This window comes from Bos javanicus, chromosome 17 (genome assembly GCF_032452875.1).
Source record: "Bos javanicus breed banteng chromosome 17, ARS-OSU_banteng_1.0, whole genome shotgun sequence".
Classification (NCBI taxonomy): domain Eukaryota; kingdom Metazoa; phylum Chordata; class Mammalia; order Artiodactyla; family Bovidae; genus Bos; species Bos javanicus.
The window spans coordinates 63,709,647-63,947,127 of NC_083884.1; the positions used below are offsets into that span (position 1 = coordinate 63,709,647).

Sequence of the window (237,481 nt, forward strand, 5' to 3'; positions counted from 1 at the left end):
TTCAAATATTTTTCTTTTGGTCACACCCCATGGCTTTCAGGATCTCAATTCTCTGACCAGGGATTGAACCCAGGCCACAGAAGTGAAAGCTTGGAGTCCTAACCACTAGGTCACCAGGGGACTCCCTCTCTCTGAATATTTTTATGCCCCATTCTTTTTTCTTTTTCTAAAATTTGAATGACATGTGGTATGTAGATCTTTGAATGTTGTCCCACAGGTCCATGAAACTCTGTATAATTTTTTCCAGTGACTTCTTTTTCTCCCTGGTCTTAAGGGTGAATAATTTGTGTTGATCTATCTGCAGATTCACTCTTTCCTTTGTCATGTTCATTCTGCCACTGAACCTATCAAGTTAATTCTTCATTTCAGTTACTGTACTTTTTACTTCTGGAATTTCCATTTGATTTTGTTTTAATAGTTCCAGTTCTCTGCTGAAGTTCCTCATCTGTTCCTTCATTATGACTATATTTGGGGGGGGCGGAGTTTGAAAATATTTATGAGTTGCTTGAAAGTTCTTGATGCTAATTCTGACATCTGGGTCATCACTTTTTCTCTTTGAGATTGAGTCCGTTTTCTATTTCTTCCTATGTCTAGCACTTGATTTTTGTGTGCTGGTTATTGTACAGACCCTGGATTCTGTTGTTTCTCTCAAGACTGCTCATTTTATTCTCTGGTTAAGAGACAATCATTCAGGTGGTGCAGCAGTAAAAGAATTCACCTGCCAATTCAGGAAATGCAAGAGATGCGGGTTTGATCCCACTGTCTAGAAGTTCCCCTGGAGGAGGAAATGGCAACACATTCCAGTTATTCGTGCCTGGAAAATTGCATGAACAGAAGAGCCGGGCAGGCTACAATCCATGAGGTCACTAAGAGTCAGACACGACTGAGGCCACACACACAAAAATATTCTGATGAAACTACTTGGCCATTGCCACCCCTTACATTCCTTAACCCTTTTATTAATCAGGATGTCCCCTTACAGTCAGTATAATTAGCCCCCTTTATTAAATTGAGGCTTTGAAAAAAGTGAACCCATTTGTTCAAGGTGACATACCTAGTTCACGGCAGAGTCACAATTTGAAACCAACCAAATGACATAACCATATCCTCGATCCACTTCACACCCATTCCCAAACATCTTCAGGATGATTTGGATTCCAGCCTAAAGCCCACTGGAATTGGGAAGAGGTCAGCTCCCTGAAAACCCCCATTCAGGGTGGGGCAATAGTTTTCAACCCAAATCAACAGAATCATTTACAAAACTGAAAAATAAGGATGCTAGGCTCCATTTACTGGATTAGTATCTCCGGCAGCAGGGACTAAGAATCTACATTTTATACTGTTTCCTGGTTGTTGTTGTTGTTTTTCCAGCGGTGCCGCGAGGCTTGTGGGATCTTGTTCCCCAACTGGAGAGATCGGGAGATCGGAGATCGAACCTGAGCCTCCTGCAGTGGAAGTGAGAGTGCTAACCTCTGAAATGCCAGGGAAGTCCCTGTTTCCTTATGAGTCTAGTGCCTAGCCAGGGTTAAAAATCCCTGTGGTATGGGAATTCCTTGGTGGTCCAATGCTTAGGACTTGGCGCTTTCATGGCTGTGGCCTGGCTTCAGTCGCTGGTGGGGGAACTGAGAGCCCTCAGGCCACGCAGTCAAATAAAAAATCCCTCTAATAAAGGCAAAGCACCTCCCACCAGTATTCCTTTTCTTCTGTAGCTCAAGACTCTGACTTTGGCATCATGCTTTGCCCAGGTAGTGACAGTGGCACTGGGCCCACGTCCTGGCTCCGTCACCTGTTAGCTAAGTGGCCTTGGGCGGCTGACCTGACCTCTCTGAGCCTTTTGCCTTCTTTCCTCTTCAGTGCAGATGATAACAGCAGCAACCTCATGAGGCTGTTGTAAAGATTCCATGAGATAATGCATATGATGTATTTTGCACAGCACCTGACACCTGTAAACACTCCATGGAGAGTAGCTATTATGATAAACATCCTCAGCTTTTCTGCTGCCTGGAGCTCTGTCCTGTCTCCTACCTAAATCCAACTTCCAGAGTTAAACCATATCTATAACTTCTAAGGTATTTCAAAATCCCTCTCTCCATAAAGTTAACCCAGCCTCTATCTTTGCAACTGATCCATCCCCACTGATGTCCCTCTGCTCTGGAGCAAGAAGGTTTTTTTAAAAAAAATTCTTCCAGGTCTTCATTTTGGTGAGCAAAATGAAGTTGCCCCGAGGCATGTGTGATCTTGGCTCCCCAACCAGGGATTGAACCCACTTCCCCTGCATTGGAAGACGGATTCTTAACCATTGGGCCACCAGGGAAGGCCCAAAAAGCATTTTAAATTGAGCCCAGAGCCTGGAAGTGCTTCTTACAACGGACTCAGATACCCTCCGCCTCAGCCTGTGCTCTTTCTTGCCTATGATTGGGACCTCCTAGGCCATGCCCTCTGCGTGCATGGTGGTAAAGAATCCATCTGCCAATGCAGGAGACTTGGGTTTGATCCCTGGGTCAGGAAGATCCCCTGGAGAAGGAAATGGCCACCCACTCCAGTATTCTTACCTGGAAAATGCCATGGACAGAGGAGCCTGATGGGCTACAGTCCGTGGGGTCGCTAAGAGTCAGACACAACCGAGCAACTAAACCACCACGACCACCAGGCCACACCCTCACGTGAAGCCCTGAGTGGCAAGTCTGCATTCCAGAATGAGATGTGAAAGTTGCAAAACCAGACTTAAACCTTTGAGACAAACCAACTTTGTTGCTGAGAGTCAGGCCTGAGTCAGTGTCCTAAGGGGAACCTGGGCCCGACCAAGAGGACTCATGGAAGGCAAACTCCTGACACCCCATTTCTAGAAGCTGGCTGGGATACGAGAAAGGACTCACCACCACCCTCGAAGTTGCTCCCCCCCATCTGCTAGACTTCTCCCCAGGACTCCTCCCCAGGGAAATTTTCCTAGGTGGCACATGGCCCACCCCAAGGTGACTAGACACTCTGGGGGCTCTACCGCCAGCCAAAAGCATCTCACAACCTCCATCTCAGGTCAGGCCTATAGGTTTGATGAACATAGAACCAGAGGGGTCTCTGAGCTGGGAATACTCCTAGGGAGAAAGGCAGGAGGACCCCCTTACTTATTGGGGGTCCTTAGGTGTCAGATGCCGCACATCCTTTATCTGACCTCATCCATTGTAATATTGTCTGTTTTCCTCACCACTGAATCCACAGGGCCTAGCAGAATAGACACTCGGTAAATATTTAATTACAGTAATAGTGAAATAGCTACCATTTATTGAGTGCTTATTATATGCCAGGCACTTTTCAAAGGGCTTTGGGTCTCTTAACTCACACAGTACTTGCTGGATGAAAAATCTGATAACTGCCCTATGAGGCTAGACTGTTCCTAGTTTACGAATAGCGAAACTGAAAATACAGAGGTAATAAATGGATGGGGACCAGGCTTTGAATCCAGAGAAAGGTGACGACCTGGGAAGCAAAAGGGCGGGGTGTCCCAGTTTAAACGAATGCGATGGGGGTGCAAAGGCAGAAACAGAGTGGACTTTGAAGCAAGCACTTTTGAGGGAGAGGAAGCAAAGGGGGTGGGGATGGGGGGGACAGCCAGCTGGTCGCCTCCTAGAGCAAGTGTTCTGGATGTGACAAGACAGCCCAGGCCCCTGCCCTAAGAAACGCTGATATAATGTCCCCCAAAACCACACCCCCTGCCCACAGGAAGGGGTGGAAAGGAGCCTTGAATTTCGTCACGGCCACCGTGGGGCCTGCAAAGGGGAGGGTTTGGGCTGCTGCCCCAGTGATCATAAGCCCCCACTGCCATAAACACCACTGATCAGGTCCTCTCCTAGAAGTCCAGAGCCGGGGTGTGTGTGTGTGTGTGTGTGTGTGGTGTGTTTGGTGGGGGTGGGGCATGGCAGGCTGCTCCCCAGCACCACCTGGGATGAGTCACAGGTGACGCCCCAGCCCTGGAGCCTGGACAGGCAGAAGCACAGTGCCAACCCCACCAGTGGTTCTGAGCATGCTCACCCACTTGGCCTCATTCCTAAGATGAGAAGGCCCAGGTGGCCTTGCTGAGGGGCTACCGGGCTGACCTGCCCTCCTGGGCAGGCCATTCTGCCAACCTGACTTCTCAGGTGGGCCAGGCACCCCCACAAGGCAAATACTGGTGGGGAAAGAGCAGTGGCCCCTCTGCCCCTCTCTCACTCTTCCCACAGTGACACAAAGGACCGAGTCTGCCCTGGGCGCTCAGCCCCACCCAGCTAATCTACCCCAAAAGACCAGTGACTCACCTGATCGCCTGATCACTTGCTTCTTATCTCCCCTGCTGCCCTGAAGCTCCTCCCTGTTGCTCCCACTGTACATCTGGGGTGGAGCTTGGCATAGAGCTGGCAAACAAACAGTTGCAGTTGGGCCTCGAGTACAGCAGGGACCACGGCCACAGCCAGGCCTACGCTGACGGTCTTGGTGCTCCAAGGCCTCCATAACTGCTCGTGCCCCGTCCCCACCGCATGGTGGGCACGCAGGTCCTGTCCTGGACACCGTCCCCTTCACTGAATATCCTAGTGATGCTGTGGGTTCTGACAAGTGCTGTGGCACTTTGTGAGGTCCCAGAAGAGAGCAGTTACTTCAGGAGAGCTTGGGCTGCTGTCTGCTGTCTGGAGGGTGGGGTGGAAGGGGTGCGTCTCAGGCCCTGTCCCCCTGCCTGTTGACCAGGGAGGCTATTTGCTGACCCCTGCCGTGTTTCCCGTGGAACTTCTGCAGGGAGGAGGGGGGCCCCTTGCCAGAGCTCCACGCGAGTCCCTTTTAGCCTTCTCACCACAGGCTTCTCCACCCACAGCCAGCAAGGACCACGTGGGCACACACAGTCTCCGATTGTTCCCAGCACACCCGGTCTCTCCCATCTCAGCCCCGTCCTCTGTCAAGCCTGCTCTCTCTGCCAGTTGCCTTCCTCCTATGATTTTTGCCTCAGGGCCCTATTCCTCCCTCTATCCGGCTTCTTTCTGCCCCTCCAAGCCTGCTGGGCTGGTTTGAGCCCGTCTGAATTCCAGGTTCACCTGCCTGGACAGGATATCAATTCGTTTCCAAGAAGCCCACAGGCTGTGCCTTATACCTGTGGTCCCCAAGCCATTTGGGGACTCGTCTGTTTCTAACCCACAGGGCCTCACTGGAGGGCATTGTGGCCTGAGTGCCCAAATCTAGCTCAGCCAAAACATCCTTACCCAGGAACTCCGCCCAGCCATCAAAAAGCTGGGGGAACAAGGATTTACTGTATAGCACAAGGAGCTATATTCAATATCTCATAGTAACCTATAATGGGAAAAAGAGATTAAAAGTGTGTGTGTGTGTATATACATATATTTTTTTCACTTTGCTGTACATCTAAACCTAATACAATATTTAAAGCAACTGTATTTCAATCAAAAAAGATTATTTCATCCTTCTGTATAGCACAGGGAACTCTGCTTAAAGTTCTGGCAGCCTGGATGGGAGGTGAGTTTGGGGGAGAATGCATACATGTGACTGAGTCCCGTCTGCTGTCCACCGGAAACTATCACTGCATTGTTAATTGGTTATATACCAATGTGAAATTAACAGTAAAAAAGAGAGAGAGAGATTACTTCAAAAAAAAAAGCTGAGGGAAGAGAAAGCCCATTTTCAAAGCACCCACTCTGAGCCAAGACTCCTGCTGTGCCCTTCCAAATTTCAGATCTCAGAATCCCGTCTTTCATAAACATTTAATGAATACCTCCTCAGTGTCAGGCTGATCTTTTTCACAACATTCTTGCAAACTATTATTTCCATTTGAGAGGTGAAGAGACTGAGGGTCAGAGAGGTTAAGGGACTTCCCAAGGGTTACACAGCTAGTGAGTGACTCCAGAGTCCGTGCTCATCTCCCTCTGCCACCCCTATCCCAGTCATGGCCTTAAAAGACATTCAAGGACATTCAAGGACAGCAGGGGCTTCCCAGGTGGCGACAGAGGTAAAAAACCCACCGACTGATGCCGGAGACACAGGTTCAATTCCTGGGTCGGCAAGAGCCCCTGGAGTAGGAAGTGGCAACCACTCCAATACTGAAAAATTGGAAAATCCAATTCTCCTTGCCTGGAAAATGCCATGGACAGATGAGCCTGGTAGGCTACAGTCCATGGGGTCGCAAAGAGTCGGACATGACTGAGTGTGCACGCTCACGAGGACAATAAGGCAGAAACTGCAGCATTCTACCCACCGAAACAAGAGATGCAAATTCAAGTGCCTCTTGAAAGTCAAAGTTGTTCAGTCATGTCTGATTCTTTGCGACCCTATGGACTATACATTCCATGGAATTCTGATATAGCCTGGCTATATCAGGCTGACAATTTGACCCTCTAGAAGATGCTCCATGAACTTTGGAAGGATTCCATTTCTATGAAACACCTGGTTTTGATTTTTTGCACTGCTTTGGAACCCTCAAGATACCCCTCTATCTGGGGAGGGGAGGTTAAGGGTGAGGAGACATAAGTCACACGCATCCGAAAGGCAAGACACACTTAAGGAAAGACACACAGGGGGAATGCCATGGCTGTCCAGTGGGCAAGATTCCATGCTTCCAGCGCAGGGGCTGAGGGTTTGATCCCTGGTCAGGGAACTAAGATCCCACACATGTTAAAAAAAAAAAAAAACAACAACTAGGGCTTCCCTGGTGACTCAGTGGTAAAGAATTCATCCGCCAATGCAAGAGACACAGGTCCCATCCCCGATGCAGGGAGATCCCACATGCCACAGAGCAGCTGGGCCCGTGTGCTGCAACTACTGAGCCTGTGCGCTAGAGCCCACGTGCTGCAACCACTGAAGCCCTCATGCCTGGAGCCTGTGCTCAGCAACAAGAGAAACCACCGCAATGAGAAGCCAAGCACCGCAAATAGAAGCTGGCCCCCACTAGATGCTACTAGAGAAAACCACGTGCAGCCACAGGGAGCCAGCAAGGCCATAAATAAAATAAATATTGTTTTCAGAAAAGACAAGACATAACAAAAAAAGTTAAGAATAAAAAAAAAAGGGCAAGACCTGTGGTTATGTCACAGGGGACCACTTGAAGGTCTGAGCCCAGGGTTGCCAATAGAATCTAGGTAACTTTAGCAGAAAGGAGGTTGTTGGAAGGATACACAGCTGTAAGCTTAGAGAATTGGCGAGTGAGACAGGTCTGAAAATTGGCAGAAACCCTGGGGAGCGGAACTAGATGACTGAAACCACAGCTAAGGATTTTGCCACAAAGAGCCTGCTGCCTCCAAGGGACACTGGTGGCCACCCGAAGTCCAGGCCACCTCTCCTCCCATGGAGCCTTCTGCCTGTGCTTCAAGGGATTCCATCTAAATGATCCAGCCTGGTGAGAACAAGTATTTGATATTTTTGTTCCATACAAAATCTGATATCTGATCTACAAGGTGGATCCTCCAAACTACAGGAATGAGAGTTGGGACTGGAAAGACACACACACACACATACAAACATAGACAGTCCAATCCATGGTCTAAGCTGGAAGGGGTCTTGAAGAGGCTCTTATCTTTCGGTTTCAGGATGGAGAAACTGAGGTACAGAGCAGACCAATGACTCGCTCAAGGTCACAGAGAGAGCCTGTGTTTAAGCAACACGTTGAACCCAGGACTCCTGACTCAGGTTTTCTAACTGAGCTGTAAAGTGCTTCAGGACTCATCAGTAAGGAGACAAATGTGAGGTGTGGCAAACAGGAAGCCGTCTTGATGGAGGAGGATGGAGAAAGACTGAAGGACCGCTTCTTTATTTTTGGCCACGCCCCCTGTGGTGTGTGGGATCTTAGTTCCCTGACCAGGGACTGAACCCACACCCCCTACAGTGGAAGTCCTCAGTCTTAACCACTGGATCGCCAAGGAAGTCCAGGGGGGATCTCTTAAGATGGCTAAAACTGGGGTAGGCTGTAATAGAGAAACGTAAATAATAATATGACAGCCATTGCTTTGTTGGGGGCTTCCCAGGTGGTGGTAGTGGTAAAGAACCCGCAGGAAATGTAAGAGATGTGGGTTTGATCCCTGGGTTGGGAAGATCCCCTGGAGGCGGGCATGGCAATACACTCCAGAATTCTTGCCTGGAGAATCCCATGGACAGAGGAGCCTGGTGGGCTACAGTCCATAGACTCACAAAGAGTCGGACATGACTTCACATGCATTCACGCACCCATCACTCTTTCTACAGGCTAAGTTCTACAGAGACAGCAATGAGATCTTAGTCCCTGCTGTATCCCCAGTATCTACCGCGGGTTCTGGTACCCAGCAGGTCCTTCATCAATGTTTTTAGAATAAATATGTCACAGGGTATGTGCTGACTATTATGTAATAAAATGTCTTTTAAAAAATAAAAAAGTTAGGGACTTCCCTGGTGGTCCAGTGGCTAAGATGCCAAGCTCCCAATACAAGGGGCCCTGGTTTGATCCCTGATCAGGGAACTAGATTGCTCACGTTGCGACTAGAGATCCCACATGCCCCAGTGAAGACTGAGGATCCTGCGTGCCACAACGAAGACCCAGCACAGCCAAATAAATAAATATTTTTTAAAAATGAAAAGTGTTATTGGAAGTCACTGCGTACCACATTGTGGGTTGAACACTTTGTGTGCCGAGAAATCTCCTTGAATCCTCACAAATCCTCGTGATGCAGATGGTGAAACTGGGGTTCAGAGAGCCTGTTCCCCGCCCCTGGAGGCCGGCTGGGGACAAGCCTGGGCTCAAGAAACCATGGAAGAGAGGTGCAGTCCTGGAGTGGGGACACGCTCTCCTAACGCAACGCTCTGTCATTTAAGAGCTGAGGCTTGGCCGGGCGGGGCCTGGAATTTACCTAGAGACTCTGAAGCCATGCATAGGAGGCGGTGGCGTGGGGACTCCAGCAGTTGTCAGCACAGCCGGAGGCTGGTCAGAGTACAATGTGCTGAGAAACGCTGAGAAGGCAGCTCAGAGCCTCACAGCCTCACCTCCCCCAGTCCATCCAGAGCCCCCAGAGGCCCAGAGAGGGCAAACTATTTGCAGAAGGATACCCAGCCGATAAGCCATTGAGTGTGTGTGTGTGTGTGTGTGTGTGTGCACACATGTGCTCAGTTGTGTCCAACTCTTTGCAACCCCATGGACTGTAGCCCACCAGGCTCCTCTGTCCATGGGATTCTCCAGACAAGAGTACTGGAGTGGGGTGCCATTTCCTACTGAAGGAGATCTTCCCTACCCAGGAATCGAATCCACCACGTCTCTTGCATCTCCTGCCTTGGCAGGTGCGTTCTTTACCATTGCGCCCCCTGGGAAGCCCAATAAGCCATCGAGGGGAGGTCTCAAAGTCTGAGTCCCAGGGCTGCGTGGTCTCTCCACTGCCCTGAGACGCTCACATTGGGAGCCAGCAACTCTGCTACAGGCTTCACAGTTGCCCTCGCTTCTGCCTTTCTCCTAATAATCATGCGAGGGGAAGCCGGGACTTGGCAGGGACACCCCCTGCTCCCCTCTGTCCCTCTTAGTCAGCGATCTTCACAATACACCCCCAATTCGACCACTGTCCTCTGTTGGGTTCTCCACTGGCTTTCTGCATCACGTCCACATTTCTTCTCCCATCTGTCTCAAGGTTTTCCAGTCTGCCTGTCACTCCACCTCCCCACTTTGTTCACCAGCACTTCCTCAGGAAAGTCCCTTTCTCTGACTCCCCAAACCAGAATGGGTTCCACTTCTCTAGGCCTGAATAACTCCTGCCCACCCCGCTTTTCCTCTATGGAGATGATAGAATTTTTAAAGTTATTTATTTATTTGAGTGCTTTTTATTTGATTAGCACAATGATTCGACTTACAAACATCACGAGACGGTGACCACAATAAGTTTAGTGAACATTCATCATCTGTCAACATTGTTGTTGCTGTTCAGTCGCTGTCGTGACTCTTTGCGATCCCATGGCCTGTAGCCCCGTAGGCTCCCCTGTCCATGGGATGTCCCAGGCAAGAATACTGGAGTGGGTTGCCATTTCCTTCTCCAGGGGATCTTCCTGACCCAGGAATCAAACCCACATCTCCTGCCTTGGCAGGCACATTCTTTACCACTGAACCACATGGGAAGCCGTAGATACAACATTAAAGAAATAGAAAAAAAAAATTTTATTTCTGATGAGAATAACCCTTGGGACGTACCCTCTTAACTTTCATAAGTAACATACATCAGTGTTAATCATATTTATCATGTTGTACATTACACCCCTAGTAACTGAGATTTTATAACTTCTGTTTTTGTCCACGCCCCACAACTTTCAGGATCCTCGTCCCCATACCAGGGATCCTCAGCAGTGGAAGTGTGCAGTCCTAATCACTGGATCTCCAGGGAGTTCCCTGAGGCCTGTGCCTTTTGACTACCTTCGTCCAATTCCTCCTCCCCCTGCCCCCACCTCTGATAACCACAAATATGTTCTCTTTTTCTATGAGTTTGTTTTTTTCTTTTTTAATATTGATTTATTTGTCTGTTAGGGGTCTTAGTTTTGGCATTCAGAATCTTTAGTTGTGGCATGCCAACTCTTATTTGTGGCAAGTGGGACCTAAGTCCCCGACCAGGGACTGAACCCGGGCCCCCTGCACTGGGAGCGCAGATTCTCAGTCACTGGACCACCAGGGAAGTCCCCCAGTTTGTTTTTTGAAGTGTAATTGATCCACAGTACTACGTTAGTCCCTGTTACACAACACAGTGATTCAGTATGTCTATACATTTCAAAACAATCACGATGATAAATCTGGTTACCATCTGACACCGTATAAAGATATTACATAATTACTGACCATATATAATAGCTTCCTTAAAGTGACCTTACCTGCATTATATCCTAGGATGTTCAGACACAGATGAACTCCTTACAAAGGGAATTTATTTAAAAAAAAATCAGAGTCGTAACAGGCAGCGTTTCCAACTCCTTTTTTCCCCTGGAATGTCCACCAGGGGGCTTCTTGAGCTCTTTCTCCTTCCAGAACACCCTTGGTCTCAGAGGTGACCACTGTGAGAATGGAGAGATAGCTGAGTTTTCTCCACCAGAGTAAACAAAGCTAATACAATCAGAGGTGCAGCTGGATGGGGAAAAACTCAAGCCAGGATGAGAAGCAGAAAGGCAGAGTCTTAGTTTCACTGGCCCTGGGTGGGAGTCCTGGTGAACATCCATTTTCTCATCTAGAAAACGGGGATAATCCTATCAAGCATACGGTGTTGTCAGGAGGACCGAATAAAAGCATGTTGTGAAATGTCAGTTGATGCTGCAATTCCCCAGCAGTCCAGTGGTTAAGACTCTGCCTTCCAATGCACGGAGTGAGGGTTCGATCCCTGGTCGGGGAACTAAGATCCCACATGTCATGGGGGTGTGGTCAAGATTTTTTTATATATAAAAACAAAAAAAATGTCAGCTGTTGCTATCAAATCACTAAGTTTCAAGGACCTGCTTGACCTGATGTATTCTGTCATAGGGATAGTGCAGGGACTGCCATGCCATCCCCCACCCCAAAACATGTCCAATTCAGGCCACCCATGTGTGCTGTTTAACACTTAGAACCTGAATGCATTTGGACCGGACATAAATTATTTTTGCCATAGTCTCTGCCATTGTGTGTGTGTTAGTCGCTCAGTCCTGCCCAACTCTTTGCAATCCCATGGACTATGGCCCACCAGGCATTTCCCAGGCAAGAATACTGGATTGGGTAGTTGTTCCCTTCTCCAGGGGATCTTCCCGACCCAGGGATCGAACCCGGGTCTCCTGCACTGCAGGCAGATTCTTTACCGTCTGAACTGCCAGAGAAGCCCAGTCTCTACCACTACCTATTATACATTCCTGTCTCACTGTTGCTTTATTTCACCTGCCTGGCCCCTAAAGTTCTCTGAATTTTCAGCCTCTGGTCTAAATAGAGAATTCATTCAGATGGTACCTGGAATGCTGCATTAATAATCCCAATCACTGCTTTTCACTGAGCCAGCCACCAAGCTGTCTGCGTAATATATGTAAACTGAATATACCCAGGGCTTCTGGTGGCCTTGTCGCTGCATGGTGACTTATTTGTCAGGAAAAATGAAAGTAATTAAGACCCTTTCCCAGTCTCTCAAAAGAATGCAAACGGGTGAGTACATTTTTAACAAAGGCTCTGTTGCAGTGTAATTGACATACAATAAGCTGCACATGTTTAAAGTGTATAATTTGACAAGTTTTGACGGAAGTCCACCTGTGAGACTATCACCACAATCAAGATAATGAATACACCTGTAACCTCCAAGGGTTTCCTCCTGCCTCTCCTGCCCTCCCACCGTACCCAGTAACCACTGGGCTGCCTTCTGTCACTGCAGATGACTCTGTATTTTCTGGACTTTTATCTAAGCGAAATCACACAGTAATTCTCATTTCCGCCTGTCTTCTTTCGCTCCGTGTAATTATCTTGAGATTTGCTCACGTAGTTTTATGTATAATTAACTCCTTTCACTTTGTTGCCGAGTCCCAGTCAATGGTATGGATGGAATACCCTGTGTTTATCCATTCACTGGTTGATGGTCACTGGGTTGCTTCCAACTGGGCTTCCCTGGTGGTTCAGATGATAAAGAGTCTGCCCGCAATGTGGGGAGACCCAGGTTCAATCTCTGGGTTGGGAAGATCCCCTGGAGAAAGGAATGGCTACCTACTCCGGTATTCTTGCCTGGAGAATTCCATGGCTCGAAGGGCCTGGTAGGCTCCAGTCCATGAGGTCGCAAAGAGTCAGACAGGACTGAGGGACTAAACTGCTTCTCACTTTCACAAATAAAGCTGCTAGGCACATTAGTGGTACAAGTTTGCTTCTGCACATGTTTTCGTGTCTTAAGGGTGGATACCTAAAAGTGAAACAGTTAGATCAGATGGTAGTTATACATTCAGCTTTTTAAGAAACTGCAAACTGGGAATTCCCTGGCAATCCAGCGGTTAGTACTCTAGTACTCTAGTGTTCTCTGAAGTGTAGGGAACACAGATTTGATCCCTGGCTGGGAAAAAGATCCTGCCTGCCCTGTGGCCAAAAAACAAAAGCAAAAAGCCCCCACAGAAAACCAGAACTACGAACTACAAAGTATTGGCATCGCTTTACATTTCTTGTGTGTGTGTGTGTGTGTGTGTGTGTGTGTGTGTTGCAGGACTGAACCTGTGCCCCGGCAGTGGAAGCATGAAGTTCTAACCACTGAACCACCAGGAAATCCTCCCACTTGACGCTTCTAACAGCAGGGCATGAGAGTTGCATTTGCTCCACATGCTCACCAGCACTTGATTAGGTCGGTCTTTTTCCTTGCAGCCATTCTAATAGGTATGGATTTAGATTTGGAAGGAGCTTATTTTCAATGCAGAGTATGACTTCTTCAAAACATTTCTTCTTCCCTTACAGAGAGCTCTCCCTAGAGAAGGCAGTCCCTAGACACACTCTCAGATCTCAAAACTGCCCGACCCCTTCTCTCCCAAGATATAACCCAGGACTAGGGTCCTGCATAATAAAGGCAAGGTATCATGGAGCTGAGTTGGCAAGAATCCTCTCCGCTTAGAAGGTGGGGACGGAAAAAGGATGTGAATAACCACACCTCAGTAAACAATAAATTAGCTCATCCAATCCTCATATTAACCCTAAGAGATGATAAACATCCTTAACCAAATTGTAGAGATGATGGAACATGCTCAGTGAGAAAATGACCTGCCCAAGCTCACATGGCCACATCCTGGATTTGCAGCCAGGCACACCCGATTCTAAAGCTTGTGTTGGCTCTCCTCTCCTGCAGAATTCTCCTCTCTGGATGCCACAGTCCTAGAAGGCCTCCACTAGGCTCTAGAGGTGACACTGGGCAAGCAGACATCTGAAATGTGTCAGCTGAGGAGCAGACAAAGGAATTAGAGCCATTTAGCCAGGAAGAGAGAACTCTCAGCAATGACATAAAATTGTCTTCAGACATTCAAAGAATTGTACTTGACCCAGCATATATCATCTTTAACATTCCCGAAAATCCCATGGACAGAGGAGCCTGGCAGGCTACAAGCCATGGGGTCACAAAGAGTCTGTCTGCCTTTTGCCTGTGGAAAACTTTAGTCTATGAATAAGTTTAATCAGAGAAATGAGAAATACAGAAAAAAAGGGTCAGTCAAAGGAGACCAAATAATGTAGTGATTAAGGACAGTCAAGACCTTTAGCTCTTTCTCAAGGGCCACCAATAATACTCTGAGCCACATCCTGTGAGCTGTCTTATAGATACTAAAACACCAGGGTGAAGAAATTAACTATACAATGACCAGACTGTACCCAGGACATACACCGCCACAATTCCAAGAACTGGCCTCAAAGAAGTGTGAACAAGTGGACCCCAGAACCGAAGATGAACTGTACTTAACCAAGATGACACTGGTCAGACCACTGATGACCAATCTGAAGATGACTGTCAGAGCTGACTGTGCTGTTTCTGCATGTAGCCTCCTCCTTCTGTCTATAAAGGCTCTTGCTCCACTGGTTGCCAGTGGGGGTGGAGTCGGACTTTGCCCCCAGTTGCTGGCATCTGAAATAAAGCAAACTTTCCTTTCCACCAACCTGTCCTGTTTATTGGCTTTTGAGAGATGAGCAGCTGGACCCCTCACCTTTAGGTAACATCTAGATGATAAAAATATTTTCACTATTAATCATCATCATCATTTTCTTGATTCATTCTTTCATTTTAAAACTGTCAACAACTAGGAAGTAGGAACGCATTTCAATTTTAAAGGTATTATTGACATTCAGTGCAGGTCAGGAAGCAACAGTTAGAACTGGACATGGAACAACAGACTGGTTCCAAATAGGAAAAGGAGTACGTCAAGGCTGTATATTATCACCCTGCTTATTTAACTTCTATGCAGAGTACATCATGAGAAACGCTGGGCTGGAAGAAGCACAAGCTGGAATCAAGATTGCCAGGAGAAATATGGATAATAACCTCAGATATGCAGATGACACCACCCTTATGGCAGAAAGTGAAGAGGAACTAAAAAGCCTCTTGATGAAAGTGAAAGAGGAGAGTGAAAAAGTTGGCTTAAAGCTCAACATTCAGAAAACAAAGATCATGGCATCTGGTCCCATCACTTCATGGCAAATAGATGGGGAAACAGTACTTTATTTTTTTGGGCTCCAAAATCACTGCAGATGGTGAGTGCAGCCAGGAAATTAAAAGACACTTACTCCTTGGAATAAAAGTTATGACCAAGCTAGATAGCATATTGAAAAGCAGAGACATTACTTTGCCAACAAAGGTCTGTCTAGTCAAGGCTATGGTTTTTCCAGTGGTCATGTATGGATGTGAAAGTTGGACTGTGAAGAAAGCTGAGCACCTAAGAATTGATGCTTTTGAACTGTGGTGTTGGAGAAGACTCTTGAGAGTCCCTTGGACTGCAAGGAGATCCAACCAGTCCATTCTAAAGGAGATCGGCCCTGGGTGTTCCTTGGAAGGAATGATGCTAAAGCTGAAACTCTCATGCGAAGAGTTGACTCATTGGAAAAGACTCTGATGCTGGGAGGGATTGGGGGCAGGAGGAGAAGGGGATGACAGAGGATGAGATGGCTTGATGGTATCACTGACTTGATGGATGTGAGTCTGAGTGAACTCTGGGAGTTGGTGATGGACAGGGAGGCCTGGCGTGCTGCGATTCATGGGGTTGCAAAGAGTTGGACACGACTGAGCGACTGAACTGAACTGAACTGAAACTATTTCATGCAGGAACTACAATTAACACTGACTGAACGAAAGCATTCCACCTTGTCATTTACCTGCTATTTCACTATTTTAAATTTTAAACACAAATAAAAACTCCAAGTGGCCATATAGATTGACAGAAATGAAGCAGGCTAGGTTCTGTTTCTTCATCTTGGAAATCACTGTACTATTTTTTTTTTTTTAATCTACTGCTTAAATGAGGGCGATATAGTACCAAAGGGGCTGGAAGTGATAAACCATGCCCTGTAATTTTGTATTATTATAAACTTTCTTTTGAAACCAAGATGGCTGAGACCAACTGTGTCAGGGATCAGCTGTATAACTGAGAATTCTCTGAATTAGCTCCCTACATGGAGGGCTTCCCTGGTAGCTTAGTGGTAAAGAACCCACCTGCCAATGCAGGAGACAAAAGAGATGTGGGTTCAGTCCCTGAGTTGGGAAGATCCCCTGGAGGGGCATATGGAAACCTACTCCAGTGTTCTTGCCTGGAGAATCCCACGGACAGAGGAGCCTGGCAGGCTACAGTTCATGGGGTCACAGAGAGTTGTATACAACTGAAGTGACTTAGCAGAGACTACAATGTTTGTTAAAAGCTGCTGCTGCTGCTAAGTCTCTTCAGTCGTGTCCAACTCTGTGCGGCCCCACAGACGGCAGCCCACCAGGCTCCCCCGTCCCTGGGATTCTCCAGGCAAGAACACTGGAGTGGGTTGCCATTTCCTTCTCAAATGCATGAAAGTGAAAAGTGAAAGTGAAGTCGCTCAGTTGTGTCCGACTCTTAGCGACCCCATGGACTGCAGCCTACCAGGCTCCTCCGTCCATGGGATTTTCCAGGCAAGAGTACTGGAGTGGGGTGCCATTGCCTTCTCCGGTTTGTTAAAGGAGGAGTTATTTAAAAGTGCTTGTTTTTAATTTATATTATTTGTGTCATATTTTAACTTTAATTTTGTCTTTTTTTATTTTTTTTGCCATGCCACGGGGCTTGTGAAATCTTAGTTCCCTGACCAGAGATTGAACCCAGGCCCTCGGCAGTGACAGCACAGAGTCCTATCCACTGGGCGGCCAGAGAATTCCCTATACCATCATTTCTATTATTAAAATTCAACAGTTAACCACAGAGATTGTTTAGAACCCAAAATCAACTCAGGGGAGAGAATCTTGCCTCTGACCTTATTTAGAATTGCTATTACATTTTTTTCTTTTATTATTTTTCCCCAGTTTTTTTGAGAAATAATTGGAATTGCTATTGCATTTTGATCATTAAAAATTGCTGTTACACTTTCACAATGAAGGACTTTTAGCCTGCTTTATTACAGTTGTAAAGTTGTCTACACCGAATGCACCCCTTTGATGCCCACGACTCCCACTGCCCCTGCCACTGGTACATCACTTGGACACGAAGCTGGAAGAGATGCACAGGCAACAGGCAGCTGTGTGTAGCCTTGCAGCAGCGACTTCTCTGAACCTCGATTTCCTCATCACTAAGAACTGAGAATTTAATAACATCCCTTCTAGAGGAAAGCTGTGAGGTCAAATGACATAGTATGTGTGTATTGTTTTTTTTCCCTCCTGTCCGTTTGGCTTATCCTTTTCCTCTGGGGTGGGGGTCGGCGGGTTGGTCCTAAGAGGAGACTTTAGTCTTGCTGTCTCCTTACTGCAGATGCAGACTCCTGAGTCCGCACTGTCCCTGGCATCTTGCTGTCCACAGCAGGCTCTGCAATGCCCACTGAAGAGGGTATTCTTCCCCTCCCCCACCCTCAAACGGCCCTGCTATCTTCCTCCAAAGTCATCCCCACGACTAGACCTTGAGAGCAGTTCCAGAAGACCTTTACCTAAAGCAGGGGTTCCTGGATCAGAATCCCTGGAGAGCTCATGAAAATCCAGCCCGCTGGGTCCCACCCCTAGGGTTTGTGATTGGGCAGGTGTGAGACAAGGCTGAAGGATCTGCATCTCTAACAAGTTCTCAGGCGATGTGCATGTTGCTGGTCTTGGGACCATACTGAGAACAGCTGACCCAACTTTGTCACATAATTCCGTCTGGCTTTGGTAGTGATGGATTCAGAGTCTGGCCTGAACAGGTGGACCAATGAGATGCAAGGAGGGGCGCGGTCTGAGCTAAGGGGTGTGAGCAGCCCCTTCCTTTCCTCCCCCAACCCTCTGCGAAACCAAGGTGCCTCAGTGAGTAGCGGCAGCCACTTTGTGACCATCTGGGCAGTTGACCTTCTGGGAAGCTGATGCTGTGGACTGCTGAGAGGGAAGATGAAGAGAATCAGAAAACGAAGATCATGGCATCTGGTCCCATCACTTCATGGCAAATAGATGGGGAAACAGTGGAAACAGTGTCAGACTTTATTTTTTTGGGCTCCCAAATCACTGCAGATGGTGACTGCAGCCAGGAAATTAAAAGACGCTTACTCCTTGGAAGGAAAGTTATGTCCAACCTAGATAGCATATTCAAAAGCAGAGACATTATTTTGCCAACAAAGGTCCATCTAGTCAAGGCTATGGTTTTTCCTGTGGTCATGTATGGATGTGAGAGTTGGGGACTGTGAAGAAGGCTGAGCGCCGAAGAATTGATGCTTTTGAACTGTGGTGTTGGAGAAGACTCTTGAGAGTCCCTTGGACTGCAAGGAGATCCAACCAGTCCATTCTGAAAGAGATCAGCCCTGGGATTTCTTTGGAAAGAATGATGCTAAAGCTGAAACTCCAGTACTTTGGCCACCTCATGCGAAGAGTTGACTCATTGGAAAAGACTCTGATGATGGGAGGGATTGGGGGCAAGAGGAGAAGGGGAGGACAGAGGATGAGATGGCTGGATGGCATCACTGACTCGATGGATGTGAGTCTGAGTGAACTCCGGGAGTTGGTGATGGACAGGGAGGCCTGGTGTGCTGCGATTCATGGGGTTGCCAAGAGTCGGACAGGACTGAGCGACGGAACTGAACTGAACTGAATGATATCAAACCCTCTCAGCTTTGGGATGATGGTGATGGTGATTGGAATCTGGGAACATCACTTAAGCGTTCTGAAATCAACTTACTCCTGACCCAAGACTTCCACGCATTAGGGAAGTCAGTATGTAGGCTTAGGCTGTGGCTCAGCTGTAAAGAGTCTGCCTGACAATGCAGGAGCCTCAGGAGACGCGGGTTCCATCCTTGGGTTGGGAAGATCCTTTGGAGGAGGGCATGGCAACCCACTTCCGTATTCTTGTCTGGGGAAACCCATGGACAGAGGAGCCTGGCGGGCTACAGTCCATGGGATCGCAGAGTCGGACACGACTGAAGTGACCTAGCACGCACACATGCACGCTTAATCGTAACTCAGGGCTTCCTATCTCTTGTCTTGTACGGGAGTGGTGGGATTCCTATCCAGGCAAAACAGTTTGGGGGAAGCCTTCTGGCCTTAGCTCAGACCACGGCCCTCCTTTCATCTCATTGGTTCACCTGTTCAGGCCAGACTAGCTAGCAAAGCCAGATGGAATTATGTGACAAAGTTGGGTCAGCTGTTCTTTGGTCTATACCGGTGACCCTCACGTGCCCTTTGATTAGTCCTACAGAGCCCCTGAACACTGGCAACATCTCTGTCTCTGTGCCAAGTGTTGGCTCAGGGGTCTTTGTTCAGACTGGCTGCTTGTATTTCAGATGCAGCCTCCCCAGATACTTGGGAACCCCCAAGCCCGTCTCCATTCCCAGGGCATCTCCCACTGCTTCAGCCTTTAGCCCTCCAACAGTTCTTCCAACCCCTTCCCTCTCCTCCCATTCCAATCCCCTGTGTCCTGAGTCTTTAGAGCCGGTGTCATCCTCTCTTCTCTGTGGGTGGGCATGACCCTGGGGTTGTGCGAAATGGCAGCCTTGCGATGCTCCCTTTCTCTCTGAACCGCCTACTTCTGTCTCCAACCTTTTCACAACTCATGAAACATCACCCTTCTCTGTAAAAATGTCAAAGTCCCTGGCGAAGCCCCTCTTTGTAAATTGCTAAGTACACAGTTCGCAGAGTCTGCTGACTGTTAAAAGTCTTTCTTCTCCGAGTTTCTGCTGACTCGCAGAGGGGGGACAGAGGGACTTTGGTCCCCATCGTTTGTTGACTCCTCTGGGGGCAGGAGTGGGGAGGATGGGGTTGGCTGGAACAGCGGGGGTTTCCACAGTCAGGTAGTGGCTGCTTTTCTCTCAAGGTACTTAAAATCAAACGTGTCACAAACCACAAAGATTAATTTCCTTTTGAAAACATCCCTCCCCCTTACCTTCTGTGCGGGACACTCATATTTCCTCCTGGTTACAGATTTTGATTTGATTTCAGTAATCCTGACCTTATTATGCTAAGGGGACCTCACCCCCTCCCTCCCGCTGGATCACATTACAGAGACTTTCCACATCAATGGCTCCCAGTGAACAGGCCGAGTCTAAAAGGCTTCTCTCTGTGTGTTTGTGTGTGTTTTCCTGGCTACCAGAGGGCCATCTTGTTTGACCAGACCACACTGATTAAGTGCTCTGCACTGTGTTTCCTGCACAGTAAGTGCTCAATAAATGCAGATGCTATGGTTATCCTTTGTAGCTAGTTACATACCTAATATACATTCTCCTCACTTTTTTCTTTAGTAATAGAATCCTGGTCTCATTGACTACAATAAAGATACTTTTCAGCCTCTCTCACACCAAGGTGTGGTCGTGTGATTTTGCGTTTTGTTCAGTGAATCACAGGCAGAAATACTGCAGGAGACTTTTTTTTTTTTTTGACCACACCACTCACTCAGCTTGTGGAATCTTCGTTCCCCGACCAGGGATTGAACCTGGGCCACAGAAGTGAAAGCTGTTAAACACTGCACCATCAAACCCTGCATGAGACTTTTAGAGGACTCAACTTTTAATTCGATTTAATTAAAGGTTATTTTTAACCTCAATTAACTAATTTAATTAATTAATTAATTCTTTAATTCAATTCTAAAACTAACCACCCGGGGTCCATGCAGATCCAACAGGTTAAGGGTTTTATATCACAAGATAGCCCCACCCCAGACACCAGTCACAAATATTGGATTCATAAGTATTGGGGCATCCATGGTTCTACTCGACTTGGCTACAAAATCAGGGGCTTCCGTGACCTCCTCCTCAGATTGGATGACCTGCTATAACAGCTCACAGAGCTCAGAGAAACACTTTACATACTATTGCAAGTGTTTGTACATGCTCAGCCGTGTCCGACTCTTTGTGACCCCATGGAATGTAGCCCTCCAGGCTCCTCTGTCCATGGGATTTCCCAGGCAAGAATCCTGGAGTGGGTTGGCATTTCCTCCTCCAGGGGATCTTCTCGACCCAGGGATCAAACCCACATCTCTTGCATCTCCTGCATTGGCAGGCGGATCTTTTACCACCAGCACCACCTTACCGCTTTATTGTTACTGTTCTGGCTGCACCACGGGACATGGGGGATCTTAGTTCCCCGATCACGGATCAAACCTGCTCCCTCTGCAGTGGAAGCAAATGGAGTCTTAGCCACTGGACCGCCAAGCAAGTCCCAATTACTGACTTATTATAAAGGATATTTGGGTTTCTCAAGAGGTGCTAGTGGTAAAGAATGGACCTGACAATGTAGGAGACACAAGAGACTCGGGTTTGATCCCTGACTCAGGAAGATCCCCTGGAGTAGCAAATGGCAACACACTCCAGGATTCTTGCCTGGAAAATTCCATGGATAAAAGAGCCCGGTGGGTGACAGCCCATAGGGTTGCAAAAAATCAGACTGGACTAAGCATGCCCAGCACGCATAAAGGATGTTACAAAGGACACAAGTGTCCCACCCTCCAGGCTCATGAAAATATCCCCAAGCACAAACAAAGCCAACACTTTCATTTAGGATTTTCATGGAGATTTCCTTAGATAAGCATGAATGAATCACCCATTCAGGTGATTACCTCCATTTCTAATCCCACCCCCAGAGGTCAGGGGTGGGGATGGGGCTGAAAAGTTTAACCCTCTAACCATGCCCAGGTCTTTCCAGTCCAGATGAAAGCCACCCACCCCTTCACCGTGTAGTTCCCAGTCATCAATCATCTCCTTTACATACAGAAAGACACTCAGTTACTTTGGAGGTACAAAGGTCTCAGAAGCTCTACGTCAGGAACGGGGACTAACATCAAACAGTGTAACAAAAGACGTTCTGATCACCCCATCGCTCAGTTTTACAAGGGTTTACAAGCTCTGTGCCAGGAACCTGGGATGGAGACCAAACACACACATCTTCTGACACCACCAGATCTCCATAACCATGCCTGCAGGGCGGGGGTCTCGTCTGCTCCGCACAGGTGGTCTCTGAATGCCTCCACCCTGCTCTGCGCCCCTCGGAGTCTCCCCATCTCTGCCTGGTGGTTGATTTCAGCAAGTGGAGCGGCCAGCAGCAGACCGGAGGGCGGGGACTTCCCTGGTGGTGCACTGGCTGAGGGTCCCAGCACCTAATGCCGGGGGCTCGGGGTCAAGCCCTGGTCAGAGATCCCTCGTGCGACAGCTAAATAACCTGCGTGCCACAACTAAGAACTGGCACACCCAAATAAATAAATATTTGGGGAAAAAAAAAAAGGCTGGAGGGCAGCACTGAAGCGAGGTGGAGGTATTTATTGCCCCTCCCCGCCTCTGGGCTTTGAGTCACCGGTCCTCCCAGGACAGCCCTTCCCATGGCACTGGTAGCCATTCCCAGCCCCCCCACCCAGCCAGGCCCAGGCCTGCCAACAGCTCCCCACTGTTACCTGCCCCAGCCCCACCCCTGGACACGCCATCCCTAGGCCTGCCTACATCTGCTCCCACTTTGGTAAAGATCCTGGGCAGGAAAGCCTGTTTGCATCATCTCACTGGATTGGGAAGATCCCCTGGAGGAGGGCATGGCACTCCAGTATTCCTGCCTGGAGAATCCCCTGGAGAGAGGAGCCTGGCGGGCTACAGTCCATTGGGGTTGTAAAGAGTGGGACATAACTGAAGTGACTGAGCACGCATGCACACACTTGAGAAAGTGCCAGCTGTGTCCTGCAAGGACCCTGACCACCTCGCTCTGGGTGTAAAACTGGAAGCTGCACAAAAGCAAAATCTTTGTCCCACCCAGTCCTCCGGACTCTGGGTTCCCCTCCCCCAGGAAACAGTGTACCCAGGCTCCATTGCATCTCTCCATCCAGAAATGTGACTGCGAGGTTTCTGTTGGCTTGTTCGGGATTATCAATAACTTGTGAGTTAAGCCAGGCCCGTGAGTGGACGTGACCCCAGCGCTATGTGGGGAGGACACTGGTTCAGTGCGATTTCCCTCTTGCCCCTTTGTGTCCACACAAAGGCCTTGCTTCCAGTGGGCGGAGTCCAGACCAGGGCTTTCTGGAATTAACCAGGTCCTATGCTGAGATTCTGAAAGAGATGGGAATACCAGAACATCTGACCTGCCTCTTGAGAAACCTGTATGCAGGGCAGGAAGCAACAGTTAGAAGTAGACATGGAACAACAGACTGGTTCCAAATAGGAAAAGGAGTACATCAAGGCTGTATATTGTCACCCTGCTTATTTAACTTCTATGCAGAGTACATCATGAGAAACGCTGGGCTGGAAGAAGCACAAGCTGGAATCAAGATTGCCAGGAGAAATATCAATAACCTCAGGTATGCAGATGACACCACTCTTACAGCAGAAAGTGAAGAGGAACTAAAAACCTCTTGATGAAAGTGAAAGAGGAGACTGAAAAAATTGGCTTAAAGCTCAACATTCAGAAAACAAAGATCATGGCATCCGGTCCCATCACTTCATGGAAAATAGATGGGGAAACAGTGGAAACAGTGTCAGACTTTATTTTTTTGGGCTCCAAAATCACTGCAGATGGTGAGTGCAGCCAGGAAATTAAAAGACGCTTACTCCTTGGAAGGAAAGTTATGTCCAACCTAGATAGCATATTCAAAAGCAGAGACATTACTTTGCCAACAAAGGTCCGTCCAGTCAAGGCTATGGTTTTTCCAGTGGTCATGTATGGATGTGAAAGTTGGACTGTGAAGAAAGCTGAGCGCTGAAGAATTGATGCTTTTGAACTGTGGTGTTGGAGAAGACTCTTGAGAGTCCCTTGGACTGCAAGGAGATCCAACCAGTCCATCCTAAAGGAGATCAGCCCTGGGTGTTCTTTGGAAGGAACAAAGAACTCAAGCTGAAACTCCAGTACTTTGGCCACCTCATGCGAAGAGTTGATTCACTGGAAAAGACTCTGATGCTGGGAGGGATTGAGGGCAGGAGGAGAAGGGGATGAGAGAGGATGAGATGGCTGGATGGCATCACCGACTCAATGGACATGAGTTTGGGTGAACTCTGGGAGATGGTGATGGACAGGGAGGCCTGGCGTGCTGCAATTCATGGGGTCGCAAAGAGTCGGATACGACTAAGCGACTGAACTGAACTGAAGTGATGTTGAGATTGCAACTAACGGACATTAGTCCAAGGCAGGTGGGCCAACAGGAACCGGCTTTAGCAAGACCCTAAGCCCTTCCTGGTAATTCAGGTGTGTAAGAGTCAATTCGGGAAAACTAGTTAGGACGAGGAATCCTGGCTGGCAGCCTGCATTTGGCCCCTCAACTCATTTTTGGATTCCCTCACCTGAGTGGTATACTTTTCCCCAAAGAAACCGAGGGCAACTTTTTTTTTTTTGGCTACCCCGGGTCATGCAGGATTTCAGTTGTGACAGGGGTATGTGGGATTTAACTCCCAGACCAGGGACTGAACCTGGGCCCCTGCATTGGAAGCCCAGAATCAACCACTACACCACCAGAGAAGTCCCAATTATTAGGATTCCTAAATGATGTTTTAGTTTTGTTCCCATGGGGTCAGTTCCTCCTGGGGCTTGGAGCCACATTTCTTGAATTCAAATTCCAGTTCTGCCACTTCCTAGCTGGGAAACAGTGGGCCAGTTGCTTAACCTCCTTGCCTCAGTTTTCTTATCTGTGAAATAGGGAGAAAAACAGAACTTACCTCATAGGGCTGTTTCGAGGCTTAAAGGAGCAAATAAGGGGCTTCCCTAGCCGTCCAGTGGTTAAGACTCTGTGAGTCCAAGGCAGGGGGCACAGGTTCTATCTCTGGTGGTAGAACTAGACCCCACATTGCTGCTGAGTTGTGTCCAACTCTTTGCGACCCCATAGACTGCAGCACGCCAGGCTTCCCTGTCCTTCACCATCTCCTGGAGTTGGCTCAGACTTATGTCCGTTGAGTCGATGATGCCATCCAACCATCTCATCCTCTGTCATCCTCTTCTCCTCTTGCCCTCAATCTTGCCCAGCATCAGGGTCTTTTCCAATGAGTTGGCTCTTTGCATCAGGTGGCCAAATATTGGAGCTTCAGCTTCAGCATCAGTCCTTCCAATGAATATTCAGGCTTGATTTCCCCTGAATCAACCAGGGTTGATTGACTGGTTTGATTTCTTGGCTGTTTAAGGGACTCTCCAGATGCCACATACTGCATGGCAAAACAAAAAGGAGAAGATAAATGGACATCGTTTGAATGTAAAATGTGAAGCAGGGCTTGGCTGGTAGTAGGTGCTCAAAAATCAGCCAATTTTAGAAGGATGACAACTGACGTTTAACCAAATGCCTACTTGCTGTATAAATACAATTGCCGTTTATCTCACTGAATTCTCATGGCAGTCTCTCAGGTCCACCTCGTCCCTACTTTACAAATGAGGAAACAAGTTTAAAGATTATGGGAATGTTCAGATCAACAGTTAGTACAAGGCAAAGCTTGTAATAGCCCTCATAGTCAACAAAAGAATACAAAATGCAGTACTTGAGTAGAATCTCAAAAAGAACAGAATGATCTCTGTTTGTTTCCAAGGCAAACCATTCAATATCACAGTAATCCAAGTCTATGCCCCAACCACTAATGCCGAAGAAGCTGAAGTTGAACAGTTCTATGAAGACCTACAAGACCTTCTAGAAGTAACACCCCAACAAGATGTCCTTTTCATCATAGGGGACTGGAATGTAAAAGTAGGAAGTCAAGAGATACCTGGAATAACAGGCAAGTTTGGCCTTAGGCACAAAATGAAGCAGGGCAAAGGCTAACAGAGTTTTGCCAACAGAATGCACTGGTCATAACAAACACCCTCTTCTAAAAACACAAGAGACGACTCTACACATGGATATCACCAGATGGTCAATACTGAAATCAGACTGATTATATTCTTTGCAGCCAAGGATGGAGAAGCTCTATACTGTCAGCAAAAACAAGACCAGGAGCTGACTGTGGCTCAAATCATGAACTCCTTATTGCAGAATTCAGACTTAAAGAAAGTAGGGAAAACCACTAGACCATTCGCATATGACCTGAATCAAATCCCTTACAATTGTGTAGTGAAAGTGACAAATAGATTCAAGGGATTAGATCTGATAGAGTGCCTGAAGAACTATGGATGGAGGTTCATGACATTGTACAGGAGGCAGGGATTAAAACCATCCCAAGTATAAGAAATGCGAAACGGTTGTCTAAGGAGGCCTTACAAATAGCTGAGAAAAGAAGAGAAGCTAAAGGCAAAGGAGAAAAGGAGAGATATCCATCTGAATTCAGAGTTCCAAAAAATAGCAAGGAGAGATAAGAAAGCCTTCCTCAGTGATCAGTGCAAAGAAATAGAGGAAAACAAAACGGGAAAGACTAGAGATCTCTTCAAGAAAATTAGAGATACCAAGGGAACATATCATGCAAAATGGGCACAATGATGGACAGAAATGATATGGACCTGACAGAAGCAGAAGATATTAAGAGGTGGCAAGAATACACAGAAAAACTGTACAAAAAAAGATCTTAATGACCCAGATAACCATGATTGTGTGATCACTCACCTAGAGCCAGATATCCTGGAGTGCGAAGTCCAGTGGGCCTTAGGAAGCATCCTTACGAACAAAGCTAGTGGAGGTGATGGAATTCCAGCTGAGCTATTTCAAATCCTAAAAGATGATGCTGTGAAAGTGCTGCACTCAATATGCCAGCAAATTGGAAAATTCAGCAGTGACCACAGGACTGGAAAAGGTCAGTTTTCATTCCAATCCCCAAAAGGACAATGCCAAAAAATGTTCAGTCTACTGCACAATTGCACTTATCCCACATGCTGGCAAAGTAATGCTCAAAATTCGCCAAGCTAGGCTTCAACAGTACGTGAACCAAGAACTTCCAGATATTCAAGCTGGATTTAGAAAAGGTAGAGGAACCAGAGATCAAATTGCCAACGTCAGTTGGATCATAGAAAAACAAGAGAGTTACAGAAGGACATCTACGTCTGCTTCACTGAGTACTCTAAAGCCTTTGACTGTGTGGATCACAACAAACTGTGGAAAATTCTGAAAGAGATGGGAATACCAGACCACCTGACCTGCCTCCTGAGAAATCTGTATGCAGGTCAAGAAGCAACAGTTAGAAGTAGACATGGAACAACAGACTGGTTCCAAATCTGGAAAGGAGTACGTCAAGGCTGTATATTGTCACCCTCCTTATTTAACTTATATGCAGAGTACGTCATGCAAAATGCCGGGCTGGATGAAGCACAAGCTGGAATCAAGATTGCCAGGAGAAATATCAATAACCTCAAATATGCAGATGACACCACCCTAATGGCAGAAAGCGAAGAGGAACTACAGAACCCTTGATGAAAGTGAAAGGGGAGTATGAAAAGGCTGGCTTAAAGCTCAACATTCAAAAAACAAAGATCATGGCATCCAGTCCCATCAGTTCATGGCAAATAGATGGGGAAACAATAGAAACAGTGACAGACTTTCTTTTCTTGGGCTCCAAAATCACTGCAAATGGCGAGTGCAACCATGAAATTAAAAGATGCTTGCTCCTTGGAAGAAAAGCTATGACCAACCTAGATAGCGTATTAAAAGGAAGAGACATTACTTTACCGACAAAGGTCCCTATAGTCAAAGCTATGGTTTTCCCATGTATGGATGTGAGAGTTGGATCATAAAGAAAGCTGAGCTGCAGAAGAATTGATGCTTTTGAACTGTGGTGTTGAAGAAGACTTTGAGAGTCCCTCGGACTGCAAGGAGATCAAACCAGTCAATCCTAAAGGAAATCAATCTTGAATATTCATTAGAAGGACTGATGCTGAAACTGAAGCTCCAATACTTTGGCCACCTAATGCTAAGAAATGACTCATTGGAAAAGACCCTGATGCTGGGAAAGATTGAAGGTGGAAGGAGAAGGGGACAACAGAGGGTGAGGTGGTTGGATGGCATCACTGACTGATGGACATGAGTTTGAGCAAGCTCTGGGAGCTGGCGATGAACAAGGAAGCCTGGCGTGCTTCAGTCCACAGTGTCACAATGAGTTGGACACAACTGAGCAACTGAACTGAACTGAAAGCTTGTAATAGCCTGCCCTCTGGGCAACGCCACCACATAGCCCTGGGGCTGAAGTGTGACAACCTGGCTAAAGAATGTGTTTCCTCATTTTGATTCACACCACTGAAGGTCTTTCTGGGCTGTTTGCTTGTAGGAATCATGGTTAGTTACCTTGTAAACACCTGGAGGGCTATATGAAGAAAATGAAAGTGGCTCAGTCCTGTCCCACTCTTTGCAGAATTCTCCAGGCCAGAATATTGGAGTGGGTAGCCAGTCCTTTGTTGGCAAAGTAATGTCTCTGCTTTTGAATATGCTATCTAGGTTGGTCATAACTTTCCTTCCAAGGAGTAAGCGTCTTTTAATTTCATGGCTGCACTCACCATCTGCAGTGATTTTGGAGCCCAGAAAAATAAAGTCTGACACTGTTTCCACTGTTTCCCCATCTATTTCCCATGAAGTGATGGGACCGGATGCCATGATCTTCAAACCCGTGTCTCCTGCATTGCAGGAGATTCTTTACCGGCTGAGCTATCAGGGAGGTCCAGGAGGGCTGTGTTTTTGCACTTGCATGATCCAGGGAAAATTTCCTGAGGTGTTTGTTCAAAGGAGGGATTCCCTGGCAGGCTTGCTAGCAAGTCTGATTCAGGAACAATGCGGGCGGGACCTTGGATTTCTGGGTCTTTTTTTTTTCCCCTGCTCCCCTGACCCGGAGTTCTAAAGAAAAGACAGGGTTGGAAATTTCTGCTGTGTGGAATAAGAGCGCCCTCTGCTATCGGTAAAGAGGATGACAGTAAAACGGACGCAGCCATTGCGGGGTTGTCGGGCCCCTTCCTTTAGCAGGTGTTTCTCCTGCCTCGATTTTTCTTCTACCCTTCAGGGTCACTGTGTGCTCAGATCAGAGCTGGGCAGGGGCAAAGGCGAGTAAAAGGAAGGTCAAGGTTCTCCTTGTTCTCGCAGAATTTACAATCGAATTGAACTCGTAAGACATCTTCAGGAAATCATGAGAAGCTCATTCAGAAGCAGTGGACGGGGCTCCGTCCGGCAAGTATCTCTTGAGTATGCGCTGTGTTTGGAGCTTCACGAATGTAGGTATCAGTACTTGGGAGCCCTTGGCGCCCAGGAATAGACATACCGTGGTTCTTACAGCTGTAGCTTATAGCTTGGTGGGGGTCCAGGGACAGACACATAAGATGAGGGACCAAACTCTGAGCATCTCGTGAACCTGGGGTGGGGTTTGGAGAGGAGGTACCACCCAAATAAAAGTGCCTTTATTGTTTTTCTATTTTATATCTATGAAAATAAATATTCATGCTAAACTATTTGAATAATACAGAAAAGGATAAACAAGAAAGTAAAAATCACCTGAAGTCTAAGTGAAGAAGTGAAGTGAAGTCGCTCAGTCGTGTCCGACTCTTTGCAACCCCATGGACTGTAGCCTACCAGGCTCCTCAGTCCATGGGATTTTCCAAGCAAGAGTACTGGAGTGGGTTGCCATTTCCTTCTCCAGGGGATCTTCCCGACCCAGGGATCGAACCTGGGTCTCCCGCATTGTAGGCAGACGCTTTACTGTCTGAGCTATTCGGGAAGCCCTGAAGTCTAACCACCTAGCAGTGTTTGCAAATGTACCTTTGAAGTCCATCTTTCCACATGACGCACTGTGTTTTAGGGACTTCCCTGTAGCTCAAATGGTAAAGAATCTGCCTGTGATGCAGGAGACCAGGGTTTGATCCCTGGGTGGGGAAGTTCCTCTGGAGAAGGGAATGGCAATCCACTCCAGTATTCTTGTCTGCACACACACGCACGCACACACACACACACACACACACACACTGTGTTTTATACTGACGCACGTATGTACACCCAGTCACTTTATTATACATGCAGCGTTTTATTCAGGCTTCCTTCCTTGTTTTCTTAAGATCTTTATTGATATATAATTCATATATATAACTCATCCACTTAAAATGTCAGCTCAGGGACTTCCCTGGCCATCCAGTGGTTAAGACTCCATACTTCCAATGCAAGGGGCATGAGTTCGATCCCTGGTCGGGGAACTGAAATCTCCCATGTCCTACAGCCAAACAAAGTCAGTTTAATGATTTTAGTATATAACCAGAGTTCTGCAACCATCATCATCATCTAATTTCCCCAATTTTTAAAATTGAGATTTAGTAGACTTATAACATCGTATTAGTTCAAGGTGCAACGTGACGGCTCGGTTTATGTCCGCATATATTGTGAAATGACTACCGCAGTAAGTTTAGTTAACATCTATTACCTTATATAGTTACAGATTCTTCTTCCTTTCTTTCTACATTTATTTCTCTTTCTCTCCTTCCGCTACTGTTTTTTGGTTTTCTTTGTGCATACTTCTGTGTCAAAGATGTTGACAGCTTGTATTATCTCCTTTCTCATCTTTCCCAAACACACACATACAACCCCATTTATTGTTGATTTGCAGAGTAACACGATTCAGTTTTCTACCCTTTGATGCAAGGAGCAGGCACACTTTGAGCTTAACCCTTTGAGTGTGGAGTCAGGAATCTGAGCTTCTAATCCCCAACCCCAGGCTTTCTGTGGCTGCTGGTTCTGCTCCCTTGAGTTAGGGAAGGTTGGCTAGTGAAGGCTCATGTTGCTGTGGGCAGCAGAAGGAGTCAGGAGGAGACTCAGGAGGATCCTGAAGACAGGTTCACAGGTGAGGGTCTCCAGGTAAACAGTGTGTACAAAAGCCTTGGATGGGAGACAGTTTCAGGTATGCTGTGGAGAGGACAAATTCTGTGATTGGATAGAGAGTGGGGTAGAGGTATTGATGGCCTTGGATGCCAGAATCAGGGCTTAAGAATCAAATAAAGCAGGGAGCAGGAACTCTGATATGGAGAACTTTTGCAAACAAAGGAGAAGGGGGAGGCAGAGGATGAGATGGTTAGATAGCATCACCAACTCAGTGGACATGAATTTGAGCAAACTCTGGGAGATGGTGAAGGACAGGAGAGCCTGGCATGCTGCAATCCATGGGGTTGCAAAGAGTCAGGCACGACTGAACGACTGAACAAGCAACAAACAATGGCAGTGGAGCAGCCACTCATTCAGCCATGGGGAGTGCTGGTAGTGTGTCAGGCACGGTGCTGCTGCTGCTGCTAAGTCGCTTCAGTCGTGTCCGACTCTGTGCGACCCCACAGACGGCAGCACACCAGGCTCCCCCGTCCCTGGGATTCTCCAGGCAAGAACACTGGAGTGGGTTGCCATTTCCTTCTCCAATGCAGGAAAGTGAAAAGTGAAAGTGAAGTCGCTCAGTCGTGTCCGACTCTTTGCGACCCCATGGACTGCAGCCCACTAAGCTCCTCCGCCCATGGGATTTTCCAGGCAAGAGTACTGGAGTGGGGTGCCACTGTCTTCTCCGGTCAGGCACGGTGCTTTCTGTGAATTACTTCATCAGTCCTCCTAACAGCTCTCGGGACAGATAGCATTTTCATTCTCATTTTACGGAAGAAGGCAACTGAGGCACAGAGAAGTAAGTTGCCCAAGGTCACACAGCTGGTAAGCGGCAGTTGTTGCTGTTGTTGAGTCGCCCAGTCATGTCCGAGTGTAAGTGACAGAGCCAGGCTCAAATCCAGGCAGTTGGACTTGAGTCTCTGCTTTTAACCACTGTGTCTTTTTTTTTTTTTTTTTTAGTATTTAGGTATTTATTTGGTGTGCAGTCTTAGTTGCAGCACAGATCTTCAGCTGTCACTGTGGCACACAGGATCTTTAGGTGGGACATGGGAACTCGTAGTTGTGGTATGTGGGATCTAGTTCCCTGACCAAGGATCACAGCTGGGCCCCTGCATTGGGAGCGTGAACTCAGCCACTGGACCAGCAGAGAAGTCCCTAACCACTGTGCCTTATTCCACCTCAGCACCTTTAGTCTCTTCATCTGTAAAAACCAGCACAAAGATGACAAGGCCAGTGGGAAGTGACACTTACCCAGAACAACAAACAATGACGACACCAACCAAAATAATAGTAACAAGTATTTAGCAAGCGTGAACTGCCTCAAAGGCAGGGTGGTATGGAATAGTGGTCAAGGGGTTGGATTCTGACATCAGGGAGATCTGGGTTCAAAGTTAGCTCTGCCAAGCACTAGACAGGCAGATTATATAGCCTCCTAGAGCCTCAGTTTGCTCACCTGTAAGATGAGGCTAAAAGTACCTACCTCATGAGGCTGCTGAGAGGTTAAATGAAAAAAGCATGAAAATTGCATATAGCAGCGACTGTTCAATAAAGGTTAAAAGGCAGTGGGGCTGGGAGGAAGAATAGTCTGAGAATGAAAACAGATGCGTCCTGAGGTGGGGTTGGTGGGGGTGGTAACTAAATTCCGAGAGAGCCCTGAGATTGGATGACAGGGCACCCCTCTTGTGCTGCTTCCTAAGTAGAAGCCTATGTCTTGCCAGAATGTTGCAAACATCTGCTCACACAGTAGGTGAGAACGGTGATAAAAGTTCACAACTACAGTTTACTGAACACCGTCTGTCCGAGAGCATCTCTTAGGTCCGCAGTTCCCAAGTTGTGCCTCCAGGTAGGTGCCCCTGGGCACCACAGAATATTTTAGAGGATTTTTGAAAGGAACACAGCGACATCTATCGGCCAACGTTCAAACTACCAGGTCAAGGTAATTTGCATTTTGAATGTTAGATGTCCTAACTCTATGAAGCTGGGTTTATGGCAGTTGTTCTGATTTTTTTAAAAAGTTTCATGTAAAAATTTTTGTAGGACGGGAAATGAAGGGGCTCATGTTCAATCTAATTCCCGGGTTTGAGCAGTTGTATAGAGCCCAATAAATCCACTTATTTCATTAGTACATACTTAGGATTATTTAAGAAGAAACAGTACGTGAACCGAGAACTTCCAGATGTTCAAGCTGAATTTAGAAAAGGCAGAAGAACCAGAGATCAAATTTCTAACATCCATTGGATCATAGAAAAAGCAAGAGAGTTCCAGAAAAATATCTACTTCTGCTTTATTGACTATGCCAAAGCCTTTGACTTTTTGGATCATAACAAACTGTGGACAATTCTTAAAGAGATGGCAATACCAGACGACCTTACTTGCCTCCTGAGAAATCTGTATGCAGGTTAAGAAGCAACAGTTAAAACTGGACATAGAACAACTGACTGGTTCCAAATTGGGAACAGAGTTATGTCAAGGCTGTATATTGTCACCCTGTTTATTTAATTTATATGCAGAGTACATAATGTGAAATGCTGCGCTGGATGAAGCACAAGCTGGAATCAAGATTGATGGGAGAAATATCAATAACCTCAGATATGAAGATGTCAACCCCCTTATGGCAGAAATCAAAGAAGAACTGAAGAGCCTCTTGCTGAAAGTGAAAGAGGAGACTGAAAAGTTGGCTTAAAGCTCAACATTGAAAAAACAAAGATCATGGCATCTGGTCCCATCACTTCATGGCAAATAGATGGGGAAACAGGGGAAACAGTGACAGACTTTCTTTTCTTGGGCTCCAAAATCACTGCAGATGGTGACTGCAGCCATGAAATTAAAAGACGCTTGCTCCTTGGAAAAGCTATGACCAACCTAGACAGCATGTTATAAAGCAGAGACACTACTTTGCCAACAAAGGTGCGTCTAGTCAAAGCTGTGGTTTTTCCAGTGGTCATGTATGGATGTGAGAGTTGGACTAAAGAAAGCTGAGCGCCGAAGAATTGATGCTTTTGAACTATGGTGTTGGAGAAGACTCTTGAAAGTCCCTTGGACAGCAAGGAGATCAGACCAGTCGATCCTAAAGGAAATCAGTCCTGAATATTCATTGGAAGGACTGATGCTGAAGCTGAAACTCCAATACTTTGGCCACTTGATGCAAAGAACTGACTCATTTGAAAAGACCCTCATGCTGGGAAAGATTGAAGGTGGGAGGAGAAGGGGACGACAGAGGATGAGATGGCTGGATGGCATCACTGACTCGATGGACAGGAGTTTGAGCAAGCTCTGGGAGTTGGTGACGGACAGGGAAGCCTGGTGTGCTGCAGTCCATGGGGTCACAAAGAGTTGGACATGACTGAGAGCAACTGAACTGAACTGAAGAAGAAGCTAAAATATTATTTTTCTTTCAATTTACATGCATTTTCAAGGGCTTCCCTTGTGGCTTAGCTGATAAAGAATCTGCCTGCAATGTGGGAGACCTGGGTTCGATCCCTGGTTTGGGAAGATCCCCTGGAGAAAGGAAAGGCTACCCATTCCATATTCTGGCCTGGAGAATTCCATGAACTTTACAGTCCATGGGGTTGAAAAGAGTCAGACATGACTGAGTGACTTTCACTTCACTCAAGTGGCAACTAAGTTGACGTAAATACTTAATTGTTTTGACCTCACTTACTTACTAAACGTAACTGTTGGGTTTTGTTTTTTTTTCCCCCACAGGGAAGTGGGGAGGCAAGTAGGGGCTGCCATAAAAAAAGAAATTACTGAGACATTGAGGTTGCCTAGAACCAAGAAAGTTTGGAATACTTGCATTAGGTGTAAAAAGTTGGAGATCTATATCTCTGTTTTATACATCAGTCAATAAAGGCAAATTCATTGCCTGAGGCCACCCATTGGGGTTGGGGTGTGTGTGTGTGGGGTCCGTGAAATTCACACTAGGTCTCATGTGGTTTTCAACAAGGCAAAATGCCTCTCCCAACCTCTATGTCCATTCAGATGTGTCCCCTGATTGTGAAGAAGGGCAGATTGGGGCCTGGATCCATCCCTTTCTGTTTGCCAAGCATCAATATCTGACACCCTTCTCATTCAAGAGGGGAGCCCTACTCAGGGGGCCCAGGACAACAGCCTTTGTGTGCGGTGGGAGCTGAAGTTGGGCCCTTGGTGGTGGGGCTCTTTCCTTAGATACCCTGCAGGATCTCCCCACTCCTGCTCTTAGTCCCCCTCCCAATTAAATCCACCTTCCGTCCCCAAGTCACTGGCTCAGGCACCTGGCTGCCAGGGGCCCCAGAAGTTAAGGACTTTAAAAGTCGTGCCATGGGACTTCCCTGGTGGTCCAGTGTTTAACATCGTGCTTCCACTGAAGGGGATGCAGGTTCGATCCCTGGTGGAGGAGCTAAGATCCCACAGGCCTCTTGGTGTGGCAAAAAAAAAAAGTCGTGCTGGGCATCCAGGTCCCACGCAATCCGGCTCCACCTTCTAGGCGAGAGTCTCCGAGGGGCAGCTGCAGGTGCCATGCAGCTTCCTGGAGCGGGTAACAAAGGGGAGAGCCACGAGGGGACAGCACATGGCGTCCTCCCTGACCTTCGGCTGGACTTGAGGATCTGCCCCCAGTGGTGAGCTGCCTGACCCCAAGGCTACTTATGCTAGAGATAAAGGGAAGCACTGGAAGAAATGTGGGGGTCCCATTTTCCCAAGGGGCAATTGCCAGCACCATCCCGTGCAGTTGGACTGCCAGGCTCTAGGGGGACTCTGAGCAAGCTGTTCCACCCCTCTGAGCCTCTGTTTTCTCCTCCACAGAGGGGGAATAACAGCGCCTACTTCGTAGAGTGGTTCTGAGCATTTCATACATTACTAAAGGTTAGTGCAGAGCTGAGTACACGTGGTCGGTGTGCAATGAAATATATTCAGTCCATGAATATTTATTGAGTGCCTACTAAGTACAGATGAGGCAACATTCTAAGCACTGGGAGTGAGCAAGACAGACAAAAGCCCAGCCCTGGGAGGAGTGAGGCGGACTTTCTAGCAGAGGCAGACAGACCATAAAAAACCAAACCTCATCCCGACTCAATGGACATGAATTTGAGCAAACTCTGGGAGATGGTGAAGGACAGGGAAGCCTGGCATGCTGCGGTCCATGGGGTCGCGAAGCATGGGACATGACTGAGCGACTGAACAACAGCAGTGTAAGTAAATGACAGAGAGGTACAGTCCAGTAAAGATAGGATGTGAGCCGTGCATGTGATTTAAATGTTTCCAGTGGCACCATTATAAAAGTACAAAGAAATGGGTCAAATTCAGGTTTCTAATTTTTAATGTAAGATGTTTAAAAATGTAGTTTTAAGATTAAAATCTTTCGGGACTTCCCTGGCAGTCCAGTGGTTAAGGCTCCATGCTTCCAATGCAGGGGGCATGAGTTCGATCCCTGGTTGGGGAACTAGGGTTCCATAGGCCACAGAGCGTGGCCAGAAATTTTTTTTTAAATACACACACACAAAAAAAGCTTTCACCTAAAATATTGTTGTTTCGCCCAGAGGCATCAGCCACATTTCAGGGGCTCAGTGGCCACATGGGCCTCACGGTTGCTGAATGTGTCAAGTGAGTGCAAAAATTAAGACTTGACCAGCCCGCTTTTCCCTCTGCTGGCCTGGCCTGGTCTGCAGCAAGAGCCTCCTGGCCACGTGACGCCTTCTCCCCTCCACTGTTGGCAAGCATGACCCTGGTTCCTCAGACCCCTGAGAGGTGCCCCAGCCCAGGGGCTCCTCAGCACCACCCCGCCCACTCCAGGCAACGGTGTGCACCCCTCGTTCTGGGGGCTTATGGCCACCCCAGGGAACAGACAGCAGGAAGTTTTTCCAGGCTCTTACTGGAAAAGGGAAGATGTGGGTTGGTGGGGTGTGAGGAAGAGTTTTTGTCCAGGGCTTGGATCAGTAGGAAGTGAGGGAGGGCTGGAACCTGCCTCTATTTAAAATTTGATATTTTTTGTTCATCAGATTTTTGGCATTAATTAAGAAATATGTTTTATTCATATATTATAAAATTTGTCCATTTAAAGTGCAAAATTCAGCGGTTTTTAGTAAAGTCACAGAGTTGTATAACATCACACAATCAATATTAGAACATTTCCGTCGTCCCCAAAGAAACCTTATTCCCACCAAATAGCCACTCCCTGCCCCGACCCCCATCCCTCCAAACCCTGGCGACCATGAATCCACTTTCTGTCCATATGGACTTGCCTATTCTGGATGTTTCCTACACGTGGGATCGTACAATAGATGGCCTTTTGTGTCTGGCTTCTTTTCACTTAGCATAATGTCTTCCAGATTCACACCTATTGGAGTATGAATCAGGACTTCACTCCTTTTTGCTGTGTGTGCTCAGTCGCTTAGTCGTGTCCAACTCTTGGCAACCCCATGGACTGCAACCTGCCAGGCTCCTCTGTCCATGGGATTCTCCAGGCAAGAATACTGGAGGGGGTTGCCATTTCCTTCTCCAGGGGATCTTCCTGACTCAGGGATCGAACCTGAGTCTCCTGTGTCTCCTGCATGGCAGATGGATGCTGAGACATCAGAGAAGCCCACACTCCTTTTTATGGTCAAATAATATGCCATTGTAAGGACAGACCAGATTTTTTTCTACCCATTCTTTCACTGATGGATATGTATGTTGTTTTATTTTTTGGCTATGGTGAATTATTCTGTTGTGAACATTCATGTGCAAGTTTTTGTGTGGACATTTCTTTTAAATTCTTTTAGGGTTTGCATTAATTTAGAACTTTTAATATCCTTATATAAACTATTATTTTATCTAGATGTACTGAGTTTTTCCATCATCCCCTTAAAATTTGCTCCTTAGTCAAGAACTTGACTAGCCTCACCCTGCAGGTCCTGTCCCTGCTAGCTGCGTGACTTTGGGTGAGTTGCTTACCCTCGCAGAGCCTCAATTTCCTCCTCTGTAAAAAGGGCATAATCCCTGTGCCCACTCACGGCTGTAGGGGGCTGCATGGAGGTAATGACGTGAGTTACAGACCCAGTCCACAGTAGACGTGAGTCAACGCGTTTTTCCTCCTGGGAGGCCTGGTGCCCTGGCTGGCTGTGGGGGGTTGTCCCCAAGTGGATGTGACCTTGCCCTGCCCTTGAGGATAGTTGGCCCAACAGCCTGGAAATCGTTGCTGCTTCTGTGCCCAAGGGTAACCTGCTGTTTGGTTCTCTTGCTCCAGCCTGACCCACTGCAAGGTCCTGCGGGGGTGGGGCCGGATGCTGGTCACCCAGAGGCCTCCCCGGCTCCCAGCACCTTGCGCCCCAGCTGTCTGGCCCCCCATCGCCGCCTCCCCCACCCTCCACTCTGCCCGTTCCCGTTGAAGGCCGCGGCTCTACCACTCTCTGCACTGCCATGAGGCCTGCACTGCGCAGGGTGAAGTCCAAAGTTCAGTCCCTTCGCTAAGCACACGGATAAATATGAACCTTGGAGAATTTCCCCAGCTCCAATGTAAACAGAGCGGGCAGGGGCCCTGATTCACTGGCCACTGGGGCCAGGGTTGGGGGTTGGGGGTGCCCACAGGGCTTGGCTAGTGGGGTTTGGGGGGGGCAGAGGGTGCAAGGAGCCTGGCTGGGGCCTGCCTGCGGGCCGGCCAGCACGGAGCCAGCCCACGCGGTCGGGGGAGGCGGCCGGCCCGGTGGCCCCTGGCCGCGTGGCCCGGCGCTAGTGGAGCCATGGTTTCTAAACTGAGCCAGCTGCAGACGGAGCTCCTGGCGGCCCTGCTCGAGTCAGGCCTGAGCAAAGAGGCGCTGATCCAGGCACTGGGTGAGCCGGGTCCCTACCTGCTGGCTGGAGATGGCCCCCTGGACAAGGGGGAGTCCTGCGGCAGTGGCGGCAGCCGAGGGGAGCTGGCCGAGCTGCCCAATGGGCTGGGGGAGACCAGGGGCTCAGAGGACGAGACGGACGACGATGGGGACGACTTCACGCCGCCCATCCTCAAGGAGCTGGAGAGCCTCAGCCCAGAAGAGGCGGCTCACCAGAAGGCCGTGGTGGAGACCCTGCTGCAGTAAGGACCCCTCCCTTGTCCCCCGCTCCCAAGGAGCCCTGAGACAGGGACCCACCCTCGGCTCCTGCCCGCCCTTCCCAGTCCAGAGTCCCATGGGCTGTAGCCTGGTTGTTGCGACGGGGACAGGGCCCGTTAGAGCTTGGAGGTGGTGGGAGGGGGGTTCTGGCTTGGAGGTTGCAGTCTCCAGCACCCGATCCGGCCCTCTGCAGGGTCCTGTCCCCATGAGCCAAGGCTTCCAGCCCAGAGCTTGGGAAGTGGGGCATGCCCCGCAGGGGAACCCCAAGATGGGAACAGAGCAGAGAATCCACAATTTGAGTACCCGGGGAGAGAACTGGGGAAGGGGTGGTGGTGGGAATTTTTAGCTACCAGGCACATTTCTAGTCCCCCAGTCCTAACTTCCCAGCTAAACATCAGGGCACACCCCTGGCTAGGGTTTTGGGGGGCCCCCTTTGCCTCCGCAGAACTCGAGCTTTCAGCCGGGAGAACCCAGGTCTTTCTTACCTGTGGGAAATGGAGCCTCAGGAGGGGAGCTACTCCCCTTTCCAGCACAGCCTCAGGCCCCCCATCACCAGCGGGTACAGCTAGAAGCCTCCCTGCTCTGTACCCCCAACCCACCGGCTGGCTCTCCCCATCTCCTGGAGGACGGGGTGGGTCTGAGCTCTCTGCTCCCCTCTCCTCAGCAGAGCTGAGCTGGTTACTAATTACCCACGGGCTTTATTATTTCTCTTTTGTTTTATAAATTTATAAATGGCGAAAGGCTCTGATAAGGCCTGTGATCATTAACTTGTAGGGCTGGTGGCCTGGGGAGGCCTGAGCCATTTCTGACTTCCCCCCAGGTGGGGGTGGGGGAGGTTGGGGGAGGTTGGAGGTGAAGGAAGGGAAGCCTGGGGGCTGCAGGGACAGCACCCCTCCAAGGCTCTGTAACCTCCCTCCTAACAGTCCGGGGAGGGGTGCCCGGCTGAGGTTTCACCGGCGTCATTTCGGGCAATGTTGAGATGAACTCTGGAGGAAGCTACATACAGAGAAGGATGACGAAAGGAAACTGGGGCTCAGAGAGGGGAAGGAGCTGGACTAAGGATGCCCAGCTGGGGCTCCATACCCCTCTCTTGGGACTGGGGTCGGAGCTGGGGGCAGCTAGGGGTGACGGGGTCGGGGGGAGGTGGGTTGCTGAGGAAGAGTTCCTAAAGACTATCTCTTTTCTGTCCAAGGTCTGGATCCCAGCCTGGGGTGGGGGAGGGCGGGATCCATCCCTCAGGGAGCCCTCAGGGCCTGCCAGGCCTTCTGAGGGCCGGGGAGGGGGCAGGGGAGCAGCCAGGGCCCCCTGACTTGGCAGGAGGAGGAGGGCAAAGGGCCCTGCTGGGCTGCAGGGGAGGGGCATAGAGTCAGGCATCACCAGACCCAGGGAGAGGGCAACCTGGACAGGGTGGGGCTGGGCCAGAACTGCTCAGGGCCCCAGATGGGCCTGGGGGCTTTCAGCGGGGAGTAGGGGGCAGGGGGGGTACCAAAGGCCTTACCTGGCTGGGTGGGGCCTCTTGACCAGTAGCCCCTCCAGCAGGATGATGGGTGGACAGGAAGGCTTGATCCACAGCACGCAGGGGTCAAAGTGCTCCCTGGGGACCAGCAGAGACCTGGAGGCGGAGGGAGAGAGAGGAGACAAGAAGGAAGAGACGGGGGTTGGGGGTGAGTCTCGGGAGATGGAGAGAGAGACCTGGAGAAGCAGAGTGGAGCGGAGGAGCCAGGAGGGGCCTGGGGCTGACATGTAGCTGGGAGAAGGGGCTGGGGAGAGAGCGAGGTGCCCCAAGCTGCGAGGAAGCTGGAGTGCTTGCCTCCCGCCCCGATTGGGTTTTCTTTAATGCTAACAGCATGCTATTTACTTTCCATTTAAATTTGAGATGTTGCTATAAATTATCAACCAGCTCCTTGTTCCTGCGGAGTTTATAACTAACTACCTGGGTTACTTATTGTTCAGGTAACAAAAGGGATCTGAAAACACCCCGAGGGGGGAAAGTGGGGCCTTGAGCCTCAGGACATAGGCTGAAGAGGGGTGGGGGACCCCTGTGACAGCCCTGGGTGGTGGGGGAAGTTGAGGCTGGAAAGGATGGCGAAAGGGTAGGACTTTCCCAGGAAGCCAGGTGTGACCTAGAGTTAACTTGGACATGTCTCTTCTCATCCTGCCTTGGTTTCCCTGACCAGGACAATGAGTAAAATTCACACTCCCTGCCCTGGTTCCCTGACCTCTTCCTCAGGTACCTCTCTCCCCGCCACCACTTTCCTCCACTTACATTACACTGACTTCACTGATTCCCACCTCAGGACCTTTGCACGTGCTGTACCTTCTCCCTGGACCCTTCTTTCCAGATCTTCCCATGACCAATTCCTTCCCCTTTTTGCTCCAATATCACCTTGTCAGTGAGGCCCTCCCTGATCACCCCATCTAAAGGAAGGTTCCAGCATCATCACTCTCTTCCTCTATTTTCGCTGACTTTCTCCTGAAATGTATCATTACTTATGATCATCTTATTTGTCTGTTTTCTGTCTCGGGCCATGACTACCGAAGCTCTTCCAGATCTGTGTTCACCACTCAGACCCCTGATCTCCAGCCTGGTAGCTGACATTCATGAATGAATGAGTGACAAGTAGGTTTCTCTGAGCTTTGGGGACATCTGCTGCTATGGCCAAGGGAGGAGCTTGTCCCCAGGGCTCCTTCCTGAGTGTCCTCCTAGGTCCTCCTATCCCTGAGCCGCTCAAACTCGAGGGTCTCTGGTCCTCTCCATTGGGCAGTACCAAGGCCCGGAGATGCAGGACGACAGGGGCTGAGGTGGGACAATCTGACACCCCGACAGAGGCCAGCCTGCCTGGACTTGATCCCCAGCTTGGCTGGGGCAGGCAGTTTTAGTTTTCTGAGCCCCAGTGTTCTCTGCAAGGCAGAGTTGATCATAATGCTTACCCACAGGGTTAAACGGCATGTAAGTGCAACAAACAACTGCTATTATCAATGGTCCCATTTTACAGATGAGCAAACTACGGCTCAGAGAGGCAAAGTGACCTGCCCGAGGTAGCCTTACAAAGCAGGACGGCCAGGACTTGGACCCAGGTCCTCCACACTTGACACAGCACCCTGAGGTCACATGCCTTTCTTTGACACGTTCATCTCCCTCTTTACCCTCCTCCAGCAGTCTCACTGTTAACCATTGACTGATTTCCATGCAGTGCTCTAGGGCTGACGCGTGCGTGCGTGCTCAGTCACTAAGTCGTGTCCGACTCTGAGATCCTATGGGCTGTAGCTTGCCAGCCTCCTCTGTCCATGGGATTTCCCAGGCAAGAATACTGGAGTGGGTTGCCATTTCTTCATCCAGAGGATCTTCCTGATGCAGGGATCAATCCTGCATCTCCAGCATTGGCAGGCAGATTCCCTACCACTGAGCCACCTGGGAAGTCCCCTAGGGCTTATGAAGGGCTTACAAATGCATGAAACTCATCTTCTCCTCCTGATAACCTATGAAATATTATTAGCCCCCTATCATGGTTGAGGAAACTGAGGAACATGGAAGTTAAGCAACTTCCGAGAGCCACCTGGAGGGTGAGTGGTAGAACTGGGGTTCACGCTGAGAACTCGGCTCCCCTCTAGGTAAATGGCTCTTCAGGCTGGTCTCCCAGCTCTGCAACCTTGGACCCACCAAAATCCCATGGGCCTGTAAGCAAGAGGCCCAAAGTCTCAAACCTCTGAGGGACTCCAGAACCGGCAGGAGGTGGGAGGAGGGAGATATGGGCAGATATCCACCATTCCTGAGCCTTCTTCCCTCTGCTGTGGGGCTGGGAGGCCCCAGGACTAAGTTGCAGATGGTGATGATGGAGGTGGTGGTGGTAACAATATCGTTCCACTTACTGAGCTCTTACTGTGCGCCTGGCCCTGACCTCAGCATTTCACCCCTGCTAGAAACTCATCCAGTTCTCCCAATAGACAACTGGGAGGCAGACGTGGAACCATCATCCTGTTACAGGGCGGATGAGAGGCGTGTACATGACAGGCGTGAGGTCACAGAGGTGGGATTCAAACTGGGGATTGGCTTAACTCAAACCCATTAGCGTGAAAGCAGGAGATGCCTGGAGACCTGGCCTCTTAATTCTGCCTTGGGGAAAATGTCCTGAAAAGAGCCCTGTTCTTGGAGACTCTGTGTGTGTGTGTGTGTGTGTGTCTGTGTTTTGTGGAGGTGGAGAAAGCAGAAAACAGAGACAAAGAGACAGAAAGAGAGTGTGTGTGAAACAGTGACAGACAGACAGAGACACACGGGGTCAGATGGACAGGGAGAGACAGCAGATCTTTAATTTGAGCCCAGAGAGGCGCTGCTGAAGGAAGACTGGGCTCCTTCTCTCTGGAGAAGAGACGGAGGGAAGAAGGACCTCTCTCTCAGGAGAGGGATGACTGCAGTTGGGGGAGGAGGGAGGCCATGGGCAGCCCAGCCCCGGAATCAGATAAACATGTTTGCCGTGGAGCACAAGGCTGGACTTTGTCCTGCCCTTCCCTCCCAGGACTGACTGGCATCTGGGGAGCTGGTAGAGGGGGGTGGTGGCAGGGAGGAGAGGCTTCTAAGGGCCCCTGAAAGCAGGCAGACAGGGCTCAGGGAGATGTCAGGGGTACAGGCAGAGTGAAATAGTCCTGAGCCCCAGTGAGGTCCCCTTGGACAAGCACACACCTTTCTGAGCTTCAGTTTTCTCACCTGTGAGATGAGTCGACAAGTAGCACCTAGCTTCCAGGGTTAAGATTTAAATGACCAGCCCTTAGCACAGTGCCTGGCTCCCTGTGAATACCCCAAAACATGCATTCTCCTGGCTGCCAATCAGCTACTGACTGCTGACTGTTTTAACTGCATCTGTCCCTATCTTCCCTTCCTCCCTCCCTCTATGCGACCTGCTGATAAAAAAGGAGGAAGTCAGAGGGCCAATGAGGATGAAGGTCTCTGTGCCCTTGGGTCTCAGAGTGGGGCAGGCAAGACTGGTTCTTGGAGGAAAGAGAAGGCCCGGGGGAGGCACTGTGGGGTGGGCTTTAGAGTGCTGGGAGAGAGGTTAATTTGCTTTTAGATTTTTTTTTTCACAATTCAGTTTTAAACATGATCTATGTAGTATATTATCAATATATGATATTGATATATATGACACATGATCCTGTATCATATAATTTACAAAGCGCAGAAGAGTAACAGAGAAAAGCCCCCACCCTGCCCCATCCCTAGCATCCAATCAGTGTCTCCAGTTCTTTCTGTATCCTTCCGGTATTTTATGTGAACACAAGCAAATATGTAGACATGTTTTATCCCAATTAAAAAAAAATTTTTTTAATTTTGGCTGTACCAAGTCTTCATTGCGGCATGCAAGAGCTTTGTTGCCTCGGGCGGGCTCTTAGCAGAAGCATATAGGATCTAGTCCCCTGACCCGGGCCCCCTGCCTAGGGAGCACAGAGTCTTAACCCCTGGGCCACCAGGAAAGACCCTGTCCCACTTTACATTTTATTTTTTAATATATAATTTTATTTGTTTCTTTTTTGACTGTGCTGGGCCTTTGTGGCTGTGTGGCTTTTCTCTAGTTGCAGCGAGTAGGGGCTACTCTCTAGCTGCAGTGTGTGGGCTTCTTATAGTGGTGGCTTCTCTTGGGGAGCACGGGCTCTAGGGCATGTGGTCGTCAGTAGCTGGGCACCTGGGCTTGGGAGTTGTGGCTCCCGGGCTCTAGAGCACAGGCTCAGCAGTTGTGGCAGATGGGCTCGGTTGCCCTGAGGCATGTGGGCCCTTCCAGGACCAGGGCTGGAACCTGTGTCTGCTGTGTTGGCAGGTGGACCCTTTACCACTGGGCCATTAGGGAAGGCCCCACACAGCAGATGTACCAGACGAACTGTTCCAGCTGGGCTTGTGCAGAGCTTTCTCAGGGGGTTGGAGCGAGGCGCTGCAATCTGGTTGACCGGCATCCTTTTGCTGGGCGTTCAGGTTGTACCCAATCTTTGGCTGCGACATGTGATGCAGCAACACGCCGTTTGTCACACATGCCAGAATTGGAAGCCTCCGATTTCTGAAAGCAAATAGCTGCAAAGAGGCGGTGGGAACACAGGCTTAGGATTGCACAGACCTGGGTTCAAATCCCAGTTCTGCCTCTCTCAGCACAGCTGCATCTGCCACGTGATGTAGCAGAAGCTCAGGAGAGGATGAAGGGAAGAGAGGAAGGCTGAGACACAGCAGGAGAGGGAGAGGGAAGGACTTATTTGGTACAGGCAGCCTGACCCTTTCTGTTCCCCACGGTGAGCTGAGGGCAGGAGGCTGAGCAACAGTGGCCTCAGGTCCCTTGAATCCCTCCAGTGACAGAACTACGTACATTTTTTCTTACAAGAAGTTCTTGGGATGCCAGCCCATAACCCTGGGACTCTGTTGAAAAACTAGCCATCTGCCTCAGGGCTGTGCGGAGACTGGCCGCGCCATCGTCTAGGGTTAAGTGCAGACTTTCAGGAGGCATTTTGACGCTATGTAATTTTTATCAGATGAGCCAACTTAGAACTAAATCCCTTGAGCTGGGGCGGGACTCTGCTGGGCTGACCCCATGACCCTGGGCAAGAGATACATGTGACACAGTGCTTTGAGCCTCAGTGACCCTGGCTGTCAAGTGGGAGAATCATGTTTCTCGCCTTCTTGACAGATCCAACGTTTTTCTTCCAGCAGGTCACTCTCATCTGTACATCCACCCGCCTACCCACCTATCCATCCACACATCCATCCATCCATGCTTTCAACTGCTCATCCATCCACCTACCTCACCACCTGTTCATCCATCCATCTACCATCTACCCATCAACCATCACATTGCTTTATCCATCAGCCGTCCTCTCATCCGCCACCCACCATCAATCCATTGTTCATCCCATTACCTATCGATCCATCCATCCATGCTTTTATCCAATTATCCACCCATCTACCCTACCATCTGTCCATCCATACACCCACCTATCCGTCCATTTATCTACCATCTGCCCATCAACCAACCCATTTATCCATCCATCCTCTCACCCACCACCCACCATCAATCCATTGGCCATCACATTACCTATCCATGCATGCATCCATCCATCCATATATACGTACAGTCATTCATTCATGCAGTCACCAAGGGCATACTCTATGTCAGGCCTATGTTGGGTGCTGAGAACCAGACAGTTCCTGCCCTCCAGGTGTGTACAGTCTCTCAGTGGATAAGACAGAGTCACAAATAACATTTCTAGGTAGAATGAGGAGGGGTCTTTAACGGAGGATCCTCCCCATGGGCCTGTGTAGCTTCCAGGGTGAGCCTGTTTAAGTCTACATGTGTGTCCGTGTATCACTGTGTGTTTCTAAACCTTCATCTGTTCCTGTGTGTGCAGGGCTGGTTGGGGCCTGTCTACACGTCTGCCACGTGTGTGTGTCTGTGAATCTCTGCCCCCATGTCCTTGTGTCCTGACATGAGTGCCCATACCTCCCCGTCCCTGAGTCAGGCCACAGGCCCCTAGGCTCCACACCTGCCTCCATCCACCATCCCCGCCTCCCGGGTGGACAGGGCTCCCAGCACCCACCCCTGGCTCAGCAGACGGTCCTTCCCCCAGGGAGGACCCGTGGCGCGTGGCCAAGATGGTCAAGTCCTACCTGCAGCAACACAACATCCCGCAGCGGGAGGTGGTCGACACCACCGGCCTCAACCAGTCCCACCTGTCCCAGCACCTCAACAAGGGCACGCCCATGAAGACGCAGAAGCGAGCCGCCCTGTACACCTGGTACGTCCGCAAGCAGCGAGAGGTGGCCCAGCGTAAGTAATGACCGACAGCAGCCCGTCTTCCCGGCAGGGCCTGGGACTCCCTGCAGCTCGAGGGCGGGGGCTGGAAGTCTCGCCCCCTCCCCATTCCTTGGATAGGCAGATGGACAAAGTCGAGGAGCGGGTGGTAGTGGGGGGGGGAGGGGAATTCAACCAGCGTGTATCACCTGTTCTGTGGGAGGCGCTCTGGTGGAGGGAAAGAGGGTTGATCCTGGGCATCGAGAGATGGATGAACTGGGTCCCTGCCTTCTAAGAGCGTCCTGTGCAGAGGGGAAGCCAGAGGACAAATCCGCATGATTCGGTGAGATGAGAATTAAAATGTGATAACACCAACAAGAGCCAGCGTTTCTGGAGCACGCACCACGTTCCAGGCCCAGCACAGGGCACCACAGGGAACGTTTCCAAGTGTTGAGCTTGCAGAGAAGCAGCTCCTCTTCCTCACGGAGGCAGGGGCATCAGGAGTGATCACACGAGGAATGTGACCTCTTGACTAAGTCTTGAAGTGTCAGTTGAATTTCGACCCCTGAAGATGCAGGGAAGGGAGTTTCAGGCAGAAGGAACAGCAGCAACAAAGGCTCAGAGGCGAGGTGTATGCTCAGGGAACCCTCCACTGCAAACCTGGGGAGAGCTAGGCATGTTCTCATTCAGGGCATGGTGGGTTTTACCACCTGAGCTTCGTACCCTATAGAATCCCAAGTGCACTTCCACACTTTTGAGCTTAAGTGTAAAAAAGATGGGTTTTGATGTTTCTTTTATAATTATCCAGGTTTGTTTTTAAGGCAATACTCATACTTAGTTTTAATAAAACAGAAGAAAGATTTTACAATAAAAATTAGGAGTCTTCTCCTAAAGCAGCCACGGGCATTCCTAGTCTCATACAGATCCTTCCAGAGGTATTATATGCAAACACTGCTGCTATTTAGTCACTTGGTCATGTCTGACTTTTGCCACCCCATGGACTGTAGCCCTCCAGGCTCCTCTGTCCATGGGGCTTCCCCGGCAAGAATATGGTGAATCCTGAGCCACCAGGGATGACCCCCGTGCATACATGAGCCATACACTATATATATATATATATATATATACACACATCTATATTTCCTCTGCTGTTTGAAGGGCAGCTAGCTGTTCTGTTATTTGGAAGTGCCATTAACTGGCCTCCTACCAAAGAATCAGCTGAGAAAGTGGCTGGGTATCTTCTCTACTGGCTAATACTTGTACTTCAGGCTTGATTTTCAAGGCTAGAATGTTGAAAATAACTCTTGAATCTACTCAGGAGATACAAGTTCAGGTTTCTGCTCTACTGTGTGGCCCTGGAAAAATATTTCACCTCCCTGAGCCTCAGTTACATCTTCTGTAAAATGGGATGGCATATGTGTCCAATGTGAATAAAAGGTGATGCCTACCTGGAGCCTTATATTGAGGACTGTGAGATTATATCTCTGCCCAATAGAAGAGTGTGCAGGGGTTGATTAGTGATGTCTGCCTTGGACACAGGTTAGGCAAGGGGTGACGTGTGCTGTGTGTTTGTCATCACTGGATTAGGCGATTTCTGGGTTCGAGCTGCAAGCCCCTCTGGCTCAGCACCCTGGGAATGAGAAAGAAGCAGAGGCATGCTCAGGCTGATGCGGGAAGGTGGGCTGGCCAGTGTCCTGCTCACAGCTCTCTGTGCCCGCAGAATTCACCCATGCAGGCCAGGGTGGGCTGATTGAAGAGCCTGCGGGAGATGAGCTGCCGACCAAGAAGGGGCGCAGAAACCGATTCAAATGGGGCCCAGCCTCCCAGCAGATCCTGTTCCAGGCCTATGAGAGGCAGAAGAACCCCAGCAAGGAGGAGCGGGAGGCGCTGGTGGAGGAGTGCAACAGGTAGAATGGTTGGCGGTCGGCAGGGCTGGCTGGGTCTGGGCTGGGTCTGGGCTGGGGAAGGCAAGGAGGGCTCTGGATCCTGAGGGAGGCCCCCCAGTCCACTCCAATGTTCTTGCCTGGAGAATCCCAGGGACGGGGGAGCCTGGTGGGCTGCTGTCTATGGGGTCGCACAGAGTCGGACACGACTGAAGCGACTTAGCAGCAGCAGCAGCAGCAGCTGTTGGCCCAGGAGTTCTCAGCTCCCATGCAGGGCCTGAAACCTAGCTGTGTTTCTGGCACCCACCCCCCACCCAGGGGTCCCCAACCTCCACATCTAATGCCTGACGACGCGATATGGAGCTGATGTAATAATAATAGAAACAAGTGTTAGTCACTCAGTAGTGTCCGACTTTTTGTGACCCCATGGACTGTAGCCTGCCAGGCTCCTCTGTCCATGGAATTCTCCAGGAAAGAACACTGGAATGGGTAGCCATTCCCTTCCTGAGCCAGGGATCGAACCTGGGTCTCCTGCATTGCAGGCAGAGGGAAGCCCCAACAGAAACAGAGTGCACAATAAATGTAATGCATTTGAATCACCCCAAAAACCATTCCCCGCACCCCAGCCCATGAAAAAATTGTCTTCCATGAAACTGGTCCCTGGTGCCAAAACGGTTAGGAACTGCTACCCTGCCTACCCAAGCGCCCCTGAGTGGGGCTGCTCGTCTCACTCACCCTCCGCTTACTGTGCTCCTTCTGTATGAAGAGACTCAAGAGAGGCTAAGCCATTTGCTCAAGATCGCAGAGCAGACTGGGCTCAGAAGCCAGGTCTGTCAGCTTCAGTGGACTCTCGGGTAGAGAGCCCTGCTTCTCAGTACCTCCCCCAGGCTCACAGAACCTGTCTTTCCAGGGCGGAGTGCATCCAGAGGGGGGTGTCACCGTCGCAGGCCCAGGGACTGGGCTCCAACCTCGTCACAGAGGTGCGTGTCTACAACTGGTTTGCCAATCGCCGCAAGGAAGAAGCCTTTCGGCACAAGCTGGCCATGGACACGTACAGCGGGCCGCCGCCGGGGCCAGGTCCCAGCCCTGTGCTGCCCGCCCACAGCTCCCCTGGTCTGCCCCCGCCTGCCCTTTCCCCCAGTAAGGTCCACGGTGAGTGCCATGTGGGCAGGGGGACTGGGCAGTGGGCAAAGGGAATATGGGGTAAACCACTTAGCACCTCATTATGGCTCCAGCTCCATTCGCACCCTATCCACCCCACCCCTCTCCTCTCCTCTCCTCTGACCACTCAGCTCCACCCACTGCCCTCTCTTCTGTCCACCGCATTCACTCCGACCCCACTGGATTTCGGTTACTGCAATTCATTCTCGATCAAGCCAACTTAATCCCTTTCAGCTCAGTTCAACTCAATCCAGTTCAACTCACTATAATCTGAGTTTCATTTAAATTTCATACAGTTTGGTCCAATCCCATTCCCAACTGATCAGTTTAACTAAATGTATTTCAAGGAAATTCGGTTAACCTCGTATCGTAGAGTTCAATTTCAATCCAATTCGATTTGATCCAATTCAACTCAATCTCAGTTCATTTCGGGTTTGATTCAGCTTGATCAGTTTCATTCACCTAATTCCAATTCATTCTATTCAAGTTTGCTGCGGTTTAATTTCATTAGCCTAGTTCAGTTTGGCTCTGTTGTCTTTCATTGAGCACTGACTGCATGTCCGGTGTAGCCCTGGGCAGTGGGGGGCCACAGAGCTGATAAAACACAAAGCTTGTGTTCAAGGGGTGGAACAAGCAGCCAGCACAGGGCCTGGCAGGAAGTGGATACTCCAGCAAAATCTGCTGGCTGCATAGAGAAAGATGGTGTAGTGGCCTGAGCAAGCCAATACAATTTGGGGTGTTGGGGGCCGTGGGCACAGGCAGGAAACTGGGGCGCTGACGCTGGACACTGCTCCCACTCCAGGCGTGCGCTATGGACAGCCTGCCACCAGTGAGGGGGCGGAAGTGCCCTCAAGCAGCGGCGGTCCCTTGGTGACAGTGTCTGCACCCCTGCATCAAGTGTCTCCCACCGGCCTGGAGCCCAGTCACAGTCTGCTGAGCACAGAGGCCAAGCTGGTGAGTGTTCCCCCAACCCTCCCCCATCTCCCCTCAGCTGGGATATTCTGGGGCAGTACCCGGGGAGGCAGGGTGGGGCCCCACCCTGACTCAGTCTGGCTTCCCCTCCAAGGTCTCAGCCACTGGGGGCCCCCTGCCCCCGGTCAGCACCCTGACAGCACTGCACAGCTTGGAGCAGACATCTCCAGGCCTCAGCCAGCAGCCCCAGAACCTCATCATGGCCTCGCTTCCCGGGGTCATGGCCATTGGGCCTGGAGAGCCTGCCTCCCTGGGCCCCACGTTCACCAACACAGGAGCCTCCACACTGGTCATTGGTAAGCTGGTGGGGCTGGAAGGGGGCCATCTGAGTGAGGGCCTCATGGGGTCTCCCGCTGAATCCAGGAATGGGGAGAGCCACTGGGACTCATTCATTCATAGATTTATTGAGTGCCTGCGCCATGCTCCACCGGGGATACACAAGTGAACCAAAGAGCCCCAGAACTCAGTCACCTAAGTGGGGGAGGCAGACGATAAACATAATACACAAGTTACACAATACCTAAGATGGTGAAACAGCTACAGGAAAACAGAGCAGTGTAAGGGGGACTGACGTTTTCTAGGTTTTAGTTTTTTTTTCTTAAAGTTCAGAAAGAGTTTATTCACAGAACTATTATGCAGAAGCTCAATATATGACAGACAGGGAGTTGCTGGGGAAGAGGTACAGAGTTAAGCCCCAAGGCCTCTGCACTGCTGTAGAACCCCAGGGCACCAAGGAACCCTCTTTGACACACTCCCTGCCCTTATAGTAAGCTGGCAGCTCAGAGAGGGGGAGTCACTTGCCTGGGCCTTAATGCAGTGCAAGGCTGTTTCCGGATTACCTCGTCCCCTCCTCCAAGCCACGGGCTCTAGGAGGGAGGGCTGGTGCCCCTGGGGGTCCGGGCTGGGCCTGGGGACACCACGGAGGTAGCCGGAGGCCTGGCCGACCCCTGCCCCTCCCACCACTTCAGGCCTGGCCTCCACGCAGGCACAGAGTGTGCCGGTCATCAACAGCATGGGCAGCAGCCTGACCACCCTGCAGCCCGTCCAGTTCTCGCAGCCGCTGCACCCTTCCTATCAGCAGCCACTCATGCCTTCTGTGCAAAGCCACGTGGCCCAGAGCCCCTTCATGGCCACCATGGCCCAGCTGCAGAGCCCCCACGGTGAGCACCCCTTGGCCCCCTGCTGGGGGGTGGGGTGGTGGGAACCCAGGGGAAGGGGCGGTGTGGCAGATGCTGTGGTCTATGTGTCTGATACTCACAGAAGTGTGAGTGCTTCTGTGATGGGGGCTCTGGGGGTGCTCAGATGCACGTCCATGGGCTGAATACATTTCAATGTGTGAATCCATGTGGTCGTGTGTACACACCCACATGTGCCCTTGGGGCCATGTGTACCCCTCAGCTTTTAGAAAGGTGATATGGTGCATACACCATGAGGACGTACAACACTCTCAGCAAGGCTTGGTCCGACACCCTTTCATCAAACACCATGGTTTCTGCAGCCAAAGGGAGAATTCCACGAAGCAGGGTTAATAGGCTCAGGACCGACTTCGCCACCAGACAAGCTCTAGTACCAACCTGATGAACACCTGTTGGTTTTCAGACCTTTCTGGAACTTGGATTCTTGGATGAGGGATTTGTGGACCTGAACGTCTGTGTGTGTGGTGGCCACCATTTATGTGTGTATGTGGGTGGCTGTGTTTTCATCTGAGTCCACGTGACCATACGTGATTTGTGTCGCTTTTCTGCTGGTGTATGTGTGTTTTGGGGGGGCTGGGACTGCAGATGGAATGCTGGGTTACGCTGTGGAGAGGGGCCCTGGAGGTGGGGGATAAGATGCGCCCCCCTCACCAGGGCACTGACCCTTCCATCCAGGGCCCGTACTGAGTACCCCATCAGCACCTGCATCTCTGGGTCCCTTCCACACCTGCGCTCTCCAGGTGACGGCAGGAGTGGGCTCCCCGCCTCCCCCAGGCTCCTCCCCACAAGACAGGCAGAGCAGGCCCCTGCGGTTGGGGGCAGCACCCATCTCTTCTACCTGGAGCTCCCAGGTTTTAGAAATCAGCCCTGAGTCCCCGACCATTGCCCCACTGCGGGGCTCACCAGGCCCACGCCTCTGCCTTGAGGCCCCTCATGGGAGGAGCCCAGCCGGACCCAGGTGCCACGTCTGTACCCTCCTTTTTCCTCCCTCCTGGCCAGCCCTCTACAGTCACAAGCCTGAGGTGGCCCAGTACACCCACACGGGCCTGCTTCCGCAGACCATGCTCATCACCGACACCACCAACTTGAGCGCCCTGGCCAGCCTCACGCCCACCAAGCAGGTAAGGCCCCGCCCCTCCATGGGCCCTGCCCCAGCCCCCGTCTAGGGCGGCTCAGGAGCTGCTCTTCCGCCAGGTCTTCACCTCAGATGCTGAGGCCTCCAGCGAGTCCGGGCTTCACACCCCGGTGTCTCAGACCACCACCATCCACATCCCCGGCCAGGACCCTGCTGGCATCCAGCAGCTGCAGCCCAGCCATCGGCTCAGCGCCAGCCCCACCGGTGAGCCCCCTTGCCCCACCCCACCCCTTCTCGCTGTCCCCACAGCTGAGGGAGGTGGCGGGGAGGGGTGGACACGTGAGGGGGCACGGGTGCTCTCCTGAAGTGAGACGAGAGGGGTGTGAAGCCACAGGAAGCGGGCCTGTCTCACTGCAACATCCATTAACTCGGTGGAGGAAGAAGATAACCTGAAGTAGGGCGGAATAGAAGGCGTGGGAAGGGCTTGCTGGGGGCGCCGGAGATGACTCGTGGATGTGCTCCTCTGGCTCCGCGTTTGGTGTTTTTTGAATCTGTTGCCAACAGTTAAAAAATTAAGAGCTTTCACACCTTTCTGGCTTCTCCTGGGGAGTCAGAAGGACTCACGTTCCCCCGTAGCGACCACAGAGCCCACCATGTGCCACCCAAACCCTGCATTTTCGTTCCCTGAGAACCCAAGTCTGCAGCCCGCAACACCACAGTGACGAGCAGGCACTGTGGAGTCAGGCTGCTGGGCTCTGAGACCCGGCTACTTGCTAAGTCTGAGTCTTGGGGTCCTCCATCCAGCCCTGGAGGCTGCAGGGACAGTCCCTGAGGGCTCCGCGGTCCAGGCTCTGTGCTCGACCCATGAGGTGGGCAGCAGCACCCCTGTTTTCCAGAGGAGAAAGCACCCGAGGAGGAGAGGGACTTGGAGGTGGTGGGGCCAGGACCCAGACCCAGGTCCAAACTCCACGTCCATTCATTAACCATGTGAATCAGTCAGGGTTCTCCTGAGATGCAGAACCAATAGGGATACACACACACACACGTGCGTATTTAAGAAATCGGTTCATACAACCGTGGGGTCTGTAAGTCTGAAAGCTGCAGGGCAGGAGGCCCTGCTGCAGTCTCCTTCTCTGGGAAGCCTCAGCTTTTGGGCAAAAGGCTTCGACTGATTGGATGAGGCCCACCCACACTGTCAAGGGAAATCTCTACTACTTAACACCAACTTACGTAGGTGTTAACCACAACTGCAAAATACACAGCGATGTCTGGACTGGGCTTTGGATCATGACTGGGTACTAAAAGGCAAAGCTGAGGCATGAAAACTAACCACGACGCCGGTTCACCAGGGCTCCTCTGACGTGCTCGCTGAACTGTGCTGGGGCTGTGGGAGCCACACCCTGGCGGCCCTGGAGCCGGGCTGGGTTAATAAGGCCTGAGAGCTGAGGTGTGACCTTGGGGTTCTAACCTGCTGAGACTCAGGAGGTGCAGGGGTGCTACTTTCCCATCGCAAACACCCTCAGGGATGGTGGTGGTGGGGCGTGGGGTCGGGACCAGCGTGGCGGGCACTAGCTGCCTCCTCTGCCTCCGCAGTACCCTCCAGCAGCCTGGTGTTGTACCAGAGCTCCGACTCCACCAATGGCCACAGCCACCTGCTGCCATCCAACCACAGTGTCACCGAGACCTTCATCTCCACGCAGATGGCCTCTTCTTCCCAGTAACCATGGCCTCCCAGGGGCCCTGGAGCCTCCACAGTCTGCTGGACGGGTGACCAGGACATCTGAGCCTGCAAACCTTTACTGCTCACCGGGCAGCTGCTCATCCCTGGAAAACTGCGCCTCAGTCCCCATCCCCATCCTGCCAGCTTCAGAAACGGGGCCTTCAGAGGAGGGTTGCTTCAGTGCTCAAGTGGGGACGGTGGAGAGCTGGAGAGCAGAGCCTGTTCCTGGTGGGTCACGGGGAGGGACTGTCCCTGCTGCCCAGGGTAAATCCTGTCGCTTGGAACACAACCCCCCCGAGGCTGGGAGCCCTTGCATCCAGCAGGGAACTGCCAGCCACACTTCTCAGGACAGCAGCCCGTGTAGCTGGCAGAGGTCATAGGTCAATGTGGCCCCAACTCTGTCACCTATGCCCCAATCAGGCCATTCCACCTAGCCCCCTTGCTATTAACCGCATGCCCCTTTAGACCCACCTGTCCCCACTCTCCTAAGCCTCACCTGAGTGGCTCCTCTGGGCTGGGGCCTGGGGAAACGCAGGCCTCTCCAGCTTTCTTCCACCGAAGCCAAACTTCTCCCCAGCCCGTGACCTCTGGTTTTCTTCGACATTTTGTCCCCCCTGAGCACCACACCTTCTGAGGCCAGCCTGGCATCCTGCATCTACTGGAAGGCCCCCCACCCCTGCAGGCCTAGGCGTCATCCCTGCCCCTGGTGAGAGCCTGGTGCCAAGTCGAGGCTGTGGGGCGGAACACCCTTCCCGGCTTCGGGAGTGAAGCTGCTGAGCTCAGAAAGCAGCAAGGCCGGGGAAGCAGAGCTGAGGGGCCCAGAGGGAGAAGAGAGGCAAGATCAGTGGAGGGGTTGCACCTGGGAGCTAGGGCCAGCTAGCTGAGGGGAGGGTTCCCAGCCCGCCCCCCGCAACCGCCGAGGAGGCTGAGGTCCTGAGTGATAAGGCAGCCATGTCAGCCCAGGGCTCACGTGACCTCATCTCCCGGGGGGGGGGGGGGGCTGCTGCAGATAACCCGGCCCTCGTAGACCACCTCCATCCTGGATTGAGGACAGGGCAAGGAGAGAACTAGCATCAGCGCAGCCTGCAGTCAGCTGAGAGCGAGCCTGTACATTTATTTAACTTTTAGTAAAGTAAACACGGATCGTGTCCAATATCTTGCTTGTTGTGTAGGTGGGGTGAGCAGGCGGAAGGGGGCTCGGGGCCTGAGGAGGGGCGGGGCCGGCACACACACTCTCACATCCCACCTCTGTCTTCCTGGCTCCACCGAATCTCCGCGGCCAGGCCACCGAGCTGGAATGCCTCCTTCACCATGAACTTCTGCTCCTTCTTGCAAGACACGTGGGTCCAGGAGTCCCAGGCCACGAGTGCTGTGACACTCCCTGCAGTCTTGAAGCTGGGGTGTGGGAACACTTCCTGGGGTGTAGGCAGGAGGACCCCACCTGCATGATGCTCATCAAGCTCAGCACTGACTTGGGATCAGGGGCAGCACCCAGATCTCTTGTTACATTTCCGTTCCCTCGACATTTTCCATAATCTGGCTGGCTCAGAGACACGATCACACATGGCATATTCACATTGTGGAGACAAAATTCTGGAAAACCGGGTGTGGGGGCAGAGTAGATCTCTCTCTTTTCTAGACAGTGTTTTATGAAGCCTGTGTGGAGGGAGACACACAAGGGGCTCTGGGGCCTCGGGGGCCCACCCCACCTTGTCTCCTTCAGGTCGTCTCCTGCACCAGACTGAGGCGGCGGGAGCTCGACTACTTGGCCTTCAGCCCTGAGTGACTGGGAATCTCCTTCTTCCTGGGGTCACAGAATGTTCTGGTACCACAGGTCTGCCACGGCCCAGGGGGAGCACAGGAGGGCAGGCCCCGCTCACCCTATGACCACTTCTCAGCCCCTACGCCTGGGCTGGCCCCAGTCACGGGCAGAGCCTGGACTCGCCAGCCAAGTTCTTACATTGGAGAGGGACTCAGGGCTCAGACAGGCTAGTCCCTGTGGGAAGCCTGAGCTGGTGGGCTCCCGGCCCGCACGCTGGGCTCAGTTCGAGGGAACGGCAGCAGCGCTCTTTGTTGGCGGGGACGGGGAGGCCTCACTGGCCTTCTTTGTCTTTTTCTTCCGTTTCTTCTTTTTGGTCCCAGGGGGCGCCTGGTCTCCGTTGAGCTGGGCAGACTCCTTTTCCTGCCTCCCGACTGCGGCCTTGCTGGTGGCGGTAGCGGCCACGTCAGCACTGTCCTCCTTCTTGGCTTTCTTTTTCAACTTCCGTTTCTTCTTTTTCTCCACGGAGACATGGCCATGGATGGCGGACTCCTGGAGAATGTCAGAAGCGGACACAGCCGCCTCCCGGCAGCGCCGTAACTCCTCGTCGCCATCATCGCTGCTGCCGGGGAGGGTGGGGGGAGTGTTAGTGGGACTCGGGACTGGGCCTCAAAGGCGCCGCGCCTGCCCCAGGCCAGGCCACCAGACGGAGGCCAGGGAGAGAGGGCGGTATGTGGAGAACTCAGGCTTGGCCGGGGGGCAGACCTGGGTTCCCACACAGGCTTCTCTCCTTCCAGGCTGTGTGACCTTGTTTCGTGACTTAACCTCTCCAACCCTCAGGGTCTTCACCTATCAAGTGGGGATCTTAACAGAGCCCAGGCTTCACAGGGATGTCCCAGGAGTGTGGTGTCAGGCACGAGATAGGTGCTCCGAGAGCAGTCAACATCTAGCCCCCAGTGGAAACTCTCCCGCTCCCACTGAGCTACTATGTCTCCAGCTACCTGGTGGGACTCCTCCTGGGCCCAGGCCTGACTGGGGTCCATGTGGCTATCTGTGGGTGGAAGTGGGGGGGATCTGGCCAAAATGAGGGAACCTGAGGAAAGGACGCGTCATCTCACCTGGAGCTGGAAGGCAACCGTTTCCGGCAGGGCTGGGGAGCAGCTTCCTTCTCGGGGCCTCCAGGGATGGACGTGAAGAAAAGGCGGAAGCCTGCAACCCATGGGGACAGAGTCAGCACAGCCAGGGGCCCCCAAGTGCCGAAGCTGCCCCATCTCTGCCCTCACAGAGCCCCTGGTCCAGAGGGCATCGCTCCTGTCTAATAGAGAGTGGTGCCTCACAGGATGAGAGGCAGCATGCTTCCTTCTGCTGCAGCGAGGGGACTGGGTGCTTGAGGGGTTGCTGGCCACCAAGTCAAGCCAGCAAGTCTCCCGAGGCTTCTGGGACTCAGCAGCTGAGCTACCTGCCTATGGCAGCTTGCAGAGTGGTCAGTGAGTCACGCAGGGGACAGAGACTTGTGTGCGAGAGGCTGTGGGGTGCAGCAGGCGCTCCTGCTCAGGGTCACCTCGGGCCAGTGGCCACATTCCTGGCCCCAGCTCCCCTCATGGGTCCCCCTGTGAACACGGTCACCATAACATCTGCCTCGGACAGGGCCTGCAGGCATGAAGGAAGATAATATGCCAAAAGGGCATTTCGTAGCTCCAGCCTCACAGGCGGGGGCTTAATAAAGGAACACTGTTATCAATAGTTGAGCTGCTCACCGTCATCCTCCAGGGCGCCTTGCTGCACCTCGGACTTTCTTGGCTCCTTCACGATTTCTGAAATGGTAATGCAGCTACAGGAAGAGACAGTGGATTTAGGATGAGATTTTGCGTAACAACAACAAATATTCTTTTTAATTAAAACTTCTTTTTGTTGTTGCTAAGTGGAGGAGATAGAGTAATGCAATGCTACTCATGGATGCAGAGGGCCCCCAGCTGATGGGAACATGCCTGGTCACAGCCATAATGTGGTGAAGAGCCCCTGTCAGCTCAAACGATGGTGACTCACTGGTTCAAACCCTACTTTATCCCACAAAGTGCTGAAGAAGTTTTGAAGATACTCATAGTGTAACAGAATGCAACTTCAAATAAGGCAAAGAGAAAATGAGAGCAAGAGGGACAGAAAGAGCCGGAAGTGTGGCCAGGAAGCCCGAGAGACTTGCTAGACAGAGGGCACACATTTGGTTCTGAACTTCCTGGCAGCAAGCACGAAAAGGGAAATATGACCAGTTGAGGAAAAGAACGTTTCAGAGGTTCAGCTCCTATAACAGGCAGACCTGCCTTTTTTTTTTAATATTTAAAAAGCTTGAGTTAATATATATTGACACTCAGTGCCAAGAAATAATATGGGGAGACCCCATGTATTCCCCACCTGGTTTCTCCCTCAGGTAACACTGTGTGTAACTAACATCCATGATCACAGCTGAGAAACTGACTTTGCTACAATCCACTGACCTTTCTCAGACTTCAGACCTGGGTTTTGAGTTCTGATTTTTGTCACTTACTAACAAGGAACTCCATCTCTCTGAACCTGTGTTACCCCTCTGAACACTGGGAGTGATGAGACTCCCGGCCTCCTAGAGCTGTTACAAGGTTCAAATGAGAAAGTGAATTCTAATCCCTGAGGATGGAGCCCGGCTGTGAGCCAGTAAATGCCAGCTATAACGATGATGAAGATGATTACTGCTGTAAGATAAGCAATCAGTAGAGTTTCCTGGTGGCTCAGTGGTAAAGACCAAGCCTACCAATGCAGGTTCAATCCCTGGTCCGGGCAGATCCCACACACCATGGGGCAACTAAACCCGTGAGCCACGACTACTGAGCCTGTGCTCTAGGGCCTGCGAACTGCAACTACTGAGCCCACGTGCCACAACCACTGAAGCCCGTGAGCCTAGAGCCTGTGATCCCAACCAGTGAAGCCATCGCAGTGAGAACCCCTCGTACCTCAATAAAGAGGAGCCCCCGCTCGCCACAACTAGAGAGCCTGAGCAAAGCAATGAGGACCTGGCACAGCCGAAAAGAAAAGATAAGCAATGAGCTCCACAGGACCCCTTTCTCTAGCACAGACAAAGAGGGGAGAACTGCCGAGACCAGGAAGCAGGTCTCGGGGAGTGCTAGTGAGGCAGTCACCTCGCAACTGGAGACCAACGCTCTCAGCAACGCCCTTGCAGCAAACAGAACGATGTGCTGGGCGCTTCTCCTAACTGCCTTGTGTAGGTGCCAGAGGCCTCATCCTGCACGGGACACGGTCTGGGGAGAGGGAACAGAAATGATGCCAACAGGGTCCTGACCCTGAGCCGGGTATCTAACCTGGTGGTTCAGTGTCAGTCAGCAGGGACATAAGGTGATGTCTGGAGACACAGCTGGTTGTCACCGCTGGTGGAGCAATGTTACTAGGATCTCGTGGGTAGAGGCGAAGTATGCTGCTAACCCTCCTACAGCGCTCAGTACAGCCCCACACAACCATGGTGCCAAGCCATGTTGCCACCATGGACAAACCATGTCCATGGTGCCAAGGGACCAACTGGGGTATCATTTCTCTGTGCGTGCTACACTGATTCAGTCGTGTCTGACTCTGTGCGACCCTATGGACTATAGCCCATCAGGCTCCTCTGTCCATGGGATTCCCCAGGCAAGAATACTGGAGTTGGTTGCCATTTCCTTCTCCAGGGGATCTTCCCAATCGAATTCACATCTCTTATGTCTTCTGCACTGGCAGGCAGGGTCTTTACTGCTAGCACCACCTGGGAAGCCCTTAAAACACAAGATACTGGCTCAGGATAGCTGTGCTAAGTCATTTCTTTGGAGAGGAATAAACACAGAACGCTGCAGGACCTATCCTGATGGTGGGTGACCAACACCCGGTGGATTTCCACCTGGGAAGCGCTCGTCACGGGTCACTGCAATGCCAGGTGGCCCTGGTTACCCTGAAGCCGAACAGTCACTGAGAAAAAGCACTCCCTCGGACTGAGATGCCCAACTGACCTTCCTAAACACGTTAAGCACATTCCCAGATTGGGGACTGGCACTAAGGCCGTGGGGGTGCAGGCTGCTGAGGGCTGGCCCAAAGTTCTGTCTGGATTAGCAGCAGCTGTGCACTTTGGGAGGGCTCATCTGTCCTTTTTGATGGTTACTTCACATTGAAGGACTATGGCCCAAACATCCTGAGTCTCCCTTTCAAAATCTGCTAGGGCTTTGTCAAGTGAGAATGGATCTAGCCCAGCCTGCCCGGGACCGAGTCCCATGCCACGCCACTGGTCATCCGCGGAACAGAGGCACTGTGGCCAAACATGCTTGGAAGATGCCGGACTACACAAATTTATGCAGGACTCTCTACTGTAGGACTTCTCAGAGCTTTGAAGACACTACCAAGCATCTAAATCTCCCAGGGCAGGGCTTCCCTGCTGGCTCAGTGGTAAAGAAGCCGCCTGCCAATGCAGGAGACATGAATTCGATCCCTGATCCAGGAAGATTCCACATGCCGCAGAGCAACTAAGCCCACTAAGCCAACTAACAGAACTACTGAGCCTGCGCTCTAGAGCCTGGGAGCCACAACTACTGAGCCCACATGCTCTAGAGCCCCTGCTCTATAACAAGAGAAGCCACTGCAATGAGAAGCCTGTGTACTTAGAGAAAAGCCTGCACAGCAATGAAGACCCAGCACGGCCAAAAGTAAATAAATAAAATTATAAAGATAAATTAATTAACTTCCCAAGGCACAGTGGGTATGCAGAGTACAGCATTTCTCCACCTCCTCTTTGCTGCTGGAACCCTGGTGCCCAGAGCCACACTCTGGACTCGAGTTCCTGGGCACCTACTTTAGGAATGCTGATCTGGATCTTTTTTTTTTTTTTTAAAGTATTTCTTTGGCTGCGCTAGATCTTACTAGTGACACACGTGATTTTTTCTTCAGTTGTGGCATGTGGGAGCTAGTTCCCTGACCAGGGACTGAACCTGGGCCTCCTGCACTGGGATCGTGGAGTCTTAGCCACTGGACCACCAGGGAAGTCCTGCCAACCTGGATCTTCACAGGTTATATTCTCGCAGCACCTGTCATACAGTAAGCACTCAAGAAACAGGAATTCCGCTGGTGCCTTGCCCTCTTGTGGTGGGAATAAGCTCTTGCATCTCGGGGTCCCCTCTTCCTCTGGGGGCAGCAGGAGAGCGCAGCAGTTAAGAGCAGGGCCCTGGAGTTGAGCCCACTCTGCTCCCTCCTCCGTGACTGCAGGCACATGCTTCTTCTCACAGATGGGAGCCTTCTCCCACAGCTGGAGGACAAGGATGACGACAAGCCCTGCATGGCAGGGTGATACCTTGTGCTTACCACGGTGCCAACTGACATCTGCTGAGCTCCCAGGCCTCGGGGGCCGTGACTCCTGGAATGAATGAATGAGGGCAGGAAAAGAGAACGTAGGTGTTTGTTACCTGTCCAGCAGGGCTCCCAGTTTCTTGGCTACGTGGGCTCGGAATTCGGGGGTGGTCTGAAGCTCGTTGCCGTCTTGTTCATGCTCATCTACCTTGTGCCTGCAACACATACACAAGGACCTCACCTCCTGCCAGCTCAGAGGCTGCCCCCGAGAGGGTGGGGAAGACATGTGTCTTGCTCACCCTGACATACCAGGTGTAGCAGGGAGTACATGGGGTGTGTGTGTGGGGGGGGGGCAGGTGGCAGGGGCCAACATCAATGAATGAAAAGATGAAATCTGAATACAAAGTGCACAGTACCTGACGCTTGGCTGGTTGGCTGGCAACTTAGCATTTGTAGCATCTGTGGAAATAATGAACACTGAGGTATTTACAGAGGAAACAACTACACCATCTGTTGTGTGCTGGGCACTATTTTATGTCATTTACGCCTATAACTTGTTGAATCTTTCCAAAAACCTGATGGGGCTAATGGGGGTGGGGGTGGAGGTGGAGCAGTCACCATCCCCCATTTACAGAAGAGGAAACTGAGGCAAGGAGATGTAAAATAGCTTGTTGTTGTTCAGTGCTAAGTCATGACTGACTGACTGCAACCCCATGGACTGTAGCCTGCCAGGCTCCTCTGTCCATGGGCTTTCCCAAGCAAGAATGTTGCCATTTCCTTCTCCAGGGGATCTTCCTGACCCAGGGATCAAACCCATGCCTCCCTGGGGAAGCCTGTTAAATAGCTTAGCCAAACAGCTAACAAACGACAAGAACTGGGATGAGGATCCAGGCTGTCTGGCTCCACAGCCCCTCTTCATCACCATGCTGAATGAGCACGTCTAAGTGTACTTTGATTCCAGCATTTATTGAGTGCCCACTGTGTGCTTAGCTGTGTGCTAAGTGCTCTGGAAGAGAGAAACGAAGGGGGCTCAGTTATGCTGATCACTGGATGGGGAGTCTTGCTAGGGTCTCAGCTTCCTCACCCCTTAGAGGCCCCTTTCCGGCAAGTTCATTCATTTAAAAATCATTTTGCTGAGCAAGGTATAGGCCCTGGGGATACCACGGTGAACAGACACCAGCCCTTGTGAAGTTCACATCATGCAACCTCTCACTCAATAAATTTGTGGAGCAAGTATGAGCCACAGTTGACTCTAGGTACTGGGGTTGGAGGGGTGAAAGGAAAAAAGGCAGGATAAGTAAAGAAGCAATTGTAGAAGAAAGGAAAGCATTATATATGAAGGGAATCACATAAAGTATGACGATCGTGGAGAGAAGGCATGTAACCCAGTCCTCCTGAAGAGATGGTGTCTCAGCTGTATTAAAGGATAAATGGGAGCCAGACAGGAAGGGGAAATGAGTCCATGACGAGAGACCAACCACATAACTGCTCTTTACTGGGCCTTTAATGTGTGCCAAGCACTGCAGATACATCATCTCCACTCCTTACAACGGTGGGTACTATCCTTAACCCCACATTACAGATGAGGAAATTTAAATACAGTGAGACTTAAGTACCCTGCCCAAATTCTTCCTGCTAGTGAGTGGTGGCAGGACTTTACTTTTGGGGGCTCCAAAATCACTGCAGATGGTGACTGCGGCCATGAAATTAAAAGACGCTTGCTCCTTGGAAGAAAAGCTATGACCAACCTAGACAGCATATTAAAAAGCAGAGACATTACTTTGCCAACAAAGGTCCGTCTAGTCAAAGCTATGGTTTTTCCAGTAGTCATGTATGGATGTGAGAATTGGACTATAAAGAAAGCTGAGCGCCAACGAACTGATGCTTCTGAAGTGTGGTGTTGGAGAAGACTCTCGAGAGTCCCTTGGACTGCATGGAATTCCAACCAGTTCATCCTAAAGGAAATCAGTTCTGAATATTCACTGGAAGGACTGATGCTGAAGCTGAAACTCCAATACTTTGGCCACCTGATTGGAAGAAGCAACTCATTGGAAAAGACCCTGATGCTGGGAAAGATTGACGGCAGGAGGAGAAGGGGACGACAGAGGATAAGACAGCTGGATGGCATCACCGACGTGATGGACATGAGTTTGAGTAGGTTTCGGGAGTTGGTGATGGACACGGAAGCCAGACATGCTCTAGTCTAGGGGGTTGCAAAGAGCTGGACGTGACTGAGTGACTGAACTGAAATGAACTGAGTGAGTGGTGGAGATGGAAAGGCATTTCTGCACACAGAAAATAAAAAGAAAATGGCAGAGTTATGGTGACCACAGATGAGAGGACATAGTATGGTCTGGAGCCTAGCTGTGGAACGTGTGGCAGGAAAGCAAGCTGGGAACTGATTACCAAAGGCTGGGAATTGATTACCAAAGGGTTTGTAAATCCTTTTATTTATTTATTATTTTAACTTTTACAGAAATTATTTATTTACTCAGCTCTGCCGGGTCTTAGTTTCGGCACTCTGGATCCTTAGCTGCGGCCTATGAACTTCTTAGCTGCAACATGCAGTCTAATACCCTGACCAGGGATCCAACAAAGGCCCCCTGCACTGGGAGCACGGAGTCTTAGCCACTGGATCACCAGGGAAGTCCCTAGGGCTTGTGAGTCCTTTAAAACAAAAGCAGGAGTTAACCTTGCTTTGCCATGGCCTGCTCTGGCAGCCTGGATCCTTCTCAGAATAATCTTTTAGATGCAAAAAATACAACACATAGGATTACAAAGAAAACCAGTGATAGTGAAATTCAGTTATCATTAAGAGTAAAAAGCAAAATTTGGGATACTTTAATACATATGCTTCTTCATTAATGTATTAAAATCTACTGATGGGCCTAAAAATTACTGTAATTTTAAAAAAATTAATTAATTTATTTCTGGCTGCGCTGGGTTTCCGTTGCTGCCTGAGGGCTTTATCTAGTTAAAGCAACTGGGGGCTACTCTCTGGTTTCTGTGCTCCGGTTTCTGAGAAACCGGCTTCTCTTGTTGCAGAGCACCGACTCCAGAGCTTACCAGCTCTGTGGTTTTAACGCTCAGGACTTAGTTGTCCTGTGGCATGGGGGATCTCCCTGGACCAGGGATGAAACCAGTGTGCTCTGCACGGGCAGGTGAATTCTTAACCTCTGGATCACGAGGAAAGTCCAAAATTACTTTAATTTTAAAGCAGGGATGAGTGGAAACGATTTTTTTCCCAACATATTGTGAATAAAATATTTTTGATATATCTGAAAGACTAATGGGATTTGAAAGTCTGAGACTTTTGTTAAGACAAAGTAACAGGTATCGCCAAAACTACTGTGGTTGTTCACACACATGATGGAAAGACAGGCTAAATTTCAGAGACTGGTGAAAGTGAGATGAAATATTTTTCCCATTAATATTCACAAGTCCTCTGCACTTTACCCACCATTGGGCGCCCTTATGTTAAGGGGTCTGGGATTTATTCCCAGGGCACTAGGGAATCAGTGAAGGACAAGAAAGATAGTGAAGGATGGGGAAGGCTGGCGTGCTGCAATCCATGGGGTCGCAGAGTCTGACATGACTGAGCGACTGAACAACAGCAAAGGGAGTCACGGTCAAGGAGGTGTGCGACGCAGCTCGCTGGCAAAGTGGAGCCGAAGAAAGGCTGGATGCAAGAATCCAGCTGTCGCAGTAATCTCCGATGAGTGGCGGGCCGCCCAGGGTGCAACAGTTAGGATGGACCCAAGAAGGCAGAGTCAAGAGATACTCTGGTGCCTTGGTTTCCCTGACTGGGATAATGAACAACCCGCCCCGCTGCCCTGGTCCGTATTTTGACTCTAAATCCTACTCTAAACCCTACCCAAGCCGTGGAGCCTCCTCAGGGAAAGAAGTCGAATCCCGGTGACACCCTCTTCACCGTCCATCCTCTCAGGCCTGAGGGGAAGATCATACGCTCTACGTCCAGACCCCCCGAATATAGTCCCCTACCGACTCCTGGCTTCTCTGGACCCCTCGGGCGCTGCTCCAAGCCCCAAGCCGGCAACGCTGCCTCGCGGCACCGTTCCAGCTCCTCTTCATCGCTGCTGCTGCTGCTGCTGCTCTCCAGATCGCTCATGGTGCCACGGGTGCCGCCACCTTGAAGCACCGCAAAGGATTGTGGGGAGCGCCTCCAGGCGCGGTCGTCCTCTTAGGATCCCCAAAGGGAGCTGAAAAACGCAGGGCATTGTGGGGATTGTAGTTCTTAGACTCAGGCCGTCATTGGTCCTAAATTGTCCTGAAGGGTTTCCTGAAACGTGAGAGCTGGAAGGGCCTAAGAGATCAACAGATCTATCCTTGATGAGGAAAATAAGACCTGTAGACAGGCAGGAATTGCCTAAGGTCACACAAGGGGTTAATGACAGTCAGGATCGGTTCCCATATTTTGGTCCAATGCACTTTGATTCTTATCCACTTATTCTACAAATTCAGAAGTCTATTTGGGCATCAGAAGTAACTTAGGGACCTTTGTGTCTGTGGCAGGGTTGGGTAGGGGGCAAGGGGCTTCTAAGGTGGTGCTAGTAGTAAAGAACCTGCCTTCCAGTGCAGGAGATATAAGAGACGCAGGTTCAATCCCTGGGTCAGGAAGATCCCTTGGAGAAGGGCCTGGCAACCCATTCCAGTATTCTTGACTGGAGAATTCCATGGACAGAAGAGCCTGGTGGGCTACAGTCCATAGAGTGGCACACAACTGAAGCGACTTAGCAAGCACGCAAGCACGTCTGTGGTAAAAGTCACATAATATTTTGTTGTTTAGTTACTAAGTCGTGTCTGACTCTTTCGACCCCATAAACTGCCTGGTCCAATGTCCATGGAAGTCCCCAGGCAAGAATACTGGAGTGAGTTGCCATTTTCTTCTCCAGGGGATCTCTCCAACTCAGGGATCAAACTTGCGCCTCCTGCATTGCAGGTTGATTCTTTACTGCTGAGACACCAGGGAAGACCACATAATATAAAACATACTATTTTAACCATATTTAACTGTATGCTTCACATTGTTGTGTAGGGGACTTTTTAAAATGCAGATTGCTTTCAATATCCTAGGGCTTTGCTACTACTCTCAGTATAATCCGTGAACAAGCAGCATCAGCAAACTCCAGAGCCTGTTAGAAATTCGTAGTCTTGGTTTCAGCCTAGACCTGAATCAGAACCTGCATTTAAACAGAATCTCCAGGTAATACGGACTTCCCTGGTGGCTCAGCAGTAAAGAACCCGCCTGCCAATGCAGGAGATACGGGTTTGATCCCTGGGTCAGGAAGATCCCCAGGAGAAGGAAATGGGAACCCATTCCAGTATTCTTGCCTGGGAAATCCCATGGACAGAGAAGCCTGATGGGCTACAGTCCATGGGGTTGCAAATAGTTGTACTTGACTTAGCGACTCAACAACTGCAACAACAATAGGCTATTACGGAGTATTGAGTCGAGTTCCCCATGCTATACAGCAGGTTCATATTAGTTATCTGTTTTATATGTAGTGTGTATATGTCAGTCTCAATCTCCCAGTTTATCCCTCCCCTTTCCCCCTTCACCCCTGGTAACCATAAGTTTGTTTTCTACATCCATGACTCTACTTCTATTTTGTAAATACGTTGAGGGGATTTTTAAAACTACATCATCCTCCATCTCCCAGACTTCCCTTATCTCTATCTCACTTTCCACACAGTCCTTACTTTCCAGAGTTGAGAGGCTCATATGCTTAGGCTATAACTCCCAGGACAGCCTTAGCACCTGTGGAAATAAACGAAGACCACCCAAAAGAGAACAAACGAAGTTTATTTATTTCCAACTCGCTATAGCCAGGGAGTTAGCCACCATCCCTCGCCTTTGGCAAAGACACCAAGGCAAGGAGGACAGTGAGACAGTTTTATAGTGGCATAAAGAGAAGGCTTCAGGTATACCCCGACTGAGGTTGTTTGCATGGGAAGCTGGAGGTGGGCTAATTAGAAGCAGAGCATCCTATATGATTGGTCAGGGAGCTTGTTTGGATTTCTTTCATCAGTCCTAAATTGGAAGGGAGGGAATAGGGAGGCTAGTAGTTGTTGACCAAATCCTGATGGTTTCCAGTTAATTGATAGAATGGTTCGGCTTCCAGACTGTTGGCTGCAGAGCTTGTGCGTCAGAATTCTATTGTCAAACATGCTCTGGATATTGTTGGTTTGCATACCTAGTCTCATATCCCTCGTCATCCCTCTACTGGCAAGGTTAGGTGAAATCGATGGGACCTAGATTAAACAGCAAAAACGCACAGGGAGATGTTTCAGAAGAGACTAACTGGGTGGAAATGGAACCTATTCAGCTGTCTTTTTGGAGAGGATGAGGGTGGTGCTGGCTCAGACACCACAGAAACCCAAACTCCACTCATCCTGCAGGACTTGGCCTTGCAACTCTAGCTGTTGCTTCTTTCTGAGTAGCCCCTCCCTCACTTCAATCTGACACTTCAGGTCAAGGACTAAGCTGCTGGAGTAAATGGCAAAGGTGTGGCTCCCACCGCTGGGATTCTTCACAAAGACCTGCATCTCAGGAGAGACGATCTGCAGCAGAGAGACGCAAGCGTCAGAGAAGATACTGTAATCTGCCAAAGAGGAGATGTTCCTGAGGACCTGTCGCTCCCCACCAGGCTCCTGGAAGGACAGACGCTGTGGGGCCGAGGACTCCAGCTTACACTGGATCTTCTCTTTAAGCTTCTGTATGGACTCATAGGGGTTCACCTGGATGACGAAATCCACACGACCCCACTGCTCCACTGTCACGTTGATGTCTCATGCAAACTGGAAGGGAGAGGACAGAGAGGGGTTAAATCCACCTTCCGCTGTCTGAGGACAAACGTGCCCTTCAGGGATTTCCCTGGTGATCCAGTGGTTAAGACTTCACCTTCCAGTACAGGGAGTGTGGGTTCGATCCCTGGTTGGGGAACTAAGATCCCACATGCCTCGTAATAGAAAAAACTGAAAACATAAAACAGAAACAACAGTTGTAACGCATTCAATAAAGACTGAAAAAGTAGTCCACATTAAAAAAAAATCTTAAAAAAAATTCTGTTGTGTGGATGGACATTAAAAAAGAAAAAGTGCCTTTCACCTGTCCTTGTCTTTACAACAGCAGCAGCTGCAAACATTTTGTTTGGTTGCTAAGTCATGTTCGACTCTTTGCGACCCCATGGATTGAAGCCCACCAGGCTCCTCTGTCCATGGGATTTCCCAGGCAAGAATACAGGAATGGGTTGTCATTTCCTTCTCCAGGGGATCTTGTGGACCCAGGGATCAAACCTGTGTCTCCTGCACTGGTAGGTGGATTCTTTTCCACTGAGCCACCAGTATCTCATTCTGAACTTCTAGCCTCTGGCAGCCAGAGAGGAGACATTACCTTCAGTTTCCAGTTGGGGATGCATGTCTCATTGTTGTCATAGCAACAGGACTGTTTCAGGCAATGTCGGGCACTCTGAGCCACTATATCCCATCTGTAGCCTGTTGCCACATTGTAGGTGGGGTCAGCCGGATCCAAGATGATGGGCCTGAAACACAGAGAGAGGGAGCCCAGGTTCTTTCTTGTTTGGAAGCCTGAAGGCCAGAAAGAAATCTTCTTGGCAATCATCTGAGCATCTGCTGTGTTCAGAGCCCAGGGTTGTCAGTCCAAGAGGGTCCACAAATATTTCCAGAGAGTAACAGAATGACGAGGGCTTCCCAGGTGGCTCAATGATGAGGAATCCGCCTGCCAATGCAGGAGACTCAGGAGATCTGGATTCGATCTCTGGGTCAGGAAGATCCCCTGGAGGAGGAAATGGCGACCCACTCCAATATTCTTACCTGGGAAATCACCTGGACAGAGGAGCCTTAGGGGGCTACAGTCTGTGGGGTCACAAAGAGTCAGACTCGCCTGAGTGACTGAGCAGCAGCAGCAACAGAATGAAGAGGGTTCTGTTTCCAAGAATTCCTCAGGACTTCCCTGGTGGTCCAGTGGCTAAGACTGCACTCTCAGTGCAGGGGGCCTGGGTTCGATCCTCAGTCAGGGAACTAGATCTTGCATGCTGCAGGTAAAGATCCCACAGGTAGGAACTACGATCGAAGATCCTGACTAAATGCCACAACTAAGTCCCAGTGTGGTCGAAATAAATGAATAAATACTTGAAGTAAATTTCTCTTGGGGAGAGTATTTTAGGTGTTTGTAAGGAATCTTTGAAGTGTACAGAGGTTGAGACCCCCAAAGCCATGATGGAACAAGAATAGCGGTCCCTCAGGCAGACCACAGCAGCGTGTGGGCCTCTTAAGTTCAGAGCTTTCACTTTGCTGAACAGACTATGTAAATGAGTTCAAACCTAGAGCTTCTGAATTGCTTTGGAGGATAACAATACCGCTGGTACCATTTACTGATGTTTCCTGAGGCACGGGGTCAATCTCTGAGTAACCTATTCTAATCCCTGCAACAATTCTCTAAAGTATGACAGTGATGGTGGTGATGATGATGATGGTAATTTCTCCCCACTTTACAGATGAGAAAACTGAGGCACAGACCTCCCTAGGTTCTCCCAACCTGAACATGGGATTCTGATCCATCTCCTCCGTCTCAACGGAGGGGAGGTTGAGCTTCCAAGTGTCTCTCCTCTAGGTGACTGTTGAATAGATATTTTAAAGACTATTGGCTTGAAGGGGTCTAATAGCTGACTGAGGTTGCATGGGGTGACCATAGGTCTTGGATGTCAAGCCCATGATGAAGCCCTAGCGCTTGTGTGGTTTCCTGTTGTTTTATTTGGCTGAGCTGGGTCTTAGTTGTGGTGTGCCAGTTTTCATTGTGGCACGTAGGATCTTGGCTGCGGTACATGGGGTCTTTTTAGTTGTGACTTGTGGGATCTAGTTCCCTGACTAGGGATCAAACCCAGGCTCCCTGCATTGGGAGCATGGAGCATTAACTACTGGATCACCAGGGAAGTCCCAAGACCTGGCCCTTGTACCCCAGGAGCTTTTGACTTAGGCATGAGCTGAGACTTTATCTAAGTGACAGAATGTGTTAGCAGGCTAGTGACATGAACTGGACACTTTAGGCTCCATGCTTTCAACCCCCAGCATCCTGGCTCCCTGAAATGCTCCTGCCTGATGGAGTCAGGGAGCAGTGCCACTCCATCCTGTGGATTCAACTCATCTGATCCAAGTGACCCACCAGGTGAGCTGGCATGTGGAGCCTCTGCCTAGTAATCAAATTAGTTCCCTCTGGAGTTTGGACCAGAAATGATGGATGTTCCTCATCACCTTGGAGTAAGAGGGGAGCAGGGCAGGTATGGAGAGAGAAACAGAGGCAGTGAGAGGGTAGGGAGCACATGGGCCATGAGAGGGAATGACAGAGAAGAGGAGTCTATACTAGTTTGCCTCAGGTCCTGATGGTTTTCCCAGGTCAATATTCTGGGCATCCATACAATAAATTGTCTTTTCATAAGGAGACCTGGTTACTCTTTCTTGTTTAAAAAAAAAAAAAAAAGACCTGATACTCACATGCTGCTGCTGCTGCTGCTAAGTCACTTCAGTAGTGTCCGACTCTGTGCCACCCCACAGATGGCAGCCCACCAGACTCCCCCATCCCTGGGATTCTCCAGGCAAGAACACTGGAGTGGGTTTCCATTTCCTTCTCCAATGCATGAAAGTGAAAAGTGAAAAGTGAAAGTGAAGTCGCTCAGTTGTGTCCGACTCTTCGAGACCCCATGGACTGCAGCCTTCCAGGCTCCTCGTCCATGGGATTTTCCAGGCAAGAGTACTGGAGTGGGGTGCCATTGCCTTCTCCGGACACTCACATGAGGGAACAATAAATATTCTTATGATATTGCTTACAGTGACCTAAAGCTTCTAGTACAAAGAGTTGTCTCAGGCCGGGTTCTCCCAGGAGCAAAACCTAAGATGAGGATTTGAGTGCAAGTCATTTATTTGGAAGGAGGTGCCAGGAAGCACCAAAGAGCAAGTGGGAAAGTGAGACAGGGACAGGAAGGATGCCAATAAAGGATATGCATCAGGGTGATTATCCCTGTGAGCAGCTGGGGCTTGGACTCTGAGAACTAGTGTAGAACACATGACCCAGAAAGAGTCCCTCCATCTGAGATGGCAGGGAGCTGAGGTATTTACACACCAATCCCCACCAATCACTAAGGGAAGCTGAAAACCCACAGGCAGAGGGACACAGGTGCCGACAGCTGGAGGTTGAACCAACCTTCCCTGAAATGGTAAAGGCCCAGGGGATACAAATGGGCACAAGCAACATGTGTTACAGTACTGAACATTTAGCTGGCATCTATCATAGACTAGATACAGTGGCCCTTCACGTATATTTTCTCTGACTATCCTAAGAGTCCTGCATGGCTGGTGCCAATTACTCCTGTTTTGGGCTTCTGTGGTGGCTCATCAGTAAAGAATCTGCCTGCCAATGGAGGAGATGGGGTCAATCCCTGGATTGGGAAGATCCGCTGGGAAGGAAATGGCAAAACACTCCAGTATTCTTGCCTTGGAAATCCAATGGACAGAGGAGCCTGGTAAGCTATAGTCCATGGGGTCTCGAAAGAGTTGGACAACAACAACAACTCCTGTTTTATAGACGAGGAATGGAGGCTCACAGAGATGAGAAAACGGCAGAGCTTGGATTTAACTTGGATCTCCATGGTTCTTTTTAGTTTCTCATGCTGGGAAAAAGCACTGAAATGGTCTTCTGAGGGCAAGAGGATTAACGTAGAGTGGAGTGATAGCTCAAGGAATGAGGAAAAGGCTTATAGCCCCTAAGGCCCTGGCGATTTGAAAGGTGATCACCTTGAGATGTCAACTGTGTCGGGGTGAGATATCTGCTTTTCTATTTAATAAAGTCCACCCAGGCTTCCCTGGTGGTCCAGTGGTTAAGAATCCGCCTTGCGATGCAGGGGACACAGGGTCGATCCCTGGTCCAGGAAAATTCTACATACAGTGAAGCCCAGAGTAGCCACAGCTTCTGAAGCCCGTGCACCCTAGAGCCAGTACTCCACGACTAAGAGAAGCCCCTGCAGCGAGAAGCCTCTGAACCACAGCTAGAGGGCAGCCCCCGCTCACCGCAAGTGGGAGAAGCGCATGTGCGGCAACAGAACTCAGCACAGCCAAACCGTAAAATAGACAAATCTTTAAATATATATATTATATATAGTGATTTTATATATAAAATAAAGCCCACCCAGGAAACTCGATACCACCTTTCCCTTAATTCTCTTTCTCTGAGATGTGGCTGGCACGCGACGATCCAGTACCTCTTTTCTTTGAGCTGGTTTCTGACAAAGTCCTCAATGACCGGGTTCTGCAATGTGTAGTACTTGGTCCAGTAGATGCAGAGACGCTGATACTTCGTGAGCAGCAGCAGCACAGTGACCAGGCCTTTGTCCAACCTGAAACGCTCTTTCTCCTCAGTACCCGTTTCCCAGGCATAGATGGTCAGTAGCTCAAGGGCATACATTGGGGGCAGCTCCGCCCTAGGGCACTTGGCTTTCACATACTATTGAAAGACATGGGAAGAGAGAGAGAGACCCCGATTCCTTAGAAGGATGACATTGGACCCAAAACTGGAAAAACCCAAGTTCTTGTCCCAGCTTTGCTACCTACCGGCAGTGTATTCTTGGCCAAGTCACTTTTCCTCTCTGGCCTTAACTGGGTTTCCCCATCTTAAAATTAAGCAACTGGGTGAGTCCAGTGGGTTTCAAACTGTACTTGACATAACTTCTGGAATGGAGTGATGAAGAAGTATCCCAGGGAGTGAGCAGGGACTTTCCTGGTGGTCCAATAGCTAAGATGCCATGCTCCCAGGTCCCATCCCTGGTCAGGACACCTAGATCCCACATGCCATAACTAGAGATCATGCCACAGTGAAGGCAAAAGATGCCACATGCTGCAACTAAGAGCTGGTGCGGCCAAACAGATAAACACTTAAAAGAGAAAAAAGGGAATCAGCAGGTTGGGCTCTGTCACAAGCACCCCAAACAAAATAACTCTATTTTAATCTATTTGGGCTTCCGGGAGATTTCTTTTAAAGAAAAATCTTCTTAGCTAAAGAGGGAAAAAATGTGTTTGTGTGTGTGTTGGGCGACTATGTTATCATTGCTGTTTAGTTGCTAAGTCGGGTCTGACTCTTTTCGACCCCGTGGACTGTAGCCTGCCAGGCTCCTCCAGGACTAGGTAATAGCTGAGAATCTGTATTGAACATTGGGGTTGCTTCTCTAATAGGTATGTCTTTCTCCCCCATTGTTTAGTGGCCATGTTGTTTGGATGCGATTGGCCCAATCCTCATCTCCAGGGTTGGCCCCGACTGGACAGGATCACGAGGATAAACCTATTTCCCCTTGCCAAGTGATTGGTTCAAGAGATGCCTGGTGATCTAAGCTGGCTCAATTTGAGTCAAATCTAGTTCTTTTGTTCTGTGGTTGAGAGAAGAGAAGTCTAAGTGAATGTGAGGGCAGGAACAGATGCGGCCATTTTGCCACCATGAGGGAAACCAGCTTGGGGACCAAGTTGACATATAATATTGAGAGAAGCTGTTCCAGATGGCGCTAGTGGTAAAGAACCTGCCTGCCAATGCAGGAGACATAAGAGATGCGGTTCCATCCCTCGGTCGGAAAGATCCCCTGGAGGAGGAAATGGCAACCCACTCTAGTATTCTTGCTTGGAGAATCCCATGGACAAAGGAGCCTAGTGGGCTACAGTCCATGGGGTCGCAAAGACTCAGATATGACTGAAGCAACTTAGCACACACGCACACACAAGAGAATTACAGAGAAACAGAGCTGGAGCCTTCACCAAACGGTGCCTGAAGCTCTCTCCACTGTTGTAGGTTTTCACACATGAGCTGATAATTCTCTTTATTGGTTAAGCCCATTAGCATTGGTTTTTCTGTTACTCTCAATTAAAAAACAAAAAGAAAAAAATTAGAATTTCTTCTAATTTCTAAAAAATTACCCAGGTTAATGTTCTATTTTTGATGGCTATATGAGGTGGCGGTGGGGAGACAACGCTTTCTTTCTTTATCTCCTACCCTCAGTATTAGAGAAGGAAATGGCAACACACTGCAGTATTCTTGCCTGGAAAATCCCATGGATGGAGGAGCCTGGTAGGCAACAGTCCATGGGGTCACAGAGTCAGACATGACTGAGCAACTTCACTCACTCACTCACCCTCAGTATATGGCTATACATAGTGCAAACTTAAATGATAAATTATTCCAACTGACATCTCAAAAATTTTTTTAAAAAATGACTTTGTGTGTGAGCATGCACAAACTTGGACATCTCTGAGATCAGTGATATTCTTACAGTTAAGATTTTGTGAAATCAAATAAAACCCAGAGAATCTAACTTACACATTCCTTGGCTCCAGTGGATGAATTGGTAAGAATCAAAAAATACTTTCAAATCATAATTGTAAATGACAACTCCTGGGATGTTACATAGTCTCCAGATAAAAATGAACTAACAACCTTTTTAGCATCACAGGACTCTAGTTCTGTTTAACGTATCATATACTCTTTGTGTCCTTGAGGATTGATCAACACGTCTTATAACACTTGGTTAAATAAAAATTCTCAAATAAAAGAAAACATCAAATGAATAATACTGAGTCAAGAAACTTTCAAAAAACCATATGCAGCCAACATCTTGTCTTAGAGGCAGAGTCTTTTAGGCTGTTTGTTTTTAGGTCGTGTGGGGACCGTGGTTCCCTGACCAGGGATGGAGCCCAGTACCCCTGCAGTGCAAACGTGGAGTCTTAACCACTGGACCGCTGGAGAAGTCCCTCAGAGGCAGAGACTTGTACAAAGAAAGGGCTATAGAAAATAAAGCTGGTATGTTTTTCTGTGGACATTGCCAATAAATGTGCATGACGTATTCAGGAAAAAAACACTTTGTACACTTAGCCAAACAAACAAAACAAACAGATCATTCTTTTGAGTTCCATCTCTTCAAATCCACAAAACTTTGGATCATTTCCTGTTTAAGTGACTGACTGGCCAAAAAAACCAATTTCCTTCTTGACTTCGGTGTTGCTAATATCTGAAGATACATCACAACCTTTGTTGAGGTGATAACTATGTAAGGAAATGCTATTTTCCCACATACACATACTAATGTAAACAAACTTTCATAGTATCTTGATTTTTATCTTTAAATACTATTTTTTTCTTTTTTGGTATTTTTTTCTTTTTTGGTTAAACCAGTCTAAACTCTGACTCTTACCAATTTTTTTAAAATAAGAAATCATTTTTTTTTTCTTTCTCATTTTTTGTTTGTTTCTGAGTCTTCCTTTCATAAGCGGAGATGACTCTGCTCATCTGGGTATTTGGAAATACCCTTGGTACCATGCAGACATCCTATGTGAAATCTAAAAAGTAGCTTGTCATAAAACAGGTAACTAACTAAATCCTCTCCCTCCCCACGACCATTGCCCCTCCTCACAGTATCCCCCTGATGACAAGTCTGGTTCCTGCCTTTTCTTCTCCTCCCTCCCCCATCTTCTGCTCTTGCCCCCATCAGGCAGCCTCCTCACCTCGAGGTACCAATGTTTTACCAGCCGCAGGAGGCTCTTCAGCTTGGTTGGCTTGTATTTCACGAAGTTTCTCTGCAGCTCGCTGAAGGATGGGGAGAAGTATCCAAGAGTACGGCAGGCCTTAATCAGTCTCACATATACCTCTGGGGAGGGCTGAAAGTTGGGAACAGAAGGCCCTGAGGAGGCAAAGGGGAGACAGTGAGGGCTTAGAAAGCCCCAGTTGCTAATAAGTCCTCTAGGGTTTTTGTTGTTTAGTCGTTAAGTCATGTCCGACTTCTAGTGACGCCGTAGACTATAGTCTGCCAGGCTCCTCTGTCCATGGAATTTCCCAGGCAAGAATACTGGAGTGGATTGCCATTTCCTCCTCCAGGGGATCTTCTTGACCCAGGGGTCGAATTCACGTCTCCTCTATTGGCAGGCGGATTCTTTACCGCTGAGCCAGTGGGGAAGCTCTCAGGAGACTGCTAATTCATTTGAGTATCTCTCCAGGGAAGCCTTTCAAATCTTTCTGTGTTGTTGGGTGTTGTCATTATAGACATGCCTAAATCGGCTAAGTCTGCTCCTGCCCCTAAAAAGGGCTCTAAAAAAGCTGTGACCAAGGCCCAGAAGGAGGACGGCAAGAAGCGCAAGCGCAGCCGCAAGGAGAGCTACTCCGTGTACGTGTACAAGGTGCTGAAGCAAGTCCATCCGGACACCGGCATCTCGTCCAAGGCCGTGGGAATCATGAACGCCTTCCTCAACGACATTTTCGAGCGCATCGCTGGCGAGGCATCGTCCCTGGCGCATTACAACAAGTGCTCGACTATCACATCCAGGGAGATCCAGACCGCCGTGCGCTTGCTGCTACCTGGGGAGCTGGCCAAGCGTGCCGTGTCCGAGGGCACTAAGGCTGTCACCAAGTATACCAGCTCCAAGTAAATATAATATGCCTAGCCGCTCTTAACGGAGAAGGCAATGGCACCCCACTCCAGTACTCTTGCCTGGAAAATCCCATGGATGGAGGGCCTGGTGGGGTGTAGTCCATGGGGTCGCTAAGAGTCGGACACGACTGAGCGACTTCACTTTCACTTTCCAGGGAAGCCTGGAACCACATAGCTTGAAAGACTAAAGGCTTGCCTTCTTGACTGTCCTTCTGGAGAATGAAAAGTGAGTTTTGCAGAAACAGATTTATAGATATAGAGAACAGACCTGTGTTGCCAAAGAGGGAGACAGATGGGTGGGGTAGGGATAGATTGGAAATTCGGGTTTAGCCGACGCAAACTATTATATGTAGCGTGGGGAAACAACCACCCCCAGGGTAAGTGTTCCAGAGTCACCCCAGGAGTTGCTCTAATGCTTTCCCTTCCTTGACTCTCCCTTCCTCTCCAATCATATATTTATCTGCATGATTCCTTGATAAATCTGTTTGCCCCATTGAACCACAAGGATAGCCAGAGCTGAGTCAGTCCCAGGCATTTCAGTCACCCAGCACCCAGCACGGGATGTGGGTTGAATGGGTGCATGCAGGCGTCTGCACGTGGCCACAAAGGAGAGGTGAAGGAGCTGTGGGTCCTCCCCCTGGGGAGGGCAGGTGTGTGAGTCAGGTGGGCTTTCCCTTACTCAGGACCCCGTAGGCCGGCACAATGGTGACAGTGACTTGCTCTTCCATCTCCCAGGTCTGAATGGTAAAGGCGACAGCAGAGGTGACTCCGTGGACCAGCCTCAGGTTCTGGGGCTGGAGGTGAAGCAGATCCGGGAAATCCGTGAGCTTTTCACAGAGCATGCTCAGAACATGCTCGTGGTGATTGTGGTTGCTGGCTTCCTCCTGGAAGCTGCTAAAACCGCTCAGGAACATCACCAGCTCCACCTCCGCGTGGTTCCTGAGCACCGTGCCATTCCCGAAGGAGCCCACCTGTGGAACACAGAGTCCCATCACCTCAAGGCCACTGCTGGGACCAGGGAATCCCTAGGGCTCTTCCACGGATGATCCCGTTCATCGCTACCTGCCTCACCGATGGGTGGGGAGTACCCACATCACCTCTTTATAGGGGAGGAAAGTGGAGAGGTCAAGACGGCAAGCCGCTCACCCAGGGTCACACAGTGGATGTGTCAAACCCAGGCAGCCGGACTCCACAACCCATGTTTCTTACTTACTCCACTGCCTTGCTTCTGAGACTCAGCCTTATCTGCAAGAGTGATCCCCACTCCAAGGAAACCATCGTCCTCTACAGGGTGGCAGTTGGAGGGTTCTGGGGGGTGGGAGGGGCAGGTCTGAATAATTCTGTGCTCTGTGTGTGTGTGCAAAGTCACTGCAGTCGTGTCTGACCCTTTGGGACACTGTGGACTGTATAACCCGCCCGGTTCTCTGTCCATGGGATTCTCCAGGCAAGAATACTGGAGTGGGTTGCCATTTTCCATCCCCAGGATATCGTCCCAACCCAGGGATCAAACCTAAGTCTCCTGTGTCTCCTGCATTGCAGGTGGAGTCTTTACCTGCTGAGCCATCAGGAAAGCGCCCAGTTGAGGTGGAGGGACTAGGATAATTATCCCCATTGTACAGATGAAAAAAAGGAGGCAATTGGGGGTTAACTGATTTGCCATGGACTCATAACCAGGAGTCATGGTCACAGTCAGACAGAGGGTCAGAACACAGGGTGTGGTTCTTCTGCCTCTTTATTTCCAGTGACCCAAGTCTATGTGCCAGGCCCTGATTTCTGTGGAAGAGAAGTCTGCCATCTTTATTTTCCTCTTCCTTTGTTTTTGGCCTCACCATGTGGCATGCAGGATTTTAGTTCCCCATCCAGGAATCCAGGAATCAAACCCACAACCCTTGCATTGGAAGCGTGGGAGTCTTAACCACTGGACCTCCAGGGAAGTCCTCCTTTTCCTTTTCCATTTTTCTTTCTCCACCTGCATTCAGAGTCAGCCTTTCTGCCCCATGTGAGAGCATTGTGGATGGCACTCGGTGTGCCGAAGAAAGCCACAACCCCTTGAAGGCTGTGCCCTTCCTACCTTTCCCAGTGGGAAGATACGGGCAGAGAGGGAAGAACATTCTAGAGCAGGCTGTATGATTTGCTCCAGTCTAAACCTATTCCAACCCAAGGATAAGCATTCACTCATATGGGCCAGCACAGCTCACCAGATTTTCATGGGAGGGAAGAGGGTTTAAAGCCCAAATAAAGTGCTAATTTCTCAATAGCTGTTGCTCTTTGGGTGTCTCTATTATTTATTAATTTCAAGATTGGAGAAGGTTGCAGGCAGGATTTGAGGGCTGGGTTAATACCACTTCCTGCCGTCAAAACTCATGTTTGAGACATCCTTCCGTCACACTCACTTGCCCCATGCCATTCTCAGGGTTGGTGGGGTGGGGTGACTTTGGTCTGGGAGGAGTCATACTGGTGCTCCAGGCCCAGAAGAAAGCTCGAGCAAAAGTTGATAACAATGCTTTTGTTTTTGAACATTGACTAATCATTTAGCCTGCACCATTCTATCTGGTTGACGAGGGAGAGATGATGATGATGGTGTGGGTGTGTGCTCAGTCGCTCAGTTGTGTCCGACTCTTTAGGACCCCATAGACTACAGCCCACCAGGTTCCTCTGTCCATGGAGATTCTCCAGGCAAGAATACTGGAGTGGGGGCTTTCCCTGATGGACCAGTGGTAAAGCATCCATCTGCTAATTCAGGAGACACAGGTTCAATTCCTGGTCCGGGAAGATCCCACATGCCACAGAGCAACTAACCGCACGTGCCACAACTGTTGAGCCTGTGCTCTGCAGCCCGGGAGCTGCAACTACCGAGCCCTCGTGCCACAGCTACTGAAGCTGGTGTGCCATGCAGCCTGTGCTCTGCAACAAGAGATGACACCACAGTGAGAAAACTACATTGCAATGGAGAGTAGCCCCTGATATCCACAACCAGAGGAAAGCCCATGCAGCAACGAAGACCCAGACAGAGCATGGCCAAAAATAAATAAATAAAATTATATATATAAAAAAAAATGCTGGAGTGGGTTGCCATTTCCTCCTCCAGGGGATCTTCCTGACCCAGAGATGGAACCTGAGTCTCCTGTATTGGCAGGCAGATTCTTTACCACTGAGCCACTGGGGAACACTTGCCCCCCACCTGCACTGCGATGCTGGTAATGTATCCCAATTACACAGAAGAAGACTGAGATGGAGGGTTTGAGAGACAAGACTGTGACTCTAAGTTCACCCGGCTAGTGAGGGAAGAAGCCAAGAGTCAAGCCCACGCCTTGTGTCAGAATGTGTGGTGTCTCATTTCTAAATCGCACGGCTTCAGGCTCTGGGTGTTGGGGATGAGAGTTAAAAAGTAACATGGGCCTGCAGCTTCTAGATCCTTCCCTTAAGCAACTGCTCCTAAAGGCAGAACTAGAGCACTGAGCTTCGAGTCAGGAGTCCTAGTGCTAGTCTTGCCTGTACCACCAGCTTGCTGTGTGAACGTGGAAAGTTTCTCACCCTCTCTGTGCCTCAGTTTCCTTAGTGTTTACAGGAAGGATTGGCTGAGACTGTCTGCCTCCAGGACCTTTCATGTTGGGAAGCTGAAGCTGGTGGATTGAATTAAGAACATGTAGGGTTTCCCTTGGAGAAGGCAATGGCAACCCACTCCAGTACTCTTGCCTGGAAAATCCCATGGACGGAGGAGCCTGGCAGGCTGCAGTCCATGGGGTCACTAAGAGTCGGACACGACTGAACGACTTCACTTGCACTTTTCACTTTCATGTATTGGAGAAGGAAATGGCAACCCACTCCGGTGTTCTTGCCTGGAGAATCCCGGGGACGGGGGAGCTAGTGGGGAATAGACTCTGTGAGTCTATGGGGTCGCAGAGTCGGACACAACTGAAGCGACTTGGCAGCAGCAGCAGCAGCAGGGTTTCCCTAGTAGTCCAGTGGTTAAGAATCTGCCTTGCAATGTAGGGGACACCGGTTTGATCCCTAGTCCAGGAAGATCCCCTATGCAGTGGGGCAACTGAGCCCCTGTGCCACCATTGCTGAAGCCCGAGTGCCTAGAGCCTGTGCTCTGCAACCTGACAGGCCACTGTGGTTGAGAGGTCCATGCAGCACAACTAGAGAAAGCCCTGGTGCAATAGCAAAATCCCCAGTGCAGCCAAAAATAAAATAGATAAATAAATTTAAGAATATGTAGATTTTTACTTGATGAATGAGGGGGCACAAGCCATCCATACGGGCAGGTAGCTGCCCCAGCAAGCTCCCCTGTAGGGTAATGAAACTCACGGGGCCATTTGGAGGAAAGACACAGTTTCAGTATACCCATACAAAGGAAGTGGAGTCATAAGATTTATTACTTACACAAACAGATAACTAATGAGGACCTACTGTACAGCTCAGGGAGCTCTACTCCACTCCGTTTGATATTTCCTTCCCATTTAGGTCACCACAAAGCACTGAGTAGAGTATACTGTATACTGAAACTGTGTCTTCAAAACGACTTTTGAAGTGTGATGAGGAAAAACAAACAACTGCGTCCCTTTGCTGTACAGCGGAAACTAACATTCTAAAGCAACCATACTCCAATAAAAATTCATTAAAAATTAATTTTAAAAAAGGCTTATTACTACAGATCCCAGAAGCAAGGGGACTCAGTGAACTGGGGAGAGAGCAGGCCTTCTCCCCAGGTCACAATTTAGCAGGGTAGAAAGCACCTAGTTCTTACAAGGTGATTGGGGCAGAGGTTACTAACGTTTCGCAGGCTTAACTTTGAAGTGGTTATTTTATTTTATAATTTAAAAAATCCATCTTGACTCTATATTAGAAAAAACTTTTAAAATTTTTCATTATTTATTTTGGCTGCATTGCGTGGCTTATGGAATTTCTCTGACCAGGAATCGAATCTGTGTTCCCTGCAGTAGGAGTTCAGAGTCTTAACCACCAGACCACTGGTGAAGCCCAATAACTGGTTATTTTAAAAGGTTCCACCAGGAGAAACAAAGCATAAACTTGCAGGGTGCCCAAAATTTATCTAAAGGTCCAGACTCTGGACTTTTGGTGTTAGCAGGATCATCATACTGTAAGGCGCCTAGGCAGCAACTCAGAAAAAGAAAATTGTTTTTTTGTTTTTCCTCATCACACTTCAAAAGTCATTTTTCTCATCACACCTTTCTAGTTTTGATCCGCTTGGAGTATTACCCTAGTTAGGACCAGAGGTGACGAGAGGCAGCTCCTGAAAGGGTTTGGGGGTAAAAAAGCTCAGTGGGGGCAGCCCAGAGTGGAGTAAGAAATCCCAGCTTCACCACCAGCTGTGTGACCTTCGGTGAGTCCTCATCTCCCTGATCTTCCATTTAAAAACAACAACAACAACAAAAACTTTCCTTTATCAAAAATTGTAAACATAAAAATAGAAAGAGAAAACAAAGAACATTTATACCTCCGCCCCGTCAGATTCAACAAGTCTAAACTTGCCATGTTTGCTTCAACTAAGCACTTTAAAGTAATTTACGGGGACTTCCCTGACTGTCCAGTGGTTAAGACATCACCTTCCAACACAGGGCATGTAGGTTCAATCCCTGGTCTGGAACTAAGTCTCGAGACCAAAAAACCAAAACATAAAACAGAAGCAATATTGTAGCAAATTCAAGACTTTAAAAATGGTCCGCATCCAAAAATCTTAAAAAATAATAATAATAAAATAAATTACAGAAACTAAGGACCATTGTCCATAAATACTTTAGCATTTATGTCCAACCAAAGAGAACATTTGCCCCCACAACCACAAAACTATTACACTTCAAAAAAAAATTCCCATATATATACATATAAAATCTAATATTCTGGCCATGCTGAAATTTCCCCAGTTGTTCCCAAATTATATTCTACGGATGGTCCATTCACACCAAGATTCAACCAGAGACCTTGCATTGCATTTAGCCATTACAGATCTTAAGTCACTGAGTTTGCATTGTGCTCATCTGTAAACTGGGAAGACGAGTGCACACTTCAGAGGGTGTACAAATTAGAGGCAGTACACGTGAAGGGCTTAGGCACGTGCACCCAAAATGTGCACTATTATTAGCTTCCTTACTCAACTTGCTCCGCTCGAGGCAGCAGTGTGTCGGGATGCTGTGTCTTGAGATGTCAGTAGCATGGACTAGGGATAATGAGGCAAGAGGTCCCTAGCATCCTCAGAGACATGGACCCACGGGTTGGGTTTTGCCCAGCCCTGGCTGGGAAATGGAGGGGACCAGTCTCACCCGGATCACCTTCAGCACCTTCTGGTCCAGCCCATGGTCCCCCCGGAAGCGCTGCTTCTTCAGGAACTTCTCCACGGACTGCACAGCCTTCACCACGTCTTCTTTCCACTCCTTGATGTTATGCTGGCACTGAGCCACAAAGGAGTTCAGCCTAGAAGCTGGGGTATCAAACAGCTCCAGGGATACTGCCATCTGTCTTGAGAGTACCACTGGCGGCTAGGTATGCAGCTATGCACCTACCTATCTGCTGGCACACTCACCCTTCTTTAAGGACACTCCTCTCCAGTACCCTGTGGAATAAAGCACCAGAGTGGACAGGAAACCAGGGGTGTCTGGCTGACCTGGGGCTCCTCTTTATTGAGGCTGTGTACTGTGGCTGGTGCACCCCAGACACTGAGTGATGACTGGAAGGTCAGGTGCCGCCTTAATGGGTGTGGCTTTCAGTCACCCTTCCTGTGGCAAGTTTCGTGTCTCAACTGTTAGTTTTCTTTTTATAAGTTGCAAACTGACATTGGCTTGAGGATGGCCCTGGAAGAGGCAACTCCTCCAGCTGGATGGTATCCACCAATCCCATCCCCCTATGTTGTCATCCAAAACAGGCTGACAAAGAGCAGGGACTTGCTCTAGGTTGAACTGAAGTGTGGGAATTCTAGGGTCCCTAGCACAAACTCTGGAACTCCAGTCTGCCCTTTGTCAGACTCTTAACCTCTCTGACCTTCACATAAATAATCCTTAAAATGGGTTTAGGAATAATACCTGTCCCATAGGGTGTGTGGATTAAGCCTGAGATCATTTAGAAGAGAAAGTATTAAGTACATGTACATATTGGACTTCCCTGGCAGTCCAGTGGTCAAGACTCTGTGCTTCCAATGCAGAGGGCATGGGTTTGATCCCTAGCTGGGCAGCTAGGATTCCACATGCCTCGTGGCCAAAAGCAAAAAATAAATGCAAGTATTATTATTCATTTACTATACATCTAGTGAGGCTTCCCAGGTGGCTCAATGGTAAAGAACCCGCCTGCAAATGCAGGCGACATGGGTTCGATCTCTGAGTTGAGAAGATCCCCTGGAGGAGGAATGGCAACCCACTCCAGTATTCATGCCTGGGAAATTCCATGGATGGAAGAGCCTGGTGGGCTACAGTCCATGGGGATCACAAGAGTCGGACATGACTTAGCAACTAAACCATCTTCTATTCCACATGTGTGGATAGTGAGGGGTGATGGTATTTGGGAGGTCAGTCTCAAGTAAGGTGGTTAGGGAAGTTCTGAAAAGCAAATATTTGAGCAAAACATGAAGGAGGCAAAGAGTGAGCTGTATGTACGTCGGAGGAAATAATGGGAGAAGGAGCAGCAAGTACAAAGGCCCTGTGGTAGTAGTGTGCCTAGTGGGTGTGAAGAATAGCAGTGTGATGGAAATGGGATGATCAAGGGCGGAAAGTGGGAGGGGATGAGGTTTGAGTAGTACAGAGCTGGGGGCAAATTGTGTAGGATCTTGAAGACTGCTAAGACTCTGGCTTTTACTCTGAATGAAATGGGCTTCCCTGGTGGCTCAGATGATAAAGAATCTGCCTGTAATGCAGGAGAGCCAGCTTTGATACCTGGGTCAGAAAGATCCCCTGGAGATGGGAACGGCTACCCACTCCTGTATTCTTGTCTGGGAAATCCCATGGACAGAGGAACCTGGCGGGCCACAGTTCAAAGGGTGGCAAAGAGTCAGACATGACTGAGCAACTAGCTTTCACACTGAATGCAATGGGGAACCATGGAGGAGTTCCAAGCAGAAGAGGGACATGGTTGGACTTTTAAAGGAATCACATTGGCTCCCGGTGGGAGGATTAGATTAAAAGTGGAGGGTGGGAGAGGTGGTGAGAGCAGAAGCAGGAATTCATTAAGAAGTTACTGCAACAGTCCAAACAAGAGATGTGGTGGCTTGGATCAGAATATTAGCAGTGAAAGGGAGGGAGATGTGGTATTATTTATTTTTCTTATGGAAAATTTCAAACATGAACAAAAGTAGAATATAATGAATACCTATGTGTCACCTCCCATTTCAACAATTATCAAAGTGAAAGTGAAGTTGCTCAGTTGTGTTCGACTCTTTGCGACCCTATGGGCTGTAACCCTCCAGGCTCCTCTGTCCCTGGGGTTCTCCAGGCAAGAATACTGGAGTGGGTTGCCATTTCCTTCTCCAGGGGATCTTCCCAACCCGGGGATCGAACTTGGGTCTCCCCCACTGAAGGCAGACTTTACCATCTGAGCCACCAGGGAACCCCTTCAACAATTATCAACCTATAGACAATTTTTTAATGTTTATTCAGGTCTTCTGCCTATTTGTGTGTGTGTGTGTGTGCGTGTGTGTGTGTGTGGCCATGTGGCTTGCAGGATCTTAATTTCCCAATCAGGAATAGAACCTCTGCAGTGGAAGCACAGAGTCTTAATTGCTGGGCCTCCAGAGAAGTCCCAATCTAGAGACAGTCTTTTTTGAATGATGTCCCCATCTCCCCTCTTGTATTATTTGGAAGTGAATCCCAGACATCACAGGGGCTTCCCTGGAGGCTCAGTCAGTAAAGAATCTGCCTGCAATGCAGGAGATGCAGGTTCAATCCCTGGATTGAGAAGATTCCCTGGAGAAGGAAATGGCAATCCACTCCAGTATCCTTGCCAGGAGAATCCCATGGACGGAGGAGCTTGGCGGGCTACAGTCCATAGCGTTGCAAAGAGTTGGACACAATGAGTGACTAAGCGCACGCACACAGCGAAGACATATTTAAAGCCATGAGTCAGGATGACTTCACCAAGGCAGTGAGTACAGAACAAGATGAGAAAAGGACTAAAGACTGAGCCCTGAAACACTTACTAATATTAATAGATTGGAGAAATGCAAGCATCCAGCAAACAAGAATGAGGCGTATCGAAGGAGGTGGAAGGAAAATCAGGAATGTATCTTGATAGCCAAGTAGAGACGTTGTTCTGGGAAACAGAAAGTGAGCCACTGGGTCAAATGTCAGGCAAATCTGTGACTGTGTCCTGAGGGCAGTGGCAAATCAGATGAGTGACCAGAGGAAAGGTTACCACTCCGGGTAGATTGGCCTGGCTGCTTCTGCAGGGAGGGTGGGTTGCAGGGGGCAAAGGTAGATAGACATGTCAGGATGCTCAACTGTGGCCCAGGTGTTAGGGAAGGTGTCCTGGACTCAACTGGAAGCACTGGAGGGGGGAGAAGGGATGGCATTCTAGGTCTATGTTGAAGGAAGGGAGGACAGGATTTGGTGACTACCGGTAGGAGGTGAGGGAGAAGACAGGATGGCTATCATCCTTTTGGTTTGGGTACCTGGGTAATGGGTGAAGGAATAGAGACAGGGCAGGAGCAGAGACCCAGAGGTAGAGAACAGACCTGTGGGCATGGCTGGGGGCAGTGGTAGAAGAGGGGAATGAATTGGGAGATTGGGCCTGACATACATACACTGCTGCTGCTGCTAAGTCACTTCAGTCGTGTCCGACTCTGTGCGACCCCAGAGACGGCAGCCCACCAGGCTCCCCCGTCCCTGGGATTCTCCAGGCAAGAACACTGGAGTGGGTTGCCATTTCCTTCTCCAATGCGTGAAAGTGAAGTCGCTCAGTCGTGTCCGACTCTTAGTGACCTCATGGACTACAGCCTACCAGGCTTCTCTGTCCATGGGATTTTCCAGGCAAGAGTACTGGACTGGGTTATACATACACTACCATGTGTAAAACAGATAGCTAGTAGGAACCTGCTGAATAACACAGGGAGCTCAGCTCTGTGCTCTGCGATGACCTAGATGGGAGGAATGGGCGCGGGTGGTGGGAGGGTGGGAGGGAGAGTCAACAGTGAGGGATATATGTATACACATAGCTGATTCACTTTGTCGTACAGCAGAAACCAACACAATATTGTAAAGCAACTCTACCCCAAATGAAAAACAAACAAAACCAAAGGGAGGAAGGTACAAGGAGGAATGGAAAGCAGGGAGGTCTAGAAGGGTAACTGTTTAAGCCAGAGAGCTTCAAAAAGGTGTCCATATTGCTTAATGTTTCTGGTGAGTTCAGGAATCTAGGCTTGAGATGCACCCAAGAGGCTGCTGGTGATCATGATGGTTCAAGCGTAGGGAGAGCTGGGAGCAGAGGCCAGGCTGGGGGGCGGGGGGGGGGGGGTGGTGTGTTGAGTAGTAGGTTGGGTGAAGGGCATGAACACCAGGAGTGGAGATAACCCTTTCAAGAACTTTGTTGTGAAAGATGGAGAAAGACAGGGTGTGAACTGGACGAAGTGGTGAGGTAAAGTCTGTTTAGTGTCTTAAATACCGTTTGTGGACAAATAAAATGAAAACCCTCAATCATGACACATTTCAGTGTAAACGTTCCAACTGGCTAACCCCAAATGGAGAGAATCACATTTTTAATTACATAAATTCTTAACATATCCAGATTTCCCAAGTCTGGTGGTGCTTGGTCCTTAAACATTCCTATATTACAATGGTTTAAAAGACAAGAGCAGTTTTGCAAAGGGTAGTCAACAATAAAATGAGATTCTAAACATTTGTCCAATGTTTATACTGACAGATAATGAGGCTCAAGGCAAAATAGAAAAGTTATTCAAGCAGTGAACATTCAGACTTGACATCTTAGTTAAAAAAATTTTTTGGAAATATAATTGATTTACAATGCTGTATTGGCTTCAGGTGTACAACAAAGTGATTCAATAGTTTTACGGATTATACTCCATTTAAAGGGCTTCCCCGGTGACTCAGAGGGTAAAGAATCCACTTTCAATGTGTTAGATGGAGGAGATGTGGGATCAATCCCTGGGCTGGGAAGATCCCCTGGAGGAGGCCCTGACAAACCACTCCAGAATTCTTGCCTGGAGAATTCAATGGACAGAGGAGCCTGGTAGACTACAGTCCATAGGGTCACAAAGAGTCGGACACGACTAAGTGACTTCACTTTCACTTTCTGTGCTGTAGAATAGATATCAGTTCAGTTCAGTTGCTCAGTCACGTCTGACTCTTTTTGACCCCATGGAAGCATGCCAAGCTTCCCTGTCCATCACCAACTCCTGGAGCTTGCTCAAACTCATGGCCATTGAGTTGGTGATACCATCCAACCATCTCATCCTCTGTCGTTCCCATGTCCTCCTGTCTTCAATCTTTCCCAGCATCAGGGGCTTTTCCAATAAGTCAGTTCTTCACATTGGATAGCCAAAGTATTGGAGTTTCAGCTTCAGCATGAGTCCTTCCAATGAATATTCAGGGTTGATTTCCTTTAGGATGGACTGGTTGGATCTCCTTGCAGTCCAAGGGACGCTCAAGAGTCTTCTCCAACACCACAGTTCAAAAGCATCAATTCCTCGATGCTCAGCTTTCTTTATAGTTCAACTCTCACATCCATACATGACTACTGGAAAAACTATAGCTTTGGCTAGACGGACCTTTGTTGGCAAAGTAATGTCTCTGCTTTTGAATATGCTGTCTTGGTTGGTCATAACTTTCCTTCCAAGGAGTGAGCGTCTTTTAATTTCATGGCTGCAATCACCATCTGCAGTGATTTTGGAGCCCAAATATAGAATAGATATGTCCTTGTGCATGCGTGTTGTCACCTCAGTCACGTCACTCTTTGTGACCCCATGGACTATATAGCCCACCAGGCTCCTCTGTCCATGGGATTCTCCAGGCATGAATACTGGAGTGGGTAGCCATTTCCTTCTCCAGGGGATCTTCTCAAGCCAGGGATCGAACCTGCGGGGTGGGGGTGGTGAGGGAGAACAAATTAACACCAGGAGGTTCCCTGGCTCACTCCTCCCCGAGGGGGATGGGCGGGTTTCTTCCTTACATGGGGTGAGTGTAGGGGTGTGTCCAGGGGTCAGGCCAGAGGGGTGGCTTAGGTGTTTTGCCCACCCCTCTGGTGGTGGTGTGTGCAGAGGTAGTGGGGTGGAATGGGAAGTACCCTGTTTTTGCTCCCTACACCTTGTTTTTTGGCTCCAGGCTCCTCAAAAGTGGCAGTTGGGTCTTTATCTTTTGGGTCCAGCGTTTGCCCCAACTGCACCCACAGGCAGTAATATTTAGTCCTCTGCAGTTTCGTTGTATTTTGTTGCCTGAGGAGGGGTGTGTCCAGGTGCAAGCACTGGAGCAAAGTGTTCCAGGTCCCAGTCTGTCTCAGATTGTGTGTTGATTTTATGGTTTGTCAAAATGCCACCCAGTTGAGCACGTTTCTATGGGGGTGAGGGAAGAGATAGTGGTTAGAAAGGGTGTGGGCTAGGTCTTGGGAAGGAGGAAGATACATAAAGAAGGGTTTTCTTTTCACTTGTATACCTCTAAATGCAAACCCTGAGACAATGATTTGCGTAAGACTTGTTTTAGGAAATGATCCCAAGAGATGGGTGCGGGGGACTGAGAAGGAGGGAAAACCAATCCAAGAAATATCACAAAAGCGATCACTATTGTGGGCAGCTGAGGTTTTGTTAGGGTACGCACACTGACTGAAACCTCCCACCCTGGCCCAGGCACCATGGTGACCATTTGGATGAGTTGTTTGACAGGAGGTCCTGGTAAGGAACACGGAGCTAATAAACCACCACCAAGCAGGAGAGCTCAGGAAAGGTCAAAAAGTGACACCACGTGTCCGACCACTTCCCAGAATCCTTATCGTTGGCATCCATCTTGGCTGAACAAGGCATGTACCACCAGGAAGGACTCTGAGTCAGAATGATTGGCTAAAGACAACCCAGAAACTAATCCCATCAACATAAAACCCGAGACTTCGAGCCACGTGGCAGAGCAGTTCTCCTGGGTTCCCTTACCCTGCTGCTCTCAGTCCGGGTATCCCTTCCCAAAAAAGTCTCTTGCTTTGTCAGCATATGTATCTCCTTGGGCAATTCATTTCTGAGTGTTAGACAAGAGCCCACTTTTGGGTCTTGGAAGTCGTTCCACTTCCTGCAACAGTTTGATCCCACTGGAGAGAGCAATGTAGAACATGCATCAAAATTATCTATCTGAGAGGTGGAAGACGGGAGTATGTACTCACTAGTTACTGTCTTTCCAGGGGGCAAGGCTTGCCCCCTGCAGTGTTAAGTCCCTAGAACTTCCATTTGTGCCTTGAGTTACTTGGATGTCTTAAGACACAGTCTGGCGAGTCCTACCACCAGAGGACCTGACTCAGGTAAGTCTGGGATAGTTGCTGATAATTTGTAGTTCACAGAGATGGTGATGCCGATTCTGCTGGTTTGGGGTCCATCTCTACTTTTGAGAATCGATGATTTAGAGGTTTGAGTACTGAAAGATGATAACATGGGGGGAAAAGGGTAGTTGACTCAAATTCATGGAGTTGTGAGCCAGCATTAAATGTTCTGGAATTACAAGTGTTTGGCCACATCTGATGTGTTTTGAGAGTGATGAAGAATGACTGCAGGACCAGCAAGGGGTAAATGATCAAGAATCCTGAATGCCAAGCAAAGGAACTTGAACTTAATTCTATATGTGGTAAGAGACTATCTGAAGGATTTTATTTTATTTTTTTACTTCTTGAGTTTTCTCTCTTTTTTTTTTTTTTAGAATCCCTGACATCTACCAAGTCTCTCAGCATTTTATTTTATTAATAATTTTATTTACTTTTATTTTTGGCTGTGCTGGGTCTTCGTTGCTGTGAGGGCTTTTCTCTAGCTGCCATGTGTGAGCTTCTCATTGGTGTGGAGCATGGGTTTTAGGGCACAGAGGTGCAGTAGTTGTGACTCCCAGGCTTGAGAGCATAAGCTCAATAGTTGCGATGCGTGGGCTTAGTTGCTCCTCAGCATGTGGGATCTTCCCAGATCAGGGATCGAACCTGTGTCTCCTGCATTGGCAGGAGGATTCTTTACTACTAGCACCACCTGGGAAGCCCAGAAATGTGGGTGAGAAGCAGGAATTCCAACAGACAAGAATGACCCTTTTATCCCTACCTTGGCCTCATTTCACCCTGGGCTTCATCACTTAAACTCAAAACACACTTTTAATATTTGGTGCTTGTAGCCATTCCAATGTACCACTCTCCACAACCCATTAATGACCACAGGGAACTATAAACAGGTCTGGCTTTCCATGTCACCACATGCATGCTCAACTGCTTCAGCCACGCCTGACTCTTTGAGACCCTCAGGACTGTAGCCTGCCAGGCTCCTCTGTCCGTGGGCTTCTCCAGGCAAGAATGCTGGGATGGGTTGCCATGCCCTTCTTCAGGGGATCCTCTCAACCCAAGGACTGAACCTGTGTCTCTTCGCATTGGCAATCGGGTTCTTTACCACTAGCCCTACCTGGGAAGCCCAACCACTTGTACAAGCTGGTACTTTCCCACACTTGATCAACAGATCACTGACACATAAGGACTGTGCAAAGTAATGAGGAAAAAACTTTATTATACATTATGAAGCTAACACGAGGGTTCTGGAAGGAAGACAGGGAGAGGGAAGGAGTCAGCTGTAGGCAACGGGGGAGGGGGTGGACAGCGAAGGGAACAGGACTAGGGCCTCTGTCTGCTGTTCTGAGGACTGACCACTGGGATGGGACAACAGCCTCGAACCACCCACCTTTGAGAGGGGAAGATGGAAGGTGGGGGAACGGAAGGCGCCAGGTTTGCTCTGGAGTTAGAGGGGTTAGGGCTAGACTTGGGTTTCACATGGAAACAGGGCCCACACGAGGCCCAGCCTGGGAGGAAGGTAGACACTGTCTGTCCCCAAAGTTCTCGGCTCAGGTCTTCATCTGCCTCTTAGACTCCAAAGGAGTGGATCTCGCCCTGGAGGAGGAGGACTTGGTTGATGGCCCAACGGTCTTGTGTCCAGCCAAGTTCTCAGCAGGTGATGGGTCCCTAACAGCACGGCGTTTCCTGGCTGTGACCCCCCTGGAACTGGGGCTGCTGGAGGTAGATGGTGGGGTGGACACGCCCCTGAAGGTAACCTTGGCTGGGGGTGGGCTGTCTTCTGGGCTGGAAGTATGGGGGCTCTGCCTGGGTGCACCCCCAGGCATGTGATTGAAGATGGGGGCAGTAGCACCTCCAAAGCCAGGCTTATTCTTAGCACTGGGCTTATTCTTAGCCCTGGGCCCCATGGTCACCATGGGGGGGCTCTGGCCAGGAAGGCCCCAGTGTGGCGGGCCACTCTTCCCACTCTGCTGTGTGTGGTTCTCCGGGCTCCCCTTCTTTCCATTGAAATACTGAGAGCTGCAAAGGGGCAGCTCAGATCCAGGACAGATGCTCTGCTCCCAATGCCCCGAGGTTCTGCAGAGACTCCCGGCCTGCAGGGGGCTGTGCTCGATCCACCAGCCGTGGAGCAGCCAGGCCGGCTGTTGGGCCCAGCACTGGGCATGGCCTGGGGCACGCAGGTGTCAGCTGCAGAGCCAGGGGCAGGGGCTGGGCCGGATGGGAATGCAGCTGGGGTGGCAGCCAAGGCCGGCTGGGTGCTGGCATGGGTGACAATGGGGGAGTTGGTGGGTGGAGCTGGGGGGCCTGGAGCAGAGGTTGGGTCCCTGGTTAGGGCTGGAGCTGCCGGGTTTCCATAGTGTGGAGAGTGGTCCCAGGCGGGGGCTCCCTGCTGCTGCACATCAGGGGCCCCAGCGATGGGCTGGGCAGGGGCTCCGGTGTGAGAGGAGCCGCTGAAGAGTCCAGGCAGGCTGGTGCTGACTGTGACAGAGGCCGCGCTGTCCCTGGGGGGTGTCTGCAGGGCCTGGGAAGATGGGAAGAGGCTCCCACTGGAGCCAGGGGGAGACCCGAAGAGGGGAGACTGGGAGGGTGGAATGGTGTCCATGGGGGTGACCTCAGCGTCAGAAGCGGGGTGGGGAGCCAGGTCCCCAGATATGCAGGGTGAGGGCCTGATTTGGAGAGCAGACGGGATGAGCTGGCTGGTGGGGGGCAAGGATCGAGGGTCAGATACGGGAGGGCGGCTCTGGTGGGTGAAGACAGGAGAGTCCAGGCACAGAGGTGTGGGGGACCCCATGCTCGAGGAGCCGGGCGCTGCAGTGAAGGCCGGTCTGGCGTCCTCCGCAGCCGGGCCCCACGCCGGGGGCTGGGAAGGGCCTCCTCCTCCTGCCGCGTTCGTAAGAGGCCCCCAGACGGGCTTCTGCTGGAAGCCGGGAAGCCAAGCCGCAGCCGGGGCCGGAGCCAGGCTTTCCGTCGCACCCGCCGTGCCTGGCGCGGGGGCTGAAGCAGGGGCAGAGGGGCTTGGGGGCCGAGTAGACAGGCCCGCGCTGCCCGATCCTGGGGAGGAAGCGCGGGTGGGCAAGGTGAACGGGGCGGGGGGCCATGAGTGGGAAGGAGGGCCCGGGAGGGGCTGGGACCAGGGGGAGAGGGGTCCGGGGGAGCGGTGCCGCCCTCCTGACCAGGGATGCGCAGAGGAGGCCCCTCCAGCAGACGCCCGGGTGTCCACTGGCGCTGGGGAGGCCGACTCCCTCTGGTCTCTGTCGGGCCGAGGAGCCCTGCGGGGGGCCGGAGGGTCGGCGGGCGCGGGGAAGGGACGGCAGGGCTGCGGGGCCGGGGTCTCATCCCGCAGCGCGCTGTTGATGCGCCGGAACGCCGCTGCTTTCTCCGCGTCCAGGTCTTCCGCGGTGACTCGGAAACCCAGCTCAGGGGGTGGGGGCAGCCTCAGCGGCTCCCCTCGCCTGCGCCGCAGCAGAGGAAACCTGCGTCTTCCGGGCCTGGGACTGTCCGACGTAGGGGCGCCTATCTTCCAGGTTCGTTTCTGCCCCCTGGTTGCCTCCGCGTCCTCGTCAGACCGGCTGTTGCTCTGGGAAGCCACCGGGGCGGCACAGGGCGGCGGCAGGCCCCCCTCGCTCGCTTTCCTCGAGGACCTCCGGGGCAGCCCTCGCGGTATGCCGGGGCCCGTCCTCCTCCGCCCTGGCGGGAAACCTCGCCAGGAGGAGCTGTAGGAGCTCGTGATGGCGTTTCCTTGGGGGCAGGAGCTCACACAAGAGGTCTGGAGTTTCTTGGTGGATCTGTCTACTGAGCTCTTGGCGTGGAGGTTTCTCCGCAGAGGCCCAGGCTTGGGCACGAAGGCAGAGAGGTCTCCCTGGGCCCCCAGGGGCCTAAATGTTGATCGTGCACCCCGAGAGCCATCGGGGCCCCTTTTCTGATGATCCCTCCCTGTGAATGCGGGGTCTTCCTCCTGCTGGGCCATGCCCTTCCCGCTGTCTCCCAGGGCCCTCCTCACCATCTTCTCTGTGCAGGAGCCCGGGGCACACCTCAGTGTGGTGGGCGGCACGGGGGTGACCTGCTGCTGGTGCCCACCACACACAGTGACCGTGCCCACTGCGGACGCTGAGCCGCGGCACATCGTGGAGATGCGAGCACCCAGCACCGCCTTCCTCTGATGGCGTCGCCTGCAGAGGGAGGTGAGGACCCCCAGGAAGGAGCGCAGGGTCTGCGGAATCATAGAACACCGTCTCAGAGACGCTGTGACAAAGCGCAGATGCAGAGTCACCGGATATTTGTGGGCTGGCCTGCAAGTGGACAGCGGGGCGACAGCTGGGTGACCTGGGCCGGCCACGGAAAACCGGCGGGTGCGCGGATCGGGCTGGGAGCGGTCGAGCCCTCCTGGCAGGTGCTGACCCCCCAGAGCCTGGGGTGGGAATGAGCGGCAGGGCCTGCCCAGGTAACTGCCCATAGGGCACGTGTGGGTTTTCGGCGCTTGGATAGAGAGCTGAGCTCAGAGAGCTCTGGTTCAGCTGCCAAGTCAGCCAAAGGCGAATCCAGCACTGCTTGGGGCGTTGCTGGGACAAAGCTCTAGAGCCTGTGAGCAAAGAATGGGCACGCATGTGCGGGGCGCGAAGGTTCTAGAGGGATGGCGCATGCGCGGGGGAGTGTGTGTATGTGTGTTTGTGTCCCTGGGGTGGCATAGGGATGCGCTGCCGAGCTTGGGCGCTTCCAGATCTCCAGGGGCTGTGGGTTGAATGTGTTTGCCTTGAAAGTGACGAGCTTCTTGACAGGACAGGCACCCCTTCTCCGGGGCTGAGATCTAATTGTACAGGATCGGTCCCTGCCCAGCAGAGTGGGGACACTGGGGATCAGGGTACCTGGCTCAGCAGCCACTGCATGGGATGGCAGCTTTGACATCAGCACTGCGGGTCCTCCATGATCTTCGTCTTCTGAATGTTGAGCTTTAAGCCAACTTTTTCACTCTCCACTTTCACTTTCATCAAGAGGTTTTTGAGTTCCTCTTCACTTTCTGCCATAAGGGTGGTGTCATCTGCATATCTGAGGTTATTGATATTTCTCCTGGCAATCTTGATTCCAGCTTGTGCTTCTTCCAGCCCAGCATTTCTCATGATGTGCATATAAGTTAAATAAGCAGGGTGACAATATACAGCCTTGATGTACTCTTTTTCCTATTTGGAACCAGTCTGTTGTTCCATGTCCAGTTCTAACTGTTGCTTCCTGACCTGCATACAGATTTCTCAGGAGGCAGGTCAGGTGGTCTGGTATTCCCACCTCTTCCAGAATTTTCCACAGTTTATTGTGATCCACACAGTCAAAGGCTTTGGCATAGTCAATAATGCAGAAATAGATGTTTTTCTGGAACTCTCTTGCTTTTTCTATGATCCAGCAGATATTGGCAATTTGATGTCTGGTTCCTCTGCCTTTTCTAAAACCAGCTTGAACATCTGGAAGTTCACAGTTCACGTATTGCTGAAGCCTGGCTTGGAGAATTTTGAGCATTACTTGACTAGCGTGTGAGATGAGTGCAATTGTGCGGTAGTTTGAGCATTCTTTGGCATTACCTTTCTTTGGGATTGGAATGAAAACTGACCTTTTCCAGTCCTGTGGCCACTGCTGAGTTTTCCAAATTTGCTGGCATATTGAGTGCAGCACTTTCACAGCATCATCTTTCAGGACTTGAAATAGCTCAACTGGAATTCCATCACCTCCACTAGCTTTGTTCGTAGTGATGCTTTCTAAGGCCCTCTTGACTTCACATTCCAGGATGTCTGGCTCTACGTGAGTGATCACACCATCGTGATTATCTTGGTCATGAAGATATTTTTTGTACAGTTCTTCTGTGTATTCTTGCTACCTCTTTTTAATATCTTCTGCTTCTGTTAAGTCCAAACCATTTCTGTCCTTTATCGAGCCCATCTTTGCATGAAATATTTCCTTGGTATCTCTAATTTTCTTGAAGAGATCTCTAGTCTTTCCCATTCTGTTGTTTTCCTCTATTTCTTTGCATTGATCGCTGAGGAAGGCTTTCTTATCTCTTCTTGCTATTCTTTGGAACTCTGCATTCAGATGCTTATATCTTTCCTTGGTCCCATCACTTCATGGGAAATAGATGGGGAAACAGTGTCAGACTTTATTTTGGGGGGCTCCAAAATCACTGCAGATGGTGACTGCAGCCATGAAATTAAAAGACACTTACTCCTTGGAAGGAAAGTTATGACCAACCTAGATAGCATATTCAAAAGCAGAGACATTACTTTGCCATCAAAGGTCCATCTAGTCAAGGCTATGGTTTTTCCAGTGGTCATGTATGGATGTGAGAGTTGGACTGTGAAGAAAGCTGAACATTGAAGAATTGATGCTTTTGAACTGTGGTGTTGGAGAAGACTCTTGCGAGTCCCTTGGACTGCAAGGAGATCCAACCAGTCCACTCCGAAGGAGATCAGCCCTGGGATTTCTTTGGAGGGAATGATGCCAAAGCTGAAACTCCAGTACTTTGGCCACCTCATGCGAAGAGTTGACTCATTGGAAAAGACTGATGCTGGGAGGGATTGGGGGCAGGAGAAGGGGACGAGAGAGGATGAGATGGCTGGATGGCATCACTGACTCGATGGATGTGAGTCTGAGTGAACCCTGGGAGTTGGTGATGGACAGGGAGGCCTGGTGTGCTGCGATTCATGGGGTCGCAAAGAGTCAGACAGCACTGAGCAACTGAACTGAACTGAACTGAACTGCGGGTCCTCCTACCCTGTCACCTGGTTACATTGGAGAGAGCTGCTAAGAACAGAAGCACCCACGCCACTCAGATCTGTTGGGGTGACAACTGAAATGGCAGCCAGGGCAAGTGGGAGGGACGTATACTTCCTGTGTGTTTCCCAGTCCATGTGGGAGAGGAGGAGTCTAAGTTCCATGGGTACTAAATAACACAGAGAGATGTCCTAATCACAAAGAAAATCCATTGTGAACTCAGGAATAACTCAATGGGCTGGACACACCCCATAGGTCAACCCCACCACAGCACTGAGAAACTCTCCTGCCTTTTGTTTCAGCTGAGCTCAGACTGAGTCTTAGCCTTTCTCCATTACTGCAGTAGTCTTCAATATCATCTTCCTTGGCAGTGTTAACTTTTTTTTTTTTTTCCTATTTTTTTAGCCACACCAGGCATGAAGGTTCTTAGTTCCCCACTGGGGTTGGAACCCTGCAGTGGGAGCTGGTGTCTTAACCACCAGACCTCAATGGAAATCCCCTGTTTAACTTGTTTTGGGTGCATTTTTGCTTTGACCACAGTAAAATGTAGAGGCTTTACAGCAATATAGATTTTGTTACCCTTCGCTCTTTGTTATAGTGGTCATGAGCTTCTCCCCACCCTAACCCTCACCCCCACCAACCCCCCACCCCTCACTCTGCGGTGTTAAGTGTTAACAGCTTGGTATTAAGTCCCCAGTGGGTAAGGGAAGGAGAACGTTTTTATAGAGGGGGAAAGGAAGTTGGGCAGGCTCTAGAAAAGAGGGCATGGCTTTTCATTGGCTGAAACCTTGCCAGGAAAGAAAAGGAGTCTTCCTTCTTCCTGTTGCGCTCTGCTATGGTCAAAGGACATGAGAGCTCCCACTCTGCCTCCCAACTCTATTTGACTGTGGTTTTTGTTTATTAATTTTTTACAGAAGCATCATGGTTGAGGTTGAAAACAAGTCTTGTCTTCTCTAGGTGTCTTCAATGAATTAAACAGCAAACAAAGTGACATACCGTACACCCGTCTTGGTCATAAAATAAGTATGAGTGAATAAATACCACCCACTTGGTCAATGAATAAAATTACACTATTAATTCATAATTTTTTCCACCTTAAAACAATAGCCATTAATTATCACACAGTTCTGTAAGTCAGAAATCCATTCTGGCTAAATTGGATTCCTTTCTCAGGGTCTGGAGGTGTGAGGCCAGCTGACTCCTTTTATTGCTTTAGATGACACCCAGAGGACCAGAAAAGTGTAGGGAGGATGAAAATTGGGAGAAAATATAAAGGGAGTCAGACTGATTTCAAATCATTACTTTTTTAAAAAATATTTTTTGTCCACGCCTTGAGGCATGCAGGATCCTAGTTCCCCCACCAGGGATCGAACCCCTGCATTGGAAGCGCAGAGTCATAACCACTGGAACACCAGGAAAGTACCTCAAATTATTACACACAATTGTTTATCATCCCACAGTAAGTGTTTGTGGCCTACTTTTTTCTGGATATCTTTGTATTTTTCCAAAATCAAGGCCACAGACTCTGCTTTCTACTAAGTTTATCTCTTTAAAGAATTTTTAAGATCACACCAATGGGCTTCCCTGGTGGTTCAGTTGGCAAACGATCTGCCTGCAATTCAGGAGACCAGGGTTCAATCCCTGGGTTAGGAAGATCCCCTGGAGAAGGAAATGGCAACCCACTCCAATATTCTTGCCTGGAGAATCCCAGGGACAGAGGAGCCTGGCGGGCTACAGTCCATGGGGTCTCAAAGAGTCAGGCACGATTAAAGCAGCTTAGCACGCACAATCCAAATAAAACTGGTAACAGATTCTGTTAGAAATGTTTATAAATTGTCCTGGGAGAGCAACATAAACCAATGTTTTGCCTGGAGACAAAAGGAATGGTTCCTAGAGTAAGGAACAGCTGATCAATGGGCATTGGGTGCAGTGGAATTTCGCTGTCATTCAGGGTTAAATACCTCGAGAAAGAAGGAAAGCTGAACATTTACCTATGAATTTAAACTGCTGTAATTTTTAATATTGTCACCCTGCTTATTTAACTTGTATAAAGAGTGTATCATGCAAAATGCCAGGCTGGATGAAACACAAGCTGGAATCAAGATTGCCAGGAGAAATATCAGTAACTTCAGATACGCAGATGACACCCTCCTTATGGCAGAAATCGAAGAAAAACTAAAGAGCCTCTTGATGAAAATGAAAGAGGAGAGTGAAAAAGTTGGCTTAAAATTCAACATTCAGAAAACTAAGATCATGGCATCCGGTCCCATCACTTCATGGCAAATAGATGGGGAAACAATGGAAACAGTGACAGACTTTATTATATTCTTGGGCTCCAAAATCACTGCAGATAGTGACTGCAGCCACGAAATTAAAAGATGCTTGCTCCTTGGAAGAAAAGCTATGACTAACCTAGACAGCATATTAAAAAGCAGAGACATTACTTTGCCAACAAAGGTCCGTCTAGTCAAAGCTATGGTTTTTCCAGTAGTCATGTAGGGATGTAAGAGTTGGACTATTAAGAGAGCTTAGTCCTGAAGAATTGATGCTTTTGAACTGTGGTATTGGAAAAGACTCTTGAGAGTTTCTTGGACTGCAAGAAGACCCAACCAGTCGATCCTAAAGGAAAGCAGTCCTGAATATTCATTGGTAGGACTGATGCTGATGCTGAAATTCCAATACTTTGGCCACCTGATGCAAAGAACTGACTCATTGGAAAGGCCCCTGATGCTAAGAAAGATTGAATGCGGGAGGAGAAGGGGACGACAGAGGATGAGATGATTGGATAGCATTACTGACTCGAAGGACATGAGTTTGAGCAGGTTCTGGAGTTGGTGATGGACAGGGAAGCCTAGCGTGCTGCAGTCCATGGGGTCATAAGATTTGGACACAACTGAGCGACTTCACTTTCACTTTTCACTTTCATGCATTGGAGAAGGAAATGGCAACCACTCCAGTGTTCTTGCCTGGAGAATCCCAGGGACAGGAGAGCCTGGTGGGCTGCCATCTATGGGGTCGCACAGAGTTGGACCTGACTGAAGCGACTTAGCAGCAGCAGCAGCAGCAGCAGCAGAGTGACTGAACTGAACTGAACTTTTAATAATCTTGTGAGGAGTAGATAGTCAGGATATTGTAGTTATCAAGAGACAGAAACAGTTACAAAACTAAACAATCATAAGATCAGATGGGTCCTTGCCTTCTGGTGGATATTTCAGAACTTGGAAGGGAGGTGAGAGGTCTGGCTTCAGTTCAGTTCAGTTGCTCAGTCGTGTCCGACTCTTTGTGACCCCATGAATCATAGCATGCCAGGCCTCCCTGCCCATCACCAACTCCCGGAGTTCACTCAAACTCATGTCCATCGAGTCGGTGATGCCATCCAGCCATCTCATCCTCTGTCGTCCCCTTCTCCTCCTGCCCCCAATCCCTCCCAGCATCAGGGTCTTTTCCAGTGAATCAACTCTTTGCATGAGGTGGCCAAAGTATTGGGGTTTCAGCTTCAGCATCAGTCCTTCCAATGAACACCCAGGACTGATCTCCTTTAGGATGAACTGGTTGGATCTTCTTGCAGTCCAAGGGACTCTCAAGAGTCTTCTCCAACAACACAGTTCAAAAGCATCAATTCTTCGGCGCTCAGCTTTCTTCACAGTCCAACTCTCACATCCATACTTGACCACTGGAAAAACCATAGCCTTGACTAGACAGACCTTTGTTGGCAAAGTAATGTCTCTGCTTTTCAATATGCTGTCTAGGTTGGTCATAACTTTCCTTCCAAGGAGTGAGCGTCTTTTAATTTCATGGCTGCAGTCACCATCTGTAGTGATTTTGGAGCCCCCCAAAATAAAGTCTGACACATTTTCCACTGTTTCTCTATATATCTGCCATGAAGTGATGGGACCAGCTCCCATGATCTTCGTTTTCTGAATGTTGAGCTTTAAGCCAACTCTTTTCTCTCTCCTCTTTCACTTTCATCAAGAGGCTTTTTAGTTCCTCTTCACTTTCTGCCATAAGGGTGGTGTCATCTACATATCTGAAGTTATTGATATTTCTCCCGGCAATCTTGATTCCAGCTTGTGTTTCATCCAGCCCAGCATTTCTCATGACGTACTCTGCATGTGAGTTAAATAAGCAGGGTGACGATATACAGCCTTGACGTACTCCTTTTCTTATTTGGAACCAGTCTGTTGTTCCATGTCCAGTTCTAACTGTTGCCTCCTGACCTGCATATAGGTTTCTCAAGAGGCAGGTCAGGTGGTCTGGTATTCCCATCTCTTTCAGAATTTTCCGCAGTTTATTGTGATCCACACAGTCAAAGGCTTTGGCATAGTCAATAAAGCAGAAATAGATGTTTTTCTGGAACTCTCTTGCTTTTTTGATGATCCAGCGGATGTTGGCAATTTGATGTCTGCTTCCTCTGCCTTTTCTAAAACCAGCTTGAATATCTGGAAGTTCACGGTTCATGTATTGCTGAAGCCTGGCTTGGAGAATTTTGAGCATTACTTGACTAGCGTGTGAGATGAGTGCAATTGTGCGGTAGTTTGAGCATTCTTTGGCATTACCTTTCTTTGGGATTGGAATGAAAACTGACCTTTTCCAGTCCTGTGGCCACTGCTGAGTTTTCCAAATTTGCTGGCATATTGAGTGCAGCACTTTCACAGCATCATCTTTCAGGACTTGAAATAGCTCAACTGGAATTCCATTACCTCCACTAGCTTTGTTCGTAGTGATGCTTCCTAAGGCCCACTTGACTTCACATTCCAGGGTGTCTGGCTCTAAGTAAGTGATCACACCATCGTGATTATCTGGGTCGTGAAGATCTTTTTTGTACAGTTCTTCTGTGTATTCTTGCCACCTCTTCTTAATATCTTCTGCTTCTGTTAGGTCCATACCATTTCTGTCCTTTATCGAGCCCATCTTTGCATGAAATATTTCCTTGGTATCTCTAATTTTCTTGAAGAGATCTCTAGTCTTTCCCATTCTGTTGTTTTCCTCTATTTCTTTGCATTGATTACTGAGGAAGGCTTTCTTATTTCTCCTTGCTATTCTTTGGAACTCTGCATTCAGATGCTTTTATCTTTCCTTTTCTCGTTTGCTTTTCGCTTCTCTTCTTTTCACAGCAATTTGTAAGACCTCCTCAGACAGCCATTTTGCTTTTTTGCATTTCTTTTCCATGGGAATGGTCTTGATCCCTGTCTCCTGTACAATGTCATGAACCTCTGTCTGTAGCACGCTTTGCTGGAGCAGCCGTGAACAGATACCCCACGTCCAAGAGAAACCCAAGTAAGGTGGTAGGTGTTGCGAGAGGGCATCAGAGGGCAGACACACTGAAACCATAATCATAGAAAGCTAGTCAGTTTGATCACAGGGACCATAGCCTTGTCTAACTCAATGAGGTCTGGCTTGGAACAGGGAAAAGCAAGGTCCTTTCATTGACTTTGACACAGTGCCACCTAGCGGGTTGCTGTGAGACGGCTGGACCCTTTTATGATTACTGACTCAATGGACATATTCAGTCCCTCAGTCGTTTCTGACTCTTTGCAACCCCATGGGCTGCAGCACACCAGGCTTCCCTGCCCTTCGCTATCTCCCAGAGCTTGCTCAAAATCATGTCCCTTGAGTTGGTGATGACATCCAACCATCTCATCATCTGTCATCTTCTCCTCCCACCTTCAGTCTTTCCCAGCATCAGGGTCTTTCCCAGTGAGTCGGCTCTTCGCATCATGTGGCCAAAGTGTTGTGAGCTTCAGCATCACCATCAGTCCTTCCAATGAATATTCAGGGTTGATTTCCTTTAGGATTGACTGGTTTGATCTCCTTGCTGTGCAAAGGACTCTCAGCACCACACTTCACAAGCTTTAATTCTATGGCACTCAGCCTTCTTTATGGTCCAACTCTCACATCTGCACATGACTACTGGAAAAACCATAGCTTTGATTATTCAGATCTTTGTCAGTAAAGTGATGTCTCTGCTTTTTAATATGCTGTCTAGGTTTGTCATAGCTTTTCTTCCAATTGTCTCTTTTAATTTCATGGCTGCAGTCACCATCTGTGGAGATTTTGGAGCCCAAGAAAATAAAGTCTGTCACTATGAATGAACTCAGTGGACATCACTGGCTCAATGGACATGAATTTGAGCAAGCTTTGGGAGACAGTGAAGGACAGGGAAGCCTGGTGTGCTGCAGTCCATGGGGTTGCAAAGAGTCAGAAACGACTTAGCAGATGAACAGCAACAACATTAATCAAATGTCAAATATGTCTGCAACTGTCACTCAAGAATTAAAGCCTGTCCAGGGTTTAAAATATTTGAAGAAAAAAATCCAAAATATGTGGGAGCATGTTCAACATCAACAAACTCAAATTTCTTCAAGAGTTTAGTAATAAAGGTTTTTTTTTAAGTAAAATTTATAAACTTTCATTATGACCTCATATTTTGAATCTCAAAAACATTTAAAATAAGCCTCATCATGTTTTTGATACACCTACGTCTTAATATTTCCCTATGCCATAAAACATGATGATAGCAATAAGAGATTTCTTCTTTCCAGGCATTGATTGACAATAAATGAACTCAAAGTTTTCCTTCAGGTCTGTAGATATTCTTTACAGTTTCAGAATTCTAAGAACTTTCAAATGCAAAACTCGGGTAGTATTAAAAAAGAAACTTGAGGTTCCGGTTTCCAGTGTCACTGAAGAGCCCATATTTTCCAGTTACTTAAGAATACTGGAGACACACGATCCATGGCTACAGTACTTAAAGATTCACTTCCGGTCAAGTCTGGGAGATACCAGGACCCAGATACATGCAAGAGTTAAATGTAGAGCCTCAGTTATCAAGTGCTTTTGGCTGGACGTTTAGCAGAGCCTGTTCAAACTACTACACAACTGCACTCATCTCACATGCTAGTAAAGTAATGCTCAAAATTCTCCAAGCCAGGCTTCAACAATATGTGAACTGTGAACTTCCAGATGTTCAAGCTGGTTTTAGAAAAGGCAGAGGAACCAGACATCAAATTGCCAACATCCGCTGGATCATTGAAAAAGCAAGAGATCTGTATGCAGGTCAGGAAGCAATAGTTAGAACTGGACATGGGACAACAGACTGGTTCCAAATCAGGAAAGGAGTATGTCAAGGTTGTATATTGTCACCCTGCTTATTTAACTTATATGCAGAGTACATCATGAGAAACGCTGGGCTGGAAGAAGCACAAGCTGGAATCAAGATTGCCGGGAGAAATATCAATAACCTCAGATATGCAGATAACACCACCCTTATGGCAGAAAGTGAAGAAGAACTAAAGAGCCTCTTGATGAAAGTGAAAGAGGCTAGTGAAAAAGTTGGCTTAAAGCTCAACATTCAGAAAACTAAGATCATGGGATCTGGTCCCATCACTTCATGGCAAGTAGATGGGAAAACAGTGGAATCAGCAGCAGACTTCATTTTGCGGGGGCAGGAGGGGGAGGCTCCAAAATCACTGCAGATGGTGATTGCAGCCATGAAATTAAAAGACGCTTACTCCTTGGAAGGAAAGTTATAACCAACCTAGACAGCATATTAAAAAGCAGAGACATTACTTTGCCAACAAAGGTCCATCTAGTCAGTTCAGTTCAGTCACTCAGTTGTGTCCGACTCTTCGCGACCCCATCCGTCTAGTCAAGGCTATGGTTTTTCCAGTAGTCATGTAGGGATGTGAGAATTGGACTATAAAGAAAGCTGAGTGCCAAAGAATTGATGCTTTTGAACTGTGGTGTTGGAGAAGACTCTTGAGAGTCCCTTGGACTGCAAGGAGATCCAACCAGTCCATTCTAAAGGAGATCAGTCCTGAGTGTTCATTGGAAGGACTGATGTTGAAGCTGAAACTCCAATACTTTGGCCACCTGATGTGAAGAACTGACTCCTTGGAAAAGACCCTGATGCTGGGAAAGATTGAAGGCAGAAGGAGAAGGGGATGACAGAAGATGAGATGGTTGGATGGCATCACCGACTCAATGGACATGGGTTTGGGTGGACTTGGAGTTGGTGATGGACAGGGAGGCCTGGCATGCTGCAGTCTGTGGAGTCACAAAGAGTCAGACATGACTGGGCGACTGAACTTAACTGAAGGGATGCCTGGCGTGCTGCAATCCATGAGGTCTTAGAGTCAGACATGACTGAGTGACTGAACTGAACTGAACTGAGCAGAGCCTGGGAATCAGAGCAGATCAGTTTCACACCTCTGTGTGTCCTGGGTTCCAGGACACATGTTCATGAACAACAGGTGGGATTTTAGCCCCTGCTGAGTAAGATCTTGAAACATGGATTCCAATCAAACATAGGCTTTTATTGTTATTTTACTTATTTTTAAAATGATTTTGGTGCCTCAAGTCACGTAGTTCCCCAAGAAGGGATTGAACCCATGTCCCCTGCATTGGAAGCATGGAGTCTTAACCACTGGACTACCAGGGAAGACCAAAGATAGGAGACTTTGAAAGTCTAGAACTGCCAAGGATAGTGGGCAAGGAAAGGCTTTACCACTGATCCAGGGGAAGGTGGGCAATCACCTCTCTGTGCAAATCTCCAATTGGGAAAAATATTGTAAGTAACTTCAGGATCAAAGGGTTGAGTCCCACCCACCTGGGCTCTGCGAGGAGCAGGAGGTCTGCTGACACTGAAGGAGGAAACAGACAGAGCTGGACTCCACCTTAGGCCAGTTCATGCTGATCGTGCTCGGCCACCTCTCCAACGGACTCTGAATTCTGTGTTTAGTGCCTATGGAAACTACAATAGAAGGATAAGACCCTCTCTGGACAGGGGAATCTTGAAGATCACATCCAGGTTACTCATTGCCTAAGAAAAAACATACTGTAATCACTCCTGCCTCCGGACAGGTCATAAATTCTTTCTATATCTATCGGAAGACTTATTATTAACCGTTTGAACACATACCACATGAATGATGGGGTTATTGTGATTGTATTTACCCTTCCTTTGTTTTATGTAAGTCTCAAGGAAATTGGGGTGGTGGGTTAGGACACGTACACATGGGGTATAAAAGATTTTCACAAATGCTGGTCGGGGTCCTTGGTTAAGAGGAGACTCTGCCCTGGGCCCGCCGGTGTAATAAACTGCGCTCCACTATCTGCATTGTCCTTCTGAGTGAGTTTGTTTCCCGGAACGTGTGGCTATAACAACACAGGCGGGACTGGTGACCCTGGTCCTCCCAGATCATGCTCAACATTATAAGACCCACAGAGTAGAAATGGGCAGAGACCTGGAATACACCTTGTCCCCTAAAAGTCATTTTTCTTTCTAATTCCCCAGCCAAACTTTGCCCCTCAATTAAAAGAAAATTAGAATGCTTTAAGGGCTTCCCTGGTAGCTCAGCTGGTAAAGAATCCACCCACAAGACAGGAGACCCCAGTTTGATTCCTGGGTTGGGACGATCCCCTGGAGAAATGATAGAATACCCACTCCAGTGTTCTTGGGCTTTTCTGGTGGCTCAGACAGTAAAGAATCCACATGCAAAGTGGGAGACCGGTGTTTGATTCCTGGCTTGGGAAGATCCGCTGGAGGAGGGCATGGCAACCCACTCCAGTACTCTTGCCCGGAGAATTTCATGGACAGAGGAGCCTGGTGGGCTACAGTCCACGGGGTTGCAAAGACTTGGACCTGACTGAGTGACTAAGCACATAGCACAGCACAATGCTTTAATAATAATAGAACCATAAATGTTATGGCCTCAGTCTATTTCAGTAAGAAAAGGTCACAGAACACACTGCTTTGAAAATAGCATACAAATTGCATTTGTGTTTTTTATTTACAAAATTGGGAAATAAAAAGAAATGCAAGTAACTTAGAATCCTAACTCCTTAACATACCCCCGAGGTAGCACTGCATCGAATTTCTTTCACATTCTTATGTTTTGAGTTTTTTTTTGTATTTAGAAAGTTTGCAGAACCTCAGGCCGAGAAATGGTGCCATGAGGTGACCAAGGCCATTCCACGGGGCTCCACAGAGGCTGAGGGGTTCCCCAGGGGTTGGGCAAATCCCAGCCAGGTGTGAATCCTGCAGGGTCCCCTACTTGATGACAGGGTGACTGTGTGCCCGCAGGGAACTGCCTGCTTGTATGAGCAGGAACCTTGGCGCCTCTGTGCGCCTCAGCCTTGTCCAAGGAGACCTGAAATGGGGTGGGGGTGGGGCATCAAGGGCCTGTCACACTGTCACCACACTGATCAGTTGAGGAGCTCCCTGTTCAGCTTGAGAAGGTCAGGAGGACAGGATATTTAACCATGCCAGGGACGCTTTCCACAAAGAATGCAACAGGACCTGTCCCTCCCAGAGTTGTGAATATGGTGGCCCTGCAGGCACGTACGGCCCCCTCTTCAGGGCCTGGAAAGGACTGGGTATCCATTCCCTGGGACATGTAGTCAGTTCACCCTTCATTTGCTGGCACTGATGGGAACCATCAGTCATCTCCCCTGCATGGTCACATGCCGTGGTGGCCAACCCAGGGTGCTCCTCTGGTTTGGGGGTTTTCCTGAAGTGCACTTATTCGCCTTCTGCACATCTTCCTACCCTCTCTAACACTCACATTTCCTCTTCTTGCTCTTTTTCATCTCCTTTTACTTTCTTGATTCATTCTCTTGAATCCAGGACAGGAGGATTTCTGGAATTAGATTCCTGATGGAATAACCTTTTTCTAAAAAAAAAATTGTGTAATCTTGACAGCTGAAAGGCAGAAAACAGCTGTGCATGACCAGAGCCATCCAGTGCAGGAGAACCCCCATAGGAGGGGTACCCAGTTTTTCTGATGCCCAGCCCACCTCTATGCTGGCCGCTCAGGATTGCTCAGCACAACTCAATTGTGTAGACTGCGTGTCAGGCGTCAGGATGACCATGGGAAAGCCAGGGAGGGAGGAGGGCTGGAGAGAAATTTTTCTAGACATGGAAGATCTCTGGACCTCAAGTGTCTGGACAAGACCAAGTTCTTTAGGATGAAAATCATAAGAAGGAACAGAGAAGAGCAATGAAGAGGCGTCTACCGATAGAATATAAACAGAATAAAAAAGAGGGACATAAGTAGGAAATTAATTACAGGCAGATTGCTGGTCCCCGTAACTCAGTCGTCAGAATCTGTAACACAGGCCTCTGCGTGCACAAGGGCAGTAATGGTGATGGAGTGGCCTTGGGGAAAGAAAGCACAGAGTTAGGGTGGGGGTGATTCCTTAAACCCCGGCTGCCCCTCTAATATTTCCACCCCTGGGAGTGCCCTTAAACCAGGGTTAAACCTGAGGCTTCCCACGTGGCTCAGAGGTTAAGAATCTGCCTATCAATACCAGAGACTCGGGATTGACCCCTGGTTTGGGAAGATCCTCTGAAGGAGGGCATGGCAACCCACTCCAGTATTCTTGCCTGGAGAATCCCATGGACAGAGGAGCCTTGCTATATAGTCCGGTTCAGTTCAGTTGCTCAGCCATGTCCAACTCTTTGCGACCCCATGGATTGCAGCATGCTATATAGTCCATGAGGTCACAAAAGAGTTGGACACCACTGAGCAACAGAGCACATGATCAGCACATGTAAACCTGAGGACAGGGCATGGAGGCGCTGCCACGAGGCCTGAACGTGCAGAGGGAGTGTCTGCTAGCGTCTGGAGCACACACAAGGGACTCTCTCCAGGTTCAAGTGTTTGTGAGGGAGTCGTGTCTCACCAGACGGCCTGTCTTGTAAATCAACACCAAAACCCAACCCCAGAATGCTAGCACTCAATTCCCAAGAGATGCCAACCAAAGGTTTTGGGGTTTGGCACTGGCAGAATCAGGAAACAGCAGGTCTTGGTGGGGGCGCAGGGGAAGACAAGCTTGCAATACCAAAGCGAAAAAACAAGGTTCCCAAAGCAAGAGACAGAGAGCTCTTATTCTTTTATTAAAAAAATTTTTTTTTAAATTTTCTTGGCTGTGCAGCATGACATGTGGACTCTTAGTTCTCTGACCAGGGATCGAACCTGTACCCCTCGCACTGGAAGTCAGAGTCTTAACCACTGGACTGTAGGGAAGTCCTAGTGAGCTCTTAAGTCATGAAATCATAAAAAGGACACAGATTTCCTTTTTCTCTCCCATTTTACACCCTTCCTCCTCTGTCTCTAAAGCAACAGGTATAGCCCAACTGCTCCCAGGATCCTTTTCCCCTTGAATCCTACCTGAGCAGTTCCCTACCTGGGGAGTCTTCGTCCTCGCTACTTGAGTCATATCTTCGGTCAACAATCCAATCTTTAGAGACACAAACATGACTTAATAGCGTAGCTCACTCCTTTCTTCTACTCCAGCTGGGGCCATCACTCTTTCCTCTGAGGTCCCAGAACTTCCCGGGGCTCCCTGGAGCCAGAGCCCTCCACCCAGACATTGATCACAGTTGCAAATCCTCAAATGAGAGAGGGGATTCCCCCTTTAATATCTCACTTCCCCATTTCCACCAGATCTTTCTGGCTCTAGCCTCCAAAGGGATAAGCCTTAAATTCCAACTCTTATGGACACATTCAGACGCGGTCTGTTCACTTGTCCTCTCTCAGATTCTTCCAGAACTGAGAGGGACATGTAAGTTCCCCCTGGGGCTCCTGCAAAATAAAGGAACTCTGCCCCCGAGCCCCAGAGATGAGGGAGGTTTAATGCTGAGACCTCCTGTAATCCAACGGTTTGAGGAAGAAGGGAAGGAGCAGGAATGAAGCATCCTTGGAGGAAATATCCATTTAGTACTAAAATATCTGATGGAGCAAGGGCTGGGGTTGCTGCATCTCAGGCCCTGCAAGCATCCTACACAAAGAGGCCCCGGCACATAACTGATGCCAAACGCATGGAAGCTGAGCTTCTCCCAGGCAGTAGGGGTGTGGGAGAAAGTGCATAGGCTCTGGATGGAAGAGTCTGGATGGCCTCCCTCAGTTCCACACCCACAGTCTGTGCGACTCTCCAGAACTCATCCACTTTCCCCAGTCTCTGCTTTCTCTCATGAGAAATTAGGACAGGGATGACTTCACTTATCATCCTGTCAAACTGAATATGAAAGGTTGGATGGAGGAGAAAATTACTAACAGAAGCTGTCATTGACCCAATCACAGTGCTTCTTGGAACCTTGTGGACATTTGCCAGGCTGGTGATAAGATTTTTCCACTGAGCTTACTGAGGTCTACCTGCCATACAATGAACTGCACACATTTTAAGTGTATGGTTTGAGACATTTTAAATGCATTTAATCATATGAAACAGTAGCAGTGGGATCTTTTGCATTTAGAACTTGACACTAGGGATTTCCAGTGGCTAAGCCTCAGAGCTCTCAGTGTGGGGGTCTGGGGTTCGATCCCTAGTCAGGGAACTAGATCCCATGTGCTGCAACTAAGACCTGGTGCAGTCAAATAAATAAATCAAAATATTAAAAAAAAAGAAGTTGACGCTGGCAGTTGTGTTGTTGGAAGCAACATCAACCTAGGGAAGTACACACACACACACACACATACGGGGTCACCACCTGAAGGCAATCTAAATTTAAAAAATTAAAAAAATTGAACACCCAATGCAGCCAAAAATAAACAAAATTTAAAGGCAATGAAACTGCCATGGGGGCATCCCTGGTGACCCTGTGCTAAAGGATCCACCTGCCCACCCAAGAGACACGGGTTGGATCCCTGATCCAGGAAGATTCCACCTGCCTCAGAGCAACTGAGCCCTCGAGCCACAACTGCTGAGCCTGTGCTCTAGAGCCCAGGAGCCGAAACTTACTGAATCCATGTGCCACAACTACTGAAGCCCGAGAGCCCTACAGCCCGTGCTCCACAACGAGAAGCCACCGCCATGAGAAGCCTGCGCACGGCGACCAGAGAGTAGCCCCTGCTCGCTGCAACTAGAGAAAGCCCAGGTGCAGCAATGAAGACCCAGTGAGCCGTAAGTAAACAAGTATTTAGAAAAGAAAAACAGCCATGGTTCTTTGCCTGGGAAATCAGCTTCTCTCACCCCATCCTCAGCCCCTGTTCCCAGCAGGAATTCAGAATTGGGGAGGCTCGAAGACGGTAGGTGTTGCAAGAGGGCATCAGAGGGCAAACACACTGAAACCATATTCACAGAAAACTAGTCAATCTAATCACACTAGGACCACAGCCTTGTCTAACTCAATGAAACTAAGCCATGCCCGTGGGACAACCCAAGACAGGCGGGTCATGGTGGAGAGATTTGACAGAATGTGGTCCACTGGAGAAGGCAATGGCAAACCACTTCAGTATTCTTGCCTTGAGAACCCCGTGAACAGTATGAAAAGGCAAAATGATAGGGTACTGAAAGAGAAACTCCCCAGGTCAGTAGGTGCCCAATATGCTACTGGAGATCAGTGAAGAAATAACTCCAGAAAGAATGAAGGGATGGAGCCAAAGCAAAAACAATACCCAGTTGTGGATGTGACTGGTGATAGAAGCAAGGTCTGATGCTGTAAAGAGCAATATTGCATAGGAACCTGGAATGTCAGGTCCATGAATCAAGGCAAATTGGAAGTGGTCAAACAAGAGATGGCAAGAGTGAATGTCGACATTCTAGGAATCAGCGAGCTGAAATGGACTGGAATGGGTGAATTTAACTCAGATGACCATTATATCTACTACTGCGGGCAGGAATCCCTCAGAAGAAATGGAGTGGCCATCATGATCAACAAAAGAGTCTGAAATGCAGTACTTGGATGCAATCTCAAAAACGTTTCCAAGGCAAACCATTCAATATCACAGTAATCCAACTCTATGCCCCAACCAGTAACGCTGAAGAAGCTGAAGTTGAACAGGTCTATGAAGACCTACAAGACCTTTTAGAACTAACACCCAAAAAAGATGTCCTTTTCATTATAGGGGACTGGAATGCAAAAGTAGGAAGTCAAGAAACACCTGGAGTAACAGGCAAATTTGGCCTTGGAATACAGAATGAAGCAGGGCAAAGACTAATAGAGTTTTGCCAAGAAAATGCACTGGTCATAACAAACACCCTCTTCCAACAACACAAGAGAAGACTCTATACATGGACATCACCAGATGGTCAACACCAAAATCAGATTGATTATATTCTTTGCAACCAAAGATGGAGAAGCTCTATACAGACAGCAAAAACAAGACCAGGAGCTGACTGTGGCTCAGACCATGAACTCCTTATTGCCAAATTCAGACTTAAATTGAAGAAAGTAGGGAAAACCACTAGACCATTCAGGTATGACCTAAATCCAATCGCTTATGATTATACAGTGGAAGTGAGAAACAGATTTAAGGGCCTAGATCTGATAGATAGAGTGCCTGATGAACTGCGGAATGAGGTTCATGACATTGTACAGGAGACAGGGATCAAGACCATTCCCATAGAAAAGAAATGCAAAAAAGCAAAATGGCTGTCTGGGGAGGCCTTACAAATAGCTGTGAAAAGAAGAGAAGTGAAAAGCAAAGGAGAAAAGGAAATATATATACATCTGAATGCAGAGTTCCAAAGAATAGCAAGAAGAGATAAGAAAGCCTTCTTCAGCGATCAATGCAAAGAAATAGAGGAAAACAATAGAATGGGAAAGACTAGGGATCTCTTCAAGAAAATCAGAGATACCAAAGGAACATTTCATGCAAAGATGAGCTCGATAAAGGACAGAAATGGTATGGACTTAACAGACGCGGAAGATATTAAGAAGAGATGGCAAGAATACACAGAAGAACTGTATAAAAAGATCTTCATGACCCAGATAATCACGATGGTGTGATCACTGACCTAGAGCCAGACATCCTGGAATGTGAAGTCAAGTGGGCCTTAGAAAGCATCACTATGAACAAAGCTAGTGGAGGTAATGGAATTCCAGTTGAGCTATTCCAAATCCTGAAGGATGATGCTGTGAAAGTGCTGCACTCAACATGCCAGCAAATTTGGAAAACTCAGCAGTGGCCACAGGACTGGAAAAGGTCAGTTTTCATTCCAATCCCAAAGAAAGGTAATGCCAAAGAATGCTCAAACTACCGCACAATTGCACTCATCTCACACGCTAGTCAAGTAATGCTCAAAATTCTCCAAGCCAGGCTTCAGCAATATGTGAACCGTGAACTTCCTGATGTTCAAGCTGGTTTTAGAAAAGGCAGAGAAACCAGAGACCAAATTGCCAACATCTGCTGGATCATCAAAAAAGCAAGAGAGTTCCAGAAAAACATCTATTTCTGCTTTATTGACTATGCCAAAGCCTTTGACTGTGTGGATCATAATAAACTGTGGAAAATTCTGAAAGAGATGGGAATACCAGACCACCTGACATGCCTCTTGAGAAATTTGTATGCAGGTCAGGAAGCAACAGTTAGAACTGGACATGGAACAACAGACTGGTTCCAAATAGGAAAAGGAGTTCGTCAAGGCTGTATATTGTCACCCTGTTTATTTAACTTATATGCAGAGTACATCATGAGAAATGCTGGACTGGATGAAACACAAGCTGGAATCAAGATTGCCGGGAGAAATATCAATCACCTCAGATATGCAGATGATACCATCCTTATGGCAGAAAGTGAAGAGGAACTCAAAAGCCTCTTGATGAAAGTGAAAGTGGAGAGTGAAAAAGTTGGCTTAAAGCTCAACATTCAGAAAACGAAGATCATGGCATCCGGTCCCACCACTTCATGGGAAATAGAGGGGGAAACAGTGGAAACAGTGTCAGACTTTAATTTTCTGGGCTCCAAAATCACTACAGATGGTGACTGCAGCCATGAAATTAAAAGACGCTTACTCCTTGGAAGGAAAGTTATGACCAACCTAGATAGCATATTCAAAAGCAGAGACATTACTTTGCCAACAAAGGTCTGTCTAGTCAAGGCTATGGTTTTTCCTGTGGTCATGTATGGATGTGAGAGTTGGACTGTGAAGAAGGCTGAGCGCCGAAGAATTTATGCTTTTGAACTGTGGTGTTGGAGAAGACTCTTGAGAGTCCCTTGGACTGCAAGGAGATCCAACCAGTCCATTCTGAAGGAGATCAGCCCTGGGATTTCTTTGGAAGGAATGATGCTGAAGCTGAAACTCCAGTACTTTGGCCACCTCATGGGAAGAGTAGACTCATTGGAAAAGACTCTGATGCTGGGAGGGATTGGGGGCAGGAGGAGAAGGGGACGACAGAGGATGAGATGGCTGGATGGCATCACTGACTCAATGGACGTGAGTCTGAGTGAACTCCGGGAATTGGTGATGGACAAGGAGGCCTGGTGTGCTGCGATTCATGGGGTTGCAAAGAGTCGGACATGATTGAGCGACTGATCTGATCTGATCTGATCCAGATGAAAGCCTGCCAACACAGCCCATCTTTCTCATTATCCGCATTCTCCGCATCCCCCGTCCCCGGGCCCCGCCACGAAGCAAATGAGTAATTCCAGGGTACGTACCATTTTCAGTTAGCCCTGAGGTCACCTGCCATGACAGAAGAGAAAACAGCTATGGGTATCAGATCATGCTGTGCACTGTCAATGTGGGTCTTTGATCCTATAGGGGACTTTAGAAAAACAGGTGGGAAAACTGTCCAGTCAAAGGTCCCAAAAGATAGTGTAGAAGACAACACTGGTGAAAAAGGGACAAGCTTTTCCTGCACCATGGATCTTTCAAGTCCATACTGGTCCGCCCATTGCAAAATTCTTACTCCACTGAGGAAGCATTTCTGATGAGGAAAGGTCCCTGCGTGATCTCTAAACCCATGCTGCCTGTGTGAATGGCCTAGGGCACCCTGGTGGCTCAGACGATAAAGAATCTGCCCACAGTGCAGGAGACCCGGATTCCATCCCTGAGTTTGGAAGATCCCCTGGAGAAGAGAAAGGCCAACCGCTCCAGTATTCTTGCCTGGAGAATTCCACGGACGGAGGAGCCTGGTGGGCTAAAGTCCATGGGGTCGCAAAAGAGTCAGACACAACTGACCGACTAACACCTTCCCTTTCTTTTCTGGAATCACGGGTCATAGGTGAGAGACTCAATGTTCTCCTTTGAGGAAATTGTAAACCCCACCTCTAATGAACACGCTCGAATTTTCCTACGTGAATTCAAATGAATTAGAAATGAAAGAAAGAAACCCAAAAAGCAGCACTCTCATCTCAGACAAAGATGGGTGAACTTGGACTTCCCTGGTGGTCCAGTGGTAAAGAATCCACCTGCCAATACAGGGGATGCGGATTTGCTCCCCGATCTGGGAAGATCCCACATGCCCAGGAGCAACTAAGCCCGTGCGCCACAGCTACTGAGCCTGTGCGCCCTAGAGCCTGTGTTCTGCAACAAGAGGAGCCACTGCCGTGGAAAGCCTGTACACCGCAGTGAAGAGCAGCCCCTGCTTGCCACAGCTAGAGAGAGCCCGTGCGCAGCAACCAAGACCCGGTGCAGCCAAATTTTAAGTTTATTAATGAATTAAAAGATGGTTGAGCTTACCTTGGTGTTGGACGGGCTCTCTTCCTCTGCCCTGTGCATGGGCAGCTCCTCCACCAGGCCCTCGGGGGGAGCTGGAAAGACACAGAGCAACTGTCAGCCTTTGGTGACGCTGCTCAGGAATCACTCAGAGAGGTCTGCTCGATGTGGACCGCGGGCGAGAGTCTGTGGCCGCGATCAGTTAACAAGCAAGCACTGAGAATTAGGGGCCACCCTCCTTGGTGGGCAAAGAAAGGCAAAGGAGAGGAACGGGAAAGAAATGAGAAGCAGGGTGTTCAGGCTAACAACAAAGCCAAATCCGGGGTTCTTATCTATCACGGTTCTGGGGGATGAAGCTCACATGAGTTGCAGAGCTTGTGGTCATAATACTATTAAATACACTAAAATATCTCCCTGATTTTTTTTCTAAAAAACAAGTCTTAACAATTTTTAAAAATTTTATTTATCTTTTGGCTGCAATGGGTCTTTATTACTGCACAAGGGCTTTCTCTCTAGCTGTGGCGAGCAAGGGCTACTCTCTAATTTTGGTGTGAGGGTTTTTCATTGCAGTGGCTTCTCTTGTTGCAGAGTGCAGACTGTAGGCACACGGGCTCAGCGGTTGCGGCTTGAGGGCTCTAGAGCTCAGGCTCAGTAGTTGTGGAGAAGAGGCTTAGCTGCCGCATGGTGTGTGGGACCTTCCCAGATCAGGGATGGAACCTGTGTCCCCTGCATTGGCAGGTGGATTCTTTACCACTATGTCACCACGGAAGCTCTCTCCCTGATTTTTATATGGTTAGGGCCAGAGGCTGAGAAGTGACCCTAGCACTGGTAGATATCAACCTGCATTGTCTACACAGAGTCTCAGACTCTGTGGACTGACCAGGAGCATGTGGCTTCTGATGGGCATTCACACTCACATCGATGCCAAAGTTGGCTTTAAATGTACCTATAGCTGCCCTGGCATCCCTGGTGGCTCAGACGGTAATCTGCCCACAGTGTGGGAGACTCGGGTTCATTCGATCCCTGGGTTGGGAAGATCCCTGGAGAAGGGAATGGCAAAACACTCCAGTATTCTTGCCTGAAGAATTCCATGGACAGAGGAGCCTGGCAGGCTACAGTCCGTGGGGTTGCAAAGAGTCAGACACAACTCAACTTTCACTTTCATAGTTGCTCTGGGTTCTGGGACCACTGAGGCCCCTTCTGATGATGGGCGGTGTCTGTGGCCTCTGTACACTGATGCCCAGACTGTCTTGCCCTAAGACAAATGACCCCATGGTTGAGTGGTAACTGAAAGTCAGCTGTTTAGCTTCTTGGCCACACATTTGAATTCACATGTTGGCTCTTCTACATAGGAGCTCCTGAGCATGGGTCAATCATCTCTGCGCCTCTGTTTCTCTCTCTGAGAAGTGGGGATAGTGGGTCATTGCCCAGGCACAGTGGGGAGGGTTGAACGAGATAATGTACATAAAGTATTCAGGGCTGATGGCACTTTTTGGGAAATGTGATGCTGGCAATTGTGATGTGTAAGTGGGACGTATCTACGGGGGAAACGTATTTTTTTTTTTAATTTATTTATTTGGCTGCTCTGGGTCTTGTTGAGGCATGCCAGGAATCAAACCTGGGTTCACTGCATTGGGAGCACGGAGTCTTAGTCACTGGATTACCAGGGAAGTCCTGGGAAACACGTGTTTTTAACTGTACACATTGCCCACACATTCACAATCACTTCACATAGATCCTCCCCACACACCCACTTCTAAAGCCCCATGTATGCAGATCCACACCCCCTCAACAGAACACAGCTATTCCCAGGGGGTGCAGAGCTACCTCCAGTCCTCATCCCCAGCAGGAAACTAGAAACAGGATAACTTTCCAGACCTAAGACCAGCAAGAAAGCCCCACCTCCCTTTTCCTCATTGAGTGAGTAATTCTAAAACACATACCCTTTTCATTGGTTCTTGAGACCACCTGCAGATACAAATAGAAAAGAAGATACTATGAGGGTAAGACCAGGTTTTTTGTTTTTTTTTTTTTTAAGGAGTTTGAATTTCCTTTCCTCACCTGCACATGTCTTTTGTCCTCTTGGTGAATCTAGAAAACCAAATGGGAAACAGCAGTTGACTCAAGGGCACCCAAAAGCAAAAGGGGCCAAACCTACTCATGCCAAAAGGTACTGACTGGCTTTTCCTAGAGGATGTGTCCCTAAGTCCGATTTGGTTGGCAATCACAGAATCCTTGTCCAAGGAGGAGAAATGCCTGCTGGTGGAAATGCTTGTCCAGTAGGACAGATGCTGCCATTTTTGATTGCCCTCTTTTTATTTTATTTTATTGATATGTATTTGACTGCATCGGGTCTTAGTTGGAGCACTCGGGATCTTTTGTCACAGTGCACTGGACTTTCCAGTTGTGGCACACAGGCTTAGTTGCTCTGCGGCGTGTAGGATCTTAGTTCCCCAATCAGGGACTGAACCTGCAGCCCCTGCATCGAAAGGCAGCTTCTTAACCACTGGACCACCAGGGAAGTCCCTTGAATACCCCTTTGTATCAGCTATCAGTTGGTTAGAGATCTGTGAGGGGCACCCTCCCCATCACGGAAACTGTGTAAACCATTGATAATCCAGATTTTCACAGGTGAATTCAATTGACATGAAATAAACGAACAAAGCAACATATCCGTCTCAGACAAAGACAAGCGACCTTACCTTGGCGTTAGATAGGGTTTCTTCCTCTGCTCTGTCATGAGGGAGCTCCTCCAAAAGGTCCTCAGGGGAGTCTGGCAGGCGGGGGTGGGGACACAGAGTGACTGTCAGTCACTGGTGGTGTTGCTCAGGAATTGCTCGGTGAGGTTTTGTTGCCTTGGGCAAGGAGATAGGCTGCATGGATGTGGTGGGTAAAACAAGCATGACTCAGCTGCTGCTGGGCCATCTGCCTTGGTGGACAAGGGAAGGCAAAGGAGAGGAGCAGAAAAGAAGTGAGACAGAGCCCTTGGCTTTTCAGCTGAAGGCAACCTGTATCATTGTGAAATATTCAATCTACAAATGGTACTAAACTCCCATGTTATGATTCAATGACAGAGTCCCATCACTCATCCTGCCCATTTTGAAGTCCAGCTAAATTGCTATATATTTTTTTTTAATGTGGACTGATTTTAAAGTCTGTTTGAAGCCTATTGAATTTGTTACAATATTGCTTTTGTTTTACATTTTGTTTTTATTTGGCTGCCAGGCATGCGGGATCTTAGCTCCTAGAGCAGGGATGGAACTCACACCTCCTGGACTGGAAGGCAAAATCTCAACCTCTGGACTCCCAGGCAAGTGCCCGCTGCTCTATTTTTAACATCTGTCAAAGCCACGCTGGCCTCTGTGAATTCACATAGGCTGCTACCACACTGATCATCTGTTGTTTAGAATTTTGTAGGTGATTACAAGCACACTTTTATTAGGGCACTGGATTGAATTCAAGACAAAATAATTTATTTTATTCATTTGACTAACATTTCATCATAAATATAATCAATTATAGAAGTTTTGAAAATACTGATATCCTACTGTTTAACCACGACTGGACTTCCCTGGTGGTCCAGTGGATAAGACTCCATGCTCCCAATGCAGGGGGTCCAGGTTCGATCCCTGGTCAGGGAACTAGATCCCACACGCTGCAACTAAGAGCTGGCACAGCCAAATGAAAAATAAAACAACCCTTCCCCAAAAAAACCTGTCCTAAATACTAACATCCATTAATTTAAAAAAAATAACCTGACTGCACCGTTTCACGGAGAGACCTACTTCTGCTAATATTCAGCCATCAGCTAACATTAAAACATTAATATCCAGACATTGTTGACTATTACATGTACACAAACCTGAGTTGTAAATACACCTTCACTTTTCTGGTCATGGCACAAATAACTTGGCAAATTTAAATTTTCATACATGGAAAAAAAGGAATATGGCTTAACATTTTTATAGTTTTCTCTTACACACAGTATACTAAATAAACTTCTATCATTATTCTACAGTCTATTTAAAGACTGAATTTCCAAAGTACCTTCAATTGACTGGTTTGTAGGGTGCACCCTGGGGTGTGGCAGGATGCCCACTTTTCTGACCCACTGCTGGGGGTGAGGTGTGTATCTTCTTAACTGAGGAGCAAGTTTCCTTTTTGTCTCCATCAGACCAGATCCTAGGAAATACATTCATAACAAAGAGAGCTGTTGGCATCTTGCTGGCAGAAGAGCACAGGAAAGTCAGTGATAACTTATTCACACTTTAAACCTTTGATCCCCTTATCCGACCAGCTGCCTAGCAGAGCCTCCTGAATCAAAGTTAGGCTTTAAGAAGATCTTACAGTTTGGGGTGCACTTAAAACACTCAAGGGAGAGATTATGTGGGTAAATACCTTTAATTTTTTCTTTTGGCCTCACCATGTGGCATGTGGGATCTTAGTTCCCTGACCAGGGATCGAACCCACGCCCCTGCATTGAAAGCACAGAGTCTTAACCACTGGATCACCTTGGAAGTCCACCAGATACCTTTATGTAGATGAGGCAATATAGGAAGGCAGCACAATATAAACTGAGAACATGGGCACTGGTTCAAATCCCTCTAGAAGCAGCATGAACCTAGGAAGATGATGGACTGACCTCTCCCCACAGTTCTCTGCACTGTTCTTAAATAGAACCTATAGTATCGTGGTATGAGGCTTAAAATGGTTAAATACAAGGAAAAATTAAGAATGGGTACTTCAGAAGTCCTCTTTAAGTGCTTGCTCAATAACTGTGCAGAAGAAAAAGCTAGAAACTGGGTAGGCTTGCCTCCAGAAAGAGGACTTGGATGGCTATAGGACAGGGAAGGGTGGATGTTTTCTTTTCATCCTGTACATGGGAAGGGTGCTTTTGCGGCTCGTGGAGAATGTATCTCAATCTTTCCCATGACTCCTATGTCAGCCCTGTGGAGGGGACAGTGCAGTGGCTGTAGCCCACATCGTGTTGTTGTTATTTAGTCATTGTGTCTGACTCTTTGTGACCCTGTGTGCTGTAGCCCGCCAGTTCTGTCTATGGGATTTCCCAGGCAAGAGTACTGGTGTGGGTTGCTAGTTCACAGCATTGAAATTTAGCGATTTTAAGTGCCTCGTCCAGAGTCATACGATGCATGATGGAACTGAGACAGGAATGTAGTTGGTTCCTTGAGGACAGAGATCCCTGAATCCCTAAGACTTCCCGATGATGCCCTATTCATGAACCAAGGGCTCCTCTCCCCCTCTTTTTCAAAATATCCTGGCCCAGGGTTTCTGCGAGGAGAGAGTTGATACCCCAGAGGAAGTCTTGGGCCAAAAGAATGGCTCAAACCCTGACCCAGCCCCCCACCTCTAGGACTTAATCCCTGACCCCAGACATGACAGATTTCTCCGAAGGAAGCCCCTCTGAAGGCCCAGGGGAAGTACAACCATGTGTTCATCCTCCCCCAGCATCTTCACACTGTCAGCTGTCTCACGCTGAGCTTTCCCGATGACCAGGTGACCACCCCACGTAACCAGCGGTCTGTTTGACCCCTAAGCTGGCTCCGAACTTAGGACATTCCAAACCAACTGTCACATGATGGCTCTGCCAAGATTTAACTTCCCTTCAATGGACCAGCCTTGGATGAGAAGGAGTTCATACAAATTTAATTGGGAAAGTAGCCATCTAGGCTGGTACCCTGGGAATTTAATGAAGTTTGTGACCCTCAATGTCTTACTGACTTAAAATTTTTTTTAATTTATTCATTTATTTTTGGCCGTGCTGGGTCTCCACTGCTGCATGGGCTTTTCTCCAGTTGTGGAGAGCAGGGGCTCCCCTCCAGTTGTGGTGAGGGGCTCCTCCTTGCAGTGGCTTCTCTTGCTGTGGAGCAGGCTCTGGGGCAGGCGGGCTTCAGTAGTTGTGACATGTGGGCTCTAGTGTACAGGCCCAGTATTTGTGGTGAATGGGCTTAGTTGCTCCAAGGCATGTAGTATATTCCCAGATCAGGGATCAAACCCCTGCCTCCTGCATTGGCAGGTGGATTCTTTGCTATTGAGACACCAGGGAAGTCTCTCACTGACTACTGATGTAAGCCACTGTCTGAGCAGCCTAGGCTGAGGACGGGCCCTGGCCTGCACTGGCTCTGATGGCTCACCCTCCCTGTTCATCCTTTCTCACCAGAATCCAGGCCCTGCAGGTTTCTCCTCCATTCCTAGACCTTGTAGAAGCAGAGGACAGACTCCCATCTCCTCCTCTGAGAGGGACCCATCCATAGCCCCACCCTCGAGGCCTCACCCCAGGACTATCCCTGAGGATGACCCAGGCCCTTCTAACTTCTGTCACCAAATGTTTATTTCACTAATCCCAATGGCTTTGTCCCTTCTCTCCAATCATCAAGTAAGTAAGCGTAAGCATGCATGTTCAGTTGTCCCTGACTCTGCAACCCCATGGACTGTAGCCCAACAGGCTCCTCTGTCCATGGGACTCTCCAGGCAAGAATACTGGAGTGGGTTGCCATTTCCTTCTCCAGGGGATCTTCCCGACACATAGATCAAACCAGTGTCTCCTGCGTGTCCTGAATTGGAAGGTGGATTCTTTACCACTGCACCACCACTCCCCAAGGCATCCTCCAAACAGCCAGTGATCCTGATGGAAATCCTGCCATTAAATCCCAATTTCTTTCTAAAAATCTCTGAATATGGGACGCCCCTGGCCATCCACTGGTTAAAACTCTGTGCTCCCAGTTTCAGGGGGCACAGGTTCAATCCATGGTGAGGCCACATTTGGCAGCCAAAAAATGAAAAACAAACAAACAACTCAAACTCTGAATCTAGACTGCCAATGATTAGTATTGGGTTTTGGCATCACCATCCAGAAGAGTTTGGCCTGTGATTGCCCTTTTCCTATAATGTCTATTGTGAAGATGGTATCAAAACTGATAAAACAGGGTGGGGGTAGTCCCCCTAAATCTGTTCTCTTGAGGAATATGTTGGAGATTGGCATCATTTCTGTCTTAAATATTTGTAAGTATTCAGGGGGGAAACACCAGGGCCAGAAGTTTGCTTTGTGAGAAAAATATTCTTGGCGTTTGTTTTTCATCTGATGATTGCTTTACATATTATAGAGTACATAGATATTAAGTATACGACTTGACTTCTTGTATATATAAATGTGTATATGAAAAGTGAAAGTGAACGTCTCTGAGTCGTGTCTGACTCTTTGTGATCCCATGGACTATATCATCCATGGAATTCCCTAGGCTAGAATACTGGGGTGGTAGCCTTTCCCTTCTCTAGGGAATCTTCCCAACCTAGGGGTTGAACCCAGGTCTCCCGAATTGCAGGCAGATTCTTTACCAGCTGAGCCACAAAGGAAGCCCAAGAATACTGGAGTGGGTAGCCTATCCCTTCTCCAGTGGATCTTCCTGACCCAGGAATTGAACCAGGGTCTCCTGCATTGCAGGCAGATTTTTTACCAACTGAGCTGTCATGGAAGCCTCAACGTGTGTATGGCCAACATCTAAATCAATATACAGAACTTCTGAAACACGTAGACAGGATGGTTTTCACCATTTTCCAGTCAGTAACCCCCCAATAGAAACCCACCATTCTGACTATGATCACCGTATTTTATATTTTTCTGCTTTTGACATCAAATAAATGGAAACACAAGTCTGAACTCCTTTGTGTTTGGCTGAATATTACGTCTGAATAGTATTTGAATTCATTGAGGTTGTTATGAGAGCAAGAGTTTATTTTGAATTGCTGGCTCAGTATAAAACATGGTACAAATAAGCAAAATAAGTTTAGCTCCTCTGAGTCTTGCGTACTATAACCCATGTCGTTTCCCACGGTGGTTACTCAGAATGATTCTGGAATGAATGATTTTGTACAGGCCTGCAGGTGAACATAAGCATGTCTCCTTTATGTATATAAGGGAGAGAAGTTAGTCCAAAGATAAATAAATAAAAACATATTGTATGAGTCCACTTGCATGAAATGCCCAGATTAGGCAAGTCTGTAGATGCGGAACATAGTGTGTTTCGTGGTGTACTGGAGATAGGGGGAGAGGAGATTAGTGTTGTACTGGAGGTAGGGGAAGAGGAGAAGGTTTGTTTCCTGTTGACTGAAAGTACGTGTTTAGTGACAGGTTCCAAATGGTTTACTAGTTGTAGGAGTTAGTTCCTGAGTCTTAACACAAACTTTTAAAGATCACTAATCCCATGGACAGAGGAGCCTGGTGGGCTGCAGTCCATGGGGTCGCTAAGAGTCGGACACGGCTGAGTGACTTCACTTTCACTTTTCACTTTCCTTCATTGGAGAAGGAAATAGCAACCCACTCCAGTGTTCTTGCCTGGAGGATCCCAGGGACGGGGGAGCCTGGTGGGCTGCCGTCTCTGGGGTCGCACAGAGTCAGACACAACTGAATCGACTTAGCAGCAGCATGCAAAAGAGAAGGTTCTTTTATACAGACAACCCCCAACCCACCAGGGACATTCTTCTGTGAAGTAGAATTGTGACTAGCGTCATCAAACAAACAAACAAAAAAAGAGGTGATTTTCAAAGTGCTTGAAGTAGATGTACTCAAACTGATGGACAGTAAAATTTGTCAAGTTGATGGTTTTAAAATTAGAATGTCGATGAAGCTAAATTTCACCCTGTCCCAGGACACAGGAGTATAAACATATTTCTGTTTGAGAAAAATGAAAAATGCAAACTTGATTAACAACAGAAAGGGACAGATAGTACAGAAGACAGCTGCTTCCCTGCAGTAAATGTAGGTGAAAATATACATTTGCAGCTGTACTTTAGATATGATATATAACTTTCTTGGAAGCCAGTCTCATCATTATTTGGCACTCCACCTTTTTTTTTTTAACGTCATTGAGTGGCATGTGGGATCTTAGTTCCCTGGCCAGGGATTGCATCTGGGCCCCTACATTGGGAGCACAGAGTCTTAACCACTGGATCACCAGGAAAGTCCCTTGACATTCAACTTCTGCTGAGGTTTTTTGAAAATATAATCCCAAGTGCCCAAGTAAGAAAAAAAAAAGGTCTAAAAGAACATGAAGGTCATGTGTGGATTTCCTGTTTCAGGTCAACATGTGCTGAAATGAATTAAGGACAGGAGAGGGCGGAGGTGAGAGTAAAGCTGGCTGGGTCCCACTTCAGCTGAAAGGACAGGCCAACACCTGAAACAGACATACCCTTTGCTAAAAATAGTTGGATAAGATATTTCTTATTCAACTCAGGTTTTTGAAGGTCTACCACGTAGGGATTCTTTGGGGTGAAAATCACAGCCACCTGACTTGACAAATAAACGAAAGGAAAAAAATTAAAGAAAGAAGACTTCCTTGCTAGTCCAGTGATTAAAATTGTGTTTCCAAAGCAGGAAGTGTGGGTTCGATCCCTGGTCATGGAACTAAGATTCCATGGTGCAACCAGAAAATAAAAATTTTTTTTAAAAAGAAAGAAATTTATCAGCTTAACTGACTGCAAAGTCTAGCCTAGTTGTCTGAAGCTAGATGCTAATGTCATCCGGCTTCATTTTCATCTCTACAGTCATTGCAGACCTCCTTTCTTCTGTGTTGGTTTTGTCAACTGAAAAAAAATATGTATCCACAACCTAAAAGTTGAGAGTTATGCTTCATTCAGTGGGAATATTTAGGACTTCAAGCCCCGGCGACAGCATCTCAAGTAATCCTGAGAGAACTGCTCTGAGGAGGTGAGGGAAGGAGTCAGGTTATATAGAAGTTTTACAACAAAGGGCAGGTAGTCCAAACATGAAGAGATTATTATTAATTAAAGAAAACCAGATATCCCAAGTTAAGGAATTCTGTGTTTTTCTATGTATGGAAAGATGGGAGAGTCTGGGATCATGGAAATCATTCCTTTCATTTGCCTGTCAGCTATCCTGGGCCAGTATACTGTGTTTCTCACATCCCCGGCTCCCTGGGGGTTTACCATAAGGAATGGCTGCAGCTCAATAGCTGTCAGATCTCAGGTATTCTTCTCCCTCCCCCAGTGCCCTTAGGGCTCACAAACTCATGCTGGAGGGCTGCAGTCAATCATGACTGTGACACCCTTGTTTACTTATATGCCAGGAAATATTCCATTTCTCAGTTTCATCTTCTCAGCAAATAGTAAAAGATTCCAAACTATACCTGAGTCAAGGTGTAGCTCTGCCATTTACTCTGTGCAGCACTGGGCCAAACACTTAACTAAGCTGTTTCCTCATTTATTCAGCCAACATTCCTAGAACATAATATGCTACCCTTCCAGACTCTGGGACAACAGTGAGCAATGACAAATCTCCACCCCTACAGACCTTACATCCTAGGAGGGTGGCAGGTACTCAAAGCCAACTAAAAATTGTCACTTGCCTTCTGTGTTTACATGGGTGAATTCATGAGCCACTGCAGTCAGTGACTTTCAACACACCCTGAAAGGAGTTCAAGGCAGAGCTCAGGAATGAGGCACTTTGTGCTCTGGGAAAATCTGGTCTTCAGACAGTTAAATATTTTTTAGGATACAAATCCTTGAATCTTCTTAAATCTAGAAAAGCACTAACATCATTAATAGAGACACCAGCTCCTTCTGACTAGCAGTAAACCTCTGCCAAAATGTGTGCTTGACCACACGGATCCCTCTTAATTAAAGACTTATAACTGAGCTGGACCCTGTGGGGCCTTCCCAGGACAGGCCTTCCCCATATCCTCTGCTTTAGCTTCTAAGGCTTTGACTGTGTGGATCACAATAAACTGCGGAAAATTCTAAAAGAGATGGGAATACCAGACCACCTGACCTGCCTCTTGAGAAACCTATATGCAGGTCAGGAAGCAACAGTTAGAACTGGACATGGAACAACAGACTGGTTCCAAATAGGAAAAGGAGTACGTCAAGGCTATATATTGTCACCCTGCTTATTTAATTTATATGCAGAGTACATCATGAGAAATGCTGGGCTGGAAGAAGCACAAGCTGGAATCAAGATTGCCAGGAGAAATATCAATAACCTCAGATATGCAGATGACACCATCCTTATGGCAGAAAGTGAAGAAGAACTAAAGCACCCTTGATGAAAGTGAAAGAGGAGAGTGAAAAAGTTGGCTTAAAGCTCAACATTCAGAAAACGAAGATCATGGCATCTGGTCCCATCACTTCATGGGAAATAGATGGGGAATCAGTGGAAATGGTGGTTTACTTTATTTTGGGGGGCTCCAAAATCACTGCAGATGGTGATTGCAGCCATGAAATTAAAAGACGCTTACTCCTTAGAAGCAAAGTTACGACCAACTTAGACAGCATACTAAAAAGCAGAGACATTACTTTGTCAACAAAGGTCCATCTAGTCAAGGCTGTTGTTTTTCCAGTAGTTATGTATGGATGTGAGAGTTGGACTATAAAGAAAGCTGAGTGCAGAAGAATTGATGCTTTTGAATCGTGGTGCTGGAGAATACTCTCGGGAGTCCCTTGGACTACAAGGAGATCCAACCAGTTCATCCTAAAGGAAATCAGTCCTGGGTGTTCATTGGAAGGACTGATGTTGAAGCTGAAACTCCAATATTTTGGCCACCTGATGCGAAAAGCTGACTCATTGGAAAAGGCCCTGATGTTAGGAAAGATTGAAGGCAGGAGGAGAAGGGGACGACAGAGGATGAGATGGTTGAATGGCATCACCGACTCAATGGACATGAGTTTGGGTAAACTCTGGGAGTTGCTCATGGACAGGGAGGCCTGGCGTGCTGCGGTTCATGGGGTCGCAAAGAGTCAGACATGACTGAGAGAACTGAAGTGAACTGAAAGTGCTTAGATAATAGCATTTGATGCACACTTTCAGAATTGCACACATTTGTTTTACGGATGTGAAAACCCCCCGCCAAATGGGAAATGTTAACTTCTTGATGACCGTGAGCACATAGCCCCAGATCTCCTGGAGACTAAGGACTGATCAAATTAACCCCTGTAACACTACCCTGTTCCCTCACTATCAGCCAATCAGAGAACTGTGCATGAGCTGATCACATACCCTGCCACCCCCCTGTCCCCCCCTCCACCTCAAGCTGGCTTTTAAAAATGCTTTGCTGAACCCCTTGGGGGTAGCGAGGGGCTTTTCAGGGTATAAGACATGTGTCTCCTTAAATAGCCCACTGCAGGGCTATTTAAATAAATAAATAAATAAACTAAATTAAATAAATTAAATTAATAAAATAAAATTAATAAATTAATTTATTTAAATTAAATTTAAATAAATAAACTAAATAAACCTTTCTCTGCTCCACATTCTGAAGTTTTGGTTTGTTTGGCCTCATTGTGCCCTCGGACACACGATCTTGCACTAACAATCACATTTATACCGACTTTCCCACTACCACTTCAGAGTAGTTCTTCAGAGTTATCTAAGAGGCTGTCTCCTTGGCTATAGTCCTTACTTTGCCCCCAAATAAAACTTAACTCACAACTGTAACATTGTGCACGTTTTTAGTCAAAATAACAAAATGTATGTTAAATGGATAGGGTAAATGGGAAGGGGTTATGAGGGGATGAGAGAGGTTAAAGAGTAGGGAGTATATATACAGGAGTGTAAAAACTCCCAGAGAAGGTGGCATTTGTAAAATAGGAATAGTGTCTTTTCTTTTTTAGGCCTATGGTGAAGATTTAATAAGAAAATACAGGGATTCGTAAAACACCTTCCAGAGGTCCAAAATGGACCTAAGAAACCTGTATGCAAGGGGGCCCACCTGGAACTCAAAGGAAGGGGGAACGTTGGTCAGGACGGAACTGTAATGGAGGTGGACATTGCCTTGACGGAACGGTGATCCTCTGAAAATTGGGCCGGGTGGAAACGTTTGTCCTGGAGGATCGTGGATCCCCGAGGAACCTTACTGAGGGCTGAAATCTGGCGAGGAAGTACAGTTACCCTGGCAACGACGCTCTCCCGGTGCGATAGAAGGTGGTAGGCGGGAGTAGACGAGACGGGGCTTCCGGCGGAAGTGGCTAGCCTTCCACTGACTGTCAGGGAAGATGCTGCGTTCAGTGTGGCAGTGGCTTTGCCTCGGACTATGCAGCCTCCTGCTGGGACAGGCGGAGGCCCCGACACCCGTGGAGCCGCCAGAGCGGAGCCGGCCGTATGCGGTGCTGCGTGGGCAGAACCTGGGTGAGTGGCCGCTGACCGGCGGTCGGGTCTGCGCTTTCGGCGCTCCGGGCAGCCGGAGCCTGGCACGCGCGGTGTGGATGGGGGGCTGGGGGCGGGGGGCAGTGTGAGGGCAGCGGGTGCTGGTGCAAGCCCTCTCCGAAGGCCTGGGGCTCAGCGGAAGGTTTGGTCCACTGTGGGCTTGATAGGTGCAGGTTGCGTGAATGCCCTGGATAACCCAGGTCACACTCTGGGTCCCCTTCCTCCGTGACTATGTGCGCCCGAGCTAGGCAACACGGCGCATAATATACCTCACCCCCTCTGCTTTCCTAACAGGATTAGTAGTCTTAGTCCATAATGATCATTGGCATTTGTTGAGCATTTCCTCTGTACCGTGTTGTACTAGGCACGTTATATACATGATTTTATTTGAGCCTCACAGTAACTTAAGGAGAAAGGTAAGGTTTACACATAAGGAAAGTGAAACTCAAAGAGGTGAAGTTATTTGCCCAAGGTTACACAGCCAGCCAGGTGGACAGACTTCCCTGGCAGTCCAGTAATTAAAACTCTGCTCTTCCACTGCAAAGGGCAGGAGTTTCAAAAATAAATAAAGGAAGTGGTGGAGGCCAGTAGGAGAACCTTAGTTTTCTGGAGCTTGAAACATCCTTTTGGGAGGATGTCATCAAAATGCACACACACATATATACATATAGAAGTACGTGACTCTGGAAGGGGCCCTGGAGCTCAAAGCTTGGCAAACTTTAAAAAGTCTTTTGTGCTGAACTTCACTGGTAGGTCTGTATATTTACAGTGCTGCCACGTGGTACTGTTTCTGGATTACCTTGACTCTCCATGAGTTCATTGTCATGTATCGACCACTTACTTTGTACCCGAGTACCTTGTACTTGCTCCATGGTTTCCATACATCATCCTGCTTAATACTTTAGAACAGGATTTCTCATCCTGGGTGCTGCTGACATGTTGGACCAGATGATTCTGTTTGAGGGGCAAGGGCAGTGTGGGGTGGGGGTGGACATACTCTTCTGAGCACACACTATCTGAGCACTCTGAGATATTTAGCAGCATCCCCAGCCTTTACCAACTAGATGCCAGGAGGACACCCCACTCCCTGTTCAGAGAATCAAAATGTCTCCTGACACTTGCCTAATGTCCACTGGAGGCAGAATCCCCATGGTTGAGAATCCACTGCTGTTGTGTAGAACAGTACTATTCAAGGAGTGGTGGCAGAGCCCTGTGAAGTCTGCAGACTGTTTGTTATCTGCAAAGAGATGTCTTAGAGCACTTGAGATTATTTAGAAATCTGACAGTGTGACATTGTTGCAACATCCAAGCAACTCAAAAGCACTTCTAGGTCTCTAAATGGGAATGCTTTCTAGGTAGTGGGAGCTGCTAGTGAGTCATGCATAGTAGGGCTAGGTAGTGGCACTGGGACAGACAAGTTACAAAAACTAGTCCTTTACCACAGATTGTTTGAGAAACACTCCCCTGGACAGATCTATGCAGTGGGAATTTTTATCTCCATTTTTACAGAAGAGGAAACAGACAGAGATTGTGTAACTTCTGTAAAGTCACGTAGCCTGTAAGTGTAGATGGGAACCCAGACAGTCTAAACCCCAAACCATGTGTTCTTGACTGCTGTGCTGTGTTGCCTGTCTTGGTGATAATAACAGCTCTCATTTATCATGTGCTTATTATCTGTCCGGCACTGTGTTAAGTGCTTTTCATAGAAAATATGAAAAAATTTTTGAGATCTAAAATGCAGTTTATTTGAGTAAGACACAGTTGACAGTAAAAAAAAAATCATGATGTGGAGGTGCTTTTAAATTTTCTAGTATTTTGGTTGGTTGATAAACAAATACACATAAGTATTCCAAATAAGAGTTGGAACTGCCAGGGATATTGTAGAAAAAACGTTCACATTCAGTGGAAAGCTGGACCAGATGTCCTTTGAGAGCCTTTCAAGGCTAAGATTTTAGAAATCTTTTAGAATATGTTGGCCACTTTTAATATTATATTTAAAACAATAGATTCCATGTGACAGTGTTAACTCAAGCTAAAAAACAAACAAACAAAAAAAGAGCAGTATTAGAATAGTTCCAAAACAGTACAAAAACATTTCACTGGAAATTCGCTGTTTAAATGACATTCATCTTTAGCCCTCAAGAAACTCACTCTTGTGAGATGGGTTTCATTTGCCCCATGTTACAGGGTAGAAATGAGGCTTGAAAAGGGGAAGTGACCATAAGGAAGGCCCTAAGTAGCCTTAAGGGCTTCCCAGGTGGCTCAGTGGTAAAGAATCCACCTGCTAATGCAAGAGACATGGGTTTGATCCCTGGGTCAGGAAGATCCCCTTGGGATGGAAATGCCAACCCACCCCAGTATTCTTCCCTGGGAAATGCCATGGAAAGATGAACCTGGCGGGCTACAGTCCATGGCGTCACAGAAGAGTCAGACACGACTTAGCGACTAAACAATGCCACCACCAAGCGGTCTTAAAGTTCTCCCAGGTCCTGGGAAATGAAGAGTGGCAGGTGTATCCAGGCCCCAAAGGTTAGCTATCCCAACAGATTATTGTGCACCTGACAACTTGGGGTTTAAGCTCTTCTTTTTTCTTTTTTAAAGAAGACTTACATTCTCCAATTCTAGTCCCCTGCATTCCTGCTAGGAGGTTTGGTTTTGTTTAGAGCCTTTTCAAAAATAGGTTGGGAGGGGTGGGGGACATTGGTTTAAATGGAATAAGACAACTTTAGGTCCAATTATAGACAGAGTGTTAGAAACTCATGGCATTCAGAACTTTGAAAATGAAGGCAGGTGTTTAGGTAATGAGGCCTATTTTGAGATAGGTTTTGTTTAACAGAGACCCTTAAACTTCCCTCTGGCCTCTTGCAGTTTTGACCCACCGTCTTTGTCACCTTCTTCATCCTCCCTCCCTCCCTCTCCAGTGAAAGGTGATCTCTCTATACAGCCAGTTTTTAAAAAATAGCTCGGTTCAGTGAGTGTGTGGGTGGGGTAGATAAGATACCCTAAATTACTCATTTAAATAAAACTTTGGTCAAATCTTATTGTTTTTTTCAGAGGAACAGTAAGTTATCAGTCTGGAGACCAAGCATGGTTAGGCCCCAGGTAGAACCCAGGTTACTTACCAACACATACACGTACATTTACTTATTAAGGTAACTTCATTTTGGGCTCCCTCCAAGGTTTCTGGGACAGACACACAAAGAGGGCTGCACATCACTTCTGGCAGGTTGCTAGTTAGGTTAAATCCCACGTCCTTATATCTAGTCTTGCACTGGTGGAGGGGGTGGGGCGGGTAACAATAGGTTCCATTTCTCACCTAAGCAACTTAGAAAATTTTGATGTGAAATTCACTGTCAGAAACCTAACAGATTTATGAAGTTGTTTCATTGCTTCTTTGACCAGAAAGCCCTTGTCAAGATGCCCCAAGAGACTGAAACACGTCATTCTTATTGACTCTCCAATCTTTATGAATGGCTTTAAAAACATAGCTGGGCTCCCTGCTTCTGTTCTTGTACCCCTGTAATGGGATGGTTCTCCACGCAGCAGCCAGAGGGATCTTTTTTCTAACTAAATCAGATCATGTCCCTCTTTGCCCATAAGTGAAGTGAAAGTCGCTCAGTCCTGTCTGACTCTTTGCAACCCCACAGACTGTACAGTCCATGGGATTCTCCAGGCCAGAATACTAGAGTGGGTAGCCTATTCCTTCTCCAGGGTATCTTCCTGACCCAGGAATCGAACCGGTGTCTCCTGCATTGCAGGTGGATTCTTTACCAATTGAGCTATCAGGAAAGTCCCATAATCCACTCTTTAAGCTTCCTAGTCTGCACTGCCCTGCGTGAGCTGGCTCCTCGCTTCCTGCCCAGCTGCCTTTCTTCCTTCGCTCCTTCCTCCTGGCCACTTTGGCCTCCTTCCTGTTCCTTGGCTTTCTGGCTTGTTCGGGCCTAAGGGGCTTTCATTTGTGGATCCTCTGCCTGCAGATCTTCACACCTCTTCCATTAAGGCCCCAGCTTGTGTGTTTCCTCCTCACTGGCTTCCTCCACCACCCCTCCCCCATCACCCTCACATTCCCGTTTTCCTCGCAGCACGTAAAGCTACATTCTCTCCCCACGTGCACAGAGACAGCCCGAGAGGTCTGTCGTGGCTGGTTTCCCAACACCCGGCATGGTGCCTGGTACCGAGTGGCATTGGGCACATGGCTGTCAGCAGACGACTTGGAGAACTTGAGCTGCCCTTGGGCAGTAACCTGTTTTCCTTTTGCAGTGTTGATGGGAACCATCTTCAGCCTCCTGCTGGTGACCGTGATCCTCATGGCATTCTGCGTCTACAAGCCCATTCGGCGCCGGTGACAGCTGAGCAAGCAAGTCCTTCCGTGAGCATCTGGGAACGGAATAAGTTGTGTTGCATGCGGGTCAGTGGAGAAGCTGGAATCAGAACTTCACTGCTTGGAAATGATCTTTGGTCTGGACAGTTGGTAAATTCTGAACAATTTAGAGAAAACATCTAGCCATCGTCTTATCCTAACGCTGGAAGGCAAGCATTGGGCCACTGAGTCTGCTTCTCAGTGTTTCTTCTTGTATCTGGCTGTGCTTGTTAAGAGTAAGACCTGAAGTTCCAGGGTTCAGCGTAAAGATGGAGTGCTCACGAGAAAGAAAACATAACTTTATGAGTGGTGAAAAAACCACCCTGGATAGGAAAGTGTATGTTTGAAACTGTTAAGAGAAGGAAGACTTGACCTGTTGACATTCCCTACTTAAGAATCATTTGGTCACAATGGGATAAGAATAACAAATGATTTTAATTATCCAGAGGTGGCCTCGATGCCCTGTTTGCAAAGCATTGTCCACTGTAGGGAACGTAGGCGGTACCCACCCCCCTCCACCCCACTCCTCATGCTGCATAGAGTTCTGTGCTCAGATGCCTCCACTGAAGTCGGGGTTGCCAGGTAGGCCTGTGACCATGGACACTCTTGGGCTGGGAGGCTCTGGGGGCAGCCGAAGTATAGCAATTGGCCCATCTCAAACACGTTGACTTCCTTGTCCTGCAGTTAAGTCTTTCCAGCCTGTGGCCTGGAAGTCAGGGCAGCTTTTCTGATTCTCACAGGCGCTCTTTTCTGCCCTGGGTGGGCAGGGCGTGGGGCGCGGCAGATGTGTGCATTCACTGTCAAGGCCAAGGGGCACGTATTTGTGTGTTTACACAATTTAATTTCAGCTTTGAAAATGCTGCTATTCATTTGCACTGTTGGTGAACTGGAACATCCCCCCGTGGAAATGATACTTTCATTCTTAACAGTATTTATTTTAAGGGTGCTAGGCTTATCTTACTAAATTAAAATGCTTATCTTGTTTTGTGCTCCATTCTAGCACAGCACTGATTTTTTTTTTTTTTTAAACAACCTGAACTAAATGTGAAATAACTGAAGTGGGATACTGTAACTGACCTAACGATTTTGTGTGTAACCCTGGACTGAGCCGCTGACATGTCCACTGTTCTGTGCTTCTGTGCAAAATGTCCATTAAAACTAAAGTAACATCTTATGTGATGTTTTATCCTAGTCATTATTTCACAAGCATTTAAAATGCAGGTGTGTGTGTGTGTTGGAATCTGATTTAATCTCTTAAGGAGGCACTGTGAAGTAGACCTCTAAGCTACTCAGAAAACTGAGCCCTAAGTAATCTCTCAAGCTGGGCCAGGGGCCAGAAGACCTGGATTCCTGTTCCGGCTCCAGTTACAAACAGGCTTAACTTCTCTTAGAGCCTCAGTTTTCTTATCTATAAACCAGTGATATACACACTTTATCTTTCTTTATTCTAGTGAGGATCAGGTGATGTGAAAACTAACACAAATGGAAGTGGGATCACCACCGCTGGCCTGTGACTGGAGGGCGGAGTGGTGGGGACTCTGAGGGGCAGGGACAGTCACATCACAGGAGCCCACATCCTTGCCTCATCTGGGATGCCCTGTTGTGTTATCTGCCTAAACATTTATTGCCATTTTTAGCATTTTAAAAGGAAAGAGTAAAAACTTATCAGACCCATAAACCTTGTGCCCGGCCTTTTGCCCTGTAATCGCCAGCCAAGTAAACCAATCATGTTTGGTTTTCTGAAACAAACTGGCCATAGTCATTCTACATACACATGGAAAACCCAGCCTGTGTGTTCATCCCCCTGTTACCATCTGTTCAGTATGAGAGAGAGTAGTAAAGGTGAAAGAAAGTATCAATTCTGGAAGCAAGAGAGAAATAAACTGAAAGCTTCTATGCCCAGATGCTGTTTTCAAGTGGAATTATTCTCCTGGCCTTCCGCTTCAGGGGTGCAGGGGACAGGGGTCAAACCCTAGGTTCCCTAAGCTGAACTCTACTCAGGTTACTTGCCACGCCCCCCAGCAAACACATTAGACTAATATACACAAAAATGGGTTATTTTAGCAAACACTGACCTTAACATCCTCTAAAGTTGAGAGTAAGAAGTTTGCAGGTTGTTGCTTGAGATTACAGGGGCTTGGAGTCGTCTTAGTGGATCACACATTTTTCCCTTGCAGGATCTCAATCGTAAATCCACACTCATTTCTAGACATGGGTCTCAGTTCAGTTCAGTTGCTCAGTTGTGTCTAACTCTGAGACCCCGTGGATTGCAGCATGTGAGGCCTCCCTGACCAACACCAACTCCCGGAGCTTACTCAAACTCATGTCTACCGAGTCGGTGATGCTATCCAACTATCTCATCTTCTGTCATCCCCTTCTCCCACCTTCAATCTTTCCCAGCATCAGGGTCTTTTCCAAGGAATCAGTTCTTCGCATCAGGTGGCCAAAGTACTGGAGTTTCAGCATCAGCATCAGTCCTTCCAATGAATATTCAAGACTGATTTCCTTTAGGATGAACTGGTTGGATCTCCTTGCTGTCCAAGGGACTCTCAAAGAGTATTCTCCAGCACCACGATTCAAAAGCATCAATTCCTTGGCACTCAGCTTTCTTTATAGTCCAACTCTCACATCCACACATGACTACTGACTGGAAAAACCATAGCCTTGACTAGATGGACCTTTGTTGGTAAAGTAATATCACTGCTTTTTAATATGCTGTCTAGATTGGTCATAACTTTTCTTCCAAGGAGCAAGCATCTTTTAATTTCATGGCTGCAGTCACCATCTGCAGTGATTTTGGAGCCCAAGAAAAGAAAGTCTGTCACTGTTTCCATTGTTTCCCCATCTATTTGCCATGAAGTGTTAGGACCAGATGCCATGATCTTAGTTTTCTGAATGTTGAGTTTTAAGCCAACTTTTTCACTCTTCTCTTTCACTTTCAAGAGGCTCTTTAGTTCCTCTTCACTTTCTGCCATAAGTGTGGTGTCATCTGCGTATCTGAGGTTATTGAAATTTCTCCCGGCAATCTTGATTCCAGCTTGTGCTTCTTCCAGTCTAGCGATTCTCATGATGTACTCTGCATATAAGTTAAATAAGCAGGGTGACAATGTACAGCCTTAACATACTCCTTTCCTGATTTGGAACCAGTCTTTTGTTCCATGTCCAGTTCTAACTGTTGCTTCTTGACCTGCATACAGATTTCTCAGGAGGCAGGTAGGATGGTCTGGTATTCCCATCTCTTTAAGAATTTTCCACAGTTTGTTATGATCCACCGTCAAAGGCTTTGACGTAGTTAATAAAGCAGAAGTAGATGTTTCTCTGGAACTCTCTTGCTTTTTCGATGATCCAACGGATGTTGGCAATTTGATCTCTGGTTCCTTTGCTTTTTCTAAATCCAGTTTGAACATCTGGAAGTTCACGGTTCACATACTGTTGAAGCCTGGCTTGGAGAATTTTGAGCATTACTTTGCTAGCATGTGAGATGAGTGCAGTTGTGTAGTAGTTTGAGCATTCTTTGGCATTGCCTTTCTTTGGGATTAGAATGAAAACTGACCTTTTCCAGTCCTGTGGCCACTGCTGAGTTTTCCAAAATTGCTGGCATATTGAGTGCAGCACTTTCACAGCATCATTTCAGGATGTGAAATAGCTCAACTGGAATTCCATCACCTCCACTAGCTTTGTTCCTAGTGATGCTTCCTGAGGCCCACTTGACTTCGCATTCCAGGATATCCGGCTCTAGGTGAGTGATCACACCATTGTGGTTATCTGGGTCATGAAGATCTTTTGTGTACAGTTCTTCTGTGTATTCTTGCCACCTCTTAATATCTTCTGCTTCTGTTAGGTCCATACCATTTTTGTCCTTTATTGTGCCCATCTTTGCATAAATTGTTCCCTTGGTATCTCTAATTTTCTTGAAGAGATCTCTAGTATTTCCCTTTCTATTGTTTTCCTCTATTTCTTTGCATTGATTACTGAGGAAAGCTTTCTTATATCTCCTTGCTATTCTTTGGAACTCTGCTCTCAGATGGGTATATCTTTCTTTTTCTCCTTTGCCTTTTGCTTCTATTCTTTTCACAGCTATCTGTAAAGCCTCCTCAGACACCATTTTGCCTTTTTGTATTTTTTTTTCCTTGAGGATGGTCTTGATCACTGCCTCCCGTATAATGTCACAAAGCTCTGTCCATAGTTCTTCAGGCACTCTGTCAGGTCTAATCCTTTGAATCTATTTGTCACTTCCACTACATAATCACAAGGATTTGATTTAGGTTATACCTGAATGGTCTAATGGTTTTCCCTACTTTCTTCAATTTAAGTCTGAATTTGGCCATAAGGAGTTCATGATCTGAGCCAGTCAGCTCCTGGTCTTGTTTTTTGCCGACTGTATAGAGCTTCTCCATCTTTGGCTGCGAAGAGTATAATCAATCTGATTTCGGTGTTGACTGTCTGGTGATGTCCATGTGTAGAGTCTTCTCTTGTGTTGTTGGAATCCGGTGTTTACTATGACCAGTGCGTTCTCTTGGCAAAACTCTGTTAGCCTTTTCCCTGCTTTATTCTGTACTCCGAGGCCAAATTTGCCTGTACTCCAGGTGTTTCTTGACTTCCTACTTTTGCATTCCGGTCCTGTATAATGAAAAGGACATTTTTTTGGGGTGTTAGTTCTAGACGGTCTTGTAGGTTTTCATAGAACCGTTCAATTTCAGCTTCTTCAGCATTACTGGTCGGAGCATAGACTTGGATTACTGTGCTATTGCATGGTTTGCCTCGGAAACAAACAGAGATCTGGACATGGGTCTAGCTTGGACTTTAAAAACTCCATCAGTCATGGCACTGGCAGACGGCTTCTTTACCACTAGCGCCACCTGGGAAGGCCAACTCCATCATTCAGGGCACCACAGCCATTTGAAATTGCCATAGTGCAACGTATCTTCTTTGAGGTCATCTGCGTTTGTGAGGAAACCTTAGTCACACACGACTGAGGACTGGGAGGCGTTCTAATATTCCAATAACACACACAACAGGAGGGGACTACAAAAATGTGGAGAGAGAAAAAAAAAGCCTCTAAAGCATTCAGAGTATTGTACGAGCACCCTCTAAGGAAGCTGTCTTTATTTGTATTTTGAGAGTGAACACATATATGGAAAACGCTGTGATGGTGATACAAGGCTCAGTCCCTTTTTAACTGACTTCCTAGGGAGAAAGTCAAAGACGTGGAAAGCAGAACAATGGAATGCGAACACAGAAATTACCTCTGTTCACCTCGGTGAGTAAACACATGGCCTAAATGCAGCCATTCCCAAGACGCGTCTTTGCTGGAGGTGAAGGCTAAGTAAGCAAAACGCCAGGCTGTGTGTGAGACAGGTGTGATGCTGCATATACTGGCCTTGTGTGCGGAGAAGGAATTTTGGTCAGACCATGAAGAGGAAGGCAGATGGTCACATGGAATCACAAGTCCAGTTCTTTGTGACCGGGCACGTTTTGCTGGCAACAGTTAACTGTACACACGGCCGTTTACTGGAACAGGGGCTTCGGTTTCCCTTCCCACCCCCAAAGCAGCACAACAGGTAGGTAACGGACGCAGAACAGAGGAGCATGTTGTTAACTGGGGGACTTCAGTGCAGCCTGTGGGAATGAATCCATGGGCCGGGCTGGAGTGATGGTGCCCTCGGCCGCATTCCCCAGGGTCCTCTTATGTTGTGCGATGGTTATTTACAGGAGGGTTAGACAAAATAGTTAACTACTAAAGGTATCCCAAAAAGGGCCTGAGAAAATCTGGTTAAAATGTATAACCTTGTATTGCTACGGATGGGAGCAGTCGTTTTTATCTCTTTTAAAAATAATAAAAAGATTCTGTTAAAAAATATATTTATCCAGAAAGATGTTGATTTGAACTCTAAAAAGCAAGGTGGATTCACCATTTTCCCTTTTGAGTACAGAGCCACTGAGTTCTGTCTGTAGCTCCCTTGCTCATTTCAAGCCCACCCCTTCCTCTCAGTGTGCCCAGGGCACGTGGTGGGGTCTTCCCAGGCCTCTGAGTGGAGACCTCTCACCAGAGAAGGCATGGAACACACCCCTGCTTTGGTGATCCTTTGGCCAGCCTGCCCACTTCAAGAACAAGCCTCGGGCTGTCCTAGCTGCTCCTTCAGGGTCAGAATTAGCTGCCTTGGGTTTAGCCTGGAGGATCCTGCTCTCAAAGGAACTGCCTTTACAAATTCAAATCAGGCCCCTCCTCGACAAGAAGAGGAGTGAGGTGGTTTGAAACTATCAGTAATTTTTAAGGCTAAGGCAACTTCCGTTGTCATCTGTGTATCTTAATTTGATGCAAATAGTTAACCCTAAATCTAAAATAGATCCTGTACTTATCTCCTCTTCAGCTGGGGTGGGAGGGTTGGAATAAGGTGGGGGTGGCTTAGGAACAGTGAGGGTGCCCTGGAAACCCTGTACAAAGGTAAAAATTAAAGAGCAGATCGGCACAGGTGATCCATTTCTTTGGTGAACTGTAAAGAAGTGTCTCCTAGGTCCTCATACACCACACTCTGCAAAGGCTGCTCCTCTCTTCTATAAAAGCACCCGACTCTGCAAGAACTCATCACTCCTTGATAAAAATTAATCTACAAACCTGGGGGGAGGGGCAGTGGGAGGAGGGACTGGGTTTGTATCTAAAGCTGGTAAGTAAAAAACGTGACCTGCAAGCCAACAGAGCTAATGGAAAGTGACGATGCTCTCCTCCCCTGATGCCTGGAGCGCAGGGGCAGCGGGACCCCAGCCCCTTCACAGGGGAGCGTGGCGGGTGGGCCCGGAGGAGCCCCGGCTCTGCACCTCTGCAGAAAGCAGGGGACAGCTGCCTTCTGCTGCACCCGTGTGAGATGCAGTCCCGCGCAGGCGCAGTCCCTCGGCGGGAGCGCAGACAGGAGGCGGGAGGCAGGTGGGCCTACTTCTCGGTAAGTGACAACTGGAGGACTTGCTGCAGCTCCGCCTCCTCCTCGCGCAGCCGCAGCTCGCGCTCCTCCAGCTCTTTGGCGGAGAGCTCCATGGCCAGCTGCAGGTCGCTGTCAAAGCGGCTGGTCTCACTGGAGGTGCCAGAGCCCAGACCTTCGGAGCTGCTGAGGAGGCTCTCCTGGATGGCCCTGCGTTACAAGCACAGAGGGGAAGAAACCGTCACCCGCGCGGGCCAGCAACACCCATGCTTCTTAGCCCGGGACCCAGTGCCCGCCGTGCCAGGCGCTTCTTGTCCGCTCAGTAAGCATGAGGCCATCAATCTCACCTAACTAGGGGTGCAGGTGCTGGGTGCTGGTACACACCTGCCCGAAATTACCCAGCCTCTAAGGGCAGGGCTAAGAATTGAACTCGGATCTATTTTAAAGCAAATCCCAACTTCTTCAACAGGTTCTCATATGTGCCCAGACTATAGGAAGATGCTCCATAAAATGAGTCTTTCCAGGTTAACTCCTCCTCAAACGGATAATCTGGCAACTCTCCAGTGGTCCGGTGGTTAGGACTCCAAGGTTTCATTGCCAAGGGCGTAGCTTTGATCCCCAGTGGGGGAAATTGTATAAACTTCCCACTAAGGGCAACTTAGCCCTTCTGTGATCATATTACATTCTTCGCAGAAGATCAGAAAACATTAACGAGGTGCCTTTCTGCCCGTGACACTGGTAGAGGAACTGGTCAGCAATTCTATCACCAGTTCCTGGAAGCTCAGCCACCGTGAGCTTAGAGCTAATTCAATGAGGAACTGCCACAAAGGAAGCAGGAGAGCCAACATTTTATCAAGTCTCTCCCACCAGGCCTGCTGCTGCGTGTCCTAGGCACCTGTACCAACCTCGGGTTAATCAAGAGTCATGTCAATCACCTCTCATACTGGGCGTCATAGGCATGTGCCTGGTTGATCCCTCCATTAGAAGCTGGTCCTGAAAGCTCCTAGGAAAGACAAACGGATGCACGTGAATACCCCTTAGAAGGAATAAAGTGTTGTACTGACAACAAAATGAAAGCAGCAAGAACAAGGTTAACAGTATTTCAAGTCCATTATCATCGGTGCTGGGTGGAAAAACTAACAGGGACCGGGATTATTTCTAAAGTAACACCCAAACATCAGGTAGTACAGGGTCCGCTACCCTGACTGACAGCTCCCAGTTTCCCTTACTTGATATCAAACCAATCTATTAAAAACTACTCAACCTTAGGCAAAGTTTAAATGAACAGAGCAAGACCAGAATACGTAACTCATTATTGGTCATCTTTGGCTACTCCTCTTTTCAAAGTGTATGGTCAAGGTTGATGTAGCTGTTGGGCAGAAATAAGCTCACTTAGAATGGGGAAAGGAAAAGCACGCTGGATTGACGGTGAGGGTGAGGGGAGGGAAGCCTCTCGGGAACATGCCAGCACTGGGGTCTGGCCCTTGGCCCAGCAGCCTCAGAAAACAAAATGGCTCTAAGAATGGGTCCATGGCAGGGGGGGCTCATGCTACCGAGCTCTGAGCCTCCAGAAAAAGCAAGAATGTGAAAAACCTCGGCTGGGAGGACACTGGAGTGTGGGCACCGTTCTCAAAGCTTAGTGGCTCCGTGAAGGCAGGCACTGGGGCTGCTTCACCACAGAACCTCCCAGCACCTGGCACAAAGCAGGCACTGTGCAAACATCTGCTGGATGAATGATGTGAGGAGAGCAGTGGATAGCAGGAGCCTAGGACCACACCAAAGGGCAGAAGCAGACCCCACTCTTGTAGAGCAGGAAGTCACCAAGTCTGGCAGGGAACATCCTGTAAATGATGCTGACTGGGGCTACGCACGTGGTCTTATATAAGAAGCGTTCATAAGAGACCAGGGACATAAAATATAACCTAGGTAAATACCACATATATGCCAAACTTGTCATTTAGAACCAAAGACTGGGGCCAAACGGGAGGGTAAAACCTTCCCAGCCCTGCCATTGGTTCTGATACATGTACCTGGCTTCGGCTGGACTCCAGTAAGCTCTGCTGGATGGCAAACTGCATTATCTCATAATCTTCGTCCTGCAGATGCACGTTTCTGCCATTGTCTTGAACGTGGTAAGACTCAGGGATTTCAAACACAGACTGATCAACCTCGAAGTTTGTGAGAGGGGAAGCTGCAACACAGAAGGTAACAGTCCAGTGCCTGAGTAAGCAGAATAAATTTCCACTTCAACTTTCATAAAAATTTTTTAAATTAAAATGATTAATATCAAGATTTGCTGTTAGGTGAGAGAGATTTCGAAGAAGAATAACCTCGACAGGGAACAGTACCAGAATACTGTTTGTTTTTTTTTTTTCCTTTTTGCCTTGACTTTTTTTTTAGTAATATAATGCATAATCACCAAAAAAAAAAAAAAAAAAAAATACACAAGACTGCAAAATTAAAAGTGAAGATCTCTCTCCCTACACCCTGTCTGCTATTTCCAAATGCCAGAGGTAACCAGTGTTTACTTGTGTGTCCTCTGAGGAATGTGATGTCTGTTTGTAGATATACACACAATCACACCAATGTCTTTATGTTTTATTATTATGAAAAATAGTAAACATATAAAAGAGTATATAATACACCTGTAAACTCAAAAGTGATATTAATAAAAACAAAGGCCTGCATATCCTTCAACTAGCCTAAGACACAGAATACTACTGTACCATAATAAAAAAGAAACTGAAAAAAACCCAATTAAGTTTCAGTATAAGTGAGTAAACAGGAAGATAAAACTAAAAAATAAATCCATTTACAACAGCATCCAACATCTGAATGGGACTGATGGCAAAGGAGCCTGAGGAAATTAGGGGGAGTTAATGGAAATGTTCTGTATCTTGCCTGTGGTGATGGTTACATGGGTTTGTATACATTTGTCAAAACGCAATGAACTGTCACATTTAAAATGGGAGGATGTGATTACATGTCACACCTCAGTAAAGCTGTTTTTTAAGATAGGCTGTCTTTTTAATTCAAGAGGCGTCATATTCATACATTCCTACAAAATTTTTGTTTTACTTAATTGAAACTAAATCTAAAATTTTCTTTCATTCAGGACAGAAATCAACTTCATAAGATACTCTAATTTCAAACCGAATAATCAGTATAATGATTAAATGTATGAATTTTTTTTTAAACCACAAAATCCAACTTTTTTTTTTACCTGAATCAGGCTGGGTCCCTTCCACATGTTGAGATACAGTTTCTTCAGCAGTGCTACAGCCATTAACATTTCCAAATGTAATCCGTGCATTTAAGACATGAAACAAGGGAATTTCTAACAAAATAAAAGCTTATATAAATAAACTTTATCCAGAAGAATAACAGCCACCACTTACTGAGCACTTACTACGCTGGTACCATGCTAAGTACTTTCTATAAGTATGATTTCATTTAATCAAAACAACCCTTTCCCAATATTCATATAGGAAGACTGAGATTAAAGAGAGGTTAAGTGACTTCTTCTAGATCACAGGAAGTGATCGAGCCAGGTTTCAAGTGTTATGAATATACAACTATCCAAAAGGTAAATTCTTCACAAGCAATTATGTATTATATGTGGTGTCATGTGCACTAATTCAAGCCCTAAAACATATTAATGATCAGAGGATCTTAGTGTCAACTGTCTTCTTCAAATAGTAAGTCTAATTTGAAGTTTCACTTCAGTAAGGTTTGATCTTAAAACAAGGCATGTGTCCCCTTTTTATGCCTTTGTCATCTGTCAGCATCATCTGTAAGCAGCACTGATGGCTGGGGGAAATTCCTAATTTTGATGTGCAAAATGAACTAAGAACCAGGACACTTCTGTAAATCACATTGAACTCGAGGACAAGTCTGCCCTCTTCCATTAAGTCCCTTGTCGGGTGCTCCTCTGCTTGACTGAATGGTACCTATTTTGACGGGAAATCCGGGCGGGAATTCCAGTTTGATGAAGTCTCTCAGCCGGGCAAAATGAGCGCTGGTGCGGGCCATCAGGTCAATGATGGGGACCACCTGCTCTACCAGGGACAGCGGGAACTCCTCACACATCCACAGCGTTGCTTTAAACCTGCCGGATTGGGTGAGATGAGACCAACTGAGGCCGGGTCCCCGAGACGGGGAGACTGCGTGATTTCTCTGCAGTAGCCTAGACAACGCCCGCTTCCCTATGCCCCAGTCTCCCCAGTTATCTCACATCCCCTGCGTCAGAGCTGGGAAGGGATGAGAGCCACAAAGAACTTGCATCACCCCGAAATCAGGGCAACTGGGGGCAAACGACCTGCGCCACAAGCCTTAATCGATAGCAAGCAGGGAGTATTGGTAGCTAGGGGAAACCATTTCATTTGATCAGTTGAGGCTTGTCGGCAGTTAAAAACAAAAAAGGAATTCTTATATCCAGTCTATATTCTATTTGGAGAAGGGCTAATAATAAGATGGGAAATTTACTGTCGCCTTTCATCAGATAAAGTGATTTTAATTTTTGGGGGGGAGTCACTCAGAATGCGTGATCTCAATTCCCCAACCAGGGGAACTTGTGCTCCTGAAGTAGCAGGGCAAGAAGTCTTATTAACCAAAGGGACTGCCAGGGAAATCCCAGTAATTTGAAATTATTTTTCAAGGGAGGGGCTGGAAGAAGAACCACGACATGGGAAACAGCACAACTTCTCAAACAAATAAGAATCTGTAAGTTGAAAATGACCGCTGAGTCCGTCTTACTTTTGCGTCCTAATCGTCAGCTCCTTCGGCCTTCCGATGTCCCTGTCTTTCAGATCGAACTCTTCGTTGAAGTACTCGTCAGGCGTGATGGCTGTGGGGTTGTGGGCCGTGGCGCACTCTGTTGTGAGGTCCTGCCGAGCCAGAACTCAGGGGAGTCAGAAATGCCAATGCTGCTGGCAAGTGGAGGTCTATGGCACCCAGCCTCTGAGGTGGCTGTGTTAACCAGCTACAGAGCAGGAAGTTCTGGTCATTAACTTTTTTTTTTTTAATTAAGTTACTGCACAGAACACCTACAAACCTATGACCAAACTACATGGCCAAGCCTAAAGGATTTCTCCATTTCAAATCGTTTCTCCAATCTCCTCTGCCTTTTTACCTCCTGATTAGAGAAAGGAAAAAGAAAAGAGATATAGACAGAAATATCTGAAAGCATATCTTCAGACTGAACCCAGGGTTCAATCCCTGGGTCAGGAAGATCCCCTGGAGAAGGAAATGGCAACCCACTCCAGTATTCTTGCCTGAAAATCCCATGGATGGAGGAGCCTGGTGGGCTACAGTTCATGAGATTTGAAGATTTGAAGATCAGGTTCCAGCTCTGTCCTTCTCTAGCCTGTGACACTGGAAAGGTCACTTCATTTTTCAGACCCTCAGTGACATCCGCGGCAGCAAATTTCACACAGTTATTGTGAGGACTGAGTCAGAAAATGTTTGTTAAGGTGCTCTATTAAAATATAAAGTCCCGAATCCTTTTTTTTCTTTCCAGTCCCATTTTTATAGAGAGGTCCTAGTTTAAAACAGATGCGAGAGAAAGCACCTGATTCCTATGATCACTATCTGCATCTAAAAATCTCTTTTCCAAGACTTGCTCATCTGATTCTCTTCCAAAAGAACATCTCCAATTCTAGCTGGGGAGTGCTCTTAAGCTTTTTCAAATAAAGTGGCCTGCTCAGGATGCAGGAAATTCCACCAGAAGCACAGAAAAGTCATCTCCTGTTAAACCATGCTGGAAATCACGCTTTGACTTACCCCTTGAGCACCAAACTGGTGTTCCACAGTCCCGAGCAGCGATTCCAGTGGGTTCCTGTCGGCTACAGAGGGGGGAAAGTTTATTTGACTTTACTTATGATTATAGAAAAAGATTCCCGTTCTACCTTCACGTTTCTCCATCATGCATTAGGAAATCCATCCCTGAACAGGCCAATAAAATCATCTCTAATAACCATCAGCTAGCATTCTTTCTGGGGGCTTCCCAGGTCGCTCAGTGGTAAAGAATTGACCTGCCAATGCAGGAGACCTGGGTTCGATCTCTGGGTCAGAAAGATCCCCTGGAGGAGGAAATGGCAACCTACTCCAGTATTCTTGCCTGGGAAATACCACAGACAGAGGAGCCTGGTGGGGCAATAGTTCATGGGGTTGCAGAGAGTCAGATACGATTGAGTGAGTATTTCTATGACACTTTTATTAAGGTCTCTAAGCTCGATGGACAGAGTTTTAAGAATTCAATCAGAATTACTACAAAGAGTTTAGATTTAGGAATGAGCCGGATCTGATTCCAACTGTACCTGTGGGTCACCTCTTGTGTGACTGAGGCCTTGGCTTCCTCCTCTGTCAAAGTGGACTGAAGGGAATAGTAGTGGACGAGGGAGTTAACAGCGACTGCATGCTTACCACGTGCTGCAGGCCCTGGTCTCCAACGTGCAGCAACTCATCTCATCCTCGCAATGACTCTTAAGGCAGGTCTGGTAGCTGAGGTGACCGTGGCAGAGTGGGTAGGTAACCTCACAAGGCCCCACCGGCCTCAGCGAGCTGAGATAAGGCGGCCACATGCTGGCCACGTTTTGGTTCAGAGCCCAGGTCCTGTCTGAATCTCCCACCATGATGCTTTGCACTAACTCACTTCAGTGATAAATACTCTTCAATATCTTTATCTACTTTTTCGACTTGACTTCAACAACTGTTCTTCATAAAACATCAGCAAGGCCTTGTGAATGGCTTTAATTACAGCTGATGCCAACTACAGGGAAGTGCCACCAGGAGTGAGTCAGACGAGGGAGAAATTTATAAGGAGGAAATTCACATGGCATGACCCCATCACATTGACCCCCGAGTTTAACAGAGCCGACGAAGGTGTGCTGTAGGCTAGAAATGGCGTGGGGTGGGGGCAGGGAGAAGGGAAGAGATTACCTTTATATCTCTTTTTTTCTTCCTCGGTCAGATGTTCTGTCCGTATTTTGGTGATCACACTGACATTGTTCACCGTGTAAACCTTGAGAGGTGTGTGCAAAAGGAAACAGTGACATGGGGAATCAAAATTCAACAGAGAAGCAATAGCAAGAGCAAGAATGCTGAAGCCAAAACAAAACAAAGCCAAAAAAAAAAAAAAAAATCCAGCAAAATAAAAATGAGAAATGGTTAAACATTCATTAGGACTCTTCAGAGAAAATACAACAGCTACCAACTTAGAAGTGTCTCAGTAGTTACTCTGCATCCCTGACATCTTTCATTACCCCTGAGGAGTTGACAGGGACAGGCTGCTCCTGCCTACTTGCCCTTCGTGTTGCCAAACCCTCTCAAAGAGGGGCCTACAGTGTAGACCTCCCAGCTGAACTTCTCCTAAGGGAACTGAACCTGTGTCGTGTCCCTGGACTGATTTTTGGTAATCTTATACCAGGACTGACCTGGACAGCCATCTGCTGGGGCAGAAGGAAAATGGAAGGAACACAAGGTTCTCCACACCAGTAAGATTAAGAGAAAACCAGCAAGCCACTGCTTAAAAGGTATTCTGTTTATTGACCCCAAATTATTTTAACTGCCAGGGTCAACGCTCTTGTTTTCAAGGTTGACTAAGGAACACTGGGTCTGAAAAGTCAAATGTTATGGTTCACAGAGAATTAACTGAGGATGCCTAACACTGGATTCCCAGTGTTCAAAGATTCAAGGAACACACGCAGCACTTCTAAGTGCATCTCGCTGAGTGTGACGTAAGCCTTCCTTGCGCACTCAGAGGTCACCAGAGGACCCTGCCGCTCCTGGCAGCGTGGCTGTGAGCCATCAACCCCCACTGTACTGCAGGCCTAGTGGGAGGCCAAGAGACAGCTTCCCAGTTGACAAAATGCCAGATGACTCGAGCAACTGTCGTCTCCACTCTGACAGCTGTGTTCTAAATTCACTGACGTCATGTGAGTGGGCTGGGAGCCTACTGGTTTACAATGAGGTTGACTAAGAATATTGGGAGACTCCTAAAAGCCATTTTGCCATATATATTTTTTAAACCTACTCAGGTGATTAAAAAAGAAAAAAAAAAATGAACAAGCATGTTAAGTCTAGTCCTTTCTTTTCCTTTTGTTTTTAAAGAAAAAAATTGTCACTCTCACCAGGACAACTGATACTGGGACTCATTTCTCTACAGCAGTTTCTCTTTGGCCTAACTAGAGACCTCCTTGGGATGTGCTAGTTCACCTTCTGCAAGTCAAATAAGATACAAATCCAAGGAAGAGACACGCTAGACAGAACTTATTTCCCAGAGCACCTCCTCAGCACAGATGCATGACAAAGTCTGAACAGACCCCTCATTTGCATAGAAGCTAAAGAGCTGTATGAAATCTTATTTTAAGAGTGTCCTTTTACCTTTGCTTCGTAACCATTAACAACTTCTGCTTTATCTGTCCTCCAGCCCCAGAATCCGGATTTAGTTCTGATAAAAAGTGAACACCACAAATTTCCACATGTACAATATGCCATTCAGATTCATCCCTGCAGCCTTTACAGGTTTTCTTCCCCCAGCTTAAGTGAGCGAAGGACACTTGGAAATTAGGGTCCCTCTGTCCACGGAAGGATGTTGCTAATGACAGATGGCTCAAACAGCCCCCCGCACCCCCTCCCGCAGTTATTCATCAATTTGCCTAGCCCCCTTGGCAGAGAAAGCCTCCCCTCTTGGCTTCGTGACAAAAGCTGCCAGCAGAGGCGACAAAGGTGGTGACACTCATGGGACAGCTGTCTCAGAGGAGTGAGCGCAGACGACCAGCATCCAAGGGCTCACCACTAGGTGGGAGCCTTTCCTAGGTCATCCGGACCACGGGCACCGACAGGGTCGGCAGCTGCAGCCCGTTGAGCAGCATTATCTCAGCCTAGGAATTCTTAGATCCGTGAGGCACAGGCCATCCTGCTCCTCAGGAAGGAGAAAGCGGGTGGGGCGGGAACTCATGGCTGTGGGGAGCTGTGTGCAGAAGTCGTGAGCACCAGTAAAAAGGCTTGGGAGGCACACTCTGTGTCCGGTTTGGTGCAGCAGTGGTGGGAACCATGTCTCAAGTGGTTTTTTAGCCTAGCCCTTGAGTCCAGCTCCATTGGAGCTGCTTTAAAGCAGTCAGCACTTCGGCAGCAGCTGCAGCCTTGGTTAAGTGCCTGAACCCCTCGTTACTCCACTCAATATATGCCTGGAAAAAAACACATTTAGGAACCAAAAGCAGCCAAGAAGCTGTGGATCGTTTTCAAGGCAGCTCACTCTGGGAAACGCTCCCAAGCCCCGGGGAGCCCTGCCCAGATGGCCCCTTTGTCTAGGATATCACATCCCAGCTCCTTGCGACGGCTGCACTTGAGCCTGCCTTCCGCCCCGACCCTGGGTGACATGGGGCACACACAGGTGGCAGGGAGGGGGTGATCTGCACCCTGTTTTTCCAAACAGTCTGCTTTTCTTCTGATGAGATCTGGTCAAAGAAATTAGTCCAGGCTGGGAAGAAGGAGTTTCAGGTGTTTATTATAGTCCATCACAGAAAGGAGGGGCCAGAGCCTTAGTTTTCCTATTCATTATCCACCATTAGTGCAACATCAGTCAGCAAAAACAAGACCGGGAGCTGACTGTGGCTCAGATCATGAAACTCCTTAATGTAAAATTCAGACTTACACTGAAGAAAGTAGGGAAAACCACTAGACCATTCAGGTATGACCTAAATCAAATCGCTTACAATTATACAGTAGAACTGACAAATAGATTCAAGGGATTAGATCTGATAGACAGAATGCCTGAAGAACTATGGAGGTTCTTGATATTGTACAGGAGGCAATGATCAAGACCATCCCTAAGAAAAAGAAATGCAAGAAGGCAAAATGGTTGTCTGAGGAGGACTTACAAATTGCTGAGAAAAGAAGAGAAGTGAAAGGCAAAGGAGAAAAGGAAAAGATATACCCATCTAAATGCAGAGTTCCAAAGAATAGCAAGGAGAGATAAGAAAGCCTTCCTCAGTGATAAATGCAAAAAAATAGAGGAAAACAGCAGAATGGGAAAGACTAGAGATCTCTTCAAGAAAATTAGAGATACCAAGGGAACATTTCATGCAAAGATGGGCACAATAAAGGACAGAAATGGTATGGACCTAACAGAAGCAGAAGGTATTAAGAAGAGATGGCAAGAATACACAGAAGAACTGTACAAAAAGATCTTCATGACCCAGATAACCACGAAGGTGTGATCACTCACCTAGAGCCAGACATCCTGGAATGTGAAGTCAAGTGGGCCTCATGGAAGCATCACTACAAACAAAGCTAGTGGAGGTGATAGAATTCCAGTTGAGCTATTCCAAATCCTGAAAGATGATGCTGTGAAAGTGCTGCACTCAATATGCCAGCAAATCTGGAAAACTCAGCAGTGGCCACAGGACTGCAAAAGGTCAGTTTCATCCCAATCCCAAAGAAACACAATGCCAAAGAATGCTCAAACTACTGCACAATTGCACTCATCTCACATGCTAGCAAAGTAATGCTCAAAATTCTCCAAGTGAGGTTCCAACAGTATGTGAACTGAGAACTTCCAAATGTTCAAGCTGGATTTGGAAAAGGCAAAGGAATCAAATTGCCAACATCCGTTGGATCACAGAAAAAGCAAGAGAGTTCCAGATAAACATCTACTTCTGCTTTATTGACTAAGCCTCTGACAGTGTGGATCATAACAAACTGTGGAAAATTCTTAAAGAGATGGGAATAGCTGACCACCTGACCTGCCTCCTGAGAAATCTGTATGTAGGTCAAGAAACAACAGTTAGAACTGGACATGGAACAACAGACTGGTTCCAAATCAGGAAAGGAGTATGTCAAGGCTGTATACTGTCACCCTGTTTGTTTAACTAAAATGCAGAGTACATCATGCGACATGGTGGGCTGGATGAAGCACAAGCTGGAATCAAGATTGCAGGGAGAAATATCAATAGCCTCAGATATGCAGATGACACCACCCTTATGGCAGAAAGTGAAGAGGGACTAAAAAGCCTCCTGATGAAAGTAAAAGAGGAGAGTGAAAAAGCTGGTTTAAAACTCAGTATTCAAAAACTAAGATCATGGCATCTGGTCCCATCATTTCACAGCAAATAGATGGGGAAACAATGGAAACAGTGACAGACTTTCTTTTCTTGGGCTCCAAAATCACTGCAGATGGTGACTGCAGCCATGAAATTAACAGACACTTGCTCCTTGGAAGAGAAGTTATGACAAACCTAGACAGCATATTAAAAAGCAGAGACATTACTTTGCCAACAAAGGTCTGTCTAGTCAAAGGTACGGTTTTCCAATAGTTATGTATGGATGTGAGTTGAACCATAAAGCTGAGCTGCTGAAGAATTGATGCTTTTGAACTGTGATGTTGGAGAAGACTCTTGAGAGTCCCTTGGACAGCAAGGAGATCAAACCAGTCAATCCTAAAGGAAATCAATCCTGAATATTCATTGGAAGGACTGATGCTGAAGCTGAAACTCCAATACTTTGGCCACCTGATGTGAAGAACTGACTCAATGGAAAAGACCCTGATGCTGGGAAAGATTGAAGGCAGGAGGAGAAGGGCACGAAAGAGGATGAGATGGTTGGATGGTATCACCGACTCAATGGACATGAGTTTGAGTAAGCTCCGGGAGTTAGTGATGGACAGGGAAGCCCGGCATGCTGCAGTCCATGGGGTCGCAAAGAGTCGAACATGACTGAGCAACTGAACTGAACTGAGTGCAATGTGACCCACTCAAGGAAAGAGAGGGCTCCTAAAGGGATGACCCTGCAGGCTAGCTGTCTCCAATTCACATTCCAGAAACACATTTAGGGACCACACCTGACTGATCAATAAAGCCAAGGCCCCTTTTTGTCAGTGATCAATGAAAATCCAGATCTTCCTTTGGGGGAACCAATCGATCCTCAGTTCCTGTCTCTCAGTAAGAACTCGATATCCTGGCACAAGAAATCACGGGGTTTTGGCACCTGGTCTTCTGCGGGACCAAAGGATGACCCAGTCTGCTCCACGGCATCCTTTGTGGATGCTGAGAAATCAGAACCACGTTTTCTCCCTGCGAACCGCTAGGCTCCTCATTCACCCACCTCCGCCCCATCCGCCATCCCGGCTGCTCCATCGCCTTCCCCATGTCCACTCTCTGACAGCTTAGGTCCTCAACTCAACATCTACATCCTGTTTTAAAACCAAGATTCTGGTTTTAACTTCTTGATCAACTGTATGTGTAGAGGCTCTGAAAATGACAGGAGGAAACCCAGCCTCCTCTTCGGCCATTTTCCCTCTGCCTGTCTCCTGAGGGAGACAGCACCCCAAAGGCCATTGAGCTGGTGCTGGGCTCGGAGGCTGCCTCAAGGTGGGCAGGGCAGGAACCTTTCAGATGAGAGAAAAATCCAGACTGCAAACAGAGGGTCTATACCCACAGGCCAAACTTGAACACGGGAAAAGTACGTTTGCCAACATCGAGCTCCGAGTGACAGATGAGAAGAAAGAAAGGGAAGAAAAAGACTATCCGAATATATCAGACCCTCATCTGCTAAATTTAATCCACTGAATGCTTGCTCACACCTCACTTGGGTAAGAAGCGGGCAAGCACACTTTTTCTATTTCTACCAGCAAACCTCACCCTCGTGAGGGGCTCAAGTCCTTGCTCGAAGCACAAGAAACTCACTGAGTACATATTTCATTCTGAGCCCCACCAAAACAGCAGCTGCTTTCCAGAAAATTCTCTTTCAGCAACTCCCTATCAGTTGCAAAAGGAGGGTTAGCCTGAACTATCTGAAAACCCCGAGGCCACAGGAATACAAAATGCAACTCAGTACAAACGGAAGGTGCGGTCATTGCCCATCTACCTGCTGGGTAACAGCCAGTAACCATCACCTCTCTGTAAACGACACTTCAGACCAAACAATAACCCTGCAATTCTGCTGCTGAACTAGAGGGAACACTGGCTCTTCTCACGACATCTGAGATTTCAGCTCAAGATTCATTCTTTTTCTCCTTTCAGCTGATGAAACAGACACCCGGAGATGAAGCTGCTGGCTCAAAGCCGCAGAGGGAGCAGCTCCGCCAGTGGCGCCAGGTTCCTCCAGCCCTCGCTCTCCCGTCTTCCAGCTTTCAGAGCAGAGCCCTGAGCAGGCGGGCCCTCCCGCCCTGCACAGGCAGGTGCTCAAGCCTGGAGATGTCTTCCCAAGACCCTTCCAGGTATGGTCAGTCCCTAAAGCTTGCTGTCCCAGGAAGACAGCGGCTGTCACCTGGTGAGACCGGTGCCCAGAGGCTGACGAAAGGGCACTGACCCTGCCTCAGGAGTATTGCACCCAAGGCAGCAGATACCTGACGTTCTCTCTTCTGCTACCAAACAAACACCTTAATTCCACAGCTTGGTCTAAATTAGGGGGAAGGGGCACTTAAGTCTTACGTCTGACTACACAGAAGACTCCTGGTTTTAGTAATAAATTTTCTACTGGAAAGAAAGATGAAAAGAAAAAGAACAATTCATATACTCATTAAGAGAGAAGACAGCCTGAGTCCAGGAGAACGCTGTCTGTGTCAGCTCAGATGATGCGGCTTTGGTCTACAGGGAGCGGGATGTGACATCCTAGGCAAACACTCAGGGCTCATGTAGACTCCCTGGGTTCAGTGTGATCTATGGAATAAACTCTTAGCCTAACTAATAGCTGTGACAGCCTCTGTCCCCCTCACAAAGCCCTCCCTGTCTTGGAGCCGCCCCTGGGGAAGACACCCATTCTCACCTGGCTTAACCACGGCAGAGACCTCCCCAGAGGTTGCTCCAGATAAAGTCTGGAATCAAACTGAAACCCTCCAGACTTGCTCAAAACCGTTAGGCCTCATGGAGAAGCAGAGGGCGGGCAAGGGGTAGAACCACATTGAACTGTATGCCAAGTGTGAATCTGACTAATAACCAACCACATTCGATACTGGATTGCTTCTGCCTCAGAAACTCAAGCTCCATGGTTTGGGACAAGGGGAGTCTTGTGGACTGCCGAACACAAAGATAAACTTCAGGTAAAATCCGTTAGAAAAGGGCCCATAAAAGAATATGAAGACGTTTCTCCAAGACTTCACCAACGTGTGATAAAAATGCCATATGGTGGAGGATGTCAGCTGTGGTTTCCATTTGGTTGGAGCAGAGATCAACTTTAAAGCCCACTAGTGTTTCTTATGCCATAGTAGAAAAAAAATTCTAATCCACCCATAGTTTCCAATTAATGTATACATGCTATAAAGATGGCAGTAATGGGATTAGACATGAAAATGCAGAACTTAAATCCGTACCTTTCAAAAGCAATGTTTTTAGTATCAAGGCTGGTGTTAATGACAGGGCTTGTGAGCCGCCTCTCAACCTCCCTGCTTTTAGGTTTCATCAGGTCCAGAGTGAGCCGTTCCATTTCCTGGGAAAGGTCAAAGTGTTCAGTGGTGACCACTTTGTCATCGTGGTTGACTTCCATCAACTCTGCCCAGTTGTCTGTTAACGGAAACAAGGGCGTAACTAAGCACAGTGCAAGGAAGATGTGAAACCAAAGAAGCTTCATATATTGAACTGCATCATCTTTCACACACACACACACACGAACACGTTTCGATGGTGAAAAATCACTCTAAACTTAGCAACAGCAGTGACGACTACAAGGGAAACCACTCACCTTCTCCTTTAAAGATGAAACTCCGCCTCCCTCTTATCCAGCTCATGTTCTCAAAGCCCAGCAGCGTGATATCCACACGCAGTTTGGCACCGCTTTTCCAAATGCGACAGACGTCATTCGGGCATATTCGGGAAACCAAGGGCACTGGAGAAGAGATGTGCACTACTGAGAAAAGCCTGAGGGCCCGGCAGAACAGTTAGGCCCCGCAAATCAGGACCCTGACTTTACTGAAAGGACAGGAGAGGTGAGATGCCAACGGTCATACAGAACTGGGCCTGGATCCCATGCTTATGATACAAGAAGTCATTCTTAAAGAATGAGAGTGGACTTTCAGTTCTAGAGCCGTTTATAAAACTGCAGATCTATGCCCTGCCCAGAGAAAACGCTAAATCAGATTCGCAAGTGTGTTCTCAGCCCCAGATGAACCCCTCTTATTGGCCGCCAGCAGGGCTAGTGAGTGTCCATCTGGCCTCAACCCACTATCCTGTCGTTCCCACGAGTCACAAGATCAGATGTCTAAAACATGATGCTTTATCAAAACTTGGGCTCAGGGTTATTATTTTCATTAAAAAGAACTCAGATGTATAGAAGACTCTCAAGTTCTCTTCCTTCATATACTTTTTAGTTCGTTTAAATGTTTCATGGCAAATATGACTTCATGCCTGAAAGGGAAGTCTGGAAGTGAAAATTGCTGAGGCTCTGGGAGCTGGAAGCTGTCATTAACTGATCTACAAGACACAAAAGTAGAACATCTAGGAAAATTACTGTCAGTCAATTTGCCTTACATAAGATTTTGGAGCAATGCATCCATTTTGTTAAAAAATGAGCTATTCCAATGTTCATCTCATCTTCTTCCTTAGAAAAACAAGTTTAAAAGAATCACATTGAACTACATAAGGAAATGAGTAACTGAATTATGATAAATCTACTTACTAAAGATTTTAGCCCCTTTAAAGTGACATTTTAAAAAACGAATAATATGGATAAATGTCAGCCACAGGTAACAAAAGGAGGAGACAAAATTGTCTATATATTCTATTGACGAATGCTTGGGAGAAAAAGTCCCATGCGTGTGGGATATGATTCGAAGGAACACACCTACAACAGTAAGCACCTGTGCTTAAGTAGGACTGTGGGCGACTGTCACTCTCATGTATGCCTTTCCTAGATTTAAAAAATAAATATATAACTTCCATAAAAGAAAAATAAGCCTATATTCAAGCTAAATGAATTTCAAGCTCATAGCCACTCACCCCAGCTGGTGAATTCCCATTTCATCTGCACGTAAAAATCCGGAGCCTGAAGGACAAAGGTTTAAAAGAAATCACTCCTGCTATCAGAAACTAACACAACATTGTAAATTTGACTATACTCCAATAAAAATTAATTTAAAAAATAAAAGAAAATAAATTACCCTTGGTACCATTAGCGAAACACACACAGTAAGGGCTGATAGGGTTGTTCAAAAGGCAGAGGGAGAAAGAACAGAGAAAATAAGAAGAAACATAAATTGCAAACCCATCAGACTAAATGCCTATTTTTATATTCAGGCTGTTATTTCATCTCACTATAAAATACGTCTAGACAGTTAATAAAGTTAACTGCAGGCGACAAGGTTGGAGGGAGATAAAAGTCAAATCTGATTTAAGGGTTCAGTTGGGTTCCTAGCAGTGAGGGTCACAGGCTGGTCTAAGCAAGGAGAAGGAGTGTGGACCCCACCTGTCCTACAGGGAGCTTGACTGCAAAAGGCTCTGTGTGCTGGGAAGGGTGGGGTGTTTATCAGACCACTCTGAAACCAGGAGGGTGTGAGACATCACTGTCCCCAGGAAGTTATTTTCCTTCAGACTTTCGCCCCTCATTTTCTTCTTAAACTTCTAGAATTTGGCTTTTTGAGGTTTCACACCACCACAGCAAGCCTGTTTAGAATCATTTTCTGACCCACCATGAATTCCTATAGAAGGTTCTGGGAGAGCTACTTAAGAAACCCAAAAAGACAAAAGCTAGAAATTCCAGATTCCAAAGATGGGTAAAGTCACTCCAAGGGACAATGGAAAAGAAACATGGACATGCAGTGAGGAGACACCGTTGAAAGGCTGTTAGGCATGGCCTCTGGTGCCACGGAGCACCAGGTCATATGTGGGCTGTCTGTAACCTCCAACACAGGGTATAATTCAGGGCAGTTCACAGCTATGGATCAAAACAGGTGAAAAAAGTCTTCTACATGGAATTTTAAAATGGGGGGGGGGTGACTCTAGGTAAAATAAGTCATTTTCTGCTTTGTCAAATGGACAGATGATGTTTTTAGTTCCTCCTACAGTGAGTTAGACAAGAAAACCAATCTATGTGATCTCTGTGCACTCAAACACACATGTATTTTAAAATCAGTGGATACAACAACTTATATTTCACGGATGGTTTCTGTGCAGTATGTGGAAAATCAATGTCTTAGGCAGGATTTAGCTTAAGTGTTAATATTTTTTTAAGAAGAATGCTCAGATTGTCTCACAGCAAAGTTATTCCTTTTCTCAACAGAGCTGTTAATTTTTCTCAAGAAGTGTGGGAAGCTGATTTATCTAGCAAGTATCTTTGGAAGTACTTGGGGGAGCTCACTTCTGTGCTTCAACTGAGAATAAATGATGTGAAAACTGAACCGCTGGCTGCCTCAGGAATACTGCACATGACTGACCAATAAGACAGCTACGCCAAGTGACAAAGGCTATCTGAAGAATGGTAACTATCATCCCAAACAATCCAAGGGGGACTTCCCTGATGGTCTAGTGACTAAGACTCCACACTCTCAATGCGGGAGGCTGGGGGTTTGATCCCAGGTCAGGGAACTAGATCCCACATGCTGCAACTAAGAGTTTCCATGCTGTAACTAAAACGCGTGCGTGCCAGGTCGAAGAGCCCACGTGCTGCAACTAAGACCCGGCGAGGTCGAATAAATAAATATTAAAGCAAACAAACAAAACAAACTTGAGAGCCTAGAAGTAAAATCTTTTAAGAAACTTCTCCAAGTGTTACAGAGCCCATACCCTTTTACTCACAAGACAGATAAACTGCCCCAAAGCTAGTAACTCTAAGTTCAGGCAATGGATTAGAAGTCACAAAATACTAATGGCTAGAAGTGACAGAGGTGTCAAGGAGAGTTGCACAAAGACTTCTGAGCCTCAACAGGCCCTGAAAATCCCCAGACAGTAATGAAGTTCATTATAATTTCCCCAAGATGACCCAAACTCAGGATGCTACTATTAAGAAAACAGGCAGCTAGACAAATTAATTGCCTGATGTCCATTTGTCTTTAGTTCTAACTTTTAAATAGCACTTAAAAGAGTCAGTCTAGTGGCCTGGAAACATAGTTTGTGAAAGACATCATACATTTAACAGATCGCAAAAGCAAGGAATCACGCTATTTGGTATTCAATACATCGTTTTCACAATCCTTCAAACTGTTTGGGAGGGTGCACAAGGATGTCAAACTGTCTGTGGCTGCTGTGTCAGCATTCAACTCCACGGATGGCGCTGGCAGTTTTTATGGCTACCTCGAGAATTTTCTGGAGCAGCTCCGGAACTCCCTCGAGGGCCATGGACGTGTTGTGGAAGTCCCGATGCTGAAGGACCGTGTACACCATCTCGGGGTCACCGGTGCTCACAGCCTCGTGCAAAACTGGAAGGCAAAAAGATGTAATCTGATCACCCTGTATTCTCATACTTACTCACAAATTCCAAAGCCAGCTTGAAAAGTATCTCTCTGGATCGAAGGCCAACAATTTTTTTAAAGCGGGACAGAGGCTCCAGCCCCACCCAATGTTCACAACCATGACTACTTACTTTAACCCCTACCTGACTGAGCAGAGAACAGAGCACTTTCAGCCTCTTGAGCAAACCTGCCATTATTCTCTTCCCCCTGTCTCTTACTACTGACTCAAATCCTGACGGTGTCTTCAGAGCTGGCTTTCACTGTGTGATGACACAGCTGTGGAGATGGGCAGGCAGGCTGTGTGTATTCTTGCTCAGTCAACCCCCAATTACTTGGACCAGCAGTAGGAGAGCTTGCAGAACAAGTGTTGTTGTTTCGTTGCTACGTTGTGTCTGACTCTTCACAATCCCATGGACTGCAGCACTCCAGGCTCCTCTGTCCTTCAGTGTCTCCTGGAGTTTGCTCAAATTCATGTCCATTGAGTCGGTGATGCTATCAACTATCTCATCTTCTGCCATCTCTTCTCCTTCTGCCCTCAATCTTTCCCAGCATCAGAGTTTTCCCAAATGAGTTGGCTTTTCGATCAGGTGGCCAAAGTATTGGAGCTTCAGCATCAGTCCTTCCAATGAATATTCAGGGTTGATTTCCTTTAGGACTGACTGGTTTGATCTCCTCAAAGTCCAAGGGAGTCTCAAGAGTCTCAAAACAAGTGAAGTGCCAGGATTTCACTGGAAAAGGATACTATTTTCAGCTATAATTTTTTTTTTTTTGGCCGGTGGGGGGTGGGGTGGTGAGATATGACCTTTATTTAGCTTATCCACCACACTTTTTCTTTTGGTACAGAAAAAATGTCTGTGCCAAACCAAATGTTTGTTACTATAATTTCTACATCACAATTAAAATCCAAACAGTTTTTCAAAAACAGTCAGCTCAATCAAAACCCACTACTTCAGAATCAATAGCTTCTTTGAAGCCACAGTAACACTTAAACATGGTTAAGACTCGAATGCAGAAATTTGGCTTGTTGGAAAGTTAATTAAGCTTCCAACTTGCTCAAACAGAATTACAAAAAAGGCAAATCTGTCTTATTCCCGGAGATATGGTCCACTGGAATCACCAACACTGGATAGCTGTAGGGGTATTTAGAGTCCTGAGATAAGAAGGAATCCAGGCTTCTTTTAGACAGTCTTCTGTGTCCTCTCTTCCCAGAGATTTGTGGATGTGTGGACTCACATCACCACCAGCAACTGTAGCCTTGATCCGAGGGTCCAATTCTTCATCTCCACGAATAGCAAGTTGCAAGTGACGAGGCGTAATACACTTTACCTTCAAGTCTTCTGACGCATTTCCTGCCAATTCAAGTACCTCTGCGGTGAGGTCCTCCAGGATGGCTGTGCTACACACAGCGGCAGTCACGTCCACACATCCATGGCTGGTGGTCCTAGATTTTAGGTATGGATGAATACGGTCCCCCAGGAACTGCAGACTGGCTCTCTGCAAGTGAGAAAGCGCCTTTGTGTTGGCTTTTCCTGAGTCCTTCCCAGCCTTACCGTCAGCCATTTCAAACAAGCAAGGCAGAAAAAGGACTAGTCAGACACCCAGTGAGAGCCCGCCGCCTCCTCCTTCTTCACATGGTGATTCAAACTGCCTATCATTTCTTTCTGATTGTCCATCATGATGGATTTGCTGGAGTTACCGCCACGCTCCTCAGGGGAAACCGGGTGCTCGCCTTCGTGTCTGGTGCGCTGAGAGCTGCTTTCTGGATGAAGAGTCACCCCCTACCCTGGGCGCCTGACCCAGGACACAATTGGGACCATTGTGCTGCAGACAAGCCAGTGGCCTCCGAGGCTCTCAGCTCCTTCCCCGGCCCCAAGAGAGACAGAGCTCAAGATAAAGATGACTCTGAAGACAATGAGGACTGAGGCTACCCTTTACTCAGAGAGAGAAAACAAAATGGAAGGCTTTACGTTATTTCGCAAGTACACTTGCCTGTCCAACCCTCACGGTTTTCCTTTGTCACATCTGCTTTATGTCGGAGCAGGACTCTGGCAGATTCCAAGTGTCCCAAAGAAACAGCAAGATGCAACAGGGTGCGACCTCGAGGATCCAGGGCCTCCACGTTCTGTAAATAAACACTGGCATTTATGTAACTGGATATATATAACTGGACACAAAAACGTGGAAAGGAGTTTCAGAGGTTAATAGTAAGTACAGAAATTAAAAATAGTATTTGCACACTCAAGACAGCAGTACATGGGAAAAACAAATGCTTACACATGGGCACGAACTGAAATAATGTGACTCTGGGGGCTATAAATAAAGGTGACGGTTACTGAGTTCCTTTTTCTATAAAGTTAAGAGCCTCATAAACAAACACCAGCTACAGGCCTCCGATCATCAAACACAACCCAAAGCACAACAGCGCTCAAATTAAGTCTAAATAAGGCTAAGGGCTTGCATGGAAACACAGCCACCCTGTGGTGTGGAACGTGGGGGATTTCTCCAGCACATCTCAGCACTCAAGTCCAGAACAGGAAGTGCAAGGACTTTAATCAAAACTGAAAGTACAGAAGATAATTTGGGTCAGAATAAAAGTATGTTCTCTAGCTGGATTCCCACCAAAACACCACTCTCGTTATTGTTTGTTGAGCTCCAAGTGCCCCGAAGTGGCAGCATCCGTGGGTCCCACATACAGTGAGCGTGGTCCGCCAGGCACGCATGAGGACGCAGATAGACATCCATTTGGCTTCTACTCTTCACTCCTACTCTGGCCCTCCCTCCGGCACCTGCACTGGGGTCCAGGGCTCCGTCTGAACGGGTCAGTGCTGCCTTCCAGAGACAGCTCTGAATGTTCTTCCAAGGATACAAGAAACTTCCGTGGGGCTGTTGGAAAATAAAAACCTTTAAGGGGACTCCCCTGGTGGTCCAGCGGTTGGGAATCTGCTTGCCAGTGCACGGGACACGGGTTCGATCCCTAGTCCAGAAGATCCCACGTGCCACGGAGCAACTAAGCCTGTGAGCCACAACTACTGAACACATGGACCACGACTCTGAGCCCTTGCTCCCCAATAAGAGAGGCCACAGAAATAAGAAGCCTGCACATCTCAATGAAGAGTAGCCCCCACTACTAGAAAAAAGAGCCTGTGTGCAGCAATGAAGACCCACCACAGCCCCAAATCATGAGACTGCTTGCTTAGAAAATGTGCTTTATGTTGATGTGTGATGCTAGTTGTGGGGCAGCCTCCAGAGAGATCCAGGACAAGCCACTGTCGGCCACAGGAGAGGAAGGTAAGCAGGACTGTGGGTAAATAGCCACTATCCAACAGCTACCTGACCTCCCTGTTTTGCTAATTGTATCGCGGCCATTGTGAAGTGAAGACAGACTGGTATCGAAGAAAAACAGAAGTGGCTGAAGACATTCTGCTAAGTGAACACGTGTCCTCCTGGACCAACTCCAGGCCCGGTGTTCTCTCAGGTGCTAAAAGGCCATCACGTCTCCTAGAATAGGGCCCACACCACCTCCTGGGATTCCCTGACTTTTCCAAAGGGATGGCCTGTTTATCTCACTTGAGAATTCCAAAGGGCGGGATCTGAATCTTATATTTCTTAGCTTCTGCCACCTTAGTCTCTAATGTGCATTAAATCATTGTTCTTTTTTTTCTTTTAAGTAATGTGACTTAAAACTATTAACTTAGCTGAAGTTTAGCAGGAAAGAAAGACTTAGCAAATTCATTCTTATCTTTCACGTCTGTTATAGATGATGCTTTCTTACTCAACAAGTTTTATGTACTACATGAAAGGTGCTAGGGTTAGCACGCTGCCAGACACAGGAGATGCTTAACAATATTTACCAGGCAAAAGGGGAAACTGCTGCTGCTGCTGCTGCTAAGTCATTTCAGTCGTTAATTCACACCCTAGAACAAAGCCAACATCTGGGACTAAGAAGTAAGGCGCAAGTTTCTGGGTCACTAGATATGATGTATACAATCAAATTCAAATATATTAAGTTAACTTTTTTCTATTTTTGACCACAGGGCAGTGGTGGGGCAACTGTATGTCTGAGTCCCATAGCTGTACACTTTGCATAGATAATTATAACTGTGCAGGGCCTCCTATGCCCCTCCTCATCTGAAAGGAGATAAGGGAGGGAAAATGATATATTATAATGAAAGTGTGATTTAAAACAATGGGTGAATAACGATTAGAGTGGAAACTGGTGGGGGGGAAGAAAGATAGAAAATCAACAGAGAAATATCAACAAAACCAAAAGTTGGCTCTTGGAAAATATCAACAAAATTGACAAACTTTTGGCTAGAAGAACCAAAAGAAAAAAAAGAGAAGATTCAAGTTACCAAAATCAGGAATGATATAGGGGATATTACTATCAACTCTACAGAAATAAGAAGTATTATAAATGAATACTATGAACAACTGTATGCCAACAAATGAGAACTTAGATGAAAGGCACGTATTCCTAGGCAGCCACAAGCTAGCAAAACTCACTTAGGAAAAAAACCAGAAAAAATTTATAACAAGTAAAAAGATTGACTCGGTAATTTTAAAATTTCCCAGGGGAAAAAAACCTCAGACCCAGAAGGGCTTCACTGGTGAATTCTACCAAACGTTCAACAAATTAATTCCAATTCTTCACAAACCCAAAAACAGAAGAAGGAAGAAAACCTCCCAACTCATTTTATAAGCTCAGTATTATGCTGATGACAAACAAATCACACAAGAAAGACAACCACAGACAGTATCTCATATGACTATAGATACAAAAATCCTCAACAATATTTTAGCAAAATAAATTCAATAATATATGAAAAGGGTTATTGTACACCATGACCGAGTGAGTTTATCCCACAAATGCAAGGGTGGCTTAACATCCAATAATCAATTAACGTGACACATCATATTGATAGAAAAAAACAAACATATGACCATCTCAATAAATGCACGCTGTGGTCTGAATGTGAAGTGTCCACCCAAAATTCGTATGTTGACATCCTAACCTCCAAAGATGATGGTATTAGGAAGTGGGGCCTTTGGGAAGTACTTAGATCATGAGAGTGGAGCCCTCATGAATGGAATGAGTGTCTTTAGAAAACAGGCTCCAGAGAGCTTGTGAAACCTCTTCCACCAAGTGAGGACACTGTGAGGATTCACTTGCTATGAACCAGGAGGAAAGCCCTCACCAGACACCACACAAACCCGCTGACACCATGGTCGTGGACTGCCAGGAGCCAAGACTATATAGGTTTCTATTGTTCATAAACTGTCCACTTCGTGATATTTTGTTACTGCAGCCCAAATGGACTAAGATGAGGCAGAAAAAGCATTTCACAAAATCCTACACCCTTCATGATTAAAAAAAACCCAAAACATTCAACAAACTAGGAATGAAGGGAACTTCCTCAAACATCATCTATCTATGAAAAACCCACAGCTAACATCATACTTAACGGTGAAAGAATGGATGCTTTCCCCCAAGATAAGAAATAAGACAGGAATGTTCTCTTCATCATATCTATTAAACATTGTACTAGAGGTTCTAACCAAGACTATAAGGCAAGAAAAAGAAATAAAAGGCATCTGAGGAAAATGTAAAACTATTTCTACTCATAGACAACATGATCTCACATATAGGAAATCCTGGGAAATCCACTTAAAAAATATTGGAACTAATGAGTTCAAGTTGTAGGCTACAACAGCAATGTAGAAAAATCAGTTGTATACTTATACACTTGTAACAACTCAAAAGTAAAATAAAAAATTCCATTTATAGTGACATTGAAAATAATAAAACATTTATAAATAAGTAACAAAAGAAGTATAAACCTTATACTCTGAAAACTATAAAGCACTGTTGAAAGAAATAAAGATCTAAAAAATGGAAACATCCCATGTTCATGGTTCAGAAGACTTAATATTTTAACATGTCAAAACTCCCTAAACTGAGCTACAGAGTCAATGCAATCTCCATCAAAATTCCAGCTTATTTCTTGCAGAAATGAACCAGGTGATACTAAAATTCTTAAGGAAATTCAAGGGACCCAGAATAGCCAAAATCATCTTGAAAAGAAGAGTAAAATTTGAGAAATCACACTTCCCAATTTCAAAACTTACTACCCAAAGCTACAGCAATCAAGACTGTGATACTGGCAAAAGGGCAGACATATAAATCAGTGGAATACAATTTAGAGTCCAGAAATAGACTTATACATCTATGGTCAATTGATTCTCAACAAGGGTGCCAAAATAATTCAATGGGGAAAGAATCATCTTTTCCACAAATGGCGCTTGAACAACTAGATATCAGCATGCAAAAAAAGAATGAAGTATTATATATACTAAACGCAAACGTTAGCTCAAAGTTGATCATAAACCTGAATGTAAGAAATAAAACAATAAAACTCTTAGAGGAAAACATACAATTATATTTGTGTGACCTTGTGTTAAGCAAAATTTCCTAAGATACAACATCAAAAGCATAAGAAACAAAAGAAAATATAGGTAAATTATACTCCATCTAAACTGAAAACTGTTATACTTCAAACGGTATAAAGAAAGTAAAAAGACAAAGACAGGGAGAAAACGTTTGTAAGTCATGTACCTATTAATGGGCTAGTATTTAGAATATGGGAGCTTCCCAGGTGGCCCTAGTGGTAAAGAACTCCTCTGCCAGTGCAGGAGACACAAAAGATGCGCGTTTAATCCCTGGGTCGGGAAGATCCCCTGAAGGAGGGCATGGCAACCTACTCCAGTATTCTTGCCTGGAGAATCCCATGAACAGAGGAGCCTGGAGGGTTACAGTCCATGAGGTCGCAAACAGTCGGACACACCTGAGGCAACTTAGCACGTGCACATCTGGAATACATGAAGAACTCTATCCATGAATAAAAAGACAAATGATCCAGTTTTTAAACGGGCAAGGGATTTAAATAGACACTTCTTCAAAGAAGATACGCCAATGGCCAACAGCACATGGAAGACGCTCAAATAACTAATCACTGTGCTGTGCTGCGCTGACTTGCTCAGTCACGCCAGACTCTTTGCAACCCCATGATCTGTAAGCCGCTCTGTCCATGGGGATTCTCTGGGTAAGAATACTGGAGTAGGTTGCATGCCCTCCAACAAGGGATCTTTCCGAACCAGGAATCAAACCCAAGTCTTCTGCATTGAAGGCGGATTCTTTACCATCTGAGCCACCAGGGAAGCCCAAGAATACTGGAGTGGGTAACCTATCCCTCCTCTAGGGGATTTTCCTGACGCAGGAATGGAACCGGGGTCTCCTGCATTGCAGGCAGATTCTTTACCAGCTGAGCTACCAGGGAAGCTTAGGGAAATGCAAATCAAAGCCACAATGAGATAATACTTCACATCCATTAGGATGGCTACAATCAAAAGGACAATAACAAGTGTTGACAAGGATGTGGAAAAACTAGAACCATTATACATTGCTGATGGGAATGTAAAATGGTGCAGTCAAACTGAAAAAACATTTGGCAGTTCCTCAAAAAGTTAAACACAGAATTACTATTAATATAAGACCCAGCAAGTCCTCTTATAGGTGTTTACCCAAGAAAAATAAAAACATACAGTCACACAAAAACCTATATACAGATAAGCAGAGCAGGATTATTCATAATAGCCCAAATGTCCATCAGCTGGCTAAGGAATAAACAAAATATAGCATACACACACACACACACACGGGAGTACTATTCAGCCATTAAAAGGAATGAAGTATTAACACCTCCCATGACATGGATGAACACTGAAAACATCATGTTAGGTTAAAGAAGCCACACACAAAAGGCCACGTATTGTATGATTCCATTCATAAGAAATGTCCAGAAGAAGCAAATCTATAGAGGTATCAAGCTGCTTAATGTTGCCTGGGGCTGAAGGGTTGGGGGGAAATAGGGAATGACAGCTAATGGGTGTGGGGTTTCTTTCGGGGGTGATGAAAATGTTTTGGAATGTGACTGTGGTGACAGTGGCACAACTCAGGGAATACACTAAAAACTGAATAATACACGTTAATGGGTGAATTGCATAAGGGAATTGAATCTCAATAAAGATGTTTAAAAATCAACCTATGTATGTGTTTTATGCAACACATAAGTCTAATCTACGATCTATACGCTCTTTGACGAGTTGCTTAACTCCTCTTGAGCTTCAGTATGCGCGCTTGTAAAACGGGAACAGTAAGAACAAACAAACAAAAAAAACCCACCTATCTTACAAAAGTCTTACTAGGGTAAACCTCATGGCAAGCTCTTAGAAGAGTCAGCTCTTATGATTATACTCCTACACTACATTGCTTCACATAAGCTGTCGCTTTCTCCCTAAAAGGGATTTGTTCCAATTTCCTTACAGCTAATAGGGGAGCTGAGGGTCCTAAACTAATGACATGAGTTGAGTTAGCAAGAGCTCAGAATTTCACTGGAATTCACTGTCATAGCCGATCATTTAAGTTTTTCCTTTAAGTTTCTCCAATGATGAGCTGTACCAAATTAAAACTGCCCACTCTTAATGATCACAGTGCCCTCCCAAAGAAGAAAAGGTGTGCGATTTCTCCATGTCTCCTTATGTGCTAATTTTTAAGCCCACCGACTCTTCTTATCCAAGCCCTCTTTGGTAGCCTACTGTTCTGCAGCTGAGTGCGGGCTGCTGTGTCTGACAGCTGGGTCCACTTCCGGGTCCCTAACTAGCCTCGGGGGACCCATTCTGAGTGGTGCACAGTCAGAACTTTGGAAACTATCACAGGTACCTCCTGGGGGGAAGGCCTCAGGCAAGAGGCTGCTAACTGGCCCTCCCTTTGCTTGAGAGAGTCCTGTGCGTGCTCAGATGGCCCTCGTCCTCTGTGGCCAGCCGGGGCCTGAGCTGGTTCTCCCACCCCAAGTCCGGGGGAGGTATAAATACGTGCCTGGTTGCAAAGGTGCAACTGAGCCCAGGGGCTGAGGAGGAGCACCTGAGAGCAGGCTCCAGGCTCTTTCCCTTGGATCCAAGGCTCTGGCTCAGGGTGGGCCTCCAGCCAACAGAGACTGGCTGGAATGAGTGCCCGGTGGCCTCACCCAGCCTTGCCCTGGGCTGCGATGAGAATCCCCGGGTGGTTCCCGATCAGGCTCTGAGCACTGCTGCTGCCTAGAACGTCCTCTTTGGCCCAGATTTTGTGCTTTCACTGCTGGCTCCCTAACTGAGGGCTGGCCCTGGAGTCAGGCCTCAGCTGCTACCCTCTACCTCACTTGATCCCACAGGGCTTTCCCTCCTCTGCTAAGGTGCACAGACTGTCCTTTGCATCTGTCCCCTTAAATTTTCATTCATTCTCCCAGCATCGGCAGGAAGGCTGAAAGATGTTTAACAGACCTCTCTGGCTAAGTGACAAATGACATAACCAGAACACAAATCATTTCAACTGCACCGACCAACTTTAAGGCCCCACTGAATATTAAAGACAGTAGAGCTGATGGGTTAAGAGGCACTTAATAAAGTGCCTCGGCTGAGTAAACGCTGAAAGCTTGAAACAATCTCATCTCTGGCAAAGTTAAACAAGCAGTGAACTTCGGCTAAATGAACAAGACATGGTGGGGCTGACTCACACACATTCAGAAACATGTGCTTATTCTTCTTCATCTGGATAAACTTGATTCTTTCTGTGCTGCTGTTCCTAGAACAAAATAAAAATTCTTACAGCTACCAGTGTGCCAGCTTCATGTCTCACTCGTGGGATGGAAAGAATGAAGAACGGACTGCAGAAAAGTACTGGCAAACAAAGCCTTAAGTGAAACAGCTGGCTTTACTGCTGGGGTGATGGAAATTTTTTGTTTTTAATTATGCAGCCAATACGGGTTCCTTGTAGAAAAATTGGAACATACATAAAAGGAGCCACATTCCCAGGATGATGATGATATTAACAGCAGCAGCTATGGTAAATGTATTGCTTCCAGGTACCCTGGGCCCGCACCTTCTGATCTTTTCCCTTCCTCTTTCTCCAGAATCCTGAAATGGAGGCACTTTTACCAAAAGAAGGAAAGCAGGAGGGTTAAGAATACAGGATTCTTATTCTGTGAGAGTGACTTCCTCAGGATTGACATCTTAGTTTGACGACTTGGTAAGCAGGTGACTGAACCTCTCCACCTCTGTTTCCTCATCTGTAAAATGGGAATCACACAAGCACTAACCCCTGGGGACTGATGTGAGAATTACATCTAAAACTGCACATAAAACATTTTAAGGGACTTGCGTGGCAGCCCAGTGGTTAAGACTCCATGCTTCCAATGCAGAGTGTGCAGGTAGGTTTGATCCCTGGTAGGGGAACTAAGATTCCACATGCAGTGCAGCGTGGCAAAAAAAAAAAAAAAAATATATATATATATATATATATATATGTATGTATGTATGTATGTAAGTATATGCATTTTTTACCTACAGTATAACACAGGGAACTCTGCTCAATGTTAAGTGGCAGCTGGGATGGGAGACAAGTCTGGGGGAGAATGGACACATGTACATGTATGGCTGAGTCCCTTTACTGTCCACCTGAAACTATCACAGCATTGTTAATCAGCTATACTCCATATAAAAGAAAAAGTTAAAACAAACCAAAACAACAAAAACATTTCAGCACAGTGCCTGGCAAAATAGTAAGCGTTTAGTGTTAATGCTCCGCATTTTGACAGCTCATGAACTGATTTGTTAAGGGTAAATTAAGCACCCAAGCTCACAACGTAACTAGTATTAGTACTGGCCATTAACCTAACTGCCTCCAAGGCAGGGGAGTAGATAGCTATTTCATAATTAACAGAGGATCTCAATAAGTATCAAAGCAACAAAATATTCCCTGCCTTGTGTTTTAATGGTATCAATAATCAAGTTTTTGATCCTGAAGCAGTTGCATAATTCACAGGACCCAGATTAAAATCAACATGCAAGGCCCCTTCTTCAAAAGAAAATAGTAAGACTTCCCAGATGATGACAACAGAGCACTGAACCAAGCATGAGCCATTTCTGAGGACAGGGCCCTGGGCAACTGCCGAGACTGCACACCCGTGAGGCCAGCCCCATCTCCACCCCTTCAATGGCCAAAGTTTCAGGATTGCAATTGGACTGCGTGGTCATGACAGCCCAACTTCCACAGTCAAGATGTTTTTTCTGAATACACTTCAACTATCTCTCCCCCAGAGAAAACAGAATCTTGTGACATGATCTACAGTTATAACAGATAACAAAGTCAAAAACAAATAAGTAGCAAAGATGCATATTCTTTCTTGATCTCCTTGACACTCAAAGGCACTAAGGATCAATGTATCCCAGGACTACCTTGCTGCAAAATTAGAATTCGCTAATCACCTGTGTCCTTAATGTTTTTCAAGGTAAGAGGCACAGAGAACTTTTGATGAACATTTCTATCACAAGTTGCAGGAAAAAGAAATAATTCAACCATGCCACATTTCAGATTACAAATCAAGACTGTTATCATCGACTGAGTTTTTCTATAAAGAAAGACGGTGCTTCGTTTTAACTCTTTTCCTCACCTCCCATGAACAGAAAGCCTGCTGTTTTCTGAAATTGGTATTGAACATGTGTGTGGTTCAATGACGATGGTGAACCACTCTATCAGATAGGATTTTAGTTTTGTGACTTTCCTTGTACTTTATCTCAATATTTCACAAGAAGCTGTGAGGCTCCGATACTGAGGAAGTACAGAGGCAAAACACAGCAGGCCTAAAAACAAAGACTGGTCATTTTTAAAGTGTCTAAGGTGAGACTTAAAGCCGAGAAAAAAACGATAGCGGGTTCCCTCTGATCTATGTCTAGTAAGAGAAAGGGAATTGAATCATCAGGTACACTGTGATGCCTAACTGCTGAATCATTTACTCTGGGGGCATGATCTAATTAGGAACAAGGACTCTTACGACAAAAGTTTATTCTGTGTGGACAGAGAATTTAAAAGAAAAAAGGGCAACTTTTGACTTCCACTGGGTGCTCAACAGACTTAAAGAAAGATGGCAGAGTACAAGAACACATTTAGGGCTTCCCTGGTGGCTCAGTGGTAAAGGATCCGCTTGCCAGTGCAGGAGACATGTGTTCGATCCCTAATCAGGGAATATCCCACATGCCGCGAAGCAAGTAAGCCTGGGCTCCACAACTACTTAGCCTGTGCTCTACAGCCCAGGAGCTGCAAAAAGTGAGCCCACTTGAGCCGCAACTGCTGAAGCCCACTTGCCTAGAGCCAGCGCTCTACAACAAGAGAAGCCACCGCAATGAGTAGGCCCCACTCACAACTAGTGAAAAGCCCGGGCAGCAGTGAAGGGCCAACACAGCCAAAAAGGAAGAACACACTTAGCAGTAACTGTTCATCAAGTGGGGGTGTCGGAGGGGGGTGGGGTGGGGAATGCCGACCTTGCTCAATTTTTGCAAATCAGAAGAAAACCAATGCCCTCTTTCCTCTAGAATTTCTTGACAATTAGCGCATCAAATCTGAGCCATCCAAAAACCAGAACTTTAATACACTAGATAAAATGAAGTCAACCCGAACAATTACACGAGGTGCTTCCCTGGTGGCTCAGACTTAAAGAATCTGCTTGCAACGCAGGAGATTCAGGTTCGATCCCTGGGTTGGGAAGATCCCCTGGAGAAAGGAATAGCCACCCGCTCCAGTGTTCTTGCCTGGAGAATTCCATGGACAGAGGAGTCTGGCGGGCTACAGTCCATGAGGTCGCAAAGAACTGGACACGACTGAGGGACTAAAACACACACATACACATCGTAACTGCTAAGTATGTCGGTTTTTAACTTGAGTGTACCAATACCTCCCAGAATCACTGTGCTGCTTTGAAGACAGGGTTTCTCAAAAAGGATGTTACTGACATTTTGGGAAAGACAAATCTTAACTGGGGAGGGGGATGTCTTACACATGTGTGTCTTCTAGGATACTGAGCAGCCTCTGTGGCCTCTACCCATTAGATTCCAGTAACACCCACTCCCCGCGTGTAACAAACAAAAATGTCTCTATTAATTACCAGATGTGTGGGATGAGGGAGGAAATCACTTCCAACTGAGAACCACTGCTTATAAAGCTGGGAATATAAATAAAAAAAGAATCAAAGCACTTTAGAACAGGAAGTGATTTTAAGGATGCTGTGCACCAGCAATTCTCAAACTTTGGTGTTTATCAGCCTCCCTGGGGAGCTTTTCCTGGGCATCACCCCAGACCTATTGGTAACAGTCAAGTACAGAATTTGCCCACATGGGTATCAACACCCTCATTCCACAAAGAAGAGGACGTGGGCCAAGACAGGGAAAATGCCTTGCCCAAGGTCACAGGGCGAGTTAGAACCTGGGCTCCAAACCCAACCAAGCCCAAGCCCTTCCTGACAAAAAGAATGGGTGGGGTGAAAGGTGTGTGTTGCTCACACATTTTGGAGAAAGGCAAGAATAATTGGTTAAGACGGTGCACGCTGGAGCCAGTTGGCCAGAGTTACAATCTCGATTTGGTGTTTATTAGGTAAGCGACCTTGTGTAAGAGACATAATCTCTGAGCGTCTTTAGTTTCCTTCTCTGTAAAATGAAAGGATAGTACCTACCTCCTAGGGCTGCTGGAAAGGTTAAGAGGGAGAATGTATATAAAACCTTCGGCCTGGCACACATTAAATACTCAGTACACATCCTGCTGTTATTATTATTGTCCCTCGATTGCTGAGCGGAAGGGGACGGCGGTGCCCCGTCCCCTTCCCCAGAGGGCTGGAGATGGGCTCAGGGAGGCGATACGATCCCCGACGCCCCGGCTCCTCTAGCCGGGGTAAGACCCTCGCCTCGCCCCCTCACCTGGTCCCGCAGCTCCTTCTCCAGCTGCCGGTAGTCGTTGTTCCAGACCAGGAGGTGCAAGGGGAAGTCGCCGCTAGCGTCGCGGGGCGAGGACATGGCGAGGGAGGCCGCAGCCGGGCCCTCACCGCCCGCTTGCCAAGCCTCAGCCCCCGGTGGGGGTCTCCGGCGCCCGCCCGCCGGCCGGCCGGCGAGCGAAGAGAACCAGGCGAGCGGGCGAGGGGGCGCGGTACGCGGCCGGCCGGCCTAGCGGGCCGGGGGCAGGGCACGCGCGGGAGGTCGGGGATCGTGGGCCGGGTCGGGGACGGGGGTCGGCCGCGCCCACCCCGCGCCCCGCGGCGCTCCCGCCCGCGCTGACAGCTCGCAAACCGACTTCTGCGGGCCGAACTGCCCCAAACAGGGAAGTGCGGGGAGCGGACCACCGCGCGCCGCGGCGGGGGGGTAGGCGAGGCTAGCCACCCGGGCCGGGTTCCGCTCAACCTCACCCACCTCCAATCCCATACCGGGAATCAGAGCATCGTACTGAAAACAGAAATGAAACTCTCTTGCTTAGCCTAGGATCTCGACCTGAAAAACTCGATCTAGCCTTTATCATCCCCTTTACTCCTGCCCCAGGTCCCTCATATGGTTCGGTCCACAACTGGGCCTCTTCCATCGGCTCTGCGGTCAGAGGGGGGTGACAATAGGCTCCTGGACCAAACCATTCTAGTTCCTGACTCTCTTGCAGCCCGTTTGGACCTGGGGAGATCCTGCCACGATTGGTCAGGAGCCATTTTGGAAGTGGGCAACACCAACCAGTTTTCAAGTAGGCATCATAAACTCTTGGAGAAGTGGCGTTAAGTAGTTGCCCCATGAGAGGATGGTTCTAGCTCAGAGCTTCTCAACTTAAGCACATTTTGAACCACATAAATTTCATATATTTGTTTTTGCTGTTCTGGTAACTCTAATTCTTTTATTTTTTACTTTGGATTTATTTTTATTTTTTATACAGTTTTTAAAAGTTGCTTTCCATTTACAGTTTTTACCAAATATTGGTTATATTCCTGGTATTGTACAATACACCTTGAGTTATGTTACACCCAATGGTTTGTGCCTCCCACTCCCCCACACTTACATTACCCCTCTCTCCACTGGTAAGGACTAGTTTGTTCTCTGTATCTGTGAATCTGCTTCGTTTTTGTTGTGTTTATAACTTCGTTGTCATTTTTAGATTCCACATGTAAGTGATGTCATACTGTATTTGTCTTCCTCTATCTTACTTCACTTAGTATAACGCCCTCAAAAGTCCATCCTTGTTGCTGCAAATGGCGAATTTTCACTCTTTTTTTTTATGACTGAATAGAGTACCATTGGAGAAGGCAATGGCACCCCACTCCAGCCCTCTCGCCTGGAAAATCCCATGGATGGAGGAGCCTGGTGGGCTGAAGTCCATGGGGTTGCTAAGAGTCCCACAGGACTGAGCGACTTCACTTTCACTTTTTCACTTTCATGCGTTGGAGAAGGAAATGGCAACCCACTCCAGTGTTCTTGCCTGGAGAATCCCAGGGGCAGGAGAGCCTGGTGGGCTGTCGTCTATGGGGTCACACAGAGTCGGACACGACTGAAGTGACTTAGCAGTAGCAGAATACCATTGTAGAATGCTACATACTGAGGGAATGTTGTGCAACATAATAAAGACCCTATAAGACAAACCCACAGCTAACATCATACTGAAGGGTGAAAAGCTGAAAGCATTTCCTCTAAGATCAGGAGCAAGGATGCCCACTTGCATCACTTTTATTCAACATAGTTTTGGAAGTTCTAGGCACAACAATCAGAAGAAAGAGAAATAAAAGGAATCCAAATTGGAAAGCAAAACAGGAACCACATAAAACTTTTTGTGGGAGGGTGGGATGATTTGGGAGAATGGCACTGAAACATGTATAATATCATATATGAAACGAGTCACCAGTCCAGGTTCGATGCACGATACTGGATGCTTGGGGCTGGTGCACTGGGACGACCCAGAGGGATGGTATGGGGAGGGAGGAGGGAGGAGGGTTCAGGATGGGGAACACATGTATACCTGTGGCGGATTCATTTTAATATATGGCAAAACCAATACAATATTGTAAAGTTAAAAAATAAAATTAAAAAAAAAGAAATGAAAAAAAAAAACAACTTTATGTGGGGATGTTGGGCAGAATCCCCGCAGTTTCTACCCACTAGATGTCAGTAACACTCCTGCCAAAATGTCTCCAAATGTACCCTGGAGGAGAAAAATTCATACCCCCACCCCCCCTACTTTGAGAAGCACTGTTCTGCCTCAACTCCAAACTGGGTTATGATTCAAAGTTACCTAAGTTGCTGGTTTATTCCACATACGAGTGTCCTTTATTTTTTAATTTGGGGTTATGGCCGAAAGGACTAATAGATAATACTTACACTTGACCACAGTCAGCCAAACTTAAGTTCATTCTTTGGGTTTCACCCTAAGACACTATAGTTCCTTGATTCAATGAAGAACCAAGTCAACTTACGGCTGCTCGCCAGCCTGAGCTTTCTGCACAGCTGTCCACAACTAGACCACATAGCCGGGCAAAGTTATTTGATGCATCCTGAAAGCATACTCTCTGCCTTCTCTGCTTGTGGACATCAGCTTTTCAGACGCCTGCAACAACAGCTGTTCAAGAATCCTGGCCTAATCCTTTCTCCACACATGTTGAGGCCAGAAGATTTGTGAGTCTGTGAACCAGAACAGGATGCAGGAGCATCAGGATGGAACCCAGAGGCTCTAATTGTGGAATGTGTGGGGTTTATGTGGTTATGCCCACACCACACATTTATAAAAATGGAGAGATGAACCAAAGACCAGTGCTCCTGAGACCCCTTCCAGGACTTCCTATCCTTTCAGAAGTCTTGGGCAATTTAATCCTCTGCCTCGTCATCTTTCCGTATTTATTGAACATTTCTCTTTATTTATTAGTGAAAAAACTCCACAATGGCTGCTCACCAGAGTACCTGGAGGTCAAGACAGTTTCTGGCCCACAATAGCCATGGAATATTTGCCAAATGGGGATCATAGTTGTGCTTACACATATGTAATACATACAATGTTCATTAGCATTAGGACCACATCTCTGCTCGATTTCAGACTGATTAAATTCATTTCATTGTGTTTATGTAGTCCTGTAAATTAGGTTATCTATTCTCACCCTCAAAGGAAAAAAAAAGTTGTGATTAGGAAATAATAGCAGTATTTAATTCCAGTAAGAGGAACAACTATTATTGAGTGCTTACTATGGGGCAGGCACACTATATGCTTCTGTAAGTTACTCCATTTGTCCTTAGTAAATATTTCGCTTTTGCATGTCATGTAAGGGTTTTGCTGAATATTCTTCGTCCTCTCCCTCTTTTTTTCCTCTTAACACCCCTTTAAAAATGTAAAAATCATTTTTAGGTAACAAGCTATACAAACGTGAATCATGGGCTTGAGGTAGACAGACTACCTCCACTTTCCAGATAAGATTAAAACTGCAGCATAGGGAAACATCTAATATATTCCTACTTATTTTATTGTAGATCTAGTACAGTTGAATGTAACTCCATAAATACAGAAAATTTCGTCTTCTTGGCTCACTGCTCCTTCTCCAGTGCCCAGAACAGTGTGTGGAACATAGTACATGGTCAATAAATGTGCATCCCTGATAATTTCAGTATTATCTATGTGTGCTTAGCCACTCAGTCCTATCTGACTCTGCGACTCCAAGGACTGTAGCCCCGCCAGCCTCCTCTGTCCATGGGGATTCTCCTGGCAACAGTACTGGAGTGGGTTGCCATACCCTCCTCTAATGGATCTTCCCAACCCCAGGGATCAAACCCAGGTCTTCAGCATTGCTGGCGGATTCTTCACCGTCTGAGCCACCCAAGGAAGCCCAAGAATACTGGAGTGGGTAGCCTATCCCTTCTCCAGGGGATCTTCCCGACCTAGGAACTGAAACGGGGTCTCCTGCATTGCAGGCGAATTCTTTACCAGCTGAGCTACCAAGGAAGCCCTGGTCAATAAATATTTGTTGAATAAAGGAACGAATAAATAAGTGAACGTGGCCAAAGTTATGCTAAATGACTTGACGAATGATTGCCTCAAGAAGGCTGTGGCTGCATACCTTTGGTCACTACATTATGCTGCTTCCCTTGATATTAATCAGCACTGGGAGGAAGTGAATCTCTTCCAGAGAGGGAGACCCCCCCCCCAAATTAAAGAGGTTTAGAAACAGGAGAGGAGACACCTGCCCTCACTCAAAATGGCGACAAGGAAGCGTGCCCTTTCCGGTCACGTGACCCGCCCGTCGCCGAAGAGCACCTCCCCGCGCGTGCGTGCTGCGCCGCGGCTGTGAGGCGCTGAGGGGAGAGGCGGCCGCCGCCAGCGCCGCTGCGGGGACCCGTTAGAGCGGAAGCGCAGCCGCCGCCGCCGCCTTCACTGTCCCGGGGCCCCAGGTTCCCGGCAGGTGGGAGGCGGGAGCCATGTCGAAGCGGCTCCGGAGCAGCGAGGTGTGCGCTGACTGCAGCGGGCCGGGTGAGTCGCACCGGCCGGGCCCGCTCCCCTCAGCTCTCCTGGCCAGGACCCCTGCCCCGGGGCCGCCCCCTCGGGCCGGGAGGGTTCGGGCAGTAGAGCTCTGCACCCTATGCCCCGGGTCGCGACGAGTAGGCGCCTGGGCGGCCGTGGGGCGGGACCCGTCCCGGGCCTGTCAGAGCCCGGCGGGTAGGGGGCCGCCGCCCTCCCGTCACTCCCGTCCCTCTCTTCTTTCTCGTCCCCTCTGTCCCAGGCCGGGCGTAGAGGCGGCGGGGTCGTGGCCGCTTTCCCAACAGGAAGGGGCTTGGGCAATCCACGAGGAGGCCAATAAGAGAAATCAACTGCGAGCGTCCTCCCGGCTGCGGCCCCCAGAGGCTGCAGGTGTCATCCCCCCTCCCCACAGCCCCCCAGACCCCCGCCCCGGTGTTGGGGGGAGGCCCTGTCCGGAGTGGGCGACGCTCGCCGCTTCCTTCCACTGAGGCTCGCCAGAGGACCCCCAAGGATGAGTTTTGCCCCGCTTCTCTAACATCCCGACTGCCACTCCGCCGCGGACAGTCTCCCGGATGACGGGGTCTTGCAAACGCCGACCATCGCTTGAGGGAGCAATGCTTGTCTCAAGTTCTGAGATCCGAACCGGCCGAGTTCAAACTAGATTTTGCCTCTGGGTGACCTTGGGCTGGTGACTTCATTTGGCCGAGTCTTGATTTCCTCATTTTTCGAGTGAGGATGATTGAGAGTACGGTGCTCAGGGGTAGAACAGTTTCAATGAATATGCTTAGGATTGTCTCATCTAAGGTGGTTTTTGGGGTTGTTGTTTTTATTTTTCCTGTTTTTTGTATTGTGTACAGAACCTTCATAGCCTCTTAAAGCTGTAGTTGAATTTCTAAATTATACATTAATTACTGCCTACAAAATAAACACACCAAATCATTGTCAACTATAATCATTTGGGTATTCAGGCAGTTTAGGCATATGGGAACACTGAAGGGCGGAAACCATCCCTCCCATGTTTAATCAGATTTAGAGTTGAGATCTATCTTAGCGGTTGGAGCCCGGTTGACAGTGCTCTGTGCTGTTTTCAGTGCTTGGATTTATCTCCTTTGAATTTGAAGTAATTCAAAAGGTAAGATGGCTTCTTTGGCACAATAGTATCCAATAAACAATCTTAACGAAGTCATCGAGCACCACTCTGTTTTAAACTTCATCTTGTCATATGGAGGTGCAGACCGATTTTAAAAGGACTATGATAACTCAAACCTTATGTGGTTATTTCACGGACTGTATAATGTAAGTGGGGTTACCACTTTCTTTTGAAGATAGGGAGACCGGGTGGAGGAGTTTAAAGAGGTGTTGTAGAAACTAAGTTAGCTTGTCATACAAACTCCATTGTATTCTCTAAAAATGTTATTTGCTCCACTTCCTTCTTTTCTTGCCTGTTTTCGGTTGAACTTTCTGTGATGTTTGATTCACATGAATCTAGATTCAAACTTCCTCTTGAAGCGCATGTTCTTTGCTTCTCAGTGGATGGTACACAGGGCAGAGGAAAATTGCATCTCTGTTGTCATGCTGAATTCTGTACTAAATACTGTCTTGCACTTCTGTGGCGTTTTGTGCCTTTGAGAACATTTTTCTCTTCCATTGTATCTTTTTTAGTTGTTGTCTCGTATGCCTAATCTACAGAGAATTGAGTCACTTCCTTCCTGTTTTGAATATAATTAGGCTACCTTGAAATGTTCTGAACTTGAGCAGCTAGGAATTTGTGCTGCCTTTTCTGCAAAGCCCTAGTGAGAGAGTAACCTTTATGGTTCAGGATCCCTGTGAGATTCTGATGAATGCTAAGACCTTCTCCCCACAAAATACACGTGCACTTCACCTTTCACACAGAATTTGTTAAGATTTCTTAGTGGGATAATAGATGTTTCTGAAGCCCATTGGTTGTGTTCCTAGAACCCATGTTAAGAAGCCCTAGCATAAAATGTTCACATAAATTGGAAGGGGTTCACTGGATTTTACTGTCGTTAACATTCTGATATTCTCTTCATGTGATTCTGATTCATGATGTTAAAATGACTAGTAGAGAGCCTTGTAGTGGAGAGCTTTGCTTAGTGTGTGTTAAATCCTTCCTGTCTTGTCCCTATTTAATTTCTTCCAAGAGGACTGTAAATTCTCTGAACAATAGGTGAAAACCAAGGCTGATCTTCAAAATAAAGTCTTTCTGTATGTATGTCATTCATAGTACCACACTGCAAAAAGCCAAGTTGTTATGTATCTTTGCAGGGATCTTTCATCTTGATGTTTCCAGTCTTTTTTTTTTAGAGTGCTTTAGTAGTACTGACATAGTTGTTCTTCACTGAAGAATTTTGTTTGAGTTTTTGTTTCATGGCAAACTTGTAATTGTTGCTGTTCAGTCCCTAAATTGTGTCCAACTCTTTGCAGTCCCATTGACTGCAGCATGCCAGACTTCCCTGTCCTTCACTGTCTCCCAAAGCTGGCTCAAATGCGTGTCCATTGAGTTGGTGACGCCGTCTAACCATCTCGTCCTCTGTCCTCTGTTGCCCTCTTCTCCTCTGGCCCTCAATCTTTCCCAGCATCAGGGTCTTTTCCAATGAGTTGGAATTCCAATGCTTTGCAACATGGCCAAAAAAAAAAAAAATTTTTTTAAAAGATAGGTAAACTAATTACTAAGATTTGATGATAGTTAATCAACTGTTTTGGAGCTTCAGCATTGATCCTCGCTCCTCGAAATGAATATTCAAGGATTGATTTCCCTAACCAGTCAGTCCTAAAGGTAATCAACCCTGAATATTCACTGGAAGGACTGATACTAAAGCTGGAGCTCCAAAATGTTTGATTAACTGTGATCAAATCATAGTCAATAGTTTACCTTTATTTTTTTTAAGTCATTTTTTGCCGTGCTGCATGGCATGCAGGATCTTAGTTTCCTGACCAAGCGTTGAACACGTGCACCCTGCAGTGGAAGTGCAGAGTCTTAACCACTGGATCGCCAGGGAGGTCCTGGTTTACCTTTTTTTTTTTTTTTAATGAATCTAGTTCATATCCTATTCTGAGTTCAACTACCTGAAAACTCCATGAGGTTTTTAAGTGTAGTAAGATAGTGTTCATGTGGCACATTCAATATTTCGAATATTAGCAATCAAAGACTTTCTCTGCTGCTGCTAAGTCGCTTCAGTCGTGTCTGACTCTGTGCGACCCCATAGAGGGCAGCCCACCAGGCTCCCCCGTCCCTGGGATTCTCCGGGCAAGAACACTGGAGTGGGTTGCCATTTCCTTCTCCTAGTGGCCATGGATTGCAGTGAGCTCTTGAAAATACTTGAGTGGTACTTACAAAATAATTGGGAAAAGTTATAACAGCTCACATTACTGAGTACTTACTATATGCAAAGAGCTTCACTTACTCTTTTATACCCTCACCGCCCTGAGATGTGTTGTTCTTCTATTTGATCCATGATGAGTACCCTCAAAGAAATAACTTGCCTAAGATCCTTGCGCAAGAAGTGGCAGAGTTGGGGTTCAAACCCTGGACTGCTTGTCTCCAAAGCCAGCCCTCTTAACCACCACACTCTCTGACTCCCAGTTTGTCTTTGATTGAAATCCCATAACTTTTCATTATATGGTTGGAAGGGGTTTGAATAAACTGTTAGAAATGGTAAGGATGGTGTACATGCATTTTAGAGATTTTTGTGGACATTGAAGAATTTTTAAATATAACCCTCAAGCCAAGCAGCTTGAGCGGCACCTATTGTCACCCCTTGTGTGAATCTGATGAAATGTAGAAGGTCTGTCTGTGTTTTGAGTTTCTAAATATTTAGTTTACTTTCCCAGCGTGAGTTATTCTTACTGCTTACTAAGTGTGCGTTTTTCCTTGTTTCAGAGGGTGTCTGATGAGGCTTTGTCAGACTTCACAGGAAAAAAAGTATCATGCGCACGTCAGAAATATTGCTCATTTGTATTTTGCGTCTTTTTTTCTGTGAGGCCGATGTTTTTACAGCTTCTGTTCTTTCAGGTCCGTGGTGAGATCGGACTCAACAGTTTATTTAAGACAGCTAACGGATATCCTAGCACGTTTCCTAGTGGAGGAGGCCAGGGTTTCCCAGTCTGTTTTCAGAGCCACTGCGGCTGAGCTGTTTTATAATTGTGTCGCTTGTAGCTTTCTGCTAAGCCCAGAGGCGTGTCGATGTGCAGCGGTATTAGGGTAGCTGTCTTTTCACCATTCACTTCACATAATTCTGTGTGGATTGTTCATGGGCAGTTTTGTTGTCCTGCCATTTGTGGGAATGGAGTCAGAATGATTCAGGTGAACCCGCTCAATTTGCTTCTCTTACATTTAATGAAGGAGCACATATCCGAGATAGTAGATCTTACTAGGGCTACAGATTGTGGTCCTGGACCAGAAAGCAGGTAAGTGATCACTCAGGGCTTCAATCCATGTTTTCCATCTCTATTAACATTGTACCCCTAGTCAAGATGGGTGGTATCATCAGACAGGCTCCCCAGCTTAACATGTTGACTAGCATACCAACACAACAGAAATGTCTTGTTTTTCTGAAACACCAAACCTTGGTCATCTTTTGCCACCTGGCAGAATAGCAACCACCTGGTATCCTTGCCACTGATCTCACTCTTCTTTCCAGATCCTTCCTGGGCATCCGTAAATAGGGGAACGTTTATATGCGATGAGTGCTGCAGTGTCCATCGGAGTCTGGGACGCCATATCTCTCAAGTGAGGCATCTTAAACACACACCATGGCCTCCGACATTGCTTCAGGTAAAGAATAAGAATTCTCCTCAAGAAGTTTAAGTTTTTAGGAGTTACTGTTTTAGGAACTGAAATTACACTTCTTAAACCTTACAAAAATGTTTGAATCCTAATTGAGTAGAGGTGCCATGCTTATCAGTGCTATATATAAGTATTGAATTAGTTATTTAAGATTATTTTTCTCCTAGTGAAAATCTGGAAAAGCTCGACTATAGGTAGACAGATAGTCATTAAAATTTCTTCCTAATGTTTTACTGCCGACTTTCTAGACTATTGCCAGAAATTGTTTTTAAACAATCTGTCTTTTCCGCTTACCACGATGAATGTTCTTGAAAGCAACTGCCTTAGAAACTTTTCATGAAGTTTCCTGCTTTGATAGGAGTCCTCTGAAGTTTCTGACACATCTGATTTAAGTTCTCTTAAAGTTCTTGTAACTTGTTAGAGACAATCAAGTTCTGTTTTGATTGAACGCCTAACTTAGTTTTATTTGGGGGTCCATTAGCATGTCAGCGGGTACTTCTATTTTGGGGTACACATTCTCTGAGTTCTGTTGGAACTCAGACTTTGGCATGTGTTTTTGCCTTCATTTGTCTTGAGTACATATTTTACTAAATCTGTGGCAGCTGCACAGCCTGTCCCAAAAGGGTGAGTTTAGATCTCTGATCTGACAGTATCTGCAGTGTTGTAAAAATCAGACAAGGCCTTGTCAGGAGGCATGCTCTGAAATGAAAATGGTTTATTATTATTAATAACTTCTGCTCAGAAGTTTCTAACAGCTCATTCCCATGTCAAAATGGGTGTTTACTGCTGTCAGATTATACAGAGTACAGATATTATGTCGTATCCTATATTATAGGATATGAATAAAGTCCAGAGATGTGTAGTTTAAAATGCCAGACTTGGCCCTAGAGCAGCAGTCCCCAGAGTGACGCGTGGACTACTAGCGGCACTCGAGGCTGATGCGCGTGCTCAGTCGTCCAGTCGGGTCCACCTCTTTACAGACCCGCAGGCTCCTCTGTCCATAGGCTTTTTTCTCGGCAAAAATACTGGAGTGGGTTGCCATTTCCTTTTTCAGGGGATTTTCCTGAACCCACATCTCCTGTGTTGGCAGGGAGATTCTTTACCACTGATCAAAGGTAGATGTAGGTAATACTCAAATATTTATTTCAATGGTTGCATAAAACTGTAACTAGGGTATCAAATTATAATTGCTAGTGAAAGTTTTAGAAGGTAAGTGGATTTAAAGAAAAAGATTAAGAATCTTGAAAAATAGTATTTGGATGCTCAGGCTTGGGCAGTGCTGTCCTAAAGTGTCAGAGTGCTCTTTCTTCATCGTGTATTAGAAAATGTAATCAAACCCATTGAAGTATGTAGCTATCCTCCTGGTCAAATCTGAATCCTGCATGTAGCTTCTTCTTTCTCATTCTAAAACAGAAAATAATGAAGTGTGTGATCTCCTAGTCATGCTAGTGTTTGTAGTGGAACCAGTTCAGTCATTGATTTCCATGGAATGTTTGTAGAAAGAAATTAAAATTCGATTTTATACTGCTTGATTTTAGATGGTTGAAACCTTGTATAATAATGGTGCTAATTCTATATGGGAGCATTCGTTACTGGACCCCACCTCTATTATGAGTGGAAGACGCAAAGCTAATCCACAGGATAAAGTACAGTGAGTGGAATGTTTATAAATACTCTTATTTCTTCTTAACCCCTGGGGCCCACTGAAAGGAGCGCAGCTGTCTTGGACCAGCCTCCACAGGGGCAGCGCAGGAGATGGTCACCCAGTTGTGCGTTGAACTCTTTGCCTTTAGGAATGCAGAATGAAGCCAGGCATGGGACCATCTCTTCCGCATGGCTACCCAGCACAAGTCTGGTTTCTCCAGCTTAAGACTAAGGCTTGGTGGCTGTCGATGTCACTGGGTTTGCGCTTAGGTGCTCAACCAACAGGCAGTCAGACCAGACATCTGGATTCTTAAAAGATGGGACAAAAAGCTGCTTCCTCCCAAGGTTGCTAGGTCACTTCAGAAAATTACACAGAGAAGAAAGATACTATAAAAAGCAGGTATTCCGCAGTCCTGGCCATTATAATGACTGATGTACGTTTTCAGACTTCAGGTCTTAACACACTGCCAAAGCTTACTTCAGTATTGTTCCTTTTATTCTTGAGTGGGGGATGTGGGTCACTTCCTCTTCTCTTTACAGTCTGAAGAATGGGAAATGTTGTATCTGAACTGCAAGTGAACTGTTTTCTTTTTTTTGTTCTCAAACCAGTCCTAATAAAGCAGAATTCATCAGAGCCAAGTATCAGATGTTAGCGTTCGTCCACCGCTTGCCCTGCCGGGATGACGACAGTGTGACCGCCAAAGATCTCAGTAAGGTGGGTCACACCTTTCAGAATCCTGAAATTACCGGATGAAACAGCACACTGTCCTGTTTGGGGGAAAAAAAGACACTTAGAAAGAAAAGAAAACTCCTTTCTGTATATGAAATAATTAGTAACAGCTTTTTTTGCAGTTGGTTTCTTCTCTCATCTTAATTCAAATGGCAACCATTCATATTAGTGGAGGTATACTAGTGGGACAAAGGAAAAAATAAGTATCCAGGAAACTATTTGTGTTTTCTAGGTCTGGTTCTAGAGTCGTATTTCTGTAAGTTTTTGTTTGCGGAGCTTTGAAATAGGAGCCATGTCAGAGTTTGTTTCTAGGAGGGACTACAAGGTCTGTGGGACTTGTGCAGGTTTCTGGGTTGCATGCTGAGTGAGATCTTCAGGAAGTAGGGCGTCACTCAGAGCCATAGTCCATGGGATGGTTTATTAAACTCACAAGATGAGTTGATGGCTTTCTTTATGTGGGCCTTTGCATGTTTTTAAGATATGCCACAAAAACACATATCTTAATTTTCAAAGCGCTGCTTTTGGCAGATGCTCAAGGCACTCACAGTTCAGAATTTTAAACTTTGCCTGAAGGTGGATGTGATTGTTACTTCCATTCATTGTGTTTTTAAGCCACAATTTTTAAAAATAGAATTAATTAGGAAAACAAGATCTGGATGCAGATGTTAGAGTAGCTTTCTTCAATCCTGTGGTAAGGATGCTTGCAGTTTGGACAATTCTAGGGTTGAAGGAGGAGTTGAAGGAAGGCAGATTATCCTCTGAATGTATAAGGGCTTTACCTCAGTGCTATATGATTTGATATGCCACAGGCCTGTTTCCACCCCGAAAGACTTCATTAAATCATTGTGCACAAGGCCAAGACTAGTGTTGTGGAGAGGGTGTGATATAAGGCGGAATCCTGTGATTTATACAGTCTAGGATCTGAAGCTCTAAAGCCCTAGGTTCAATATTAACAGCTAATAACAACAGCAGTAATAATAGCAGCTGTTTTCTTTGGGCATTTCCTGTGTACCAGGCTCTGTGCTCTGTTGTATCATCGATCTCTTATAGTTGCCTGTGAATAGGTGGCATTTTTATCACCATTTTAGAGATAAGGAAACAGGTTCAGGTTGCTTTAAACACTTTCTCAAGTTCATACAGCTTGAGGGGTATATGGTTTGAAATTCAGGTCTGTCAGACTTTAGAGCCATGCTTAACCCCTCCTCACACTCCCTCACACTCAGAGACTGGTTGTGCCACTTAGACAGATCATGCCTTTGGGCGCATCAGCCTTCCCAGCCCTAGTTCCCTTATCAGTAACGTAGGCCTGACTCTGCCTTAGAGCCCAGGGGTAGCTGTTACCAGCAAGGGAGAGACGGCTTTATTCACCTTGCTAAGCAAGATAAAGATGATGTAGTGCTGCGATAATGTAGATTGCAGTGGTCTGCCAGCTGCTTTGCTCCCTCATTCTTTACACTTTTAACAAACATTCTTTTCTTGTTTATGTATTTTTCAGCAACTCCATTCAAGCGTGAGAACAGGGAATCTTGAAACCTGTTTGAGGCTGTTATCTTTAGGAGCACAAGCCAACTTTTTTCACCCTGTAAGAAAGCCCAAATTGGTTCAGATATTAAGTTGAAACTAAATGGGTTGCATTTGCTTAGCCTTTGGGTTATTTAATTTGTTTCTTTTTGTGTATTTTGTATTAATGATTCTTAGGAGAAAGGAAACACCCCCCTCCATGTGGCCTCCAAAGCAGGGCAGATTCTACAGGCAGAATTGTTGGCAGTATACGGAGCAGACCCAGGCACCCAGGACTCCAGTGGGAAAACTCCTGTCGACTATGCCAGGTGAGAGACTCAACTCTTTTACCTTTCTCTGTTTGGGATTATTTACCTTGTGTATGATTCATTGTTAATCATTTAGCCACTTTTCATTGTTAAAAGTGGCTAAATTGTGCATGGGTAGCATTTAGCTCCTTCAAAGATATGAATTCTGTTATTTTGCAGATGAAGATATTTCAAGTGCGTATAATCTTACAGCCAGTCAAAGTTGGGGAAGGTAGAACCATTAACCACTGTGCTTTAGCTTCCAATCTTTCATTTTTTTTTAATCCTTTGTAACATAGTGGTATTTGAGCCATAGTTGGAATCCACATCAAGTATAAAGAGTTGCAGAACCCACTCCTCAGTTTTTTTTGAATACTTTTAGTCATTGCTTGAACTTAGAAACAAATCTGTATGGATGTGCATGTGTGCTCAGTCGTGTCTGACTCTTTGCAACTCGGCAGACTGCAGCCCACCAGACTCCTCTCTCCATGGAATTTTCCAGGCAAAAATCCTGGAGTAGATTGCCATTTCCTTATCCAGGGGATCTTCCTGACCCAGGAATTGAATGTACGTTTCCTGCATTGGCAGGCAGATTCTTTACCACTGGCACTGCCTGGGAAGCCCCTGTATGGATAGATATGTGGTTCAACAAGTATAGTAAAATATTAATTGCAGAATTTAGGTAGTGGACATCTCGGGGCTCCCTATAAAATTCTTTAAATTTTTCTTCGTTTGAAAATTTTGGCTGTGAAGTAGTGGAAAATAAAAAAGTAAATCCGTAGATTAGTCTTTAATATCATTTAAATGACAGAAGATGGATCATCTTTCCTTCTTTTTCCAAATTAACTTGATTAACTGCAAAGAACGATGCTCTGCACAGGGTAAAATGACAGTTGACAACCTGAAAATGACAAGTGAAATGACAAAACTCTGCCCCCCTAGACTTTACTCTCTCATGGAGGAGAGGATTCATAAATGCGTGTAAGAGTTAAATGAGGCAAGATAATGTAGAACTCATTACCATAGTGGATACATACATAGTATTTCTTCACTGTGGCCCAGATCATTAAGTCATGTCTTTAGTTGGTCTTTGAAGAATGGATTGGATTTGGGTGTGTGAAGAGGAGCTAAGGTATTTCAGACGAGAAGAAGGATGTGGGTCAAGTTCTGAAGGGAGGGGTAGACCGGGCACATACGGCACAGCAGGGGTCCTGACTGGATAGAGCAGTGTGTCTGGGAATAAGAGCTCAGGTGTTGAAGAGTGCAGTGTTTCATCAGCTCTAACACGCCATTGTTTATATGTGTGCGTGCTAAGTCACTTCAGTCATGTCTGACTCTGCGACGCCATGGACTATAGGCTTCCAGGCTCCTCTGTCCATGGTATTCACCAGGCAAGAATACTAGAGTGGGTTGCCATGCCCTTCTCCAGGGGATCTTCCCGAACCAGGGGTGGAACCAGCATCTCTTATGTCTCCTGCATTGGCAGGTGGGTTCTTAACCCTTGGACCACCAGGGGAGACCCCTGTCTCACAAATTAATCAGAGAAAGGGGGTAGTTGAGATTTTGAAAGCAGTTTTACAAGAGTGGAAGTCAGAGTCGACCTTGACAGTTTACCTCACACAAAAAGGTTGATTATTCTGAAAAGTCACTTTTGATTAACTCCTCAGGTATCTCAGGGGGTGTCTCTGTACTTTTCTCTTCTAGCACCCATGGCCAGTGAGTAGTATAAACGGCACTTTGTTTTCTGTTGTAGGCAAGGAGGGCACCACGAGCTGGCAGAGCGCCTTGTAGAAATACAGTACGAGCTGACTGACAGACTAGCCTTCTATCTCTGCGGCAGGAAACCAGGTGAGTGAAAGGAGAGCAGCCTCTCCACAGCTGCAGCCAGGCAGTCCCTGGAAGAGCAAGTCGGGACACTGCTGTTTATGGTCTGTGCTCTAACGTATCCTTGAGAAAACCGCAAATAAGGATTTTTGTGTGAAATGATGACCATGGCATTTTTTGCTATATGTGAAATACATAACATCGGTCACAGCTTGACATTTTAGTTTTTAAAATGATTGCTGTACAGTATGGCCGTTTCAGGAATCAGAGAGCATCATTGAACCCAGCCTGAATGCGGCACCACAGTTCTTGTGGTTAATGAGAGTCAGCATGGAAGAGCAAAGCCTTAACCTCTATAGTTGTTTGCAGAATTCTGCTAGCTAAGGAATGGGGAAAAGGGAAAAAGTGAACTTTACCATTAACCTGCTTTGTTCATGAGGTAGAACTAGGGTCAGCAAACCTTGGTCTGCAGGCCAGATAAGCCTATTACGTTGATTTTTAAAAATAAAGTTTTATTGTAAGATAGCCATGCCCACTCATTTTTGTATTGTCTGTGACTGCTTTCACACTACAGCTGCAGAACTGTGTAGGTTGAGTAATTACAACAGAGACCGTATGGCCACAAAGCCTAAAATATTTAGTCTGGTCCTTTGCAGAAAAATTTTGCCAACTCCTGATATAGCATATCCACATACGTGTATAATCACATAACCAGTGGTTCTCCACCCTGGTTGTACAACAGAGTTAAGAGCCCCTGGTGTGATTCCAGTTCCTGGTGAGATGGAGTAAGCACACTTCACCCTGTCTCTCCTTCTGAACACAATAAAAACCCTGGGCCAAAAATGCATGGAGAGCTATCTAAGGACTCCAGCAGGCAGGTTAGGGAACTCACAGTGACATCAAGCTGGTGGTGAGTGTCCCCTTGATTTTACTTCTGATACGGCCTCCAGGACAGCCCCAAACCTGGAACTGCACAGCAGGTGCAAAGAAGCCTTCTCTGTGTGGTCTGAGGAGCAGGAAATGGGGCTGACAGGACGGAGAATCAGGAGTTCCCACAGGACTTTTCTCTTCCTTTCCCCACTAGTAATCCTGTGGCTTCAGTAATAGCAAGCACAGGTGCCTAAATCTCTGACCAAGAGCCTGAGGGGAACCCTGACGGCTTTTGTTTTATCTTTAGTCTCTCTCACCACTTGGCCCAAGAGGCAGAATCTGCCTGGTCAGGTGCCTGCTAAAACAAAATACTAACATTCACCACAGAATTCAAGGAAGACTCACAAGAGTCTCCACAATGTACTATGTAAAATATCTGGGATACCATCCATAATTACTTGACATGTAAAGAAACAGGAAAATCCCAAAGACTTGCATAGGAAAAGGTAGTTATTAACAGATGCCAACCCTCAGTGACTCTGAGGTTAGAATTATCAGATAAAGATTTTAAAGCAGATAGTAATATGCTTTAAGAAATAAGTGTGAACATTATTGAAGCAAATTGAATAAAGTCTCAGCAGAGAAACAGAAGATATAGAAAAGGACAGAATGTTAGAACTAAAAAATACTATAACTAAAATTTTAAAACCCACTGGATGGGTTTAGTTAGGATGGAGATGACAAAGAAAAAAGTCAGTGAATTGAAAATAGATCACTAGAAATAATCCAGTTTAAGCAACAGAGAGAAAGAAGAGTGGGAGGAAAAGGAGGCTTAGCAGAGCTTTAGGGACCTACGGGACAAAACCAGAACATTAGTATCATCAGACTCTCAGAAAGAGAGAAGAAAGAATGTGGTGCAGAAAAAATATCGGAAGAAATATTGGGTAAAAACTCTAAATTTGGTAAAAGACATAAAATCACAATTTGAAAAGCTCAGAGAACTCCAAACAGGATGAACTCCAGTCATCACTCAGACACATCAAAATCAAACTGCTAAAATATGAAGAAAGAAAATGCCTTGAAAGCAGCCAAGGAAAAAAAATGATACTATATAAAAGAACAATTATGTGTATGACTGTGGATTTCTCATCAGAAACCATAGAGATGAAAAGGAAGTAGAACAATATTTTTTAAATGCTGAAAGGAAAGAACTCTATTTCCATGAAAATAACCTTCAGGAATGAAAAAAAAAAAAAAGACTTTTTTTTTTTTTTTTTTAAGTTTTATTAAAGTATAAAGAAGATAGAGAAAGCTTCTGACATAGACATCAGAAGGGGGTAGAAAGAGTACCCCTAAAAAAAGACATTTTAAGATGGAAAAAAAAAAGAGAATTAGTTGCTCTAACAGAAATACTAAAGGAAGTTCTTTGGGTGGAAGGGAGTTGATAAACCAAAGCGAATCTTGGAACTTCAGGAACGAAAGAACAACAACAGAAATGATAAGTATGGATAAATACAATAGCCTGTTTTCTTCTTAAGTTTTTTAAAAGTATGTATGACAGTTTAAAGCAAAAGTTATAGTATTGTATGGTGTGGTTTTCAGCATGTGTCAGTAATATATTTGATAGTTACAACATGAAAGGGGAGAGGGTAAAAGAAATATGAAGGTAAGTTTTTGCACTTTTCTTAAAATGGTAAAATATTATTTCTAGTAGATTGTAACAAGTTTTGCATATTATAATCCCTAGCATTGAAAAAAGACTATACAATCATATATGGTCAGAAACTCTAGAGATAAATTAAAATGGAATGTTAAAAAATTATCCAAATAATCAAAAGATGTTTTGATTCAAAATACTCAAAGAGAGCAAAGAGGAGAGAGAGGAACAAAAACTGTGTTGTGAGAGGAGCAAAACATAAATTCAGAAAATAATGGTATTCCTTTACAGATCTTATTAGTATTTATACAAATGAGACTCTGGCTTGGTTTCTGTTTCAGATCACAAAAATGGACAGCACTTTATAATACCTCAAATGGCGGACAGGTAAGGCCATTGAAATACCAATCAATTACATCTGTCTCGAGTATTTTCCTTGGTTGTTTAGTGTATAAATGTATTATATTTTGTGTTTAACAAAGCCCATACATTTTTCTCTTTTATGGCTATGCACTTTGGAAATAAGACGGCTGTAAGTAAACCACCATATAAAATTTTAAGTTTGAAAGAGTGCAAGTAACAAATTTGCTAATAAGAAAATCAGAGTCTGTGATACTGTGGTAGTTCTAGCCAGCTGTGACAGTATTGTGTCTCTAGAATTATCACAGAATATTTCTGTGTTATTAGAGAATATATCCTCTGTCTATAATAGGGATCAACAAATTTTGTGGTTGTTGTTGTTAAGGGCTAGATAGTAAATACTTCAGGCTTTTTGGGCCACACACCCTCTGCCGCAGCTACTCTGCCAGTTGTAAATGAAAGCATCCGTGGACCCTGTAAATGAAAGGCGTGTCTGTTCCAGTGAAATTTTATTTCTGGATACTAAAATTGGAATTTCATATAATTTCCACATATTACCAGGTATCATCTGTTGTGTTTTTTCCCCCAACCACCTAAAAATGTAAATTCCATACTTAGCTCAAACAAAAAGGGGGATTATAATCTGTTGACCTCTGGTCTATAAGGTCAGATGAGATCATGGCTGTAGAAATGTACTTTAAACCCTTATATAGCTAATAACCTTTGCACAGATCCTGTCAAGAGTTTGTGAAAAGATTAATTGCTATTCCATATGTAATCTTGCCATTCTGGTTTCTAACATTCTGCCCCTTTTATATTTTTCTTCTATTGTGCTGTTAAAAAAAATACTTTAAAAATTATGATTTCTCACATACACACCCTGGGGACTAGCATGGCATAGTTTTTGCCTTTTGGTTAGTAGGTGGTTATTTTTCTCTTTACCATGAGAAATGTTTGCATGATTGTGGTATTTTTAGGAGATAGTCTTACCAAGTTCTGTTCAGTTTCCTCACTGACTATTGGGCTAAAGAATTTTGACCTCTGACCTTGTCCATGAGCTGTAATGAATATCTTGATCCCTTGGCTACCTTAGCCTTTTACAGAGCTCATGAAAATGGTTTTATTTGTTTGCTTATCAGTGTTGTACATTTTCTTAGCAGCCTGGATTTGTCTGAATTGGCAAAAGCTGCTAAGAAGAAACTTCAGTCTGTGAGTATCTCTATTTCCTAGTGAACTCCCCTATGGAAAACCATGTGTCCTAATACCTTTTCTCAGCCTGTTACCTAGTACATCAGATTACTTTGTTTCATGCTCTCAGACATTAAATCAGAAGCAAACCATCAAGTCTGCAGTAAAGAAGAATGGAAGTACTAAGTTTAGTACATCCAGTTCACTGGCTCTGCTTCAAATACTGCCATCTTTCTTCAAATACTGGGTATTATTTTAAAAGTGAGGACTGTGACTTTGACTTTTAGAAAGTTGTTTCTCCCTGTAAGAGAGTTCCCTAGTTTCTCTCAATGTAAACTAGTAAGTGGGGCACTCCTTGGGATGACTTCCTATGGCCTCGTAGGATGCTAGAGACTGATAAAAAGCTCACTGCCATTTGGGATCCAGCCCCCACTCACTGTCAGGCATGTTCTACACCATTCATCAGAGCTTTGTAAAATGTAGGCTTTTAATAGCCAGTTCTGCCCCGGCTGTGTGCTCAGAGTTTACCCAGTTCTTCAGGTCACAAGCTCACATTAGTCTGCGTGTTTCTTTCCAGCCTGTCCATTTCAGCTTAAATCAGGCCCCTGAGAAATCTACTCCTCTGGGAACACAATCTCTGTGTAAAGTCCCCACAAATGAAGCCTCACCTGGCGCTCCCCAGCCATTCTAAGCACCTGATTCACCCACCTTAGCTGTTCTCTGTACTCTCAAGATCAGAACCAGGATCCTTCTTGTCATACCTTCTAAGGGCATCATTCTGCTCTCACTGTCAGTTCTGGCCCCTCTTCCCCTCTGGTTCCCACTGTGTGTGGGTGTGGGAGGGTGCATTTAACTATTTCTTTAAGGGTTAGCACCCTCTCAGGCCACCTTCAGGTCTTCTTTCTGGAACCCTCTTTTCCCAGCTGTCCTCCCTTTCATCATTCAAGTGGCTGAAGTCTGACCACATTTGCAATGTAGGTAGGAGTATTCTTAGAGCTCAGCTCTGAATTCGCAGCTCTCCTAATTCATGTCTTACTCTTCACCCTCATTTTTATAGAAAACTCTTTACTAGAACTTCATATAGTACTAAGTACTACATAATACATAAAATGAATTTCTCATTACTAGCATTTATCTGTAATATGCAATAAATGTATTTTATGCAATTTGTTTGGTGTCTCTGTGTTCTGTATCTGCAGTTCTGTGTGTATGTGTTTTTACTGCCTTTCTTAAACTAAGGAGGTCCTATAGTTAAGATAATAAGCTTTGGAGTCAGCATTGAATATTCTGTGTTTCCTTTTAATTACTTACAGTATGTAAGCCAGTTTTTATTTTAAATAATAAAAACATTAAAGAGAAAACCCCAGCTCCCTTGACTATGCTGTTTTGCATTTGCTTGGCTGAAAGTTGGGGTTAGGTCTGTAATATCTCTAGATGTTAGAGGCGCTAGATAAATATCTGGGACAAAGTCGAGTGTAGCTCTCCAGACCCTGGGCTCTGGGTCAGACTGTTCAGGTACAGATCTCGGCTCAGATGAGCTCCGCACCGCTCCGTGCCTCGATGTCCCCTCCTAGAAAGCAAGATGGTGGTCCAGCAGAGCTGCAAGTCAGAGCTGCTTGGTGAGGGTCAGCTCCCCACACCCTGTGGTCTCCTCCTCATATCAGTGACGGTTTAGTGTTTATCTTACAGTATCTCCGTAATGAACAGCTGGGAGAAATATAAGACGACTAATGTATTCCTTGAATTCATAAATTTTAACATTTTGAGAGAAACTTGCATCTCCAGTCCCTCACTTCTTGGCTCTGTGACTTGAGGCACGCTAACTTCTGTGCCTGGGTATCCTTCTCTGTAAAGTGGTATAACTGTAGTTCCTGTCTTCGGGGAGCTGTAGTATTTACTATCATGATGATATTAGCAAGGCACCTCCAGTACAAGCCCTCAGCAGTATTGCTGTTGTAGTGATTGTTAGTAATAATAACATTAGCTTTTTAGCCCCTTGGAGGAAGCACACTGGGTATTTATGATGCAAGTTCAGTTTCCCAATCCTTCATCACCTTATCCAGCAAAAGTCTCTCAGAGCTGACTTTTAATTATAAATGTAGTGTAACCACGCTAGAGAAAATCTGGAAAATAGAGAAAGGGAATCATCTTCATTTACTATATTCTTTTTTTTTTTCATTTACTATATTCTTAATAAGTTCAGGCTCAGTATTTTGGTATATTTTTCTTATTCTGGTTTCAGATGCCTGTCTTTTTTAACTGCAGCATAATTACAGAATTGTTTATTCTGCCTGTGTCACCTAACAATGTACTGTAACCATTTTAACAAGTCCCAATGAGGTGTGCACGGCTGCTGCTAAGTCACTTCAGTCGTGTCCGACTCTGTGCAGCCCCAGAGACGGCAGCCCACCAGGCTCCCCCGTCCCTGGGATTCTCCAGGCAAGAACACTGGAGTGGGTTGCCATTTCCTTCTCCAATGCATGAAAGTGAAAAGTGAAAGTGAAGTCGCTCAGTCGTGTCCGACTCTTAGCGACCCCATGGACTAAAGCCCACAGGCTCCTCCATCCATGGGATTTTCCAGGCAAGAGTACTGGAGTGGGGTGCCATTGCCTTCTCCGGAGGTGTGCACAGCCAGGTTTAAATTCTGCGGGAAGTACCTTCTGGTCAGTGAATGAATGGATATTTAGAGTCCCATCTCAGTGCTGGGGCCTGTGTGGGGATGAAGGGAATAGTAGAGAATGGAACAAATTCAGCATCTGCCCTCACAGAGCAGGGCAGTGGTCACCCCGGAAGTAACATCCACTGGGCAGCAGGGTTTCATGAGGGAGGAAGTACAAGCAGAGCTGGGGCCAGCCTGGCGGGGGCTTAGTCTCCATTGGTTTGAGGAAGACCTGGCTGCTGCCAAGCGGGCGCCCCAGGCCGTGAAGACTGTTTTGCTGGGACGCTACACGGTGTACTGATTAGACAGGCTGTCCTTGGTAGGGGATGCTCAGGTAGTTCTTTGGGGGTTTGGAGGACCCCTACCTACTGAGGATGGAGAAGGAAATGGCAACCCACTCCAGCGTTCTTGCCTGGAGAATCCCAGGGACGGGGGAGCCTGGTGGGCCGCCGTCTGTGGGGTCGCACAGAGTCGGACACTGAAGCGACTTAGCAGTAGCAGCAGCAACGTACTGAGGAAGACAGCAGAGAGACTTAACCCAGAGGTCTGGGTGGTATTTTCCTGCAGGGCACGTTTTATCCTCTTGAGATGGCATGTTTTGACTTCTTTATCCTACCAAGGGTTTAAGATCCCTTACAATGGGGGTGGGGGGCACTGGCAAACATTTTCCAGAAAGAGCAGAAGAGACTTCAAGGTGATGTCATGCGACGAGTGGAGAATGGACTCTTGTCTTTGAGATTCGCACTTTAGCTGCCTTGTGCATCTCTTATCTGCATGTCTGGAGGGAGGCTGCAGCGGGTGGCAAGTGTTTTTAGAGGATCTGTACCATTTTGGAAATGCTATTGTCTGTTTAACGCTGGGTATTTGCTAAGTAAGTGCTGGCTTTGGATAAGACGTTGGAGGTAGAAGGGTGAATAAGTCACAGTCCTCACTCATTCTCCTAGTGTTAATCCTTGTCCCTTGTGTCCTGATATGTTTTTGATTTCAGCTAAGTAATCATTTGTTTGAAGAACTTGCCATGGATGTGTACGATGAAGTTGACAGGCGAGAGACTGATGCAGGTGACTTAACATGTGGCTCTGTTTACTAAGCTCTGTTACCATAGGCAGCAGCAAGCTGCCAGCCTCAGTGTTTCTCCTTGCCCAACTCCTGCTGTCCTGATAACACGTGTGTCGACTTTGACTCTTGTGTATGTTGGCTTTGGAGTGCACTACCCCAAGTCTCCCTAGTAACGCGGGAGCCGCGGCTCTCAGAGGAGCAGCAGCGCCTGTGGTGATGAGATTGTATCTCTGGCTCTTTCCTCTGGCTAGTCTGGCTTGCCACGCAGAACCACAGCACCCTGGTGACCGAGACAACCGTCGTCCCCTTCCTTCCAGTCAATCCCGAGTACTCATCGACACGGAACCAGGCAAGTGGCCGAGTCCAAAAACACACTAGTAGTGATCTTTGAGGAATGACTGATATTGTGGTATTTTATTTTCCCAGGACAGGTATTTAAAATGTTTTTGACTGATTAAAATGGTAATATCCTTTATGTACCAACACACACATCACAAATTGATAAGAAAAGCAACAGAAGTTAATAAGTGACTGAGAAAGAACATAAGACAGTTCACAGAAGAATTACAAATGGCTTTCAAACACCTTTTAAAGAAATATTTCACCTCATTAGTAATCAAAGAAAGCAGCCTGAAGTCATTAATGAGTGTTTCATCCATCAAATTAATAAAGTATATGATAAAGGAGACTCCACACTGGTAAGGATGTGGCATTCTTATGCTACAGATAAGAGTTTAAATTGCTACAGACTGCAGAAAGGCAGTTTGTTAACTGGTTACAGAGGTCTCAAAATTAACTGCATCCTTTCACCCAGGATACCAAATAACTTCCATCCAAATACCTTATTTGGGAATATGTCCTAATAAAATAAAAGTACAAAGCTTTATGCATACTTTCATTGAAGCATTGTATGTAATGATAAAGCACAGAAACCAAGCCTAAGCATCCATCAAAAGGAGAGAAGTTGAATAAATGATGAAATTCTTTTCATTTTTATTGATTAATGTTTATATATAGTGATAGAGTCCCAGCATCTAAACTGTCTTGAAATTTAAAAATCTATCCCTTCAAGTTGATTTTTAACTAGTAGGCCTATTTCAAAACAGAATTGATAAAGCATTAAGTAGAACCATTTCGTTTCAGTTCACAAAAAGAAATATGCCTTGTGAGAAATGTTACATCATTCTATTATGTAAATGGTTTTAAACTATACACAGAAACAAAGTTTGATTGAGTTATGGCTGTGATTGATGGTACTTTGAGCATGCTGGAAGGCCTTTGCTGAACTCTAACAATAGTCTGACTAATTTTATGTGAACATGTGTGTATTTTTATATCTGGGAATATTTCCAATTATTTTCTCACCCTCAGGGCAGACAGAAACTAGCTCGGTTTAACGCCCATGAGTTTGCCACTCTGGTTATCGACATTCTCAGTGATGCCAAGAGGAGACAGCAAGGCAGCCCTCTCTCTAGTTCAAAAGGTAACTGTTTCAGACCTCTAAATGTTTGCTTCTTTGGCCTTCTGAACTTCACACACGTGTTAAAGTTATAAAAATAATTAAAGCAGTCATCGATACCACAGCGTAAAGCCCTGTTAAGTTTTATTGGTACTATGTTGTGATGACAAGTTTCTCTCTCTGAGTCCTGGTTGAATATCTCAACATTATTAACTGTGATTCACATTTATCTTATATATGAGTTTTTACCCCTCAGTCACCTGCCTTCCTTATAAAGTTGCATTCTGAAATTAATTCAGGTATGACTTAGATCTTGTTAAAGGATATCTGCACTGAGAATTTTTGGTGTTTAAAGTTGGGAAGAGAGCACCTCGCACATATTTCCAAGGTGCCCTTCAAGTCTTGTTCAGTGGCTCAGGGTCCTGTCTCGGTGCTTGAGAACACACTTCCTCCCCAGCCCTGATACTGTATTTTTGTTGTTTTCATTTTAAAATTTAAAAAATGTGAACCGGAAAAATACATTCAATAAGAATTCAGTTTTTCAGTCAACATCTTACCCCCAAAGATAGTAATCATTAACTGACAGCAGTTTGTCCTTCTTGATTTTACTGACTCAACCAGACATAAACAAGTTCTAAGAAACGCGATTAAATTTTGGTGAAGGTGCAGTGATAAGGGTCCACTCATAAATTTGAAGCCTTAAAATGTATAACTTCCTTTGACTTGGTGGATCCATCTGTAGGTGTTAATGGAGGAGAATTAGAGATATTATATGTATGATACATATTACACTGGAAACAATAGAGCAATGGTTAGTTTCATATTTGAATAGGGCACACTGTTTTTCAGGGACTATGTAATGATATAATATAAAATAATTTTTTGAAGAAGGTTTAGTATCATCCTAGTTTTGTAAGGAAAACATTTATGTACATGCATATGTACAAATGAATATAAAGATGCCATTTATCCCCATTACTCCCGGATCTCATATTTGCCAGTTCACCTATTCATTAAAATTTATTACCTTGAGAATTCCCTGGCATCCCAGTGGTTAGAACTCTGGGCTTTAACTGCCAAGGGTGCAGGTTCAATCCTTGGTTGGGGAACTAAGATTCTGCAAGTTGCATAGGGCAGCAAAAAGATAAATAAATTAAAAGTTATTACCTTAAAATCTTACACCACTTTGATGGTAATTTGTGGATCTGTACAGTGTGGTAAAAAATTTGAGTCACCCAAAACACATGTTCCCATGTGAGACTGAGCAAGGCCACACTCTTCCTTTTATTTCAGCTCTTATACTGTAAGCAAGTAGCCTTTTTGATACTTATTTAGTGCTACAGTTTTCACATTTTTTGATAATTTCACTGTTTAAAGTGGTCCCCAAGTACAGTGCTGAAGAGCTGTATAGCATTCCTGAGCACACAAAGGCGGTGACATGCCTTACAGAAAATACATGTGTTAGATTAGCTTTGTTCAGGCCTGAGTTACAGGGCTGTTAACCATGAGTTCAATGTTGATGGATCAATGATATATATTCAAGATGTCTTTAAATAGAAACGCATGTGAAACAAGGTTATGTATTTATCAGTTGACAAAAATGTGACCAAACATTTGCAGGAACCTTACTGTATTTCCACTCAGAACAGTGGTTCAGTATTTGCTGATTTGTTCTTCACAGCAACTTTATAGACCGTGACTGCTACAAATAGTAAAATCTGTATGTATTTGTATATGCTTGGGAAAAAGACTGGCAGAAAATAGAACGACATGTATCAATAGCTATGAATGACTACTCTTATCATTCAGTTCAGTTCAGTCGCTCAGTCGTGTCCGACTCTTTGCAACCCCATGAATCGCAGCACGCCAGGCCTCCCTGTCCATCACCATCTCCCGGAGTTCACTCAAACTCACGTCCATTGAGTCGGTGATGCCATCCAGCCATCTCATCCTCTGTTGTCCCCTTCTCCTCCTGCCCCCAATCCCTCCCAGTATCAGAGTCTTTTCCAATGAGTCAACTCTTCACATGAGGTGGCCAAAGTACTGGAGTTTCAGCTTTAGCATCATTCCTTCCAAAGAACACCCGGGGCTGATCTCCTTTAGAATGGACTGATTAGATCTCCTTACAGTCCAAGGGACTCTCAAGAGTCTTCTCCAATACCACAGTTCAAAAGCATCCATTCTTCAGCGCTCAGCTTTCTTCACAGTCCAACTCTTGCATCCATACATGACCACTGGAAAAACCATAGCCTTGACTAGACGGACCTTTGTTAGCAAAGTAATGTCTTTGCTTTTCAATATGCTATCTAGGTTGGTCATAACTTTCCTTCTATATTGAGTCCTTACTACTTCTGTAATCTGATGGTATGTATATTTTACATATTCATTTTGAAAACTAAAATTCCCTTTGAGTAAACATAATTTATCACCCAGATATTATCCTTCAAAATGTTCATAAACAGTATTGGAAATTCGAGGTTTGCTTGAGTTGCCTGAAAGAGAGCTGAGAAACTTGGATAATTTGCGAAGTCTTTCATTCATAATGTGTCAGAGCCGATAGAACCATCACTATTTCCCTGTAACCATATGCTCTTGGTCTGCATGGGTGTGTCCAGTGGGTCATTTTCTTTCTCTCTCTTTCTCACTGGCGTTCAGTTAAGGAAAGGCCAACATGCCTTTTCAATGATCTCCTAGTTTTTAGGCTTACTTTAGCAGTTTTCTTTCTGTTTTGACTTGACATTATCTTGTAAAAAAGTTACAATTGTAACTGAATTGCAGTTAATCGTACCTTAGTTACAGCTTTATTTTCATGATTTCGAGCTATACTGTTTCCTTGAATGATTACAAATTTGGGGACCTGCCACCTTACATGTGGAGAAGGCACTGGTGACCCACTCCAGTACTCTTGCCTGGAAACTCCCATGGATGGAGGAGCCTGGTAGGCTGCAATCCATGGGGTCGCGAAGAGTCGGACGCTACTGAGCGACTTCCCTTTCACTTTTCACTTTCATGCATTGGAGAAGGAAATGGCAACCCACTCCGGTGTTCTTGCCTGGAGAATCCCAGGGACGGGGATTGGTGGGCTGCCGTCTATGGGGTCGCACAGAGTCAGACACGAGTGACGTGACTTAGCGGCAGCAGCAGCAGCCACCTTACATGAGCAGCTCTTCCCTAGCCATCTAATTTGTGCCCATTTTGGCAGGCATCTCAGATGGTTGCTTTACTCTCTCTCTATAGTTTTCCGTAGACTCTGTCTAGTTGATAACGTGCTCTGTTATCCCTTTTTGGGGTGAATAGAACCTTGCTATTTCTGTCATTTTTCTTCCAGTCTTTTAAATGGCTCATTTTTCTTTTAGGAAAAAAGAAGTTCTTTTCAAGCCTGAAGTAAAGTTATTTGCTTCTGTTGACAGACAATGTGGAACTGATACTGAAAACAATTAGTAACCAGCACAGTGTTGAGAGTCAGGACAATGACCAGCCAGACTACGACAGTGTGGCGTCAGACGAAGACACGGATCCGGAAGCCACTGCAAGCAAGGCCCACAGGCAAAAGGTAAGGTGGTGCATTGCACACAGAAAGTGAGCTTATGTTCTTTTTCAGATCTTTCCTCCTAAAAATTTGCCTGATTTGTAAAGCATTTGAGGGCTAGGCCTGGGAAAGGTGCTCTGGAGGTAAAGTTGGGTTTTCTACTAGTTTGGCCCAAGCAAAGGTCAACAAGGTAAATAGTTTTAAAATAGGGGGTCCCTCGCCCCTGAGTCAGTTGCTGACTCACAGCCCGGCTGCAGTATTGACTTTATAAAACCTGTGAGGAGGGACGGGTGGGTTTTATTCTTTCAACAAATGTTTACTTTTGTTGGGTAGTTACCCAAACTTCTCTGGATAATACTCTCCTAAATGATGCCTGGTCTCTTTCCTCTGTGAGGCCGTCCTCACCAAAAGGAGAGGGAACCGCGGTTTGAGGGTCATAAATACAGACAGGAGCGGAGGCGTGGGGGCAGGCCACAGCCTGTCTGCCCACGCAGACACAGCCTGTCGCTGACGGGGAGTGTCAAGGGAGGCTGGAAGGCCCAGGACGTGGGCACGTGGAGAGGCGGGGAGGGGTCAGACTGAGCGGAGGTGAGACGGGCACCTGGGGGATGTCTGGTCACGTGGAGAGGCGGCCTGAAAGGAGAGGGAGTCTGAGCTGTGGCAGAGGGCAGGGGTCACACCGTGCAGGAGTGTGACCCCAGACTGAAGAGCCGAGACCTCGGCTGGCAGCGCAGAGCCCAGGAAGCTTTTAGGCAGGGCAGGAAGACCATGTCCACCTTGTTGGGTCCTCTGTTTGGGGAGGACCGTTCTGGTGGGTCAGGAGCGGAGGAAAGGAACCCAGGCAGGGAGGTGCCGACAAGGTCCAAACAAGAGCTGAGACAGCTCACCTCAGGGCCTCTTCAGCTGGGAGGGTCTGGATGGAAAAAAAAAGTCACTGTAACAGAGGGTGAGCCCAAGGCCAGGGCAGCAGGGGCCTGGCTGGCCCGCCTACCGCTGAATATCCCAGACCTGGCCCACAGGGGCTCAGCCAACACTTGAGAATGGACAAACAGGAAGACAGGAAAGTCAGGGCTTGGTGACAAGTTAGACATTGGAAGTGGGAAGGTAGATTTACCCGAGTTGTGTCCGGAGTTTTCCAGCTTAAACAGCTGTGCGGGTCAGTGGTGCCACCGGCAGATGCAGGGAACATGGAGGGGACAGCAAGAGTCAGCCGTCCCATCTGAAACGTCTCTGCCAGTCTCCCCAGAAGTGCTGGGTTCAGTCAAATGAAGGCGGGTCATGACTGGACCCTGCACGACAGGGTCCCTGCACTGGCCGGCCTCCCCCTCCTCTGGGCCTTGCATACCCACGCCCTCTAGCTGAGTCCTACCGCAGGCTGGAACGCTGTCCTCCAGACGTCCACCAGACTAGTGACCTCCCCTCCTGCAGGCTGTTGTTCATGTCCCCCGACCCAGCTGTCTAGTTAAAATGCACCCACCCCCACCCGTCTTTCAGCTCCCCAGCCCCTCACTCCTCCTCCATAGCACTTATCACATTCCCCTATACTATGTAGTTATTATTATTTTTTTCCTCTCTCACTCAGTTGGGATGTAAACACCATGGAAGCAGGAAACTTTTTCTATTTTCTTTTCTTATGTAACCTAAGCCCCTAGAACACTGCCTGGTGCTTAGTAAAAATCTGTCAGAATGAGTGAAATAATGAATCAAAAAAGAAAAATAAACAAGAGAAAGGCAGATGAGATAGGTATACAGAGTCAATGTTAGAGTAGATTTGTGGCCCCACTGTCTGATTGCCAGAAAATACTGACTTGAAAATTTTTCATCTATTGTAGGAGCCCTACCTTTCTGTTTTATTTTTGTATTCCTCTCAGAAGCCTTGATTTGGTTTGATTAACTTTGCGATCCAGCTGGCACAGTCAGAATTTGAAATTCTTGAGCTGTTAGTCTTGAATGTTATCATCGTCTCAGATTGTGAACGTTTTCCCCAATTTATTTTTAGAGCCTAGATTCAGATTTATCAGATGGACCAGTCACTGTGCAGGAATTTTTGGAGGTCAAAAACGCTCTAGTGGCTTCTGAGGCCAAGATACAACAGCTAATGAAGGTGAATAACAACTTGAGTGACGAGCTGAGAATTATGCAGAAAAAGGTAACATGTCAATAAATGCCAGGATGGTTGCTCTTTAACCCCATAGTATATAAGGAAGAATCCCAGGCATGATGCTTGTGATCAGAGGGAAGAAAAACAGACCTGAAAATCTCTGGGCCAAGCTGTCTCTTTGGAAGCAGTATGTATTATGGATATTTTCAACGAAGTAGCTTTGATTAGATATAAATCCAGTTTAAGTTTCCCAGGTAGGAGAACATCATAACCTATTAAGTAAGTGTTCATATCAGTTGTAGAGACCCTTGCAAGGATCCTGTGTTTCCTGGGAAGCTAGACACAGCTCCATGGATGTGATTCTTACTGTTTACTGCTTATTTTAATCACACCATGAGACAGAGCAGACGAAAGCCCGGAACAGGGTGTGTGTTCACCAGCATTTCAGAGCCCACCCCATGCCACACACGGGCTGCTGTCCCTGTTCACTCTTGTTTATTGTTACCCACCCCCGGCCTGGTAGCCTAGTCTCACAGTCCCACTGCGCTGTTCGCCAGCTCCTACCACTAATTTATGATGTCCTCAGAGTCGCAGAATAGATACTCAGTATAAGAAAACCTTTCATGTGTACAAGCGAGAACTGTATGCTGGTGAGAGACAATCCCATTTGCTCAGCATTTGCTTGTTTGCCACCTTTTGAGAGAGTCAGAAATACATGAATATATTGATCTCTAAAAAGCGTGTGGCTGACGGTAGCAAAGAAAATGTTTAAGAGAGGATTATGTGTGTCATTCTTTATAAGAATGCTAAGAGGAGGAAGTAGAAAAATTCTAAATTCTGCCCTAGACTTTGTCGGCACTGCTCCCACCATTCAGTGCTCTACAAAACGAGATGCACGCACGCTTCCCTTAACCAGAAAGAAAACAAAGTATGTATCTGCATCTTCCTACTGTCACTTGAAGAGTAATGCTTCAGAATCGTTACCACCACCAGAGGACACAGCGCACCTTGTTTGTGGCTGGGCCCTTTTCAGCGGTGCTTCCTGAGGGAAGGCTGAAGAACTAAGGGGCCCGTGTGCCTCTGCTTGTCAGGAAAGGACACGGCAGTGCACCTCACCTGGGCCTTGGTCCAGGACTCTTTTTGAGTCTAGATCATTTTTTGGAGACATTTTGACATAGATGGCTTCAATACCTGTAATAGAAGGGGATAAGAATACCTGAAGATCAATCAGATTTTAATCAGACATTTGTTCTCTGCCACCCTGGCCCTGTCTAAGGCTGGTGTGCAGCCATGAACAAGACAGACCAAGTGCCCTTTTGCCATAATGTACAGGGCTTGCACTTCTCTCTTCTCTGAAATGTCTTTTGTTTAGTGAATTATAGTTTATCTCATTAGTTGAACTAAAACATGGATTTGGGGTGACATTTTCTGAAACAAGCTGACTTTGCCACTGCAAATCAGTCTGCTAAGCATTACCATTTTTATTCTGTTATGCTCCTTTTAGTATTTGTAGAAATCACCAGAGATAACTTCGAATCTCTGAAAGCAAATGTCTCGAGCTTCTTTAAGAAATGTTGAGTGGAATTATTTGTCATCATTCGTGGATTATCTCCTTGATTCTTAGAAAATGCTCTTGATTTCTGAAACTGTTATCTGTAACTTTTCATTTCCTGTTGTACTCCTTCCAAACAGAAAAAGTATAGCCTGGTTCTTATTAAGATAAGCATCATTCAGGTTTATCCAAGGACATCTCGCTAAATTCAGAGTACTAAAACTTTTTAAAGTTGAGACCAGCTGAGATCTCGCACATTCAGGTGAGATCCAGACTGGATGTTCTAGAGTGAAAAGTGTGAAGATAAAGTTTCAGATTTCAAGACCTTGTCTAAAATCTTCTAGGAGGTTTCCACATAGATAAGCACATGACCAGATCCCCCCGTCCTTCACTGAGGGCCGTGTGTCAGTTATGTTCCTCACTGTCTGGCCCTCGACCATTTATTTCACTTTAGAACATGGGTTCCCTAGTAAGTAGTTTTGACAGGCACGTTATGCCTGTCTGTCTCCTGGAATGTAGCACTTTTCAGTAGGTGCTTATTACTTTGCAGCCATTCTGTCCTTGGAAAGGGAGTTGCAGATACAAGTTATGGCCTGAAGCATAGGTGTAGAAGCATCCTCTCATTTCTCAAGGGTCATGCTTCGAGAAAATAGAAAACAAGGGTATTTCTGTGGCAAAGTCAGTAAGTCAGACTTTCACAGGCGTTTGGCACTACTGATATAAAGTATATGGAACTCGTTTATTCAGTGAAGAAACATTGATTTTATTTCAAATTCAGGTAAAGTTTTTTAATACAGTAGTCAACAAAGTAGCATGATTTGTGTCTGATCTTTCACATTTAACAGTTGCTTGGAAAAGATGCTAATTAATGAAGAGGAGCAGCCACTATTGGTGTATTTGTCACAGAGCGGTGCTTTCTAAATAGAAATTGAAAGTAACTCCTAACACTGAATGGGTTGGCTATTGGAAAAAAGTAATGATCTTCTGGTGCAGACACAGTTGCTTGTGGACTTGAGCCTTGGCCCCGGTGGGGAGTTTGGTCAGATTTTTGCTCTCTCTCAAGGAGTAGACAGCTGAACTCATACCACACCCAGCTTATAAAATGCCCTGGAGGATGGAGGAGCACCAGAGGGGAAGGACGTTGTACAGCCTGGACTCAGTTACTTGTGTCTAACATGCCAGATGGCTAAAGAGGAACCCAATTCCTTGCCGATCCCTGTAACTCTAATTCATCCAGCACCATGAAGCAGCCTGCATGTGAGCAATGGGAAGAGCATTCAGGGCCTCCAGGTGCCAGCCTCTAACTAAAATGGGGTGGTGCCAGGCAGCTTAGCGTGTTTAAAGCTGACACCATCACGGTCGCATTTCTGGGTGACAGAGCCAAAGGAGAGCGAGGCCAGGTCTTCCGGCCCTGGCTGAAAGATGACTGATCACCAGAGGGCGGCGCGCGCCAGTGGAGCGTTCAGATGAAGATGTTGATAGTTCAGTAGGCCTCCGGTTCTCTTCATGATATGTTTATAGAGCAAATTTACCATGATCCGGTTCCCTCTCTTTAAGGAAAAAAAAAATACTCAGTTGTTTGGAATTTCAAAGAATATATTATATAATAAAAACTTGTTGATCTTAATTTTTCCTGTTGGCTTTTTGGGCAGCAATAGCTCATCTGATTTTTTTTTTTTTTTTTTTCCGTAAACTGGATTTCACTGTCTTTCTTGCTTTGCAAAGAACTCTAAGTTATCTTTGTGCTGCTTCCATGGTGTCTGCTGACATTTTTGGCATTTCTAAATTGCTCAGGGCTCATCTGAAAAGCAGGTTACCAAAGTGATGTCTTAATGATCTCAAGCTCTTGCTTGAAACAGCCTTACCTAAGTGATGTCTTAATGATCTCAAGCTCTTGCTTGAAATAGCCTTAGAAACAGCCTGCCTGCAGACATTTTCCAGGGCCACCATGACCAGTCTTTAAGCCTTGAGATATTTTGCTTTTAAAAAGTCCAAACTGCAACTTTTCCACAGTCAGAATTGATTTCATTTGCTTAAGTGATTAAGTGAGTTGATTGCATTTCACTCATTCTAGAAGAAAGAGTTTGTGTTTGTGGTTGCCTTTGACTTTCAGCTCAGCAAGCTGTTACTGTTGTTATTGTTAAAGCTGGTAGTCGTATGCGTTTACTTGGTGTTTGCTTTTTCTGCTTGCTATAGAAAAACACAGTCCCACTGCCAAACATGTCTTTCAGCTTCAAACACTCCAGAGTGAAAATTCGAACCTCAGGAAACAGGCCACAACCAATATATATCAGGTGCAAACTGGTTCTGAGTACACAGACACTTCCAACCACTCTTCCTTAAAGCGACGTCCGTCTGCCCGGGGCAGTAGGCCCATGTCCATGTACGAGACAGGATCGGGTCAGAAACCCTATCTCCCAATGGGAGAAGTGAACCATCCCGAAGAGAGCAGGACGAGACTCCAGCCTTTCCCGGCGCACGTAAGTAACACCACCAGCGCTTCCACTCTTTACTCTCTGTCCAGCCTGACCCCTGCCTTCCCTCTTCTCAGCTTGCAGATCCCCAGTCTCCGCTTTGCCAAATTGGGCTACGAGAACCGTCCTTGTGTTTGCTGTATTAGGATGTCGACAGGTGCTTGTGGTGTTCCCACAAGCCGTCAGGGCCCGTGGCCGAAGGTGTCCCAGCAGCTCTGGGGATTCTGGCTCTTGCTCGGCCCCCTCTCCCCCTTTTTCTGCCCCATATCCATAGTATATTTCCCGGGTGGCCACTGTTGGAACTTTTTTGGTTATGAACTTCCTTCCCCATGTCCAAAACCAAAAATGTATAAAGGTTACCACTGGAAGAAAGTACCATCTTCTTCCAGGTAGGCGGGCACATGCCCACTTACGCAGCAGAGCCCTTGGAATTCAGAGTGCCTTCTCCACTTCTCCGAGTGGAGCGGGCGGCGGCTGTGGCCTGGGGGTGCAGGCCTGGTCGGAAGCACGTGGGCCTCGGCAGCCCTGCACCTGTGGTCAGTGTGCCGGCTTAGCTGCTGCCTCCTCCTCCTCCCTTGTGGGGAAAAAGTGTTGTTTTTTCATTTCATGAGAACGAGATGTAAAAACTCCTGTATCAACTTTACCTGTTTTATGTTCCAAAGATGGTATTCTGTAACAGGCTGCTAACACTCTTGCTTTTCCCATGGAAGAAGTATTGTGTTGTGAGGTTTTCAAATTTTATATCTTTTGGATTAATTTATTTTAAAAACCTATGTTTTGACAAAATGTTGTCTGCATTTTGAACCTACATGATTTTATTTTTTCAGAGAGTAATACTTTCTTTTTGAACGTCAGTTGCTCTTCAGTCCACTTTTATAGGAATTTCCAAAAAAGTTCTCAGAGTCAATAGTAAAGAATATGGCCTTGGAAATTATACCCTATTCAATTTTGTCAAGGTTTAGTGTGATAAAATTACAGTGTTGTTATATTGTAATTGGGAATCTGCTGCTTCAGCTTTTAAAGTTGTTTGGGCTAAACATTCTAAAACAATTGATTCAACACATTTGGTGTAATGGGAATGCCATTGAACTAAGAATCTTATTTTTGTATAACAGAACAAAATTTAGGAAAAGCCACTTTGTTCATTTTCACAGTGTACTTTTTGATTTTAAAAACATTTAAAATGTAAAAATGTCTTATTTTAAAAGTTCCATATCTGTACTGTATCTGATACACATAAACCAACTTTAAATCATTTGTATAGATTTTCATTTCATATCATCTGTCCTGATTAAAAAGCAAATACTTGTTTAAGACTATTAAAAAAAAAAAAAAAGAAACCATTGGCACAATTGACAGATTATGCTAGGTACTGTCTTTTCCCTCATGGAAAAGTAGCCTTACAGATTCCAAGTAATTTCCGAGAGGCATTTATTTCACTGAGGGATTAAACATCTCTGGGGATCTGTCGTTGGCTAGCGTGGGCGTTTCAGCACTGATCCCACGTAGTGAGTTGCTCCTTAGGAGTCTTTTAACTGGGAACCCAGGTGAAGCCAGGGTGGGTGGTGGGGTTTCATGCTTGTTTTGTGTTTTCCCGAGTGTGTCTCTTTTTCCCCTTCCAGATCGGGAGGAGTGCGTTTGTGACCTCCTCTTCATCTCTGCCTTCCTTCCCCTCAACACTGTCCTGGTCGAGGGACGAGAGCACCCGAAGGGTTAAGTACACTGAATGGTCTGCTCTCTGGAGGAGGGGCCTTGCTCCTGGGCGCTTGGTGCTTCTCCTGGCCCTCCCTCCTCCACTAACCACCTTCTGTCCTGCATGAGGCCTCGCACGCACACCCGCACTCATGTCTGCGGGAGAGGGCCTCCCTCTAGCTCACTCCACATCGCTCAGTCTCACGTGACATTTAACACAGTCCACAGTTCGCCCTGTAACGTTGATTCTGAACGTTCTGTCTTTTTAAATAATCAGAAAATTAGCTGGCTGCTGGTTAAACATAATATGGCAAATCTGTGCAATTTTGTTGAGAGTGTTATTAGGACTAACAGAAACGCTGAGTCACCGTGTTTCTTTTTTTTTTTTTTTCAACGTCTTGACGTGTTATGTCAGCACCTGACTTGACAGACCCAGGTTTAGCAGTCCCTGCATTCCACATCCGGATTGGAGGTGTAGGTAGCTGTTAGTACAAAGCTGTTCACTCTTAGTTGGTCAAGTCCAACTTGCCAATGTATAATTTACATTTCCAGTAACAGCATGTGATTCAGGTAAGCTCCCTTTAGAGTAGCCAGGCAGCAAGTATTTATTAAGCACTTCATCCACACCCTGCCTTTCAGAAAGTCAATTAAAGAGTCCTAGGAAGTTAGGTGACACCCCTGCTCCCAAAGGCCCTGTCAGTTTAAAAAATGCCTTGATGCATGAAGAGTACATGACAGCAAACTGGGAAAGTCATGGAAGAGCACAGGCTTTGAAAACCTGTGTTCAGGTCCTGGCTCGCGCGCCTTTTACTGGAAGGATGGTGTCCCTAAAGTGAAAGGAGGGAGGGAGGCTGTGGGTGAGGGACCACCTTTACAGACCAGGGGGGATTTGCACAGGCCTTTGTCTATTCCCTCCGCGTTTGGCTGGAACTACGGAGAGTCTTCTTTCCCACTCAGGAGGGATTTCCCAGTGCCTCACAGCTCATTGTGGCCCTTCAGGGGCTCTTTTCTGCATGTTTGAGGTAACCTATTGAAAAGAAGCCTCTTGGCGTGTGTATGCTGCTATCCTCTGAGCAGTTCTGAGGTCGAACTGCACTGGTTTTACTAGAGTATTTCACTTAAGGAATTTCCTGGTGGCTGAGTGCTAAAGACTCTACCTGCAATGTAGGAGACCCAGGTTCCATCCCGGGGCAGCTAAAGAGAAATGATATCTTTCTTGAAATGTTGCTAAGAGTCAGGTAAACCTTTTTGTCCGCTGTGAAAGTTTGTGTTTTTTTTTTTAATTTTTGGTAGTTTTGAGAATTATTGCCAGGACTGCTTGCTGAGACAGTGATTTATACACGTCATTTACACTGGTGATCCCAGCTGCTCCTGACAGCTGCGTCATGAGTTTAGGTTTTTATTGGCACATCTGTATTCAGAGAAAGCTACCACTCTCTTAAATAAACTGAACCAGCACCAACTATAAGGTAACTTTTCTATTAACAGCTTTAAGAGAGCAGCACTTTTAACTAATAGACCTGAGTTCTGCATGTTGACAGTAATCTCCTTAAAATTAACACTGATTAATTTGAAAGCCCGAAATATGCTTTTGTTGACAACAATGAAGGATTTAATGTAAGTAACCGATTTCCTGGGTGGTTATTGCTGTACATTGTTATCTGTATTCAAGAAGCATTTCCTGAGTACTTTAATCAGATAGATGAGTCATTACTCTTGTAACATGCTTCAATTAAACTTGGTACTTTTGATCATGGGTGATACATTTGATTTGTAATTGTCAAATTTACATCAAGGAAGGCAAAAAGATCCATTGTAAATAGATGGGATTTTTCTGGGCTTAATTCTGTTTTCTAGCTTTTTCACTGGAACTACTCTGGACAAATTTCTCAGAATCCTTATTTAAATGCAAGTGTTTCACATTCTATTTTATGCTCTATATATGTGTACACACACGGAAGCACACAGTCATCTTTGTGTGTATGTATATATAAAAACTAAAGGAAAAGGAATTTAAAGATTATTCAAACATGCACTGTGAAAGGTAAGAGGAGTTTGTTTGTTTTTTGGTTTTGTTTTGTCTTGGTTTTGTTTTGTTTTTTTGAAATATCTCTGGAAGAGCCTGGTTTCACTGTTCCCTTCCTGGGATATAGTGCCTGCTTTGGTCTTTCATCTAGACAGCCAGTAGCCACTAACTCACTGATTGGCTCATGAAGCCAGATCAGAGGCAGCAAGTGAAGCAGCGCTGCTTGCTGGTAGGAGATCGAAACAGCGGGATCTTGAATGTTGTAGTTTTTACAGAACTTAGCTCTGCGGACTGTCTGTGCAGCTGCCAGCCAACACTTTCAATCACTTGCCAGATGAACTCAAGCACAGACTCTTTAGAAGCCCATCGCAAGTGTCTTGTGTTAAGTGGCTGGAACCAAATAGAGCATCTAAGGGAGACGCGAAAGACCTCAGCGCACACACAGAAAGAGCGTTCTACCTGGGAGAGATCAGAGAGAGGCTAGCAGGCAACACATATTCTGGTAGAGAAGGAAATAAACCATTTCTGGATCCACTGTTTACCAGTTACTAAAAATTTTTTCTTAATTAAAAAAACTTTTTTTGGCCTTACCCATAGCTTGTGAGGTCATAATTCCCCAACCAGGGAACAAACCCAGGCCCTGGGCAGTGAAAGCACCAAGTCCTAATAGTATTCTGCTTCTAGAATAGGGGCTGCCTGCCTGCCTGCTCACATAGGCCTTCAGAAGGCCAAGCAGCATGATCAGTAAGGACCAAATAATTAAACTTTAGGGAGGCTTTCTTAACTGACTTAGTCTAAGGGAACCATTCTTATGAGTGAAGCTACAGGGACTCCATGTGTTTAAAACAGGGCTCTGAATTTACACATGAAGAAATTCTGAATTTGCAGCTATCTCTTACTACAGCTGCAATAAAATTCCTTAGTCACATGTTTTGATTCACTTGGATTAAATTCAGGGTATAGAACTAGAAATAGCTCATGTTTGTCGTTTGCAATTGGTAATCAACCTAGGTTTTAAATCGGCTTCCACAGATTTCTATTCAAATGAAGAAATTCTCAAGCACTGTGGATAAATAATGAGAGGAAATCCTCTGTATTAAATACTCCAGAACTAACACAGTTCCCTTCAAAGGAATGTGGTCCCCTCTAAATGTAGTACTCCCCCACCCCACCCTGAAGGCCCTGTACTTAGTGGTGCTGCCATTGCTCAAAACAGTTCAAGGGTTCCTGCATCCCTTTTATTTTACGCTGTATCTTTATGTTTTAAGGGATAGATGTTTGGGGAGACTGATGAAAATGTTTGGAAACCAGTTGTCACACCGGCTTGATCCATTTTGGCCCACAAACAACGTGTGGCAATGAATGAGTGATGTCTGGCTTCCTCTTGTGGCTCACAGAAGCCGTCTCTAAGGGTGGTTCTTGGAGGGCCAGATTGAGAGCAGTGGTGGATCTCAGAACCCCGAGCTGGGGCATCGCAGGCAGCAGGAGACGGAGGCTCCAGGTTTTGGTCCAGGTTTTCTGCTGACTTTTTGGCCTTAGGGGTGACCCCCGGCTCTTTTGGCCCTTCCTTTTCCCATCTGGTATTAGACCAGCTAATCTGCAAGCAGCTCCCAGCACTGACAATCCGATCTATGATATGGCATGTTTGCTTCTTAAATGGGTCTCTTTATATTATGGTTAAACTCCATACTTCTTAGCTAAACGTGAGTGTTGCCTTGCGTGTCTCTGTTAATTTGTATCAGGGATCTGGGTGCAGAGCAGCTAAGGAGTGAAGATGAAGATGGGGTAGAATAGGAAAGAAAGCATTTCTGGATCCACTGTTAATCAGTTACTAAAAAATTTTTTTTTAATTAAAACTTTTTTTTTTGGCCTTGAACATAGCTTGTGGGGTCATAATTCCCCAACCAGGGATCAAACCCAGGCTCTGGGCAGTGAAAACACCAAGTCCTAACCACTGAACCACCAGGGAATTCCCTGTTACTAAATTTTTAATAGAGCATTGGCCCCTGTCCCAGATGAAGTCTAGGGCATGAAGGCCATGTGGCCTGACAGGTAAGGATTCCTGGGAGGGCACTCAGGAAGTATCTGGTGCTCTCAGCTAATAGGATCACGTTTCCTCTTGTAGGCATCCCGGCTGGAGAAGCAGAATAGCACACCTGAGAGTGACTACGACAACACTCCCAACGACAGGGACCTGGATGACATGGGGTACTTGTGCAGGAAGAAGGCCTCGGGGCTGGGCTCTTTAACCAGAAACCTAACAGCTTGGTCACGCCCTTTACCACCTCCACCTGCTTCTCTGTTCTCAGACCCTTAAGGTCCTCAGATACCGAGACATAAGTTCACAGTTCACACCTTTTCTCATCTCACCTGATTGTCCCAGGGGCCCTTTTTCCTTTTACCAGCCGGTTAGACTCATCTCTGAGTCTGTATTATGCTTAAAGTCAGTCCTTCACTTCAAGTCAACGTTAGGTTATACCCTGCATCTCTGTCCCAAGAATTGCCTTGATTCAAATGACTTGATAACCACACACGCTCCCCATTCTGTTTGCTCCCTCCCTTTCCCCATCATTAGCCTTCCTATGAGGGCCATCCCATTCAGCCTCATGGTAGAATGAAGCCGCCTCCTCGTGAGCAGTGGCTGCTGCTGCTCAACGAGCCTTACCCCGAGTCTCCTGCCAGACAGGATAAAGGAAACCACAGTAGCAGCCCGCTCGTGCCTCCAGCAGATGCACACGCCGCGGCTCCTAGAAGCAGAGAGACCGCCCATCAGCACCTGTCACGTTTAACCACTTCTTTAACGCTCACAGGTCAAGCAGGAAAGGAAGGCAGAGGAGCTCGGTGTGGCAGAGTGACAGCTCAGGCCCAGACACGGCAGAGCCCCATGTGGCCCCTAGCCCCATCCTCCCCAGCACCGAAGACGTCATCCGGAAGACAGAGCAGATCACCAAAAACATACAGGAGCTCCTAAGGGCAGCCCAAGAAAATAAACATGACAGGTAAGGGGGCTTGAGAATCCCGCCTGGCGCTCTGGGAGAGATGCTGCCGCTCTGGTTACAGACGGGACTGGGTTTTAACACGCTGACATCAGAAGGTCAGAAATTTCAGGTTTACTTAAGACATTTAAAAACAAATATGTAAATTTGGGGTTTTTTTGTTTGTTTTCTACGGTACTTTTTTTTCTTTTTAAAAAATTTATTTTTAATTTAAGGATAATTGCTTTACAATATCGGTTTCCTTTCTGCCACACATCAACATGAATTAGCTTTAGATGTATATGTCTCCTCCTTCTTGAACCTTCCTCCCACCTCCCACTCTTTACCATCCCTCCAGGGGGTCATAGAGCCCCCGTTTGAGTTCCCTGAGTCCTACAGCAAATTTCCACTGGCTATCTGTTTTATATATGGTAGTGTATATGCTTCCATGCTACTCTCTCCATTCGTCTCACCTGTTTTATATGGTATTTTTAATCTTTCATTTTCTCACGAAATGCTCAGAATAAAACTGCATCTAGAGATAGAATTACAGCATCTTTGGGGTGGTGACATTCCTAGTTCTTGAGGTGAAAGAAGCTGCCTCAAAACTGGCAACAGATTCTCCCGGCCGCTCTGCCTAGCTGGGGAGGAGTGTGTGCCATAGATTTCCTGAAATGAACCTGATTTCTTACCCAGCTCCCTCACATGTGCATGTGCACGTCTAGGAAGCAAGTGGTTTACAAATAAAAGTGGGTCTAATCATCACCCCAAATCATTCTCTGCTCCTGAAAGAAAAACCTGCTCAGTCTGGGCAGAACGGCATCCCGCAGAGTTCTTTGCAGCTGCAGAGAAGGGCCCGGCCCCTGTTATCACCCGCCCCTCTCCTCTTGGGTAGGTTATTAGCAGTTGAGAGTTGACCCTAGTTTCAGGTGGTGGCCGGCCTGCTCCAGACACATTTAACATCATCCCACTGAATTTGTGAAAGCAGCAGAATTTGATCAAAATCCAGGAAAACCTCATTTTTTTCAGTAGGTCAGCAAAATTTGGCCTTCCCAGGTGGCCCAGTGGTAAAGAATCCAGATGTGAGTTCGATCCCTGGGTTGGGAAGATCCCCTGGAGGAGGAAATGGCAGCCCACTCCAGTGTTCTTGCCTGGTGAATCCCATGGACGGAGGAGCCTGGCGGGCTTACAGTCCATAGGGTCGCAAGAGTCAGAAGCAACTCAGCGACTAACCGACAGCAAAGTTTAGTGCTTCCGTGAAGAAGTTCTCTTTATGCCTTTGCACAAACAGAAGTTGTTTGAGGAGCACAGCACTGCCCTCCTTTTTCCTCTGTGCTCCCTTCCACAGAAAGATGGGCCGGTGTCTCTTGCAGTCTCCGTGTCCCTGGCAGCGTCACGTTCACCTCCCCATTTTCCACCCTTTTCGTTTTGCTGTACAGCTCAGACTTCTCCCAATGGCGTCATTTCCCCCTCACCAGGAGGGGAGCGGGCAGTGTTTATTACCAGAGCAGAATTAGTCTTCATGGGTGGATGGCTGGAGGAGCCTCAGAGAAAAAGAGGAACCTACATGATTTCTCAGCCTCCTTCCATGACAATCATATAACTGTTCATCTCTCCTTCCCCGGGACATCCTGTTCGTCACATGCCCCTCCTGCCTCACACGCTATAGATGTGCAGTACCTCTGCTCAGCACCGCGGCCTGGACAGCAGGCGCCTTTATTCCCTTATTACATGAAGCAAAACGTTTCCCACCTTCCCATGTATGGTCTGTTAGGGTCCCTCGATAACATGGTAAACCCCTCCCCTGGCGCTCTCCCACTGCCGAGCAACACGCTTCACTTCCCATCTCACCCAGCTCGGAAGTGCCCCGCTCGTATTGCAAATGACCAAAAAAACATGCTTACGTTATGTTTCTTTCTTTGATGGTTGTCAAGAATATAAATGTGTGTCCTGGGGCTGTTTCCTGGCTTCAAAGATCGCAATATGGTGCTTGGTACAATCTGGGAAGTTTTTTTTTTTTTTTTTAAGATGTACAAATCCATTCAGTGTATGTTGTGATCTCAGTGTTCTGTGGTTCCACCAGGCTGTTATGTACGTCGCCTGCATTCATACCTGGAGGCTGGTTTTATATAATGGAATCAACTTTGAAGGATGGGGGCCCCGGCTTTATCCCCGAGTGCCTTGTGTTGGTGTGGGATCCACAGCAGGCTGGCTGTGGCCTCAGCCCCTTTATTACGGGAGTGTTCTCTGTCTCTGAATTATTTTTGCTGTCTTTGAATAACCTTTTCAATATTCTTGCAGTTATATTCCCTGCTCAGAGAGGATACATGTGGCTGTTACAGAAATGGCAGCGTTATTCCCCAAAGTAAGTCACTCCCTGCTAACTTGGTTTGGATTCTTTTCAATGAGCTCCAAGAAATTTCTTGATGACCTTTACATTATATTCATCTTTTTTTGTAGCACAGAGAGTTTTAAATATGCAAACAGCCATATAGAGCTATTGGTTTGGGTTTAATAAGACAAGAATGTATGAGCCAAATGCTGCAAGGCAAAGCATTAATAGAAAAAAAAACTTTATCTGGAATATTTCACCTGTGTAAATAATTTTTCGAATGCTGCTTCAGAATAGCACTAGTAAATGCATACTGCTAAATATACTGCGTGCACTCTGAACTTTGAGTCAGAGCCCCCAGAATCCCCTACACTGCGGGTTGCCAAACTTGTGGTCTTTCACACATCCCCAGTAAAAACATGCAGGACACAACTGCGGAATAGTTTGAGTTGTCTTCCGAGGAATGCTAGTCCCTGTTCTCGGAGGTGTCCGCCCTGCAGTCCATGGCGAACGCCTGTTTTTCTGTTTAGAAACCCAAGTCCGACATGGTGAGGACCTCCCTCCGCTTACTGACGTCCAGTGCCTACCGACTGCAGTCAGAATGCAAGAAGACCCTCCCGGGGGACCCGGGCCCGCCCACGGACATCCAGCTGGTCACGCAGCAGGTCATCCAGTGTGCCTACGACATCGCCAAGGCCGCCAAGCAGCTGGTCACCATCACCACCAAAGAGAACAACAACTGAACGGCAGGGCTGGCCCTTCTGTTTTCTAAGCTTTTCCAAGTCCGGTTTCCACTTTAGACATGGAACTCTTGCGATTTTTGCAGACACAAACATTTAATGAAAGTTTAAAACTTTTTAAAAAGAAAACTCAGTATTATTTTTGCATGTTTTCTAACAAATTTTCAACTATTAATTTAACCCACTTGCCTTATTTTGTGCCTGTCTGCCAGTTTACCTTCTGACGTTCTGTTGTGCTGTCCGTGACCGTCGAGTTAACGATCATAGACACCCGAAAGCAGAGCTTTGTTGTTTAAAGTTTGTTAGACCTTCTCCATCCCTTCAGACTCCTTGCCTGTGGCTAAAACTATAAGTGAGGTTCTTAGTGAAACATTCTCTGGAGAGAGTTGTCTGATCCCTGTCAAGCATTGTGCAATAAGCAAGTTTTCCAGGCTCTACTGCAGAACCTCTTTAAGTTTGGGGTATCTCCAAGCAGGCGTGTAGAGAAAGGACTTTGCCGCTTTCTAAAACTAGCGTAGCAGTCTCTCTCGGGAGGGAACAATGAAGTGCTCTGTTTACCCGTCCTGCCACACTCGGTGTTCTCTCAGCTAATTTTTCTGTCTTGTCTTCTGTCCGTTTCTGTTTTACTGTCACCCCTAAGTCCGCATAGCGATAAGCACTCGCCCTCCGTGTCCTGTGTGCCTTGGCCACGTTGTCACGCACAGGCTGAGGACCCCCAGCCCCACGAGCCATAGCTAATTTCGTCCCACCCTTCAGATAGCACTGCCGTAAACTGTGACGAGAGAAATGGCCTACTCCCCTCACTCCTTTAGCCGCTTAAAGCCTTCTCACACGACCAGCCCCGCACGTCTCACCACCTTTAAGGACTTCAGGTAAGGTAAGATGCGTACAGTCACCGGGATTCGCTTCTCCTCTGGCGCCTCCTCGCTGGTACTTCAGCATCAGACATCACATTTCAGGAATTCCCTGCAGAGCGCTCTAGGTGACCGTGCGCTATCCCAAGGCTACAAAAGCCTGCAGGTGTAAGGTCTGGGATGCCCTGAGGTTGCCTTCTAAGAAGAGCTGGGTCGTTCTGGAAGCTTAAAGTGTATTCCTTCCTGCTCGTGGCCACTGTTTTGTGTGGGCGTGGCTCAGACCCTGACCTCAACCAGCGGGGCCAGGCAGTAGTGACAATGAATGAAGCGAGCCAGGTGCCAGGGAGGGACAGCAAGGAGCCCACGGCATGTCAGTGGGGACAGCAGCTGCCCAGCTCCACTCAGGCTGCCGTGTAAATAAAACGGGCCTGGAGCTGCTGAAGCTTTTGACTTGTCAGAAGACCTCAGATGTTTCTGTGCCATCTCTCCATCTGTAATCGTCAGTGACTCGTCTAAACGTGTTCACAGCACGCGTGTGGGCATGCTGCGGCCTGGAGGCTGCTGGTTCCCGGCTCTGCTGTGGATTGCGAGGCCTGGCTTCCCTGGCCTCCCGGGGTTTAGCCTCTGAGCCTTATCACCTTTTGTGGGGCTGCCGCACCCTCTGTTAAAGTTGCTGTTGGTCCTTGTTTCGCCATCTGTTCTGTCCCGTAGCGCTCGTTCACACACATGGAAAAGTCAAAATCATCACAGTTGCCCCAAAACATGCTCGGTAAGCCTGTATTTTCACAGAACTGTTTGAATCACAAACACCTTTGTAGCCTGACTGAATGCTGTCAGAAGGAGTACGGTGATGGTATTTGGTTACTAAGTCACTGTGCTGGGTGCTTTCGCCGGCTTTTGCTCTGCTGAGTAGTGCGGGGAAAGGGTCCACGTCTCCAAGATTTGTCTGCACAAACCTAAGTGCCACGCTCTTGTCAGATGCTGAGGGGCGTCTTCTCAAAGGAGGTCTTCTACCTCCACTTCAGGCACCGTCTGAGAACCATCTCTGCACGCTGCACGGACAGGCTGTCCCTCTTCTTCCTGGCGAGCACCTGCTCTTCTTCCCGGCCAACACAGGCTCCTTGGGCAAGGCCCAGCGCAGCCTTGGGTCGGTGCCCTTGGCCGCCTCTGTCGGGAGGACAGCCTTCTGGATGATGAGTTGCTGCAGTGGGTAAAGCAGCGTCTTCACGGGCACACTCAGGACGTGGAGTGGGGGATGTCATTTTGTGCCCCTGGAGAAAGTCAAGGAACATGGGGACCAGCAAAGCATGCCCAGCCGTGAGCACACCACAGGAGTTCGCCCTGCTGACCCACAGTGCCAGCACTTGGGAAGGGATGCTCCCAGGTGGAGTGACACCCAGCGACAGGAGGGCTGAGGGGGACCCTTCTCCTCCAGCCCGCTGCGTGTTTCCTTGAGGCCAGGGTCGGAGACCCACAGGGCCTGTGGACATTCTCACCTCGTCTCAGCAGCCGTTCACCACCTTTTGCACAGGGGTTCCCGGGCCTTACACTGACGTCTGAGCTCTGTCATGTCATCCTCTTCCCCTTGATTCTCAAATCCCTGCCCCCTCAGATGCCCTAAGGAGCTGGGAGGACACAGGTAGGAAAGCGACCGGGAGGCAGCTCCACCTGAGCGCCTCCCGCTGAAGTCCTCCTCTGCTTCGGAACACAAATAGTTCTTATTTGCCAAAGAACAACGACTCGGACCCAAAGACTAAACACAGCATTTCACGGATGGGAACTGGAAACGCACAACTCAGGAGCTGTCCTCCGACTCCCCCAGCGATTTCAGCTGCAGAACCCGAGCGAGCCCAGCTCGGGTCTTTCCCCCACAGCCGCCCTGAGCTCCCCATGCAGAGGGTCTTCCTTCTTTCCTTGTCCTGGTTGAAGGTCACCTTGATTTTCCAAAAGAAAATGCTGCATAGGAAAAATGAAATGCCTTTTATCCCAGTGTCTTCTATCCATGTCACCCATGATTCTGTACTTATTTTTCCTGTTCGTTGTACATTTGTATCCCTGTAATTATTGTTCAACCCTGTAAGCGTTGTAAAATCGTTTTGGAATTTGTGCCTGCTAGTTATGCAATAAACAGGCTATGTAAGTGTCCTTGGGGTACCGTGTCTGCCATCAATTAGCTGATGTTTCCAGATACTCGGTCAAAGTTCTGAGGAAGTTGTCCCCATGGAAACCCGTCTTCCGTGGGAGGCAGTACTGCAGGTGCTTCCACCCTGGGAGCTCTGTCGATGGCCTTGTCCTCCTCTGTTCTCAGCAGACAGCTTTCTTACAAGAGGTACTGCATCATGGGGTCATTTCCAGGTATCTGATAGTGAGGCCTTTACTCCTCACGTTAGATTTTTAAAATTCAGCGAAAGCCAGCCAAGCACAGGTGCCGTCACCTCTCCTGAGTGAGTAACCGGGGCACAGTCTTCTTTTGCCAAGAAGTTGTGTCTTACCCTTGAGCCCCAGGTGCCAGGACTCCCGCAGCGTCTATGAAATAACCGACTGAAAGGACTGTCCACTGGCTCCCAAGCACCATGGGCAGTGCTCTGCCAGCCATGGGGCTACACAGAGGCCACTGGCCTCACCACAGGGACAGGTCGGGGGCCATCTGCGGGTGACGCGCCGAGAGGCTGTCCAGGAGCTGTCTCCGTGGCCAGAGCCATGGAGATGGCACGGACTCCACAGCTTTCTGGGGTCATGTGGCAGCTCACCACACAGCAGCTCCCTGGCGGAGGGGGCGCTGCGGACAAGGGGAGGTCTGGGGAAGCTGGGCTTCATCCTCCCGCCCCCGCTCCTAGGCCCTTACTCACAAGCAGTTTTCCTGACCACACTCCCCAGAATTCTCAGCCCATCTCCCACCCCAGTGCAGCTGCTCCCCGAAACTCCTCTTCCCCCCTCACCCCTTCCCACACCTTCCCTTCTTGGGATTCGTCTTCCCCCTTCTGTCTGTCCCCTCTCAGGCCTCTCTCTTCCTCCCCAGTCCTTGTAGCATTGCCTGTGTCCTGCCGCCCGCCAGCTCTCTACCTCTGCCTTTCAGAAACCCAGGTAATTAATTCCCTCCCACTCGGCCTAGCCTCCTCTCACCTTTTTCCTGTAAGGACCAACTGGAAGGACCGTCTCTCTCCCAGGCCCTGCTTTCCTCAGGAGCCCACAATGCATTACAGACAGGATAAGTTTTGAAATCTAACTTGGTCTTGCAATTTGCACACACACACACATAGCCCCTGCTATGGCCTAAGAGTAGATGTTAGCCCCCTCTTGCCCCACACCTTGCTATCTGCTTCCCTCTCCTAGCCCTCCCCTCCCAGGACCTCTTTCAATATTTCCCTACCCTGCCCAGCCCCCTTCCTTTCTGAGGGGCTGAATTATCTACATAATTACCTATATATAGGTGCTTATTGTGGGCAGTCCCTGGCTAAGTGCAATTTCCTACAGTCACAATGGAAACGACCTCCCATTTTGCAGACGAGGAAACAGCCCAGTTGGTGGTGGCGGTGGTGCAGGTCAGGGCCTGTGTTCAGCCACAGGTTCTCACTGTCCAGAGGAGCCTCCAGGATGTGGGCTGCAGGAACATAGTGGACGGCAGACCTTCTGGAAGCAGGAGAGGGTGAGGGATGGTTGCACCCTGGACAGAGGTGAGGTGGGCGGCAGGCCCCAAGGCAATCCTCTGGTCTGGGAGCATCAGGGCGGGAAGGCAGGGATGCTGGTCTCTGCCCACCGTGGGTGCTGGGGGCTTTAAAGGAATGTTGAACACCTGGGTGGCCGAGCTTGTGTTTTGTTTCCAATTCCTTGTTTTTTTGCCATAAGTATTTCTCTTCTCTTCTGTTGGTTTCAAATTGAGACATGTGGAAACTGCTGTTCAAGTCAGGTTCTGATCTCTTGAGTGGAGGACACTACCCAGCTCAGCTGTCTCAATGTTCAGGGCAGTGTTCTCTACACAGTGTGTACAGAAACGGAGGACTGGGTATTTAGGGGCAAAAAAACGAACAAAGGGAACTGCAGCCTTTTAAATCAGCTAATAACCAAAATAAAGTGAGGGAGAGAAAGAAACCACTACGGCACTGCAAGGAGAGCATCACAGCATAAGACTTTCACGTCATCATCACGGAAAGCTGAGAGGTCGGTCTTCCAGCTGTCTAGCTAGAGATGATCCTAAATGCATGCAAATGAAATTATGTGTCAGGATGTTCACAGAAACCCAGTTTTTAAAAGAAAAAAACTGGAAGCCAAATGAGAATGAATAAATAATACCATTTACATTAGCACCACAAAATGAAATACTTAAGGTATAAAGTCTTAATAAAAAAAATTTTTTAATTACATGCTTGTATCCTTTGAAGAAAGTTTTTTCCTACCTTTTAGCACTTTTGAGTAATTGTAACATTAAGTCAGAAAGTAAATAACCCTCTAAAATGAAGACACGATGGTGTCAGACTCCCTAAAATAAAATAATTCCATGTGGCTTCATGGCCAAATTTCATCACGGTCAGCAAGCACTGCTAATGCTAATGTGTTTGAAGGCATTATGATGATGCTCTGTATTTTATGAAGACTGAAAACTACCTAAAAACCCAGATTGTAAAAAAAAAAGAAATTCATTATGGGACTTCCCTGGTGGCCCAGTGGTTAAGAATTGTCTGGCAGTGCAGGAGACACAGGTCCAATCCCTGGTCTGGGAAGATCACACATTGGGGACAGCTGAGACCGTGGGCCACAGCTACTGAGCCTACGCTCTCTCAGAGCCTGTGAGCCGCAACTAGGGGGTAGACCCTGCTTGCCACAATTAGAAGAAACCTGGACGCAGCAATGAAGACCCAGTGACGCCAAAAGCAGATTTTTAAAAACGTAAATATTAATATACCCATAAGGAAATACGGATGCACTGAATATATTTATTGCACAAATGGTTCCTTCAGCCCCATGAGTTACAGCTGGCTCTGTGCCTGCCAGGGACATCTGCTCACCCGTGCACTTGTTTGATTCCTGTCCCTGTTCTTGTTCAGCTTTGTAACTTCCCCAGGCCTAGCAGCACATCCTCCCTAGAGAGGATATATGTGCTGAGTGAGCAAAAAGAGTGAAAATCATTCACATACAGAACATGTGAGTAGTGGCTTCAACACCATCTGTTCTAAACAACTTGAACCTTGCAGGAGAATCTGCTGTAGAATGATTTACAAATCATTAATTTTACAGTAAGTACGAAAAGTTGCTTAAAATAATAAAACCAATATACACGATCAATAATTACGAGCTAAGAGTACGTGCTACACCAGAAATAGTTAAGACAGTGGATGCTCTAAATCTGGAAACAAAGACTGAGGCCCAGTTCAGAGAGGAATCATTTAAATATATCAGGGTAGAGAACTAGTGTAACAGAGACTGCCGAGTCCCAACCACTGGACTGCCAGGGAATCCCCTATAATGAACTTGAATGCTAATAAGACTGCTGCCAGGCTTCACAAACAAAAAACTCAAGGAAATAAAAAATAGTAAATACATGAGTGCCTATTTACCAGGCATTCTGTCCATTTTGAATTCTATCCCGGAGCTTGGACAATGTATGACTGCTAGTGATTCCCTGCAGTTTTACTTAGAAGAGGTTCCAGTGGAAATGAGAACAGAGACAATACCACTGACACAAGAAAGTGAAAACACCCAAACCCGTTAGAGATATGGACTGAATCAGTAAAACTTATTCTATACAACCCACTTTGCAGCAGTTACTAAAAGCAACAGTGACAAAAGCTTGGGAGCAGCGCCATCAACCAGGACTTTATTTCACATGAACATCTGAGAGGAGGAATGCAAACATGAGCATGCATAATGAAAGCAGTGCTCGGGGTCACAGTCAAAAGGGATGTAAGACGAGAAAATGAAAACCAGACTAAGGATGTAGTTCGCAGCTCAGTTTGTTTTTATGGCACAATAGAAATGAAAGGCAGTGCCACCCTGAGACTCGGGATTTTTAATAAACTCTGGTTTTTAATAACCTGGAACAGAGCCCTGTAATTAGTTGTAATTTACTGAGATATGGAATCTTGAGCACAATATAATGAAAACTGAAACCTCAGAGGAAAAATATGAAAAAAAAATACAAGTCATAAAAATATGATGATTGCTGCAAGGAACTTATAGCTATTTATAGAGATTAATCTAGGACTATGTCACATTGATAGAACAGTGAGAAGAGACATTTCTGGCTGATCTGCAGTTGAGTCTGATCTAGTTTCTTCAGGTTCAGTGCCCCTTCCTCTGGGGACATAAATCTCAAAAGGCTGCACATGGCTGAGCCCTATCCAAGACACTAGAGGCCCAAGGTGTCCTGCCAAAACGTTAGCCAGCCAGGTGACCTTTTGAGGCTCAGTTACATACATGTTGGGGTCACCCATCACCCCCAACAATGCTCTATGCAAATTCTACCAAAATGCTTCTAAAACTAGGAAAGACTCATTTCTCACCACCTTTTCAGAAAGCATCCATGGACGCCCCCAGACTGTCTCGGGGTTCATAGTTCTTTTCTTCCAGAAAACAAGACAAAATCGTTTTGGGACCACTAAATTAATAAACCCTGAAAATAATAAACTAGACCAAGACCCACAAGTTTGTTTTCAATAGAACAAATTTAAATGGCAATTTTAAAAACTGAAAAACTTGTCTCCTATCTGTAATTAAGAGTCCTCACTGGAGGTTGACAATTAGGGGTGAGACAACAGGAAACCCGTAGCCCGTCATGGAAGACAACTTGTAAGTCCTAGCACCGATTTAGAATCTAACATTATTTATCAACATATCACAAGACTGTGAAAGCACTGTCAACGTGTGACTATGAAGTCCCTTTCTGAGATAAAAAAGGCAGAAAAGGGCCTCCTGTATAGCCATCACAGCTTAAAGCCCAGCCAGACCCTCACTCCATTTAATCGTGGACCTGAACATTCATGGAACTATTTTACAGTGACCCGAACACTGGAACAGAGCCTGTACAATGGTCTGGCGGCGGCATATCAGAGACCTCACCATCCTCACTCTCTGTACCAACGAAGTCAGTTCCAAGCGATTCTGGGATGTCCATAAGGCTGAGAAGAAAGAGAAAACACAAGACTGATTAAGTCAGCAGTCGCTGGAGCATTAGAAATTAATCTCAAGAAACAGCTAAAAGCACCGTTTTATAAATGGCTGTTTTCACTTACAGCTAAAAAGTCTTTGACCCTAAGCCATAAATGAGGCACTCTGATTTTTTTTTAAGTACCAGCCCTAAATAACACTTCACGTGGCCCTGTGAGTCCCTGATCTGAGACACGCACTGATCCATGGTGGAGGAAGTTTAGAAAATGCTGTTCCTTGCACTCGAGAGCCCCGGCTGGCTAGGACACTGACATTCTGCAGAAGGTGTGGGACCTGCTCTGCTCCATCAGCTTCCCAGAGTCTCTGACCAGAGGGGCCGGCCTCTGTCTGGCAGAATGTTAGTGCCAGGGTGGCCAGGGTGGCCCTGGCCAAGGAGGGACAGTGGTGACATGCCTGCTGAGCCCTTGCTCACTTCCCTGGTGCTTTACTCATCAGCTCCTCCAAAGCACGGGTGATGGCCTTCGCTTCTCTGTGCTCCCCTGAGGTCCTGCACCAGGGGTCACTCAAGTACTTGGGGAGACAAAGAAGGAAGGAGAGGACCAGACGACAGGGAGGGGGTGACCATAGTGCTGAGGGCAGGAGAGGAAGGGACCCAGGTCCCGGTCACCCCGCTCAGCTGGGCACTGCTGTCCAGACAGCTAGGACCCAGTCCCACTGCACCTTCCCCCCTCACCAGCCGCCCCAAACCTCTTCCCAGATTGCTCTTTGTCCCAGACAGGGTCGCCAGGCACCAGCAGACCAGTCGGGACCTCAGTCATCAGGCTGCAGCGGCAGGAGCCAGAGCAAAGTTGCTGCAAGGTCTATTTGAGGCCCAACAGAGGATCGAACAGACCGTGTGTCCAGGCTCCCTACCAGTCAGGAAAGGAAAGGAAACACACGAAAAGAGGAGCAAGGAAGAGTCCAAGGTGCTGGGAAGTGGCCCTGTGCCTGGGGCTATGAACGGGGGACCAGGAGGGCAGGGCCGACTGAGCGGCTCCCTACCTTGGGCCGATAGCCCTGCTTGGCCATCATCTTCGCCTCCTGCTGCAGCAGGGCGGCCGTGAGCTGCTCTTCCCGCCTCGCCTCCTCTTCCTCCTCCTTCTCCTGCTGGTCTGCCTCCCATGCCTGCAGCTGCCGCTCTGCCACCTGGGCACCAAGAGGAAAGTCACCCTGGATGGGCCACGGGCAGGACCCTGCCTCCTATCTCGAGGGACAGCCTGGGGTCCCCTCACTGGAGCATCAGTGCTGAGCACCAGTGCTCTCGTGGGAAGGACACTCATGGACCTGGAGAGGTTATGTGTGTGGTCGTATGTACCTTGTGAAACACTCTGGATGTGGCCACGTGTTTGGAAGATTCTTTTGTGTTAACTATTAGGTACTGAATTGAATAAAAGAGACTTGGGGCCAGAGAGCCAAGTGCTTGCAGAGGCAACCAGGAAAGAGGTGAGGGGCAGGAACAGTAAGCATAGCTTTCCTAGGAGATGGAGGACCCAGAGCCTACAACCAGAAGGGTCAAGGTTCCAGTGGGAAACAAAAATGGATGCTCTGAGCTCCTGATTGTGGGCTTCCTAGACAAAGTCCAGGCCAGGCTGTGGAAGTAAGTCAAGGGCCCCTGAGCCCTGTGCCTTGATGGCACAGCAACCCCAACAGGGCCTGCTGCCCTTGCGCTTGTCCCAGGGCTCAGCCCCACCTGTGCTTCCAGCTCCTGTTTCCTGGCCGATTTCAGTTCCTCACTCTCCTCTTTCTCACGACGAGCTAACTCTCTTGCCTCCTCAAGATCTTGAATAAGTTGCTCTCTGTGTCTCAGGGATTCCTCCTGCGCCCGTCGGTTTTGTTCAATCTTTTCCTGGATCTGTTGTTGTCTTCCTGTCAGAACCTATCCTCAGCAGAAAGTAAGAGGGGAGGTTTTAGTTAGACTTTAACAGATGCCTCAAAAGTGATCCACCAACCGTGGACCACTCTGCAGCTGCAGCTACACAGCCACCAGCCTAATCCTCGGCCTCAGGCCCACATGCACCAGGCAAGCCTGCTGCAGGGTCAGCCCAGACAACTGGCTGTATTTCCCACACGCCCCCATCACACGCAAGGTGCACGTGGCCTGTGCGTGTGGAGACAGCCAAGCACCAGCAAGACCGGCAGGCAGGGCTGGAGCTCCGTCCCCACAGACGCACAGCCACAAGGCGACACTCACTCCTTATCAGCGAGTGCCAGAAAAGCAAGAGCCACAAGCCACGCAGGCAGCCAGAGGTAGAGTCGGGGTCATCCCGCCAACCTTGTGGCTGTGAATTCACTGCTCAGAGCAACAGAAACCTGCTGTGCTTGATTCTGGAGGATTCGTCCAGAACACGGTCCAGTCTCGGGAACCACCTGCCATTCTGGACAGTCAGGCTCTCTGGACAGGACAAGTGGCCACAACAAGGAGGGATGTTTTAAATGGGAGGGAAAAAAGTCAAAAGATGCTGGAGAATATCTGGTATTCCTAAAAGAGCACCAGCTGGGACCCACGTTCCCACAGGTTCTGAAATATAGCATGCTGGCATGCACAGAATACAAGATCCATTTTAAACTACTGTAGATGACTTTCAATACATGGAGAATAAAGGCTTTCTTCCCCAAAAGATTTCCTTTGAATTGGGGTGTGTCTTATAACAGACTACTTCTAAATGACAAATGAAACAGTCATGTTCTTTAGTCCGCTTCTGGTGTTGCACCCCAAGAAAAAATTCCTAAATATGAAAAAGGTTTCTGCACCAGGTGTTCATCGCAGTGTTTCTTAAAAGGCTCCAATTAGAAAAAAATGGACCCACAAAAGGAACAGAAAAACAAAGTGTAGTCTACCCACGTGATATATGTCATCACAATGATACTTACAAAGATACATATTAAAATGACAAATAGCTCAGTATAGTAAGTAATACATAGGAAAAATGTTATGCATAGAAACAGAAGCATAGAAGGAAATAAATAGTGGCTGTGGAGATGACGGGTCTAGGTGACTTTTTGGTTTTACTTTTCTGTACTGAAGTTTTTTTCTGGGAAACATATTACTTTTATGATGACATAAAAGACAACAAAATAACCTGAGGGGACTCTGTTCCCTGAGCATTTGGCAGGGTCAACACATGGTCACCAACCCCAGACACCTGCCCGGCCGAGCTGCGCCCCTCCCGGGATTACCTCGCTCATCAGCCGGTCTCGAGCACTCCTCTCGCGGGCCCACTCTGCCTCTCTCTTTTCCCACACTTCCTTGGCCTCTTCCCTAGGGAGACACAGAGCGGATGACAGCGGGCTCCTTACCACCGCCAGTGGCAGAAGAGAACCAAAGAACAATCAAGGCTCCAGGGAGCCAGGTAACGCATACTTTCTGCGGGGTCAACCTCCAGGTAAACTTCAGTGGATTACAGGTAACGGTAACTTCACAGAAAATACTACTGTCATAAGTACTTTTTAAATTCTCTTTTTTAACACTCCCTCTCCTTACAAAAAGCACTGGTGATGACATGCCCCCGGGACATTTAAACACAGAAGTGAATGAAACCACTGGGAATGGAGAGGAGGAGGGGCACGCCAGTGCCTGAGCTCTGCTGCCGTGTTCCTGCGGTCACTCTAGCTCACCGTGGTCCAGGCAGGTGAGTGGCCTTGACTGTCTGTGGCCCACCAGCCTGGATGTCACGTTTAAACAGGAGGAGGACTATAATGCACTTAGCACTGTATCTGGCACACAGTAAGTGCTCAATAAGTGTTAACTGTTATTCCATTACTTCACTCTACCAGATGAAGTTTTAGGATCAAGACTCATTTATATAGGCCTAAGATGCATTCAAAAATGTCTCCATAATTTATAACAATTTCCTTTCAAATTTCTAAGATTTCAGATGAACAGATCCTTACTTTAAACCCCAGGGGTTTCCACCTTACATAACCCGAGGGAAACACCCACAAGCTAGGTCCATTAGCAAAGGTGTGCTCCTCACGAACGATGGACAGAGGAACAAGGACGGGCGTTTCAACAGCAGCAGACGACCCTCATGGTAACCTGCTGACCTGTGGGGACCGCGGCACAAGGGGACCTGAGGATGCCACCTCTCACCTCAGCAGCATCTGCAGCTCCGCCTCCCGCGCCCTCTCCAGCTCCAGCTGCTCCTCAATGACCCGCTTCATCCAGGCCACGTCAGCCAGGGCCTGCTCCCGCCGGGCCTGGTGCACACGCTGGTTCTCGTCCTCCTCCTCTAACAGCGCCTGCAGGATGCGCTTGTCCGCCTCCTTAGAGGACAGACGAGGAAGCGCAGTTACCACAAGTAACAGCCTCCCTCCCTGATCACAGGTCTTCTGGGAAGTGATTGCTCAGGGCCACTTTAGAGGCCACCAACGCCCAGGAGCTTTTCTCTGCCCACCATCGGGAGAGACCCTCTGCACCACACGCACATCCTTGCCCTCGGACACACCTGGCAGCCCAGCTTTCTAGAACACAACTTCAAGCAGTTCCACTGCAGAGGATATAAGCTACAGAAATGCTCAAAATGCTTCCTGCAGCTGTTCCATAAGAGGACAGCCACCAGGATGAGCGATCTCTCCTGTCCCATCTCAGTGAGGGAGCCCGTCTAAATACTTGCCAGAAACACTGAACAGCTAGCCAGAAAGGGCAAGCTCAGTTTAAGAACACTGGTCTTGAGGTCTGAGGTGTACTGTTAGGTACTGGGTTGAGCAATGCCACATCAAGTACATTCAAAAACGAAACCAAGAAGCCCCAAACCCACCACTTCCCTGAATGTGTATGGCTCACCCCTGAACAACATGGGTTTGAACTGGGCGAGTCCACTAACCACAGTTTTTTGTCAATAAGGATAGTACTCATATTTTTATTTTATAGATCTTTAATATTTTAATTTTATCTTGGAATATAGTTGATTTACCATATTGTGTTAGTTTCATGTATACAGCCAGGTGATTCAGTTATAATGGAATATATCCATTCCTTTTTAAAATCTTTTCCCATATAGGTAATTACAGAGTACTGAGTGGAGTTCCCTTTACAGATTTTATATTAACTAAGTGGGGGAGAAGTGTCTGACTAGAGATTACAGTATGCAGACTCAAAAGAACTGGGGTTTGAGTCCTGATTCTATCCAAACTGTCTTAGCTTCCTGCCCTTCAGTGAGTCATTTATCAGTTCCTATCAGTTCCTTTGTTTTTGAGGCAGAAATAACAGTACACAGGTTTTCATTTCCATGGGGGTCAGTGCCCCTAACCCCATGTGGTTCAGGGGTCAACTGTATATCCAGAAAGATGTATACCCAGACACCTCTGGGGAGGGGCAGGGATTGCGAGGGCTGCTGGTCAAGAGGGGATGACCCTTGGTGTTTTCTCATGAGAACGCACCCGTTACTAAGCAACAAAAAACGAGTTTTTCAAAAGAAAGTACAAGCAACACCAGACTGCCACTTCAGACTTACCAGTTCCTCTTGGATCTGCTGTGTGCGTCTATTGAGCTTCACATTATACTGATGTCTCAGGAAGCGTCTAGAAATGACAAGATATGGGTTGCCTTTAGTGCTTATGATCATAAAGAATTCTGCAGAGGTTAGACTGTTACTTTCTACAGACTGTATCCCTTCTGCTTTCAGGGTTACCAGGGCAAGCCTGAGAAAGTGAGAGGCTCGCTGGCCTGGGATGGGCAGGCGAGGGGTGGGGGCCTTCCCACACGTACCCCAGTTCCGCCTTCTGCCGCAAGGCTGCCATCTGCCTCCTCTCCTCCTCCAGCCTCTCCAGCTCCCAGCGCTGCTTCAACAGATTCTCCTGCTCCTTCTTCAGTTTGGTGGCCTGTGGTTACCGGACAGCAAACCCAGTTAGGCTCGTCATCCCTCATCTCCCTTTCTAACAGACACGATGCAACAAGGGCGGCCTGGCCACCTGGTACCCGGGATCCCCTCCCACTTCCAAGGCACTAAGTCCTTTGGCCCAGCTTACTCAGTCATCCCGGCTGGGTCTTTCCCAACCCCGCCGACAAGAATGAAACCCTGCCCCACATGACCCTGCACTGCCCACGCTTACTGCAACTTAACCTCTGTCTCCCCAACCTGACACAGCCCTTGGCTGTATTCCCAGCAGCCAGTCTAGTGCTCAGGCACAAAGGACCCAGTTCTCGAATCACTGAGGCCTGGGGGAGGAGGGCTGCTCCCCTCAGAGTTGCTGGGCACAGGATTCTTGGAACAGCCTCCTGGACCAAAGATCCTCATGGTTTGTCCCAAGACCCCAAAACTACTAGCCAGGGAGAACTGTGGGCTGGCTCATCAGACTAAGTCAGGTCTACCAAGCACACACTGAACTCCGGGTTCTCAGAGGCCCTCAGACAGCAGGCCTCTAGTCACATCTGCGGGGACAGGTGTGATCCCCTGAGGGTTAGCGTTCAAGAATCCAGCACACAGCGTGAGTGTGGAAGAACCACTGGTGAGACCGCACATCAGGAGAACCCAGCTTGGCTCCCCTTCTTAGAACCACCTCCCGGATGCCATCTCCGTATGGAGCAGCTTCTAAAATGCCTGTTTCCTCACAATGAGAGGCTGAGAGTGAGGAGGCCCTGGTGGCCGGGGCACGCCCTCACCTCCATCTCCTTCGCCTTCAGCTCTTCCATCTGCTGGCGCAGCACCTCTGCCTGCAGCTTACTCTCCAGCTGCCTCCTCTCCTCTTCTGCTTTCATCCGTTCCAGCGCTTCCCGGCGGGCCGTTTCATACTCATTTTCAAATCGTTTTTCCTTTTCCTCTTCAGCGGCTTCTTGCTGCATGGAGCCAAAGGAACGTGGGGGTCAGTGTCTGTAACACGGAGCCAGCGAAGACCTCACCACTAGTCATCAGGCCACAGGGCCCGTTCTTCACTCTGACACGTCTACACCTGAGCAGGCTATGCACTTATCGGCCGTGAGGCCTGGGCTCAGCTCTCACGGTGGGAACCATGGGCGTGGTGCTGCTCTCAGAGACGAGGCTGGGAGCACAGTGCCCAGCACGGAGGAGGGGCTCAGGACACCGGGTTCCTTCCCTTTCACAAGTCCACAAAGCACTTTCCAAAATGAACCCAGAGGCAAAGCGATGGGGCCACGAAGTGTGGACTTCCATCACCAGAGGTGCTGCTGTCAACCCAGGTTGAGAGTTTATGATGTAAATTATGTCCAAAGAGGCTACTGGCAACAGAACCACCTTTAAGGATGCGCACTGCGTCTACCATCGCCCAGCCCTGGACACCTGGTCTTATTCTGCCCCGAGAGTGATCACCTGGGACTCTTTTCTGTGCAAGAGCAACAAACACTCCGTTTTAACAGGTGTTAAGTAAACCGAGCAAAGGTCTATTCCTGGCCTGGAGTCACTGAGATGGAAAAGAAACAAATTCAAAGACTTGGAGAGAGTCTCCCAACACACAGCACACCTGTTTTTTTTCCTCTTTCTGCGTTTCCCAAGCATTTATCACATGCCTCTTGTGAAGGTCCGATTCGATCTGAGGATGAGAAGGCAAAAAATATAAACTTCCTCAGTGGTTCACAGGATGGATGTTCACTGCTGAGCCCTGTACCGTGGCCTGGAATGTGACCAGGCGTCTTACAAGGAAGTGCATGGTGACCCCAACATACATAGTCTAAATGCAAGTCAGTAAGAAAACCAAAGGACCAGGCAATTCTAAGCCATCTCAAGAACTGGAACAAAGTATCAAAAACTTTTCTCCCAGTCCCCTTGGAGCTGAGCTGACACTGAAATGGAAATCCAATCTCAAAGGCTACTGTGGTGGGTCTAAACCCTGTGAGGCCCCAGGGCAGCAAGACCTGGGTGAGGAGCAGACTCAACTTTTTGCCTGGCTCCCCAAACCTCCCTCTGCAAAGGAGCAGCTGTGAAAACACACACCACCTGTATCGATGGATGCAACAAATTTGGGATTATTAATAAGAGATCTGGGTTTAAAGAATCTTTTGGATCAGAAAATGAATCGTAACAATGTCCAAAGGCTTTTGTTTGGAAAATTGTTTATACAAGTTTTAAATTTTTCTCAGCTTACAAACATAAACATTTGCAACTAACTTCAATGTTCTGAATAAACAACTGAGTACCTGACTTTGGAGGATCCACTGAAATCTACAAGTGGCCGAGGAGAGGTTTAGTGGTAACCACATGGCATACCAGAGCAGCCAGATACTCTATTATGACTGGCAACTTCTAAATATAGTTACGTGCACATAAATTAACACCACCAAATAAGTTGCTCAGAGGGTAAAGAATCTGCCTGCCAATGCAGGACACCCAGGTATGATCCTTGGATCAGGAAGACCCTCCTGGAGAAGGGAATGGCAACCCACTTCAGTATTCTTGCTGGGAAATCCCACAGACAGAGGAACCTGATGGGCTACAGTCCACGGGGTCGCAAAGAGTCGGACACGACTTAGAGACTAAATACAAATGTATACACAAATTGTAAACTGAACTAAATTAATGATTTCTGTCACGGGATTCTCTCCCTGTAGACCAATCTCTGCTGAATGATGTCACCCCAGCCACAGTGCACCCTTCTCTCCTTGCCCCAAAGTCTTGTGGATCTGTCCCCTTTCTCCTGCCACTCCAGTTCTGACCATCATTCACCTGGGCTGCAGCCGCAACCCCTCAATTGACATCACCCCTTCCCACCCCCTCGACACTGCTGCTGCTCCCCAAAATGCAGCCAGGGCCCCACTGCACCTCTGCTGAGAATCTCGCAGGAGCTCCCAGGTGACTCCAGGGGAAGGCCACCCAAGGCTGTCCCAGGTGGCCCCATCTGCCTACCCAGCCTCCACTGTTGGGTTTCCCCCTTCCTATCAGATGTCCCAACCTCTTGCAGCCTCTTGTAGATGTTAAATAACCAAATGAACCAGATCTTCTGTGTGGAGCCTCTTTCCAAAGCAGCTGGAGTGATGTCTTTTTCATCCCAGCACAAGATGCAAATTTAAAAACAAGGCGAGCAACGTGATTTCATCTACTTAGGCAAACCAATGGGAGGATCTCTTTGGTGTTCACCTCTCGAAGTTTGGGGTTGTTCTTTTTCCAGTGTTCATACAAAAGTCGTTCAGCAATCTGCCAAGAAAACACAAAGAGGGGAGACTGACGTCGCTTTTGCAATCCATCCACGTTTCAGGTAACCCACAGTGAAGTCAGCTGAGCCTAAGAGCTCTTCCACTGGCAGCCAGCACCACTCCTGCCTTTCAGACCTCCCTCGGGCCTCAGGAGGTGTCTGACTCTCAACAGACACAATCAGGTGCTGACAAATGATTCATTTTTTTGGCTACGCCAATCTTAGTTCGCGATCAGGGATTGAACCTGGGCACTCAGCAGTGAGTGTGGAGTCCTAACCACTGGACCACCAGGGAGTTCCCACAAGTGACTCTTATAATGGTGATAAAAGGGGGCCAAAATTTGATGCTACAGATGGGTCCTAGATGCTAAAGATCTACTTCAAAATATACAGCAGGCTTAAAAACAGAGCTTGGAGACCACCACTACACATGACTACTTTGGAAGTTAAGTTAAAATACACCAGTCCCAGCCTTTCATGGGACCAGAGAACTAGAATAAAGAAAAAGGACTCAGATATAATGATTTAAGGAGCCCAAGAGACTAAAGATGACTCCTGGAAAATACACACGAAGAACGACTCAGAGTCAGCACTTTTCCCAGCTGGCTCTGCAGTGAACTGCCATCTCATAGCCCCTGAGGGGGACACCTCATGGCCTCACTGACAGGCTGGGGACTTGGGCTTCACAGCCTCCTAAAGAGCTACGCAAAGTTACCAGCTTCCTTTGCTCCTCTCGGGCTGCCTTCAGGTTCCCGTGCTGCTCCCGGATTCTCCCTTCCCTCAAGTTCATGCTCAGCCTCAGCTCCTCCAGTTGCCTGGCCAGCAAGTCCTGCTCCTCCACCAGAAGCTGCCTGAGTCTCTGCCGTCGGGCCTCCAGACGTTTCCTGCCCTCCTCCTTCATCTTCTCCCGCTGGTAGGCATGCATGCTGGGCGAGAGGGGCCACCATCAGCCAGGAGTGCTTCCAGCTGCACGGGGGCTGCATGGCTGGCTGTGTGGGTGACAGAGGCTAAGGCACACAGAACGTGGTGACCTGGGAAGGTGTCCTCCAGCCAAAGTGAACAGACCAGGTAATAGAACCACTATGCACAACAGAATCTTGTTCTTGAAAGAAAATGTATGAGAGGCATATATATGCACATGCTAATATTATCTGAGTAGTTACCATGTACTACATAACCTGGATGGTTTTTATAGTAGTCATGACATAAATCCTATAAAGTAGGTTCTGTTTGAGCCCTACTTCACTGATGAGGAAACTGAGGCTCATTCATACAGCAAGTGACACAGTCAGAATTGCTATCTAGATCTGTCCGACTCCAAAGCCCATAGTCAGAATTGCTATCTAGGTCTGTCTGACTCCAAAGCCCATGCTTTTAACTTCCGTCGTTTCGTATGTATCTCTCTCTATAAAAATGGTTGTATGCTTGTATCTATATTTACACACAAACACAGATGAAGAAATGTACAGGAGGCTATGGACCAGACAGTTCACGGTGGTTCTCTCCTGGGGAAATGGGGCTACCAGGGGACTTCCGGATTCTACATACATGTCTCATCATCTTATCTTCTTCAGTCAAATGTGTTACTTCACTGATAACCTTTTTTTCCGTTTCCAGTTGGAAAGACATCACCATGCGAGTATCCATGGAAATCATCACATTTCCATGAGAGTATCCATGCCGGCCAGCCACCCTCCCCCAGGTCCTTGAGTCAGTCACATCTCCTGGCAGCAGGAGGCCCTCCAGCCCTAAGGGAAGGTGCTCACCGCACAGTTACCTCCGCTGGTAGGAGGCCCTGGAGCTCCACTCTGCCTGTTTGGAGCTGCAGATGTCGGACACCTGGAAGTAGCGGCTGTTCTGGTCCCACTGCTGCCGAAGATGTGCCTCCTGCTCCCGGCGGCGCTGTCGGGCAGCCTGCTGATCTGGGAGTCGCCGGCTGCACCAGGAGGAGGGCAGCGTGGGGAGTGCCATCTGAGGAGAACATGTTCTTAGGGGCACTAAGAACAGGAGCCTGCTGCAGCCCCTCATCCCTTTGAGGCCCGGTCCTCACCCCTGGGCTGCACCCTGGAATCGCCTGGGCCCTAAGGCAGACCAATTAAGTAAAAAAAAATCTCAGTGCAGGCTCCCAGGCATCAGCATTTTAAAAATGACTTGCTACCAGGACCGCAAATCATCTAGCTGAAGAAGCCTGGACTGCACCCAGCTGTGAGCCTGACATCATTAAGGGCAGTGCAGAGGCAGGGAGCCAGTCCTGACGACACTGGACTAGACACTGGACTAGCACACGGGGGGTTTCTGTGCTCTGCCTAAGGTAACAGAGAGGATAACTGAAGGCATATGGATGTGGGCCAAGCCCTTGACTTATATGACCTTTTTCATTGTTACTATCGCCCTGTTTTTTTGGCAGCTGAGGAAACAAGTTCAAAGAGGTAAAATGACTTGCTGAAGATCACAAAGCAAGGAAGCAGAGGAAATTTAAACAAGAGCTGGGAGTCTAATTCATGTTAGGCTGGGATGAGGCCCAAGCTCTGTAAACTGCAAGACAGTACCTGTTGGTACAGTACACCAACATGCCCTGGCTGTGAGGTGAAATCAAAGTCGCTTGCTGAAATGAAACTCGTGTCCCACTCTTTGCAACCCCATGGACTGTAGCCCACCAGGCTCCTCTGTCCATGGTATTCTCCAGGCAAGGATACTGGAGTGGGTTGCCATCTCCAGGTGTCACACCTGGTAATGTTCTGGATGAGCATGGAGGGAGATCCCTCCTCCTACAGATGGGGAAACTACTACCCAGAGGGAAGAACCAATTTGCACGGGTCAAGGGGGCGATCTGGGGACACGGCCGGAGACTCGAAAGCAGAACCAGTCTCTCCGACACCTCCCCTCAACCACTCCCGGTCCAAAAGCTGCCCCAGGTGCAGGGTCTACACAGTGCCTGGCTGTGACAGTGCTCAAGGAGCTTCTGGCAAATAAACAAACTCAGAGTCCTCCGAACCGGGAGGAAAATCATCTGCGTCTATGAGTCAAGCTTAGCCTGAGGCTGCCAGGTCAAGATGTGTCTTCAGACTGTGGCAGGCCTGACAAACATTTTTCTTTGCCCCATAGGCCGCCTGCGGATAAATCTTTGCACGAGGATTGAGGAAAGTGAAGATTCCGGCCCCAGATGAACCATCAACAAGCTGGGAGGCTCTCTGAACAAGTCGCATCCCTCTCTCAGCCACATACAACAAAAACGGTTATAGAAGAAAGGGTCGGACCGAGGCCGCGCGGGGAGCCGAGTGAGGACTGGAAGCCGAAGCCCCGGGCGCCCGCGATCGCGTCCCGGAACGGCGGGCGCGCTTCCCGCCGCGCGGAGCCAACTGCGGCAGAGCTCTGAGGGTTCCGACCCCAACGCCGGCCCCCGACCGAGCCTAAACCCCCGACTCACGTTTCTCTGCGCGCCGGAGTTTCCCAAGACTGCCCCGGCCCAAGGTCCCGCAAGCCCCAACTATTCCCTGCCGGCCCACGGCGACCCTCTCGGACAGCGCTGCACTTACGCCGGCCTTTTCCCCGCTCGTTGCCGAGGCAACGGGCCGGCGATGGAGCGCCGCGAGGGCCAAGCCTCCTGCATCGCGATTACTCGGCGTGCATAGAGAGAAAAGAAGTCTGTGTTTTTCTGTGGTGCCCCCTCGTGGTGGGCGGGAGCTCAATCGCGGACATCGCTCGTCTAAGGAAAAGAATCCATTCACTACACCAAATTCAGGATGGTGGCTACCTGAGGGAGGCAGGTAAGCGTCGGGGAAAATCAGAGGGGTATAATAGGGAAGAGAATTATAAGCCAGTCGCCCTCAAACCTGGGTTCCCAAGAGAATCATCTGGAGAGTTCTGAAAAATCCAGATGCCCAAACCGGACTCCAGACAAACCCCATGGAGCACTCCGAGGGAATCAGTGGCTGTCTAAGCCCCCCAGGTGTGTTCAACG

General features: G+C 47.3%; 9 protein-coding genes, 1 long non-coding RNA gene and 1 other non-coding gene across 26 annotated transcripts; 4 read left to right on the forward strand and 7 right to left on the reverse strand.

Moving 5' to 3' along the window:
- Positions 1-36,046: 36,046 nt before the first annotated feature.
- LOC133228959 (uncharacterized) lies at positions 36,047-41,252 on the reverse strand. The gene is made up of 2 exons (XR_009730425.1): positions 40,309-41,252; positions 36,047-39,806 (listed from the first exon to the last, which is right to left on the reverse strand). It is a non-coding gene; the product is annotated as an uncharacterized LOC133228959 (long non-coding RNA).
- HNF1A (HNF1 homeobox A) lies at positions 37,752-55,730 on the forward strand. Its single transcript, XM_061385066.1, has 10 exons — positions 37,752-38,794; positions 46,407-46,606; positions 48,291-48,477; positions 49,364-49,605; positions 50,417-50,568; positions 50,681-50,882; positions 51,555-51,746; positions 52,782-52,903; positions 52,977-53,121; positions 54,451-55,730. Exons 1-10 carry the CDS (start codon positions 38,463-38,465, stop codon positions 54,576-54,578), a joined length of 1,902 nt encoding a protein of 633 aa, XP_061241050.1. The 5' UTR covers positions 37,752-38,462; the 3' UTR covers positions 54,579-55,730.
- C17H12orf43 (chromosome 17 C12orf43 homolog) lies at positions 55,667-67,919 on the reverse strand. Its single transcript, XM_061383855.1, has 7 exons — positions 67,898-67,919; positions 65,685-65,882; positions 62,099-62,141; positions 61,799-61,897; positions 58,094-58,167; positions 57,455-57,545; positions 55,667-56,958 (listed from the first exon to the last, which is right to left on the reverse strand). The coding sequence occupies exons 1-7, from the start codon at positions 67,917-67,919 to the stop codon at positions 56,619-56,621; spliced, it is 867 nt and encodes a 288-aa protein (XP_061239839.1). The 3' UTR covers positions 55,667-56,618.
- OASL (2'-5'-oligoadenylate synthetase like) lies at positions 67,489-83,860 on the reverse strand. The gene is given in 6 exon segments (XM_061385067.1): positions 67,489-68,501; positions 69,097-69,244; positions 72,974-73,215; positions 76,251-76,426; positions 77,850-78,141; positions 83,455-83,860. Coding segments are annotated over 6 exon segments (1,530 nt in total). The 5' UTR covers positions 83,647-83,860; the 3' UTR covers positions 67,489-68,021.
- An 8,680-nt stretch (positions 83,861-92,540) lies between these two features.
- Positions 92,541-95,084, reverse strand: LOC133228427 (nuclear envelope pore membrane protein POM 121-like). Its single transcript, XM_061383856.1, has one exon. The coding sequence runs from the start codon at positions 95,082-95,084 to the stop codon at positions 92,541-92,543; it is 2,544 nt and encodes an 847-aa protein (XP_061239840.1).
- Positions 95,085-119,333: 24,249 nt separating this feature from the next.
- On the forward strand, positions 119,334-119,406 carry TRNAW-CCA (transfer RNA tryptophan (anticodon CCA)). The gene has a single exon. It is a non-coding gene; the product is annotated as a tRNA-Trp (tRNA).
- Positions 119,407-128,540: 9,134 nt separating this feature from the next.
- C17H12orf76 (chromosome 17 C12orf76 homolog) lies at positions 128,541-134,470 on the forward strand. Its single transcript, XM_061385088.1, has 2 exons — positions 128,541-128,918; positions 133,197-134,470. The coding sequence occupies exons 1-2, from the start codon at positions 128,786-128,788 to the stop codon at positions 133,280-133,282; spliced, it is 219 nt and encodes a 72-aa protein (XP_061241072.1). The 5' UTR covers positions 128,541-128,785; the 3' UTR covers positions 133,283-134,470.
- A 3,899-nt stretch (positions 134,471-138,369) lies between these two features.
- On the reverse strand, positions 138,370-172,794 carry ANKRD13A (ankyrin repeat domain 13A). Its single transcript, XM_061385081.1, has 15 exons — positions 172,420-172,794; positions 160,576-160,708; positions 158,429-158,553; positions 156,140-156,185; positions 154,887-155,030; positions 154,519-154,708; positions 148,593-148,659; positions 147,150-147,231; positions 145,992-146,053; positions 144,966-145,096; positions 144,161-144,318; positions 143,434-143,547; positions 142,241-142,401; positions 141,146-141,213; positions 138,370-140,420 (listed from the first exon to the last, which is right to left on the reverse strand). Exons 1-15 carry the CDS (start codon positions 172,513-172,515, stop codon positions 140,225-140,227), a joined length of 1,773 nt encoding a protein of 590 aa, XP_061241065.1. The 5' UTR covers positions 172,516-172,794; the 3' UTR covers positions 138,370-140,224.
- Positions 159,339-160,565, reverse strand: LOC133228964 (histone H2A.Z-like). Its single transcript, XM_061385087.1, has one exon. The coding sequence runs from the start codon at positions 160,144-160,146 to the stop codon at positions 159,700-159,702; it is 447 nt and encodes a 148-aa protein (XP_061241071.1). The 5' UTR covers positions 160,147-160,565; the 3' UTR covers positions 159,339-159,699.
- Positions 172,795-176,765: 3,971 nt separating the features above from the next.
- On the forward strand, positions 176,766-219,444 carry GIT2 (GIT ArfGAP 2). 13 transcript variants are annotated; one of them, XR_009730426.1, is made up of 21 exons: positions 176,777-176,971; positions 181,621-181,754; positions 183,305-183,417; positions 184,020-184,125; positions 185,636-185,722; positions 185,839-185,969; positions 187,702-187,796; positions 190,641-190,686; positions 191,817-191,868; positions 195,495-195,567; positions 195,817-195,914; positions 196,937-197,048; positions 200,435-200,577; positions 202,553-202,702; positions 206,438-206,686; positions 208,303-208,392; positions 212,524-212,606; positions 213,209-213,397; positions 215,675-215,738; positions 216,236-217,322; positions 218,325-219,444. XR_009730426.1 is itself a non-coding variant. In XM_061385068.1 (20 exons), exons 1-20 carry the CDS (start codon positions 176,920-176,922, stop codon positions 216,446-216,448), a joined length of 2,280 nt encoding a protein of 759 aa, XP_061241052.1. In that variant the 5' UTR covers positions 176,766-176,919; the 3' UTR covers positions 216,449-219,444. The 13 variants fall into 13 exon arrangements, 12 of the variants coding, with proteins under 12 accessions (XP_061241052.1, XP_061241063.1, XP_061241054.1 ...); XM_061385068.1 differs by having other exon boundaries at positions 176,766-176,971; positions 216,236-219,444; XM_061385070.1 differs by having other exon boundaries at positions 176,776-176,971; positions 202,553-202,657; positions 216,236-219,444.
- A 2,723-nt stretch (positions 219,445-222,167) lies between these two features.
- TCHP (trichoplein keratin filament binding) lies at positions 222,168-237,130 on the reverse strand. Of its 4 annotated transcripts, XM_061385086.1 has the most exons (14): positions 236,948-237,031; positions 235,571-235,601; positions 235,298-235,491; positions 234,236-234,446; positions 233,466-233,522; positions 231,856-231,924; positions 231,041-231,214; positions 230,147-230,259; positions 229,893-229,959; positions 228,530-228,702; positions 227,617-227,698; positions 226,130-226,315; positions 225,442-225,585; positions 222,168-224,411 (listed from the first exon to the last, which is right to left on the reverse strand). In XM_061385086.1, the coding sequence occupies exons 3-14, from the start codon at positions 235,489-235,491 to the stop codon at positions 224,379-224,381; spliced, it is 1,503 nt and encodes a 500-aa protein (XP_061241070.1). In that variant the 5' UTR covers positions 235,571-235,601; positions 236,948-237,031; the 3' UTR covers positions 222,168-224,378. The 4 variants fall into 4 exon arrangements, with proteins under 4 accessions (XP_061241070.1, XP_061241069.1, XP_061241067.1 ...); XM_061385085.1 differs by lacking the exons at positions 235,571-235,601; positions 236,948-237,031 and adding an exon at positions 237,057-237,130; XM_061385083.1 differs by lacking the exon at positions 235,571-235,601 and having other exon boundaries at positions 236,948-237,037.
- Positions 237,131-237,481: the final 351 nt, after the last annotated feature.

Excerpts from the sequence above, each read along its gene's own strand:
- HNF1A (XM_061385066.1), top strand. The coding sequence starts at position 38,463 with ATGGTTTCTAAACTGAGCCAGCTGCAGACGGAGCTCCTGGCGGCCCTG. Across the intron at positions 49,606-50,416 it reads TTCCCCCAGTAAGGTCCACG|GCGTGCGCTATGGACAGCCT; the intron begins GTGAGTGCCATG and ends CTCCCACTCCAG. Across the intron at positions 50,569-50,680 it reads TGAGCACAGAGGCCAAGCTG|GTCTCAGCCACTGGGGGCCC; the intron begins GTGAGTGTTCCC and ends TTCCCCTCCAAG.
- C17H12orf43 (XM_061383855.1), bottom strand. The coding sequence starts at position 67,919 with ATGACGAGGGATATGAGACTAG. Across the intron at positions 65,883-67,897 it reads GACGAGGGATATGAGACTAG|AGGACGACCGCGCCTGGAGG; the intron begins GTATGCAAACCA and ends GGGGATCCTAAG. Across the intron at positions 56,959-57,454 it reads CGGTTGCCTTCCAGCTCCAG|CAGCGATGATGGCGACGAGG; the intron begins GTGAGATGACGC and ends CCTCCCCGGCAG.
- LOC133228427 (XM_061383856.1), bottom strand. The coding sequence starts at position 95,084 with ATGGGCAGTTACCTGGGCAGGCCCTGCCGCTCATTCCCACCCCAGGCT.
- C17H12orf76 (XM_061385088.1), top strand. The coding sequence starts at position 128,786 with ATGCTGCGTTCAGTGTGGCAGTGGCTTTGCCTCGGACTATGCAGCCTC. Across the intron at positions 128,919-133,196 it reads GCTGCGTGGGCAGAACCTGG|TGTTGATGGGAACCATCTTC; the intron begins GTGAGTGGCCGC and ends TTCCTTTTGCAG.
- LOC133228964 (XM_061385087.1), bottom strand. The coding sequence starts at position 160,146 with ATGGCTGACGGTAAGGCTGGGAAGGACTCAGGAAAAGCCAACACAAAG.
- ANKRD13A (XM_061385081.1), bottom strand. The coding sequence starts at position 172,515 with ATGTCCTCGCCCCGCGACGCTAGCGGCGACTTCCCCTTGCACCTCCTG. Across the intron at positions 158,554-160,575 it reads AAACCGTGAGGGTTGGACAG|TTTTGCACGAGGCTGTGAGC; the intron begins GCAAGTGTACTT and ends TTTGCCTTCCAG. Across the intron at positions 145,097-145,991 it reads ACCAGTTTGGTGCTCAAGGG|GACCTCACAACAGAGTGCGC; the intron begins GTAAGTCAAAGC and ends CTGGCTCGGCAG.
- GIT2 (XM_061385068.1), top strand. The coding sequence starts at position 176,920 with ATGTCGAAGCGGCTCCGGAGCAGCGAGGTGTGCGCTGACTGCAGCGGG. Across the intron at positions 197,049-200,434 it reads CCCTCTCTCTAGTTCAAAAG|ACAATGTGGAACTGATACTG; the intron begins GTAACTGTTTCA and ends TTCTGTTGACAG. Across the intron at positions 208,393-212,523 it reads GGGACGAGAGCACCCGAAGG|GCATCCCGGCTGGAGAAGCA; the intron begins GTTAAGTACACT and ends TTCCTCTTGTAG.
- TCHP (XM_061385082.1), bottom strand. The coding sequence starts at position 235,504 with ATGTTCTCCTCAGATGGCACTCCCCACGCTGCCCTCCTCCTGGTGCAG. Across the intron at positions 234,447-235,286 it reads CCAGCGGAGGTAACTGTGCG|CATGCATGCCTACCAGCGGG; the intron begins GTGAGCACCTTC and ends CCTCTCGCCCAG. Across the intron at positions 229,960-230,146 it reads CGGCAGAAGGCGGAACTGGG|ACGCTTCCTGAGACATCAGT; the intron begins GTACGTGTGGGA and ends TGTCATTTCTAG.